This window comes from Choloepus didactylus, chromosome 4 (assembly GCF_015220235.1).
Source record: "Choloepus didactylus isolate mChoDid1 chromosome 4, mChoDid1.pri, whole genome shotgun sequence".
NCBI classification, from domain to species: Eukaryota; Metazoa; Chordata; class Mammalia; order Pilosa; family Megalonychidae; genus Choloepus; species Choloepus didactylus.
Window position 1 is genome coordinate 120,444,285 of NC_051310.1, and position 232,103 is coordinate 120,676,387.

Genomic DNA, 232,103 nt, shown 5'->3' on the forward strand with positions numbered 1-232,103 from the left:
TACTAAGGTGGCAGATATGGGTTTCTCTAACTCTCCCCTGATCTTCTACAACTGCACCTTAATCATCAAGTATACTTTTAAAAAGTGTGATTTATTTTATATCCAAATTTCTTAACCATAAATCTATCCTCCATTTCCACACATACTATGTTGAGGCATCTTGATATTGACAATTACTACAATGTAAAATTTACTAATTAAAAAAGGAAAGTAGTCATTACTGAATGAATAGAAACACAACGTTATGCAAATATCAATCTGATTTTTTAAATTTCAAGTGGTTTAATGTAAACTATTTTATAAAAACTAATCATGAAACACAAAGACAATAGAAATAGAAGTTATTTATTAATTAATCCACTTACAAAGCAGGTGGCTTAATGCAAGCTTATTGACATCTTCACATATGATCCATGGGAACATGTCTTCCACATACATACAGACAGTGATATTACTGACTGGATGCATTTGCAATCTGGGGCATAGTAAGCATATTTAAACAAATAAAATTAGGCTATCCTGTATATGAAAGTATCTTGATAATATGCATCCTGAAGTAGATTAAAACTTTCTCCAAAGGAGAAATGTTAGTATGTTAACTTCATATTCTATATTATGCAGTAAATCTTCAACTATAGAAATTAAAAATTTTAAATCAGTGATCGACTCTTGGTAAGGTAAGAAGTGGGAATCTATATCCAGAGCAACAGTAGGTTGACAGTATAATTTGTGCCTCACAGTGTCTGCAGATTTACTGTTTTTCAAGTTTAGAGAAATAAAACAGGAGACACGTAGATTCAGCTGACTTTATTTATCTTTAAACTAGTAAAAATTCCTTAAAAGTGATCCTGGGACCTATGAATGCATAGATACCTGCCAATGACTGCAATTCTAAATCTTGACTGAATGTGTTTATAAAATCAGTGTAAGCAGATATCTTACCTATACTTGCTTATAGAAGACTGAACAAAATTCTATGTCTTTTTCAATTCCCCTAAAATTCTGTTAAATCTGCAAGTACGTACAATCCAGCTAATTGAAATTAACATTTAGTGTTCATTAGAGCTGTTTCACAGCAGCAAAAATTGAATGAGGGAAATAAATTTCTAAACGATGTAGGAAAAAGATAAATACAACCAGAACAGCAGTCTAAATATATATCAATATTCAATTATATCTGCACTGTACTGAAAGGAAAAGGATACACCAAGAAAATTCATAGTGATCACTCTGGTGATGTGAATACCACCTGCATCTGATTGAATATGGTTTGTATTCTGTTCCCAGTATTAAGGATGGTATTTAACCCAGAACTCCATATTGTAAATATACAGCAGCCATTTTGTTCTAATTAAGGAATGTCTTAATATACAATATTATCGTTTGCTAGAGGATTTTTACACATTAAACTAAAGTACATGATTGATTAAATTAAAGGTTAGTAATGGATAAAAAAAATCATAATTCTCAAGGCCTGGTACTATGTAAAAAAACAAAAAGACCACACAATTCTACTTACTGAAGCAGCTAATCTTGCCTGCAAGTTTAGGGTCACAAGCCCATAATATGTGCAAAGAAATGCAATACAAGGAACCATGCAAAAATACAGTAAAATGATACAAGAAAAATGTCAAATCTAGAAAAAAAAAGCTTTTATAAATACATCAAAATCAACTGTATACATAAACTGTAGGTCTAGCATTAGTTGTACCATATAGCAGAGCCAGCACTCTAAGTTCAATGCTTCCAAATCTGCGCAGGTAAGTCATGCCATCTTTGGTTGACTGCAGTACCAGGAAGGAGGGGAATGAAAGGGAGGGCAAGAGTTCTGAAACACGGTGTCAACTTTCACTTGGCAGCTGGGCCTCAATGTCCACTCTGCATATGGGGCACTTCTTATTGGTAATCAACCACTGGTCAACACATACTTGGTGGAAAAGGTGCATACATGGAAGGCGTCTATTAGTGACAAAACAAAAAGAAAAAATTAATTTTAGGACAACTGCATGTGGCATTATATTTTTTTAAAATTATATATGTAAAAATTCAGTAGTGTTACAAGTTACAAGGCGCCTTTCTCTTCTGTTAAGAAAAACTCTACAGAGAGTCAGACACATTAAATTAGCGCTCTTGGTAATATAATGTATAAATGGCCTAGATAATTGACTGTCACAGCTATGGATGTAAATAATATAAAATCTCAAGAATTATAAGAATAAGAATTACAGTGGAAGTTATTTCAGTTTTGTTTCTATATGAGTTGCCAATGACTAGAGTTGGCAGTATGTTCTGTTTTATAGTAGTGCAAATATATTTTTACTATCAAATCATCACTTCACATTTGCGAAGCACTTTAAAGAATTTCTCAATTCTCTCTCAAAAACATTAGAACTCATAAATCTATAGCAGCTTGCTGTCCTAATTAAGGAAATGTCTTAATATGTAATATTATCATTTTCTACCTAAAGGATCTTTATATATTAAACTTAAGTACATAATTAAAGGTTAGTAATATTGTTTTCATATTACTGTTATATCGACTTAATACTACATTACTCTTTTATAGACAGGTTAAAAAGAAATGCTTATTTTCGCTCATCATACCAAGTCATGGATTAGAAACTGACTCCAGAAAAGACAGAGTAACATTAAATTTAAGCAGGGTGGAATAAAAGTTACTGACTCAAGTGTCTATTTTTACTTCTTTCTACTGTTAAGAATTATCATACATCTCCAGACTTCCTAATATTTTTGTAGCTATGAAGAGGTGTTCCAATTCTTGATCAATGATTACACCTTGAACAGTATTGTCAATACTGTAAAAACAATTAACTTCCATATTTATAAACCTCTACTGGAAATACAGTATTCAAATAAGCTTATATATGATAAAATAAACTACTCTATTTTTTTCCCCAGCTAACTGAACACATATGGCAAAAGTTAACCCTTACCAATTAGGGCAGCAAAATCACCACATGGTTCTGTTAGATATATTACAGACCTTGTTGCATATGGTATATATTGCATTAAAGGAAAAAAAAAAATAAAACAGAATAGGAACAAAACAATTACTTAAGAGATTGTTTTAAAAAATCCCTAAAGTAAACACTGGTTTTTCATAGTAACATTTATCTACATCACAAAGGTGCAAGAAGGGAATAGTTCTTCAAGCCAGACAGGAAATTTAAGGACAAAATCAATTTATAAAAGATACTGTAAAACAAACTGCGCAGAGCTAATCTGTCCCCTTTTAAGCTTTGGTAAATATGTAAGTATAACTGTCTAGGCCTCCAAAGCCTCTCACGTTTTCCCTTCTGCAAGATTTATAAAAGACAAAGTTCAATACTGATATCCTGAGTGGCAGCAACAGAAGACAATTTTGACCACTGGGCAAGCTGTGGTGTGGTCCTAAACAGGGCAATATACTTCCTATCACCACCCCTTTTTATGCTTTCATTCACTATAAAAAGTCAATTCTACATGATAGAGATAGGTGACAGGGTATGTCAGGTTCAATCCTTACTTGGTTTCTAGTCTATTTCCAAATAAAGCTGCTTGTACAGTTTTGGCAATGGGTTTTAGATAATTAATATCTAGTTACCTCACATCTTCACCTTCCTCTAAAATAGATAAACAGATAGTACACTTTTCCTCTGTGTCTTCCTCAGTCCCTTCTTCCCCATCTTGTTTGCAGTGCAGTTTCCTCTGTGAGAACCAATCAGTTGTTACCTTATTAGTAGAGATGACATTATTGAACAACTGAGTAAAGTCAGTGCTTATTTCAAAAACAAAACAAAACAAAACTACACATTTGCCCACAACTTATTTCCCAGATAAGACTATCATGAATTAATAATGTTTGCATTAAGTGATTATCATCAATTAAGTATTCTATTTTACCCTTAATCAGCATCAAGCAAAATCAAACGTAACGGAAATTCATTTTTTGAAATCTACTACTTTTAATCCAGATACTTACACAATATAAACTATTTCTGTACTTATCATAAACATACCTAAAGAAATTTTATTTTACAAATGTTTCAAATAACATTCATAAAAATTAGTGTTACAGTATTTAGCTAAAACAATTAAAAGGACTTAAATTTAATGGTAATACCTCATTAACACCTTTAGAAAAAGGATGGAAAATATAAAGAACAGTAAATTTCACACTTTATTATTATTCTCTGTATGGTATACAGCATTGCTATGAACAATGCCCATCAAAATAAGTGACTTGTTAAATAAATTATGGTACTGCCACATGATGGAATTCAGCATGGCAATTGAGAAGAATATGGCTGATCTGTGGGGGCTGATACAGAATGCAAAGGCAATGTGCAAAAGTGTGTGTATAATTTCATCCCATTTCTGTTTTTTTAAAGAGTGGAAGATAATGTACATAAGCACGTTTTTATAAGCACATAAAATTATCTGAACGAATACCCAAGTAATTAACCATGATTTCACTTCTGTGAAGGAAGACTGGAGTCTGCACTGGGAGAGAGAATCAGGGTGGATATTTTTGCACTCTTTCTTTCTTGTTAAACTATGTGCATACACTGCCTTAATAATAAATAATGTAGTTGCTACAGTCCACAGATTCAGATGGCTTGCCATATTAAAGGTTAATGAATTTCAATATTTTAGAAGTTACAAAGAATAAATTCTTACCTTTTTGTATTTATGTGGATATGTACATCTTTCAATTGTCCCCTGGGATGCTCCACGATTGACATTTCCTAATCTTTCTTCCAAATGAATCAGTTCCTGAAAGTGAAAAATAACTAGTATTAAAGGTCAAGATACTTTGAAAAGTACTGTCAATATTGTCAAAGCAATAAACTTCCCATATTTATAAACTTGCAATGTAAATACATTATTCAAAAACCTTGTATATGATAAAATACATGATGTATATAAATTTTTCTTATATACAGTAAGTAAGGTGAATGGTTGTTTATAATTTTTTTCTCAGCTGACAGAAGTAATATGGCAAAGTTATCCTTATAAATTAAGGCAACAATATTACCACATGGTACTCTGTAGGTAGGTGGGTATATACGTATGTAGAAAATAAAATCATTCTAGTAAAAGGGGAAAACAAATCAAACAGCAAGAGTTCTGATAAGTCACACTGACTCCAACTTCCAAATTTACATGAAAAAACAAACCAAAACTTTAAATTATATTTGAATGATTTGTTCCCACTGAAAATTCAAACGAGAAAATATTTAGCTTCAAATTGAATTACTTAGGTTTCTTTTTCTCCAGCAATTTTCTCTAGAAATTAACCTCAACCAAAAACATTATGGTTCCCTCCACACTTACTGTTGCTTATATATCTTTCTCTTATAACCACCAGAAGCAATATCATAAATTCAGACATTGTAGTGCTATCTGATTCCCAGCCACTACAGCAGACCTATACTTGTGAATACTAATGATACATATATACTCACTCTGTATTAAAATTACCATGACAAATATCTACATTCATTTTATTTCATACCTCAAAGTTGCCCCTGAAAGGACCTCTGAATGATGTTCCATCTAATCCTGATGAGATGTAACGGATGTGAGGATAGCCTGCCATGTCAGGAACCTATTTTAACAGAAGAGAGATGCTAAATCAATTACAAATTGACTTGTGTTTTACTGTTAAGATTGAATAACTCAAGACACTCAATTCTCTCCATTCAACTACTCATAAAATTCAACTTCAGTAAGTACACATAACACCACCTAAGCATACTGTAACAGCACAGGGAACTCTTTAAATATAAACAGAAGAAATAGCTGTTTAATGAGATAACAGGTAGTCTTTCTTCTACTTGATTTAGTTTGCACAAAGAATCTATTTAGAAAATACCCAAACTTAAGCCTGATGCTCTTAGTAGCCCACACTTGAAGGGAATAAAGATTTCTTAAGATTTTGTCAGAGAGTTTTATTTAAACAATAATAAGAAATAAAAATGTATAGAATTTTCCAACCAAACTTGATTTCAAGACATAAGTTTAATTTGCCATCCTCACACCCCTAACAACCAAAGATCTCCTATACCCTTTTCTTAATTGATTGCTTTCTTATTTAAAAGTGTTTTCTAATTTTTTATTAAGGAATAGGGAATGGAGATTCATTATAAATAATAATCTTCAAAATTATTTTTTAATCAGCCTTCTTTGAATCATAACACACTTCTAGCAGGTTTTACAGATTTAACAGACAAGTGATACGGGGAAAAGAATTTAAAATAAGAAAACAGTAACTTTTAACCTTCAAATAGTCTACTATTTAAATTATTTGCAACTTTCCTTAAGACCAGGATCAATACTATCCACCTCTTTCCAGATAACCCAACTTCCTACACATCTCCAAGGAAAGTGAAGAATTGAGAAAGGAATGCCTGCCCCCAAATTATCTAAATCTGCACTTACCCCAAACATCCCCTCATAGTTTCTTTCCTCTAATATTTATGAATGAGCTTCCCCTTTGTCCTAATCACAATTAATCACCATCACCCACTCCCATCATCTCCTGTTTCCCCATCCTGGATCCTGCTTAATTAACTATTACCCACCCCTCTCCGTCTATAACTTCAATTGAGTCCTCTCTGCTGGTTTTCTGTTTTAAAATCTAAAAATACCTTCAAGTTTTTCCAAACCAAAACTTTTCTCCTTAATCCTGGACCTATTGCCAACCCTATTTGTCACTTTCCCGTCACAGCCAAGCTTCTAGAGCAAGTAGTTTATATTCACTTTCTCTACATTTTCCTTCCTTTCATTGCTTACTGCAAACTAAGAAGCACCTATCTCCATCCCTCACCGTTACTGAAACCACTCTGACAAAAGCCACCAATAATCACATAAATGTCAAATGCATTCAACACTTTCAAACTTTATCTTCTTGGGGAAAGGTACTACTCTAGCCAGTCCTCAGAATCGTATAATTGAAGTACAGTATTGTCATCTAAATCCAGTACTATCATTCCCCAATGTTTTTTCACCCTCATCACTGTACACATTTTTCCTGGAATATCTAATTCTCTTCCATGGATTCACTTGCCACTATACACTGACACATCACAACATAAATATTTATTAAATTAATATTTTTTAATTAGAGAAGTTGTAGGTTAACAGAAAAGTCATGTAAAAATTACAATGTGTCCGTGTACACCCAATTGTTGATACTTTCCATTAGTGTGATACCTTTGTTACAACTGATGAAAGAATATTAAAATAGCACTATTAACTACAGTCCATAGTTTTTATTAGGTATATTTTTTCTCCATATACCACCCTATTATTAACATCTTGTATTAGTGTCACACATTTGTTATAATTCACGAAAGAACATTCTTATACTTGTACCATTAACCCCAATCCATCATCCACAACAGGGTTCACTGTTATCTAGTCCTATTTGCTTTATCATCAAACTTTCATTCTAGTAACATACACAACCCAAAACTTCCTTTCACCACATTGACATACATAACTCAGAGCTGTTAGTAATACTCACAATAATGTGCTAACATCACCACCAGCCATACCCAAATCTTTACAATCAATCTAAATAGAAATTCCGTAAAAATTAAGCATCAGCTCCCTATTCTCTACTCCAATCTATCGCCTGGTAACCAATACTCTAGATCTTATCTCTATGAGTTAGATTATAATTAGTTCATATCAGTGAGATTATATAGTATTTGTCCTTTTGTCCAGTTTCCTCAAGGTTCATCCATGTTGTTGCATGCATCAGGACTTCACTCCTTTTTATAGCTGAATAATATTGCTTCAGAAGTATATATCACATTTTGTTTATCCAATCATCGAATAATGAACACTTGGGTTGCTTCCATCTTTTGGCAATTGTGAATACTGCCACTATGAACATCAGCGTGAAAATAACTGTTTAAGTCCCTGCTTTCAATTTTTCTGGGTATATACCTAATAGTGGAATTGCTTCATCATATGGTAATTCTATATTTGGCTTCCCGAGGAATTGTCAAATTGTTTTCCACAGCAACTGCACATTTTACATTCCTATCAGCAATGAAGGAGTGTTTCTATTTCTCCACATCCTCTCCAACACTTGTAATTTGCTTTTTTTTTTTTTTAAATAGTATCCATTCTAATAGGTGTGAAATATCTCATTGTGGTTTTGATTTGCATTTCCCTAATATCTAGTGATGCTGAGCAGCTTCTCGTGTGCTTTTTAGCCATTTGTATATAATCTTTGCAGAAATGTCTATTGTAGTCTTTTACTCATTTTTTTTTTCACTCACTTTTAAATTGGGTTGTCACTTTATCACTGAATTGTAGGATTTCTTTATATATTCTAGATATTAAACCCTTACCAGATATGCGCTTTCCAAACATTTTCTCCCATTGACTAGGTTGCCTTTTTACTTTCCTGATGCTCAAAAGTTTTTAATTTTGAGGCGGTTCCATTTATCTACAGTTTCTTTAGTTGCTTGTGCTCTAAAGAAAAAGTCTAAGAAATTATTCCCTAACACAAGATACTGAATGTTTCCCTACATTTTCATCTAGGAGTTTTATACTCCTGGCTCTTATATTTAGGTCTTTGATCATTCTGAGTTAATTGTTGTAAATGGTGTGAGATAGGGGTCCTCTTTCATTCATTTGCATATAGATAGCCAGTTCTTCCAGCACCATTTGTTGAAGAGACTATTCCATTCCCAAGTGGGTGGATTTGGCAGCTCTGTCAAAAATCAGCTGGCCATAGGTGTGAAGGTCTATTTTTGAACTCTCAATTCCAGTCCATTAGTTGGTATATCTATCCTTGTGCCATTATCATGTGTTTTGACCATTGTAGCTTTGTAATATGCTTTAAATTCAGGAAGCGTGAGTCCTCCATTTCTGGAAAGTAGGCTGTTGGAATTCTGAATGGAATTTTGTTGAATTTGTAAATCATTTTGGGCAGATTAACAATATTTAGTCTACCAATCCACGAACATGGAATGTTCTCCCATTTAATTGGGTCTTCTTGATTTCTTTTAGCAAGGTTTTGTATTTGCTGTGCACAAGTCCTTCACTTCCTTGGTTAAATTTATTCCTAGATAATTGATTCTTTTAGTTGCTATTGTAAATGGATTTTTTTCCTTGCTTTCCCCCTCAGCTTGCTCTTTACCAGTGTGTAGAAACACTACTGATTTTTGTGTGTTGATCTTCTACCCCCACTTTGCTGAATTTATTCGCTCAAGGGGTTTTGCTGTTGATTTTTCAGGACTTTCTATATACAGGATCATATCATCTGGAAATAGTTTTATGTCTTCCTTTCCAATTTGGATGCCTTTTCTTTCTTTTTCTTGCCTAACTGCTCTAGCAAGAACTTCCAGTACAATGTTGTATTCAATAATAATGGTGACAGTGGGTATCCTTGTCTTGTTCCAGATCTTAGAGGAAAGCTTTCAGTCTTTCACCACTGAGTACAATGTTAGCTGTAGGTTTTTCATATATGCTCATATCATGTTGAGGAGGTTCCCTCTATTCCTATTTTTCTAAGTGTTTTTATCAAGAAGGATGCTGGAATTTGTCAAACACCTTTTCTGCATCAACTGAAATGATCATGTGTGTGTTTATTCCCCCTTTTGTTTTGTTGCTGTGATGTACTACATCAATTGATTTTCTTATGTCAAACCAATCTTGCATACCTGCTGTTTTGGGGTATAATGTTCTGTATCTGCCTGCTAGGTCTAGTTCATTTATTATATTTTTCAAATTCTCTGCTTCCTTATTGATCTTCTGTCTAGACATTCTATATCTATTGGGGAGTGGTGTATTGAAGTCTCCAACTATTATCATAGAAGTGTCTATTTCTCCCTTTAGTTTTGCCTGTGTTTGTCCCATTTATTTTGGGGCACTGTGGTTATATGCATAAAGATTTATGACTGTTATTTTCTCTTGATGGATTGCCCCTTTTAGTAATATACAGTGTTCTTCTTGTTAAAGTCTATTTTGTCCAATATTAGTATAGCTACCCTAGCTCTTTTTTGGTTATTATTTGCATGGAATATCTTTTTCCATCCTTTAACTTTCAAACTGTTTGTATCTTTGGGTCTAAGATGAGTCTCTTGTAAATAGCCTGTAGTTGGATCATGGTTTTTTATCCATTCTGCCCACATGTGTCTTTTGATTGGGGAGTTAAATCCATTAACATTTAGTGTTATTACTGTAAAGGCAGTAGTTACTTCAGCCATTTTTTTCCTCTGGTTTTTATATATCATATCTTTTTTTGTCTCTTTTCCTTTACTGCAACCTCCTTTTCTGGACTGTTGATCTTTTGTGATGTATCTGACTGATCCCTTTCTTATTTGTTTCTGTATACTTTTAAAATACTTTCTTTGTGGTTACCTTGGGGTTTATATTATAGAACTTATATCTATAACCTACTAATTTGAAAAGATACCAACTTAGCTTCCATAGCATACATGATCTCTACTCCCATATTCTTCTGTTTCTCCTCCTTATATTGTTTTTGTCCCACTTTACTACTTTGTATTTTGCACATCCATTATCAGGAAATACGCCTTTTTCTTGTCCAATTGTATTCTGATTCTTACAAGAATTAAAGGGTAGAGTTGTATATTGAGGGTAAAGTACCATCTGGTTTTGCACTTACCCTTTTGGCTACCCAAACTGATGATTTTCCATTTCTTCACACTACTTCAAGCTACCTTCTCTGGTCTTTTCCTCTCAACCTGCAGAACTCCCTTTAGTAACTCTTGTACGGCTGATCTCTTGTTGACAAACTCTTTCACTTTCTGTTTATCTGTAAATATTTTAAACAATCCCTCATCTTGGAAGTCAGTTTTGCCAGATATAGAATTTGTAGCTGGCAGATTTTCTCTTTCAGTACCTTAAATACATCATACCACTGCCTTCTTGCCTCCATGGTTTCTGTCGAGAAATTGGGACGTGGTCTTATTGAAGATCCCTTATATATGATGAACTGCCCTTCTCTTGCTGCTTTCAGAACTCTGTCTTTATCTTTGGCATTTGACATGCTCATTAGTATGTATCTCGGAGTAGGTCTATCAGGATATAGTCTGTTTGGAGTAAACCGAGCTTCTTGGACATGTACGTTTATGTCTTTCAAACGAGTTGGGGAGTTTCCAGCCATTATTTCTTCACATATCCTATCTGTTTCCCTTCTCTTCTCCTTCTGGGACTCCCATGATTCGTATGTTTGCATGCTTTGTGCTGTCACTCAAATCCCTGAGACACTGCTCAAGTTTTCCTGTTCTTTCCTCTGTCTGTTCTTCTGACTGTATAATTTTAATTGTCCTGCCTTCCAGTTCACTGATTCTTTCTTCTACCTATTCGAATCTGCTGCTTTATGCTTCTAGTGCTTCAAATTCTTCTTTATGCTCACACATTGTTTCTCAATATTCTTTATCTCTTTATGCATATTTTCCTTCATTTCCTTGAACTGATTTAGGAGATTTACTTGAACATCTTTGATTAGTTGTTCCAGCCTCTAAGTCTCCTCTGAAGTTTTAATTTGTTCCCTTTACTAAGCCATATCTTTCTATTTCTTAGTATGGCTTATAATTTTTTGCTGATGTCTAGGCATCTGATTATCTTGAGTTAACTCTGAAAGTCTGTTTCTCCCTTGTCTACGGTTTTATTGTTGATTGGCTTTGTGTTAAGGCTCTTTTTTGATTCTCAGTCTAACTTACTCTAGACCTTTAGAACAGCCCATACTTTAACAGTTCAGATTTTCTCAGCTCTTCTTCATCTGATTCTTGCCCTTGATATGCAGTGCAATTTTAAGGATTATACATTTTGTGCAATTCTTTCATCTCCAGGACAGTGCTTCCTTTCCTCTATTCCTTCTCCAGGAATCTTGATCTGTTTGTTTTTGTGCAGATTTTGTCCCCAGCTCCTATGATTTGTTTAAATTTTCTCCCCTACTCAATGCTCCGTTTTCCTTAAACTTTTCAGTTCTGGGACCTGTCCTGTCTTACAGCAGTTGAGTTTAAACCTCCCCTTCCTCTCCCTTTTTTAATTCTGCATGGCTTTTCTGCCTCCAGTTTCTTCCATGTTAGGGTATCCCACCTCAGAGAGCCAGAAAGGGTCAATCCAGAAAGGTGGGTCACTTCAGAAAAGTCTGTTTTGCCTTTAGGAAGTCCAGCTGACTGAAACTGGATTGAGTGAAGGAACAACAGTTCTTTCTATCCAGGTCTCTCTCTCTTTTTCCTTGGTGGACCTTTTGTATGCAGCACTCTTCAGCAGCATGTCTTTCACTCTGGGTCTCTGTGCACTTAGGTCCCTGTGCCTGGATATGCATGGAGTTCTAACTTGCTGCTGTGAATTCTCTACAGCCTCTGCCCACAGTGGGATGGACCTGGGCTGTGCTGCCTCTGTGTGATTCCCAAGCTGTGTGGGACTAAGTGAGGGGGAGGGGAATGGGAACTGACCAGCAGTCTGGGATGGAATTCTGAGAGTTTCCTGTTTCTTTGATTCAGCATTTGTAGAGTCCTTCTCCAGTCTCTACCATCCTCCAGAGTTCCAAGCAAGAGGGATTTGTCCTTTTATTCACTAAATTTCTTGGGAGGCTTTTTCAGGGGATGCCTTCTGTCACCATGTTGATGACATCATTCTCCCCACAAATATATCTTTAATCCAAATATCATAAGAGGTTCACATTATAAACTTAACTTCCTATTGGACACCTCAGATTCAGTATGTCCAAAACCTAACTCATTAACCTCTTTCCCAAACCTCCTCTAATACTTTCCAACTTAGCAAATGATATCACTATATACCTAACTAGTTTGTTTCTTCCCACCCAAAATCTATTTTCCAACCACAATCTGATTAAATCACTCCTAAAACATAAATATGTTCCGGACACCCCTCTTCAATGGTTCCAGAGTCCAATTTTTTTTTTCCTTCGGCAGAGAAGCTTTATTTCTTACTGCTGCCTCATCATCACTGTAAGCTTTAGAAACACCAACTTACTGGGAGTTATTGGTACATATGCTGTTTGTTAGCTCTTCAAATGCTGTAAACTCTGTTGGAGCACGATTCCCAATTTCAAATCCTGATTAGAAGTCACATGTACTATAAAGCTTTCTGAAACCTTTCTTGCAGTACCTCTACCTCCACAAGACAGAACTACCTCTTTCTCCATACCACTTTTATAACAGTATGTACTGTGAACTACAAAGCACCCATTAAATAACAAGTATTCAATAAATGCTTGCTAAACGTGTTCTGTAGCACTCAAATTGGTATCAACAAAATCTGAACATGTTCAAATCAGGTGCAGAGAATTAGTATAATTCTTTTTACAGATCAGAAAATAAAGTACGAATGCATCAGAACAGAACATTACCACTTATCACAAAAATAAGTTCAAGCCCATATCATAGTAACACTGGACCAAGATTATCATCTCAGTATATGAAGAAAAAAATGTTCTGTCTACTCATTAAGAAGACTACATTTTACAATGCAAATTACAAAGAGATTTCAATACATCTAATACCTTTTTATAGCACAAATCCATCTAAGAATAATCATTCTACAGATTCTAAAACATCTCTAATATATAAAAAGAAATTATTTCCAATAAAATAATTAATGTAGAAAAGGAAGAATATTTTTAGAAGAACATGTCAGAATAACTTTAAATGTCCATTTTACCATTAAAGGAAGAGCTCCTAATTGTAAGTGATGAAGTCGAGGAGGTGCATGATAATGGGCCAAGTGAGGATGCAATGCACCAGGTGTATAAGTAGCTGCAGTCACTCCAGCTTCAATTCCCAGTTCCCTAACAAAGAATGAGAACAGTTGAACTTTAGCCTTCCTAACATTCTCTTTATTATCAAAAGGAATAGGGAAATAAGGTTTATATTTAAAAAGGTAATCCAGAGTTTCTTAACTTACAAGGCTGAGGAAAAGATAATTTAGCCCAAAATATTTAATAATGAATTTCAAATTCATTTCAGAAATTGAAACTCAAAAATCCAATTTTGTGACCATGAGAAGCAAAGCATTTGTAGCCGCTGAGTTTTGGGTTACAAAGGAAGGAAATATAATGAATGGCCCCAAGGTCCCTTTCTAAGAGAATAGTCTGATTTTACTTGAGAACATAAATTAAATTTACTTTTTGTTTCATCTGAATGTTATAGATTTCTTGGGGCTTTTGTTTGCTGGATAGCTTCTCTGTGTTGTTGGCATCAATGATAATTAGAAAAGCAAATATTTCTATACTTCATAAAGCAAAGGTAAACAAAATTTTACAAAGTGTAAAATTGGTATATTCCAAATCTTCATTAATTTATTTTCTTTTCATGTTCTGCCTCAAAAGTCATTGTTAATCAAGATCTCAATGACTTGCCTGCAGAAAAGGGATTCAGAAAGAAAACAATGCAAATCTGCTTCCATTACTCTAGGAAAGACCACATGTCTAGAAGAATGCTAGTGGTAGGGTGAGGGTGGGGAGTGGTGATGGTGAAAAAAATTGGAGTTCAAAGGGGAGGGGTGGATAGAGAAGTTGTGAAAAGTAGATCAGTTTAAGGAGCTAACTTTGGTGACAGACACCCCTGAAAAACAGAAAAAAAGCTTTATTCCTGCTTGATATGGTTCCCTGAACCAGAGCAAGTTCTTTTCTCTCCAGGTATCTGTAACAACTTGCTCAGAAATGGTGCCTCACATCTAAACTGGGGATTAGGTTTCTGTACTTCACTCTCCTGTTTGGCATTCCACTACAAAGCACTCTCCAGGAAGTTTTACCACAGGCTGCTGAGCAAAACTTTGAAACAAACACGATACTGACCAGGCAGATCTCTCTGGAGCCTGTCGAGGATGTGAAGACATAGTCTGAGGCACATGAATATGATGCCCATGACCATAGTTTGGGTGCATCCTGTGTGGATGGGGTGGGGGGCGTTCATGTGCCCGCCTGGAAACACAGAACATAAAAAGACCACTGGAAATAATTGAATAATTGGTTATTTCTTAATGTAGACAAAAATACTCTAGTGTTATTATTATAAACATCTATAAATTAAGCAAAAAATTAATTCTACAACTATCAATTATAAAGATGTAATATAAAAATATTAAAAGTATTTAAAAATTAAAAATAAATTAAGAAACTATAAGCTTCCCTCCCCCATTCTAACTGCTCATTTATTCCAATGTCTCCAATTCAGGTATCATCCAAAGAAAAACTAATTTTAACATTATCTCATATGACTTTTTTACAGCAGATATTTTAAATAAGAGAATAATAGGAAATTATTAGAAATTAAGTTTTTCCAAATTAAACACCTCAGGAGATACTGCAGGCACAAAAAGTTATTTAACACAAACATATGAGGCAGAAAAATGAAGTCTACTTTATTTTGCTTCATTTTCACATTGTATTAACATACAACCATTTAATGGATAATTTTAAGGGAAAAAAATCTTTAACCTTGTGTATTTTTTCAAAACACGTAGTACCTGTTAACGAATCTAGGAAATGATATTAACTACATTCACACTCTATATTCTACATCCCAGTTTATTATATTTCCTCTTATAAGATCCATCAAATTCATAAAGAAATTCAAATGGACATAAAATTCTAAAGAAATGAGACAAAAAAATTCAGGCCCAGTGATTCATTTTTGTAGTCTAATTCTTATTTTCTATTAGTGTCAAACACATTTGTGGATTTGCATGTTTAATCTTAACAATTCAGAACAATTTTCTAGATACTGGAGGATATGCCTGTTAAACTGGCACCTTTCTATAAAGTGTTAGTATATTAGAGTGATGGCAATAGCCAGAGATTCTTACATAAATCTACATTACACAACTAAAGGATGAAATTACAGTGTTGTATCATTATTTTAAGAGTTGTAAACATTTTCTGTTAAGGGCCAAATAATAAATATTTTTGTTTCTACAGACAGGAGATACTGCAGGCACAAAAAGTTATTTAACACAAACATATGAGGCAGAAAAATGAAGTTTTTATGTGTTCCAATAAAACTACATTACAAAAACTGGTAGGTATGATTTAACCAGCAGAATTTGCTGCCCCCAAATTAAATAATAAGACCTTAATAATAAAAAGAAAACAAGGAGTGAAATGACCATCTTTGCATAATATTTGGAGAGTACAATATTTTATTAATATTTAAATTTTAAATAAACTAAATTAAGATGACTGTTTTCTCAGTAACAGTAGCTGAAAATTCCACTAACACTTGTCTTCTGCCTGCTTAGTAACATATAAATACTCAAATAAATCAAATTAAATCTCTGAAAGCTTTAGATCTTGTTCCTTAAGATCATCAATTTGAACATTAATCTTTACTATGGAATTCTGTAGAAATGGACCAACCACCTATAAGGTAGAGGAGAAATCTGATTAATAAAGAATTAATTAATTTCCTAATGAATTGAGGATTTAGTAGAGTTTTACTGCTTACACGAGATTTTATCATTTTAAAGACCAACAAAAATGGAGGAAAAAGGAATAAAGTATGATTTTGTTTTTAGAAACACAAAACATACGTTGGATGCTGCATCATTCTCCTCCTTTGAACTTCCATTCTCTGCATCACTTCATGAGGATGCAGTCTTTGTGCTGGAGGTGCTGCAGTTGGAATATGGTGTGAAATTGGCTGATGTGTAGGAGGAAGATGCTGAGGGATTGGTGCAGTTGCACTGGCTAAATGAGTTGGGGGTGGGGGTGCCACGGGGTGAGATGTTGCATGAGAAGATATTTGAGAGTGGAAAGCATGTACAGGATGAGGAATAACATAATCCACTTGAGGTGGAGGCTGAGTCTGAGGAGGAGGGTTTCCATGAGAGTGGGGGCAGGCAGAGGCTTGATGATGAAGTGGTCTTGTCAAAGAAGAATCTGCAAAAAAAACATTTAATATATGTTACATAGGCACCCTGCAGTTGATTATATATTGATATTATATATTCCTACTGTATACACCAACATACTAGCATATATTGGATTTTTATGTATACTTAATGTTCAAATATACATTTTGGTGTTTTTTTTTCTTTCATTTTGCTTTGCTTTTTAAAGCTTTTTATTGCAGTAACACATACAACTCAAAACTTCCCATTTTAACCACTTTCAAGTGAACAATGCAGTGGTATTAATTATAATCATAATATTGAGCTATCACCAACATTCATTACCCAAACTTTTTCATCACCTCAAATAGAATCTCTGTATCTATTAAGCAGTAACAACCCCCCTGATTTTTACTAATAGCCATCCTCATGGGTGTGAAGTGATACTTCATGGTGGCTTTGATTTGCATTAACTTGATGACCAATAATGATTAGCATCTTTTCATGTGCTTTATTGACCATCTGTATATCTTCTTTGAAGAAATGTTTATTCAATTCCTTTACCCATTTTTAAATTGGGTTGCCTTGTTGAGTTGTACAGTTCTTTACATATTTTCATATGAACCCCTTATTAGATACATGGTTAGTTAGCAATTATTTTCACCCAGTCTGTAGGTTTTCCTTCTACTTTCTTGATACATGTCCTTTCGTGTACATTTTTAGTTTTGTGATCTGTTTTATCTTTTGTGCTTTTGGTGTCATATCTAAGAAACCACCAATAAATCCAAAGTTATGTTTTCTTCTAAGAGTTTTATGGTTTTAGCTCTTATGTTTATGTCTTTGTAAACAGAATGAGGTAGGGGACAAACTTAATTCTTTTTCAAGTGAATATTCAGTTTTCCCAGCCCCATTTGTGGAAGACTATTCCTTCTCTATTTAATGGACTGGGTGCCCTTTTTGAAAATCAACTGGCCATGTGTAAGGGTTTATTTTTAGACTCTGAATTCTACTCCATCAGTCTGTATGTCTATCCCTATGCTGGTACCCCACCGTTTTAATTATCGTCACTTTGTGTTAAGTTTTGAAATCTGAAAATGTGAATCCTCAAAGTTTGTTCTTCCTTTGCAATACTGATTTGGTTATTTGAGGCCTCTTACGATTACTTATGAACTTCAGAATCGGCTTTTCCAATTCCTGTAAACAGGCTGATGAGATTTGATAGGTATTGCATTGAATCTGTAAGTCGCTTTGGATAGTACTGACATCTGAATACTAAGTCTTCCTATCCATGAACATGTGTGATGCCTTGCCATTTATTTAGGTCTTCTTTAATTTTTCAGCCATATTATGTACATTTCAATATACAAGTCCTTCACTTTCTTGGTTAAATTTATTCCTAAGTATTTTATTCTTTAGAAGCTTTTGTGAAAGGAATTTTTTTTTTAATTCCCATTTCAGAACACCCTTTGCTGGTGTACAAAAACACAACTGATTTTTGCATGTTAATCTTGTAGCCTGCAATTTTGCTGAATTCATTTATTAGTTCTAGTAGCTTTCTTATGGATTCTTTGGGGTTTTTATATATAAAGGATCATGTCATCTGCAAATATAGTTTTACTTCTTCTTTTCCAATTTGGATGTCTTTTATTTCTTTTCCTTGTCTAATTCCTCTGGCATGGATGTTCAGTATAATGTTGAATAGCAGTGTTGAAAAAGGCATTCTTGTCTTGTTCCTGACATCAGTGGGGGAAGAAAGGCTTTCAGTCTTTCACCATTGAGTATAGTGTTATTATATTCTACTTTGCAACCTGCTTTTTCTTTGAATAATCTTGGATATTTTTTCATGTCAGTACATAGAGCTTTACTTCATTCAATTTGACAACAATTCTACTATAAGAATGTACTAAAATTTATTGAAGAAATTCTCACTGATAAGAATCGAAAGCACCCCTTATGCTTCAATCACCATCTGTGTGTATGATCCTTCATGCTCATTTTAATGTCTCTCTCTCTCATGCATGCATATATATGAATACACACAAACACATTACTCATGGACAGTTTTTATAGCATAAATTCCTGTAAGCAGAATTTCTGGGTCTGAGAGAATTTAAATTCAGATATACATTGACAAAATAGCCTTCCCAAAAGGTTACTACCATAATCAATATTCCCATCAATAGTATGAGAGTGCCTGATTAACTCCACGCTATCGCCATATTTTAAAAATAAATGCCAATCTGAGAAAAACCTGTATTAATTGACCACTTACTATTTGTTCTTCTTAGAATTACCTATTCATATGCTTATCTTACTGGGTTATTTATTACAGATGTATAAGAATTCTTTGAATATATGGGTAATGTATACTTTGTCACAATGGTGTATAAATATTTTTCTAATGTCTTTTTTATTTATCACCAAACACAAGTTTGGTTTTTTTACACAAATTATCTATCTATCTATCTATCTATATCTATATCTATATCTAGTTTTTCTTTATGATTTATTGGTTAGAGGGAGCTATTTAGAACAAAGGGACTTGAGAATCCTTCCAGGAAAGACTACAGAGATTCTTTTTTTGCTGCTTCCTATCTCTCCCTGCTCCATCCCATTTTTCCTGTGCTACAATCAAGATGAAGAGGTTCATTTGCCATTTCCCTGCCATGGAAATAAGCCCTTAATAAAATTAGATAATGTCCCTTATTTCTTGAAATACACATTGTCATTCTGAATCTTTTGTTTCAAAGTAAAGGACTGTTGCTAGATCCCTCTGTTTTCTGAGAGATCTGCAAGTATTTGATATGTGAAAAACTGTTTGTCTACTCCTATGATTCAGTTCAAATTTCATGTTATTTGGAAGATTTTCTTGATAGACTGGTCTGGAGCTGTGGCCATTCTCTAGTTTCACTGCAGAAAGACTTCCTCCAATTTCTATTTTTATCCGTTCAGCAATGGTAAAAGTTACATAACCACAAATGCAGTCATATTTTCAAAAGGAGCCTTGTTAGTATGCATTTAAAGGACACTTGGCACGAAACTCAATGTAAGCTGTGAGACTAATTTTTACACCACTTTTCTAAGAAATGTTTTCAAATCAGTGCTTTACTCTTCAAGAAGATACAAAGTTCATACTTCCTGCTCATAAAAAAGAATTCACTATGTTTTATCATTGTGAACTATCTTTCCTTAAATTCACAGCATTTTTTTCTAGTTTTCCATCAGTTTCTAGCTCTATAATCATTCAATATGAGAGCATACTGTTCAAATATTATAAAATTTTAAATTCTGTTCCAGAATGTATCAATTTAATCAACTTCAGCCACAAATTTAATTCACTGTTGCTCTAAGTAAAAAAGTACTGACAATTGCAGAAGGGTGACATGGTCTACATTCCCACAGACCTTTTCTCTTTCTATTTGATTATATGTTTTTGCTAGTAAAAAAAAAAAAACTTCTTGATATTGTTTCCTAAAAGCTCAATGTTACATTCAGATTAATAACAGTTAATCACTAAATTCTTAGCTTTATATCACTTAATTAATCATAAGTAGCCATATTTATATATCTTATTAACAAACTTTTAGATGACAGCATTTCAAGTACAATTGTCATCACTTCAACAGCATAACTTTTCAAAAGCAGTCATATTTCTTATTGCACTAGCACTGTTGATATACAAATAAATGCACTTTAAAAACAGCAAATTATTTACTTGGGCCTAAGTTTTATAATTTCTAGCCAAGAATTATTCCTATTTTACAAATGTGAGGAAACTGAGGAAGAGAGTTATGAAATGACTTGCCCAAAGCCAATAAGCTAGTTGAATCTGGGAGGTCAGCTCAGATTTGTCTAACTCTAAAACCAGTACTCTACTTACTGTACCACACCTCCCCAGTTATATTTAAATGAAGAAAGATTCAACAAATAGATATTTCACATATGAATTAACGCATATTGGAGATGTTAAAAAAAAAAAAAAAAAAAGTCCAAGGAAAGGAAGAGAATATATAAATATTCTCCACTATAGGAAAAGAGTCCAGAACAGGGTTTTAGTCAAATGTCTCTAACAGTAAGGAATACAATCAGATTTCATACCTTCATTCTCATACACCTCAATAAGGAAAACAGTATCTTGGAGGTAAATGTAACAGTATTTACTTGAAAGGTTTGTCTGTTGGACCCAGCAATTTCACTCCTGGGAATTTATCCTATGGAAAGACTACAAACGACTTGAATGTCCATCAACAGGACTGAATACCATAAGGGTATTATTAAAAACACTGAGTTAGACTAGTTTGTGCTAATATAAAAAAAAATTACATTTACACTATTAAACAAAAAAAGAAAAAAGCAAAATAGTGAGCAATGTTTAATATGAGCCCCTGCTTTTTCTTTAGGGGAGAGACACATGCATGTGTGTTCACAGCTAAAAGATTTCTGAAAGGCTTTATAATAAGCTACCTCTGTGGTATTAAGATTAGTGGGATGTGGGGAATAGGAGCTTTTAACTTTTCATTTTATAACACTCTGTACAGTTTGAAAATTTTAGAGTGCACATGAGTTATTTTTGTGACAGAAGAAAAACAAGTTTAAGTCTAAAACATTTATTTCTTTTATTGCAATATTAAAAAAGGAAAGCATCTCCTTTAATCTGCTTCAGTATACTATTTTTAATGGGGTGGGAAGAGAGTCAAGAAACCACATGTATTGAGTTCCTAATAAAAAATGGTCAATTGAAGGTGAATACCAACAAGCATTTCAAAATCATCTGTACATCATACCAGTGTCAATACACAGAATTTGTCCATTGGTCAATGTTTTGCAAATGCTGATCCTGCTTCTAAACTTGTTTACCAATTTACACTTTAAATTTTAAGTTACCTTATTAAAAGGTAAATGATATTATCAAGAGGTTTCATGATCCAAATTCTGGATTGATTCCAGCTGTGTCTGCAGAATTGAGATTTAACAGATTTAACAGAGTTGTATCAGAGTTATATGAGTGGAAGAAGGAATCTAAGGAGAGATATAATGAAAAATTATCCTTTGACTCTAATCAGAACGAAAGACAAATTTCCTTGATAATTTCCCAGTTTACTCCTGGCATTAATTTTTAGAGTTTATTATCAAAGTATTTATTAAGTTTCCTTTGGATTATTATTTTATGACTTAACAAGGTAGTAAATATATGCTACATACAATAAGAGTATTTGTCAGTTCTTATGGTATCTTGTGGATGTCAATTTCTTTAGAAAGGCCATGCCTGGTTTTATTTTAATTGTCTGTACTGAGTGAATAACTCAACTTATTTGTAGTTGGCAAAGTTTTCTGTCAAGAGACTCTCTTATTAGTAAGCCTAGAAACAGCTATTAAACTTTGAAATTTTCAGTTACTTCTAAAGGAGAAATCTAAATTCTTTAAAGCCTTTTATAGGAATATAAAGTACCATTCAATGTACCTCTATTTCAGAGATATCAAAATTTAAATGTTAAAATGCAAAATAGACAAAACATGATACTTTTTATTTTTCTGTCCTTTGTAAGCAACATCTGCCCTTTTTACCTTACAAAACTGATTGTGGGATGTAGGGTGAAGGGAGAATGAAATGGGAAAACTACACCTCACTCTTAAGCCAAATAAATACTAAAAATTTATCAATTAGGATTAATGAAAAGTTATTTCATGGAAGAATGTACATTGCTTATTTGTATGCCTCTAGGTTCTTTGTTCAGTTAAATTTATACTTACAAGGAGGTGGCATATAATGCCGACATGATGAGAGTGAGGCTTGTGGAGGGGGCTGGGGCTGGGGCTGCGCAACCATGCTTGATCCATAACCATCTATGGATAATGGTTGACTCGGGGCAGCAGCAGCAGCCTGATGGCCAAAAATTGCAGCTCGGGAAGAAGAAACAGGGCAGCAGGGATCAAATGCAGATGCTCCGTGAAAACCACCACTTCCATGACTTCTGATACCATTGTTGCTCAGGTCTACTGGTAATGCCTGCTGTATAAAGAGGAACTGTGTTTTATCTTTCTAAAGCTTGGTCAAGACATTATTTCATGTTATATTATAAAAGTACTCCTAATGCAATCTAGAAAAATAGAATCTTTGATTTTCACAAGCTGAAAATGGTAAAATTCTGAGTGCAAAGACCTATCAAACACCAAGAAAATGCTTATGTGTATCTCGGATTGTGAAAATTATAGTGTAAGTTTTATACTTATAATCTAAAATCAATTTTTAAAAATCAAGCAGAAGTTATACCACATGATGAGCAAAAGTTTAATTACTATATTATTTTAAGGTCTATTTCTTTTAAATTATGTAGATCTTAGAAAGAGAAAGAAAATTTTAAATCTTATTTCCATATTCTCCCTTACCACAAAATTCTGAGTTGTGATTTAGGACTCCTTTAGACATTATAATCCAAGCACTGAAAACACTAGGGTTCTAGGTAAAAACTGGTCAGTCCTAAGTTTCTAAATTGTATACAGCAAGCATTCAACTGAAACACCAATAGTGCAAACAAGTCTACATTATCCAAGATAAGAAGGAATGGGCTAAAATATGAGCTAGTAGTGCTCATAACCCTTTACACTTAACAAAAAAAAAAAAAAAAAAAAAAAAAAAATTAAACCACTGACTGCTTTTTTGCTTTTAATAGAAATATGATTTGGGAGAAGGCCCATTTACTAAGTTTGAAAATAAACCTAAGAGTCAAGACTCATCTCTATTCATCAATAATTTTTTTTTACCCAAAGCATTGTGCAAAGATAAATAATTTTACGTTCTAATCTATGGTAGACCACAGAAATAATTGCTTCTTTGTATTCTAAAGCAATTTAAATGCAAGTCAATTGCTCTAGTGTTCAGTATAGCTGTATTTTTCAAAATGCGATTCAAGAAAATAGAGGTTTGATTTATACATGGAATTATACACTGGAATAATGGAAGCTGGGGGGCATGACGATAAGAAAGTTAGGGTAATGCATTAGTTAGAGGCCCAGGTCACAAAGAAGTCCTCAAAGGAACCATGGCAATCTTTGAACTTTCAGTGGGCTCCAGATTCAAGAGATAATAGAAACAATAGAATCTCCAGATGCTAAAAGGGTAGGGTGATGATGGTACAGCAGAACCAACGTGAAGGAGAAAAAGAAGAGCTCCTTTCTACTTCTATATTATATATCTACAATCAATGAAGTAAATATCTGCTTCTTTTATTTCAGTTGGTAAATATAATGTATGTCCTCAATTCAGATAAATGAGATTTAAAAACAATATTGTGAGATTGTGAAATTATATTTAGGGTCTAACCCTTTCTTATTATTTAGGTTAAAATTGGACTTATGAGAAGACTTATTAAGGTGAGCAAGTTTTTTCCAATCCTCTTCTCCAATCAGTAATTAAGAACACTCCCAGAGGGTGAGTAAAGCTGGGTGAAGACCCTCCTATAAAGAACTGAGTATACAGTTAAAAAATAAAAATAAAAGGGAAAAAAACAATATGGTCTACAGATATGAAAATGCACTTCTTCACAATTCTAGTCGGTTCATTCAATTATTATTCTAGAAGGAAAAAGGAGGGTAAGGAGAATGGATACAGAAACGGTAAATGATATTACTTTAAAAAGATTGTAAATGATGTAGAACAATAATTACAAGGGAATCTTAAGGGCTACAGAAATTCAAGTGATACTGCAACTTCTATCTGTGGGCCTAATCAACCCTCCCTCCCAATCTTTCTTTGCTTATCCACAATCTGGCACTACCATCATAAGCCATCTGCACAATCCCAAATCTTCAGATCAATTGTTTACTTCTCTTACTCCTCAACTTCCTGCTAGGCCCAAATAGGTTTCAAGTGGAGACTATAACAGGTTATCTCATGAGCATGTAGCTAATGTCAGCATCTGCCAAATATTGATATGCAGCTCAAACAGTTCATATTTTCACGATCTCATTCTCTGTTCTCCATTGTATCAGTCATCACCACTGAAAACCCGGGATACTGCTGAGTCCTCTAAGTTTTTTTGGTAGTCCAGATACCTCTATTTAGAGAAGGATGAATAGGTTACATTTATTTTACACTGAACATTACTGTAAAAGAAATTCTACCCAGAGTTAACTTACTCAATTTCAAAGAAAATGTTCCATACAAACTGATCTCTCAAATCCACTGTATTATTTCTCTACTTCAACAATAAAATATTCTTTGAATGAAAAGCTCAGGCAAACCCACTTCTTCAGCAGTTTCCTACTATAAGCCCCCTTTCCCCAAAAATTTCTAGTAAAAATAAATTTTACTTTTACATAGGACCTTTCACTTAGCTGAAAAGTTTTTCTTGATGCTTCTTCATTAGTAAGAGGTAGAACGGGTCCAGGCAACCAACAGATGTTAATAAATAGAACTTACCAGAACTAAAAGATCTAAAATTTCTTCAGTGATTTTTTTCTATAACCATTTCAAACTTCCTTTCAAAAATACCTACTTTTTTTAAAAGGCATACTCCTCCTCTTAGTTATTTTTGTCAGACCCAGAGGCAATAACCATAAAAATTAGAGAGAGAGAGAGAGAAAGAGAGAGGATGAAGCAGGTACTTTAGGAAAGACCAGGTGATTAAAAAAAAAAAGCAGCTGCTCTGACTTTTCATTTTGACTTCAAATTTCTTCTAGGATATTAAATGTTAAAATCACAATTTCCTCCTGAAATTACATCTTTTGGTTTTTAAAGCCTGCAACACCCAGGTTTATATCACCATTATGCAGAGATGACACAGCAAAATTAAAATAGCATATAATAGCTGGCTTGATTTATTCTACGTGAACACCAACACTACTTTAATATTATTTGACTTCTCAAGCACTCAATAATAGTATCAATTAATTTACGTAATTATTTTTTGCTGATACTGCAAGTCTCAGTTTGGCAAACAAAGAAGTTTCTTAATGTCAAACTATCAATTCATATGCTTCTGAGAAACTTTGACACAGGTTTGTTTAGCTGAGTGGAGATTATAGGGAGCTCTGGAGTGGGAGTTTTAGAAGGGACAAAACTGGAAAATTTTCCAATTTCTCTTGAACGAGGTCAACATTATGGTTTCATCTCTTTGAAATAAAATCCCAAAAATCAGATTCATCTGTATTTGACTGAAAACATCAAAATCATTCTAAAATAAAATACAATGATTTTTAGACTAGTATCACTTCTGCTTTTCCATATCCCTGGTCCCCTCAATTAGCTGCAATAATTAAGAGCAACTGAAAATCCTACAGACTTAATTTTTAAAAAAATTATCACAGAAGCCCATTGAATTAGGCCATTCTTGCATGAGCAACAAGAATTTTATTTATTTAATAAGTAAAATGTATCATTAGGTTTCTTTTTCCCCCTGAAGTCACCACAATTTTAAAAATAGTAATAATAACTCATCAATTCCACATACCTGGTCATGGTAGCTGGTACCAGAACTACTATTTGCTCCACAAGGTGCCTGCACTTGTGGAGGCCTTTCCACAGGGCAAGTAGGATCACTGAAAGGAGGAGAAACTGGGACAGCTGGGTGAGAAGTATGGTGGTGGTGGTGATGATGTTGAAAGTGGTGGCCATGCTGCTGAAAGCAACTTGTGTGCGGATGTCCTAAAGCATGGTGATTCTGTGATGACCCTCCACATGGCGAGTGCTGGGGACAACAAGAAGGTAACCTTGGCATTGCAGGAGGGCCAGTTTCAGATACAGCACTAGATGCAGTTCTCCTTGAGTCATCTTGAAACAGAAAAAAAGCACAGAACAATCAAATTAAAAATACTGCTGTGTAAAATAGGTGCTATGAATAAATTAGCAATTAAAAGATTAAGAAATTTTTAGTAAATTCAAATTTCTTTAAATAAGAATGTTTTTAAGATATTTTCTTAACATATACGTCATAATTTTGGGCAACGGGCTTCACCGGGATTTTCCTGATAGTCACAGTTCTTCATGATATGGAAATATGACTATAACTCATCTTTATCTAGGTCATAACAAATGATTTACCAAAGAAATAGCATTTAAAAAAATTCTGAAGTATCATGTGAGTCTTTCCATTATAAGCTACAAAGCAAAGCTTCTTATCCTGAGAGCTATTAACCTCTAATATCGTAAATTACTCCTATGCAGACTATGTACTTTTTAAAATCTCACCTTTTTAAGGCATAACTAACCACCCAAACTTGGAGTGTATCTGGCTAGATCTCACTATAGCATCCAATGCCTTTTCCCTCCTGGCCTCTAAAGTCAGAACCAGTGGAATACAGGAAATGGTAAGACTCAGATATTTGGAAAATAAAATGTAAATTTTAATAATCTAGTGACTTAGTGTCATATAGTGGGGGAAAAGCAGGAAGTCAGAGGAACACAGGTTCTAATCATGAGGCTATTACATAGCACTATGACGTCTGGAAAGTTAGACAACCGCTTTCTCATTTAAAAACGGGAGTAATAATTGCCTTGGATTGTTGTTTTTAGCAAAGAACTCTCCATGTACGAAACATCTGAGTTCTGAATATGTTCTCTGCCACACACCCAAACTTATTTGAAGACATATTCTTCCATGTATGAAGAACTGCAAAGCTGTCCCCAGAAGCTCTATTATCCCAGTGTTCCAAATTTTAGCAAAATCCTTCCCTGAACCTCCTCACCTGGACTGATGTTGATTTTGTCACAAACATTAGGACTGGTGGTTTGATGTGCTGAGCCCTCTATCATGGGACTTGCCCTTATGAAGCTTGTTACTGCAAAGAAGAGGCTAAACTTGCATATAATTGTGCCTGAGTCTCCCCCTGAGTACCTCTTTGTTACTCAGATGCGGCCCTCTTTCTCTAGCTAAGCCAACTTGGCAGGTGAACTCACTGCCCTCCCCCCTACATGGGACCTGACTCTCAAGGATGTGAATCTCCCTGCCAATGCAGGATATGAGTCCTGGGGATGAATGAGGACCTGGCATCACAGGATTGAGAACATCTTGACCAAAAGGGGGATGTGAAATGAAATGAAATAAAGCTTCAGTGGCTGAGAGATTTCAAATGGAGTCGAGAGGTCACTCTGGTGGACATTCTTATGCACTAGATAGATAACACCTCCTAGGTTTTAACGTATTAGAATAGCTAGAAGTAAATACCTGAAACTATCAAACTCCAACCCAGTAGTCTGGACTCCTGAAGACAACTGTATAAGAATGTAGATTACAAGGGGTGACAGTGACTGTGAAAACCTTGTGGATTGCACTCCCTTTACCTAGTGTATGGACAGATGAGTAGAAAAATGGGGACAAAAACTAAATGAAAAATAGGGTGTGATGGGGGAATGATTTGGGTGTTCTTTTTTACTTTTATTTTTTATTCTTATCCTGATTCTCTCTGATGTAAGGAAAATGTTCAGAAATAGATTATGGTGATGAATGCATAACTATATGATCGTACTGTGAACAGTTGATTGTACACCATGGATGAATGTATGGTATGTGAATATATTTCAATAAAAGTAAACTGAAAACAAAAAACAAAAGAACAAAAAACAAAAAACCCTTCCCTGAAACTGAATATCATGTGGAAACTATATAAGAGAGATTAAAAATAGAGACTTCCTGTTAAAATAGAAAGGTAGAGGGCCCAGAGCCCTGCACTTGACAACCCTCCCACCACCTACATTGGCTCCTGGTAATCCTCAGAATCCTTAAGATTCTGGAACATCACTGTTAGAGCTTTATTTCTAGAATTACCAAGGGATCTTTGCTCCTGTGTAACTCATAGTATCTAGCTAGTCTGTTCTGGGACAATGTATCAATTAAGAATCTTTTGGTTACCTACAAAAAAATACAACCAAAACTGGTTTAAATAAAAGTGAATTTATGGATTTGCCTAAATGAATTTGGGTGGGTTTTTTTTTGATAGGGTTCCAGCAAATTTCCACATAACTCTCTTAGCTCTGCCTTGCCGACATGTCCTATCCTGCCTTTGCTGACTTCTCTTCTGTCTAAACCCCGCTATGTAGTACTCTATTCTAAATCTTTGCATCCGCGTTTTCCAAGCTCCTAGTCTGACCTATTTGAGCTAAACTCAAACTAGAGTCCTTAACCTAGGAACTAGAAATCAGAGGTCTATGAATTTGAATGGAAAAAATTATAGATTTTCACTAACCTCTAACTGATACAATGTTCAACAGATACTTTTAGAATCTTGTGCATTCTACATTTATTTAAAGCTACTGAGATTTAGGATCTCTAGCAAACAACCTGAATGCTCCCACACCCATGGTTCTATGCATTCCTAATGCACAATGTTCACAGACAGAAGTAATAGGAACTGCAAAGAAAACACATTGAATCTCTTTGGGTTATCTGAGGAAAGACAGGATTATTTTCACTGATCAGTCTACTGAAGAGTGAGCAAGCGGTTATTCCAAATATCAGTATTATAATATATATTTCAAAAACCTGAGGCAGAAATTGAGCTCAACATAACAAAGATTACACAACTTATATGTATATAATAACTACATTAAAAAACAATTCACTAAGTTCTATAAGAATTCCAAAAGATTGGTAAGTAGGAAAACTTCTCTGATACAAAAACATCTCAAATTCCCATAAAATAAATTTCTACTTCGAAACTCAGTTCAGTGACAAGAAAACAAAATAAAACAACCTAAAACCTAAGAATAACAAACTTTGTGTCCTTCCTACAAAAACTTTCAATAGAAACTGTACATATGACAAATTATGCCTCAGTTTTGAAAATTCACCAATTTTTACATGTTCATTTAATAGGTTCAAAATTGCCATTTAATTACTGAACTAAAATTAATATTTTTAGTTTTTAAAAACCTAGCCTCTTTTAGTTGAGCTGTAATACTTTGTTCACATACAGTGCACATATTCAAATACGAAATCACAGTCTAATTTTAATGAAGACTACACTGTTCACATATGAAGTTTATTCTAATCTAAGAATACACCTGCAAATATAGGTAAAAACTTAAAAATAACAATATCTTCCTTAACAAAGGAAATGACAGAAAGTCCCCTTTTCCACGTACCTCCTATAGAAGTAGCAGTGGTACTATTGCTTATAAGAGTAGCTGAGGTCTCTGACACTGTGGAAGGTTGGCTACTGGTGACAGCTGAAGCAGTATCAGAGGCCTGCTCAGAGGTAGATGGATTTGAATTGTTAATGGAAGTGCTTGTAGTCTGTGATTCCATTCTTGCAGAAGTGGTTGGTACTACAGTAGGTTCTACAAAATATAAAATGTTTATTTAATATTTCAAAACAATTCAGGTGAAGGGTTATGTTTTAATCCAAGCTAAAATTTTTATAATAATAATTCAAGTAAGCAACTAAACTTAAAAATATGAACTCTCTAAAAGTACATATAGTAAAGAAAGCTTTCATAAAGCTAAACTGCAACATCAAATTGACATGTTAAAATAAGAGCACTGCATTAAAAAAGTTGACACATACGCATATTCCAGTAATTGAGGTGATTAATGTAGCTATTGCAGTAACTACTATATTAAGTTTTCTGATCTATCACAAAGAACCAAGGAATAAAAGGAAAGTAAAAGTCCCTCTGCTATGCCTATACATATTTTTATAGATTGTCAGAACATTGTTACAAATTGCACCTTCTCTGGCACATTATGGATTCTAGAGTCAGACTGCATGGATAGCAAACTTGATTTCACCACTGACAGTATGACCATGAATACATTACTTAAACACTCTCCATGTCCTCATCTGCAAGATGGGAAAAGTAACAGAATTTTTTTCATAAAATTGTTGTTAGGATAAACTGAGATCAAACATATAAAGTACTTCATATAATGCCTAACACAGTAATTACTTAATAAACATTAACTATGATTTTTAATATCTGTTCTTATCCTTTTCTTTCCATGTCATGATTTTTGCTAGCATTAATATTCATCTGTGCTTTCTAATAAATTTCTTTTAGCAGAAAGTCAAAGGAAATTTCTGGCAGACCTTAATTTATAAATGAGTTGTATTTCAGACACTTGATTGTAAAATGACTGCTTAGAATTGAGAACACTAGAAATAAATATGTTCAAAGCACAGCAACAACAATTAGATTTGAAAAGAAGGAACTCAATGTGATACTGAACAGGAGGATAGAGTATTCTACACAATTCAGTGTGGTAGGCTAATTCCTGAGACACAATAGTACCTCATGGCCTATGTGGGACACTGTACTTTGGGTGCTTAACCAAATATAATTGCTTATAGATAAAAAGGGGAGGAGACCACTATTTATTTGCAAATGTTTTAACTTGAGGTTTCTCATGCTCAAAACTGCTAACACTTTTGGGCAGGATAATTGTTTTGGTGACAGAGTGAGGGGGCTGTTTGTGCATTTCAGGACTTTTAGTAGCATCCCTAGTCTCTACCCATTAGATGTCAATAACACTCTCCACCGATTACGAAATGCAAAAAAGTTTCTAAACATTGCCTAATGCCTCCAGGAGCAAATATGTCCCCAGTTGAGGACCACTGGTCTAACACATGCACTTAAGTTTCAGATTTGATTTAAGTAACACAGAAGCTTTCATCTACTAATATACTTTTAACCTAAAGTGTAAATTCTTGCTGAACTTACTGTAATGGGGAAAAGCTATTCTCTGTCACCTTCACCTATTTACTGACTGGCAGATGTCACAAAGAAAACACACCATAGTTTCCAAAATTTTGGAATAAATTAACGATTACTCCATTTGACTGAGTAATCATTATTTAATCCCTATTACATTACCTATCGTCTTACAGATAATTTACAGTGCTTCAAAATAAAAACTGGGACATCAGTGAATGACATACAGACAGTGGGAATAAAATATCTCAAAGCCATTTTTTATTTTTTGAGGTGAAAACCTACTATTTTATTTCAAGATTCCCAAGTCCCACTTATATACAAATAAGAAGTGTATTTATTGGTCTCTGTTTGAATTTTGCAATATAACTCCAAACTGATGTAACAGGTACAAAATGTTGGTTATTAATCCATGCTGGCCCATCAAAAAGTAATTTAACATTATTGGTAAAAATGAATCATATACACTTAAAATGAATCTGCATTAACATGTAGCCTATGTTCTCACTCAGCAAATTTAATTTAGCTTTTAATTTCAACCATCTGATGTTGAACTCTTAAGTACCCTTATTAGTTAAATATGCACTGGCTAACACAGAGAACTATGTAGGTAGAAAAGCAAGACTGGTGGTCTTTATTTGGTGATTATAACAAAGGCTGCAGTGTATGATTAAACCTGCAGTTAACAGTGACCATTCATTCTATCCAGGCAGAAAAACTAAAAACAACTATGAAATCTACAAAGAAAACCAGAGACATCCATTACGGTAAAAAGGCCACGTTAGCCCAGCTGCTGCAAGCTAGTATGAACCCCAGGATTTCAGTAAGAATAGGCAAGCCAAAATTACTGATTTTTTTCTTATTTACTTGAATCAACAGTGTATGTTTTTCCCTCTGAAAATCCTGCCAATGGTTACAGTTCATTGCACCTAGTAAAATTTAAAGAATCAGCCCTAATAACAAAATACATATTTCAAAAGAAATATTATGCATAATACATTCAGAAATATTGATTGCTTTCTCTTCATCTTTTTTTTCCCTGAATGTGTAGGTGTTTGAGTCTCCTGTGTTTCTTCTTTTGCACCAGATATGGGCTGTTTGAAAACTATTTTATTATCTTGGCCATCATCATTCATTTCAGCCACTTCAGATTTTCAGCTCTCCAAAAATATTGGTGTGCAAACTAGTGTGGGCCCTGGCTGTCCCCGGTACTCTTAGCAGTGTTAGGAGTTCCCGAAACCTCTTCTTTTTTCTTGTTTCGTAAAACCTGGCTCTTTGCAGAGTTCTAAAGATCAGTGTTTGAAGCTTTTCTTTTTTTCTCTTTCCATATAATCAATGAAGGAAAATTATATTTTAATCCTTTTGAGCTAATTTCCTCCTGAGTAATTTTTCTTTGTTTTTAAATCGCTTCTCCATCCATAGCTTTTCTTTAAGTGTCCATTTCTTATTATACCATTTCACTGCTGGATATGATGATGGCTTTCCAAATGGAACATCCTAGTCTTTGAAAAAATTCTTCATGTACTTTTTCAGATGGCATAAACTCACACTTTAAGAGCCTTTCACCAAAAAGGTAGTTATTGTTTCAGCAACTACCTGGGCAACATCATCAGACGGCACAGCCTTTGCTATTTCCAGTCTTTTTACTTCTGAATAGTCTAAATCTTGTAACAGTGCCAAACTGGGAGAAATATGCATGGAGCTGGGGTTCAAAATGACCTCGAGGTTTGTGGCCCACACAGATTACTCCAGGAGTTAAGTTTTTCCTGCTGGGTCACATACAGGTGGACTGCGCCACATGTTTCCCAAAGTTGGCCTGCTCCTGTGGGTCCAGCAACGGCAACAGCTCGGCTGGGCCAGAAAACTCTGCTATGTCCAAAGCATCCCAGCCGATGTGCTGCACTTTTCATAAACATTTTAATTAGAAAGTACTAGTACTCTGAAAGTTATGATCACCCAAGTTGCAAACAGCCTATGCAGGAACTGACGGCATAAGGCCTCCCACTTTTTCCACCTATCAACTCTTTCAATTCTTTCCACCTACCTGATAATATCCTTTCCAACTTATAGCTAACTTCCAAAGAATTCCATGTTCCTTTAGGTAAATTATGCTTGATCATTTCATAACTAATAATACCTCAAAATTATTCTCAGTTTGTGGGAAAATTCACATGCAGACATATATTCATACATTCTATCACTTCCCCTACCCTCTGTTTCCAACTCTAACTTTGTTTCTTCAGTTACTTGGATGCAGCTGTAAGCCAAAATAACACATAAATAAAAGCTAAGCAGCCCAAAAAGTTATCAGTGATATTACATTAAAGGATAACATGTTTTAAAGTCAGACATTTCAAATAACCATTTCAAATAACTATTACCATTTTAAATTAAGTTAGATTGCTTTCTGTTGCCTGCATTTTGAAAATGCTGTTCTATTTTTCATAGCAAAGTTAAAAGTACGACAACAATGTTATAAAAAAAATTTATAAGTAAATCTGAGAGTTGATCAAACTACGACTTGTAAAAATCTATTTCTCTGAGACAATACCAAATAATGAAACAAAAGAATTTTAGGCACAATTTATACACTGAAGTTACTTACAACAATTTAAAAGTAAGATTACAAAAATTGACAACTTCTCTATAGTTTAATAATGCATTATATGTAAAGAATAGGAGATGCTAACATACTAAGATATTTCATTTTAGCAAATTCTCTTAATAATTCTATTGCTACTACTCTAACCTACCATCTTCATCAACGGTAAGGTCCACAACTTCTGCTGCGTTTTGTCTCAAGGGCTGTATAACAGTAGAAATTCTACTGCGGTTCCGTGGCTCCTGTGGTCGACTTGTATGAGAGCTTGAACCTTGGCTCCAATGAGATCTGGAGTGACCAAGGGTTGAACGAGACCTTAAATGACATCGATATTAAGTTAGTAAATATAAAAAAGGAAGAAAAATTTTAGTCACCCAAGAAATCATAAGCCTTTCTTAAAAATAAGTCAAGTTCCTTATGAAAGACTTCTCCAAAGAAATAATGGAAATCATTTAAAAACTATGACTAGGGAAAAAAAAAGAAATAAAAACTATGACTAGCACAATGCCTGACACACAATTAATATTTGTTCAATGAATGAATCACCAACCGATCTAAGATTATAAGATATGCTATGTTAGGCCGATCTCTAGTGTAAAATACAGGATTCTAGCTCAAGAATGGTTGCTCTCTCTTCAATGGGTGGTAATAAATTATTTACATGTTTTATTATGTTAATACCTAAAATTATTTACCATAGATAAAATAGTAAAAATAACACCCCACACATTTAGTAAAGTCCATATGATCTTGTAGTTTAGCCCAGGCTGGATTTGCAAAATATGGCTCTGGGAGTCCTAAACCAAGTTAAGCTTCTGGTCCTGTCCTAAAATAGATACAAAGAAATAAATAGGCACCAGAGAGAATTCCAGCAGTCAGAGTAGTGTGGTTAGTTTACTAATTTGGTAGCTCTTAGAAATATTAGTTGAGTTGCTTTAAGCTTTCAAAGCATGCAATCAGAAACCTTTAACACCTAAAACTTTTATCATCTTTTAATTATGTGTTGCATTGTATTACTCTAAATTACACAGAGATGTGTATTTTATTTAAAAAAATGTAAAGGATTCATTGTGATGATATGGACTAAGGGTATACAGGGATAGTATGTAGCATATGCATTTCTAAGGCTCCAGGAGATAAAAATAAATGTTTTAGAAAGGTGGGGTCAATAAAACACATGGGCTTGTAAAGTTTCTTTTTGATCCTGCACAAACTGAATATAAAACTGCTTATAAGCTTATTGTCAGCATGTAAGGGTGAGCAAGATCCATTAATATTGCAAGGCCACTGGGGATATGAGTGTGACCACTGCAAAAAGAGGTGAGCATTCAAAGTTTAAGCTGCACTGAAAATGCCTCAGCAATTATAGAGCCCAAAAGCTTAGAAAGGAGTTCCAATTCTAAAACGAGATTCTCAGAAACAGGAGTACAGAGGTTAATTCCCAAGAGTCTGTAAAAGAGAACAGTACATACTAGCCAGAGTTGTTAGCTTGAGGTATAGTGGTAAACAATTTTCTCAGGATCAAATGTTTTGGATGAGGAGAGTGATCACATTTAAAATTCTTGAGACAACAGAAGTCTGATGAGACTGAGTAGTCTATTATCTCTGGGAAGCTGTTAACAGCGGTAGAAAATTCCAGGTCCAGTTTGTAGTACCTTTGTGAAAACCTCGTAAGATGTACAAACTCAAAATATTCTGCTGGATGGAACGCTAGCAAAAAACTTGATGTATGAGGACAGTTCCAGAGAAGTTTTTCAGAACTTTTTTATCAAATCCTGATACAAAAGAATATGAAACACAGCTATACTCTCTTAAAGAGGAAGGGCCAACTCTCTCTCTGGCTAAGCCAACTTGAAAGGTGAAATCACTACCCTCCCCACTACGTGGGATCAGACACCCAGGGGCGTGAATCTCCCTGGCAACGTGGAATATGACTCCCGGGGAGGAATGTAGACCCGGCATCGTGGGACGGAGAACATCTTCTTGACCAAAAGGGGGATGTGAAAGGAAATGAAATAAGCTTCAGTGGCAGAGAGATTCCTAAACAAGCCGAGAGATCACTCTGGTGGGCACTCTTACGCACACTTTAGACAACCCTTTTTAGGTTCTAAAGAATTGGGGTAGCTGGTGGTGGATACCTGAAACTATCAAACTACAACCCAGAACCCATGAATCTCGAAGACAGTTGTATAAAAATGTAGCTTATGAGGGGTGACAATGGGATTGGGAAAGCCATAAGGACCAAACTCCACTTTGTCTAGTTTATGGATGGATGTGTAGAAAAGTAGGGGAAGGAAACAAACAGACAAAGGTACCCAGTGTTCTTTTTTACTTCAATTGCTCTTTTTCACTCTAATTATTATTCTTGTTATTTTTGTGTGTGTGCTAATGAAGGTGTCAGGGATTGATTTAGGTGATGCATGTACAACTATGTAATGGTACTGTAAACAATCGAAAGTACAATTTGTTTTGTATGACTGCGTGGTATGTGAATATATCTCAATAAAATGATGATTAAAAAAAAAAAAAATAGAGATACCATGGCTAAGAGATTTAAAATGGAGTCGGGAGGTCATTCTGGAGGTTACTCTTAACACTTGTCTCAACAGGTATTGCAAACTGTCAAAGTATACAAAGCCTCAAGAAACAATGTTCCTCAAAACCCGAAGGACATCCAGACCCCATGACACAAACCCCAAGATAGAGAACTCAGTTAACTATCTAACCTGAAAGACATTCGGAGCACCCCAAACATCCACCAACCACAAACAACTTACGTAATCTTTTTCTTTAAAACTCTTGCTTGGAAATGCCAAGATGGGACACGACTGGGGTGGCTACCTGATTCTTTGCTCCCCAACTTACAATTCTAAGACCCCAACCAAACACCTTTGCTGCCTTGAAGCTTGGTTTGTCATTTCTAGGTTGACATCCCTGTGAAGGCATGTTTGTGGCCTCAGGTGCCCCTCTCTGTTCCTTCTCTCCTCCTTAAGAGTGTCCTGATATTTCACGGACACACACTGCCTTCCTTAAAGCCCTCCTCTCTTGCTTCAAAAAGCCTGGGTAGTACCAGAAAGAGCTACAACTTTGCAAAAGGACTGATCTAGGTTCCAGTGAGAGCTCTGCCATGTTCAAACTGTGATGTCTTGAAAGAGTAACTTAACTGCCCTAAGCCTCCATTTTCTCATTGGTAAAATGTGGACCGTGTCTACTTCCTGGGGTCATTGGGAGGTAGCGGAGTTAAGAATATAGCCTAGGGCCTAGAGCCAGAAAATATTCAATGATTAGTAGTTTCATCATCCTGATCCCTTTCCATTTTCTGGTTTATTCCAATATCATCTGAGCAGCTCTCTCTGACCTCAGTACCTTCCCAAACTGCTAAACTAATATTTCAAAAGTCCAGCTCTTTTGAAAGTGCTGAATGGAAAAAACTGTCTGCACAGAACTCAATATTCAGTGAAAATATCCTTGAGGAATAAAGATGAAATAAAGACATTCTCAGATGAAAGAAAACGGAGAGAGTTCATCACCAATAGACTTGCTATAAGGGAATTGCTAAAGGAAGTTCTTCAGAGAGAAGGGAAATTATACAAGAAGGAAACTTGGAATATCAGGAATGAAATAAGGGCAAAAGAAATGATAAATACTGAGTACCTATAATAGGCAAGACTAGTCTTCTCTAATTCTTGAAAATAAGTTTGATGGTTAAAAGCATAAATTATAACATTGTCGGATGTGGTTTTCAGTATATGTACATGTAATATGTAGGACAACTACAGAATAAAGTTGGGGAGGGGTGAAAGATCCTATAAAATATTAATGTTTCTACATTCAAATTAAAGTGGTAAAAGATGATTCTAAGTAGACAGTGAAAAGTTAAGTATATATCTTGTAGTCCCTAAAGCAACCGCTAAAAACAGAGTTATAAAGAAAATCACAATAGAAAAATTATAATGGAATATAAAAAAATATTCAGACAACCCAAAAGAAGGCAGGAAAGGGGAAACACAGAAACAAAAAACAGAGGGAACAAACATAAAACAAATATTAAAATGGTATGCCTAAATCCAAATATATCAATAATTACATTAAAAAAATGAGACACTTCTATATGTACTAACACAGAAAAATCCCTGACATATTGTTACATTAAAAAAACAAGTTACAGAACAAAATGCCCATTATAAAGCCATTTAAGTTTTTAACATGCTTCTATATGTTTGTGTACAATTTGCATTTCCAACACAATGTAAATGCACTAGAAAGAGTCTGAAAGTATATTTGAAATGAAAGCAGTTATTGAAAGGTCATTAAGATTGGAAAGGAAAAACAGTGTCAAGAGGAACTTTTTTCTCTATGATTTTAATTTGTAAGACCAGAATGTATTTATATATTACTTTTTCATTAACTGTGAATAGCTGACGTACACTTTGGATGATTGTATGGTATGTAAAAAAAAAAATAAATGAAATGGAAAAAAAAAAAAAAAAAAAAAAAAAAGAGGAAGGGCCAAAAGCCTGTCAAACAGTGATAAAGTTAATTGCCCAGGTAACATTAAAGAATAACTATGGGTCATGAGCAGTGTGGGTCTTTTCCAAGATTACTGTTCCCTCCTAGGATAAATGCATCTGTTTGACATTAAGCATCACCATGACAAGAAAGATGTTCAGTTCCACAAGGAAAAACAGGACCTTAATTTCAGTGGTGCTCATTTTTCATAAAAAGTGAGTCAGTGTTGTGCCAAGCATGATGCAGTCACAGGATAACTAAGGTGCATATCTTGGAGTACTCAAAGATTTAGGGGAAAATCATTTAAAAATTAAGATGAACTAGGATATGTTATTGAGTAGACATTAAGACTGCATGAATTTTTAAGATAAAACATGAAACGATAAATTTCCTGAATGCAGAAGGTCAATCTCAGTATATACCTGAGACCTCTGAGGCATCATTTGCTCTCTCCTACACCATTAGAGGTAGCAATTCAGTGGGAAAGTGAGGCCCTAAATGGCATGTGGAAAAGCATGTTTTAAGCACATGTGCAACACACTTCAGAAATAGGGGTGACCTTTTTTCCTAATCAATAACACATTAAAATGCAACAAACAAATGTATTTCTAAATTCATTCCACCACAAAAATTAAGATTCACCCATAGACTTATTATTAATTTTATATATAAAAATATAATGGAACAACTCTTTACTGCTTTCATATTAATATTCATAACTTGAAGCACAGGATGAATAGTGTTATTAGGATCTGACTGGAGGAAGGAGTATGTGTCAAAATGATCGTGCAAAGGGCAATGCATTTCCAGTTATTTATCAAAACACACAAAAACAAATGAGGATATTTTATTCGTTTCATTCATCAGAACTGGGCTTAGATGAAATTAATGTGTACAGGATAAAAAAAATTCAAAAACTTACATTTTATACTAGGCCACCCTAACAGGATAGAACAAACTTCACTGCTAGCAATGAGTAAGATCTTGAAACAAATGTAACAAAAAGGACTATTTCAATATCAATACTCTTTAATTTCTTTACTGGTAACTTTGGTACCATCAACAAATTTACATATTATTTGCATCTAAATTTCAAAGGAGTTCATGAATTCTGTGTATCGTAACACAAATCCAATATTGTAAAACACAAAGTAAAATTACTGTTTATTTACAGCAATGACTCTCTTAATATTCATTAAGTATTTGTGTTCTTTTTAAAAATTACCAACCCCAAGATTTTGCTTGAACTGGTCTGGGATAGGCAACAGTGTACACAGCCTCACCATCACTAATCTAGAGGCATCTGCATAATCAAACCAGGGAGGGGGAGGAAGGAAGGAAGGAAGCAAGCAAGCAAATATCAGCAATGCAAATATGCTTAAAATTTTATACTTAAAACTTCAAATATACAACAAGGAACTGAAATCTCACCGATAGCTTTCACCAACTGTTACAATCTCCACTTCACTGTCAGTTGAGGTAACATTAATTTCTTCATTGGCAGTGACCTGGGGAGTGGAGGAAGCTTCTATCACCACAACATCTTCATCGATACTTCCTGGAAACAAAAGAAAAAAACATTTAAAGGGCATCTGTCTGTCAGTTAATTGGTAAGCAAACATTTTTATTCTGACTTTGCAGACCATGAGAAGTAAAAATCGTATCTGTCAAAATGAAAGGTATTACATTTAAGATCTCATATATTTATATAAAATATTAACACTTTAATATCTAAGCAAAAGATACTAAATTTGCTGTGTTTTTTCCAAGGTTCTTTTTATTTAGGAGCTTTTTAGTTTTATGTTTATGAATTCTTTCCCTTTCTGTGAATGTTCTTTTCTAAACTATTCTAAGTTTGGAAGGACCTTCCTTATGTGGAAGATGGATACAAATTAAATTATCTCATGCTGTAGATAATCTTGCCCTGCTTCCCATGGCTAACTAGCTATCATCAGATCATTTACTGAAAAATCCATACTTTTCCCCCATTAAATTTTGATAACTCCTCTAAATATTCTTCTGTGTTTCTGAGTCCATTTTGAATCCATCTATTCAGCTCCTTTGATACAGGGGTTCTTAAGTCAAGATAACTCTTTTTTTCTTGCAATATAGTTTACATAGTTTAAAAACACAGTTGGTTCACTGATTTTTAGTTAATTTATAGAGTGTAACCATCACCACAATCCAGTTTTAGAACATTTCCAATACCCACCCACCCCTAAAAGATCCCTTGATCCCACATGCTCTGTTTCAGGAAATTCTCACTGTCCTCCACACCCACTGATCTACTTCCTGTCATCATGGTTTGTATTTTCCAGAGTTTTATACAGATGAAATCACACAGCATATTCACTTTTGTGTCTGGCTTCTTTCATTCAACATTTATTTTGAGATTTATACATGTTGTTTTATCAACAGTTCATTCAATTGTTGAGGCATATACCATTGTATGGATATACCACACTTTGTTTATCCATTCATCTATTGATGAATATCTGGATTCTCTTCTGTTTTTGGCTACTACAAATAAAGCTACCATGAACATTTGTATATAAGTCATTGTACAATGTACAATTTACTTAGGTAAATATTTAGTAATGGAATGTCTGGGTCCTATGTTAAGTTTATGTTTAACTTTTTAAAGAAACTGCCAAATTGTTTTCCTAAATGCTGTACAATTTTACATTTCCACTAGCAAAGTATGACGGTACCACTTTCTCCACATCCTTGTCAACACCTGTTATTGTCTCTTTATTTTAACTGCATTCTAGTAGATATATAGTGCTATCTTATCGTTTTTTTTGCAGTTCCATAATGAAACTGATCATCTTTTGATGAGCTTATCAGCTATTCTGGTGACTGTCTATTCAAATCTTTGGAACAAGTTAAAATTTTTTTTTGTCTTATTGTTGAGTTGTAAGAGTTCTTTATACAGTCTCAGATACATTCCTTGCAAATATTTTCTCCCAGTCTATAGCTTCTCTTTTCATTTTCTTCTTTTTTTTTTTTTTTTTTCCAGTTGGGTGCTTTTATTTATTTTTTTATTTTATTTTTTTATCTTCATTTTATTGAGATATATTCACATACCACACAGTCATACAAAACAAATCGTACATTCAATTGTTCACAGTACCATTACATAGTTGTACATTCATCACCTAAATCAATCCCTGACACCTTCATTAGCACACACACAAAAATAATAAGAATAATAATTAAAGTGAAAAAGAGCAATTGAAGTAAAAAAGAACACTGGGTACCTCTGTCTGTTTGTTTGTTTGTTTGTTTCCTTCCCCTATTTTTCTACTCATCCATCCATAAACTAGACAAAGTGGAGTGTGGTCCTTATGGCTTTCCCAATCCCATTGTCATCCCTCATAAGCTACATTTTTATACAATTATCTTCGAGATTCATGGGTTCTGGGTTGTAGTTTGATAGTTTCAGGTATCTACCACCAACTACCCCAATTCTTTAGAACCTAAAAAGGGTTGTCTAAATTGTGCGTAAGAGTGCCCACCAGAGTGACCTCTCGGCTCCTTTTGGAATCTCTCTGCCACTCAAGCTTATTTCATTTCCTTTCACATCCCCCTTTTGGTCAAGAAGATGTTCTCCGTCCCACGATGCCAGGTCTACATTCCTCCCCAGGAGTCATAATCCACGTTCCCAGGGAGATTCACTCCCCTGGGTATCTGATCCCGCGTAAGGGGGAGGGCAGTGATTTCACCTTTCAAGTTGGCTTAGCTAGAGAGAGAGGGCCACATCTGAGCAACAAAGAGGCATTCGGGAGGAGGCTCTTAGGCACAATTTTAGGGAGGCTTAGCCTCTCCTTTGCAGCAACAGTCTTCCCAAGGGTAAAACCTATGGTAGAGGGCTCAACCCATCAAACCACCAGTCCCCTATGTCTGTGGTCACGTTAGCAACCATCGAGGTGGGGTAGGCCAATACCCCTGCATTCTCCACAGGCTCCTCAAGGGGGCTCTACATATTTTTTCCCTTGTTTGTTTTTTTCTTTTTTAAATCAACTGTATGAAAAAAAAAAAAAAAATTTTTAAAAAAAAGCATATAATAAAAGAACATTTCAAAGAGACCATAACAAGGGAGTAAGAAAAAGACAACTAACCTAAGATAACTGCTTTACTTCCAACATGTTCCTACTTTACCCCAAGAAAGTTACCTAATATAGCAACATTTCTGTGAACTTGTTCCTACTATATCCATCAGAAATTAACAGACCATAGTCATTCCTGGGCATCCCCAGAATGTTAAATAGCTTATCTGTTCTTCTTGGATTATTGTTCTCCCTTCCTTAATTGCTCTCTATTGCTAGTTCCCCTACATTCTACATTATAAACCATTTGTTTTACATTTTTCAAAGTTCACATTAGTGGTAGCATATAATATTTCTCTTTTTGTGCCTGGCTTATTTCGCTCAGCATTATGTCTTCAAGGTTCATCCATGTTGTCATGTTTCACGACATCGTTCCTTGTTACTGCCGTGTAGTATTCCACCGTGTGTATATACCACATTTTATTTATCCACTCATCTATTGAAGGACATTTGGGTTGTCCCAAATGATAACTTTCGAGGTGTAAAAGTTTTTAATTTTGATGAAGTCCAATTTATCAATTTCTTTCTTTTACAGATTGTGCTTATGGTGTCATATTTAAGAAATCTATGCATAATCAAAGGTCGCCAAGATCTCCTGTGTTTTCTTCTAGAAGTCTTATAGTTTTACCTCTTACATTTAGATCTATGATTAATTTTGAGTTAATTTTTGCCATCTGATATGAGGTAAAAAGTCTGAATTAATCTTTCTTCATATGGATATGCAATTGCCCCAGTACCATTTGTTTAAAAGACTATTATAATTCTATTTTGATATCTAGTCGATTCAGATCTTCCATATCATTCTTCAGAATTATAAAATCAAAGGGCAAGATAATTTCCCCTGAGATTTGCACTCAGATTGCATTAAGCAATATCAGTGAAGCCCTGGCATCTCTATAATATATATTTTTCATCCAAGAATATGTCTTGCCATCTATCAATGTCATCTATTATAAATCTCACAAAAAATCACAAGGCTTGGTTTGATTTGAAATGTAATTCTCTATAAAGGTATACAATTTTCTTCATATTGGCCAAATATATTTCTCTTACAATTATTCTTAGACCCTTTATTCTTTTTGTTGCTCTTGTAAACAAGCTCCCTTTTTTCATCATATTTTGTACTAGTATCTAAGTATAGTATGTATACTACTGACATTGTATATCATAATGCCAACAAATGGTTCAACCTAGTTTTCACGGTGAATTCATGTCATCTACATTCCTTCACCCAAAGGTCCATTCCATTTCAACAGGGAATTTCATCTCTAATATACCTCTACATCATTAAACATCTCCACTACTTCAAAAACTAGCCGATATCTCAAGGAGGTACAAGCTCTTGACAAAGATCTGCAAGATACTCTCTGATACTTCAAAGAGCAGAACAAAATAGATACTGTTAAATAAAAGATGACCTAATTTGGAGAAATTGGGCATTTTTAAAAATGTTTCATAATATTGCATTTATATTTTAGGATAAAATATACAGAAAGAGGAAAAAATTACGATTTATTAAAAATTTAAAATTATGAGATGTGCAAATTTTTGAAGTAGTTCCTAAAGTATAAATATACTTTGGGAGAAAATAGCACTTAAATGGCTAATATTTTAGATTCAATTTTCAAATTACTTATCCAATTCTTCCTTCATAACTTCCTCTAACTTCTTTCATGATACAATGCAGCTTAAGGTAGAAATATAAAGGGAACCTTCAGATATTAATCCTGCCAAATATTTACTTAACAGGCATGTTCTTTGTTGTTAATTAATTCAAATTAGTAAATCTAGAATTAGCTAAAGGTGGTGAAAGTTCACATAAAACTAAAAACATTATATGAGTAAAAAGCCATGGGATTTAAAGAAATCCCTTATTTTAACCCACCAATTAGACATTATGATTCTAAATGGAAAAAAACTAGACCTATATATCAACTTTAATTAGTGACTTCTCTCCATGTATGTATATATGAAATTCGTTTAAAAATCTGTAAAAAATTAATCTCACATCAAACAGCTTTAAGACAATGAGGCAAAGCAAAATGCAAATACAACATTTTGGAGCTCCAATAATAAATGCTATAAAGCTAGCTTTGCTAATGCTTAAAATTCAATCTGTATGAACACAGAGACTGTGTAACTCAAGAGGTAGCTCACTTAGGTATTCTAATTCTATTGCTTAAATATTCTTTTTTTTTTCCTCAACAGGACCTTCACAATCAATCCTAAAAGAATCATAATAGGTGATATTTAGGCATCAATAATCTGCTGCTTTCTCTAAAACAATTATACAAAACAAAACAAAACAAAAAAAAGGAAACACTTCTAAAATCATGAAGTTTATGTTAGTACAGCCTTTAAAAAAAAAAAAAACAGGAGGATAGATCACTTCTTATTGGGCCATTTTTATTTTCATGTTTTACCTTTAGAAAATTTAAAGAATAAATAACCATCATTAGGATGGTGGGACTACAGGTGACTTTTTTTTAACTATTTAAGGTTACTTATGCTTTTGTACATTTTGAAACATCATGATGAAAATATGTAACAGATGCTTTTCTGGCACCCAACCTACAAAGAATGCGGATAGTTGATGGTTACAAAAAACAGTGGTTTCCCTGAGACAGTTCTTCATGAACTCCTCAGGGTACATGTCAATTCCCAGAAAAGGGCTCAGATATTTCTGTGGCAGCAGTAGTAAGCAATGTCAGCCACAGTAATCATTGATTACCCTGATCCTTTTGTGTATTAAGTCTGGGATGATGCTAATAACAAGAATAGCTTCCAATTTGTGAGCATATACTTTGTACCACGTACAATGTTCCTCATTTCTAGGCCTGTTTTACACATCAAGAAAATGAAGCTTAGAGAGTTTAAATGAGTAGCCAAGCAAGCAACTTGGACTGGAACACAAATCTAATTACAATTAAAAAGCTTTTATCCTTTACCGTAACTACATCACACCGTCCTTACTACTCAACATGCTAGTTGCTATCAAAAGGATTTTCCCGCTAGCAGTTGCTTTTGCTACTGCTCTTGTCTTTTTGATCATAACTAAAGCTACTAAAGTTATAGCAGCTCTATTTGGGGACTCTTCTCTTGTGTATTTCTCCAACAGAAATGAAAACATATCTACACACCAAGATTTGTACACAAATGTTCACAGCTGCATTATTCTAACAATAGCCAAATACCAGAAACAATTCAAACATCCACCAACAATTGAGAATAAACAAAATGTGTTTTCTCCATACAGTGGAATACTATAAAAACAACCTAGATAATAAAATAAAAAAAGAACTAATTACTAATTCCTGCTACAACATGGATGAACCTCAAAAACATTATGGTATGTGAAAGAGGCCAAATGCAAAGGACCACATATTGTAGGATTCCACTTATATGAAATGTTCAGAAAAGGCAAATCTACAGAGACAGCAAGCAGATTAGGTGTTGTGTGGTATTGAAGATGAGAACAGAGACTGAGTACAAACAGGCTGGAAAGAGATCTTTAAGAACTGAAATTTTCTACAACTGTATTATAGTAATGGTAGCACAACTCTAAATTTACTATAAATCTCTGAATAAGTATACATAAAATGGATGGGTTTTATGGTATGGAAATTATGTATCAATAAAACTTTTCAAAAAAAAAAAAAAAACTATAAAACACTCCCTGAAAGACACAAGTCTAGACTTCAAAAAATGAAAAGAAATGCCATGTTCTGGAATAGGAGGAATCAAAATCACAAAGACATCAGTTCTCCCTAACTGAATTCACAAATGCCATACCAATAAGAATACCATCATGTGTCTCCCCACTACTACCATTCCCAGATAAACAAGTTGATTATAAAGTTCATTTGTGAGCAAGAATAACCAGAAAAACATAAAAGACTTTATAATTAAAACAGTGTGCTCCTAAGTACATGGACAGATAAGATAGACCAATGGAAAAGAATGAAAACTCTTGGATTCATTTTTCATACTATACATGGATAAACAGCAAATGGACCTGGGCTGGCTAGAAACTGTTATAGACCCCAAAAGAGTCATGATCTTTTAACCCAATCTTGTTGGGTGGAACCTTTTGTTGAGTGTTTCCATGGAGATGTGACTCATCCAACTGTGGGCAAGACCTTTCATTAAATTATTTCCGCGAAATTGTGGATCCCATCCACTGAAGGTGGGTCTTGATTAGTTCACTGGAGTGTTTAAGAGAGCTAAGAGCCGACGCAGACACTGACACTTGAAGATACAGACAGAAAGATGTTTGGAGATGCTAGCCCTGAGTTTGCCCCAAAGAAACTAAGGGACGACCCCCAAATGGTTAGAGAGAAATGCCCTGGGAGAACAAGCAAAGATGCACAGAGGCTGAGAGAGAAAAGATATGGAGAAAGCCATTTTGAAACCAGAACCTGGGAGCTAAGGACCAAGAGACCAGCAGTCAAAAGACTAATGACAAATCTGGGGGTGGAGGAGTGGGGGGAGGTGTACATTATACAGGCTTTATATCCCCGAATCTAAAAACAGATGGAAGAATAAAGGCCAACATCCCGATAGCAAAAAAAGGCAAAAGATATCAACAGATTACAGAAAAAGAAATACAAATGACCTTTAAACATGTGAAAAAATAGGCTACTTCACTCATAAAAAAACTAAAGTTGACAACATATTATATTGGAAAGGCTTTGGGAAAACAGGCACTTTCATATATTGCTGACGGGCATGCAAAATGGTTATAATCACATGAGAAATTTGCCTATAGCTTAAAAATAATATGCATTCAAAATATGTAGTAAAATATATAGTATACTTAAATATCTTCATATACTTTGATTCCTCTGTAGGGTCCCTATACACTGCAACAGAAGTATATATTGTTAAGTGAAAAAAAATAAAAAAAGACTTTTTACATAGGAAAGGGAGAAGGATAAGAATATATGTACACATTTGTTTGTATTTTCAAAGAGGAAAAAAATGGAAGGACAACCAAAACCAAACACCAGTAAACATGGTAATTTATAGAGAAGAAAAGAACAGGGGGAGGGGGCAGAGATAAAAAGCAAGACCTAACTGATTGTTAACTTCGGAACCAGGTAAATGTTTCACAAAATTAAAAATGTAAAATTAAATCTTAGAAATATACTTTAAAAAAAAAAAGCACCCTGAAACAAATGAACCTAAATGCATATTAAATTGGTGGCATAACTACACAGAGATGAACTGGCCAAAGGCAAAAAGGGTCAACAAAAAATTTCAATTTTATTTATTAGAATTGTTATTAATAGTAACAGATTACTGTTAGTAATAAGCAAATACTGCTAATTATCAAGATTTTCAGTGCAAAAGCAATGACACAAATATGAAACAAAAATTTATATAAATGGATTGAAAAGCAGTATTGTTAAAAAAATCAGTTTTGTCCAGAACAATCTACAAATTTTGACATCCCTATCAAAATTCCAGCAGCCTTTTTTGCAGAAATAGAAAAGGTGATCCTCAAATTCATATGGAATAGCAAGGGACTGCAAATAGCCAAATTTTGAAAAAGAACTAAGTTGGAAGACTTAGATTTCCCAATTTCAAATTGTACTACAAAGCTATAGTAATCAAAACAGTGTGGTGCTGGCATAGAGAGAGACATACTGACCAAAAGAAAAGAACTTAAAGTCCAGAAACAGACCCACACATCTATGGCCAATTGATTTTCGACAAGGGTGCTAAGTACAATCTCTGCAACAAGTGGTGTTGAGAAAACTGGATATCCACATGCAATGGAATAAAGGTTAGACCCTCACCTCAAACCCTAAACAAAAGTTAACTCATACTGGATCAAAGACCTAAAAATAAGAACTAAAACTAAAAAAATATATAGAAGATAACATATGGGCAAATTTTCATGACCCAGCATTTTGCAATGGATTCTTAGATATGACATCAAAAGCATAACAACATACCAAAAGCTACCAATTGTACACTTGGATGGATTGCATGGTGTGTGAATAAAACTGTTAATAAAGGAAAAAAAAAGCACAAGCAACAAAACAAACAATAAATGTTACTTCATCAAAATTAAAAGCTTTTGTGCATTAAAGGTCATAATCAAGAAAGTAAAAGGTAACTACAGAATGGGAGAAAATAGTTGCAAACCATATGTTGGATAAATGATGAATATCCAGAACACAGAAAGAACTGTTCAATGCAACAACAAAATGACAAACAACCCAATCAGAAAATGGGCTAAGTCAGATGTGGCCTCTCTCTAAGCCCACTCAAGCAGGTAAACTCACTGCCCTTCCCACTACATGGGGAGTAAATCTCCCTGTCAAAGTGGGACATGACTCCCAGGGAAGAGTCTGGACCTGGCATCATGGGATGAGAAAGTCTTCTTAACCAAAAGGGGGAAGCGAAATGAAATAAAATAAAGTTTCAGTGGCTGAGAGATTTCAAATGGAGTCGAGAGGTCATTATGAAGGGTATTCTAATGCACTATAAAGATATCCCTTTTAGTTTTTAGTGTATTAGAAGAGATAGAAGGAAATACCTGACACTGTCAAACTGCAACCCAGTAAGTAGCCTTGATTCTTGAAGACTATTGTATAACTATGTAGTTTACACACCATGACTGTGTAATTGTGAAAACCTAGTGGCTCACACTCTCTTTATTCAGCATATGGACAGATGAGTAGAAAAATGGGGACAAAAATTAAATGAAAAATAGGGTGGGATGAGGGGGGAGGGATGTTTTATGTGCTCTTTTTTACTGTTATTTTTATTCTTATTTTTATTGTTTTTTGGAGTAATGCAAATGTTCAAAAATTGTGGTGATAAATGCACAACTATATGATAGTATTATGAACAACTGATTAAACACTGAAGATGATTATATGGTATGTGAATATATCTCAATAAAAGTGAATTTTTATAAAATGGGCAAAGGACCTGAATAGACATTTCTCCAAAGAGGATAAACAAATGGCCAATAAGTATATAAAAAGATGCTCAATATCATTAGATATTATGAAAATGCAAATCAAAACCATGAGATACCACTTCACACCAACAAGGATGGCAATTAACAAAAAAAAGGCAAATAAGTGTTGGAGAAGATGTTGAGAAATTGGAACTCTAGGACATTCTCAGTAGGAATGTAAAATGATTCAGCCACTGTGGAAAGCAATTTGGTGGTACCTCAAAAGTAAATAAAGATTTTCTACCTTTTGACTATTATTGTGAATGATGCAGCTATAAGCACTGATGTACAAATAACTACTTGAAACCGTGATTTCACTCTTTGGGATATATACCTAGAAGTGGAGCACTTTCTAGCAACAACAGTTAGCAAAATTTTAAATGTATATACCCTCTGATACACTTAGAAATTACTCCTAAAGATATGCTTGCATGGGTATGCAAAAATGGAATATACAAGGTTATTCAATGTATTAATACAACCATCAACAAGAACTGGTTAAAAAAATTATGGAACAAATTAAAACAAAATAATGGTCTAGAAACCAGAAACCATAGGGGGCAGATGGTTTCAACTTTTTAGATTTGTGTTTCCAAAGATAAATGTTAAGGGTAGTATCAGAAAACAATCTAGTTGAAATAATGGTATTCTGCCAAAAAAATAATGAAAAATCGGATGGTACGTAAGAATTAAACAAGATTAAAAATGAATTAAAGAGGTTGAATTTATCTTGAATACTTAATATATGAACACTTCTTCCTTCCTAAAAAGACAGTGATACCAACCTTCATTTATACATTCTCATTTCCTACAAATACCAGTTTTCTGGAACTCCTCTACATCACCGACCATCCTGCCTCACTAATTTCAAGCCAAAATTGTACTCTGCTGCTCCCTCTCACAAAACCAGAGTCTTCATATACTGAACACCTGAAAAAAGTGTGACAATTTCCATTCTCACTTCCCTCTTTTTCAAGAGACCTCAGGGAATGGTTGCCATAATCCTTACACTAGCAGCTGTAGGTGATCTCAATTAACCTTCCATAAAACAAGTATTTTGGGTAGATTTAAAAAAAAATGAACAGAACATATCTAAGCCTAAAATTATAGCAAAGTCACTGTTTTAGGGTTTTTGCAAAGCTAGAGAAATAGAAATGACAAATGAAAGAGAGTCTTGGAAAAGGAAGGGATTCATACAGAAGTAGAAAAGGAAGACAGAGAAACAACCAGTTCCATAGTAGACTAGCAGGTTCTTCCCTTGATATGCAGAGGTCACCAGGTAAACACTGGGAACACTTTGTGTCACTATCAGAAACAATGATCCTAGCCTTTTAAAAAACCTCTTCCCATTCCCCTTCCCTTACACTGTCACAAGAAATTAACCTTTTCCCTCAGTTCAGATTTAGCTCCTCAATGCCCACTTCGTCAACTTCCTTTAAATTACTACATACTATAAAAATGATTCATTATCTTAGGATGGTTTGTACATAGGGAACATATTTATACTTTAAGGACTGTCTGTGCATAAACTTATGCTAGTCAAAAATAATATTTATATTACTCTGAGTGCATTAATTAAATTTTAACTGATGAATTGTATACTCTATTAAGCACTGAGAGGATTAGAAGTTGATGTGACCTAGTATGAGAATAAGTTACCTTACAAATACTTGAATTCATTTTTCAGTTATAAAAAAAATAAGACAAGGTAATAGCAAACAAGAATATAGTTTTAAAGGAAAAATCATATACAGTCTTTCTTTTTCATACTAGAATTTTCTTAAATACAGTTAAATGTGAAAGAAATCTATCATTTGGTTATCTGAAAAAGCATTCGTGAAAGTTAAATACACTAAAGCAACACTACAGTAAACAAACAACGCGACCCTAAACAATCAGTGGGTTAAAGACGAAATAGCAAGAGAAATTGCTAAATATATAGAGATGAAGGAAAATGAGAACACAACATACCAAAACCTATGGGACACAGCAAAAGCAGTACTGTGGGGGAAATTTATGCCAATAAACGCATACATTAAAAAGGAAGAAAGAGCCAAAATCAAAGAACTAATGGATCAACAGAAGAAGCTAGAAAATGAACAGCAAACCAATCCTAAACCAAGTAGAAGAAAAGAAATAACAAGGATTAAAGCAGAAATAAATGACATAGAGAACAAAAAAACAATAGAGAGGATAAATAACACCAAAAGTTGGTTCTTTGAGAAGATGAACAACAGTGACAAGCCCCTAGCTAGACTGACAAAATAAAAAAGAGAGAAGACCCATATAAACAACATAATGAATGAGAAAGGTGACATTACTGCGGATCACGAAGAAATTTAAAAAATTATAAGAGGATACTATGAACAACTGTGTGCCAACAAACTGGATAATGTAGAGGAAATGGACAATTTCCTCGAAACATATGAACAACCTAGACTGACCAGAGAAGAAATAGAAGACCTCAACCAACCAATCACAAGCAAAGAGATTCAATCAGTCATCAAAAAGCTTCCCACAAATAATTGCCCAGGGCCAGATGGCTTCACAAGGGAATTCTACCAAACTTTCCTAAAAGAACTGACACCAATCTTACCTAAACTCTTTCAAAACATCAAAGAAAATGGAACACTACCTAACTCATTTCATGAAGCTAACATCAATCTAATACAAAAACCAGGCAAAGATGCTACAAAAAAGGAAAACTACAGGCCTATCTCCCTAATGAATACAGATGCAAAAATTCTCAACAAAATACTTGCAAATCGAATCCAAAGACACATTAAAAAAAATCATACACCATGACCAAGTAGGGTTCATTCCAGGCATGCAAGGATGGTTCAACGTAAGAAAATCAATCAGTGTATTACAAACACATTAACAAATCAAAAGAGAAAACGCAAATGATCATCTCAATAGATGCTGAAATGGCATTCAACAAAATCCAACATCCCTTTTTGATAAAAAACACTTCAAAAGGTAGGAATTGAAGGAAACTTCCTCAATATGATAAAGAGCATATATGAAAAACCCACAGCCAGCACAGTACTCAATGGTGAGAGACTGAAAGCCTTCCCTATAAGATCAGGAACAAGACAAGGATGCCCGCTGTCACCACTGTTATTCAACATTGTGCCAGAAGTGCTAGCCAAGGCAATCCAGAAAGACAAAGAAATAAAAGGCATCCAAATTGGAAAGGAAGAAGTAAAACTGTCATTCTTTGCAGATGATATGATCTTGTATCTGGAAAACCCTGAGAAATCGACAATACAGCTACTAGAGCTAATAAACAAATTTAGCAAAGTAGCGGGATACAAGATTAATGCACATAAGTCAGTAATGTTTCTATATGCTAGAAATGAACAAACTGAAGAGACACTCAAGAAAAAGATACCATTTTCAATAGCAACTAAAAAAATCAAGTACCTAGGAATAAACTTAATCAAAGATGTAAAAAACCTATACAAAGAAAACTACATAATTCTACTAAAAGAAATAGAAGGGACCTTAAAAGATGGAAAAATATTCCATGTTCATGGATAGGAAGGCTAAACGTCATTAAGATGTCAATTCTACCCAAACTCATCTATAGATTCAATGCAATCCCAATCAAAATTCCAACAACCTACTTTGCAGACTTGGAAATGCTAGCAATCAAATTTATTTGGAAAGGGAAGATGCCTCGAATTGCTAAAGACACTCTAAAAAGGAAAACAAAGTGGGAGGACTTACACTCCCTGATTTTGAAGCTTGTTATAAAGCCACAGTTGTCAAAACAGCATGGTAGTGGCACAAAGATAGAAGTATTGATCAATGGAATCAAATTCAGAATTCAGAGATAGACCCCCAGATCTATGGCCAACTGATCTTTGGTAAGGCCCCAAAGCCACTGAACTGGGACATAACAGTCTTTTCAACAAATGGGGCTGGGAGAGTTGGATATCCATATCCAAAAGAATGAAAGAGGACCCCTACCTCACACCCTACACAAAAATTAACTCAAAGTGGATCAAAGATCTCAATATAAAAGACAGTACCATAAAACTCCTAGAAGATAATGTAGGGAAACATCTTCAGACCTTGTATTAGGCAACCACTTCCTAGACTTTACACCTAAAGCACAAGCAACAAAAGAAAAAATAGATAAATGGGAACGCCTCAACCTTAGAAGTTTCTGTACCTCCAAGGAATTTCTCAAAAAGGTAAAGAGGCAGCCAACTCAATGGGAAAAAATTTTGGAAACCATGTATCTGACAAAAGACTGATATCTTGCATATATAAAGAAATCCTACAACTCAATGACAATGGTACAGACAGCCCAATTATAAAATGGGCAAAAGATATGAAAAGACAGTTCTCTGGAGAGGAAATACAAATGGCCAAGAAACACATGAAAAAATGCAAATTAAAACCACAATGAGATACCATCTCACACCAATTACAATGACTGCCATTAAACAAACAGGAAAACTACAAATGCTAGAGAGGATGTGGAGAAATTGGAACTCTTATTCATTGTTTGTAGGAGTGTATAATGGTTCACCCACTCTGGAAGTCAGTCTAGCAGTTCCTTAGAAAACTAGATATAGAGTCACCCTTCCATCCAGCGATTGCACTTCTCGGTATATACCCAGAAGATCTGAAAGCAGTGACACAAACAGGTATCTGCATGCCAATGTTCAAAGCAGCATTATTCACAATTTCCAAGAGATGGAAACAACCCAAATGTTCTTCAACAGATGAGTGGATAAATAAAATGTGATATATACACACGATGGAATACTATGCGGCAGTAAGAAGGAACAATGTCGTGAAACATATGACAACATGGATGAACCTTGAAGACATAATGCTCAGCGAAATAAGCCAGGCACAAAAAGAGAAATATTACATGCTACCACTAATGTGAACATTGAAAAATGTAAAACAAATGGCTTATAATATAGAATGTAGGGGAACTAGCAATAGAGAGCAATTAAGGAAGGGGGAATGATAACCCAATATGAACAGATTAGCTATCATGGGTAAACTTAACATTCTGGAAATGCCCAGGAATGACTATGGTCTGTTAATTTCTGATGGGTATGGTAGGAACAAGTTCACAGAAATGTTGCTATATTAGGTTACCTTCTTGGGGTAGAGTAGGAACATGCTGGAAGTAAAGTAGTTATCTTAGGTTAGTTGTCTTTTTCTTACTCCCTTGTTATGGTTTGTTTGAAATTTTTTTTTAATTGCATGTTTTTTTCTAAAATTTTTTTTTTTTAAATACTTGATTTAAAAAAAAAAAAGAATTAAAAAAAAAAATGAAAAAAATATGCAGAGCCCCTTGAGGAACTGGTGGAGAATGCAGGGGTATTGGCCTACCCCACCTCGATGGCTGCTGATGTGCTCACAGAAATAGGGGACTGGTGGTTTGATGGGTTGAGCCCTCTACCACAGGACTTGCCCTTGGGAAGACTGTTGCTGCAAAGGAGAGGCTAGGCCTCCCTATAATTGTGCCTAAGAGCCTCCTCCCGAATACCTCTTTGTTGCTCAGATGTGGCCCTCTCTCTCTAGCTAAGCCAACTTGGCAGGTGAAATCACTGCCCTCCCCTCTAAGTGGGATCAGACACCTAAAAGAGTGAATCTCCCTGGCAATGTGGAATATGACTCCCGGGGAGGAATGTAGACCCGGCATCATGGGATGGAGAATATCTTCTTGACCAAAAGGGGGATATGAAATGAAATAAGCTACAGTGGCAGACAGATTCCAAAAGGAGCCGAGAGGTCACTCTGGTGGGCACTCCTATGCACAATTTAGACAACCCTTTTTAGGTTCTAAAGAATTAGGGTAGCTGGTGGTAGATAACCTGAAACTATCAAACTACAACCCAGAACCCATGAACCTCAAAGACAACTGTATAAAAATGTAGCTTATGAGGGGTGACAATGGGATTGGGAAAGCCGTAAGGACCACACTCCACTTTGTCTAGTTTATGGATGGATGAGTAGAAAAATAGGGGAAGGAAACAAACAAACAGACAGACAAAGGTACCCAGCATTCTTTTTTACTTTAATTGCTCTTTTTCACTTTAATTATTATTCTTGCTATTTTTGTGTGTGTGCTAATGAAGGTGTCAGGGATTGATTTAGGTAATGAATGTACAACTATGTAATGGTACTGTGAACAATTAAATGTATGATTTGTTTTGTGTGACTGCGTGGTATGTGAATATATCTCAATAAAATGAAGATTAAAAAAGTAATAATAATAATAATAATAATCCAGTATGTATAAAATGACATAAATGGCTTTTCTCAGGAAAAAATCTGAATTTATTTGTCACTAAATTTTTATCTTAGAATCAGTCAGTGGTTTAATACAATTTATAATTTATTTATATGATTCAAAAATAAATTAATAGAGCCTGATATTACCTCTAAAAATAAAGAAATCACATAAGCACAGAAGCAAGAAAATAAGCACAATTACAATGCATTATCTTCCATGTTTTTCTCACTTTAAAAAACATTTTGTTTTACCTGAGGGAACAGCTGAATTGTTTTGGTGGTTTTCACTGGTAGAAACAAATAAATCTTCTCCTTCAGTTGATGAGCTGGAAGAGGATTCACTGCTGAGGTCATTCTCACTAGAACTACTAGAACTGGGTAGCAATGCATATTTTCTTCGGGCTAACACCTCTCGTTTCTTCCTCTGCATTAATATTCTCTCTTTTTGCTTCTGTGTCCTCTGTGAGGAATTATTTTTTACAAATCTTTTTCTGCATGGAAGTCTCCTTAAGGAACTGCTATGAAAACAGGGTCTTTTCATTAACAACCCTGATACTGTTTCTGTCTCAGTCCGAGGCCACTTTTGGGACCGTACACTATGAGTTCTACTTTTAGCACTCAAAATTGCCTGGGAATGTCTTACAGAGACTTCCTTATCTTCATCCGAAGTCACAGTATCAGAATCTCCAAAATGCAGACTAGATGAAGGTGAAGAAAGACAATCACTAAAAGAGGAATCATTATCTTCATCACTTGGTGTTTCTAGATGTGGCCTCAATCCCAATATTCCCTGGTTCTCTTTAACACAATTCTGTGTGTATGAAGGGCCAGCCTGCTGGCTTTTGCGTTTTTTCCTTACAACACTTTTTTCTTGCTCTTGTTCATTACCATTCATGTCCTTCTCTTGTTTTTGAGAATCATCACACAAGTGAGAGAATTCATTCCCCACTTTGCTATTAATCATCTCAACTTCTGGGGGAAAACTTTTGGCTGCCCCAATGGGCTCTGGATGCAAGAGGATCCCTTTCAGACTCTCCTGTGTCTTCGGTGCATCAGAAGGAATCTCACTCTTCATATCCACTTTTAAGGTATAAAGCTTGCTATAGTCAGTCGTCCATTGAGACATGGGAAACTTTAAGGAAAGCCTAGAAGACACAATTAGATATTTAAAAATATTTTTAATGTGTTTTATATACTGTTTAATCCAAGTATTCTCAAATTCCTCTGAGAATATTCCTTTAACAGGGCAGAATTGCCTTTTCCTCATCATCACATAAAATGGCTGTAATGAGTCACTTTACTGCTCACAAAATATTTTTTCTCTGATATTTCTACCCATGCATTCAATTTCTTAGAAATACAGTTAGAATTACAGAACCTACGCCTTCTTGAAAATTTCTAATCTTCTAATCACAAACTGATCTTACTAAGTATATCTTGTTACCTTCGGCAACATAACATATTTGGTCAAAATCAAACAATTTCTTCAAATCCTATTATAATAAAAACAGACACAAGTATTAGAATTCAAAAATCAATGTTTTTCTCCTGGTATCACATTTTCAAGTGGTAATTACTATATTAAATATTTTCTGTACTTCTAGAGGGTTACTATATTAACTTATTATTATTTGTAAATAGTAAACTGGTATGAAAAGCTTCTCTTTCCCATTGTTCTTTCTTTCATACTATTCCACTCATCTTCTAGTGAGAATTTGAATTCTCATAAGACAGTAGGCACAACTACACTCCATTTCAGTTTTAGATATAGGAAGACTAGAGTCAAGCATGCAAGTTGCTGAAGATCATTCAGTTATGCAGCACAGCTGAACACAGATACAATTTAAGTGTATCTAAATCATTTAATCTCTTCAATCATGAGCTGCTGAACAAACGGACTCAAAATTAAAAGCATGTACATAAAGGCAATGCACATAAGAGAATGGTGATAATGTAAAAGTAATAAATATCATGACTCAAAAAAGATTATATTCATTAAAATGTTAGTTAATGTAGCAAAGATCTTTACAGCTTTACTAGTGTAAAATATGAATATCTAAACAATGTCATACATTTTTAAACATAAGTTTTTATTGAAGTATAACACACGTATTCTAGGTGTATATACTTCAATGAACTTTCAAAGCCATCACACCTATGTCAACTGCATACAGAACAAGAAACACAAGATAAGCAGCATCCCAGAAATTCCCTTCCAGTCACTACTATCCTAACCAAGGGTTGTAACCACTATCATAATTTCTAAAACTATAGACTGCCCTTAACATACATTTTTAAACCACTCCCTAAAAAGAGAGGGGAAAAAAATACATATTTAGTGGCATGTTTTTTCTTTTTCCACAAATGATAGTTACATTGCGAGAATATGTAATCTCACAGGTTTTTCACAGTATTTTAGTATATAACTTTATTATTGGAAGAAATGACAGTTATTAAAAAAACTGAATGGCCTATTCCCATGGAAAACTATCTAAATCCCTATATTCTATCATTCTTATTAATTCACAAGGGCAGGCAGTGCTGTATCCAAGATCAGCCATCAAGCCCTGGCTAGAGTTCAGCAATATCAGTGGGAAAAGTAGAAACACAAAGATGGGTGAACATATGGGTACAGCAATGAGCAAATTGCAAGAGGCAGTCTGTCAGAAAAGGATCACCATAATTAAATGCAAGTGAATGCAAATCACAACAATAAGGCAAGAATAATGTGATTTAAGAGTCAAATGGCCCCAACAGGGTAGCTATAATCAAAAAGACAGAAAATAATAAGTACTGAAGAGGATGTGAAAATATTGGAACTCTCATACATTCTTGGTGCAAATGCAAAAAGGTGCAGTCACTTTGGAAAACAATCTCAAAGTCATTCAAAAACCTAAACACAGAGTTGCCATATGACTCAGCAATTCCACTCCCAGGTATACACCCAAGAGAAATGAAAACATACATACACACAAAAACTTGTACACGAATGTTCATAGTGGCATTTTTTCTAATAGACCAAAAGTGGAAGTAACCTAAATGCCCATCAACTGATGAACGTCCATACAATGGATTATTATTCTGCAACAAAAAGGAATGCAAGTACCAATACATGGTACAACATGAATGAATCTCGAAACATTATGCTAAGTGAAAGACACCACTCACCAAAGACCAAATATTATGATTCCATATATATGAAATGTCCAGAATAGGTACATTTTTGAGACATAAAGTAGATTAGTGGTTACCTACAACTGGAGAGATGAGTTTGGGGGCGTGACTGCTAAAAGGTACAGGGTTTCTTTTTGGTGAGCTGAGAATGTTCTACAATTAACTGTGGTAATGGTTGCACAATTTTAATGTACTAAAAAGTATTGAATTGTACACTTTAAATGGATAAATTGTATGATATATGAATTATATTTCAATAAGGCTATTGCAAAAAAAAAAAAGTCAAAAGGGAAACTAACAGTAAAATTTCTGGGAATCAGATAACTATAGCCTTATCAGCATCAGAAGAGATAAGAAAAATCCATGTCCTTTGAAAAGATCTGGGGTTCTTCCAGAAGCCCAAGTCTCCCAGGAGTGGTGCTGAGTTGTATCTCTGAGAAGACAGTCCTTATTTGATGAGGAAAACCTCTGTTTTAGACCTCTCATTCTTAATTACTGAGTCTCCCTCGGGGTCTTGGTAATGGTGAGCCTTAGAGACAATGAGCACTGCCAGACAGATAAATTCTGAAAACAGATCCATAAATGAATTTACAAAGGAGTGATTCAAAGCATAATTTACTAAATCGAATTTCTTTTCCATCAGCTATGCCCCAAAACCAAAACAATGAACTCTTTATGGTTAAGTCTGCTCTGATTTTGGTCTTCCATGAGGAAGAGAGGGTGTGAGGGGGAAGGAGTGGTGTAGTATGTGGATTTACAAGACTTAATCATTTCTTTACAGGTCCCTAGATCTAAAATAAAAACAATGGCCAAGAGGAACCTAAGAAGACGGCTAGGTGAGACAGGGAAAAAAAACACCTCCATGAAAAACACTAGATAAAAGCCAGAAAGTGACCCAGAACACCAGTTTCAGCCTTGCACCAGCCAGACAAGGTCTGCTAAATCAACAGGGACCATGCATTTGGTGAAACCGGGAGTCTGCATTCTGAAACGAGTGAGTGAGCCGGCTGAAAGTCCCGCGGCTGCGCCGGGGTATGGAGAAACCGTGGGTTGGTGTTTCAAGACAGACCAGTTTAAAAAAACAAAACAAAACAAAAAAAAATGGGAGTGGCTGTGATTACGACGGTGAGAACCACGCAGTGAAGCACGACAGGAGCAGGCTGGGCCAAGTCTCAGTGTCTGGCGTGGAGGATAGCCTGCTGCTGACTGACCCGGGGCCGTGGGTCAGAGGGGAGCCAAAAAGAGAAAGAAACCGTGCCCCTTGCAGCCATCTTCTCAGCGGGCTGGAAATGCTCCTGCCCGGGCCGTAGCTATAGCCCAGAGCCGGGCCAAGGGTCCCAGTGTGACAGGGAGTGATTCCCGAAGCACTGTGCACATGCCACAATATCAACCATGGTCAGTGGAATTTAGTGCACCCACAGCTAACTGCCCCAGAACTGGGAAGGAGGAGCTGTGTGAAAAGGGGGAAATTAACATCCCCCATTAAACCATCCTTAAAGCAGGCTAGGAACGCCCCTGCACGTCCTGGCAGCACAGGGCTTCCCTGGAGGCCAGCGCGCACTTGTGACGTGCACAACCTTCCCTCAGTAGAGGTCCTGGAAGAGCACGGCTGAGAAGGGGGGCCCACTCAGAAATCCCAGGGACCCTACGCCAAAAACCTTGGGAGGTTTGACTATTAAAGCTGCCCTGCCTCCCTAACCACCAAGACACATACCCCACATTCAGGGTGGACAGCACCAACAACACACCCAAACTTAGTGCACCAATTGAACCCCACAAGAATCAGATCCCCACAAACCACAAAGCTGGGGAGAACTGGCTTGAAGGGAACAGGTGACTCGCGGATGCCACCTGCTGCTTAGAGAAAGTGTACACCACCAAGCTGTAGATCTGACAAACTAGAAATCGGTATTCTTTATATCCTGAAAGAACCCTATAAGTAAAGCAAATGCCAAGAGGCCAAAAACAACAGAAAATCTTAAAGCATATGAAAAAAACAGACGATATGGAGAACCCAAACCCAAACACCCAAATCAAAAGATCAGAAGAGACACAGTACTTGGCACAATTCATCAAAGAACTACAGACAAACAATCAGAGCATGGCACAGGATATAAAGGACATGAAGAAGAGCATGGCACAGGATATAAAGGACATAAAGAAGACCCTAGAAGAGCATAAAGAAGAAATTGCAAGAATAAATAAAAAAAAACAGAAGATCTTATGGAATAAAAGAAACTGTTGGCCAAATTAAAAAAACTCTGGAGATTAGAGGAAGTTGAACAAAGACTCAGTGTCCTCGAGGACCACAGAATGGAAAATGAAAGAACAAAAGAAAGAATGGGGAAAAAATTGAAAAAATTGAAATGGATCTCAGGGATACAACAGATAAAATAAAACGCCCAAATTTAAGACTCATTGGTGTCCCAGAAGGGGAAGAGAAGGGTAAAGGTCTAGAAAGAGTATTCAAAGAAATTGTTGGGGAAAACTTCCCAAACCTTCTACACAATACAAACACACAAAGCATAAATGCCCAGTGAACTCTAAACAGAATAAATCCAAATAAACCCACTCCAAGACATATTCTGATCAGACTGTCAAATACTGAAGAGAAGGAGCAAGTTCTGAAAGCAGCAAGAGAAAAGCAATTCACCACATACAAAGGAAACAACGTTAAGACTAAGTAGTGACTACTCAGCGGCCACCATGGAGGCAAGAAGGCAGTGGCATGACATACTTAAAATTCTGAGAGAGAAAAATTTCCAACGAAGAATACTTTATCCAGCAAAACTCTGCTGCAAATTTGAGGGAGAGCTTAAATTTTTCACAGACAAACAAATGCTGAGAGATTTTGCTAACAAAAGACCTTCCCTACTTCAGATACTAAAGGGAGCCCTACCAACAGAGAAACAAAGGAGAGAGAGATATAAAGAAATTTAACAGATATATATAGAACATTACATCCCAAATGACCAGGACACACATTCTTCTCTAGTGATCACGGATCTTTCTCCAGAATAGACCATATGCTGGGACATAAAACAAGCCTCAATTAAAAAAAAAAAAAATTTGAATTTATTCAAAGCACATTCTCTGACCACAATGGAATACAAATAGAAGTCAATAACCTTCAGAGACTTAGAAAATTCACAAACAACTGGAGGGCAAAAATGAGGGGGAGATGAAAACATTCCTGGATAATCAAAAGCTGAGGGACTTCATCACCAGTAGATCAGTCCTATGAGAAAGGCTAAAGGGAATTGAGCAGGCTGAAAGGAAGGAACACCCAACAATTGACTGAAACCACATGAAGAAATAAAGATTTCCAATAAAGATCACATGGTAAATATAAATACCAATATTACTGTATTTTTGATTTGTAACTCCACTATTTACTTCCTACAGGATCTAAAATACATAAACTCTAATGACAAATCAGTCGTTTTGGACTCAATGTAAACGATCTAATTTTTGACAAGAACTACATAAAGGTGGGGGAATGGAGGAGTATAGGAACATGGTTTATGTGTCCTATTGAAGTTAAGTTGGTATAAAAGAAAATCAAGATTGTTACAGATTTAAGAAGTTAAATTTAAGCCCCACGGTAAACACAAAGAAAGTATCAGAGAACATGACCATAGAGATGAAGAGTATGGGTTACAAGAAGTGGGGGAAGGGGCAATGGGGAGTTAAGAAATGAGTGTAGGGTTTCTGTTTGGGGTGAAGGGAAAAAAGAGAAAAAGACAGTCTAAATATATGATGACAATTAAATGCCAAGGATGATCCTGGATGGGATCTGAGGATGGAGGAGAGGAGGCTCAAAGGGACACAGTTGGGACATAAGAAAAAAAAATAGAAAGGAAATACAGAATATAAGCTCTGTATCAATATTGAATTTCTTGAACTTCTTAGCTGCATTTAATGGGATTGCATAAAAGAATGTTCTTGTTCATGGGAATTGTATATGTGAATTATATTGTTTGTTCAAGGATGTGTGCAGCTTGCTCTCATATGTTCAGAAGACAGAGCAATAGATGATGGATGAAAGGGAGGGAGGGAGGGAGGGATGGAGGGAAAGAAAAAAATGGTGGTGTGAAAGGATGTTAAAGTTGGTGGGTTGGGGGAGGGGGTCGGGGTATGCTGGAGTTCTGTGTATGGGTTTTGTAATTGTTTTTGCAACTGTTCCTGTAAGTTTGAATTTATTTCAAAATAAAATTGAAAAAAAAAGTTAAAGAGTTAAAAAAAAAAAAGTTCCTACTTAAAGTTTAAACAGAGATGCTCCTAAAATCTTGTTTTTCTGTCATTGGAAAATAAAAAACTTCCCACTATTAAAAACAAAACAAACAAACAAACAAAAAAACAATGGCCAAGGCCTTCCCCTGAATAGACAATAAAGTTCAGAAGATAGAATGTTAGCTAGACTGTCAATACAAAGACAAGATCTTTCACTGCCCTGTAAGAGGTCAGAGACTAACATATGAGATAAATAATTACAGATAATTCACTAATAGTTCTAAAAGAGGTAAGTATAGCTATAACGTTATCAGACCACAGGAGAAAATGGTATAATATAAAGGGATAGTGAGACACTTTCAGGATAAAAATAGAAAAGGCAAGGAACTGCATTTGTTGAGTCAACAGTTCTAGTAGGTCTACCATGGTGCATTATCAGAGACTGAATGAGACACTGATCAGCATACTAACAGTTTAAAGACAAAAACAAAAGAACCCCACAGAACTTACCCTCAAATAATTCATACATTGAAAAAAGAGACAAAGATAGACTATAGGGTGCCAAGGGAATACACTGCAAGGATATATACTTAACCCAAATAATGGCAGGGATGGTGACATGGGAAGCCTTTGGGGAGGAATTCATAATTTGAAGGATACAAAGGAGTCAGGGAAGGGGGTAAAAGTACAGGTAGGGGACAGATAAGGCAGAAGAGGCTGACTACTGTAATTAAGTTTATTCTGAAGCCAACGGGCACATCCTGAAGAGTCAAACAGAAAAGTTATATGATCACAGTTGTATTTCAGATGGATCACCTGGTAATATAGTGTGAAAAATGGATTGTAGGGGATTAAAACTAGAGGCAGCAAAACAGTTAACAAACTGTTGCTAAAAAAGGTGAGGAAATACAAATACAGACATTGTAAGGTATTAGCAATTAATGTGGAGAAAGCATAAAATTCAGAGAAAATGAAAAGATAAAATGACCAGCATTTTGTTAACCTATGGATAGGTAATATCCAGTGCTACCATCCTAGTCCAAACTATCATAATCTTTTGCCAGTACTACTCTAACAGACTTCTAATTGGTTTTCTTGTTTTTACTCACATTTCATTTCTTTACAGCCACCAGCGTGTACCCTAAGAATATAAACCAGGTCATATCACACCCTGCTCAAAATCTTCCAGTGGTTTCCCAATATCCCCAAAATAAAATCCCAAATTCTTTACCATAGCTTACAAGACCTTTTATGGTCTCATGCTCCTGTCTATATCCCTTATTACCTCACTTCATTGTTCACAAGGCTGCAGCCAAACTAGCCTTCATGTTCCTTGAACATCACAAGCTTTCTGTACCTCAGGGCTTTGTATTTTGTGTTTTCCATGCTTTGGATACTTTTCTCAAAGCTTTCTGAAAGTTTACTGAGTGTTTGCTCATCATTCAAATCTTGGCTTAAAGTCACCTCCTTGAAGAAGACTTCCCTGATTGCTCTGTGGCAGCCATGAGAATGTATCTTGTAGATTTCAATTACAGGGAGCTTAACTGACCAAGGTTCCCAGCTAGTGCACTCTGAAATTCACCACCCTGTTTGCATCAAGGCATTCTTCCCACCAGATGCTCCCTGCCAATGATTGACAGTGGCAAGGATACTAAAGTAGGTCTGTCTCTTAGACACTGATGACTCCTTTGATGGCTGAATTTGGCTCTGAGACTCCCTGACAGCCTTGCTAAACTTCTTTAGACATCACCCAATCTTCTTTACCTCTCTCCTTCCCTTGGGGTCAGATTTGCATAGTGCCACCCTCCCCACGACGCCCACCTGCTCCCATTTTTCCTCACATGCATTTCTCCTAATAAAATCCTTGTCCATTTAACCCAGTCTTGGCACCGGCTTCTCAAAGCTGTACTAACACACAATCCATTTAAAGAACTACCCTCTCCTTCCCTTCACTCAATATCCCATTCTGTTGTGTTTTTTTAAAAAAATAGCAGTTGTCGCTAACCAAAATTATCTCATTAGGCTCTTTATTATCGCAAGTTTCCTCATTAGCATTCAAGTTCCCATGAAAGCAGGAATCTTGTCTGTCCCATTCACTGCCTGATCTCTAGCAACTAAAGCAGTTGCTTGATGCACAGTAGGCATTCACTGAACGCTTTTTTTACTGAAATAACTAATAAAAGAATGGGTGGGTAAAAAGGAAAAGAGTAAAACATGATTGCTACATTTCTGGCTTTGGTAGCTAAAAATATGGTGATACCAATCACGAAAATAGGAAATACAGGAGAATATGAAGAATTTAAGGAGAAAAATATTGTTTTCCATTTTGTGACAGTTGTAACTATATGTGAAACATCACAGTATCAAGAAGATAGTGTATTGATGGAAATAAGACACAAACAACCTAGAAGCATTTTGGCAAAAGAATCCTCTGAATTGGAGCTTGTGCTTGAGTCAAATCCACTTACTAGTTGTCTTACTTAACCATTAAATCCCATTTTTCTGACCTGAAAATGAGAACAATAGTAATAACAAAATTAAGTAATAACATCTTAATATTTCTTGAGCATTTATCATGAGCCAAGCATGGTTCTAATTGTTCCATATCATTTAATTCATTTAATCTTAATAATCCTATGAAGCAGGTACTATTTCCCCCACTTTAGAGATTAGGAAACAGACACAAAGCAGTAAGATAATATGTCCAAAGACTCACAACAGAAAAATCACAGCACAAGAATTCAAATTATGACAGCCTGATTCCAGAATCTGGACTTGGTAAATCACCAAATTATAACAAATTAAAAGGGTTGTATGAAGAATAAATGAGCTATACAAAGTGCATAGTACAAGGCTTGACACTTAGGAAACAATAAATGTAGCTAGTATTACTATAACTATAAAATATATATATATGCAAGATAATTAGAAAGAGAAGAAAAAAGTTGAAACTGACACTCAAAGTCAGGCATATTCTAATATTATGAATGCAATCAATCCCATTTGATGGTATGCTTGGGAGTGGTTGAGATGGGAAAATCTATTTTGTACATGTTTTCACAGTTAAGAAAAAAAGAGCAACTAAATAGACAATGACAATTAAATGCAATAGATGACCCAGGACTGGATCTAATAATTGAAGAGAAAGGGCCCAAAAGGATATTATTGGAACATATTAAAAAATGGAAATAAACTGTAAGCTTTATATCAATGTTAAATTTCATGAACTTGATAACTGAATTTAAGGGGGTTACATAAATGAATATCCTTATTCTTAGGAAATGTACATGGCAGCATTAAGTGTTCAAAAAGCATGATCTATACAACCTACATTCAAGTGTTCAGAAAATGTATTGATAAACAGAATGATGGCAAACGTAGGAAAATGCTAAAATTGAGGGATCTGGATATCTAGTAGGGTAGGGCTATGTTGGAGTTCTCTATATGGGATTTGTTATTAGTTTTGCAACTGTCCTGTAAGTTTCAAAGTATTCAAGATAAAAAGCTTAAAATTCAGGCATATTCTGATGTTTAGAAAAAATGGCAAATAATAGTATTGCAGTATAAGATTGTGAATTTACGGCATTATACTCTACTTCCTTTCCTAAAACCTACCAAAACAACAAAAATAAAGAAAAACTCAATATCTAATTACACTAGGGAATGGGCTGCACACACAGTGAAAAGTATCTGCTAACTAAAATAAAATTAGTACCTATTTGAGAAGGGACACCACAAGCTGACCTCTATGGGTCATAAACAGGATACAAATTTCTCCAAAGTAAATAAAAGGGTCTTTAGAATGCCCAACTAAATCCTTCTAACCGGATTTAAAATCATATATTTTTAATTAGAAATTCAAACGAGATGCATTCAATTATTAAAAGAAAAAAACCATTGCTGCATTTATCACACTTACCCATTGCGCCTACGTCTTCCAAACTACAGCAGAACCACTAAAAAACATCCAACACAAAAATAAACCCACACATCTATTGGCCAATGATTTTTGACAAAGTTGCAAGACCACTCAATGGAGAAAGAATAGTATCCTCAACAAATGGTGCAAAAGGATTAAAATGGACCCCTATTTCACACCATGTATAAAAATTAACTCAAAATGGATCAAAGACCTAAAAACATAAGAGCTAAAACCTAAAAAACTCTTAGAGAGAAACATAGGGAAATACCTTCAGAACAATGGATTCTTAAGACTCAATATGAAAAGCATGCACAACAAAAGAAAAAAAATAGGTACATGAGACTTCATCAAAATTTAAAACTTTTGGGCATCAAAGGACATTATCAAGAAACATAGAGGACATCCACAAGGATGGCTATTATTTAAAAAATGGAAAATAACAAGTGTTGGAGAGGGTGTGAAGAAATTGGAAATACAGTTCCAATTCCAGTGCACTGTTGGTGGTAATGCAAAATAGTGCATTTGCTGTGGAAAGCAATATGGTGGTTCCTCAAAAAGTTAAATATTTGAGGAATGTGGGAAGATGGCAGAGTAGGAAGCTCCAGAATTCAGTCCTTCCACCAGAACAACTATTAAACAGTAAGGAAGTATCTGAAACAACTATTTTGAAAACCCAGAGGCCAATAGGGAAGAGTGGGAGGAAGAGGCCAGTAAATTACAGTAAAGCCCAGTAAATTACTCTTTCTACACGGAGATTACTAGTGCTCATTCCCCACTCTCATGACCACTGTGGGGTCCAGCCCCTGGCTAGCTCACTGGTGACAGAAAGGGACAAAAAGTGCTCTTCCCCAAGACCAGAGGGGAGCATAGCCAACTGCTGATCACTATTTTGGATTAGCAGCTTTGGATGGCTGGGAGCCCAGCTTTAAGTGCAGCCACTGTTCCAACAAGCCACAGACAAATGCAGCAGCAGAGAAGACGGAAAGATACTATTCTTTATCATGGCTGTAGGGGACAGTTAGTTGAAGGGCCGCATTTGCTGGGCAGGCCAAGGAAGCTCAGCTTTGGGGAGCCATGGAAGAATTTCCAGGCACCCTTCCTAATCCCCTCCAGAGGCGCTGCTTTTGAGCTGGTCTATAACGTCTTTATGGGTCTCTGGCCTTATTTCAGCTGGGAAAGATTGACTTGGGAAACTCTTCTCTGGTGCACCCTACCTCCCAGAATTGGTCCAACAGGCAAAAAGCTTGAGACAATAAAAGGAGTGTAATAAACTCTAAAGGCAACAATCTGGGGCAAAGGTTTGTCGGCTTTAAATAACTGGATTAAATAATCTGTCTCCTGGGAAATAGAGGGGGCATTCAAACTCCTGTGAAGAGAGAATTCAAAAACACCTAATAAGCATAAGCCCGGACAAAACACAGGTCCAGAAAAGACGGACACGGAACACTGCATTTGCTTTGGGCAGACCTTCCTGATATGAAGCCTGAAGCTCAAGGAAAATCTCTGTCTTAGCACCAGTTGGTTACAAAACCAAGAAAAAAACACCTCAGTGTACAACAGGAGGACAAGACAAACAAGCAAACAGGAAATGACAGTCCAACCAAACGAAGACAATAAAAATCCAGAAAATACCAACAAAGACGACCAGATGTGGCTATACCAAACAAAGACTTAAAAAAAAAAAAAAAAAAAAGATCCGAAAAATGCTCAAGGAGATGAAGTAAAATATAGAGAAAGAACTAAAGGATATCAGAAAAACAAAGAATTAGCAATAGGAGAATTTTAGCAAAGAAATAGAAATTTATAAAAGGACTCAAACAGAAATACTAGAGTTGAAGACCACAATAACTGAAATGAAAAATTACTAAGAGGGTTTCAACAGTAGATTGGAGCCAGCAAAAGAAATAAGCAAATGTGAAGACAATTGAAATGAGTCAGGCTGAGGAGCAGAAAGAAAAAAGAATTATAAAAAGCAAAAACAGCCTAAGACACCTCTGGAACACCATCAAATGTACCAATATATGCATTATGGGGATTTCAGAAGAAGAAAAAAGAGAGAAAGGGCAGAAGGGATATTCAAAGAAATAATGACAGAGAACTCCCCAAATTTAGCAACCATGTGAATATACAAACCAAGAAGCCCAGAGAACACCAAATAGGATAAACATGAAAAAAATACAACCACCCCATCATATATTGATCACATTATTGAATGCAAAGGACAAGGGAAGAGTTCTGAAAGCTGAAACAGAAAAGCAACGTGATGCGTACAAGGGAGTCCCAATTAGATTGAGTGCTGATTTCTAATTAGAAACCACGCAGGCAAGAAGGCAGTGGGTTGAAATACTTAAAGGTAGTCATCTCAGGCAATTATAAATGCCAGTTTTACTGAATTGTTTTGCTTGATATGTAACTTAACTCCCTACAGGTGCTAAAATGCAAATGCATAAAAAGTAATGAGGGGGGCGGGGCAAGATGGCAGACTGGTGAGCTGTATGTTTTAGTTACTCCTCCAGGAAAGTAGGTAAAAAGCCAGGAACTGCGTGGACTGGACACCACAGAGCAATCTGTCTTTGGGCATACTTCATACAACACTCATGAAAACGTGGAACTGCTGAGATCAGCGAAATCTGTAAGTTTTTGCGGCCAGGGGACCCGCGCCCCTCCCTGCCAGGCTCAGTCCCGGGGGAGGAGGGGCTGTCAGCTCCGGGAAGGAGAAGGGAGAATTGCAGTGGCTGCTCTTATCGGAAACTCATTCTACTGATTCAAACTCCAACCATAGATAGACTGAGACCAGACACCAGAGACTCTGAGAGCAGCCAGCCCAGCAGAGAGGAGACAGACATAGAAAAAAAACAACACGAAAAACTCCAAAATAAAAGCAGAGGATTTTTCGAGTTCTGGTGAACACAGAAAGGGGAAGGGCGGAGATCAGGCCTTGAGGCGCATATGCAAATCCCGAAGCAAAGCTGATCTCTCTGCCCTGTGCACCTTTCCTTAATGGCCCTGGTTGCTTTGTCTATTAGCATTTCAATAACCCATTAGATCTCTGAGGAGGGCCCTTTTTTTTTTTTTTTTTTTTTAAATCCTTTTTGCTTTTTCTAAAACAATTACTCTAAGAAGCTCAATACAGAAAGCCTCAAAGAATTGAAATTTGGGCACGTCAAGTCAAGAGCAGAACTAAGAGAGCTCTGAGACAAAAGGCAATATTCCAGTGGCTGAGAAAATTCACTAAACAACACAACTTCCCAAGAAAAGGGGGGTGTCCGCTCACAGCCACCATCCTGGTGGACAGGGAACACTCCTGCCCATCGCCAGCCCCATAGCCCAGAGCTGCCCCAGACAACCCAGTGTGACGGAAGTGCTTCAAATAACAGGCACACACCACAAAACTGGGCGTGGACATTAGCCTTCCCTGCAACCTCAGCTGAATGTCCCAGAGCTGGGAAGGGGGAGCAGTGTGAATTAACAGAGCCCCATTCAGCCATCATTTGAGCAGACTGGGAGCCTCCCAACACAGCCCAGCAGCCCAGAACTGCCCTGGGGGGACGGCACTCACCTGTGACATAGCACAGTCATCCCTCAACAGAGGACCCGGGGTGCACAGCCTGGAAGAGGGGCCCACTTGCAAGTCTCAGGAGCCATACGCCAATACCAAAGACTTGTGGGTCAGTGGCAGAGACAAACTGTGGCAGGACTGAACTGAAGGATTAGACTATTGCAGCAGCTTTAAAACTCTAGGATCATCAGGGAGATTTGATTGTTAGGGCCACCCCCCCTCCCCGACTGCCCAGAAACACGCCCCACATACAGGGCAGGCAACACCAACTACACACGCAAGCTTGGTACACCAATTGGGCCCCACAAGACTCACTCCCCCACTCACCAAAAAGGCTAAGCAGGGGAGATCTGGCTTGTGGAGAACAGGTGGCTCGTGGACGCCACCTGCTGGTTAGTTAGAGAAAGTGTACTCCACGAAGCTGTAGATCTGATAAATTAGAGATAAGGACTTCAACTGGTCTACAAACCCTAAAAGAACCCTATCAAGTTCAGCAAATGCCACGAGGCCAAAAACAACAGAAAATTATAAAGCATATGAAAAAACCAGACGATATGGATAACCCAAGCCCAAGCACCCAAATCAAAAGACCAGAAGAGACACACCACCTAGAGCAGCTACTCAAAGAACTAAAGATGAACAATGAGACCCTAGTACGGGATATGAAGGAAATCAAGAAGACCCTAGAAGAGCATAAAGAAGACATTGCAAGACTAAATAAAAAAATGGATGATCTTATGGAAATTAAAGAAACTGTTGACCAAATTAAAAAGATTCTGGACACTCATAGTACAAGACTAGAGGAAGTTGAACAACGAATCAGTGACCTGGAAGATGACAGAATGGAAAATGAAAGCATAAAAGAAAGAATGGGGAAAAAAATTGAAAAACTCAAAATGGACCTCAGGGATATGATAGATAATATGAAACGTCCGAATATAAGACTCATTGGTGTCCCAGAAGGGGAAGAAAAGGGTAAAGGTCTAGGAAGAGTATTCAAAGAAATTGTTGGGGAAAACTTCCCAAATCTTCTAAACAACATAAATACACAAATCATAAATGCTCAGCGAACTCCAAATAGAATAAATCCAAAAAAAACCCACTCCGAGACATATACTGATCACACTGTCAAACATAGAAGAGAAGGAGCAAGTTCTGAAAGCAGCAAGAGAAAAGCAATTCACCACATACAAAGGAAACAGCATAAGACTAAGTAGTGACTACTCAGCAGCCACCATGGAGGCGAGAAGGCAGTGGCACGATATATTTAAAATTCTGAGTGAGAGGAATTTCCAGCCAAGAATACTTTATCCAGCAAAGCTCTCCTTCAAATTTGAGGGAGAGCTTAAATTTTTCACAGACAAAGAAATGCTGAGAGAATTTGCTAACAAGAGACCTGCCCTACTGGAGATACTAAAGGGAGCCCTACAGACAGAGAAACAAAGACAGGACAGAGAGACCTGGAGAAAGGTTCAGTACTAAAGAGATTCGGTATGGGTACAATAAAGGATATTAATAGAGAGAGGGAAAAATATGGCAAACATAATCCAAAGGATAAGATGGCCGATTCAAGAAATGCCTTCACGGTTTTAACGCTGAATGTAAATGGATTAAACTCCCCAATTAAAAGATATAGATTCGCAGAATGGATCAAAAAAAATGAACCATCAATATGTTGCATACAAGAGACTCATCTTAGACACAGGGACACAAAGAAACTGAAAGTGAAAGGATGGAAAAAATATTTCATGCAAGCTACAGCCAAAAGAAAGCAGGTGTAGCAATATTAATCTCAGATAAAATAGACTTCAAATGCAGGGATGTTTTGAGAGACAAAGAAGGCCACTACATACTAATAAAAGGGGCAATTCAGCAAGAAGAAATAACAATCGTAAATGTCTATGCACCCAATCAAGGTGCCACAAAATACATGAGAGAAACATTGGCAAAACTAAAGGAAGCAATTGATGTTTCCACAATAATTGTGGGAGACTTCAACATATCACTCTCTCCTATAGATAGATCAACCAGACAGAAGACCAATAAGGAAACTGAAAACCTAAACAATCTGATAAATGAATTAGATTTAACAGACATCTACAGGACATTACATCCCAAATCACCAGGATACACATACTTTTCTAGTGCTCACGGAACTTTCTCCAGAATAGATCATATGCTGGGACATAAAACAAGCCTCAATAAATTTAAAAAGATTGAAATTATTCAAAGCACATTCTCTGACCACAATGGAATACAATTAGAAGTCAATAACCATCAGAGACTTAGAAAATTCACAAATACCTGGAGGTTAAACAACACACTCCTAAACAATCAGTGGGTTAAAGAAGAAATAGCAAGAGAAATTGCTAAATATATAGAGACGAATGAAAATGAGAACACAACATACCAAAACCTATGGGATGCAGCAAAAGCAGTGCTAAGGGGGAAATTTATAGCACTAAACGCATATATTAAAAAGGAAGAAAGAGCCAAAATCAAAGAACTAATGGATCAACTGAAGAAGCTAGAAAATGAACAGCAAACCAATCCTAAACCAAGTAGAAGAAAAGAAATAACAAGGATTACAGCAGAAATAAATGACATAGAGAACAAAAAAACAATAGAAAGGATAAATATCACCAAAAGTTGGTTCTTTGAGAAGATCAACAAGATTGACAAGCCCCTAGCTAGACTGACAAAATCAAAAAGAGAGAAGACCCATATAAACAAAATAATGAATGAAAAAGGTAACATAACTGCAGATCCTGAAGAAATTAAAAAAATTATAAGAGGATATTATGAACAACTGTATGGCAACAAACTGGATAATGTAGAAGAAATGGACAATTTCCTGGAAACATATGAACAACCTAGACTGACCAGAGAAGAAATAGAAGACCTCAACCAACCCATCACAAGCAAAGAGATCCAATCAGTCATCAAAAATCTTCCCACAAATAAATGCCCAGGGCCAGATGGCTTCACAGGGGAATTCTACCAAACTTTCCAGAAAGAACTGACACCAATCTTACTCAAACTCTTTCAAAACATTGAAGAAAATGGAACACTACCTAACTCATTTTATGAAGCTAACATCAATCTAATACCAAAACCAGGCAAAGATGCTACAAAAAAGGAAAACTACCGGCCAATCTCCCTAATGAATATAGATGCAAAAATCCTCAACAAAATACTTGCAAATCGAATCCAAAGACACATTAAAAAAATCATACACCATGACCAAGTGGGGTTCATTCCAGGCATGCAAGGATGGTTCAACATAAGAAAAACAATCAATGTATTACAACACATTAAAAACTCGAAAGGGAAAAATCAATTGATCATCTCAATAGATGCTGAAAAAGCATTTGACAAAATCCAACATCCCTTTTTGATAAAAACACTTCAAAAGGTAGGAATTGAAGGAAACTTCCTCAACATGATAAAGAGCATATATGAAAAACCCACAGCCAGCATAGTACTCAATGGTGAGAGACTGAAAGCCTTCCCTCTAAGATCAGGAACAAGACAAGGATGCCGCTGTCACCACTGTTATTCAACATTGTGCTGGAAGTGCTAGCCAGGGCAATCCGGCAAGACAAAGAAATAAAAGGCATCCAAATTGGAAAAGAAGAAGTAAAACTGTCATTGTTTGCAGATGATATGATCTTATATCTAGAAAACCCTGAGAAATCGACGATACACCTACTAGAGCTAATAAACAAATTTAGCAAAGTAGCAGGATACAAGATTAATGCACATAAGTCAGTAATGTTTCTATATGCTAGAAATGAACAAACTGAAGAGACACTCAAGAAAAAGATACCATTTTCAATAGCAACTAAAAAAATCAAGTACCTAGGAATAAACTTAACCAAAGATGTAAAAGACCTATACAAAGAAAACTACATAACTCTACTAAAAGAAATAGAAGGGGACCTTAAAAGATGGAAAAATATTCCATGTTCATGGATAGGAAGGCTAAATGTCATTAAGATGTCAATTCTACCCAAACTCATCTACAGATTCAATGCAATCCCAATCAAAATTCCAACAACCTACTTTGCAGACTTGGAAAAGCTAGTTATCAAATTTATTTGGAAAGGGAAGATGCCTCGAATTGCTAAAGACACTCTAAAAAAGAAAAACGAAGTGGGAGGACTTACACTCCCTGACTTTGAAGCTTATTATAAAGCCACAGTTGCCAAAACAGCATGGTACTGGCACAAAGATAGACATATAGATCAATGGAATCGAATTGAGAATTCAGAGATAGACCCTCAGATCTATGGCCGACTGATCTTTGATAAGGCCCCCAAAGTCACCGAACTGAGCCATAATGGTCTTTTCAACAAATGGGGCTGGGAGAGTTGGATATCCATATCCAAAAGAATGAAAGAGGAGCCCTACCTCACCCCCTACACAAAAATTAACTCAAAATGGACCAAAGATCTCAATATAAAAGAAAGTACCATAAAACTCCTAGAAGATAATGTAGGAAAACATCTTCAAGACCTTGTATTAGGAGGCCAGTTCCTAGACTTTACACCCAAAGCACAAGCAACAAAAGAGAAAATAGATAAATGGGAACTCCTCAAGCTTAGAAGTTTCTGCACCTCAAAGGAATTTCTCAAAAAGGTAAAGAGGCAGCCAACTCAATGGGAAAAAATTTTTGGAAACCATGTATCTGACAAAAGACTGATATCTTGCATATACAAAGAAATCCTACAACTCAAGGACAATAGTACAGACAGCCCAATTATAAAATGGGCAAAAGATATGAAAAGACAGTTCTCTGAAGAGGAAATACAAATGGCCAAGAAACACATGAAAAAATGTTCAGCTTCACTAGCTATTAGAGAGATGCAAATTAAGACCACAATGAGATACCATCTAACACCGGTTAGAATGGCTGCCATTAAACAAACAGGAAACTACAAATGCTGGAGGGGATGTGGAGAAATTGGAACTCTTATTCATTGTTGGTGGGACTGTATAATGGTTCAGCCACTCTGGAAGTCAGTCTGGCAGTTCCTTAGAAAACTAGATATAGAGCTACCATTCGATCCAGCGATTGCACTTCTCGGTATATACCCGGAAGATCGGAAAGCAGTGACACGAACAGATATCTGCACGCCAATGTTCATAGCAGCATTATTCACAATTGCCAAGAGATGGAAACAACCCAAATGTCCTTCAACAGATGAGTGGATAAATAAAATGTGGTATATACACACGATGGAATACTACGCGGCAGTAAGAAGGAACGATCTGGTGAAACATATGACAACATGGATGAACCTTGAAGACATAATGCTGAGCGAAATAAGCCAGGCACAAAAGAGAAATATTATATGCTACCACTAATGTGAACTTTGAAAAATGTAAACAAATGGTTTATAATGTAGAATGTAGGGGAACTAGCAGTAGAGAGCAATTAAGGAAGGGGGAACAATAATCCAAGAAGAACAGATAAGCTATTTAACGTTCTGGGGATGCCCAGAAATGACTATGGTCTGTTAATTTCTGATGGATGTAGTAGGAACAAGTTCACTGAAATGTTGCTATATTATGTAACTTTCTTGGGGTAAAGTAGGAACATGTTGGAAGTTAAGCAGTTATCTTAGGTTAGTTGTCTTTTTCTTACTCCCTTGTTATGGTCTCTTTGAAATGTTCTTTTATTGTATGTTTGTTTTCTTTTTAACTTTTTTTTTCATACAGTTGATTTGAAAAAGAAGGGAAAGTTAAAAAAAAAAAAAAAAAGAAAAAAGACAAACAAGGAAAAAAAAAAAAAAAAAGATGTAGTGCCCCCTTGAGGAGCCTGTGGAGAATGCAGGGGTATTTGCCTACCCCACCTTCATGGTTGCTAACATGACCACAGACATAGGGGACTGGTGGTTTGATGGGTTGAGCCCTCTACCATAAGTTTTACCCTTGGGAAGACGGTTGCTGCAAAGGAGAGGCTAGGCCTCCCTGTATTTGTGCCTAAGAGTCTCCTCCTGAATGCCTCTTGTTGCTCAGATGTGGCCCTCTCTCTCTGGCTAAGCCAACTTGAAAGGTGAAATCACTGCCCTCCCCCCTACGTGGGATCAGACACCCAGGGAAGTGAATCTCCCTGGCAACGTGGAATAGGACTCCCGGGGAGGAATGTAGACCCGGCATCGTGGGATGGAGAACATCTTCTTGACCAAAAGGGGGATGTGAAAGGAAATGAAATAAGCTTCAGTGGCAGAGAGATTCCAAAACGAGCCGAGAGATCACTCTGGTGGGCACTCTTACGCACACTTTAGACAACCTTTTTTAGGTTCTAAAGAATTGGGGTAGCTGGTGGTGGATACCTGAAACTATTAAACTACAACCCAGAACCCATGAATCTCGAAGACAGTTGTATAAAAATGTAGCTTATGAGGGGTGACAGTGGGATTGGGAATGCCATAAGGACCAAACTCCACTTTGTCTAGTTTATGGATCGATGTGTAGAAAAGTAGGGGAAGCAAACAAACAGACAAAGGTACCTAGTGTTCTTTTTACTTCAATTGCTCTTTTTCACTCTAATTATTATTCTTGTTATTTTTGTGTGTGTGCTAATGAAGGTGTCAGGGATTGATTTAGGTGATGAATGTACAACTATGTAATGGTACTGTAAACAATCGAAAGTACAATTTGTTTTGTATGACTGCGTGGTATGTGAATATATCTCAATAAAATGATGATAAAAAAAAAAAGTTAAAAAAAAAAAAATAAAACACATGTGTGACCACAAAAAAAAAAAAAAAAAAAAAAATAATTGGGGTAGCTGGTGGTGGATACCTGAAACTATTAAACTACAACCCAGAACCCATGAATCTCGAAGACAGTTGTATAAAAATGTAGCTTATGAGGGGTGACAGTGGGATTGGGAATGCCATAAGGACCAAACTCCACTTTGTCTAGTTTATGGATGGATGTATAGAAAAGTAGGGGAAGCAAACAAACAGACAAAGGTACCCAGTGTTCTTTTTTACTTCAATTGCTCTTTTTCACTCTAATTATTATTCTTGTTATTTTTGTGTGTGTGCTAATGAAGGTGTCAGGGATTGATTTAGGTGATGAATGTACAACTATGTAATGGTACTGTAAACAATCGAAAGTACAATTTGTTTTGTATGACTGCGTGGTATGTGAATATATCTCAATAAAATGATGATTAAAAAAAAAAAAAAAGTAATGATAAATCTATGGTTTGGGGCATACAGTACAAAGATATAAGTGGTAACACGTATGAAAAAAGGTGGGAGACAGAGAGGTACAGAAAAAACATGTGCATGTTACTGAAGTCAAGTTGGTATCAAACCAAATACAATTGTTATATATTTAGGATATTAAATTTTAACTCCACGGTAACCACAAAGAAAATATATAAAAATATATCCAAATAAAAAAAGAAGGTACTCAATATGGTACAAAAAAAAATCAAATAAATATAAAAGGAGGCATTAACAGAAGAACTGAATGACAAAAAAAGGTATTAAAACTTACAGAGGCTAACTGAGAAAATGGCAGAAGAAAGTCCTGCATTATCAGTAGTGACTCTAAATGTACACAGAGTAAACTCCCCTGTCAAATGTCAAAAGGCAGAGATTGGCAGAATGGATAAAAAAGCATGACCCACCTATCTGCTGCCTGCAAAAGACTCACCTTAAATTCAAAGACACAAGTTGGCTGAAAGTGAAAGGATAGAAAAGCATGTACCATGCAAATAGGAACTACAAAATAGCTGGGGTAGCTATACGAATATCACATAAAATAGACTTTAAGTAAAAAACAGTTATGAGAGACAAAGATGGTCATTACACACTGATAAAGGGGTCAATTCAACAAGAATATGCAACAATTATAAATACATGCACCTAATAGCAGAGCCCAAAACTTACGAAGCAAATACTGACAGATTTGAAAGGAGAAACTGACGGTTTGACATTAATAGTAGGAGACTTAAACATACCACTTTCAATAATGAATAGAATATCCAGTCTGAAGATCAATAATGAAATACAAGACTGAATGATACTCTAAACCAACCAGACCTAACAGACATAATACAGATCACTTCAACCAACAACAGAATACACATTCTTCTTTAGTGCACATGGATCTTTCTCCATGATAGACCACATCTTCAGTCACAAAACAAGTCTCAATAAATTCAAAAATATTGAAATCATACAATGATCTTCTCTGACCATAGGAGAATGAAGCTAGAAATCATTAACTGTGGGAGAAACGGAAACCCAAATATGTGGAAATTAAATAACATATAATGGGTTACAGAGGAAATCACAAGGAAAATTAGGAAATATCTTGAGGCAAATGATATACCAAAACGTATGGATGTAGCAAAGGCAGTGTTGGGAGGCAAATTTATAGGTATAAATGCTTACGTTAAAAAAGAAAGATGTCAAATCAGAGACCTAAACTCCAAACTGGAAGAAGCAGAAAAAGAAGAGTAAAATAAATCCAAAGTAAGCAGAAGGAAGGAAATAACAAAGATTAGAGTGGTGATAAATGAAACAGAGGTCAAAAAAACAATGGAGAGAATCAATAAAACCAAAAGTTGGTACTTGGAAAAGATCAATAAAATTCACAAACCTTTAGCTAGTCTGATAAAGAAGAGAGAGAAACAAATACCAAAAATCAGAAATGAAAACAAGGGGACACTATTACAAACTCCACTAAAATAAAAATGACTGTAAGAGAATACTATAAAAAATTGGATGCCAATAAATTAGATAACTAGATGAAATGGACAAATCCTTAGAAACAAAGAAACTACCTACACTGACTCAAGAAGAAACAATCTCAACAAACCATTTACTAGTAAAGAGACTGCATCAGTCACCAAAAACCTCCTAACAAAAGTCCAGCACCAGATGGCTTCACAGGGGAATGCTACAAAACATTCCAAAAAGACTTAACTCCAATTTTGCTCAAACCCTTCCAAAAAATATAAGAAGGAACATTCCCTAATTCATTCTATGAGGCCAACATCACTCTCATATCAAAGTCAGACAACATTACCACAGAAAAGAAAATTATAGACCTATATCTCTTATAAATATAGATGCAAAAATCCTCAATAATATATAAGCAAACCAAATCCAACAGAACATTAAAAGAATTATATACCATAATCAAGTGGGATTTATCCCTGGTATGCAAGGTTGGTTCAACAAAAGAATATCAATTAATGTAACATACCACATTACAGAATGAAGGAAAAAAAACCACACGATCATTTAAATTGATGCAGAAAAGGCATTTGACAAATTCCAGCACCCCTTCTTTATAAAAACACTTAGAGCACAAGGAATAGAAGGCAACTTCCTCAACATGATAAAGGGTATATATGAAAAACCCACAGCTAACATCCTACTTAATGGTAAAGACTGAAAGCTTTCCCTCTAAGATCAGGAGCAAGACAAGGCTGCCCACTGTCACCACCATTACTGAACACAACACTGTACTGGAAGTTCCTGTCAGAGCAATTAAGCAAGAAAAAGAAATATAAGGTATCTAAATTAGTAAAGGAAAACTTTCTCTATTTGCAGATGACATTATCCTATACATGGAAAATCCTGAAAAATCCAAAAAAAAAGCTCCTAATACTAATAAATGAATTCAGCCAAGTGGTTCAGTACAAGATAAACACCCAAAAATCATTAGTTTATATATACAATCAATAAACAATCAGAAGAAGAAATCAAGAAAAAAATTCCATTCACAATAGCAAATCAAATATCTAAGAATAAATCTAGCCAAGGATGTAAAGGACTTGTACACAGAAAACTATAAAATGTTGCTTGAAGAAATCAAAGTAGATCTACATAAATGGAAGGGCATTACAGGTATATGGAGTAGAAGACTAAATATTGTTAAGAAGTCAATCCTACCCAAAGCAATTTACAGATTCAATGCAATCCCAAGCAAAATTCCAACAACCTTCTTTGCAGAAATGGAAAAGTCAATCATCAAATTTATATGAAAGAGAAGGGGACCTAAATAGCCAAAGCCATATTGAAAAGGAAGAATGAAGCTGATGGACTCACACTTCCTGATCTTAAAACTTATTACAAAGCCACAATAATCAAAATAGCATGGTGCTCAGAAATCAACCCTCACATTTTTGGCCAATTGATTTTTGATGTGAGCAAAGACCACTCAATTGAGAAAGAACCGTCTCTTCCACAAATAGTGCTGAAAAAACTGGATCTCCATTTTCAATTAAAAAAAAAAAAAAGTACCCCTACAACACACCTTACATAATAACCAACTCAAAATGGATCATGACCTAAATAAAAAGCCAGAATTGTTGAACTCCTAGAAGAAAATATAGAGATGCATCTTCAGGACCTTGTGTTAGGCAATAACACGGGACTTCATCAAATTAAAAACTTTTTAAAGCAAAACAACAACTTACACAATGGGAGAAAATATTTCGAACCACGTATCAGACAAAGGTTTAATATTCAGAATATATAAAGAAATACTTCAACTTAACAAAAAGACCAACAACCCAATTTTAAAAATGAACAAGAGCTGACAATATATTTCTCCAAAGATACAAATGGGCAGAAAGCCCATGAAAAGATGCTCAACATCACTGGCTATTAGGGAAATGCACGCCAAAACCACAATGAGATACCATTTCACATCCACTAGAATGGCAGCTTTTTAAAACAAGGAAAATAACAAGTGTTGGGGAGGATGTGGAGAAACAGGAACACTCAGTCAATGCTGGTAACAATGTAAAATGGTGTAACCAGTGTGGAAGACAGTTTGGCAGTTCCTTAGAAAGCTAATATAGAATTACCATGTGACCTGGCAATCCCACTGCTAAGTATATACCCAAAAGAATTGAAATCAGGAACTCAAACAGATATTTCCACACCGATGCTTATAGCAGCATTATTCACAACTGCCAAAAGATGGAAGCAACCCAAGTGTCCATCAACCAATGAACGGATAAACAAAATGTGGTATATACACACAACAGAATATTATTCAGTCATGAAAGGGAATGAAATCCCGATACATGTGATGATATGGATGAACCTTGAAGACATCTGTGGAGTAAAATAAGTCAGACACAAAAGGACAAATATTGTATGATCTCACTGATATGAAATAATTAGAATAAGCAAACCGACAGACTCACAATCTAGAATACAGTTACCAGGGGATGTGGTGGGGACAGGGAAAGGGAAGTTAAGTCTTGAAATGTACAGGTTTCTCTTTGGAACAATGGAAATGTTTTGGTAATGAATGGTGATGATGGTAGCACAACACTGTGAATTAATATAACAGCAATGAAATACATATCTGAACATGGTTAAAAGCAGAAATGTTAGGTTGTATATATGGTAACAGAATAAAAATTTTTAAAAAAATCCATGGAACTGCACTACACAAACAGTGAACCCTAAATTAAACCATGGACTATAGTTAATAGCACAACTTTAAAAATGTGCTTTCATTGACTATAACAAATATACCATAACAATGCAAGGTGCTAATAGTAGGGTGGTATATGGGAATCCTGTGTTTTACACATGATTGTTCTGTAGACCCACAACTTCTCTAATAAAAAAAAAAAAAGGCAAATTGAAAGTTAAATATAGAATTACCATTTAGTTATATACCCAACGAAAGTGAAAACGGTCACAAACCGATGCTTGCCCATCAGTGTTTGCAGCACATTATTCACAATAGCTAAAAGGTAGAAGCAACCCAAATGTCCACCAACAATGAAACAAAATGTAGTATTAAATACAATGGAATATTACTCAGCCATAAAAAGGAATTTTTGCCACAACTGGACAAACCTTGAAGAAATCATGCTGAGTGAAAGACCTCAGATACAAAGCAACAAATATTGAATGATCTCATACAAAATAATCAGAACGTGTCAATTCAAAGTCAGAAATTAGAACACAGGTTACCAGTGACAAGTGTGGGGGTGGGGACTGGGGAGTTAATGCTCAACAGATAAATTAATAGAGTTTCTTCTTGGGTGATGAAAAAGTTTTGGCAGTGGATGGTAGTGAAGGTAGTAAAGCATTGTGAATGTATTCAACAACACTGGAATTGTGTATTTAATTTTAGGTTGTATACATGTTATCAGAATAGAACTGTATTACACAAAGAGTGAACACTAATGTAAAGTTTGAACTATAGTTAATAACAATAATAACAAATAAGCAATTGTAACAAATGTACCACACACTGATGCATAATGTTAATAGGGAAAACTGTGTGAGGAGATGTATATAGGAAGTCTGTACTTTCTGTATTTTTCTATAAACCTACAACTGTTTTATGAAAAAAAAAATTTTAAAGGAATGAAATTCTGATACATGCTACTATATGAATGAGCCTTGAAGACATATTAAATGAAATGTCACTCACCAGAGACAGCTATTGTATGGTTCTTCTACTTATTATGAAATAGCTAGAATATGCAAATTCAGAGACAGCACAGGTTACTGGGGACAGGAGGGAGGGATAATGGGGTTAGTGCATAGTGGACATAGGGTTTCTGTTTGGATGACAGAATTCTGGTAATGCATGGAGGTGGGGGTAGCGTACATTATGAATGTGGTAATTCCCACTGAAATACTTGGGAGTTGTTGAGATGAGCAGGTTTATGTTGTACATGTGCTTCCACAATTAAAAAAAAAAACAAAAAACTAAAAGAACAATGATAATTAAATGTAACACAATTTTGAACTGGATCTAATAAAGAAGAAATGGCCCAAAAGGACATTAATGGAACACATGAAAAAATTGGAACATGAACTGTAAGCTTTACACATACGTTAAATTTCATGAACTTGATAACTGTACTTAAGGTGGGTATACAAGTGAATATCCTTGTTCTTAGGAAATGTACATGGCAGTATTAAGTAAGTGTTCCAAGAGTATGATATATACAACCTACTCTCAAATGTTCAGAAAATTAGATGGATGGATGGATGGAAAGGGAAAGAGGGAGGGACAGAGAGGGGCAAATGTGGCAAAATATTCAAAGTTGGTGTACCTGGGTATGAGGGGGGATAGTATGTTGGAGTTCTCTGTATGGGTTTTTAGTATTTTTGCAATTGTCTTTCAAGTTTGAAATATTTCAAAATAAAGTTTTGTTGTTTTTTTTTTTTTTTAAAGCATTCAATACCCACAACCACATACCAGAGTTTCCAAAGTTTTATGTCTGACCAGAATGACCAAGATAGAAGAAAATAATGTTGAATATTCTCAATCTTCCTCATCACTGACTCTATATTACATTACATTCTGTAGACTTCCTTATCTGATTTCTGACTCTGGTCTATTTCCATTGCTTTGAGAGAGGGTGGCAAGTTAGAGTATTCTCTGATGACTCCAGGATCCCACTGATACTAGATGATTTCACTGACATCTCACCAGTAACAAACACTGCCATCATATGGGATCATTCTTAGCCTAAGACAGATATCCAAAGTATACTAGGAAGTGCTGTCAAGATTATGTCCTGGGAGATCTTATCCATAACCACCTACTTCCCCGACTGTAATGTTCATGAACAGATTTTCACTCTGACTTCCCTGGCCAGGTGTCCCACCCTTAGATTCTGAACATTCATGTCATGCTTAGCATCCCCCAACATGTCATGCAGAACCCTTTCAATTGCTCCCACACAAGGGCTTTATCAAGAGCTTCAAACGAACAATGAAACAACAGAGTATGAATAATGTTTGTAGAATTCACTAAGAGAGCTGATCACCAACAATTTGATAAACTTCAGAAAGGATAACTCCCCACTAGTCTCAGGAAAAGGAGCACATTCCAACCAAAGCAGCCCTGCTGTAGCACTCTTAAGTGTTCAAGAGTTCCACTCATTTGAAGGTGAACTCAGAATTCTGAAACACTGATCCTCACAGTTAGACTCAACTAAAAGTGTTTCTTCTTTAGCCAGTTTCAGGAGCTTGGGAGCCACAGAAGACATTCTTTATAGCTAGAGTCCACCAAACTCTTAAAATGGAGAAACAGCACTAGAGAGAACATTGAGGAACCAAGTTTTCTCCTCTATAAAACTGATAACATAAATCTATATGCTGCTTCTTGACTAATAATGAGTATTAAATAGGAAAGTGGTTGCACCTTAGAGAAAGCTTGAAGAAATCAATTTTTTATGTGTAAGGTTAAAAATAAACCTTTGAACCAGAGGTGGCAAATTGGCTGGAATCAGCTCACAGTGTTACTGGACCAATGTGGTCACCAAATTACTGGACGAATGCCATAGGTTCTTTGCCTGATACACTCAAATGCCCAATTCCTGAGACACCAGGGTTTAAAAGTTAGAGTTTATTACTAGGTGCGAAGCAAGAGAACAGACAGCCTTACTGGCTCAAAAAGCTTTCTCTCCAAACTGCAGTAATTCTGATAGTTTTATAGTATTAAAAGATGGGCAGCTTTTAAGATATTGAGCACAATGGCTCCAGATGATGAAATTAGAGGTGATCTAAAAATGGACATGCACAGATTGTTTACATGCTTAGTCACAGAATGTATATAAGAAAGTGGCAGCCTTAATATGATGGGCATGATTTTTAGTACTATAATGAGTACTACCTGTATATGTGACTTACCGGTTAAAAATCTAAGCTACTGCACATGTCAGGCAGGCCCATGTTGGTTAGATCCAGCTTTGGTTATCAAGGCAACTTTGGACTTGGGACTTCGAGTAGATTCGCTCTGGGCTGACCCAAGACTCTTCATTAATAAATGTTAGGGGCTGTCTTTAGTGATCATAAGACTCTAAAGACGAAAAACCAGATAAAATAGGTACAAGTGAAGATTAGTCACCAGGTTTTTACAATCACAAGGGCGCAAGATAAAGGCTATACAATCATTATCAGAGATCAAGGCAGCTGTGGATTACAGTCCAGAGATTTTAATTATTTCCCTCTGCCTACTCTAATATACCAGAAAGTAGAAAGGAATATCTATATAGTGATTCCATAATCATAATCATCCCTTGAACCTTAACTTCTTGGTTACAACAGGTATATTTTCTTTAGCCCAAGCAATCCAGAAAACAAACCTAATGGCTACTGGTAAACCATTATTAGGCATTTTCATTAAAATTGGGAAGAAAAAAAGGATATTTGTTGTCACATAATACTGTTCTGGATAGGCTAGTGAAGGCATTGAAACAAATGATTGGGCATAAATATTAAAAACAAGGAGGCAATTGTTTTCATCATTTGCAAATGACATGACTGTACACTTAGAAAATTAAGAATTGACAGGAAACCATGGGAAAGAGTAAGACAGGTGGGTGATATGTATGGTAACCACAATGATAGTCCAAAATCAATGACTCTCCTTTATACAAACTATAGCTAATTAGAAAATGTTAAAGAATAACAAAAAAATACCACTCACAATAGAAGGAAAGAGATTTACTCTTTAATATCAAATTTATCAAGAAATACACAGGACCTATGTGAAGACAACTATTGATGCTAATTACTCAAAAATTAATGTGAAATTCAATGTGATCCCGAAATACTAGAAAAAATTTTCAATTATAAAACAGGAAAAACTATTAAATGTATTCCCTAGGCCTCCAGAATACAACAGATCTGTTCATAACTCTGCATTTAGCAGCTCAGAATTTCTCCTTACTTTTCTTAGATCCAAAGATAAATCTTGATACCCTGTGGGTAAAGAAGAGGAAGGATAAGGAATCTCAATGGATGGCTCTATGCTCTTAAAATGGGGAGTGTCTCCTACTACTTGACAGTCACATGGTCAGTTTTTTTGGTTGTATTTAAAAATCAATGGATTAAGATCAATTTATATGGAGACTGAAGGGATTAAAGGATTAAGGAACTAAGGTCCAAAGATGTTCTCTCTATTTCTAACCTAAACAGATATCCACAGAGACAATGGCTTGTTGAAAGGAAATGGACATGAGATATCTATGTGAGGAGATTCTGGGACATCCTCTATTCCATGTGGCTCTGGATATTATTGCTCACAGTATTAAAAGCAATGAAGATCTAGTATAACAGGGTTCAGAACTGCCAAATGTGGAAAGTCAAATGAAAGTTATCTTATGAGCGATCTGCCCAGGATCACTACTTCCTCTGAAATAGTAAGGGGGAACTGAGAAACAGCAATAACACCATGTATACATTTACAAAGAGACTTCATGTGGGTTGACTATCTCAGCTAAGGTTTATACCTGTGAATGAAATTAAGAGTCTCTGACCTCAAAAGACTTGGGGGATTTGGAGCAAGTAGAGATGGTGATCGTCAATGTACTAAATGTCACCAAATTGTTAATTTAAAATGGATAATTTTTTTATGTGAATTTCACCTCAACAATCAAAAAAAAAAAAAAAAGAGGGGAAAGATCTAGCTGATTGACAATAAAAGCACCAAAATGTAGATTTCAAGACATCAAGTCTTATAAATTACTTTCAAAATATTCTAGGAAACTAGAGAAAATGAAGCCATTGCAATAATATCCAAAAAGCGATAGCAAATCTGAGAACTATGGAAAACATTACAACAAATGAAAACATTCAAAGAATACCGAGTGAATAATCATGCAAAGATAAGTGTCACTCTTGTACTAAGATCTGGGTTCATGTCTTGACTCTGCCTCTGACTAGCTGTGTAATCTTAGTGTATTAAAGTTGTAAGAAAGGGTTAAGTTTAGCTTTCACATAAAGGCAACATGGAATAGGGAAAATGGCAGCAGAACTGGCTTAAACAGGCTCCGTGGTAAAGGGAAGGAGAGATAGAAAGCCATGACATAAGCCTAGAATCAGTGCCAGCTCCTTACATGGGAAAAATAACCAGGGTTACTGGAATGTAAAGAGATATGGGGTATAATCAAAGGTGGGAACTCTCGGCAGAAAATTTAAACTAGTTAACTCTCTCTGATAGGCTGTACAATTCGAAATCTCAAAGGCGGGCTAGTTAGCTCTGTCGGATAGGCTGTAACCTCTGGAGTACCCAGCCAATGGGGAAACAGGAGAGGGACCTGGGTATTAGGGGTAGGATAAAACTATCATGTTCTTTTTTTGGCACACCTGCCATGTGTCTGGCTGTGCATCTGTTCTTGCAAGATCCTGAGAAAATTCTTTTCTCCTCCACAACCAGGTGAGCGTTTTAAGGTATAATGCCTGTTTCTAACAAAGTCTCCTATTATTAATGGAGAATTGTTAATTTCTCCCTTCAAATCTGTCAATAGTTGTTTCATGTATTTTAGGTTTCTGCCATTTTGGGCATATATATAGCTGTGTGATATTGGGCAGATTACTGTCAGAAATGAAGTTAACTAAGAAGAGAATCCAGGGACTCAGAGTTTTAGCTACTTTGATTTTGAAATTAACAACAAGGTGGAAATATTCCCATAATATCTGGTCTGAAAATAAAGATTTCAGTGTTACCTGGAGGTAAACAAAACCACTAGAGTCATTAATTATTTAATTCCATAAAAGTGAAGTTCTGAATATGGGGAACAAATGGCTAAGGTATATTGGAGGTTATCTACTACAAGTGAAAGCAGCAAGGAAACAAAATAAAAGCCTAGAGAAAAGTATCCAAGTCAGGAGAGGAAGGAATGAGGAGTTTCTGTTTGGGGTCATGAAAAGTTTTGACAATGGATGGAAGGAATGAGGAGTTTCTGTTTGGGGTCATGAAAAAGTTTTGATAATTAACACTGTGAATGTAATTAATACAAATTAATGGTTAAAATGGGAAATTTAGTGTTCACCACACACACACACACACACACACACACACACAAATAGTAGAAAAACCTGAGTCAGAAAGGAGAAAATCTAAGAAAGGGACTGCCATGGAAGCCATCCTCCCTGTTTATTAATCCCCTCCTGACTTCACATTTTCATTCTGTAGCAAGTACTCACAAAACACCTCAGTACTGCTCTTACCATCTCTATAAGTCAGTGCTTCCAACTATTTTTTGTTGGTTTTTTTAGGGTAAACAGGCCAGGCTGCTCTCGACTTTCCCTTGATGCCTTGGGGGCTGAGGAGATAAATAACCCAAGTATTTGTAACTCAATAATGGTACACTGGTTGAGAAGCTCTGTTCTAAAATTCCCTCATTCCTTTCTTCTATAAACACTCTTCCAAACACTAATTAATTCTCTAACAATCCAACCACCTGCTATTGTGCTATATTTTAAAAATCACTCTTACTAGTGACAAATATTTTTGACAGTAAAGGATCCAAATATTTACTTATTTCCTCAAGCCCTCAATTCCTTTCACATCCTTTCATTCTAAGCAAATGACTAACTCTTCCTCTGACTTCAGAGAAAATAAAAGCGATCAAGAAAAAAACTCCATCTTCCAATCCTTTACCCAGTCTCTAACATTTCAACTTATATCAGGACCCACCCTTATCAAATATGCCATCCTACTATACTGGAGAAAGATATGTTAAATAAAAGCATCCGCTTACTCTTAAAAAAGGACTTTAACTAGCAACCTCGAAGGAAGGAAAGGAAGGAAGGAAGAAGGAAGGAAGGAGGGAGGGAGGGAGACAAGGAAGGACGGACGGACAAGTTTACCAAAACAAGGGTCAGCATCCCCCAGATTTAACAAATTTGAGCTAAAAATATCAAAATATGACCTTCAAACCTTAAACATTTTTTTAGAGCACTGCTCAACAACTAAACCATAAATTCCAGGATACTACAGAATTATGCCATTTTGGGGTGAATGCTGTTTTTTGCTGGTATCACTCTTGGCCGCTACCCAAGCAACTATTAACTGTAAAATATGGTATTGTTCATAACTCAGTTACTTATAATCATGTTGTTCAAATTACTCCCATTTTCTCTTTCTGTAAGGCTGTAACACTCCATGTCTTAGACAGACTTGCAGAAACTTCCACCCTTTGGAACACAGCCTAAAGGAAAATAATTCTCTGAAGTGTCAGAGTAATTGTCAGAAAAGCCAACTGCAATTAAAACCTCTGAGAATAGCTATTTTATTTTAAATCAAATTATAAAAAATTGTTTCTCTAGATTTCAGGCATAACAGAACAGAAACAATATTGGTGGTAACATATAACAACAATTAAGAGACAGAAAAACTAAGGCACTTGTCCCAATAACTAATAACCTACCATTATGTCTAAGCCTAAATAACATTATCTGGGTGAAGAGATTCTAAGGGCAATACTTTAATATAGCAAAAATAAAAGCTGATGTTCAGAATCAATCCTGCACCATCCAGAAGAGAATATACTATTATTCAATACTATTATTCAATATAGTAAACATGCAAATAGCATGTTTTAAACATTTTTACAATAATATGGTTAATAATTTTTCATCATTTTACAGGGTAACATGGTAACATACCAACTGTGATTGACAATATTATCTCACAGTTTTTATTGAAAATTCACCAAAAAAGGCAAAAAAATTCAATAGTATAAGTAGCTACACAGAAATTCATTGAGTAGGAAAATATCAAAAAAATAATATATAAAATACTTGCAAAATATGGCAATACCCCTAATATGCAAAGAGCTGTTGCAAACTGATAAGGAAAATAAGTGACTTCAATCTTATCTATAACGTTTTATTTATGTTTATTCTTTACTTTTTACTTTGAGAAATTCATAAAAAAAAAAAATAGAAAACAAAAGATTCAGATGCAGTATTTAAGAACTTTCATCCATAGTGGGTGACAATCTTAATATCTAAGGCTAAATGTAAGTAGAACGACAAACACTGAACTACAGAATTTTGAAAATATAAGAGATTAAGTTAGCAAAACCTTCTGAATGTCACAGGAGTTCTCTTCAACTATTGTGGCAAGGACAAACATTGCTGCTCTGACCAAACTCTGTTTAGACTTGTGGTTACTATTTCAAATCAGGTTTTGCAAAAAGAAACCAGCAATAAGTTAAATCCTAGATTCAGGCCCAATCATTTTCTAAAACATTTAATAAAGTTTCAAGGCAGAAATATATTTAAAATTCCAATTTCCATTAACTGGACCCAAACTCCAGCCAGAGCCATTGGACAGAGAATCCCACCCTCCTTAACATTACCTGCCCTAAAGATCTTCACTTATAGTGACTTCCATGACAAAAATTAAGCATTCTGGGAAAGAGAGGTAAGGATGGGAATAACAACAGTTACAGCAAAGTAATACTAACACTAATATTACTGATGATGACGGAAAAGAACAGGTTTCTAAGAAGTCTGCAATACATCTATTTGTTCATTTCAGGTGTCCTGATGACATCCTTTTTGTATACAAAGAAAGTTCATTTTTTTCCCTCAGACTCAAAATAAACAACTTTCCCCTCCTCACCTGGCCCTAAAACAACCCCTTCTGAAGCTAACTTTTTTTTTCTCTAACATATAGCTTTTTTAAAGCTGCTTCCTCTTTATGACTTCATGGTGGAAGACAAAGCCAACACACAGATACTGTCACATACAGTGATGCAAACATGTTATGTTAAAGACCCCTTGACCATTCATCCAAATATCTAGATTCAGACTTTCCTGGGCATTTTCCACAGAACTGAGGAATCAACTAAAAGGGGTGCAAGGACTCAGCGCCCAGATTCTGATTTCTAACACCACTCTCCAATAAAACCAGGGTTCCTCGGAGAAATGGCAGATTCTAGGGCTGGGACAGGGAAAATACAAAATGAGCCAGGAGCATCTTGTGGTACCAAAATGTAAAGAAGTGCTCCAAAACAAAAGGATAGGACTATGTCAGAGTGACAATGCCGCCAACTGAAAGAGCTCCCAATGACCAAAGAACAACTTTAGCAACAAAATAAATAAGATAGTAGTGGATTATAACCCAAAATATACAATAAATATCCACAAGTCCATAAAATATAAATGATTCAATAAACAAATGGGGGAGAAGAGACAAATCTTCCTTGTAGAAGAATTCCAAATAATTTATGTACATAAATTATTCCTTTGAGTGTGGGCTTTGCTTAGTGACTTGCTTACAAAGAATAGATGATGGGAGAGGGAAAGTAACTTTACAGTGGAGAAAGCTGGCATACACTACCTAGGCCAGATGATCAAGGTTAACGTCCTTAGTGATAAGTCTTGTTGTCACCATGTACCTCCAATACGATGTGATAAGGACACTTCACCTCTGCGGTATTCTTCTCCAACACTAATAACCCCAGTCAAACCATGAGAAAAACATCAGGAAAACCCAAATTGAGGGACACTCTACAAAATAACAGTACTCCTCAAAACTGTTAAGGTCATGAAAAACAAGGAAAGACTGAGAAACCATCAGATCAGAGTAAACGAGAGAGATATGATGATTAAATGTAACGTACCAATGTTGGTTCCTTAGTTGTGACACATGTACGATGGTAATGTAAGATGGTAACAATAGGGGAAATTAGGTGGGAAGTACGCAGGAACTCTCTGTACTATCTCTGCAACCTTTCTGTAAGTCTAAAATATTGTAAAATCAAAAGTTTATTTTGTTAAAAAAGGGTAAGGGGCACAAGAATATTATTTACAAATTTCCCCTAATCCCTAAGAAAGGTAGGAGACAAATGAGCGACTATAGTGCTTGCCTTGATCTCCAACCTGACCATTCCCTCACTACTGCCAATAATGTCTTCAAAAATCTTATATGGACTATTAGGGCAATTGGTGGGAATCTAAAGCTGGGATTACCATGGGAAAAGAAAAGGCCTAAATCCACCTGGTCACCCCATTGGGATAGCAAGGCATGTATTTACATACCTTGGGAAATCATCATTCAGGGACTCTCTGCAGAGAAATTCTATTGAATTTGTGTCATCCTTCCAAATTACCATAGTGAATTTAGCAAATAAACACAACATTTCTTGGGTTAAAATGTTCAGCAATCATGCAGTAACAGCCAGTATGTACACAAAGCATACATGTGCCCAAGTGTGAATGTTTGTGTGTATTTTTTAAATCTATTTTTTGAGATCTAAAAAGGAAAGGAAAAAAAGCCTATTACGAAAGTAGAGCAGCTAAATAGAACTTTCAACCACTAAGGGCTACAAAGTCTCAGAAATTAAATAATGTAATTACCTAAGTGAAAATTAAGACAGAACTCTAGAACTAAACCACTTATTCTTATAAAATAAGCTAGGAAAATCTTTGGTCCCAACTTTGACAACCTTAGTTCCAAGTTGGACTGCAAGAAATCACCCTCAGCTGGAATATATGTCAAATCTAAATATCTATGCAATAAACATTTCTTGAGCACCTTAAATGTACTAGACTGTCCCGAGTACTGTAAAGACAAAGAAGACAAAGATATAGTCTAGTTCTTAAGAAAATTTAGTCTAGAAGCTAGAGAAAAATAACAGCAGGCATTAAAATATAGAATAAAAGTGCTGTGACAGAGGTATGCACCAAAACAAATTGGAGTAGAAGCTAATCCTATACTGAAGGGGTGGGTGTGCCAGGAATGGTTTTCAAGGAAGAATAAAAGAAAAAGGAGTGAGATGAGAAGAAAGGAGACTTGACTACTCCATTTTCCATGGCAGAGGTTCCCTAAATGAACAACATATTCAATGAAGTACACCTAGAAATGTATAAAACCAGATATCTGAAAAATGGAAAAGATAACATATGATCTTCTGAAAGACAACATATATCTTCAGTGATGCCATTCAACTTCAATTTGTCTAGAATGATTTTTGTTAGGAAGGAAAGTGGGAAAACTTGATGACTTCTTGGGATACTTTTCAGCATATGAAAGACTACACAAAGATTCAAAGACTTACAAAATTTCTCCCAGTATTCATGCTAATTTAATAACAGGGGAGAGAATCTGTTTTGCCAGACCTAAAACCCTATGTTCTCCCTTAATGTTCAATATTAACACTAAGCTCCCTCCTACTCTCATCAGGCAGCACAGTATCAACTTCTTTACCCTTTAACAGGTAAGAGGGGATTTAAGTTGTAATACACTTAGGTATACAAGAATACAAAACAAGTTAATGTTGTACAAATAATTAACATTATAAAATTAAGTTTACAATAAAAAATTAGCATACACCATTCAAGAGCATTATCAAGAAACTGAAAAGACAACATACAGACTGGGAGAAAATATTTGGAAATCATGTATCTGCTAATACATAAAGAACTCCTGTAACTCAACAACAAAAAGACACAAAAAAATTTTTAATGGGCAAAGGACTTGAATAGACATTTCTCAAAAAAGGTATATACAAATGGCAAAAAAAAGAAAAAAAAACATAAGAAGTGCTCAACATCATGAGCCATTAGAGAAATACACACCAAAACCACAATGAAATACCACTTCACAACCACTAGAATGGCTATTATAAAAAAAAAAAAAAAAAAAGGAAAGTATGCACAATCCTTATACTTTGTCAGCAGGACTATAAAAAGGTTTAGCTGCTGTGGAGAACAGTTTGGCAGTTCCTCAGAAAATTAAACACAGAATTACTAAATGACCCCGCAATTCTACTTCTACATATATACCCCAAATAATTAAAAACAGGGACTCAAACAGATATTTGTGTACCAATGTTCATGGCAGCACTGTTCACAATAGCCAAAAGGTAGAAGCAATCCAAGTGTCCAAAAACAGATGAATGGGTAAACAAAATGTGGTATATACACACAGTGGAATATTATTCAATCACAAAAAGGAATGATGTTCTGGCACATACTACAACATGAACCTTTAAGACAATATATTGAATTAAATAGACACAAAAGGACAAATACTGTAAGATTTCACTTATAATGAAATTAGAATATACACATTCATAGTAAAAAAATTAGAATACAGGTTACCAAGAGCGGGGTAGGGGTAAGGAATGAGGAATGCTCAACTGGTATAGTTTTTGCTTGGGGTAATGGAAAGCTTTGGTAATGGATGGTGATGACAGTAGCAGAGCATTGTGAATGTAATTAATATCATTGAATTATACACTTAAAAATGATGGAAATGAGATATTTTCTGTTACATAGAACCACAAGAGAAAAAAAAAGTTTTAATTGACCCAAAGAAAAATAAAAATCATAAATAGAGGGAATTACTGCCAATTGGTATGGAGTTTCTGTCTGGGTCAATGAAAAGTTTTGATAATGGATGGTGGTGATGGTGGCACAATATTGTAAATGCAACTGGTATCACTGAATTGCACACATGTAAGTGGTTAAAATGGGAAATTTTGTGTTGAATATATGTTACCGCAACTTTTTTTAACTGGCTACAACATAAATTTCATAATCTGTTTTGGGCCATGATTTCATGTGAGGGCAAAAACAGAATGTTTATGATATTCACAAATGACACAAAGGTAAAAAGGATTACATATAAACTGAATGACAAAATCAGAAGCTGAAAACAATTAAAAAAGCTTCGAATGGTTTGTAAAATCATTTAAAAATAAAACCTTAATAAACATTAAGTCCTACAACTAAATGCACCTTTTATATAAATGAGAAAATAGTGTGAGAGGAATTTTTATTTTTTTTAATTTTGTCACTGAATAATTTGCCTAAACTCAAATCACTGGCTAATATTTGGAGATACTCACTAACAATTGCTCTAAGTTCTAATACTGGCATAAGTTTATTAAAAAAGGTATATGATCTAACCTCTTTCCAGACTCTAATATCAAAGTTTCCTTGTCTGAATTTATCAAGTTCTAAAGATTTTTTCATAAATCATTACCATCTGATCTGCTTCCTCTCTATGACTTCATGGTGGAAGACAAAGCCAACACAGATACTGTCACATACAGTGATACAAACATGTTATGTTAAAGACCCCTTGACCATTCATCCAAATATCTAGATTCAGACTTTCCTGCTGTAACAGTCTAATACTTAAAGCTATTTTTTCTTCTCACAAAAACAAGCCAACTACTTCATCTGGTGTTCAACAATGACGTGTGAATTGTTCCAAAACTGAAGGGAAAAAAAGGGGTTTGACTTTCAGAAACTTAAAAGTTTGTGCTTTATGAACAACTTTAGGGATTTTCAAGTTATTTTTCACTATAAATCACTTTTGCCTTCCTTGGATCAGTGTATTCAGACAGCCAAGTGAAAATTCTTTTCGCAAGAAACATATGGACAGCATGCTATTAAACAATTATAGGATACTGGTTTGGGGAAACCAAGGATTGATTATCCCGAGTGCTGAAGTCAACCACTTTGTTCAACAAACTTTTCCTTTTCCACTACCAGTCACTGTTCAAGGAGTTAGGAACAGGAAGATAATAAGATGCTGTCCTCTCCTAAAGAATTTCTAGATAAATGTTCTAGACAAATAAATACAGTAATGCTAAACTTAATGTGGATTCCTATACACTTAAGTCTAATCTACACACATTTACTTATATACTTTTTTGGCAACCTACAGAATTTTGGTTCCAGTATACATAAATTGTGAGTTCCTCCTATTGGGGATAATCAGAAAAGGAGGCACTAGGGATTGATAAAGATGGTGTGAGAGAAAAGAAAATATTTTAAATTGAAGTTTGTTCAAGATAAAGGAAAACGATTGTAAAGTAAGTCCAAGCCTTAGAACTGGGTATCCAAGAGGCATCTATGAAGAAATAGATATATATTCACAATGGAATAAAATTGGCAAATCTGTATGTCTGGGAAAAGCATGTCAGAAAATCAACTCCAAAACCTTTTCCAACCCAAGCATCTGGGATCAGAACAGGATCTGGAAATGTCAACCAGGATTCAGAAGCCAGAGCCATGATCTATACCTCCAATTAATATCATCATAATGAAACTGAATATTTAGATGAAGAATTATATAAAACAGGTAAAAAAAATGTTCTTGGCATGCCCATTATCAGCAACAAAGCAAAACTAAATCATTAAGTACACCTTGTTGGTAGAAGGGGAGATGAACTTTGAAATGCTTTCAATGAACAAAGAATGGTAAATTTTACACTAGTTTGTTAATATTTTAGAAGATACAATACCACTGATAATACATTAGCTAACATTTACTCATTTGTTTTCATTCAAATAAATATTGAGAGCCTATTATAAGCTAGGCACTGTCCTACTGCACTGGGATCAGCCAAAAACAGGCATCTAAAGTTCCTGTTCTCAAGGAAATTACTTGAGAATGAGGAGAGACAAATAAGGAACAAGTAAATGAATAAACAATCAAGATAACTTTAGAAAGGAGTACATACTATTTTGGAAATAAGACAAATGATAAAGGTTGACCATCAAGGGCTCCTCTCTAAGAAGCTGACATTTAAACTAAGACCTAAGATACAAGAAAGAACCAGCCACCAGCAGGCCAAGCCACATGAGGAAGAAGAGCATTCCTGGCAGAGAAACTTAAGCAAGGTCCTGTGGCAGGAACAAGCCTAAAGTGCAAAAACCAAAAAAAGGGAAGCAGGAGGAAAAGGAGATGGCACATGATGAAGTCAGAAGTGGGTAAGAGCCAGATCAGGTAAAGTCTGTAGGGAACTCTGTGCCATGTTATTATTCCCTTTTATCTTCACTAAAAACTATTCTCTTCAAGGATCTGAGGCTTCCAGATATTAAGTGACTTGACTAAGGTCTGATACCAAAGCCTCAATCTTAACCCATATACACTGCTGTTTTGGGTCTCCTTTTATTCTTTTAACTGAATGAATAAACTTATGAATAAAGCTTTCTTGTATTCATTCACAATTTCAATCCCATGACATTATTTTTTACATAAGGTTATTATGGTCCTCAACCACAATTTCTTCTATTTATCAAAGAGCCCCAACTGTGGGAGGATGATAAGGTTATAATATATTGTAATAGCTACAAGATCATTAACAATATAGGAAAACAAAAGGGAGAGCTAGTAATTATGGAGGAGAAACCTTACAGAAGTTTAAGAGCTGGTCATTAAAGTAAGATTTCCTCAAGTAGAGAATAAGGATAATGGCACAGAAGAGGCAGATAGAATAGCAGGAAGGCAGTCACAAAAATAAAACAGTGAGTTTTGTCCAATACTATATATGTGTTTAAAGAAAAATAATTTCATAGAAAATACAATCAAATCATTGATAATAAATGTTTTGTAGGTATTCTGAAATTAAAATCTTATATATTTTCTTCACTTAATAAAACTATTTTGTATTTAAAAATATAGGTATTAAAATAGGCTTAGGCTTGGTAAACTGAACTATTCACCAAATATGTGAAAACTGTATTTATTCAGATATTTAAATATGACTTTAGCACTAAGAGCTGGGAGAACCCAGTTCTCTTTCAGGAACATAACAAGCTCTTGGTAAAATTGTCATGCTTATCGAAAGCAAAGAATCAATTTTGTTTAAACACAAATTATACACATATTTTTATCTCAAATCCCTTCCTAGCCCCACTAAACTGACAGTAAAAAAGAATTTTTTTTAATCCACAACAAAAAGATAATAGCAAACTGCAGATAAGAAAAGATGGTAACAAAATCCAATCATCTGACAGGAGCCATCAGAAAGAGAGCAAAGGAAAAAAACGGCTAAGAAGTTATCAAAGGTAATGTAAGAATATTTCCTAGAACTGAAAGACAAGCCCTTGCTTCCTCTTTGTCCTCAGAGACTACCATTCTCCTTAACCACTCCACTCCAGCCATAATAGCCTCTTGGCTCTTCCTGGACCAGGACAAGCATGCTTCCACCTCAGTGTTGTTGTACTTGCTATTCAATCTGCCTGGAATGCTCATCCCCCAAATATCCACAAGACGCCTTCACTCACTTCCTTTAGGTCTGTGCTTAATGCTTCCTTATCCGTGAGACTGTCCCTGACCACCTTATAATAAAAAGCTAACCCCAACCCCTAGACTCCCTTTCCTTCTTTTTCCATCTCAAGTAATTCCATAACCACCATCTGTAAAATTTACTTGTTTTCTTACTAAAGCAGAGTCTTTGTTTTGATCACTATGTGCCCCAGAACTTACAACACATAGTTGGCATTCAATAAATATTTGTTGAATCAAAAATTGTGATATAACTATTTTGAGAGAAAAGGTAAAGGGAGGAGTGTGAACTCATCTACCATAAGAAGTCAAAAGATAATGCCTAAAACTAGTTAATCTTCCGGAGCAGCAGTTCTCAAAACATCTTTACTTCAGAACCTATTTACACTTTTAAAAACTGAGGACCACAAAGAGCTTTTATTATGTGGGTTAAGTCTATTGCTATTTGCCATGTTAGAAAATAAAATGGATAAATCCTTAAAATGGAAAAAGTGCTTTAAAACAATTATTTTTAAAAAGGAATAATAAACCTATCATAGGGTAATAACTAACATTTATGAAAAACCATATTTTCCCCCAAAAAATGAGAACAGCAGGATTGTTGTTCATTTTTACAAATCTCTTTTAATGTCTGGCTTAATAGAAGCTGGATTCTCATAACTGCTTGTGCATTCAATCTGTTGTGATATGTTGTTTTGGTTAAATTATTTAAAAATCCAGCTTCACACAACCAGAATGTCTGATGACATTTAAAAAACAATTAAGTAGTTAAACCCTCCACAAAAATTTTTTTAAGTAAAATAACTTTTATTTTTTCGTCTTCTATTTTGTATAATCACAATTAAAGCCAAATCAGACCATTTATTTTAAAAAGGGCAGAGAATAAAAAAAAAGGCACAGAAGAATAAAACAGTTGCTATAATACACTGCTGAATCTTAATGGGATTACTTTATAAACAAATAAAATTTTCACAGAAATATAAACCTACTAACAAAATAAAATTTAAATTTAGTTTCTCAGAGGATGCCCTGATACAAGAAAAAAGAGAATATTTCTATGCATAAACAGGTAATTCAAAGGTAAACATTCCACATTCATGGATTGGAAGACTTAATATTGTTAAGATGTCAATCCTACCTGAATCAATTTATAGATTCACTGCAATCCCAATCAAAATTCCAACCTTTGCAGAAATGGAAAAGCCAAGCATCAAATTTAAATGGAAGGTAAGGGGCCACAGATAACTAAAGCCATTCAAAAAAAGAAGAAAGAAGTTGCAGGATTCACACTTTACAATCTTAAAACTTATCAAAACACCATGGTACTGACACAAGGACAGACATACAGATCAACATAACTGAAATGAGGGCTCAGAAAACAACCCTCACATTTTTGGCCAACTGATTCTTGACAAGGTGGCAAAGACCACACAATTGTAAAATTATAGTCTCTTTAATAAATGGTGTTGGGAAAACTGGATCTCCATCTGCAAAAAAATAAAAATCAAAAAAAGGAGGACCTCTACCTAACACCATCTACAAAAATGAACTTAAAATTGATCAGGACTTAATTATAATAGCCATAAATATCAAACTCTTACAAGAAAACATAAGGAAGCATCTTAAGCACCATGTATTTAGTAATGACTTCTTAAGACTTTAAACCCAAAACACAGGCAACAAGAAAAAAAAATGGGACTCATCAAATTAAAAGCTTTTGTGCCTCCCCAGAGTAATCTGGGCAGAGAATAAAAAGTATTTACAAAGCCCCCTTGAGGGACTGTGGAAAAAATGTGAAAATATTAAACTTCCCCAGCTGGGGAATTCCTGATATTCTCACAACCTTTGAAGATCACCAGCTTAGTAGGCTGAGCCCTTGATCTTGGGGCTTGCCCTTACAAAGCTTGATATCACAAAGGAGAGGGTCATCCTACTCACAATTGTGCCTAGGAGTCACCCACAGAAGGCCTCTTTTGTTGCTCAGATGTGGCCTCTCTCTCTGAGCCAACCCAGCAGGTAAATTCACCACCCTCCCCCTCTATGTGGGACATGACTCCCAGGGGTATAAAACTCCCCAACAATATGGAACAGGACTCCTGGGAATGAGCCTGGACCCTGTATCGTGTGACTGAAAAAGCCTTTTGAACCAAAAGGGGGAGGAGAATGGAAACAAAATAAAGTTTCAATAGCTAAGAGATTTCAGATGGAGTCGAGAGGTCTTTCTGGAAGTAACTCTTATGTGTTATATAGATACCTGTGCCGGTTTGAACGTATTATGTCCCACAGAAAAAGCCATATTCTTTGATGTGGTCTTGTGGGGCAGACGTTTTGGTGCTAATTAGATTTGCATGGAAATGCGCTCCACCCCACTATAGGTGATAACTCTGATGAGATATTTCCATGGAGGCATGGCCCCACCCATTCAGGGTGGGCCTTGATCAGTGAAGCCAAATAAATGAGCTGATGGGCAGAAGGAACTCAGTGCAGTGCAGCTGCAGCTGTGAGTGATGTTTTGAAGAGGAGCTACAGCCAAGAGGGACACTTTGAAGAAAGCACAGGAGCTGCAGATGAGAGACAGTTTGAAGACGGCTGTTGAAAGCAGACTCTTACTCTGGAAAAGCTAAGAGAGGACAAATGCCCCAAGTGCAACTAAGAATGGCATTTTTGAGGAACTGCAGCCTAGAGAGGAATGTCCTGGGAGAAAGCCATTTTGAAACCAGAACCTGGGAGGAGATGCCAGCCATGTGCCTTCCCAGCTAAAAAGAGGTTTTCCGGACACCACTGGCTGCCCTTCAGTGAAGGTACCCGATTGCTGATGTGTTACCTTGGACAGTTTATGGCCTTAAGACTGTAACTGTGTAGCCAAATAAACCCCCTTTTATAAAAGCCAATCCATCTCTGGTGTTTTGCATTCCGGCAGCGTTAGCAAACTAGAACAATATCCCTTTTTAGTTTTTAGTTTATTAGAATAGTTAGAAGGAAATATCTGAAATTGTTGAACTGCAATCCAGTATCCTTGATTCTTGAAGATGATCATATAACCATATAGCTTACACAGTGTGACCATGTGATTGTGATAACCTTATGGCTCACACTCCCTTTACCCAGTGTATGAACAAATGAGTAGAAAAACTGGGGACAAAAAGTAAATGAGTAATAAGGAGCAGGGGGATGTGGGATGTTTTGAGTGTTCTTTTTACTTTTATTTTTATTCTTATTTTTAGTTTTTGGAGTAAAGAAAACATTCAAAAATTGACTGTGGTGATGAATGCACAACTACATGATGATACTGTGAACAACTGTTTTACATTTTGGATGACTGTATGGTATATGAATATATTTCAATTAAAAAAAGTTAATGAGGGGGAGAAAAGGGGTACAGGATGCTTTGAATCTTCTCTTTTACTTTTATTTTCTTGTCTTACTTTCATTTTTATTTTTTGGAGTGATGAAAATGTTCACAAATTGACTGTGGTGTTGAAGGCACAACTATGTGATGAAACGGTGAACAACTTGTACACTTTGGATGATTGTATGGTATGTGAATATATTTCAATGAAATCACACTAAAAAAAAAAAAGTTTGTCTCAAACGACTTTACCATGAAAGTAAAACAAAAACTTACAAAATGGTGGAAAATATTTGGAAATCACATATCCAATAAAGGTTTACTATCTAGAATACACAAAGAAATACTTCAACTTAACAACAAAAAGACCAACAACTCATTTTAAAAATGAACAGGAGTTGACAATACGTCTCTCCAACAAAGATACTCAAATGGACAGAAAGCACAAGAAAAGATGCTCAACATCAGTTAGCTATTAGGGAAAAGCAAACCAAAATCACCATGAGATACTATTTCGCACCCACTAGAATGGCTGCTGTTTAAAAAATGGAAAATAATGAGTGTTGGGGAGGATGTGGAGAAATAAGAACACTCACTCATTGCTGGTGGCAATGTAAAATGGTGCAACCACTGTAGAAGACAGTTTGGCAGTTCCTCAGAAAGCTAAGTATAGAATTACCATATGATCTGGCAATCCCACTACCAGATATATACCCAAAAGAACTGAAATCAGGGACTCAGATATTTCCACACCGATGCTCATGGTGACATTATTCACAACTGCCAAAAGATGTAAGCAACCCAAAGTGTCCAACAACCAATGAATGGATCAACAGAATGTGGTATATACACACAATGGAATATTATTCAGCTGTAAAAAAGAATGCAATTCTGACACGTGACAACATGAATGAACCCTGAAGACATCATGTTGAGTGAAATATGCCAGACACAAAAGGACAAATATTGCATGATCTCATTGTAATGAAATATTTAAAATAAGCAAACTCAGTCAGAATCTAGAATATATGTTTTATCAGGGGACAGGGTAGAAGCAGGGAACAGGAAAGTTAAGGCTCAAAATGCACAGTGTTCCTACTCGGAACAAAGGAAATGTTTTGTTAATGGAGGTGATGATAGTAGCACAACATTGTGAACATAATTAATGGCACTAAAATATGTATCTGAAAAAGGTTAAAAGTAGGAATGTTAGGTTGTATATATCACAACAGAGAAAAAAAACAATAAACATGGAACTATACTATACAAACAGTGAACCTTAAGTTAGTTGTGGACTTTAGTTAACAATACCACTGCAAAAATGTGCTACTGTCAATTATAACAGATGTTCCACACTGGTGTGGGGTGTTGGTGGTGGGAGGACACATGGGAATCCTATATTTTATGCATGATTGTTCTGTAAACCCAAAACTTTTCTAATGAAGAAAAAAAAAGATTAAAAAAATAATAAGGGGAAAAAAGTAAACTGAAGAAAAAGTAGGGAATTATCATCAGAACCTTGTATAGGCAATGGATACTTGGATTTTATACCAAAAGCACAGGCAACAAAAGAAAAAAAGATAAATCTGACTTCATCAAAATTAAAAATTTTCATGCATCACAGGGCATCATCGAGAAAGTGAAAAGACAACTTACAGAATAGGAGAAAATATCTGGAAATCATGTATTGGCAGGGGTTTAATATCAGAATATATAAAGAATTTGTACAACTCACCAACAAAAAGACAAAAAAAAATTTTAATGGGCAAAGGACTTTTGATTAGATATTTCTCCAAAGAAATAGCCAATAAGCACATGAAAAGATGCCCAACATCATTAGACATTAAGGAAATGCAAATCAAAATCACGAGATGCCATTTTATACTTGCTAGGATAGCTATTTATTTTAAAAAGCAGAAAATAACAAGTGTTGGAGAGGATGCAGAGAAACAGGAACCCTTGTACACTGTTGATGGGAATGTAAAATGGCGCACCCTGAGGAAAAGTGTTTAATGGTTCCTCAGAAAGTTAAATATAGAATTAACATATGACTCAGCAATCCCACTTCTAGGTATGTACTCAAAAGAATGGAAGGCAGGGTCTCAAACAGATTATTTGCACACTGTTGTTGATAGCAGTATTCACAATTGCCAAAAGATGGAAGAAATCCAAGTGGCCATGAAAAGATGAATGGATAAACAGAATGTCGTATATACACCTGATAGAATATTATTCAGCCATAAAAAGGAATGAACTTCTGATACATGCTATAACAGGAATGAACCTCAAAGACATCATATTGAGTGAAAAAGTCAAATATTGTATGATTTCACTTATAATAACTAGCATATGCAAATTCATGGAGACGGAGAGTAGACTACAGGTTACCAGGGGCAGAGGATGGGGGGAATGGGTAGCTATTTCTCGGTAGGTACAGACAGAGTTTACTGAAAAAGTTTTGGTAACGGATGATGGTGATGGGAGCACAACATTGCAAATGTATTTAATATCACTCAATCATATACTTGAAAGTGGTCAAAATGGAAAATTTTATATTGTATATTAAAAAAAAAAAAACAACTGGATTTCCCACTAAAGGAAACCAGGAATCCTTAGAAAAATGGCTGAATCTAGGACTAATATAGGGAAAACACAAGATAAGCATGGAACATCTTGCTGTGCCAAAAAGGAGCACTCAAAAAAAATGAAGAGGGCATGTAAAAAAGATACAAGTTGAGCATCAAAATAAAGGCAGCTGTAGATTATAACCCATTGAATAAAACAGGGAGTACATCAGTCCATATTGACAATCAATACATAAAGGGATGACTCTTGCTTACAATAGAATGCCTACTGACAAGATGATGGAGATGATAGAGTTAAAAAACAACCATTTTGCAACCAGCAGAGAAAGGATCAGTTCAGGCAAGAACCATCAATGGATGCTAAACCCAGGGGAAAAAGTTTGATAAGGAGCCAAAAAAATCTAGTGAGGAGCCAAAAAGTCTGATGAATGGATATATGCATTATCTCAAAGCTATCCCAACAGACTGTTTATTAGTTGCAAGGATAAAATAATAACTATATAGTAGAGAAACAAGACAACCTGTGACCAGGTAGTAAAAATTAACATTATCAATGAGGGGCAGCCTTTCATGTGCCTCCATATTATATCCTGTGAAGGATACAAAATTCCTGGCTGGAGATGAATAATCTGAACCTAATTATGAAGAAATATCAGACAAATCCAAATTGAGGAATATTCTATAAAATAAATGGCCCATATTCTTCAAAAATATCAATGCAATGAAAGATAAAGGCTAAGGCACTGTGCCAGATTAAAGGAGACTAGAGACAGGACAACCAAATGTTATTTGTGATGCTAGATTGGATCCAATGATGAAGGTGGAGTAAATGCTATAAAAAAACAGATGCTATTACTGGGAAACTGACAAAACTGGAATACAGACTACAGATTAGATAAAGGTTTAGTATCGATGTTAAATCTCCTGGGTTTGGTGACTGCATTATGATAATGCAAGAGAATAAAATACACAGTGAATATTTACAAATTGGCATCATGTTTGTGATTTACTCTCAAATGATTCAGAAAAGAGAATGCAAAAGCCACTGTGATAAAATCTGGTGATTCTGAATAAAGGCTATTCAAGAGTTACCTATACTAAGGAGAACCTAAGATGGCGGCTAGAAGAGACAGGGGAAAAAAAAGACCTCCATGAAAAATACTAGATAGAGGCCAGAAAGTGACCCAGAACACCAGTTCCAGTGATGCACCAGCTGCACAAGGTCTGCTAAATCCACAGGGACCGTGCACTTGGTGAAACCGGGAGTTGGCATTCTGAAACGAGTGAGTGAGCCTGCTGAATGTCTGGCAGCCACGCTGTGGTATGGGGGAACCATGGGTTGGCGTTTGGAGGCGGACTAGTTCTCTTTTAAAAAAACCCAAAAGCAGTTGCAGATGAAGCAGCAAGAACCACACAGTGAAGAGCGTCAGGAAAGGGCTGTGCAAACACCTCAATATCTGGCATGGAAGATAGCCTTTCACGCACCCACTGCTAGCTGTCTTGGAGCGAGAAGGGCAGAGGGGAGCCAAAAGGGGAAAAAAACCACGCCCCTTGCAGCTATCTTCCCGGTGGGCCAGGAAAGCTACTGCCCGGCACCGGAGACACTGCCCAGAGTCGTGCCAAGGGACCCAGTGGGATGGGAAGTGTTTCCGGCAACACCATGCACACGCCACAATATAGGGCATGGACAACAGCCTTTCGTGCACCCACAGCTAACTGCCCCAGAGCTGGGAAGGCGGAGCTGTGTGAAAAGGGGGAAATTAACACACCCCATTCAGCCATCTTTACAGCAGGCTAGGAACACCCCCTGCATTCTGGGAATGCCCCTGCAAGGCCCGGTGGCCCAGGGCTTCCCTTGAGGGATGGCGCGCACTTGTGATGTAGCACTGCCTTCCCTCAGCAGAGGCCCTAGAAGGGCACGGCTGGGAAGAGGAACCCACACAGAAATCCCAGGACCCTATGCCAATACCAAGGACTTGTGAGTCAGCAGCAGAGACAATCTGTGGTGAGACTGAAATGAAAGTTTAGACTCTTGCAACAGCCTTAAATCTCCAGGAACACCTGGGCAGTTTGATTATTAAAGCTGCCCTGTCTCCCTAACCACTCAGACACACACCCCACATTCAGGGCAGACAACACCAACAACACACCCAAACTTCGTGCACAAACTGGACTCCACAAGAACCAGACCCCCACACACCACAAAGACAAAGTTGGGGAGAACTGACTTGAGGGGAATAGGTGACTCGCGGATGCCACCTGCTGGTTAGTTAAGAGAAAGTGTATGCTACCAAGCTGTAGATCTGACAAATTAGAAACTGGTGTCTGAATAATCCTTTATATCCTAAAAGAACCCTATCAAGTAAAGCAAATGCCAAGAGCACAAAAACAACAGAAAATTTTAAAGCATATGAAAAAAACAGACGATATGGAGAACCCAAACCCAAACACCCAAATCAAAAGATCAGAGGAGACACACTACTTGGAGCAATTAATCAAAGAACTGAAGACAAACGAGAGCATGGCACAAGATATAAAGGACATGAAGAAGAGCAAGGCGCAGGATATAAAGGACATGAAGAAGACCCTAGAAGAGCATAAAGAAGAAACTGCAAGAATAAATAAAGAAAAATAGGGGATCTTATGGAAATAAAATAAACTGTTGACCAAATTAAAAACATTCTGGATACTCACAGTACAAGACTAGAGGAAGCTGAACAATGACTCAGTGACCTCGAGAACCACAGAACGGAAAATGAAAGATCAAAAGAAAGAATGGGGGAAAAAATCGAAAAAATCAAAATGGATCTCAGGGATACAACAGATAAAATAAAACTTCCAAATATAAAATTCATTGGTGACCCACAAGGGGAAGGGAAGGGTAAAGGTCTAGAATGAGTATTCAAAGAAATTGTTGGGGAAAACTTCCCAAACCTTCTACACAATATAAATACACAAAACATAAATGCCCAGTGAACTCCAAATAGAATATATCCAAATAAACCCACTCCAAGACATATTCTGATCAGACTGCCAAATACTGAAGAGAAGGAGCAAGTTCTGAAAGCAGCAAGAGAAAAGCAATTCACCACATACAAAGGAAACAACATAAGACTAAGTAGTGACTACTCAGCGGCCACCATGGAGATCTAACAAATTAGAGATTGGTGTCTGAATAATCCTTTAATCCTAAAAGAACCCTATGAAGTAAAGCAAATGCCAAGAGCACAAAAAAACCCAGAAAATTTGTGGCATGACATATTTAAAATTCTGAGAGAGAAAAATTTGCAACCAAGAATACTTTATCCAGCAAAACTCTCCTGCAAATTTAGCAAAACTCTCCTGCAAATTTGAGGGAGAGCTTAAATTTTTCACAGACAAACAAATGCTGAGAGATTTTGCTAATAAAAGACCTGCCCTACTTCACATACTAAAGGGAGCCCTATCAACAGAGAAACAAAGAAAGGAGAGAGAGATATAGAGAAATTTAACAGACATATTTAGAACATTACATCCCAAATCACCAGGACACACATTCTTCTCTAGTGATCACAGAAATTTCTCCAGAATAGACCATAGGCTGGGACATAAAACAAGCCTCAATAAATTTTAAAAAAATTGAAATTATTCAAAGAACATTCTCTGACCACAATGGAATACAAATAGAAGTCAATAACCATCAGAGACAGAAAATTCACAAACACCTGGAAGTTAAAAATGAGGCGGAGATGAAAACATTCCCGGATAATCAAAAGCTGAGGGCCTTCATCACCAGTAGATCAGTCCTATGAGAAAGGCTAAAGGGAATTGTGCAGGCTGAAAGAAAGGGACACTAAACAATTGACTGAAACCACATGAAGAAATAAAGATTTCCAGTAAAGATCACATGGTAAATATAAATACTAATACTACTGTATTTTTTATTTGTAACTCCTCTATTTACTTCCTACAGGATCTAAAATACATAAAGTGTAATGATAAATCAGTGGTTTTGGACTCAATGTAAAATATGTAATTTTTGACAGGAAATACAGAAAGGTGGGGGAATGGAGGAGTATAGGAACATAGTTTATGTGTCCTATTGAAGTTAAGTCAGTATCAAAGAAAACAAGATTGTTATAGATTTAAGATATTAAATTTAAGCCCCACAGTAAACACAAAACAAGTATCAGAGAATACGATCACAGAGATGAAAAGTAGAGTATGGGTTACGAGAAGTGGGGGAAGGGGCAATGGGGAGTTAATAAGAAATGAATGCACGGTTTCTGTTTGGGGTGAAGGGAAATTTCTAGTAATGGATGGTGGGAAGGTGATGGCATTGCAACATTGTGAATGTGATTAATCCCACTAAATGGAATGCTTGGGAGGGGTTGCAATGGGAAGATGTATGCTGTATGTATGTTTCCATAATTGAAAAAAAGACAACCTAAACAGATAATGACAATTAAATGCCATAGATGATCCTGGATGAGATCTAAGAATAGTGGAGAAAAGGCTCAAAAGGACACAATTGGAACATAAGGAAAAAATGAAATATAGAATGTAAGCTTTATATCAATGTTAAATTTCTTGAACTTCTTAACTACACTTAATGTGATTACATAAATGAATATTCTTGTTCATAGGAAATGTATATGTGAATTATATTATTTGTTCAAGGATGTGTGCAACTTGGTCTCATATGTGTAGAAGACAGAGCAATAGATGATGGATGATAGACAGGAAGGGAGGGAGGGAAAGAAAGAAATGGTAAAGTGACAAAATATTAAAGTTGGTAGATCAGGGTATCATTGGAGGGGGGTTGGGGTATGCTGGAGATCTGTATATGGGGTTTGTATTATTTTTGCAACTGTTACTGTAAGTTTGAATTTACTTCAAAATAAAAATTAAAAAAAAAAAAAAGTTCCTTGTAGTATATATTTAAACTGTTTCATAAGTTTGTCATTATTCCAAATAAAAAGCTTAAATAAAAAGCTTAAATTATGATGTCAAAAGGTGATGAAAACAAATGATTTATTCTAATGTCCTAGAGCACATACAGACAAAGGAAATGCTACAACAGTAATTCAACACAGCTCCATATAGAATTTCTTAAATTTTCATTCTCTAGAAAAGGAAAAGTAATTTTTAAGTGTCTACCACATAAACAGTAAAATAAGTTGCAGATTTTGTATGCTTCTCAGGAAAATACAGAAACATCAGTTAAAAACTATGATTTGCATGTTAACAGAGCTCACACTGAAAGACTCTCCTCCCTCTAGCAATCTTTTTTGCCTCTCATAGGCAGGTCTTAATGTTCTGCTCTTTGCTATAACTCCAGCACTGGCACAGTACCTGAAATATAGTAGACACTCATAGTTGCTGAAAAAATGCTGTACATTTAGCAAGAGGAATGAAATAATGTATTTTATCCAAGTGAGAAGACGAGGGGAAAAGGGGGCAGCTGGGGAACTCCTATAAATGGTTCTAAATACATTTTAAACATGTTATGAACATTTTCAAACCTCACAAAAGCAGAGAATATTATCAAGACTGTGTGCTATACTTGCTTCATCTAACTCATCTCCTTGGCACCTTTTTCTTGTATGCTAAAGTATTTTTAAACAAATGCCACAAATCTTACCATTTTTCTCCCTCATTCCTCAGTCCTTATCTCTAAAAACATCTGGGAATTTTCTTACATAAACATAATGCCTTTACCAACCCTAACAAAACTAACAGTAATTATGTGATATCATCTAATACTCATCCACATTCAAATTTCCCCCAACTGTTTCAAAACTGATTTTCTTCAGTTGGTTTCTTTATGTCAGGATTTAAACAAGGCCCACACATTATATTTGCTTGCTACATGTAAAAAATTTTTAATCTTTTTTCTTACATCATATATCATCAATTATGAAAAAGCCTAACAGATAAACAAAACAATTAATTTATACTTAATAGAGTCTACAGGATCAAACCCAATATAATGCATTTGCTGTTCCCTATGTCCACAGCACACTTCCTCCAGATTGTCACTATGGCTGGTTCTTTCTAATCATTGAGATCTCAGGTCAAATATTACCTCTAAAAAGAGGCCCTTCCTAAACACTCAGTTTATAATGGAGTCCCATGTCCATTCAGTCCCTATCAGACAGTCCTGTTTTATTTTCTTCTTCGCACTTAACCACACTACCTGAAACTATTCTGTTTATGTCTCCCCACAATAGAGGGTTTGCTTCATGAAGGCAGAGTGCCACTTTTACTGCTGAATCCCGAAGACCAAGAACAGCACCTAAAACGTGAAACATTCAATAAATATCTATTGAATGACTAAATAATAATGCAACACCTCTATTTAAAATTTAAGGTAGCTTAGAATTTGTTTATAAACATTGTAGCTCACTCCTCCTGCAATGGTACAAATTGAGTACCTGTGGAAACCTGGGCCAGCTGTTACCAAGAATCTGTGGGATGCAGGAGAAAAAAGAACAGAGCTGTAAGACATTCAAATGCAATTCGAGACTTTTACTGAACAATGATTACAAGTTTCCGAAAGAAAAACAGTATTTAAGATGATGGTGAAGAATGTTACTAGTAGTAATAAAAAGTTTCATTTTGGCACCATATGAGGGCTATTACAGCATGAGTAATATGTGAAATGGGAGAGTAGTAGTATATGGAATAACAAACATGGCTTTGTCTTGATTTTTTTCCTGGTGTGTGTATGTGTGAGTGTGTGTGTGTATGTATAAATTCCTTCATACATATAATATAAAGGAATTTAACTCGCAATATAGCATTTCCTTCTGGGGATTTGAGCATATTGAATACAACAATAAATATCAAAAACACCTAACTAAAAATACAAATCTAATTGGGACCAAGAAAAAAACAGAATTATCTACCTCAAATTTCTCTTTTAACAGATCTAAGCCAGGGAAGATTATCAATAAAGTCAAAGACCTAATGAACAGTAAGCAAAGTTAGATCTAAAATCCTGATCTACTGTCTCTCGTCCTATACTATTTGTAAGACAATGTCATTCTCAGAATGCTAAGGTCAAGTTATGATATATTTTAATTATTATTATTTTTAGGACTGGCACTTTTTTTCCTAACTTGAAGTCTTAGCCCACAGGAAAAAAATCAAAATAAGGGTACATGCACATATAATTATGCCTTAAGTAAAGCTTGGTTCAATTCAATGAATTTTTCATTGCACATGTTAAAATTTGAGCTACAATGAAAATAATTCCATTTGAGTATTCACCGAAAATTCCTTTGCTTTAGATGTGTAAATCGGTGTTCTTTTCTCTTAAAAATCAGTATAGCTATTTCCCAATTAGCTGCAGAAATGGAGAACAGATTTATTACCAAAATGAAATTCACCAAATCTAGAAATTTTAAGTTATAACCTCTGCATAAATACATCATTCACCAAAATCTAATTATTTGGATTATACCTTTCTTCAAGATGAAACTCTGTTTCTAATGAAAGAACAAATAAATGTCCAAGAAGCACCAAACAAAAGGGAAAAGGTAACGCAAGAAAAAGGATCCACACAAGACAGAGCAACCCTGATAAACAATGAAAGACCACACTCTTCTTAGTTTTACCTACAATACTGTCCAGGCCAATTCATAAATATCCCACACCAATTCTTAGAATATTACTGTGAATATTAAGTGGCAAACAAGAAAATGAACATGAGAAAGATGATAAAGTCATTTGTCCAAGGTAAAATGGCAAGACAGTGACAGAAGCCAAATCAAGGCTTTGTAAAAAAAAATTCCTATTCAAGATTCTTTTCAGTGGAAAGGGGCTGCTTCTTTCCTATCCCATCTGTTTGTCCCACAAATGTAACCAAAGACTACTGTTTAGTATGAAAAACAACATTCTTTATGTTGACATGAAAATTTTTACTAAGAAATGTATAGTAGCAGACTCTAGATATGTACCTCCTTACCCTAATCAAGCTAGGTAAAACTAGTATAACAGAGCTTCTGTGTAATATCAAAATCACATTCTAGCATTTGCAAGCAATGACACAAAAAACAAAAATGGGAAAGCATAAGTTAAGCAGAGATAATCTTAAGCTTATCTTTCCCCCAATCTGTACTTTTGGGCTGAAGAGTCTCCTAAAACAAGAAAACTATGGATAAAATACCAAATGAAAGAAAGTTTGAGGCCAGGTTCAAAGGCAGGAAGAACTATAAAATGAAGCCATGGTCAGCCGCATTTTACCACTCAAGAGTTCTAAATTCATAGTGCACATAAATCAAGAAACAGGAAAGCTTATAACAATACAATGGAGTCACCCCGCACTACAAACATCAACAAACTAAATGAATACCCTATACTTCCTGGTATTTTTTAAACGTTAAAACTTACACTTGCATTAAAAAGCATCTGCAAAAATCTACTATAACCTACGTAAGAACCATTGTGACAAACCTTTTATTCTGCAGTACAGAACAGATTTTCCACTACAGCACAGCTACTGATTCTCGTAAATTACCTAAGGACAATAATAAAAAATATCAAACTTCTTTTTAAATGACCTACAAGCCAACTGTACACAAAATCTGACGCGTCTGTATTTCTGCTGTTCCACGGACTACGTTTCCTTGATCGTCCGAGAAGGCAACTCCCTAACTGTCAGGGCTGACCTAGCGCCCTCCAACTCCCCGAGTCCGGGTTACCGTCATCACTCCATTGTCAAATCGCACTCCCAAGCCTCAGTCTTCAGCCCCCATCCTAAGACTGTAGGGCGAGTCGAAAAGGGGAAAGAAATCCCCTCACCCACACTCCCTTATTCTGGGGTGTGGGTGTGTCTGTAGACGTATCCTTTGCCCGAACCCAATTAAATTTTCTGCGGAGACTCAGACCCTATGCCACCATCCGACCGGTAATAACCCACCGGTCGCCGACCCCAGCCGTAGCCCTTCCTCTTTCTCGCCTCCCGGCCGGCCCCTCCCCCGTTGCGCGCACGCGCGGCCTCCAATCGCTCCCCTCCCCCCTGGCCCCTCACCTTAATCATTAGCCACCTTCTTCCCAGGGTCCGGGAATCACTGACCCAGGAAGGAAGACAGGAAATGTAAGGGGGTAAGGGGATGCGTCGAGAGCTAGCGATCCGCGCCTCAGATCTCGGCCAAATAGGCCGCTATAGCCAAGAACAGCGTCTGTCACCGCCACCAAAACTGTAAGAGCGGTAGGGCCTGGGCTCGGTCCAGTCAACCTGGCTTGAGTTTAGAATGCCTGATTTGGCTCACAGGAACTCCTTCTCCGAAGATGCTGCGCAAACAGAGCACCTCGCCACCGTCGCCGCCACTGCTGTTGCTCTCCTGCCGCCGCCGCCGCCGCCGCCTAACCAATCCCTTCTCTACCGAGAGAGTACGACACTTGGGGGCCTTTACGACAGTTCGGAAAGTGAGAGCGCAAAAGCCTTTACGCCACCATTAATAGCTGCTTGTTTCTGCGCTTGCTCAATCCCGCACTGTCCCGCCCTCTCTGCCCCGCTCCTCCCCCTTCGTAATCACTTTACCAGTCTGTTGGCGAAATTGGACGGTGTTATAAAGCTCATTATTTTATTTTCCTTGGTGATTGTTTGTTTAATATTCAGGTAAAATTTTTACTATATCTTTGATAAACCTTTTGTAACTAAAAATTACGACTGGCCACAATATTACTGACTATACTTAACAGGACACTTAAAAACAGCATGGTTTGGCGTCTTTCTCAACTAATGATATCCAAATCATCCGCGCTAATGACAAAGATGCACAGCACCTCACTTTTAAGGTGAATTTGTTTCCGGAATCAGATTTAAAGTGGTAATAAATATCCTGGGAACTCTGGCAATAGCTGTACATTCATGTAAGCCTTTTTATTTAATTCTTTTATAAAAATGAATAGATAGCACATGCTTCATTATGTGCCTTAGGAGTATGTAGGGAAAGAGCATGGGCTTTGGAGTCAATCAGACAGACTTCCTTTCAAATCTCAGTGATGCCAGTTAGCTATTTGGTTTATTACATCTTTAAAAATCTTAGGTTCCTCCTCTATAAACTGGGATACCATTATTTACCTCACAGGGTTCTTGTGAGATTAAATGAGACAGTTTAAGTAGTGCTCCTAATATTACTTACCTGTTATGTGTTCGATAAACATTAATTCTTTTGCCATCAATTAATCTTTCTCAATACCCTTTCCTTTGTTCACTCATGTTGTCCATATTGTTCAGTGAAAATATCTTAAAATAAAAAACAGTAAGCAATAGAGGGTAGCAGCTGTCTAAGGAAACTAGAGGAGCAATGGACAGGATTCTTTCTCTATTTATTTTCTCACTCTAAATATAGATTTTTGCCTGATCTTATCTACTCCCATGGTTTTAACTGTTACTGCCTCATGATTTCTCAAACACATTTGTCCAGCCATAACCTTTCCTGTAAAGCTCTAGACCTGCACTCTCCGATATGGCTGTTGAGCTCTTAAAATGGGGCTAGTACAATTTAAGAAGTGCTGTATAAGTGGAAATTTTACATCCAATTCCAGGATGTAAAGTAAATATTTAAAAAAATTGCAAAATATCCCAATAATATTAATATCAAGTACATGTTGAAATAATATTTTGGATTTATTGGGTTAAATCAGTGGTTCTCAATTGGGAACAATTCTTACCACCACCACTACCACCACCACCCACTCTCCACCCCCATCCTACTCCCACAGCATTTGGCAATGTCTAGGGGCATTTTTTGGTTGTCACAACCTTGGGAGGATGAGCAGAGTGCAACTGACATCTAGTGGGTAGAGGCCAGGGATGCTACTATATATCCAGTAATTCACAGGGCAGCCCCCCATAACAAAGAATCACCTGGTCCAAAATGTCAGTAGTAACCAGGTTGAGAAATCTTGGTTTAGAAAGGATTGAGCAATGAAATTAGACAGAGACAAGTATCTTTTCATGAAATTGACAGTAAATGAATAAAGACAGACATATCTAACAGGATATGGAGTCAAGGGAAGGCAAGACTTGAATCCTATTGGCATGCTTAAGGGAAAGAGCCAGTAGGAAAAGAAAGGTGAAAGATAATGGAAAGAAAGGGATGCTTAAAAGAGAAAAATCCCTATGGAGGCAGAGGAAATGGCATTCAAAGCTCAGGTGGAAGACTGAGAAAGTTTAACTTTGGGGGCAAAATGACCTTGATTTTCTCTTTGAAACATAAGGTAAGGCCATCTGCGAAGATAATCAGGTTTGGAAGTGGCTGGCAGAGAGTGATTAGGTGAGAGTGATTTTTAAAAATCAGAATAGTCACAAAGGCAGGGAAGACAGTAGATGGGCAACAAATTAAAAGCAGGAAACTCAGAATAGAAAAGCTGTGAGACTATAAGAGAACAGGTGCCAACAAGTTGTATTTAGGGATAAAATGGCAGACTGTAGGGATCAGAAATATCTCTAATCTGAAATGCATAAAATATTTTCCTGATTTCTCTGTTTCTGCTGCTCCTTCCACCACCACCAAATCAACCACAGACCACTGTCAGTGCGTTAGAAAAACTGATCAAGACACTAATTTGCTTAAAATCCTTCAGAAACCCTCCATCACCTTTAGGATACAGTCCTAAATCCTTAGCTTGCTAAAAAAAAGCTATTCAAAATCTAAATTCTCCACTGCCATTTCATGCCATCCCTGTCACCAGCCTACACCCCTGCACCTATTTGTACTTCAGCAGACTTCCCAAACTTCTTGTAGACCCCAGAAAAAAAAAAATGTACTGTTCCATTTCTCCCTGTCTTTGTACCTACCATTCCTTCTGCATCAAAATATTCTCTGCTCCCACCGCACCACCCCCCCCCCGGCTTTATCTGCCTAGCAAACTGTGAAAAACAGTTTAGCAGTTCCTCAGATTGTTAAATACAGAATCACCATATCAACCTGGCAATGCCACTTCTAGGTACATACACAAAAGAACTGAAAGCAGGGACTTGAGCAGATATTTGCACTCTGATGTTCATAGCAGCATTATTCACAATTTCAAAAAATGGAAGCAACCCAAGTGTCCATCAACAGATGAATGGATAAACAAAATGTGATATATATATATACAATGGGATTTATTCAGCTATAACAAAGAATGAAGTTCTGATACATGTGACAACATGGATGAACCCTGAAGACATCACGTTGAGTGAAATAAGCCAGAAACAAAAGGACGATGAATATTGTATGATCTCACTGATACGAAATAACTACAATATGCAAATTCATAGTTTCAGAAACTAGAATACAGGAGACCAGAGGCTAGGGTAGGAGTGGGAAATGGGGAGTTAATGCTGAACTGCTACAGAGTTTCTGTTTAGATTGACAGAAAAGCTTGGTAATGAATGGTGGTAATGGTAGTACAATGTTGTAAATGTAATTAACACCATTGAATTGTATATTTGAAAGTGGTTAAAATGGGAAATTTTAGGTCATTTACATGTCACCAAAATAAAAATTAAAAAAAAAAACCTCATAGTACTGTACAACACAAAGAGTGAACCCTAAAGAAAACCATGGTCTACAGTTAATAGTATAAGCATAATAATATTGTTTCATCAATTGTAACAAAGTTACCACACTAATGCAAAATGTTAATAATAGGGAAAACTGTGTGGGAGCATATGTGGGAACTTTGTACCTACAACTGCTCTAATAGAAAAATTTGTTTTAAGTGAAACAAAAAAGCCCTTTTCCATGAAGCATTTCCTCCTCTTTCCACACCTTGAGGTAGTTAATAATCACTCCCATTCCCATATCCTCTTCAATCTTGGTATATACTTCTATTATAAATATTATAATTTTTATAAACATACCTGTTCCTCCAAAAAAACTAAAGTCAAGAAAATATAATGAAAAAGAATATAATGTCTTTCTGTCTTTGGTAGAAAAAGAGCACTCAGTAATTTTTTATTGAACTGAACTGAATACGGAGACAGGGTTAGTTTTGCCACTAAGGAACTAGGAATCCTTCATCTTACTTAAATCACTTGAACTCCCTGAAAATTAATTTTACTCATCTGTGGAAAGATCAGGGGTATCCAACATGTACTCCAAACCAAATTCAGCCTACCTGACAATGCAGCAAAATAACATTTACCAAATTAGTCGGCATACAGGGACTAACAATGCCTAACTATCTGCTAGGCAGGAATTTGAGGAGTTTGGTCTAAACGTGGAAATGCTGAGCTAAATTAATGGGTCACTTGCAATAAAAGGAAAAAAGGACAATTTTTACAAATCACTTAAATCAAAAGGAAGAACTGGTATGCCCACCATCCATTGCAAACTTAAAATTGTATACAGTTTGCAAGTTAGGGCAAGTATGTGGTCAGCTTCATGAACTCTTTGAAAGAAGGTGAAGCAAAGTTTGCAGATTTAATGCAATGAGTTAAGGAGATCTTGAGAAATTGTTGAAAATATTTCTGAAATATTTTCCCACATGAAGAGCTTTGGGAGGAAGTAAAAGGGATGTACTAGTCAGAACCCTTAGTGATTCACAACATTCTACTTGATTATCAAGGTACCAAGCTATCACTGGAACATAAACTGTAAGGGAAATCCTATAGATTTTAAAACACTGATGATTGAATTGAGGCAGTGCAAGTCCTCATGAAATTTTTATATATAAAATTTGACTTGGGATTATGAGATTGCATCCACAGGCTTTATTTAGTTTAAAGATTATAGAGTATTAGATATACAGAGAGAGAGAGCAAAAAAAAAAGAAAAGATAATCATTAGACACAGCACTTATTTCTTACTACTAAACTGTTTCAAAGTCAATGGAATCACAGATTTTGAAAAATTGAGGCCCTATCTGGTGAAAGGAGAGCCTCAAAAGAGAAAAAAGTTTTGATGAGTATTAATCATTCTGTAAGATTCTCTTCTTTGGAGTGCAAACTGCAAGACATATTTGAATTATTAAGTACTAATATTCTCTATGAAGCTCAGTTTCTGAAAAACTGAGGTAAACATAAATTACATAATAAATTCTGAAAGAATTTAACTTATCAAAGTTGATCACATTAATTTGAATTACACAGAAAAATAAAATATTTATTCTGAACCCTTGAAGGCTATTTAAGGGTTGAGTTAAAGTAGGAAAGAGTGCCCTCTACTGAATCAAAATTACTTAAACATCTCAATATTAAGTTCATTTTCAAAACATCTAAACTTCTGGAAATTTTTCTCAAAGAAGTACATTTAAGAGGATCCACATACAGCAAATATTCTCGAGAAAATTATTTAAATTTTCCCCTTTAGTAGAAGATTGCAGGCTGGCCACATGTGTTTTATCATCTCTCTTCAGAGACCCTAACAAATGATAAAGTAATCAAAAAGGTAAATGCAAAAATAAGAAAATGGGGACAGGTAAGATACTCCAACAAATATCTGAAACATATAAATCAGAAGAACTAGAGATTGCTGTAGTAGAGTGAAAAAAGTTGCAGCTTAAAATATTCAGAGGACTTCACCAAGGAAGGAGGTGATAGGGCTTGCAGAATACAGGAGAGGCTAGGGGCTCAGGCCAAAGACAAGGAAGGCCAAGAGTAAAATGTGGACATGAAAAAAGATGACATGAATTTTAAGTCCATACATGGCACACTCAAATCTCTCCACCCCTCTCTACCTCATATGTAGAAAATATGGCGTCTAGACTTAGTTTCCAGGCTAAAAACAAGGGGTGGGTGTTCGCTAAAGAAACAGATTGAACTAGTTGAGGAGAACTAGGGGAGCTGGTGTGACTACCTGAAATAAAGACTTCACATTCTAATACTTTATAAACCCCACCTGCTCACACCTACCTGACCTTTTACACAGATTTCATATTTATCTTTTATTTAAATATTTATTAAATACCTCTTTTAAAAGTCCTTTGCTGGTTCAAAAAATGCAGATTTTTACATGTTCTTTTCAATGTAGCAAACAACTCAATAATCTAAAAATATATCTGTAAATTCATGTGAATTTCTACATATACAGTCATGTCTGAAAATAGAGTATTGTTTAATCCTTTCAAATCCTTTTGATATTTATTTCTCTTTATTGCATTATTCACTGGCTAAGACCTCCAGTATAATGTTGAAAATAAGTGGTGATTGCAAGAATCCTTGTCTTTTTCCAGATTTAAGAGAAATAGCTCTCAACAATTAAGTACTCTGCTGCTGTTTACTTTATCGGATCAAGGTTGCTCATTTTTTTAAAATTATATATGGATGTTGAATTTTAGCAATGGCATTTTCTAAATCTATTATTATTTTGTTATTGCTATTAAATTATTTTATATATAACTTTTGTCCTTTTATTACATTGATTTTTCTCATTTTAAACCACATTTGCATTTCTTGTATGAGAATCCAACTAAGGGAAATGCATTATCCTTTCTTAGAATATTGCTATTTGGTTTAATATAATTTGCATCTATGTTTATGAGTGAGCATATCTTTACCTTTTTTTTCTTGCACTGTCTTCATAAAGTTTTGGTAACAAGATTATATTAGTATCAAAATGAGTGAAATTGAGTGTATTGTTAAGTTTATAATAGTTTCTTTCTGAAATAATTGATATAACTCACTAGTGAATGCATCTGGGCTGAAAGTTTTCTTTCTGGGAAGGTTTTTTATTGCTAATCAAATTATTTCCTAGTTAAAAAACCACTATATAAGATTTCTGTTTCTCCTTGTGTCCATTTTTAAAAATTTTTCTCTCTACATATATCTCATACAAAATATCCCATTTCTATCATTTTAAGTGTACAATTCAGTGGTATTAATTATATTCAAAATGCTGTATTACCTTCACCACTGTTTTAGTTTCCTGGCTGCTAAATCAAATAACATACAATGGGCTGGCTTAAACAATGGGCATTTATTGGCTCACAGTTTTGAGGCTAAGAGAAGTCCAAAATCAAGGTGTCCTCAACGCAAGGCTTTCTCACAGAAAATTGGCCTTCTGGAGCTTGGCCCTTAGCTTCTCTGTCCCATGACAATGCACATGGCAGCCTTTCCTGCTTCTCTGGGTTCTGTTGACTACCACCTTCTGGCTGCTTCCTGTATCCTTCTATGTGTCTGGATTTCATTCCGCTTATAAAGGAGTCCAGTAAATAGGATTAAGACCCATTCTGATTCAGTTAGGCCACATCTTAACTTAAGTAACCAAAGAGTCATACTTAAAATGGCTTCACATCCACAGCAATGGATCAAGATTACGTCTGGAGTACCAAGCCACCATAACCACCATCCATTACCAAAATGTTTTAATCACCCCAAATAGATCTGTACCCTTTAAACAATAAATCCCCATTTCCTTCTCCCCTTTGGTCTCTGGCAACTTCAAGTTCAACTTTCTATCTCTCTCTAAATTTGCTTATTACAGACATTTCATACAAGTGAAATCATTCAATATTTATCTTTTTGTGTCTAGCTTATTTATCTTAGTGTAATGTTTTCAAGGTTTATCTATGTTATAGCATGTATTAGAACTTCTTTCTTATGGCTGAATACTATTCCATTGTATGTATATACCACATTTTGTTTATCCATTCATCCACTGATGGATGCTTGGGTTGTTTCCACCTTTTGGCTATTGTGAATAATGCAGCTATGAACACTGGTGTACAAATGTATATTTGAGTCCCTGTTTTCAATTCTTTGGGTTATTTAGCTAGAAGTGGGATTGCTGGGTCAAATGGAAATTCTACGTTTTAACTTTTTGTCAAAATGCTAAATGGATTTCCACAGCGGCTGCACCAGTTTAGATTCCTACCAACGATATAGTAGGATTCCAATTTTTCCATATCCTTGCCAACACTTGTTATTGTCTGTTTTTTATTGTTTTTTTTTAATAATAAGCATCCTAGTAGGTGTGAAGTGTTCATTGTTGTTTTGATTTGTATTTCTGTAATTTGTATTTCCCTAATTGTTGAGCATCTTTCTCATGTGCTTATAGGACATTGTACATTTTTTTGGGAGAAATGCCTATTCAAGTCTCTGCTGGTTTGTATATATTATGTCCCCCAGAAAAAGTCATAATCTTGTGGGGGCAGACATATTAGTGTGGATTAGGTTGGAACTATTGGTTTAGTATTTCCATGGAGGTGTGGCCATGCCCATACACCCTGGGCCTTGATTAGTTTACTAGAGCCTTACATAAGCTCAGACATAGGGAGCTCACTGCTGTAGCTAAAACAGACATTCTGAAAATGGCCATTGGAAGCTGATGCAGACATTTTGGAGAACACCATTTTGAAATGCAACCTGGGAGCAAGCAGATGACAGCCATGTGCCTTCCCAGCTAAGAGAGATTTTCTGGATGCCATTGGCCATTCTCCAGTGAAGGTACCCAATTGGTATTGTGTTACCTGGGACACTTTATGGCCTTAAGACTGTAACTTTGTAACCAAATAAACCCCCTTTATGAAAGCCAATCCATTTCTGGTATTTTGCGTAACGGCAGCATTAGCAAACTGGAACAAAGTCCTTTGCCCACTTTTAATTTTTTTCTTTTGTTGTTGAGTTATAGAAGTTCTTTACATATTCTGGATATAAAACCTTTATCAGATATGTGATTTGCAAGTATCTTCTCCCATTCTGTATGTTGTCTTTTCACTTTCTTGATAATATCATATGATGCACAAAAGCTTTTCATTTTGATAAAGTCCAATTTATCCATTTTTTTCTTTTGTTGCTTATCCTTTTGTTGTAAAATCTAAGAATCCATTGAAAAATCCAAGGTCATAAAGATTTTTCCCTATAGTTTCTTATGAGTTTTATGGTTTTAGCTCATAGATTTAGTCCATTGATACATTTTGAGTTAAATTTTGCATATGGTGTAAGGTGGAGAGGGCAGTCCATCTTCATTTTTTGCATGTAGACATCTAGTTTTACCAGCACCATTTATTCAAGAGAATTTTGCATCATTTCTGATAAGTTGCGTATATCTCCCCTAGGAATTTGTTCATTTTACCTAATTTTTCAAATTGTCATATTCATTTATTATCTTTTTAATATCTGAAGATTTGCTTTCTTTTTTATTCTTAAAATTATTTGTGCCTTTTCTTTTTTTCTCTTGTTCAGTTTCACCAGAAATTTAGAATTTTGATAGTCTTTTCAAAGAACAGAGTTTTGGCTTTGTTGGCCCACTCTGTTGTGTGTTTCTAGTTCATTGATTTTAATCTTCTAAAAATTGTCTTACTTTTACACTCTTTTGGTTTATTTTGCTACTTTTTGCTTCTTGAGATGAATGCTTAGCTTATTATTCACACTTTCTTCTTCTATAATATATGCATTATTTTCCTCTTAGTATTGCTTCTCTGCATTCCACAAATTCTGATGTATTTTTATTTAGTTGAAAATGTTGCCTTATTTCTATTAGGATTTAGTTTTTGACTCATAGCTTATTTGGAAGTATATTTCTTAATTTCAAAAATATGAGAATCTTTTCTATTTAACCTTTTATTATTGTATTCTATGATGTTGAAATTTGTTGAGATTTACTTATCTCAATACATAGTCATTTTTAAAATATTCATATATGCTTAGAAAAAAGTATGTACTGCAGTTGTTGAACACCAGTATTCAATTCCTGCCCATTAGATTAAATTTGTTAATCAATTCACTGTCTGCAGAAGCCCTTGTCACTGAGATGTCAGTGGTAAGTTTAACTGTATCTTTGAATTTAATCCGTCTTTTTTCTCACTACTTTAATATTTTTCCATTTGTCTTGATTTACTAAAGTTTCATTTTGACATATGTGCCAGTTTGAATGTATTATGTCCCCCCAAATGCCATTATCTTTGATGTAATCTTGTGTGGGCAGACCTATCAGTGTTAATTAGATTGTAATTCTTTGAGTGTTTCCATGGAGATGCGCCCTACGCAACTGTGGGTGATGACTCTGATTGGATAATTTCCATGGAGGTGTTGGCCCAAGTGTCCATCAGATGAATGAATGAGCAAAATGTAATATATACATACAATGGCATATTACTTAGCTGTAAAAGGGAATGAAGTTCTGATACATTCTGATACATGCTACAACATGGATGAGCCCTGAAAACATGTTGAGTGAAATAAGCCAGACATAAAAGGACAAATATTACATGATTCCACTTATATGAAATATCTAGAATAGGAAATTCATAAAGAGAGAAAGAAATTAGAGGTTATCAGGAGCAGGGGGCAGGGGGCATGGTAATGGGGAGTTATTGCTTAATACGTACAGAATTTCTGCTTGGGATGATGAAAAATTTTGAAAATAAAAAATGGTAATGTTATATAACATTGTGAAAGTTATTAATGCTATTTAACTGTACATTTTTAAATGGTTAAAATGATATGTATTTTACCACAATAAAAAAAGAATGAGGTGACATTTCATTGGGAAAAAAATGGTTAAAATGGCAAATTTTATGTTTTACTACAATAAAAACAAATCAGTTAATGTACAGTAATCCACCTTATTAGATTATATTATTATTATATGTGTGTTTAAAACCATATGATTATTTCAAGAGATTGAAAAAAATCATTTGATAAATTTCAATATCTGCTTATAATACCTCTCAGCAAATCAGGAATAGAAAAAACTTCCTCAACCTAAAAAAAAAAAAAAGATACCTACAAAAAAACTACAGCTAATATCATATTTAATAGTGAAAGACTAAATTGTTTTCCCCTAAGATCAGGAACAAAGAAAATCAAATGTCATGACCTCTGAATTCTCTGGCTTCTGATATTAGGACCCAAGTTTCCCTCCTGTGTTTCATAAAATTATGTTTATACCTCTGTTAGAACACTTATCACATTTTATTTAATTAGTCCATTAATCCTTATGTGTGTCTCTTAGTCTGAGACCTTCTAAAGGTAAGTCCTTTATTTTATTCATCTTGTATGAATGTTTATTAAATAAATCAATTAAGAGTTGTAAAGGACCTTAAGGATCATCTAGTTCCTATTTTCCACTAAAGGAAAGTAAAACCAAGCTCTCTAATTTGTCCAATATTCCATAGTAAGTTATTCCAATATTCCATAGTAAGTTAGTTATCAGTAATACTCAACTGTTTTTTAATCAAAGAGGTCTTGTCTCCTTGAACTGAACTAGTCTTTAAGTGAAGTAGGCTTTATTCCCATTATAAGTGAGAAATTTATTGTTGAAAAAGTTTAAATCATTTGTCCAGTGTCAGTTAAGTGTCTAAAGCAAGGAAGGCACAAAGACAAGAAATTTTACATTAAAAATATTTTTGTCTTTCAAAGAAAGAATACTTCTCACTTTTGGTTTGTGCAACAAAAACTTAAGTTTCAACAATGAGGAAATGATCTTAAAGAAGCAGTCTAAAGATCTGAAACTATGACTGTGTTTAAAATCTGAAATACCAATTCCTTGCCGTAAGTACCACTTTAAATGAATCAACTTTTATCATATGTACTTACTTATGCAAACATTATCACCCTATTCTTTAATGGACTTTATGATACCTTACATAAACACATGCAGTCATTAGGGTAGAAATCTGAATGGATTAAGATTTAGAAAAAGTGAAAATATAAAATTAAGCCAGAGGTAATTATGATACAGAAAATGCATACCATAGAATCCTAGATGATTGCTAAATGTGATCCACAAATTTAGCTTTTGTTTCCTTTCAGCCAAGCCAATAGGGAAATGAGGTCAGTTATGAGAGTTACAATGCCAAGTAGGTAATATGTTTCAGAAGAAGCATAAATTTTCCTTGTTTTGGGACCTGAAAGAAATACCATTAAAGAAATACTGTATGACACAGTTAATAATAGTCTCAATAACATTTCTTTAATAATTATCATAGTTAGTTTCATAAGGGGAAGGAAGCTGAGAATACCCTAGTTGGATCCTTCTGTAACTCTTTAAAAAAAGGAGATGAGCCAAAATAAAAATAAAACTATGAGGGAAGCGGATATAGAAGTCAAAGCGTGAACCTAGTAATAAACCCTCTCATAATGTCTTCCCACAAAAGCCTTCCAGGAGAGGAGGTTTAGGACCATCTGCTTTCTCACCAAGAGTCAAGAAAGGAGCTTTGAAGAAAGCATTCATCTACAGGTATAATCTCCTGCATACCATCCCCTCTGGTTCTGCTAGCATGGCTTACCCCAAATCCAAAGACTAGGTAAGATAGATACCATGGATTTTAGAACACTGTACTCCTAGTCATAAAGAGATTAGTTGTTGTATGACATAAATAATTACTACTTTTCCAACAGTACTATATACATGGAGAAGCTTGTTATACATGGGAAGGATTTCCAAAGATATGTCTTTTTTTAATGCAATTTTATTGAGATATAGTCACATAACATACAATCCTTCAAAGTCACAGATAGGTTTTGAGTATCCCAGAATACGGTTTTCTGTTTGTTTTGTTTTTTTTTTTAATAAAATCAACCAGGAAAGAGATGGGAGATATATTAAGCTGAGTGATGAATTCATGAGGGTTCACCAAACTCTTTTTCCACTTTTGAATATTTGAAATTCTCCATTATAAAAAGCCTTAAAAAAGGAAAGAAAAAAATAATGTTGAAGATCATCAAAGAGATAAATGAAGAAGTAGTGCTTATAAAAAATGCCAAGAAATTATAAAACAAATAAGCAGAAGTGAACGAAGTGCAGATGGATATTAAAAGGACCAATTACAAATTCCAGAAATAAAAGTAGTAATAGAAATGTAAAAGAAACCCACAAACAACCCACTTAAAAATGGGCAAAAGATTTGGATAGATACTTTACTAAAAAGGATGTATGAATGGCTGGCACATACGCAGATTAAAAGGAGCTCAATATCATTAGTCATTAGAGAAATGCAAATTAAAACCACAATGAGATACCACTTCACACATACTATGGCTAAAATAAAAACGCAGACAATTACAAGTGTTAGAAAAGATATAGAGAAATGAACCCTCATGTTTTGTTGGTGGATATGTAAAATGGTGCAACCCCATTAGAAAACTCTTTGGCAGATTCAGAAAAAGTTAAACGAATTTACAATACAACCTAGCAATTCCACTCCTATTTACCTAAGAGAAATGAAAACATACTGATGATTACATTTATGTGAAAGGTCCAGAAAAGCAACTCTATTGAAACAAAATTTATTAGTGGCTGCCTGGGCTGGAGGTGAGAATAAGGATTAACTGAAAATGGGTACAAAGGATCATTTAGGGGTGACAGGAATCTTCTAAAACTGAATTGTGATGATTGCTGCACAACTCTTAAATTTACATAAAAGTCCCTGAATTGTACTTTTAAAATGTTATGTAAATGATATCACATAAAGCTGTTAAAAAAAGAAACTCAAAATAAATGATAAACTTAAGAATGGACAAATAGGAGATAATTTGTGAATTTCAAGATACTACTCAGGAATTCATTCATTCAAAACGCATCTCAACAAGACAAAGAGATGAAAATATGAAGTAGCAGATAAAAGACATAGCAGAAAGAGTAACAGTCCCTAACATGCAATAAGAGTTTCAGAAGAAGAGAATAAGAGTATTTTGTAGGAAAGCATCATTCAAACAGATAATAGCTGAGTATTTTCCAGAACTGAAGGAACATATGAATATTCAAATTGAAAGGGGACTTCAGCAAGATAATAAAAGAAAAATCCATACTTTATATCCAATACAAGTAAAACAGAACTGTGCCAGTTCGATGTATTATGCCCCCCAAAACACCATTATCTTTGATGCAATCTTGTGTGGGCAGACATATTAGTGTTGATTAGATTTTGGAATCCTTTGGGTGTTTCCATGGAGATGTGATTCAGTCAACTGTGGACAAGACTTTGGTTGGATAATTTCCATGGAGGTGTTGCCCCACCCATTCAGCATGGGTCTGAATTAAATTACTGGAGCACTGTATAGGCTCAGACAGAAGGAGCAAGCTTACTGCAGCCAAGAGGGACACTTTGAAGAATGCACAGGAGCTGCAGATGAGAGACAGCTTGAAGTCAGCCGTTGAAAGCCGACTTTTGCTCCAGAGAAGCTAAGAGACGAAAAACGCCCCAAGAGCAACTAAAAGTGACATTTTTGAGGAACTGCAGCCTAGAGAGGAACGTCCTGGGAGAAAGCCATTTTGAAACCAGAACTTGGGAGCAGACAGCAGCCACGTGCCTTCCCACCTAACAGAGGTTTGCCAGACACCATTGGCCATCCTCCAGTGAAGGTACCCAATTGCTGATGTGTTACTTTGGACAGTTTATGGCCTTAAGACTGTAACTGTGTAACCAAATAAACCCCCTTTTATAAAAGCCAATCCATTTCTGGTGTTTTGCATTCTGGCAGCTTTAGCAAACTAGAAAAAGAACATAAAAAAATATAGAGAAATTGTTAGAAAAAAACTAAGAAATTATGTATAAAAGAAAGATCATTAGACTTATAGTAGTATTTGCTTTGAATTGCTTATAGAAAATAATTGTCAACCTGGAAATCTATATTCAGCTAAACTACCATTCAAGATGAAGGGCCAAATAAAGACATACAAAGAATGGGAGAGACTTTTCTTTTCTGACTCTCACTGGAAGAACTAGCAAAGGGTTTAAGTTATAATAAAAGTGAGCATTCTACTCAGAGAACGAGTAGAAAGCAAGACACAAGAGAGAACATAGAAGTCAATAAAATATGTTATTAAATGTGATTAAATGTAAATAATGAAACTAACCATTTTTTAGAAGAAACTATAACTCAGGACAAAAATAACAAGGAAGATGTGTAGGAATAAGGAGTAATAGAAAATGAAAGCATATAAGGTCTTTGTATTGTTTAGGAAAGGGATAGAGATACTGAGCAGTTTTAGATTTTTTTAAATTTTTAATTAAAAGTTATGGTAGCCAGCCTTCAAGATGACCCCTGATGTCTCTCACCTCCTGGTATTCATGCCCTTGAATCATGGCTGAAGAGTGTGCCCAAATGAATATGGCAGAGATGATGTAGCTTAACTTCTAAGGCTAGATCATTAAAGACATGGCAATTTCCACCTTGATTTCTCTTATACCACTTGCCCTAAGGCTCAGTGGTTCTCAATGCAGGGTGGGGGTGGGGGGTGATTTTGCCCCCCCCACCACCACCACCACCGTGAGGCCATTTGGCAATGTTCAGAGGCATTTTTGGTTGTCACAACTGGCATGGCTACTAGCATCTAGAGACTAAGGATACTCCCCAATATCTTAAAATGCGAAGAACAACCCCAGACAACAAAGAATTACCCAGTCAAAAATATCAATAGCACTAAGATTCTAGGGCAATCATGAGGACACTCAAGAACCTTATGGAGAGGTCCCTGTGGTGAGCAACTAAGGGCTCCTCCCTCAACAAAAACTTGCCAAACATGTGAGTAATCTATTTTGGAAGTGAACTGAAGGTCTAGTCAAGGCTTCAGATGGCTGTAGTTCCAACTGACATCTTGATGAAATCTCATGAGAGACTTCAAGGCATAAATACCTAGCTAATCTAGTCCTGAATCTATGACCTGCAGAAACTGTGTAAGAGAATAAATGTTTATTGTCGTTTTAAGCCTCTAAGTTTTGAGGTAATTCATGAGGCAGCGGTAGATAAGTGATACAAATAGGAAGTTAAAAAATTTAATGGCAATGAATAAAAGAATAGAAACATAGTTTATAGTTCCAAAACAAGCAGAAGAAAAAATAAAGAGGAACTATAAAAATTTTAATAACCCAACCAAAAGCAAAAAAAAGAGAAAATAATAAGCAAAGAAAAAAAGGGGTCACCAGAATCACAAAATACACAAATATAAATCCAAAGATAGTAATCACAATAAATAAAAATGCATTAAGCTTACCCACTAGAAAACAACAACTGGACATTGGATTAAAAATATCCAACCACATACTGCTTATGGGAGAGAAGTTTTTTAAAAAAAAAACAACACAAAGATTAACATAGATGGATGCAATAATAAATAAGAGAAAATACATATCAAAAGAAAGCTAATAGTAAATATTATCATCAGACAAAATAGAATTTAAGGCAAAAATAGAGAAAAGGAGGGATACTACATAATGAAAAAAGGAACAAGCCATAGGAATTATAAATTTATTTGCACTGAATATTAAGTAATCTTGAAATATATAAAGCAATAAATCAAAACCTGAACTACAGAGCAGAACTGACAAAAAATCAAAATAATGGGAGATATTTGCAGCTACTATTTATTGAAGAAAGGCATAAATATATATTTATTTTAGTTGATAATGCACATATATGTCACAAATTGAAAAGTAAAAAACAAATTTAAGGGAAATAAAAGCCTCCATAGGGTGATCCAAGATGGCAGATTAGGAGAGACAAAGCAAAATTCTCCTCCATGAAAAACACTAGATAAAGGACAGAAAGTGCTCCAGAACATCAGTTCCAGGGTTCCACTGGCTGGGCAGGGACTTCTACACCCATAGTGAGTGTGCACCAGGAGAAACCAAGAGGCTATGTTTAAGATAGGTGAGTGTTCAGCTGCAGTGCTACAGGGGAACAAGCAGCTGGAGCCGGATGACAGTGCAGAGGGGAGTAGCCTTCCATGCCCCAGGCATCATCCTCAGTACTGGGTGTGGGTAATAACCCTTCACAGACCTGTGGCCAAGAGGCTCCTTGCCAGGAACAGGCCATTGGAGCAGGGAGCTGATCACAGCAGGGGGTAGCTTTCCACACCCCATGTAGCCATTTTGAAGCTGGCTGGGAGAAAACCCTTCACAGCCCCATGGCAAAGAGCTTCCTTGAAGGAATTTGGGATTCAGCGGACCTGTGATGGCATCCACACTTCCTCCATGGAACCCTACAGTGTGCAAAGCCTAGAGGCCTGGGTGCCACACAGAAGTGCCAGGAGCTGTCCTCCAATCCCAGGGACTCATACATGCACAGCAGAGAGGGGCTGTGGCATATTTGAGCTGGAAGGTGAGATGCACAGCTCTGCAGCCCCAGAGTACTCCACCCGCAGCATTGGGAACAGCCAGGACCACTGTAATCAGGAGAAGATTTCCTGCCAAACAGCACAGGGCATGCCCCCCCGCCATGCATAGGGATGGCAGTCCCCAGTGCACACGGAAAATTGGTGCACTGATTGTACCTCCACATAGTTTGAACCCTCTACTCAGGAAGAACTGGCTTGAGGGTTAAGAGGTGGCTCAGGAGTGCCATCTGCTGGTAGGACAGGGGAAGTGCACTACACCAAGCTGTGGCTTTGTCAAACTATAGATAAATGTTCAAATAGTCACGTATATCCTAAAAGAACCCTATCAAGATAAGCAAAGGCCATGAGGCCAAAAATCATGAAAAATTATAAAGCATATGAAGAAATGAGAAGATATGGATAACTCAAATGTCCAAATTAAAAAGAGGAGACACAGAACTTGAAGCAATTAATCAAGTAAGTACACACAAACATCAGTATCATGGCTCAGGATATAAAGGACATGAAGAAGACCCTAGAAGAGTGTAAAGAATCATTTGCAAAAGTAAATTTAAAAAATAGATCCTATGGAAATAAACCATACTGTTGCTCAAATTAAAATATTCTTGAGACACATAACACCAGATTTGAAGAGACAGAGGAATAAATTAGGGAATTCAAGGATTAAGTGATGGAAAGTGAAAGCACAAAGGAACAAAGAGTGAAAAAAATAAAAAAATTTGAAATGGTTCTCAGGGTAATGATGGACAATATGAAGCACACAAACAAGAATCACTGGTGTTCCAGAAGAGGAATAGAATGAAGGACTAGGAAGACTGTTTGAAGACATTGTGGGGGAAAACTTCCCAACCCTTGTAAACAACATATATATGCAAAACAAAGATGCCCAACAAACTCCAAATAGAATAAATCCAAATAAACCCATTCCAAGACATATTCTGATCAGACTGTCAAATGCTGAAGAGAAGTAGAAAGTTCTGAAAGCAGCAAGAGAGAAGCAATTTACCACATACAAGGGAAACAACATAAAACTAAGTACAACTACTTAGCGGGCACTATGGGGGCAAGAAGGCAATGGTATGACATATTTAAAATTCTAAAAGAGAAAAATTGCCAGCCAAGAATTCTTTACCCAGTAAAGCTTTCCTTCAAAAAGGAAGAGCTTAAAATTTTGAAAAACAAATGCTGAGAGTATTTGTTAACAAGAGATCTGCACTACAAGAAATACTAAAGGAAACTCTACTGGCTGAGAAAAAAAGACAGAAGAGAGAGAAGTCTGGAGAAGGGCACAGAACTGAAGAGTGTTAGTAAGGGTAACTTAAAGGAAATAGAGAGAGGGGAAAAATACATCTGACAAAAGAAAGCCAAAGAATAAAATGGCTGATTCAAGAACTGCCTTCACAGTAATAAAATTGAATGTGAATGGATTAAACTCCCCAATTAAAAGGTAAAGATTGGCAGAATGGATTAAAAAATATGAACCGTTAATATATTGTTTATAAGAAACTCATCTTAGACCCAGCGACACAAAGACATTGAAAGTGAAAGGATTTAAAAAAATATTCCATGGAAGCTACAGCCAAAAGAAAGCAGGGATAGCAATACTAATTTCAGATAAAATAGACTTTAAATGCAAAGATATCATAAGAGACAAAGAAGTACACTATATACTAATAAAAGGGACAATTCACCAAGAAGAATTAACAATCACAAACATATATGCACCCAATCAAGGTGCTCCAAAGTACATGAGAAAAACTTTCACAAATCTGAAAGAAGCAATAGATGTTTCCACAATAATTGTAGAAGACTTCAATACATCACTCTCTCCTATAGATAGATCAACCAGACAGAGGACCAATAAGGAAATTGAGAACCTAAAGAATGTGATAAACAAATTAGCCTTAACAGACAGATATAGAGTATTACATCCCAAATTACCAGGATATTCATTCTTCTCTAGTGCTCATGGAACTTTCTTCAGGATAGATCATATGCTGGGGCATTAAACAAGCCTCAATAAGTTTAAAAAGACTGAAATTATTCAAAGCACATTCTCTGACCACAATGGAATGCAACTAGAAGACAATAACCATCAAAGATTTAGAACATTCTCAAATAACTGGAGGTTAAACAACACTCTCCTAAACAATCAGTGGGTCAAAGAAGAAACTGCAAGAGAAATTGCTAAATATCTAAAGATGAATGAAAATGAGAACACAATATATCAAAACTTATGGGATGCAGTAAAGGCAGTATTGAGGGGGAAATTTATAACTCTAAATGCATACATTAAAAAGGAAGAAAGAGCTAAGATCAAAGAACTAATGGAACTGAAGAAGCTAGAAAATGATCAGCAAACTAATCCCAAAGCAAATAGAAGAAAAGAAATAACAAGGATTAAAGCAAAAATGATATGGAGAACAAAAAAACAATAGAATAAATAAAACCAAATGTTGGTTCTTTGAGATCAACAAGATTGACAAACCCTTACCTAAAATGACAAAGTAAAAAAGAGAGAAGACCAAAATAAACAAAGTAATAAATGAGAGGGGTGTCATTACTGCAGATCCTGGAGAAATTTTAAAAATCATTAGAGGATACTATGAACCACTATATGCCAACAAACTAGATAATTTAGAGGAAATGGATAATTTCCTGGAAACTTATGAACCACCTAGACTGACCACAGAAGAAACAGAAGACCTCAACAAACTAATCACAAGCAAAGAGATCTAATAAGTCATCAAAAAGCTCCCTACAAATAAAAGCCCAGGGCCAGATGGCTTCACAGGGGAATTCTACCAAACTTTTCAAAAATAACTGACATCAATCCTGCTGAACTTTTTCAGAAAATTGAAGAAAATGGAACACTACCTAACTCATTTTATGAAGCCAACATCACTCTAATACCAAAACCAAATAAAGATGCTACAAGAAAGGAAAACTACAGGCCAATCTTCCTAATGAATATAGATGCAGAAATTCTCAACAAAATACCTTCAAATGAAATCCAAAGACACATTAAAAATCATATACCATGACCAAGTGAGGTTCATCCCAGGCAGGCAAGGGCGGTTCAATATAAGAAAATCAAACAATGTAATACAACACATTAACAAATCAAAAGGGAAAAAATCAAATGATCATCTCGATGCTGAAAAAATTTTTGACAAATTTCAGCATCTTTTTTTTCATAAAAACATTTCAAAAGGTAGGAATTGAAGGAAACTTACTCAATAGGATAAAGGGCATATAAGAAAAACCCACAGCCAGCATAGTACTCAATGGTGAGAGACTGAAAGCCTTCCCAGTAAGATCGGGAACAAGATAAGGATGCCCACTGGCACCACTATTATTCAAAATTGTGCTAGATGTACTAGACAGAGCAATCTGGCAAGACAAAGAATTAAAAGCCATCCAAATTGGAAAAGAAAAAATAAAAACTGTCATTATTTGCAGATGACATGATCTTATATTTGGAAAACCCTGAGAAATCCACAACACAGCTACTTGAGCTAATAAACAAATTCAGCAAAGTGGCAGAATACAACATTAATTCACATAAGTCAGTAATCTTCCTATGTACTAAAAATGACCTAACTAAAGAGACACTCAAGAAAAAGATTCCATTCTCAATAACAACTAAAACAGTCAAGTACCTAGGAATAAACTTAACCAAGGTTATAAAATAACTCTACACAGAAAATTACATAACTTTACTAAAAGAAATACAAGGGGACCTAAAGAGATGGGAAGATATTCTGTGTTCATGGATAGGAAGGCTAAACATCGTTAAGATGTCAATCCTACCCAAACTGATCTACAGATTTAATGCAGTTCCAATCAAAATTCCAACAACCTACCTTGCAGACTTGGAAAAGCTAGTTATCAAATTCATTAGGAAGGAAAAAATGCCTTGATGTGCTAAAAACATTCTAAAAAAGAAAAACAAAGTGGGAGGACTTACACTTCTTGATTCTGAAGCTTACTACAAAGCCACAGAAGTCAAAACAGCATTGGCACAAAGAGACATACTGATCAATGGAATTAAATTGAGAATTCAGAAATAGACCCCAGATCTATGATCAACTGATTTTTGATAAGGTCCCCAAATCCACTGTCTTCAACAAATGGGGCTTGGAGAACTGGATATCCATAACCAAAAGAATGAAAGAGGACCCCTACCTCACACCCTATTCAAAAATTAATTCAAAGTGGATCAAAGACTTCAATATAGGAGAAAGAACCATAAAACTCCTAGAAGATAATCTAGGGAAACATCTTCAAGACCTAGTATTAGGACGTAGCTTCTTAGACCTTACATCCAAAGCAAAAGAAACAAAAGCAAAAACTGATAAATGGGAACTCCTCAAACTTAAAAGCTTCTATACCTCAAAGGAATTTGTCAGAAAGGTAAAGAGGCAGCCAACTCAATGGGAGAAAATCGTTGGAAAACATGTATCCAATTAAGAGACTGATATCTTGCATATATAAAGAAATCCAACAACTCAATGACAGTAGTACAAACAGCCAATTATAAAATGGGCAAAAGATATGAAATGACATTTCTCTGAAGAGGAAATAGAAATGGCTAAAATACACATGAAAAAATGTTCATCTTCACTAGCTATTAGTGAGATGCAAATCAAGACCACAATGAGATATCATCTCACAACAATAAGAATGGCTGCCATTAAATAAACAGGAAACTACAAATGCTGAAGAGGATGTAGAGAAATTGGAACTCTCGTTCATTGCTTGTGGGACTGTATAATGGTACAGTCACTCTGGAAGACAGTTTGGCAGTTTCTCAGAAAAGTAGGTATTGAGTTACCCTACGATCCAACAATTTCACTTCTCGATATTTACCCGGAGAACCTAAAAGCAGTGACATGAACAGATATTTGCACACTGATGTTCATACCAGCATTGTTCATAATTGCCAAGGATGGAAACAATCCAAATGTTTCCATTTGAGTGGATAAACAAAATGTGGTATACACATGATGGAACACTACACAGCAGTAAGAAGGAACAAGGACATGAAACATATAACAACATGGATGAAACTTGAAGACATAATGCCAAGTGAAATAAGCCAGACACAAAAGGAGAGATATTGTATGTTACCACAAATGTGAACTCTGTGAAAAATGTAAAGTAAGTGTCTTATAATGTAGAATATGAGGGACCTAGTCAGAAGCTAGTGAAGGGGGAACCATAATCTAATATATACAGATAAGATAATGAAGGTGACCTTAATGGTATGGGAATGGTCAGGTGTGACAAGGTTTGTTAACGGGATTATAAGTATCAGTGATGCATTAAAGGCAAACATGTCTGTAAATGGTTGTTTAAAGGCATGTAACCCCCAGAGTAGCACCAGAAATCTTAATAAGTGTTAGCATGATGTAAGGTGTGACACTGGTGCAGAACATTAACAACAGAGTGATATGGAAAAAATTCCCAGTACATATTAAAGACTATATTTAATAGGAATATCTTACCAACTCTACACTAATACTCAGGATGAATAATTAGCAGCTGATAAGAGCTCTGGAATGATTCATGTTATAATAATTGTTTAAAGTTGAGATGATGATGAGTGTACAACTAAGGGAAGATAATGTAAGAAACTGACATTTATCCTGGGATAGATTATATATTAGTGATGTTAGGAACTTCGCTGGTTTGAATGTATTATGTCCCCCTAAACGCCATTATCTTTGATGCAATCTTGTGTGGGCAGATGTTATTAGCGTTGATTAGATTGTAATTCTTTGAGTGTTTCCATGGAGATGTGACCCACCCAACTGTAGGTGATAACTGGTTGGATGATTTCCATGGAGGCATGGCCCCACCCATTCAGTGTGGGCCTTTACTAGTTCACTGGAGCACTATATAAGCTCAGTCAGAAGGAGCAAGCTTGCTACAGCCAAGAGGGTCACTTTGAAGAAAGCACAGGAGCTGCAAATGAGAGACAGTTTGAAGATGGCCATTGAAAGCAGACTCTTGCTCCAGAGAAGCTGAGAGAGGACAAATGTCCCAAGAGCAACTGAGAGTGACATTTTGAAGAGGAGTTGCAGCCTAGAGAGGAACATCCTGGGAGAAAGCCATTTTGAAACCAGAACTTGGAGCAGATGCCAGCCACGTGCCTTCCCAGTTTACAGAGGTTTTCCAGACACCATTGGCCATCCTCCAGTGAAGGTACCTGATTGTTGATGTATTACCTTGGACACTTTACGGACTTAAGACTGTAACTGTGTAACCAAATAAGCCCCCTTTATAAAAGCCAATCCATTTCTGGTGTTTCGCATTCCAGCAGCATTAGCAAACTAGAGCAGAATCCCACTACTTAATAATTCAAGCTCTCAACTTGAGGCTCACTGTTGTGAAATTTAGGGTTGCAAATAGGAAGCTGAGCCATCCTATATTTATGCCTAAGAGGCACCTCCAGGGAACCTCTTTTGTTGCTCAGATGTGGCCTTTCTCTCTCTAAGCCCAACTCAGCAAATAAATTCATTAACCTACCTCCCCTCCCCCAATGAGGGACATGTCTCCCAGGGGAATGAATCTCCCTGGCAATATGGGACATGACACCCAGGAATGAGCCTGGCCCTGGCAGCGAGGGATTAAAAATGCCTGCTTGATCAAAAGGTGGAAAAAAGAAAGGTAACAAGCTGAGGTGACAGTGGCTGAGAGATCCCAAATAGAGTCGAGAGGCTAACAGGAAGTTTCTCTTATGCAGGTTCCAACTAGACATCCCAAATGGCCACAGTATGCCATGCCCTTAACAAAAGTAGCCCCCAAACACCTAGGTCTGTACCTGAGATTCTATAAAAGATTCACTCACTAAGTTTTATCTTTCAGAAACTTAAATCCATGAGAGTGTTCCTATACCAGACAAATCCTAAAACCCAGAGGCAACAGCCTCTTTAAGATCAACAAATGTGGCCCCCTTCCCCATACTGTCGACATTCCCTTTCAATATGAACAAGTTAGGGTGCTCGCTGCCTAGACACCCCTGAAGATGGAGAAAGAGATTAAGTGAGAGGAAGGGGTGGCAACAAACAAGATAAGATTTAACAAGGGTCTATGAATACTGAAACTATATAATTATATATATATATTTTTGGATGCTGGGGTGTTGGAATGGCAGGAAGGAGGTAAGTGGTAGAATTGTAACCTATAACATCCTTTGGGATTTGCTCTATAGCTGCTCGTTGAATTGTACCTTGATGGTTTTCACCTTTCTGTATATACCTTGTATTACAAGGTATATACAGAATATATATATTCTGTATATAGGTAAGGGAATAGGGAAGGGACTGAGACTAAGGAACTGTAATTCGTAACAGTTTTTGAAATTACCTATATAACTGCTTGTTGAGTTGTACATCAAGAGTTGACATCTTTCTGTATGTATATTTTATAATAATAAAAATGGTTGAAGTCGTGGAACCGTGACCCATGACATTCTTTGAAATTTGTTCTTTGTTCTCTAACTACTTGTAAAATCATACTTTGAAAGTTATCACTTAACATATGTATATATGTTAAAGTTCACAATAAAAAAAATTTTTTTAAAGCCTCTATAAAAGCCTCTGTCTCACCCCTATCTGCTAGCCTCTGAGTTCCTCTCCTCAGAGGCAGACACCACTAACAGTTGCTGATGTATCCTTATAGATATGTCTATATATTTATATACATAATCATATATATTATTTTTCCCCTGGAAATGATAGCATACCATACATAATATCCTCTGGCATTTATCTTTGTTTGATGTTTTAACCTATCTTGTAGTTCTTCCATAGCAGTATATGTATTGATCCATTATTCTTATAAACAGATGAAGTATTCCATTATATGAATATATGATTGATGAACATTTGGGCTATTTCCATCAATTTTGCTATTAGAAACAATGTTGCAATAAACAGCTTCATACAAATGTTATTTTCCAAAAGTATATTATTTATGCGTAGCCATGCTGGGTCAAAAGGTCTGTGCATTGTAATTTTGTTAAATATTTTCAAACTGATCTCCATAGAGGCCAATTTATACTCCACTTGACAACGCATGAGAATGTCTTGGCAACACATCTTTGACAACACAGTAAGTCAACAAACTTTCAGTTTCATGCCAAAATTAAATATTTTAAAAATGGTATTTTACTATACTGTTAACTTATCTCTTACTAAAAACAAAAATTTCCTTTCCACTTCTATCCACTAGCCATTCAGTTTCCCTACCTAGAAGCATATAATATCCTTTCAGAGGTATTTAATGATCATACAGGCAAATGCATAAATGTCTAGACCCAGTCCATGCACCTCCCTAGATATACTCAACCCTTCCTGTCCCCCAATCCTTGACTGGTTACACTGTTTTCCAGCTGGAGTGTCCCCAGTGACAGCTCACACCATTCTCACAGTTATAAAGCTTCTGCCACTGCCACAACTTCTTTCTGATACCACTAATAGCCTCAGCCTTCCCCAGAGAGAGTGCTGGGTTTTGGCATGGTCTTCCACATGTTTAGCATGGCTGGCCAGAGCAGTGGTGGTGGCTTCAGCACCCAGTTCAGACCTGATGAGACCCACAGAGGCTCTGGGAACACATTCCAGACATATAGAGAAGGTAAAGGCCCATGGGGTAAGTGGTGACCGAAGATGAGGAGTTGGGGACAGATAAATTGCTCACACTTCCTACCCCATGATGGACTATTTTGTGACAAAGTGGCTCCACTTGTTCTCTCTGGAGATATCCCCAAAGATTGAGCAACCAGCAGGGTTTCCTTGTGGAAGTATAACCAGTTTGGTGATATACCACCTTATGTTTACTTTTTTCCTACGCTCTCACTTTCCTTTTTCTCTCACCCTTTCTTTCCTGAGGTCACATACCGAATAAAGCATTCTGTGGTGTCCCTTAACATTTTAAAATTTTCTTCATCAAAAATCAGCTACATTATTGAATTTTATTATTTTTAATAGCTTTTTGGTTGACTCGTTTGGTTTTCAGTTATTTTTATAATTTTCAAATAATGATAATTTTATTTATTTCTTTTTTACCTCATTTCTTACTCTTGACTAATTGTATTGGTTAATGCCTAAAGAACAATAATGAATAATAATTTCTACGATGAAGGACATTTTTATCTGTTTCTGACCCTAGTAGTATGATGGTTTGAAGCTGTGTGGATCCCAGAAAAGTATGTTCTTAAAGTCAAACCAGTCCTGTGAGTGTGGACTCATTGAAATAGGATCTTTTGGTGACTAGGATTTTAAATTTAAGATGTGACCCACCTCATTCTTATTGGAGTCATTTATAAGAGAATGAAGTTCAGACAAACAGAGAGAAAGCCACAGAAGCAAGAAGAGGAAAGCAACAAAATCCGGAAGAGAAGGGAGAGACCAGCAGACTGCTGACACATGCCTTGCCATGGCACAGAGGAGTCCAGGATCACTGGAAGCCAGTCTTCAGGAAGAAGGTATCATCTTGCTGATGACTTGATTTGGACATTTTGACGGCCTTAGAACTGTAAGCTTGTATGCTAATAAATTCCAATTACTAAAAGTCAACCCATTTTATGGTATCTGCTTTCAGCAGCCTAGCCAACTAGAACAAGTGGAAATGCTTCTAGTTTCTATTTTAAATAAAATGCCACTTTTCTTATTAAATGTGTGTGTATCATATGTGTATATATCATATATACATAAAATATGTTAAATAAGAATCTATCATTCCAATTTTTTTAAATATTAGGAATAGATGCTAAAGTTTTGCTTTTACTTAGGATGTGGAAAGCCGGAAGAAAATGCTGCTCCCATTCTAAGAGAAAAAGCTGGATAATTTACAAAAGCATAATTTTTTTAAGCCCAGCAGAGAACTGAGATTGCTAAACAACTAAGTAAACTGAATTCCTCCAAGGACAAACTCAGCACACAGAACTGAATCACCTTTGGCAGAGAACAGCTGGAAGAACTGGCCACCATAAAAGCAGGTGAAAGACAACTGCTAAAATTTAATGAATTCTTAATGGACAAGTATTGGCTAGCATGAAAGTATAAGAATCCCTGAGATCCTCTCGCATTCTAGGACCCTTACTAAGGAAAAAAAAAAAAAAAAAGAAAGAGTCATAAGCCCACAGCTGGAGAAGTTTAACTATGATGTATTGAAGGTAACTATAACAACAACAAAATTAAAACTCAACTATTGACTAGAATGACTTAATTCCTTATCACTAATTGCCTGACAAATGAAGAGGTAAGCCCATCTCAGGGCATAAATACTATTTACCACAGTCTCTACTGTACTTCTACACTGCCTGGCACTAAATGGTAATATTTTTTAAAAGACACACTTAAAAAAAAAAAAAAAGAGTGAAAGAAAAAAGGACCTATTTTCAAGAGAAAAAGCCCAAAACAGAACCTGACACAAAGATGACCCAGACATTGAAATTATCACATGGGGACTTTAATTGAAAGGCATAAACTAAATGACCTAGAGAAAAAAGTGAACAACATGCATGAACAGGTAGAGAATTTTAACAGAGATATGGAAAACCTGAAATAAAGAATCAAATGTAAACAGAAGAAATAAAAACACAATTTCAAAGCAGAATGATTTGTTTTGAAGGGTTTATCAGCAGACTGGACACAACAGAGGAAAGATTCATGAACTTGAAGAGAAGTCAACAGAAATGATCAAGATTGAAACAAAAATAGAAAAAGATGGGGGAAATAACAATTGAGCATCTAACAGCTTTGGAGCAATATCAAATGATCTAGCCTACATGGGCATTAGAAAAGAAAAGAGAGAAAAAGGCAGAAAAATATTTGAAGAAAATTTTTCAAACTACATGAAGTTTAAGAAACCATAGATCTAAGAACCACAGAGCACCCTGAGCACGATTAAACAATCAACAAAACAAAAATCCTAGACACATCACAGTAATACTTCAGAAAATCAAAACTAAAAGAAAAACTAAGACAGTGAGAGAAAAAAGAATAATACCTATAGAGAAACACAGTTCATAATTACAGCAGATCTTCATGACAAACTTTTGAAGCCAGGGGGGCAATTGGGGTGATATCTTTGAAGTACTGAAAGAAAAAACATCTGCAATACAGAATTCTCTATATAGCAAGTAAATCTTTCAAAAATTGAGGCAAAACAAAGAGTTTTTAAAACATGTAAAAGTTGAAAGAATTCATAGCCAGAGGCTTACACTCAAGAAAAGTTAAAGGAAGTTTTTCACAATGTAGGAGTATGATACCAGATGAAAATTTGGCTCTAAACAAAGAAATGAAGAATACCAGAAATGGTAAAAGTGAGGTCAAATGTAATTTTTCTAAATTTTATTTTTCTTAAAAGATATTTGATTGTATAAGTAAAAATAGTGTGTATGTGTATATTCATGTGTGGACAGATCAATACGGATATAGACATGATAAAGACAGATACAGATAAACATATAGATAGAGATATAGTGTGAGGTTTATAACATATGGATAAGAAAATGTATGGCAACAATAGCACAAAAATGAGGAGGAGATGGAGTACCCTGTTGTAAGGTTATTGTACTAGAAATTTGGTATAGCACAAATTGAAGGTAGACTATAAGTTAAAGATGTGTACTGTAAACTTTAGCACAATCACTGAAATTTTTTTAAGAGGTATAAATAATAATATAATACTGAATCATGAAAAGAAATGGAATCATGAAAAATATTCCAAAAAATGGCAGGGAAAAATGGGGAGAAGAATAAGAGGAAAAAATAGAAAACAAAGAGAAAGACAGTAGACTTAAACCCGACCATATAAATATTTATGTTAAGTAAAATGGTTTAAATACTCCAATTAAAAAGCTGAGACTGTCATTCATGGATAAAAAAAGAAGACCCAACCATATCTTATCTATAAGAAATCCACTTTAAATGTGAAGACAAAACTGAGTTTAAAGTAAAAGGATAGAAAATATATATCATGTGTTATGAATTAAATAATTTCCCTCACAAGGACATGTTCAAGTCCTAACCCCTGGTCTTGTGAATATGAACTCATTTATAAATAGGATCTTCAAAGATCCTAGAAGATGACTCAAAACTGAGTTAGTGTGGGCCTTAATTCAATATACCTGGACTCCTTATAACAGAAGGAAATTTGGACACAGGAGGAAGCAGACAGGGAGAGACACAACTAAGTAACAGAGGCAGCAACTGAGTTTGTAGCAAGTGACCACCAGTATGTTACAGGCTTCAGAGAAAGCATGACCATGCTGACAACTTGATTTTGTACATGTAGCCTCAAAAACCACAAGAAAATAAATTTCTATTGTTTAAGGAAACTAGACTGTGGTACTTTTTTTAATAGCAGCCATGACAAACTACAAAACCAGATGTTTTGGTTTGCTAAAGCGTGGAAATGCAAAATACCAGAAATGGATTGGCTTTTACAGTGGGGATTTATTAGGTTGCAAATTTACAGTTCTATGGCCAAGAAAATGTCCAAATTAAGTCATCTAGAGTTAGATACCTTCTCTGAGAAAAAGCTGATGGCATCCGTGGTTCCTCTGTCACATGGGAAGGCATATGATAACATCTGCTAGTTCTTCTTCTCCTTAGTTCTGGTTTCAACAGCTGTCTCCAAAATGTCTCTTTGTCTGCATCTCCAAGAGTCTGGGTCTGTGTCAGCAATGAGCTCTCTTAAGGACTCCAGTAAACGAATCAAGACCCATCCTGAATGGACCCATCTCCATGGGAAAAATCTAATCAAAAGGTCCCACCCACAATTGGGTGGGTCACATCTTTATGGAAACAACCTAATCAAAAGATCCCATCTACTAAAGGATGATATTGACTGTGTTTTAAAACTTCAAATTCTATGTGAGACCAAAGGAAGAGACATTTATTTGATGTAAAATCCATATTTTCTATAGCACACTATATAATTTAACTTGTATGGTCAGTTTATTCAAACACCATAATTACATGGAACCTTGAATAGGGAGTGAGATCTGGTTGGTTTATACAGGTTAACATGAAACCCTGATACATCCCAGAGTAATTTGGGCAGAGAATAAAAAGTATTTGCAAAGCCCCCTTGAGGGAATAGAGAAAAATGTGGAAATACTAAACTTCCCCACCTGGGGAATTCCTGATATTCTCACAAGCACTGGGGACTAACAGTTTGGTAGGTCGAGCCCTCAATCTTGGGGCTTGCCCTAATGAAACTTGTTACTGCAAAGGAGAGGCTTAGCCTACTTATAATTGTCCCAGAGAACCTCTTCGTTGCTCAGATTTGGCCTCTCTAAACCAACTCAGCAGGTGGATTTTCTGCCTTCCCCCCTATGTGGGACACGACTCCCAGGGGTGTAAATCTCCCTGGCAATGTGGGACATAACTCCCGGGGGTGAGCCTGGACCTGGCATCGTAAGATTGAGAAAGTCCTTTTGACCAAAATGGGGAAGAGAAATGAAACAAAATAGTTTCAGTGGCTGATAGATTTCAAATGGAGTTGAGAGGTCATTCTGGAGTTTATTCTTATGCATTATATAGATATCACTTTTTAGTTTTTAGTGTATCAGAATAGCTAGAAGGAAATATCTGAAACTGTTTAACTGCAATCCAGTACCCTTGATTCTTGAAAACAACTGTATAACTAACTATATAGCTGATATGGTGTGACCATGTGATTGTGAAAACCTTGTGGCTCACACTCCCTTTAACCAGTGTATGGACACATGAGTAGAAAAATGGGGACAAAAAGTAAATGAATAATAGGGGGCTCTGGAGGTATGGGATGTTTTTGGTGTTCTTTTTTACTTTTATTTTTATTTTTGTTTATATTTTGGAGTAATGAAAATGTTCAAAAATTGATTGTGGTGATGAATGTACAACTGTATGATGATATGTGAACAATTAATTGTACACTTTGGGTGACTGTAAGGTATGTGCATATATCTCAATAAAAATGCATTAAAAAAGATCCCACCCACAATAGGTCTGCCCCCACAAGAGTGGATTAAAAGAACAATCTTTTATGTGGTACATAACAGATTCAAACTAGCATACCATACAAAATCTAATACTAAAATAGCTGGAATGGTTATGCTGATGTCAAAGTAGACTTCAAAATAAGTAATACTATTAGAGATAAAGAGGAATATTACAAAATAATAAAAAGTCCAAGAAGATATAATAATTTTAAGGGTGTGTAGTTAATAACAGAGCTTCAAAATACAAATACAAATACTGATAAAATGTAAAGGATAAATAGACAAATCTACAATTGTAACTGGAGACTTCAGTAACCCACTCTCAGTAAACAAATAGGATGAACTGACAAAATAGCTATAAGGATACAGAGATATAGAGCTGAATAAAATAATCAACCAACTTGACTTGATTCACACTGACAGAACACTCCACCTAACAATAACAAAATACACATTCTTTTTAAGTGCACATGGAATAATCACCATTATATGCCATTATCTGAACATAAAACAAGTCTCAATAAATTTTAAAAGATTAAAGTATACAAAATATAAAAGTACCAATCTGTAACAGAAAGATACATGGAAAATTCCCAAATATTTGGAAATTAACCAACATACTTCTAAATTGCCTGTGGACTAAAATATTTAAAAAGGAAAAGAGAATACACTTTGAACTGAATGAAAATGAAAACACAACATACCAAAATTTGTAGGACACAGCTAAACTAATGTTTAAAAGGACACTTATAGTCTAAAATGCTTATATTAGATAAGAAAAAAGATGTCAACTCAATGATAAAAGCTTTCATCTTAAGGAACTAGAAAAGAAAGAGGAAATCAAACCCAAAGTAAGCAGACAGGAAAAAAAAAAAAAAAAACAATAAATATAGGAGCAGAAATCAATGAAATAGAAACTAGAGAAAAGAAAAACAACCTAAAGCAGGCTCCTTTCAGGATATCAGTCAATAGATAAACCTCTATCCAAAAGAAGAAAGAAACACAAATTACCAATATTAGGAGTAAGATAGGGGACTAACTACAGAACTTTCAGGCACTAAAAGGATGCTAACAGAAGATTATGAACAACCTTATGTTAATATTTTTGATAATGTAGATGAAAGGGACAAATTCCTTTTTTAAAAAATTTCTTAACTTTATCAAAAAATTAAAAAAAATATTAAAAAATATTTCAAACAAAACCAAAACAAAGGAATAAGAAAATACAACCTAAAATAACTACATTGCTTTCAACATGTTCGTACCACAACCCAAGAAAATTAACAAACCATAACCAAACAAAGAAGAAAAACAAATAACCTAAAAATAACTACATTTCTGCCAACTTTTTCCTACTATACCCCCCAAAAATTAACAAACAATAGTGGTTCCTGTGCATTCAGGATAAACTCCTTAAAACGCAAATTACCAAAGCTTGCTCAAGTAGAAATAAACAACCTGAAGAGCCAAAACCATCTTGAAAAAGAAGAACAAAGTTGGAGGACTCACACTACCTGGTTTCAAAACTTATTACAGGCTACAGTAATCAAAACAGTATGGTACTAGCCCAGGAACAGACATATAGACCAATAGAATAGAACTGAGCATTCAGAAATAACTCCACACACCTATGGCCAAATTGATTTTAAAGGGGGTATCATCTACTTAATGGGAAAAGAATACTATCTTCAACAAATGGTGCTGGGAAAACTGGATATCCATGTACAAAAGAATTAAGGTGGACCCCTACCTCACACCATATACAAAAATTAACTCAAAGTGGATCAAAGACCTAAATATAAGAACTAAAACTGTAAAACTCATAGAAGAAAATATAGGGAAGCATCTTCAGGAACTTGTATAGGAAATGGATTCTTACACTTTACACTAAAAGGACACACATCAAAGGAAAAAAAATGAAGTGGACTTCATCAAAATTACAAATATTTGCATATCATAAAATATTTTCAAGAAAGTGAAAAGAAAGCCTATAGAATGGGAGAAAATATTTGGAAACCAGGTATCTGATAAGGGTTTAATATCCAGAATAAATTTTTTAAAGAACTCCTATTACTCAACAGCAAAAATAAACAACCCAATTTAAAAAAGCACCAAGGACTTGAACAGACATTTCTCTATCAAAGAAACTGATTTTGTCATTAAAACATTCCCACAAAGAACACTCAAGACCTAAATGGCTTCACTGGGGAACACTGCCAAACATAAAAGAAATAAGACCAATTCTAGGCACAATTTTGCAGAAAACAGAAGAGGATGAAATATATCCCATTTCATTTTATGGAGTCACCATTACCCTGACACCAATAGCAGACAGAGACATTATAAGAAAACTATATACCTAGTAAACAGATTCAAAAATCCTTAGTAAAATACCAGCTAATAGAATCCAGCAATATATCAAAAAGATAGTGCCTCAATACCAAGTGGAGTTTATCCTAGGAATGTAATGTTAGTTCTACTAATTCAAAAATCAATCCATTTTAATGAAATCAAATTTATTTTTTTTCACTTTTAACAAGGTTATTTATACAATGCATTATAAATTTTTCCAAGATTCTTCACTCACTTATCAAGAAACTTTTCACTGTATTCAACAAAAACAATGCAAACATACACATCCCTACCTGCCAAACTCCAAGCATTCAACTCAAAGACAAACAAAAAAGTGCTTGGCGCACTGAAAGGAAACAGAAAAAGGCTAAAAAAGACCAACAGAGATACTTTAGAAGTAGCTAAAAGGGGATGGTTTGGGGGGAATTAGATTCTTGAGCACTATCAGAGTTTCCTTAAGGTTCACAGGGATTTTACAAAATCATTTTTAAAAGGCATGAGATTATAACTAAGGAATCAGAGGAACCTGCACTTTTGGATATTAAGCAGGTTATCAAAGTTTCTAGATTGGCAAAAAAGGTGAGAAAAGGAGGGTGAGAGAACGTGGAAATAGGAAACAGAGAGGCAGACAAAGAGAGACAGACAGGAAGAGAGAAGCAGAGGGAAAAAGTTGTACCTAGAGGCAATGAAGTTTGGAAATAGTCATGAATTAAAGAATGAAAGCCATAGTCACAAGTCTGGGAAATGGACTACAAGAGATGGACTACAAGATGGACTTCCAGCTGGTGAAGATAAATCCTAAAGTTGTACAGTGGCAGGCAGTGAGGTGCACCCTAGACTAAGCCATGTGTTTTGAGTAATTATCCTCTATACTGCTACTTTGAAAGCATGTATGTCCAGAGTACAGCCACCCCAGCAGGTCAAATGCCTACAGGCAATTCAAAAGAGCTCCAAGCCAAATGGGTTTGTAGAAATTGAGATTCATCTAATGCTACTGTCAAGCGAAGAAACAACAGAACCGGTTTCATTTTTCTCCCATACTTTTTTAGTCTACTAAAGCCAAACCATTCTGATGACTCTTAATAAGCTGGTGTTGCCAAATACTGTACAATCAAACAGGCTGATCATGATCAAAGCCCAAATTTTTTCCTGAGCCTCAACTGCCTCTGTGATTTGGAACACAGCAAGATGTATGAAAGTTATTATTATTACTTAGTTTCTGGAGGGGAAAATGGGGATCAAAAACTGCCTAACCATATATATAACTAAACAAGAGAGATCAAATTGGCTAATTTCATTTGCTGTTCAGAATCCCTCTTGTCAAAAAGTCATAACCTTCAGGCTGATTAAGCAAAACAGGATTCTGTCATGCAGATGCTCTGAGTCTAGGAAGCCCTGGTATTATTTAGTCAGTTTTATTTCCATTTTCTCAGGCACTTCAGCCTAAGACTACTCTGCCCACCAGGGAAAAGCTTCACATAAACATGTACCACAGTTACAGCATGGTACCTTCCAAGGTGCCTCCATCTCCCCACCCCATTCAGTTGTCCACTTCCTCCTCCTCATTCTGTTCTTCTTCCAGCCTTTCCTGATCTTCATCATTGTCCTCATCCCTGATCTTGTCTTGTTCTTCTGAATCTTTTTGTCTCAGTTCTTCTTTTGCTTTGAAGCTTCATTCTTGCCTTTCTGCTCCCATCTGTATGCTTCCAGGGCTTCTTTTAGGGGGGTAATGAACCGCTGGAACTCCATCTCTTCCATGGCCAAGAGCACATCACTGGCATTCAGAGTCTTGGGCTTCCCTTTCATAGCAAAATTGTTGTTACACTGTTACACGAAGTGGGTACAGTACGAAGACGCTGGTGGCATGGGAGATAGGGCTCTGGGCATCCTTGGAGATGTTGACACCTTCCAGGAGCGCCTCCTTGATGATCCTGGTGATGATGGCGTTGGGCAGGTTTAGGTCCTCAGGCCTCTCTGCCTGTGCTCTTAAGATGCAATTCTCAGAGTTTACACATTATAGTTAGTCCATATTAGTGAGGCATTAGAATGTTTGTCTTGTCATTTATGGTGTAGTTCACTTGAAATGCCGCAGGGGCCGGTGCCTCTGCCTCAGATCTCTTCAGGGCGCACCTGCATCCAGACTTCATTTATTATTTCTTTTGATGCTTGTGCTTCTGGTGTCATATGTAAGAATTCATTGCCAAATCTCAGGTTATGATGATATGCCCCTATGTTATCTTTGTCTAAGAGTTTTATAGTTTTAGATCTTATATTTAGGTCTTTGATTCATCTTCAGTTGATTTTTGTACATGGTATGAGGTCAGGGTCTAAATTTATTCATCTGTACATGGATATACAGTTTTCCCAACATCACTTATTGAAGGGACTTTCTTCCCTCATTGCATGTACTTAGCACTCTTGTCAAAAATCAATTACCCAACATCTCGGGCAAGACGGCGGCATAGAGAGGAGTGGAAGCTAAGTAGTCCCCCTGGAACAACTACAAAAAAACAGAAACAACTAGTAAATAATCCAGAATAACTGCAGGGGGACAAACGAGACCATCCACTCATCATACACCAACCTGAATTGGTAGGAATGCCCGAGAACACAGCATAAAATCTGTAAGTAAAACCTGCGGAACCAAGTCGTGAGACCCCCTCCCCCATAGCCCGAGCTGCAGAGCCGCGTGGTGCCAGAGAGAAGCTCTCTTCCAGCAAGCGAATACAGCTCAGCTGACCTCCAACTGGGGTTTTAAGTAGCGAGTGTGAACTGCTCACTACAGGTACGCAGCCCCAAAAAACAGACAGAGGCTTTGGGTGACAACTGACCTGGGAGAGCCAGAGGGTCACCTTGGACTGGGTCTGAAGGGGACTGTTTCTTTTTTGGCTCAGTGGAGAAAGCCCCAGTTGTTTTCAGTTTCCAGGGCTGTGACTCTGGGAAGGGTGGAGACAGCACAAGCAGAGAGAGAGACCATTGAAATGCTAATGACCTCCACCAGAGGGGTCTGTCTTCTCTAGGAGGAAAGGGGTGGGGCCCTTTCCATTCAGAACCAGACCCCAGAGCCTGGGGGAACACGGCCATACCTCCTCACACCAGTCAAGAATTATAGGCTAACAGGCATCACCTGCTGGGCAGAAAAGCATAGTGACCCGAGGCATCAAAGGGTGGAGCAATTTTCTAAGACACACCTGCAGGGAAACCAGATACTGAATATTTCTTCCCTCTGGGACCTGAGCCTGTTCTGGTCTGGGAAAACCTGATTTGGATAACCAAGGAAACCATGCCTAGACGACAGAAAATTACAACCTACACTAAGAAAAACAAAGTTATGGCCCAGTCAAAGGAACAAACATACACTTCAACTGAGATACAGGAATTTAAACAACTAATGCTAAATCAATTCAGAAAGTTTAGAGAAGATATTGCAAAAGAGATAGAGGCTGTAAAGGAAGCACTGGTCATGTATACGGCAGAAATTAAAAGTTCAAAAAAACAACTAGTAGAATCTATGGAAATGAAAGGCACAACACAAGAGATGAAAGACACAATGGAAACATACAACAGCAGATCTCAAGAGGCAGAAGAAAACACTCAGGAACTGGAGAACAAAACACCTGAAAGCCTATACGCAAAGGAGCAGATGGAGAAAAGAATGAAAAAATATGAGCAACGTCTCCGGGAACTCAAGGATGAGACAAAGTACAATAATGTACGTATCATTGGTGTCCCAGAAGGAGAAGAGAAGGGAAAGGGGGTAGAAGCAATAATAGAGGAAATAATTAATGAAAATTTCCCATCTCTTATGAAAGACATAAAATTACAGATCCAAGAAGCGCAGCGTACTCCAAACAGAAGAGATATGAATAGCCCTATGCCAAGACACTTAATAATCAGATTATCAAATGTCAAAGACAAAGAGAGAATCCTGAAAGCAGCAAGAGAAAAGCAATCCATTACATACAAAGGAAGCTTAATAAAACTATGTGCAGATCTCTCAGCAGAAACCATGGAGGCAAGAAGGAAGCGGGTGTGATATATTTAAGATACTGAAAGAGAAAAACCGCCAACCAAGAATCCTATATCCAGCAAAGCTGTCCTTCAAATATGAGGGAGAGCTCAAAATATTTTCTGACAAACAGACAATGAAAGACTTTGTGAACAAGACACCTGCCCTACAGGAAATACTAAAGGGAGCACTACAGGGTGATAGAAGACAGGAGTGTGTGGTTTGGAACACAATTTTGGGAGATGGTAGCACAACAATGTAAGTACACTGAACAAAGGTAACTATGAATACGGTTGAGAGAGGAAGGTGGGGAGCATGTGAGACACCACAGGAAAGGAGGAAAGATAATGACTGGGACTGTGTAACTTGGTGAAATCTAGAGTATTCAACAATTGCGATAAAATGTACAAATATGTTCTTTTACGAGGGAGAACAAGCAAATGTCAACCTTGCAAGGTGTTAAAAATGGGGAGGCATTGGGGGAGGGATGCAATCAGCATAAACTAGAGACTGTAACTAATAGAATCATTGTATTATGCTTCCTTTAATGTAACAAAGGTGATATACCAAGGTGAACGCAGATAAGAGGGGGGGATAGGGGAGGCATGTTAGACACTTGACATTGGTGGTATTGTCTGATTCTTTATTCTACTTTGATTTAAGGTTATTTTTCCTTTTGCTGCTTCCTAGCTGTCATTTTTTTTTCCTCTTTCTTTTGCCTCTCTATCTTCTTTGACTCTCCCTCCTGCCTTGTGGAAGAAATGTAGATGCTCTTATATAGATAGTGGTGAAGGTGGTGAATACATAAATGTATGACCATGCAGAAAACCATCGATTATTTACTTGGGATGGAATGTATGGTGAGTGAACAAAACCATATTAAAAAAAATGGGTTGATGACAAAACCTCGAGGGCAATATACTGAGTGAAATAAGCCAGACACATTAGGACAATTATTGCAGGGTCTCACTGATAGGAACTAATTATAATATGTAAACTCATAGACATGAAATATAAGGTACCAAGATATAGGACAAGGCTTAAGAATGGGGAGTGGTTGCTTAGTATGAGCAGAATGTTCAATTAGGATGAACTTAAATGTTTGGAAATGAACAGGGTTGTTGGTAGCAAGATGTAAGAATAACAAACAGCGCCGAATGGTGTGTGAATGAGGTGGAAAGGGGAAGCTCAGAGTCATATACGTTACCAGAAGGAAAGTTGGAGGTCAAAAGATGGGAATGTATAAAACTGAATCCTATGGTGGGCAATGTCCATGATCAACTGTACAAATACTAGAAATCACTTCCATGAACCAGAACAAATGTATGACAATACAATTAGAAGTTAATAATAGAGGGGCATATAGGGAAGAACTATATACCTTTTACAAACTATATACTACAGTTAGTAGTATTTCAACATTTTTTCATAAACAGTAACAAATGTACTATATCAATACTACAAGTCAGCAATTGAGGGGGGTTGGTTAGGGATAGGGGAGGATTAGAGTTTCCTTTTCTTTTTTTCTTTTTTCATCTTTCACTTTATTTCTTGTCTGGAGTAATGAAAAGTTTCTAAAAATTGAACAAAAATTAAGTGTGATGGATGCACAGCTGTACGAGGGTACCCAGGGGCAAGTGATTGTACACTATGGATCTTTTGATAATTGTATGGTATCTGAACAATCTCAATAAAAATGAAAAAAAAATCAATTACCCATACAGAATTCATAATTTACAATGGATGGACGTGGCCTAAGGGTTCACTGACTGATGAACAGAATGGTGAACTGTAGAGTATGCATATAAGAGAGTATTATGCAGCTGCAAGAAGGAATGAAGTTGTGAGACATGCAACTAGGTGAATGGATCTTGAGGACAGCATTTCAAGTGACCTATGCCATAAATGAAAAGACAAACATTCTAATGCCTCACTAATATGGACTAACTATGATGTGTAAACTCTGAGAATTGTATCTTAAGAGCACAGGTTATCAGGGGAAGGCTACTGTAAAGGTCACTAGATTGTAAGCTATTATGGCAGTCACATCTATCCCTGAGTTGTAATGGTTATCTCTAAATTCTGAGATGCTGAGCTCTTTGTGTATAACCTGGTCGGTCTCTGGAACTTTGGGTATCTGTGTGACACCTGAGACTCAAAGCTAGAGTTCAGCAGCTATGAACATATTACCTCATACAGCCACTGTTAAAAAAGCTGAAAAAGAGTTCAGACTTCAGTTAGAGATGTGAATGAAGTGAATCTAGTTAGGACTAAGGCAAATCAGGCCAAAGGGTAAAGGATGATATTGACTGTGTTATAAAACGTCAACTTCTGTGTAAGACCAAGGGAAGACATGTTTATTTGGTACAGGATCTATATTTTCTGTAGTACACTAAATAATTTAACTTGTAGAGTCAGTTTATTCAAACACCATAATTACATGGAACTTTGAATAGGAAGTGAGATCTGGTAGGTTTGTACATGTTAGTGTGAAATCCTGATACATCCCAAAGTTATTTGGGCAGAGTATAAAAATGTATTTGCAGGGCCCCTTGAGGAACTGGGGGGAAATGCAGACATATTAAATTTCCCCACCTGGGGAATTAATGATATTCTCACAAGCATTGGGGGCTTCTAAACAGAAGGCTGAGCCCTTGATCTTGGGACTTGCCCTTATGAAATTTGTTACTGCAAAGGCAAGGTTAAGCCTATTTAAAATTGTGACTAAGAGTCACCCCCAGAGAACCTCTTTTGTTCTTCAAATGTGACTTCTCTCTCTAAGCCAACTCTGCAGGTAAACTCACTGCCCTCCCCCCTACAAAAAGAAAAAAAAAAGAATCAATTTATCAAGCTTTAGAAAATAAAGATTTGATGGTTCATATGGTAAACTGATGGTTTATAGTTTTCCTTAAACATGTCTTAGATAGTTCTTATTTAGTTTAAGCTTAAGTATTTTATTTTATTTTTTGCTATGATGAGATTTTCTATTATATATTCTAACTAGCATTTGTTTGAAGCTATTGATTTTTGTATGAAAGTTTTATCCCGTTATTTTACTAAAATTAGCTTATTATTTGTAGTAGTTGATTTTTTGTGTTTTCCAGATATACAGTAATATCGTCTTCAATTATAGGTAGTTACCCTTTTTTTTCCCCAATTCTTATGACTCCCTTTCTCTTATTTTTTTTTTTTAATCCCCTTTCTCTTATTAATACCTTATATACATTGGCAAATACAGACGAAGTGGTGGGCATCCTTTCTTTGTTTCTGAGTTTAGAAAGAAAGCTTCTAATATATCTCCATTAAGTAAAATGCCATATTTAGGGCTGGGGTAAACATATTTTGTCATATTAAGGAAGTGTCTATCAATTCTTATTTTATTTAGAGTTGTTAACAGTGTGGTATTTTGTCACACACTTTTTTGAATTTATGAAGATGATCATATGATTTTCCTTCTTAGTTCTTCATATATGATGAATACATTAATTAATTTTCTAATAGTGAAACATCATTGCATTTCTGCAACAAACTTCTCTTAATTATATTGTATTCTTTTTCTAAGGCATTGTTGAATTTTGTTTACAAAAGATTTTATTTAAATACTGAATGCATCATATTCATGAAAGAGGTTGGTTTGTAGTTTTTTAAGTGGGGCAATTTTTTCTTGGGTTTGGGAACTAACGGCATATTTCACATAAACAGGAGATGGACTAGTTTAAGTAGCAGTGAGATTACATGATATTTAAAGGTTTGGTAATATTTCTGTATGAAACCATTTGAACCTGGTATTTTTCATGTAGGATATCCTCTAATATTTTAGGTTATTTCTATGGTAAATGGTCTACTCAGAATTTCTATCTCTACTGGTGTTAATTTTGGGATAAATAAAGCACTTTTGATAAATTCTTATATTTCCTGATGATTTTGCTTTAAGAATGTTGATGCTATTTTATTAGGAGCATAGATACCAAAAACTGCAGATTTTTGGTATGATTTGCACTCCTTATGATAACTACCAAATGTCTTATTTATCTTGTTTTATGCTATTACTTACTGTATTCAACTTTGTTGGTTATTAAGATCATAGGTCTGTGAACTATGTTTGTTTGTTTACATTTGCCTTAGGTACTTTTGCCCCTTGTTTCAGTTATTTATTGCTGTGTAACAAACCACTCCAAAAATTTAATGGCTTAAAATAACTATTTATTATCTCTCATGTTTCCTTGGGTTAACTGGGCTCATCCAGGTCTCAAGTCTTTGGGTCTCTCATGATTTTGCAATCAGATAGAAGGTAAGGCTAGCATTATCTAGACCCTCAATTGGGCTGGATGTCCAAGATGGCTTCTTTACCCACATGTGTGGTGCCTCCCATTGGAATTGTTAAAATAAATGGGAGGATGATACAATATGGATGATCCTAAAAACCATTATATTAAAAGAAAGGAGCCAGACACAAAAGGTCACATACTGTATGTGTTCCAGTTTGCTAATGCTGCCATTATGCAAAATACCAGAAATGGATTGGTTTTTATAAAGGGGGTTTATTTGGTTACAAATTTACAGTCTGAAGGCCATGAAAATGTCCAAATTAAGGCATCAACATGAGTGTACCTCCACAGAAGGAAAGCCAATGGCATCTGGAATACCACTCTGTTAGGGGGGAAGGCACATGGCTGGCATCTGCTAATCCTGGGTTGTATTCCAGCTCCCCTCTCAGCTTGTGTGAATTCTTCAAAATGTTGCTCTTGGGGTGTTTTGTCTTCTCTTAGCTTCTCTGGGCTAGCATAAGTCTGCTTCAATGGCCATCTCCAAGATGTCTCCCTCAGTTGCTCTCTAAAATGTCACTCACAGCTGCTCTGAGATCCTTCTGTTTGTGAGCTCTTTTTATATGGCTCCAGTGATTAAATCAAAGACCCAGGCTGAATAGGTGGGGCCACATTTCCATGGAAACATTCAATCAAAAGGTTCCAACCTAATCAACACTAATCCATCTGCCCACACAAGATTGCATCAAAGAACATGGCGTTTTGGGGGACATAATACATCCAAACCAGCACAATATGATTCCATTTATATGAAACATCCATAGAGACAAAAAACAGACTACTGGTTGCCAAGGGCTGAGAGGAGGAGAAAAATTCATTTACCTTTTGAGGAAATGAAAATCAGGATGGAGTTTCCTTTGGAGGCATGAAGATATCTAAGAACTAGATAGACATGCTGGTTGTACAACATTGTGGATGTACAAATGCCACTAAATTGTACACTTTGAATTGGCTAATGGTTAATAATATGCTATGTGAATTTTATCTGAAAAACAAACAAACAAACAAAACATAAATGCAGACTAGCCAAGCATCTTTCTTGCTCTCCATAAAGCCAATCTATGTGCATAATTTGGGCTTCCTCATAACATGGTCATCTCAGAATAGTCAGCATTCTTAGATGATGGCTGCATTTCACTACACAAGTGTTCTAAGAAAAGCAGGAGAAGGTGCCAGTCTTCTCAAAGGCTAGATTCAGACTGGCATAGTTTTGCTTCTGCCATATTCTGTTCATCACAACAATCACAGCCAGCTCAGATTCAAGGAGGTGGAAGAACAGGCACCTCTTGGTGAGGGACTGTCTTGCATATACAGGAAGAAAAGAAATTGATGTTAGCCACATTTTGAAACAAACTGGCACAGTTTTCCTTTTATTTGCAACTTTTCTAGTCATTTGCTTTAAATGTGTCTCTGATAAACAGATTATAGATGGACTTTAAATTTGTGACCCAATTTCAGAGGCTTTTTCTTTTATTAGATGTATTTAGCCCTTTTAGATTTAGTGATAAAACTATATTTAGTCTTCATAGTGTCACTTTTTTTGTTGTTTTCATTGTTACTTTTTTAAAAAAGGATTTACTATATGGACAAGCTGGGATAAAATACTTGCAACTCATATCAAAAAAAAAAAAAAAGGAGGGGGGAATAGAGAGAGAGAGAGAGAAAGATTGATTCTATAAATCAATAAGAAAAAGCTCCATGACCTAATAGAAATACTATCCAAGAATAAGAAAGGCGCTTCACAAAAAAGGAAATATGGACAGCTCTGAAATATATGAAAACATATGTTCAAGCTCACTCACAAAACACAAATTAAAATTACATTGTAATAGGAATAGAAAGGTGTCAACAACAGCTCTTTAACAACATAGTTATTGAAATATTACTTTCCCTTGAGGTTAAGAATAGGATACTGTTCTAGTTTGCTAATGCTGCCGGAATGCAAAACACCAGAGATGGACTGGCTTTTATAAAAGGGGGTTTATTTGGTTACACAGTTACAGTCTTAAGGCCATAAAGCATCCAAGGTAACACATCAACAATCGGGTACCTTCGCTGGAAGATGGGCAATGGTGTCCAGAAAACTTCTGTTAGATGGGAAGGCATGTAGCCAGAGTCTGCTCCAAGTTCTGGTTTCAAAATGGCTTTCTCCCAGGATGTTCCTCTCTAGGCCACAGCTCCTCTTCAAAATGTCACAAATGCTCTTGGGGCTTTTGTCCTCTCTTAGCTTCTCTGGAGCAAGAGTCTGCTTTCAACGGCCGTCTTCAAACTGTCTCTCATCTGTAGCTTCTGTACGTTCTTCAAAGTGTCCCTCTTGGCTGTAGCTCCTCTTCAAAATGTCACTCTCAGCTGCACTGAGTCCCTTCTGTTTGCTGGCTCACTTACATGGCTCCAGTGATTTAATTTAGACCCACCCTGAATGGGTGGGGTAACACCTCCATGGAAATTATCCAGTCAGAGTCATCACCCACAGTTGGGTGGGGCACATCTCCATGGAAACACTCAAAGAATTACAATCTAATTAACACTGATAGGTCTGCCCACACAAGATTACATCAAAGATAATGGTGTTTGGGGGGGACATAACACATTCAAACTGGCACAGATACTAAATGTCTACTTCCATCATTTTTATTCAACATTATGCTGCATGCCGGTTTGGATATATTATGTCCCCCAGAAAAGCCATGTTCTTTAATGCAATCTTGTGGGGGCAGACTGATTAGTCTGTTTATTAGGGTGGAACTTCTGATTGAATTATTTCCATGGAGACGTGGACCCTGCCCACTCACAGTGGGTCTTGATTAGTTCACTGCAGTATTTAAGAGAGAAGCTAAGAGCCAACACAGCCCCAGACACTTGCAGATGCTTGGAGATGCTTGGAGATGTGGACAGAAGAATGTCTGGAGATGCCAAGCTAAGAGATGAAGCCCAGAGTTTGCCCCAGAGAAGCTAAGAGGGGACCTCCAGACGCTTGGAGAGAAATGCCCTTGAAGAAAGAAGCAAGGAAGCACAGGAGCTGTGAGGGAGGAGCTAAGACAAAAGCCAGAGACATTTTAGAGAAGGCCATTTTGAACACAACCCAGGAGCAAAGGACAAGCAGATGCCAGCCACATGCCTTCCCAGCTAACAGAGGTATTCCAGATGCCATCAGCCATTCTTCAGTGAAGGTATCCTCTTGTTGATGCCTTAATAAACCCCCTTTATAAAAGACAATTCATTTCTGGTATTTTGTATAACGGCAGCATTAGCAAACCAGAACAGATTTTGGTACAAAGAGTGGAGTGCTGCTGCTTAGTTTTGCAAATACCAAACATGTTGGAACAGCTTTTAAATGGATAAGGGGAAGATTCTAGAAGAATTGTGAGGAGCTTGATAGAATAGGCCTAGATTGTTTTGAAGATACTGTTGGTAGAAATATGGACTCTAATGATACTTCTAATGAGGACTTAAACAGAAATGATGAACGTGTCTTTGCAAACTGGAAGAAAGATGATCCTTTTTTTAAAGTGGCAGAGAATTTGGCAAAATTCTGAGTCCTGTTGTTGGATGGAAGGCAGAATTTGAAAGCAATGAGCCGGGATACTTAGCTGAAGAGATCTCCAAAGTAAATATCAAAAATGTGGCCTGGCTTCTCCTTGCAGCCTATAGTAAAATGAGAGAGGAAAGAGAGAAGCTGAGAACTGAACCTAATAAATGAGTTCAGCAAAGTGGTGGGATACAAGATTAACATGCAAAAATCAGTAGTGTTTCTGTACACTAGTAATGAGCAATCTGAGGAGGAAATGAGGGGAAAAAATTCCATTAACAATAGCAACTAAAAGAATCAAATACATAGGAATAAATTTAAACAAGGTTGTAAAGGACCCGTATTCAGAAAAGTATAAAGCATTGGTAAAAGAAATCAAAGAAGACCTAAATAAATGGAAGGATATTCCATGTTCATGGATTGGAAGACTAAATATTGTTTAGATGTCAATTCTACCCAAATTGATTTAGGTTCAACACAATCCTAATAAAAATAACAATAGCCTACCTTGCAGGATTGGAAAAGACAATTTATTTGGAAGGGTAAGGGGTCCTGAATAGCCAAAAACATCTTGAAAATGAAAAATGAAGTTGGAGGACTCTCACTTCCTGATGTTAAAGCATATTACAAAGCTATAGTGATAAAAATAGACATTCTGATCAGTGGAATAGAATTGAGAGTTCAGAAACAGATCCTCACATCTACGGTCAATTGGTTTTTGACAGTGCTCCCAAGTCTACCCAACTGGGATAGAGCAGTCTCTTCAACGTGGCAAACTGGCTATCCATAGCCAAAAGAATGAAAGAGAACCCATATCTTACACCTTATACAAAAATTAACTCAAAATGGATCAAAGACCTAGATATAAAAGTCATAACCATAAAACTCCTAGAAGAAAGTGTAGGGATGCATATTCAAGATCTTGTGGTAGGAGGTGGTTTCTTATACATTACACCCAAAGCACAAACAATGAAAGAAAAAAATAGATAAAGGGGCCTCCTCAAAGTTGAAGACTTTTGTGCTTCAAAGGACTTTGTCAAGAAGGTGAAATGAAAGCCTACTCAATGGGAGAAAATATTTGGAAACCACATATCCTATAAAGGTTTAATATCCAGGATATATAAAGAGATCCTATGACTCAATAATGAAAAGATGAACCCAATTAAAAAATGGGTAAAAGACATGAATAGACATTTTTCCAAAGAGGATATAGAAATGGCTGAAAAACACTTTGTGCTGGTCTGAATCTATTATGTCCCCCACAAAAGCCATGTTCTTTTAAGCCAATCTTGTGGGTCCACACTTATAATGGGTGAGATATTTTGATTAGTTGTTTCCATGGAAATGTGACCCACCCAACAGTGAGTGAGACCTTTTAATTAGATTATTTCCATGGAGGTGTGACCCCACCCATTCAAGGTGGGTCTTGATTAGTTTACTGGAGTCCTTAGGAGAGCTCAGGGTCCAACACAGACCCAAATGCTTGGAGACGCAGACAGAAAGATGTTTGGAGATTCTAAGCTAAGAGATGAAGCCCAAAGTTTGCCCCAGAGAAGCTAAGAGAGGACCCCCAGATGCTTAGAGAGAAATGCCCTACTCCACATCTCAAATGATCCCACCCCTGCTTTTAAAGGTGTAATGACATCTTTGAGTAGAAAGGAGGTGTCCTGTTTTCCTGGTGTTGCACTTGTTTTATTTCTTTTGTTGGAAGATTGCTTAAAAAAAAAAAAAAAAAAAAAAAAAGCAAGGATGCACAGGAGCTGAGAGAGAGATGCTTAGAGAGAAAATACCCAGTGATATTTTGGAGACAGCCATTGAAACCAGATGTTTGAAGTTGCGAAGCTAAGAAAGGAAGCCTAGAGTTTGCCCCAAAGAAGCTAAGTGGGAACCCACAGATGCTTAAAGAGAAAGCCACTGGAATCAGAGGGTGAAAGCAATGCAACCCAGGAGCAAATGACCAGCAGACGCCAGCCAAGTGCCATCCCAGCTGACAGAGGTGTTCCGGACACCACTGGCCTTTCTTCAGTGAAGCTTTAGCAAAGTGAACACACATGAAAAGATGTTCAACATCACTAGCTGTTAGGAAAATGCAAATTAGAAATATGAGATATCATTTCACACATTCTAGAATGGCCACTATTAAAAAAACAGAAAACTGCAAGTGTTGGAGAGGATATGGAGAAGGAGTATACTTATTTGCCATTGGTGGGAATGTAGAATGGTGCAGCTGCTATGGAAGACAGTTTGGTGGTTCCTCAGAAAGCTAAGTATAGAACTGCTATATGATCCAGCAATCCCACTACTAGGTATATACTCAGAAGAATTGAAATCAGGGATGCAAACAGATATTTGCACATCAATGTTCACTGCAGCATTATTCACAATTGCCAAAAGATGGAAACAGTTCAGCTGTCCATCAACCAATGAGTGAATAAACAAAATGTTGTACATACATATGATGGAATGGGAAATAAGTCAGACACAAAAGGACAAATATTATACGACCTCACTAATATGAATGAAATATTACTATCAAACTCATGGTGTTAATGTCTAGAACACAGGTCACTAGAAGATAAAATTAGGGCAGAGAATAGGGAGCTCATGCTTAATTTGTGTAGAATATGTAAAAAGGCTGATTGTAAATGTTTGGAAATGGATGGAGGTGATGTTAGCACGTTACAGTAAATGTAACTAACAGCGTTGATACATGGGTGTGATTGTGGTTGAAAGTTTAAGGTCATTTATGTCACTAGAAGGAAAGCTAGAGGATGAAACATGGGACTGTATAGTGAACCCCCCTTCAGGGAGAAAATGTTCTAGAATTGATTGTGGTGATGAATGCACAACTCTGTGACTATACTAGAAGACAGTGATTGTACACTTTAGATGGATTGTATGGTATGTCAATTTATCTCAATAAAACTGCTTAAAAAAAAAAACTAAGTTCATATGTCCACCTAAAGATATGTACAGGAATTTTCATAGCAGCTTTATTCATAATAGCTCTGTTCTGGTTTGCTAATTCTGCCATCATACAAAATACCATAAATGGATTGGCTTTTATGAAGGGGACTTATTTGGCTACAAATTTACAGTTCTATAGCCATTCAAAGTGTCCAAACTAAGGCATCAACAAGAGGATACCTTCACTGAAGAAAGGGTGATGGTGTCCAGAAAACCTCTGTTAGCTGGGAAGGCATGTGGCTGGAATCTGCTGATCCTTTGCTCCTGGGTTCTGGTTTCAAAATGTCTTTCTCCAAAATGTCTCTGGACTTGTCTCTCTTAAGCTTCTCTGGAGCAAACTCTGGCTAGCATCTCCAAATGTCTCCAAACATCTCCAAGTGTCAGCATGAGTGTCAGCTCTTAACGTCTCTCCAAAATGTCCCTCTCAGCTGCTCTGAGCTCCTTCTGTCTGTGAGCTCTCTTATAGGATTCTAGTGATTTAATTAAGACCCACCCTGAAGGGGCTGGGTCCACATCTCCATGGAAATAATTTAATCAAACATTTCCACCCTAATCAACAGACTAATAAATATGATCCCACAAGACTGCATTGAAGAACATGGTTTTTTCTGGGGAACATAATATATCCAAACTGGCACAAGCCCCAAACTGGAAAAAACTCAAATGTCCACTAAGAGGAAAATGAATAAACAAATTGTGGTAAATTAGTGCAATAAAACTACACAGCAATTTAAAAAGTACAAACTGCTGACACAGGCAACAACATGGATGAATCTCACAGATGTTATTTTGTATGAAAGAACAGAGACAAAAATACATATTGTATGAATCCATTTCTATGAAAGTTCAAGAACAAGCAAAATTAATGGATAGTGATGTGTCAGAATAGTAGTTATCATGGGGTGGGGTGTTGGATATTCATTGGAAATAAGTATGAGGAATCTTTTTTGCATGCTACAAATATTCTACATGTTGATCTGGGTGTATTCATACAGGTATATATATATATTTGGTATAAATGGGTAAACAATGAACATTTTCCATCCTAAACTGTACTTCAACTACCTTGTTCTCTGTTTAGGCAAGCAATCTTATCAGTTCTGGTGTTATGAGCTATTGAATTAATCACAGTAATTAACACTAACTGCCATAATTGACAAAGCCCCAAACTGTAGTGACTTAATACCACGAAAGTTTATTTTTCAATCCTGTGGCAGTTCTTGTGGTTCAGGAGAAACTTTACCATCTTATAGCTAAACTGTCTGGACCATGAGGCCTTTACAGTAACAGTGGTGAAGAGAGATAAGGCTAGAAGATTGCCAAGAGATTTTTAAGGGCCAGGCCTGCAAATGTTTATATCAGTTGCACCCACATTCCATTAGCCAAACTGCTAGGGAGGTTGCAGCCTAATTGCCTGGGTGCCTAGGAAGAGAAAAGTGAACATATAGTATTACCTTTGCCATGAGTATCCACTTAAAGCTGTTGAAGATTCCATGATAAAAACTGAGGAAATGCCCCTTAAACACACGGCATCTATACAAAGTAATTACAGAAAATATGAACAGATTGAGAAACCCTCCCTAACCCTAACAGTAAATTCATATTGTGTACATACACATATAGGGTAGAATTGCTCTTGACCTACCTCCTCTTACCTAACTCAGCGTATTGAGCAACATTCTCCATTCTCTCTGTAAAATAATCCGATACCCATAGCACACATGGAACACTTAGAGCTAGCAGGCTATTCTCTAACAAGACCACACACTTCTGCTGCCAGCAATTGGACTATATGCTAACCATGAGTCAGCTGGGTTTGCTCCAAAACCTGTTTTTCCAGTTGCACTTTTTACTCTACGTAATTTAATTAAATATTACTTAAACCTAAGAAATACATTCCAAAATTCATCCCTGTTTGAAAAGCCATGGCTAGGCCTAATGCACTGAAACTTCAAGTAGGCTTGTTGAAGCCATACGAACAACAATACAGAACATTAAATTATGGCCCAGTAGGAATTTCCTCATATGTTAATAGGGTGGACTTTTGAGCACTGCTGTGGTTGCCCCACCTTGCCTCATTCCACTTTAAATGACATGAAAGGCAGCCATTGTTCTCACAACATTTACTTGACAGCTTTCATTCCCAAGGGCAGCTCAAACTGTTGACCTTTGCATACACCTTCAGGAAGAATAAAGGCAAGATCTGGGAACCACACTCACGCATACTGTTGATTTTGTATATATTTGTTCACTGCTTTTTTACAGGTTCAATAAGTGAATTAATGTAAAAGCAACTTATGTGATCACTCTTGCCAATCTTTGGACCTCAATAAGCCTTTCATTCTGGGCTAGCCCAACCATACATCAAAAGTTTGGTGACTATTTTATGTTTTATTTAAAAATATTCAAGGTATGTACTGGTACTAAAATAGCAATAGAATTTTAGCAAAGTCAGACACCCCCCCACCCCCCAAAGAGAAAAAAAAGGAATGCAGATACGATCTCAGCCGAAATGTGTTGATGTTCCCTATTCAGGCAGCAATAATAGCAAAGGACAGACTACTCATCTGGGAGTGAAGTGGAATCATGATGGAAGCATGTAGTTTTCAAGTCCTGTGTCTCTGAATATTTGGCAGTAAGTAACTATTCTATAGCCATATATTCTTCAATCCACAATCTCTGCTCTCTTGAGATAGCAGATCTCCACTTCCATTGTTGGGTGAGTGACTTTATAACCAAAGGGTAGGTTTAGAATAAATTTGGAGATAAATAAGTAAATCAAATCTAGAATACTTTAGTGCTATGTCTAGAAATAACCTCTGCATGTTTATTGTTTAGTGCTTGTTATGCACTAAATAATATGATGTATCAGATTTTTAATTTTATGCTGGAAGGATAAGAGAATTTGCATATACTGAATTTCATTGATGAGTGCATGCAAATGGAAATGTCTAGTATACAGTTGAATATTAGGGTGCAAAATCCAAGGACAGTTCTGGGTAGAGAGGCCAGATTTGTGAATCAACTCTTATGTGGCTGATGATTAAAGTCAAGGTGGCAGATGAGATCTCCTTGAAAAGTACTGGAAAGCAAGGAGAAAAAATGACCAACACCAATTTTTATGAGTTAGGATTTCAACTTGACTAAGACTAGATTAAACTCATGTGGCTTATTTATGAAACAAGAAGACTAAACATAGACCTACAGATTGTACTTCATAATTCACCTCCCACTCCATAGCACTCTTTAACTCAGGACTACACCATTTTTCAGCTGGATTACAGAAGTAGCTTGCTAACTGGTCTGTCTCTCTTCTTACTGCAGCATACATGTGAAACTCCAGGCTACCTCTCCAGTTTCATCTCTCAATTCCTTTCTCCTTGTACTATACCTGGAATTTCTTGACTGCAAAATGCTCTTTCATACCTTCTTGTTTTCCCACATGCTGATTCTTCTATTCCCTCCTCTATTACCACTTCTTCCGTTCATTTTTTTAAAACTCAGCTCGGATGTTACCTTTATTAGGAAATGTCCCAAATTATTTTAGGAGCACATCATAGGTATTTCCACAGCATCCTATCTTTTTTAAAATGTTCAGTATTTATATCATATTGTAAAAGTTAGTCTGTCTATCCACTAGATTGTGTGCTCCTTTAGGGCATCCTTATGTCTTTATCTCTGTGTCATTATCACATTCATCACCACAATCAATTTTTGAACACTTTCCTTACTCCAAAAAAATAAAAATAAAAATAAAAGTAAAAAAGAACACCTAAAACATTCAATCCCCTCCATCCCATCCTATTTTTCATTTAATTTCTGTCCCCATTTTCCTACTCATCTGTCCAAACACTAGATAAAGGGAGTATGAATCACAAGGTTTTCACAGTCACACAGTCACACTGTGTAAGGTACATAGTTGTACAATCGTCTTCAAAAATCAAGGTTACTTGGTTGCAGTTTGACAGTTTCAGGTATTTCCTTCCAGCTATTCCAATACACAAAAAACAAAAACGGGTTATCAATGTAGTGCATAAGAATACCCTTCAGAGTGACCTCTTGACTCCTTCTGAAATCTCACAGCCACTGAAACTTTATTTCACGTCATTTCTCTTCTCCCTTTTGGTCAAGAAGATTTTCTCAATCCCATGATACTGGGTCCAGGCTCATCCCTGGGAGTAAAATGCTGAGTTCCTGATTGTTCTAGTTTGCTAATGCTGCCAGAATGCAAAAAACCAGAAATGGATTGGCTTTTATAAAGGGGGTTTATTTGGTTACCCAGTTATAATCTTAAGACCATAAAGTGTCCAAGGTAAAGCATTAACAATCGGATACCTTCAGTGGAGGATGGCCAATGGTGTCTGGAAAACCTCTTGTTAGCTGGGAAGGCATGTGGCTGGTGTCTGCTCCAAGTTCTGGTTTCAAAATGGCTTTCTCCCAGGACATTCCTCTCTAGGCTTCAGCTTCTCTCCAAAATGTCACTCTCAGTTGCTCTTGGGGCGTCTGTCCTCTCTTAGCTTCTCTGGAGCAAGAGTCTGCTTTCAACAGCCATCTTCAAATTGTCTCTCATCTGCAGCTACTCTCTCAGCTTCTGTGCGTTCTTCAAAGTGTCCCTCTTGGCTGTAGCAAGCTTGCTCCTTCTGTCTGAGCTTATATAGGGCTCCAGTGAACTAATCAAGGCCCACACTGAATGGGTGGGGCCATGCCTCCGTGGAAATTATCTAATCAGAGTTACCACCTACAGTTGGGTGGGTCACATCTCCATGGAAACATTCAAAGAATTACAATCTAATCATCACTATTACCTCTGCCCACACAAGATTGCATCAAAGACAATGATGTTTCCGGGGACATAATACATTCAAATTGGCACATGGATGAAGCATTGTTAGAGACTTCCATAAAGACTCTTCTCCTCCTCAATACAGCCCCCTTTCTCAGCCCAGTCCAGCTCTGAGAATCTTTGTTTTCCTTTTTGTTTCACTACTTCAAACTGCTCTTTGATTCCTAGTCTATCCCTTGGAAATTCTCTCCCCTAAAGACAAGTTTCTAAGTATGTCAGAGTAAGATTCCTCAGTTCCCCACTGTTTTGTTCTTCTATATTGCTTATCTATTGCTGCATAACAAATCACTTAGCATTTTTAAACAAAAATAAACAATATCTTTCACATTACTGTGAGTTTAGGAATTTGAGAGTGGCTTAAGTGAGTGGTTCTGGCTCAGGGTCTGTCATGAGGTTGCAGTCAAGATATCATTTGGGGCTGCAGTAATCCAAAGACTTGACAGGGGCTGGAGGATCTCATTCCAAGATAGCACACTGAAATGGATGGTAAGTCAGTACAAATTGTTGCCAGGGGTCTTAGTTCTTTGTCATTTGGACTTCTCCATAGGGCTAATTCAGTGACCTCAAACCATGGCAGCTGACCCTCTCAATAGCAAGACACAATCTCTTTTATAGCCTAGACATGGTTATTCAACATGGTCATTTCCTCCATATCCTACTGGTTACACAGATTACCCCTATTCAACATGGGGAGGGGACTACTTGAAGATGTGAACACAGGAAGGCCAGTATCAGTAGGGGCAATCTTGGAAGCCAGGGATCATACCCCTCTGAAGATTAGCATACAATTATCCATTCTTTTATGGATTTAATGGACACTAGATCAGAAAACTCTTTACACTGTTAGATAATTTTCAATAAGTTATTTAATTATCAATATTGTACTTGGAGATGCACAGTATTTTGTCCTTTTTAAGACAGGAGATACTGCCATCTGTTAACCACAAAAGTAGAATTTGCATCCATGTTTACAAGGCTCCAAAGCCCAAGCTTTCAATTTTTAACCCTTTTTATTATGAATATAATATACATAGAGAAATTTTAGAAAACAAAAATATTGAGATTAAGAAATTATTATAAGGTGAACATCTATATAATCATCACCTGAATAAAAAAATAGAACATTGTCAGCATTTCAGAAGCCCTCAAAATGCCTCTTCCCAATCCAACCCTGTCTCTCCCCACTAAAATTAAGTACTATTTTTTTATGGCAATCACTTCCTTGCTTTCTTTGTAGTTTTACCACTTGACCATACATCTGTAAACACTGTAATTTAGTTTTGTTTGTATTTGAATCATATAAATGAAATGGAACAGTGTATTCTTTTAGGTTTGCTTTCTTTCAACATTTTGATAGATTTATCCATGTTTCATGAACCAATAATTGACTCATATTAATTATTGTATAGTATGGCACTGTATGAATATACCACAATTTATTTATTCATTATACTGTTAAAGAGATATTTGAGTGATTTCTAGATTGGAGCTATTACAAATATTGCTTCTGGTGCATTTGTTTTTCTATAGAACATATACTTAGGCATGAATTTCTGGGTCAGTGTATAGGTGCTTCTGTAATTATAAACTGTTTTCTAAAATGGTTGTACCTATTTTTACTCCTACTAGTAAAGAGCTCCATTTATTCCATATCCTTGCCAACTCTTGGTATTGTTAATCTTTCTGATTTGGACATTCTGCTGGGAATATAGAGCTATATCATTGCAGTTTTAATATGCCAATTCCTTGATTACTAATGAGATTGATTGCTTTTTCCTAGCTATGTAGATACAGATATTATGTATAACATTTATATTTTCTCTTTTGTGAAGTACCTTTTCAAGTCTTGATCATTTTTTCCTACTGGTTTCTTTTTTTTTTTTTATTGATTTACAGGAGATCTTTGTATATTCTACATATAAATCCTCTGTCGGTCATTTATGTTACAAATATCTCCCACTCTGTAGCTTGTGTTCTTCTCTTAATGATATCTTTTGATGAGCAGAAATTCTTAATTTTAGTGTAGTCAAATATATTATTCTTTTCATTTATATTTGTGCTTTCTGTATCCTCATAAATATTTTCCTAATCCAATATCATGACAATATTCTAATATTATCTTTGGCTAGGGTGCTGATTTATTCCTCCATTCTATTAACAGTTTCATGGAAAATAAGCTGATATTAGAGACTTAACTCCAAAGGCTCCTCTTTTTTGGGGGGGTGGGTGGTGGGTGGGGGGTGGAGACTATTTCCTGGACCAGGAAATTCCACTGTTACCCAGTAGTGTAACTGCTGCTACCATTTGCTCTAGAAAAGTGTAGAGCATTAAGGCATTGGTGTCCTTGCCTACTAAATTCCTTTCCATAGCTCATTGTGTGTACTCTGCTTACTTCTCATTTTGTACGTTTTTCCACAACAAACCCATTTCATATTTACACACTGGCACTTTGTGTGTGCCATGTCTTCTTTGCATATGTGTCCATGTCTTCTTTGCGTGATAATCCCCTAAAAAACATCACTGATTGTCTCAAATTGAGGTCTACAATCTGCATGGAATAGATTTTTGTGATTGGTGTTAAAATTGGAGTTCCAACATAATTTCTGGTAAATACAGTCACATCACTGGTCTAAAGTACCAGTTTTCTCAAAAAGCAAGTGCATGGACCTCTTTTGGGTCTCTCTATTCTATCCCACTGACCTATTTGTAGATGTCTTTGCCAGTATCACACTTTAAGCCTTGATAACTCATAGAGCAAATGCTCACACCCTGTTTTCCTTCCTCAGACATTTTGGTTATTTGCATTCCATATAAAATTTGAACCAAGTTCTCAGGTTCCACTGCAGAAAAAAGCCAGTATTTTGATTGGGACTACAATGAATCAATAGATCAGGTTAGGATGAAGGAACTCTTTTACAATATTGAGTTTTTAAATCCATGAACCTGTTATCTCCCCATTTTTTGAAAGCTTGATTTCTCTCAATAAAGTTTTGAGGTTTTTCACACATTCATTAGATTTAGTCCTAGATATGTGATTTTTCTTTTATGTTATTGTATATGCATTCTTCCTATTGTGGTTGTTTCAGTTTCTTAAGCTGCTCCAAGCAAATACCATGAAATGGTTCTACTTGAATAATGGGAATTTATTCACTTACAGTTTTGAAACAGGGAAAATGTCCAAATCAAAGCATCATCAAGGCTATGCTTTCTTCCCCAAAACTGGCTGCTGGTGATCCTTGACTCCTTTGCCACATAGCAAGGCAAACTACAGTGTCTGCTGGTCTCTCCCTTCTTTTCTGTGTTTCACTGACCTTAGCTTCTTGCTTCCATGGTTTCTCTCTCTCTCTCTGTATTCATTTTGTTCATAAAGGACTCTACTAATAGGATTTTAAGATCTATCCTGAATGTTGACCACACCTTAACTGAAGTAGCCTCATCAAAAGGTTCTACATACAATGAATCCACAACAACAGGAATAGATTGATTTAAGAACATGTTTTTCTGGGGTACATACAGCTTCAAATCACCAGAGTGGTTAGAAACCTAGCTAAATTCTCTCATGAATTCTAATGATTTTTTCATAGATAATGACAGTCTTGATTCTTTCAATCTTATGCATTTTATTTTACTTGCCTTAGTTTATCTTCCAATGCACTTTGAAGACACTGGAGGACATAGTTGTTGTGTTTCCAGTATCAAACATACAACTTATCATTTTCATGATATTTGCTACAGCTTTTTTTTTTTTTTAAATATAACATCGTTTTCCTTTATTCCTAGTTTGCTAGTACATTTTTAACTTGAATGGATGTTGGCTTTTATTAAGACTTTTCCAGATCTGTTGAGATCCTATGATTTTCCTTCTTTAATCTGTTAAATGATTAAATGATATCGACCAATATTTCAGATATATAACCTTGCATTCCTAGAATAAAGCCAATCTGAATCTGGTCATGATGAATTATCCTTTTTAATATATTACTGTATTCACATTGCTAAACATTTTGTGTCAGTTTCTGATAAGTTGCATTTTTTGTATTTCTTGATTTGTTCAAAAATTTGGAATCTGTTCCTAATACTCTCTTATTATATTTCTGCATGATTGATAGAATCATAAATAGTATATTTATTCATCTCCAAACATATAGTGATTTCCCAATTATATCCTTTGCTTTTTACTTTTAGTGCTCAGAGAACATACTCTGTGATTTCAGTCCTTTGATATTTGAGATTTGTTCTATGGCCAGTGTATGGTCAAATTTTATAACTGTTCATGGATGCTTTTAAAAACATATATTTTGCAGTTGTTAGAACCAATGGTCTATATATGTTCATTAGACCAAGTTTTTTAATTGTGTTCTTCAAATCTTCTATGTCCTTATTTATTTTCAGTTTGCTTGCTATATTAGTTACCATCAGAAGTGTGTTAAAAAAAAACTCCCATTATTCCATTGGATTTGTAGAAATTTCAGTGTTATGTATTTAAAGGCTTTGTTATTAGGTGCATAAAAAGGTAGAATTGTTATGTCTTCCTGGTGAATTACGCATCAAGTGATCCTTTTATCTTTTGTATTTCTTTGCTTAAATTCTGTGCCAGCTTGCAGCTATTATGTCCCCTAGAAAAGCCATATTCTTTAATGCAATCTTGTGGGGGCAGACTTATTAATCTTGTTGATTAGGGTGTGACCTCTTAATTGAATGTTTCCATGGAGATTGGCCCCACCCATTCAGGGTGGGTCTTAATTAGATCAACAGAGTCCTTTAAAGAGAGCTCACACAGAGAGCAGAGAGGACAAAAGGTCCCAAGAGAAGCTGAGACAGACATTTTGGGGAGAAGCTAAGATACATAATCCAGAGTTTGCCCCCAGGAGAAGCTAAAAGCCAACATAGATGCAGACACTTAAAGATGCTCAGAGAGGTGGACAGAGGGATGTTTGAAGATGCTAAGCTAAGAGATGAAGCCCATAGTTTGTCCCAAGAAGCTAAGAGAGGACTCCCAGATGCTCAGAGAGAAAGCCACTGGAATCAGAAACTGAAAGCAAGGAAACCAGGAGCAAAGGACCAGCAGACAACAGCCACGTGCCTTCCCAGCTAACAGAGGTGTTCCAGATACCACTGGCCATTCTTGAGTGAAGGTATCCTCTTGTTGATGCCTTAGTTTGGATACTTTTATGGTCTTGGACTGTAAATTTGTAACCAAATAAACCCCCTTTATAAAAGCCAATCCATTTCTGGTGTTTTGCATAATGGCAACATTAGCAAACTGGAACACATGCTATACAAGCTTTCTCTTGTTTAGTGTTTAAAAAAGTGTGGCTTTTCCCAAACTTTTACTTTCAACCTTTTTGCATCTTAAGATGCTCTTCTAACAGGTACATAGTTTTGTGTTGTTTTAAATACAGATTAACAATTATCTCTTTATCTAGACTATTTAATCCATTATTTTAAATGTAGTATTTCTATATTTGATGTAAATGTATTATTTTATAATGAACTTTCTATTATCCCACTTGTTCTATGTTCCATCTATCTCCTGGCTAATTTTGTTTATGACTGATTTTTTTTTATCTGTTTGGACATTATATATTCTTTTTCAAAAAAATTTTAAAAATTCAAGTAGTTGTAGGTTTACAGAAAAACCATGCAGAAAGTACAGAGTTTCATATACTACCCCCTTCCCTCAATTTTCCCTATTTTCACATTTTGCATTACTGTGGTACTTCTGTTACAATTGATAATATATTATCATATTATTAATTATAGTCCATAATTTTCACTAGGGTTCACTCTTTGTGGTGTACAGTTTTATTATGGTAACATACATACAATGTAAAATTAATCACTTTCAAGTATACAATTCAGTAGTCTTAAAAACATACATAATATTGTGCTAGTGTCAACACAACCTATTACCAAAACTTTTCTATCACCTCAAACAGAAAATCTATGCCAACTGAGCATTAACTCCCCATTCCCCACCACCTCCCTGGCGCTATCATATTCTAATTTTGGAATCTTTGAATTTGCATATTATAATTATTTTGTATAAGTAAGATCATACAATATTTGTCCTTTTGTGCTTGGCTTATTTCATTCAACATGATGTCTTCAAAGTTCATTCATGTTGTTGCATGTATCAGAACTTCACTCCTTTTTACAGCTGAGTAATACTCCATTATATGTATATATAACATTTTGTTTAGCCATTCTTCCATTGATGGACATTTAGGTTGCTTCCACCTTTTGGCAATTATGAATAATGCCATTATGAACATTGGTGTGTAAGTATCTATGCAAATCCCTGTTTTTAATTCTTTTGGGTATATACCTAGAAGTGGGATTGCTGGGTCATATGGTAATGCTATACTTAACTTTCTGAGAGCTGCCAAACTGTTTTCCACAGCAACTGCACTATTTTACATTCCCACCAACAATGTGAAAAGTTTCCTATTTCTCTATATCCTCATCAGCACTTGTTATTTCCTGTTTTTTAAATAGTAGCTATTCTAGTGGGTGTGTGATGGTATTTCATTGTGGTTCTGATTTGCAATTCCCCAGTGGCTAACGATGTTGAGCATCTATTCACGTGTTTATTGACCATTTGTATTTCTTCTTTGGAGATGTGTCTATTCAAGTTCTTTGCCCTTTTAACTGGGTTTTGTGTTGTTCAGTTGTAGCAGCTCTTCATATATTTTAGATATTAAATTGTTATCAGATATATGGTTTCCAAATATTTTCTCCCATTCTGTTGGCTGCCTTTTCACTTTCTTGATAATGTCTTTTGATGCACAGAAGTGCTTAATTTTGATGAAGTAAAAGTTATCTATTTTTTCTTTTGTTGCTTGTGCTTTTGGCATAAGGTCCAAGAAACCAATGCCTAATACAAGGTTTTGAAAATGTTTCTCTATGTTTTCTTCTATGACTTTTATAATTTTAGTTCCTATATTTAGGCTTTTGTTCCATTTGGGGTTAATTTTTGTGTATGTGTAAGGTAGGAGTCTACTTTCATTCTTCTGCATGGAGATATCCAGTTTTCCCAGCACCATTTGTTGAAGAGGCTATTTTTTTCCATTGAGTGGACTTGGCTCACTTGTCAAAAATCAATTGGCCATAGATGTGAAGGTTATAAATTCTTTAAATATTTGAATATTGGTTACTGTAGAAATTATAACAGGCATCATTGACCTTCTTTCTTGGATCATTTTCTTCTGTCTAAAGAGTACCGTTCAGTATTTCCTATAGTGCAAATCTTCTAGTGATTAATTCTCACAATGTTTGAGATCAGCAGTTGTTTTTTTTTTTTTTCAGTTTCTCCTTGTGTATTTATTTATTTATTTATTTATTTATTTTTTAAATCATCATTTTATTGAGATATATTCACATACCACGCAGTCATACAAAACAAATTGTACTTTCGATTGTTTACAGTACCATTACATAGTTGTACATTCATCACCTAAATCAATCCCTGACACCTTCAATAGCACACACACAAAAATAACAAGAATAATAATTAGAGTGAAAAAGAGCAATTGAAGTAAAAAAGAACACTGGGTACCTTTGTCTGTTTGTTTCCTTCCCCTACTTTTCTTTTTTTTTTTTTTTCTTTTTTTTTTTTTTTTAATCATCATTTTATTGAGATATATTCACATACCACGCAGTCATACAAAACAAATTGTACTTTCGATTGTTTACAGTACCATTACATAGTTGTACATTCATCACCTAAATCAATCCCTGACACCTTCATTAGCACACACACAAAAATAACAAGAATAATAATTAGAGTGAAAAAGAGCAATTGAAGTAAAAAAGAACACTAGGTACCTTTGTCTGTTTGTTTGCTTCCCCTACTTTTCTACACATCGATCCATAAACTAGACAAAGTGGAGTTTGGTCCTTATGGCATTCCCAATCCCACTGTCACCCCTCATAAGCTACATTTTTATACAACTGTCTTCGAGATTCATGGGTTCTGGGTTGTAGTTTAATAGTTTCAGGTATCCACCACCAGCTACCCCAATTCTTTAGAACCTAAAAAAGGTTGTCTAAAGTGTGCGTAAGAGTGCCCACCAGAGTGATCTCTCGGCTCGTTTTGGAATCTCTCTGCCACTGAAGCTTATTTCATTTCCTTTCACATCCCCCTTTTGGTCAAGAAGATGTTCTCCATCCCACGATGCCGGGTCTACATTCCTCCCCGGGAGTCATATTCCACGTTGCCAGGGAGATTCACTTCCCTGGGTGTCTGATCCCACGTAGGGGGGAGGGCAGTGATTTCACCTTTCAAGTTGGCTTAGCCAGAGAGAGAGGGCCACATCTGAGCAACAAAGAGTCAGCAGTTGTTTTAAGTATATTGAACTTATCATTCAACTGTCTTCTCATTTCAATTTTTGCTGTTAAGAAGTAAGCATCCAGTCTTGTATTTGCTCCCTTGAAGGCAATCTAATTGTTTTCTGCTTGCTTTTAAAATGTTCTCTTTGATTTTCTTAGTTTTACTAATATATGCCTTGGTGTATGAATTAAAAATTTATCCTACTTGAGCTTTGTCGAACTTCTTTAATCTATGGATCAATGTCTTTCAAATTTTAGAAGATTCTTAGAAAAATAGTTTTGGTCCCATTCTCTTCTCCTTCTGGAAATGTTAGACTTTCTTTTTATATCCTCTCCGTATCTTTACTACCTATTCTGAATATCTTCAGTTTATCCCTTTACCCTAGTCTTCTCTCTACCTTCTCCCACTTTATTCCATGTCCACAAAGGCAGATATTTAGGAACACATCAATTGGTTTCCTTAGTCTCACTTTAGACTTCCAGGTGCATTTGGCCAATGGGAAGCACTGACAGGAAATTAGTGTGGAAGAAGGTGAGGTTTGTGGCTTTATCTCCCCAAGGCTTCCTTACTGTGGAGTTACTAGCTTTATCCCTCTATTGCAGTCATAGGTCCCGCCATGCAGCCCTCTCCATACAGTTACCCTTTTTGGATCCTAGTAACCATTCTTTCTCCTTTCCTCTCAAGGCTTAGGGGTGGTAACAGTTTCCACTGATGGTAACCCAAGTGCACTTAATATATTTTGTGATTTCCCTAAACCTTGCTGTGGTGGCTTGGAGTTATATACCCCAGAAAAACATGTTCTTAATCCATTCTTGTGGGTGTGAATCCATTGTAAACAGGATTTTTTGATGAGGTTTCTTCAGTTAAGATGCAGCCCAACCGAATCAGGACGGGTCTTAATCCTATTACTGGAGGCCATGTGGAGATGGCCACAGAGTGTCATGGGGAGCAGCCAGAAGCTGGAAGTCAATGGAAACTGGAAGAAAAAGGAGAAGACACCACCACGTGCATCACCATGTCAAGGAACCCCAAAGACTGTCAGCCAACCAGAAGATACTGACCCCAGGAGGAACCAAGCCTTGTAGTCTCTGAAACCATAAGCCAATAAATTCCTGTTCTTAAGCCAACCTATTGTATGGTATTTGTTTGGCACCCAGGAAACTAAAACATATGCCCACACCTTTGTAAAAAATCCCCTCATTAAATTTTCCTTGAATTATTCAATTTTAGTGTGAAATATTTTCCTAAATTCCTGACTAATATGACTGTTACATACTTTCCATCTTTTTGTCTTTCCATGGTTCATTTGGAATAGTTTCTTCCAGCTCACCAATTCTTTCAATTTTGTTTAATCAACTGAAAAATCTATTCACTGACTTCTTAGTTTTATTTCATTTTTCAGTTCTAGAATTTCTGCTCATTTTTTTTGGAAATCTGTAATGGTACTTCATAATTTGAAGTTCTTTAGTTTTTAGTTTTTGTTTGTTTGCTTATTCACAATCTGTGTCTAGTAACTCCACTATCCAAAGTACCTAGGGCCTATTTCTATTGTCTGTTGTTTGTTCTGGTTCCCATCCATGTGACCTTGTGAGCCTGACTGAGTGCTAGACACTGTAATTAAAAAATAATTTTTAGAAACAATTTGTGGCCTCAGATAATGTTTCTTTTTCCTCCTTCAGGGATAATTTCCATTTGCTTCTGCCAGGCAGCAGTGGGACTAACATGACACATTTTGGGACATGATTTCCTGTCACTAGAATGACATCAAGCAGGGTTGCAGTTCATGCAAGGGTTTTCTTACTTCCAGTTCATCTTTATTCCTCAAGGGTAGTCCTTTATGTTCCTACACCTAACTTGGGGTAACTAATCAAGGCGTTCACCCTTTGCAGGCCCTGGACTGCAATTTTTGTACCCTTTGCCACTCAAGTCTCTCAAAAGAGGCACTTGATATATCAGTTTCCTCTATGGCATTAGCAAATACCCCCCCTTTACTCCAAATGCGAGGCTTACCTCTCTAGACTTCAGTCTCCTCTCAAATTTTGGCTCAATAATTTCTCACTATCTTGTTAGTTCTTTCATGCTTTTAAAAAGGTATCATATATATATATATATATATTCCAAGCTTTTTTGTTATCAGAGGAGCAACTATCTAATTTACCTCCTCAGTCATTACTAGAAGTGATGCACTTTCCATTAGAAAAAGGAAACAATAATGCCTCTGTTGCCAATAGGAAATAGCTGGGCTAAGGAAAGACATCTTGAGATAGGAAAGGTTAAAAAGCCTACATGAAGGTAGTGGAATGGAATGATGATGTTGATAAGATAGTAAGCAGAGATTAAAGTCTCAAAAAATAGAGTGAACAGTATAGATGATGGCTTAGCATTAGGAGAAAGGAAACTCTCTTGGAGAATGCAAATAACCTTTGATGGAAAATAAGATATTATAATAAAAAATGCAATGGATTTGGAATTAACCTGGATCTTCCACTTACTACACTATGCTCTTGGACTAGTTATTGACAATTTTGAACCTCAGGTTTCTCTTCTACAAAATGAGGATAATTCTATCTATACCTAATGGCAAATTTTCCTATTTCTCAGACCACTGTATTCCTTTCCTTCATTGCACTTGCTACAGTTGTGATTTTACATGTGTTTTAATGATTTTTAAAATTAATGGCTTAGTCTTACCTTGTCATCAGAATGTAAGAGTCTTAAGACAGGCTAGTTTCCATTTTCCTTCAAGCAATCTGTATTTACTGATGTCTACCATGTGTTAGGAGCTCTTACAATGGCATGGTGAATAAGATAAATAAGGTAATAATTTTCTTCCCAGGGCTTGGTATGCCTGGAGGACAGTAAATACTCAATAAAAATTTGTTGAATGATGAATTCATATAAAAACAAAATGACATAATGAGTGCAAAAGTGTTCAGTAAATAGCAAGAGGCTTTATACACAAAATACAGGTTATCATTATTTTTGAACAGTATTCTCTATGCAGAAACATAGACATATAAAGTTAAGTGTAGTTGGAGGAGCTCAAGTCTTGAACATATCCAGAATATTGTCTAGTATATTTGCAAGAAATGGGAGCTAGGGCTTTCAGCTTTAGGAGAAAAGAAACATCCAAATAATATATTGAATATTGAGAAAAATTATTGTGTTCCTTCACCTAAATATGTTCTACTAAAAGACTGATATAGGAAAACATTTATTGTACTAAAGAAACAGTCATTAAAAAGCAAATTGTTCAGATAAGTAATTTGAAAAAAACAAGAATCATAGGTCAAATGACAAAATTAAATATCTTATATTTTAGAAGTGAATTAATACTTCATCTCCACTCTTTTTCTCTAGTATGAAAAAATTAGATTTATATATAGTTTTATCCCCCAGTCTACTTTGAATAATTTCAAACTTACAAAAAAGTTTAAAGAGAATACTGTACAATGTACAACTTTATAACCTTTACCTAGATTCTCTTAACCTTTTACCACATTTCTTTCCCCAGTTACTGTTTTGCTACATTTACTTTAGTGACTGGTAACATATTGTCACATTTGCTTTCTTTTTTTTTCTCAGCCATTTGAATGTCAATTGTAGACAGAATAATTCTTCACTGCTAAGTTTCTCGGCATGTGTTTCCTAAAACTAAGACATTTTAAATATCCGTGATACGATACTACAGATATTATCACTGATATGATAATACAACCTAATACTCAGTCGAATTTCCCAATTGTCCCCCAAATGTCCTTATTGACTTTTTATTCTCTGATCCAGGAACAAAACAACAACCATGTGTAACATCTAGTTGTCATGTCTCCTTAGTCATCTTTATTCTAGAACAGTTCTATAATTTTTTTTCCTAATATTGATATTTTGAAGAGTCCGGACCAGTTACTTTGTAGAATATCCTATTTTTCAAAATATTTATCAATTTATTTAAAATGACAATAATCAACCTATTACATGTTAATATAAATTCCATTTTTATGAAAAGTTATACTTTCCAATTTAAAACTTTAGTGAAAAGAATATTGTTTTCATTTCTGTAAATCTTTTTAAAAAATTTTTAATTTTAGTAATATATACACGACTTAAAATTCCCCCCTTTAACTACATTTAGATATATAATTCTACGGTGTTAATTACATTCACAATGTTGTGCAACCATCACCATCATCCATTACCACACCTACATTTGAACTTTGTTTCATTTTTTCCTGATGACCAGATTTAGGTTAAACATATTTGACAAGAATATTACATAAGAGATGTGACCCTCTCAAGTGTACCATATTAGAAAGCAAATTTCTTCATTTTAGAAATTGCCATTGTTAGATTTAGTTATATATAAAAAAGACAGCCAAAGAAAACTCATTCTCTTTAAATATACTGTTAGCATTTGGTTAGTATAATTATGTTTCAATGGGAATTTACAGAGGGTGGCAGAATAGGAACTACACTGGAATAAGATCTGAGTTTTAGTGCCAAGTTGGCCAATAATTAGCCCTAGGTAAATCTCTTTATATCTTCATCTATTAAAAAAAGAAAGAAAAAAAGATTTGTAAAGACCCTTTGAATTCTAAAATTCTGTGACTGTGAAATCATTGTTTTAGTAGAGACAGAACCGGATTTAAAATCAGGAGACCTGGATTTGAGCACCATCTCTGCCACATACTAACCGTGTGAACATGTACAAATCACGTAATCCCTCTAGGCCTTGCGGAGACTTACTTCACAAAAGTTGGGAAGGATTAAGAGAGGGTTATTGTATGTCAAAGTACACTGTAAAACATAAAAAAGTATCCGAATGTCAGGTATTATCTTATAATGCCCAGTCTTCTTTTGATCTACTTAGACAAACCAGAAAAAGCAACCTAAGGTGAGCCAGGCCTCATTAATTTAAGTTTTAAAACCAGGAAATGCCAGTATATTTAATTGTGCATCATACTTAATTTATGGAATTTATGGAATAGTTTAATTCCATAAATGCTTATGCTTTGATGATTAATAAAACTGGTTAAAATTATGAATAGGTACTCACTTGTACAGGCCATTCCTCCATAATAAGATGGTCACTGTTCTCGGAATCCTAATTTGGGGGGAGGGTGGACAAAACAGTGAACACTGCATATGAGGTGGCAACAAGTACTTATAAATGAATTTCCTCATTCACTGAACAGTTTTTTTTGTTGAGCCATCAGATCCACCCGGGGGATGGCAAGCCGAGGCCAATGCAGAGGCGGTATTTTCTTTTTTCTCAAGTAAACCGAACAGTCCTGGAACAAGCCTTGGACAGAAGGCTTGATTTTCCCTTGAGAGAGCCAGTAGCACACATCACACAGATCAGCCCTCTGTATTCTTTGCATTAACACCCCTAGAGTTTCTTTCAGACCCTGGAATTTAGGGAAACTAGTTCATCGATGGCCTAAGCATACTGGTCACATTTTTCAGTTATTCAGCAGAGCTGATAAAGTATTTCTCTGGGAGAGGTTCAGAGAACGTATACGTCTCCCTGGTTTGTGCATATAACACGCGAACTGTCTAAACCGGGTAGTGCCTAGCACATTGTTGTTGCTCAAGACTCCAGATGTTGCAAGAAAATGGCTAACGAAGCAGGCGGGTACGGCGGCGCGGCAGACGTTGGTGCGGTTAGACTTGCCTGGCCTCCCGGCCCACGCAAGGGGTCGCACTGCTCAGGTGGCCGCAGTCCGCTTCTCCGAGCGCCCCGGGTGCCGTCCCCCTGCACCAGTGCGCACGCGCGCCCGTCATCCGGGTGCTGGCTGCGGCTGCAGGTTGTGCTGGGGTGGCGGACAGGGGGCGGGGCCAGCGGCTCATTGTGCGCAGCGTTGCGCGGCGCCGGCGGCCGCCAAGGCCTGGGTCGAAGTTGCTGCTAGTGCTGCCGCCGCCCTGCAGCCCACTCGCTGCCTCGGCAGTGCGCTGCTCTTCTAAAATGGCTGCCGCTACCGGTGCTGTGGCATCCTCGACTGCCTCGGGTCAGGGAGAAGGTAAAAAGATCACCGATCTGCGGGTCATCGATCTCAAGTCTGAGCTGAAGCGACGGAACTTAGACATCACCGGAGTCAAGACTGTGCTCGTCTGTCGACTCAAGCAGGTGAGGCCGGGCGATGTCCGGGAAGGGAAGCTTAGGCCGCGCCTCGGCACTCCCCTTCCGCCGTAGCCCCGCACCGCCCGCAGCCTCCGGGGCTCACAGGGCGGCGCGATAGGAAGGCCCAGGGTGCCGCCTGCGTGCGCGGGGACAGCTAGGACCCTTCTACAGCGCCTCCGCCCCCACGCGCCAGGCCGGGCCCGAGAGGGGCCCGCGAGCCGCCTGGGATTCGCCGCGGCAGCCGAGCGCGCCCTCGCCTCCCCCAGGACGTCCCCGCCGAGCTGCGAGGGCCGCGGACGGTCGGGGCGGCCTCCCAAGGGCGATCGTGGAGACCTGGGAGGCGCTCGGTCCCCAGCCTTTAGCGATGGTAAGCGCGTGCATTTCCTAGGCTCGGAGGGAATGGTTACTTTGGTGACTTCTGCGAAGTTACCGTTTAATTGTGCCCAACCGTTCCCTCCCCATCTTGGGTGGGGATTGGGGGGGTTGAACTGGTAGTGGTAGAGGGATTGAATTGGTAGTGGGGGAGTTGATGGATGGGTAAGAGAGATTTTGTTTTCCACTGGGTTCTCAGTTTTTGCATTACCTCAATAATCTGATTTTTCATATCTGATTATCTTTCTGGTTTATATGAGTGAGCGTTGGAATTGTACGGAAGAAATATGTTTGCAGTAAAGAAATCAGGAAAACTTATAGTTAATATTTGCTTTAGTAATTAGTAACTTTTCTTCAATAGAGCATATTTAGAATTTTGTTCAATATGATAATACGTGGTATTTAATGATCTCGACTTGGTAGAATTTTAAACTCCGTGTAATTTTGATATCTCATGATTTTTACCCCTGAAAGTTTCTCTTAATCTTTCGTGTAGTTTAATTCCTGTTTTTTGAAGTCGGTTTCTGAAATGGCCGGCAATTCCAATATTTTGAGGCCTGAGATTTGCTTTTTTTTTTTTTTTTTTTTTTTCGTTTTATAAAATAAGTTTAGATAGTCTGTGTAGCATATTAACTTCTCTTTCTAATGTAGGCTATTGAAGAGGAAGGAGGCGATCCAGATAATATTGAATTAACTGTTTCAACTGATACTCCAAACAAGAAACCAACCAAAGGCAAAGGTTGTTACGAGTTATGAACATATTTTAAAATATATTTTGGTTATATAACTTGCCTCTGCTCTTGTGCCACTTGCCCTGTTTATATATATAGTGCTACTCTTTGCTATTTCCCTCTGGCACTCTGCCTTCTTGGGTCAAGGAAGAACAGTTACTGTTGCCAGGCTCCGGGTGACTCCTAGCCCTTAAGATTTGGCTGAAGCTGACCTGAAAGTGAGACCCGTTCTTTATTGCTTCCGGAAAAAATTATAAAGTCAAGTTTCGTACTGTTTCTTCCTTCATAGTGTGAAGACTGCAAGAATAAATGGCAGCTTAATGCATGTCTACCTTGCCCCACAATTGGCAGAGTATTGGTGGAATTCCTGCCAAATCTCTTTCACCTTGGCTCCTGACTATTTTCTCTAGTTTATTAAAAACTCCATAACCTCTATGTTTAGTATTTTGTTTAGGTGAACTTAATTTGCACTTACGACGTTATAAATTCTAACTTTTAGTGACATTCAAAATGACCTGCCCAATCATATTAACAAGGTAGGGAAATCCATTATTAATTAGGGGAAAAAAGCCTAAATTATAGGGAAATGTTAGGGATTTTGATTTTATAACTTTTAAACTAGATAAGAATATATTGCCAGGGGATGCAGATTTAGTGGATAGATAAAAGTGGTTTAAAATTAACATTTCAACAATATAAATGGGACTTATAAATATTTTTAAAAGCTTCTGGTAAGTGAAATCTTCACATGAATAATTTCAAATTTCTCTTTGCCTTCCATAAGGATGGTGGCAGAGGGTAGACATGATGTGAGAATTGGGATCCTGGTACCTACTTAATATTGCCATTAATTACTGCAGTTCTGACTTAGGCAAATTTGTAGTAGATGGCTGCAGCAAATTTTGAATCTAACTCTCTTTCTTGCTTTAAGTGATGCAAACTGCAGTAGATTCAATTGATGCAACTAGAGTAAAAATATTCAATGGATTAACTTGAAAAGACAGAAATATTAAATTTTGACCTTAAGCATCCTGTGGGTATTGGGACCCAGCAGATCCTGCTGCCAACTCACTATTTGGTTCTTCATAGATTTGGAGGAGTCCCCTGTTTCTGTGCCAAAGGAAATTGAAAAGGAATAAGAAGCACTTCTTGGGTGGGATATGAATGGCAGAAGTGGAGCTGGAGTTCAGAGGAGTAACAAAATTATCTTGAAAATCTGTTGCTTTTAATGTAACTCTCTGACCTGAATGTATCACTTGAGAGATACATTTCTCTGGTTTAGAGAAGCTTGTGCTGACAAGTCAGAGGCTCTTTCAAAAGGAGGAAGCAAAAAATTCAGGAATAATTATGTCAAGAATTAACCACTTTCTTGTAGTGATTTTGAGTTATAATGTTTACTTAGCATGTTGTGATAATTTGACAGATGCTGGTGTATTAATCACAGTCCCGTTATTTGATTTTATTGTTAGGATGTTAGCATTTAAAATGAAACTGAGTTGATTTTTTCAGTTCTCACTTGCTTTTCATTTCTCTGTGTATCCTTTCTTTTTCAGGTTTGATTAGGAACTTCATTTATCTTAGCCTTAGAAATAATTTCAGTAGTATACAATTTTAAGGGTTTTTCAATATGTATAGTTTTTCATTTTTAGTACATTAATTTTTTCTTTTATATGGATTATAAAGATACTTGAATGTTAATTTTCCCTTAACTCTGATGTTAAGGTGTCTTGTGGTCTTTAGTTAGAAGTTGTAATGTTTATCATTTGTCTGCAACCTACTGAATAGCCATGAGCTAGTCCCACCTCTAGTCTCCTGGAATTTCAGCTGTCATTGTTCAGAAAATCCTTTGAATTACAAAGAACATAGTGTAAATCCCTAAAGTAAAGAACCTAGCTTGAGTTAATTTATAATTAAGCTGTTTATAGATAAGATTAGTTTAGAGAAGTTTAAAAATAATTTTTAGAAATCAAATTTCTATAGAGAAACTTGTTAAAATATCAACAATTAATAGATTTTTTTAAGCCAAGGATTTTATAAATAAAATGTTTTAATGTGATTTCATTTTTTCAGTCTAGTTACTGAATTACTACATTAAGTTCTTCTTGTCAAATCTTATTTTACTTGGTATTGCCTTGAAAATAATGTCATTTAGGTCATGCTACTTTCCCTTCAATGGGTCTGTTTCTTCTTTTGTAAAATTGGAAATTCTACTAGATCATCTCTAAGGCTCTTTTAGCTCTAAAATTTAACATTATATATAGTTAGGAGCCTGAAAAGAACTGGTTTTTGTTCAATTAAAATAGGTGAATGGGGAAGGAACAGGAAAGCTCATAAGCCCTCATTATAGATATTCTTCGGCTCAGATTATTATTAGAAGATGAAAAGAGCAAAGATTGGGATTTTTTAGAGGCAGCTGTGTAGACACCAGCAAGACGTGACATATATATAGCTTGTCAGGAAAAGAAATAATTCTTATGATAATCTTAATTCAGCAAACAAAAGTTAAGTAATGTTAAGAAAACAAATGAAGCTTCATGGCCCTGGAGAAATTACTCAGGTAATCTCATTCTAGTATAAGTGCAGAGTCACAATTTCTTTTAAAAATTTATATGCTAAAATGATTGTGTTTAGACAGATTAGAGGGTAAGAAATCTGCATTCGTAAGTGTATTATAGAATAGCTTAAAAATCCAGTTTTTACAGGCACAAACTTATAGTAAATATTGAAAATGTTATAGTGGGTTCTGATATTTATAATCAAATAGATTTGTAAAATCTATTTGCATATAGTTAATATGGTAGAACAATTTGCAGCTTAGATTGGTTCTTTTCTCCTGAGTCTTTTTACACTCTCTTTGTTATAAGCTTTTTAATAAGTAACTTAGAAGAAAGCTTCACCCAGTGAGATTTACTGTCATATTATTTGGGTGTGTGTTTAGGAAGTTGTTAAACAGGTAGAGCTAACACCTCATTACCTTGTTTTAGAGATTATAGATTTAAAGATTCTTTTGGTCCCCTTGACAATGGCATATCATATATTTCTTATTAATTTTCAACCCTTAAAATGAACTCTAAAGTTCAACAGAAGTTACTAATTATTTTATGTGGTTAATCAATACATTATCCGGAATTACATATGATGTAATGCTCACCAATGTTGAAACTAATTTGCTATAAGGTAGGCTTGAAAAATAATCAAAATGCTATGTAAAATATGATTTTTTCCCTATAGAAACAAATATAATTTGGGATTATAAGTTTAATCAAATGTCTGATACCTAACTTTTTGTGGAAGATATCACAAACAATTTATAATTAATTAAATGTTTATGGTGTAAAGATTTCTAAAATTTATATTTCAAGTAAGACTGTAATAATCTACGTAAAATGTATTTAATAAAATACAGTATCATAGTGTACTGAAATCTTGCCCCCTCCCTCCGCTTTTTAACTGCAGTAAGTTCAAATATTAATCAGACCTGTGGCATTTAGAAGGACTTTGGGGGATACAGTTGTCATGGGTATTTCTTCTTGTGGACCCATTAGGCTAAAAACTTCTTGGAAGCAAGGAAAATGTCTTCTATTTACTTCTGTCTCTGTAATACCTAGCATAGAGTTTAGTGCATAAGTGCTCAGAAAATATTTGTTGAATGAATACCAAGGACCATTTGATGGCTATCTTAACAACTGCTTTAAAAGATATCTCTTCTAGTGCTTATTTTAATTGCATGTTTCTTTGTAGGAAACAGGTACATCATAGATTAATAGTTTATGCTATCTTCCAAAGAGTTTGTTAAGGTGCCTTTCTCAAAAGCACTAGTGGCTTCCCCTTACATACTGATATTTACTTTTAGATCACATGAATCATTGCATCATCCTTTTATTTCCTACAAAGTTGTTACTGTGTTGGAAAGCCTCATAACTTTTTGTCCAGCTTCAGAGGTTGTATACTCATCTTCATTTCACAAAATTGGACATTTTTATCTCAGCCATTAAAATCTGCATTTGCCTTATGTAGTTGCATATAGTGGATTATGTTTATCACCAAAGCACTTTTGTACTTTTTTTCAGCTATTTTATGGTGTCAGATATGGTGTGTGTGTGTGTTAAGGGTTCTTGTGGGGAAATAGGTAATATTTCCTAGTACTTTAAAGTCTTCTCCCAGTTCAGTTACCTTCTAGGTATTCTGAATTGGAGGCAGAGGGCTTTAGACTTCAATCTCTTTCATATCTAGGGATCTTTCATGAGCCCATATAAAATAAAGTGCTAATTATACAGGATTTATAGAAAAAAGAAGTCCTGTTAGTTTGTGGAATCAGAAAAGACTTTAATGCAGAAATTGAACAATGGCTTAGGGCTTAAAAAGGGTGGAATTGATCGATTTATTTAATCAATTATGCTCTACTCCTCACATATTATAGTAAAGGGTCCTCAATGCACAATTCACATCATAAACTCTACAACCTGAGTAGCCCAACATGGTAGCCCTAGTTTTTTTTTTTTTTTTTTTTTTTAATCTTCATTTTATTGAGATATATTCATATACCACGCAGTCATACAAAACAAATCATACTTTCGATTGTTCACAGTACCATTACATAGTTGTACATTCATCACCCAAATCAATCCCTGACACCTTCATTAGCACACACAGAAGAATAACAAGAATAATAATTAGAGTGAAAAAGAGCAATTGAAGTAAAAAAGAACACTGGGTACCTTTGTCTGTTTGTTTCCTTCCCCTATTTTTCTACTCATCCATCCATAAACTAGACAAAGTGGAGTGTGGTCCTTATGGCTTTCCCAATCCCCTTGTCACCCCTCATAAGCTACATTTTTATACAACTGTCTTCGAGATTAATGGGTTCTGGGTTGTAGTTTGATAGTTTCAGGTATCCACCACCAGCTACCTCAATTCTTTAGAACCTAAAAAGGGTTGTCTAAAGTGTGCGTAAGAGTGCCCACCAGAGTGACCTCTCGGCTCCTTTTGGATTCTCTCTGCCACTGAAGCTTATTTCATTTCCTTTCACATCCCCCTTTTGGTCAAGAAGATGTTCTCCGTCCCACGATGCCAGGTCTACATTCCTCCCTGGGAGTCATATTCCACGTTGCCAGGGAGATTCACTCCCCTGGGTGTCTGATCCCACGTAGGGGGGAGGGCAGTGATTTCACTAGTGTAGCCCTAGTTTTACAGTATTACTTTCCAGATTATAAAAGTGAAATGTTTTCATTAAAAAAAAATTGGTAATCTCAGAAAATATAAAAAAGTGAAAATTACCCACAATCCTACCTCCTTGAGATAATCACAGGAAACATTTTATTAATCTAAGATGTGTTTATATGTGCGTATTTACTCATGGGGGGTTTACTTTTAATGATTAAATTTTCCTTTTCAGTACCTAAAATAGGTTCTGTTACATATGGTGTTTTGTTAAAAGTAGATAGAATTTGCATTCTAGTCTGGGGAATCTGAAAGCAATAACCTTTTTCTTCCTGTGTTCTCACTCTAGTTTTTTAGTTATACTCATTCATCTCGGGGTTCTCGACCTACACTCAGCTTTAGAGTCATTTGAGGAGTTTTTAAAAATTCATATGCCAGGATCTCAACACCAGAGATTTAGTTTTGGTTGCTCTGATGGGGACCCAGGCATCAGTTTTTTCTAAAAGCCTTCCTCCCCAGGTAGTCCTAATATGAGCCAGAGTTAAGAACTAGACTAAAGCTTGAAGCTTGAGCATCATTTTCATCCATCCCTCTTTCAGTTTCTGAATTGTCTTATATGATACTTTACAGTTCTCAAAAAACTTACCCATTGCTTTAATTTTTTCTCGCAACAGTGCTGAGAGTTAAGTAGGAATATTTTCTTTTTATTGATAAAATAGAAAAGTAACCCATTAAGAAACCAGTCAAGTTTTGGTACTTTTTGAAATTGCTTGGATAAATAGATGCCAGAAATGTTTAGTCCAGTTATCTTTAGATAATTTAAGAGTTTTTAAAATATACTTTTTGTTTTTTTCCAGATTTATTACGTGTGAATTACTTTTATAGCAGAATTTTTTTAAAAAAAGAGACGTGACCTATTGGTTGATTGCTATGTTTAAGACAATGCACAAGGCCTTTCATAACATGATTTCAATAGTAAAATATCAGTTTAGTAGAGAAGCTAAAATACATGTGCAGACAAGACGCACAAGGCATGTTCTATGGTTAAGATATTGCATGCAGTTGGGGAAAGGTTGCTGGAAACATATTATCGTTGTTTTCCTTTGGAAACCAATTTATGTTCCATAATCCCTTATTCATAATTCTGAAATACAGTAAGTTCTGAAATTGAAAGTTTTTAAGTTTCATGACAAAAGTTAGCTTATGGTCTTTGTCCACTTGATGTGAATATTCAGTCATTTCACTGCACAAATATTTCTTTATTTGATTGTGAGATGCTGTCCCAGAACCCACGGGAGAGTTAAACTTAATGGTATATGTAACATCTTACTCTTCTAAGATCTAGAAATTCTTAATTCTGAAATACATCTGTCCCCAAAAGTTTTGTTTAAGGATCTGTGGACCTGTACAAACTTATGTTGCATAAATAAGGAGGCATTTCTAATGTCTTCTTCTTTCAGTGTATATACTTTCACTTTGGCATTTTACTTTAGATCTGAAATCATGCAAAGAGCATTTTAGTGTATTTTATGTAATTTCAGAATAGCCATATGTTACCACTATAATAGTTACAAGTTAATTTTCCTTCCATTTTTAAAAATTTAGTTATTCAGGCTATCTCTGTTGTCCAGTTATTTTCTAGTTTTGTTCCTCAAAACATTAAAGTTATACCTCAGACTGCAGTCTTAATTAAAATTTTAGTTAGCTCCCTCATCCTGGTTCTGTGACTTTCCTTTGAGCCAGTTCAGTTTTCTGTGGTACATGCTAGATTCCTGGAGGGAAAAAAGAGGTGAAACTGTTTTGCTGTAGGAGCTTTGATAGCATAGGTTTAAATGGGACAGTGGTATAAATGGTTACTGGCTATGCAAAACTGTGCCATAGGTGGTGTTGCCTATTAGAATTGAATGGGGGTTTGTTTTTTCTTTAAGTTATTTCTCTTCTGTGATGTCACAAAAATTAGAGATCTATAGATGTAGTTTGTGGTGTAATTAAAATAAGAGTCTGTGGTCCTTATCTACAGGATGGAATTGCGTGTGAAGCTAGTTTGGTATATTGCAGCAAGGTTGGATAGAAATCAACTTTGTTTACTGCTTACATTCAATCTTAAGATTTAAACCATTAACAATCAGCAAGTATGCTTGAGCATTTGCTAATTATATAGCATTGTACAAGGTTCTGGGCTGGGTAATAAAACAGTATAGATTTTTTTAAAATGTGAATTACATTTTATATGGGGGAGGGGTAGTACTTTTTCAAAAAGAAATTACAATTTAGTTTCTAATTCAACATGTGTAAAAGGAGCCCAAAGTAACAGTTTACAGAAGGAATGAAAATTAGTATAAAATTTCAGTTTTAATAAGCATCATATACCTATTAGGTTATTACTTAGTAGGTTATTAAGTTATTAATACAGCTTCATCAGGATATGTTTGAAAGTCTTGTCCTCATAGTATTTATGTTTAAAAATTGATAATGTTAAATGCTCAGTACTTCCCACTACTGTTAGAAACAGTATGGGATAGGAAAGAGACCTTTTTATGTACCCTAGGTCTCCGACTCCCATATTTTAAAAAATTTTATAAATGTGGCCACTTTACACTAAAAGACAACTTTTCAAACAACTGACACATTGTGGTACTCAAAGATCTAACGGTTTTGTGGGTTTTGAGGAGTGGGAATGGACTGATTTTTTATCTGATTAATTTAGGCCTTGTTTTCCTCTTTTGTGAAATGAGGATAGTATTTTCAGAATAGATTTGTGGATAAAATAATGCATTAATGTACATAAACACTTGTCCTAGTTCCTGGCCCATAGAAGCCACTTAAGCAGTGGTAGTGGCTGCTAGTGTTGTTTTGTTGCTAAAGTGTAATTTAATTTTCCTTAAGTAAACTAAAATAAATGAAATTCGCTATGGAGTGTGTATAGTACATGTAGTTTGTCATTATGCTGAAGGCTGCCATTTCAAAGATAGTATCTTTGAATTGAGTCAATTAACTACTCCTTACAAGAATAAATCTTTTAAGTAGGTCATAATAAAATGTAGTGGAAAGAATTTAAGACTGGAAATGAGAAGCCTTGGCTTCCAATTCTGACAATTTTCTAGCCTTGGCCTTAGGCAAGCTCTTTAACCCCTTAGGTTCATTGTGATAATCTGTCCCATGTACTACAGGTTGTTTGGAAAAATGAACTGAACTTAAAAAAAAATGTACTTTGCAAATTGTAGTTTATAATTGTAAGGAGAAAAAAGAATTTGTTAATGATCTTTGAGAGTGCCCCCCAAAATGCTGCTGATGTTTGGTGTGGTGGGAGTCCTATATTTTTTAAAAAGTTTATTTCTCCCAAAGATAGCATCTTTAAAGTTTTTATGCCATGGTACTGGTACTGTTTTCTTTTTCAGGAAAGGAGTATCTCTACTTTTTTTTTTTTCTTTAATAGATTAGTAGGCAATTTCTGATGAACATACTCTCTTAGTGTTTGCCCTTCTAGTAACTCTAATTTTAGACTTTGGGGTAAAGTAATCATGTGACTCTACCCCCCACCCCCAATGTGCAGAATTCTCATATACAAATTGAATTTGGTAGCAAAGAGGATGATGACACTAATTGTAAAATTAGAGATACAAAATTTTACCTAAGAAAGGCATAGCAAACCCAAAATTTTTGATTTCTCTAGAATGCAAACATCAGCATTTTAAATAAGAAGCACACTCCACACTAAACTATGGTCCTATTTGACATTCATCTCTCACTTCATTCTCACAAGCCTGGGGGGTGAGATGGGGGGTGGAGGGTGATCTGAGGGACTACTTGGTAAAAAAAAAAAATAATCTCAGTTCTTTATCTTGTTTCTCACCTACCTAGAAGGACCAGTATCTTGTTCTTTTATCACTCACAGAAAGGAGTTAGGTGAAAGAGGTTTGAATTGAGAGTAGATAGAAAATAGAGACTGGTGAGGAGACTAGGAAAAGTATCCTAAATTCTTTTGCAATTATCATAACAGCTAAATCCTCTGCCTTACAGGGTAACTGAAGTTGAAGGTACGTAGGTAGTTACACATGTCAGTTTTAGGCAACGGGGAAAAGAAAAGTTGTTTAGATGGCCTCAGAAAAGAGCATGCATTCACATTCTAAAGAAATGAAACTTAAAAAAGAAATACTAAAGTTCCAGCAGCTGTGGTTTTTTTTTACAGTATTTCTAATATATTTTGGATTTACAGTATTTCTAATATATTTTGGATTATGAAAACATAAATGTTTAGTGTTGATTCTGTGGAAACTTTTTTGATGCGGAAAACATTTTTAAGGTTCCAGCTATCAATTTACAAAGTTTTGAAGATGTGAATGGGGCAAAGGAAACTTGTAATCTATCTGGAAGCTGTTAACAGTTTTCAGTCTGAAGTTATTTCTACTTGCCTTCAATCAGTTAGATCAGTTATTATGTTAAGTGTGCTAAGTATTCAGGCTGGAGAAATACGAAATAAACATAAAAGCAGTCACTGTACTTCAGAAATATTTTTTCTACATGGGGAGGGAACATGTACTTAACAATTGGAGTACAGGGCAACATGTAATCAACTGATGGTTTGTAAGGTGTAGATTACAATGTGAGAATTTTATTTCAGGAAAGACTCATTGAAAAGGAGTACTTAGGGAACGCTTTGTGGGGGATATGGATCTTGAATTTCGCTATCAGGTGTCTAGCTATATATACAGGTAGAATACCATTGAAAGGTGCTGCTCTTCTGGGAGAACTGAAGACAGAGAATTTGAACAGTATGAAGAAAAATGTACCATATATGCTAAGTCAGTTAAAATGATGGGTTTCAAATTACTTGCACAGCTTATATTAGTGAAACAGCATGACATTGTTAATAAAGTGATGTTTGGGACAGCTGTGACCAGGTTTATAAGCAGTAGGCATTAGCATTGTCAGATGATTTGGGAGTGGAGAATGATAGTGCAGGGTGAACTTCTGAATTTTTTTTTTGCTCTTAAAGTAATAAAATATTGGTTGTTAGCCCATTTTCCTTCTTTCGCAGGTAAAAAACAAGAAGCAGATGAGTTGAGTGGAGATGCTTCTGTGGAAGATGATACTTTTGTCAAGGTAAAGTGTTAATTACTCAGGCTAAGGTGTTTATTTTGAGCCTAGTATTTTGGTCAACAGAAATAATAGACACTAAAGTATGTAGGTCAAATAAGATACTTATGTATTATTTTCAATCTCATTAACTCATAATTCCAAAATACAATAAATAATTTTGTTTCCCATTAAATCAGACATAAAACTAAAAATAGTAGTCTCTTTGTCCAGACTTTTATGTAGAAATCTGAGACATAGGGTTCAGAGGAATAGCTACAGCACAATTGATATGATAATTCCTGGACAAGGTTCCACAATGAAGGATATTGCTAATTGTATTTATCATCTGCCCATTGCATTTAGCTTTCATATATAATATTCAGAACTTAGATAATGTTGTCTTTAAAATGGAGGGAGAAAATTGTTGATGTGTTGCTATTTGGTGTGGATCAAAGTAAGAAATTTGTTTTCCCCTTTAAAGATTAATAAGCCATATCCTTTTTGGCAAAAAAGGAATGTACTTCAAAACTGACCAGCAAGAAAAATATAGTATGTACTTTTAATTAGGTTATTGGCAGTTCTGTATACTACAAATATAGAACAAGTTACTTTTAACTGTAGTTTGGTTTTGTTTGTGTTCGTTTTAATGAAAATGATTTGCTACTTACTGATCTTTAGGTCTTAAGTATTGTGGCGTTTGCAGGAATTATTTAATGAGCCTAATTCCTCATATATTTTGTACATTTATACCTCATATATTCCTTTTCTGTGTACAGTTAGTCCATATTGTCATAACATCTCTGAATGTCTGCATGCTTCACCACTAAATCAACTCATGTCCATACACCTTCCCATCTCCCCCACTTTGTACCCTCCCTCCATTACACACACACACATACACACACACTTCCTACAGTTTGCACCTTGCACATTGAGGGCAGGTATGAAAAGAAAGAAGTGTGTGGCTGAGAAGTTAACCTTGAAATCAAATAATTTTAGGAAGTATTTATCCAGGGACCCATTAAAATTGACAATTGAATGTCTGTGATCAGCTTTCATTGGAGCATTGAAGAACTCTTCAGTTTCAGTGTTCTGTTATCTTCGTGTTATGCTTTGCATTAGGTTTGTTCCTTGTTCTTATTTTCTTCAGTTGTCTTCACTAGTAAGTGTATGATTAGACAAAAATTGTCCATAAGTTGGAAAAAGAATATGACATAGTTAAAAAAAAAAAGACTTTCTAATTGTCAAGTATCTGCCTTTCTTTCACCTCTGAAGTTCATAAAAATCCTATGGTCATTTGAAAAGTCATCAGGAGATACATGTTTCTATTCAAAAGATATATATGAAAGATATATCTTTGTGTTATGAAAGATAACTTTGTGTTATTATTAAATGACCAACTATCTGGTCTTAGCATCTAGAAAAGCAAAAGAGGTGTTTTTTTGTTTGTTTGTTTGTTTGTTTTATCCTATTTAAATTTGATTCACTTTCTTGTTCAGTTTTTCTTTACGTTTTTCTTTTTTCTTTTTTCTTTTCTTTTTTTTTTTTTACTTTGGAAGCCTGTATTTTGATGGAAATTAAGTGAATATATTTACCTTGTCTCCCAGACTTGGTAATTTTGGAATTTATATAGTAGTGCTGGGTAATGTCACCTATTGCATATGTATCTGAATAATAGAGGAATTGCTTCCATGGACTAAGGGAGGAGAATGGTCAAAGATGGCACTTCATAATAGGTGGTTTTGTCAGTGGTGAATTCCCTTGATGATGATATGATGATAATGATGATGATTTGTACCTATTCTTCTACCATCTTAGAATCAACTGCTTCATTTATATCCCCCAGTATCTCCCCCACTCACACTGTGGTGAGATTGGACAGACCTACCTTTCCAGAGATGTTCTACTCCCCATGCACTCCATGTTCCAAAACAGCCATATTCTTTTTCTGTCCCCACCTCTCACAGTAGAAACTTCTGTTCCTCAGTACAGTTGAGCTGTGAATCCTTAATAGTCATGATTCTGCCCTTTTCTTCTTTTAACCCAGGGGCCTTTTCTTAAATCTAGTAGATGTACCATAAGAATAGGAAAGGAGGAAGGAATATTCATTGCTTTCAACCCTCTCTCTGCAGTTAATCAAAAAGGAAAAAAGCAGATTGCTGTTTTTCCGTTTCCACTGAAGTACTATGTACCCAGAAACTTTGAAGGGCAAACAAACCTTCTTCATTCCCAGAGCCAAACCCAACCTATATTTCCCTGCCTAATTAGCACTGTGGCACAGTAACAAATTTCAAACCAAATAAATTTAAATTCTTTGCCTATTTTCAAGAGCAGACATTGATGCAGCATTTGGGAATTCCCTATAATTAGTTAGAAATCAAGTATGTTATAATAAGATTTTCAGGGTCTTTAAAGTTAAATCAAACTATGGCATGTAGAAAAGTGGTGTTTTTTTTGTTTTTTTTTTTTTTTGAAGCCATATCTTCTGAGTGGCTCCTAGAATGTGGCTTTGTAAATATTAGCCAGCTAGAACTTGAGAGCATCTCTAATAGCTATTCAGTTATTGTGTATTTCATTGGGAGAGATTTGGGAACTTGAATGTGTGGTTTAATGACTTTTGTATTGGACCTTTTCTATTTTTTAAAGGCACAGTTAATATGTAAGGTAAAATTAACTTTGGCTATGAGAGTTATATCAAAATTTGATAAAAGTTAAAACATTTAGAGATGTAATTGACCAAGAACTTTTGGTGGATAGCCAACGCTGTTTTTCCTCTAGTTGTACCAAATTTTCTTACCATTAAAAGGACTGTGAATTGGAGAATCAAGAGGCACATGAACAAGATGGAAATGATGAACTGAAGGACTCTGAAGAATTTGGTGACAACGAAGAAGAAAATGTGCATTCCAAGGAGTTACTTTCTGCTGAAGAGAACAAGAGAGCTCATGAATTAATAGAGGCAGAAGCAATAGAAGATATAGAAAAAGAGGACATCGAAAGTCAGGTCTTTAGCCAGTTTTCTAAAACATGACCCAAATAAATTAAGTTTTTAAATAAGTAGTTTTTTTCTAGTACAATTTGGAAGCGTCAGTATTTTTTAAAGTTATACGAATCACCCAGAATCCTACCACTTAAGGTGACCTTTTAAATTTTTGCCTATTATCTTACACATACGTATATATTTTTATATAGTAGTTATCAGACTATAAGTTGCTATTTATTCTATATTATGCTTTCACGTAACATGTCATAGTGGCTTCATAATCCCTTGTGTGTTATGTCATAATTTATTAGACTGCTTTCTTTGTGTCTAATACCCACTCCTTTATTTTGGACTTTTATATTTTTCTACCCCACTATGAATGAGTGTACCATTTTCACTCTGACCTTGCCAGTATTACCTGGTGGTAGGTGTTTTTTTTTTGCTTCTGCTGCTTTAGTAGGTGTAAATTGTTGCTTTAATTTGCATTTTTTGGTTATTATCAAGGATGGGAAATTGCTTATTAAAGTTTAATTTTAAAGCATATAATTTTTCAAATATTTTCTTTGAATGAAATATGTCATTTGTCCTGCTTTGGAGTATTTTAATACATTTTAAGAAAATTAATGGATTAGGGAGTCAGTGCTGTTAGTATTCATGCTTGAAACACTTTCCTTCAATATGGCCTAATAAATGAAGGCCTCAAGAAAGATTTTTTTTTTATTCTCTGGCAGTGTGACTTATTTTTGTGTTGGCATAAAGAATATTGTATGAATTCCTAAGCATTGATTTAGTATTCACAGTATCATAGGCATTGTGCAGAACATAAGGCAAATCATAATCAGATATAAGTATAAAAGCATTCTCATGTTACCCAGATATTTTGTAAAGCAAAGCTATTGTATACCCTTTTACTTAGGAAATTGAAGCTCAAGAAGGTGAAGATGATACCTTTCTAACAGCCCAAGTAAGTTTACGTTTAGCCCTATGAATTTGATGTTGTGGGTGGAAGGGCTTGGAAAAGGAATCTTTGACTTCTTAGTTCTTGAATTCATAAAACTGCCTTAAATTTAGTAGGATTATTTATATAGTGTATACAAAATACACTGTTGGCAGCAGAAATTTCTGTTGCTAGAAAGGTAATTGGGAATTATTAAAATGAAATTGCGATTATTTCCAGAAGAAAAATAAAAATTCCGTCCTTTCTATAAAGCATAACTGATTACTAGCCTTTTGAGAAGTCTGCACTCCTTGATTTTTTTCTATCACTTTGGTGTAAAATAAAACACTTAAAAGTTCTAATATCCTTTTCAAAGCTTTATTTAAGATTTTATTAATTTAACATTCCTAGGGTGGGTATACTATAAAAAGGATAAAAATTTCTAGTTTAGAAATTTAGTATGTATGTGTGTGTAGAAAATGACTGCTCTTCAGTATATGATATACAAAGTGTACATTTTTAAAACATGATTTACAGATGCTATAAATGAACATTTATGTATCAATTTCTGCAATGCTGTTTTTTTTTTAATTAACCTGTCTCTTTCTCAGATCTGTACCTGAGAATCCCTTGTTTGTTTACTCTCTTTAAAGTGTACACTTTCACATAGATATAGGGGTTCCTGTCTGTTTCCTAGGTTGAGAAAAAATGATTAGATATATTATTTCCTCCCTGAAGTATTTACAAGAAGAATATGCAGAGTAGGTCATATTCATAGGACTTTGTAGCTGATTGCCTCTGTTCTGGTCATGCCTTCTTTCCTGCAGCTTTCTTGCCTGTGAAATGCTGGTGAGCCACAAATTTTGGTGAGACTGTATGTTGGCTCTCTGTGTTTATTGCAGTGGAGGGAAATTGCATTTCTGGAAGAACTATTTCTGATCATTTGGAATATTCAGGAAGAAAACGTTAGGATGGCTAAAATCTATAGACCTGCCCGCCCATCCCAACCTCAATTACATTCATTTCTCCATGATAAAACAACAGTTGAGGAAGATTAACTCTCACATTGGGACACTGGGGGAGCACCTCATCCCTGATTTGCCAAAAGAAGGAGTTGAGCCTTTCATTTTGTCTGGCAAAAAGAAGAAGGAAAAAAAAAAAAAGATGGAGTTGAGCCCTTCATTTTGTTTGGCAGTTGCCTTTTAACATAGATCTAGGGCCATCCCTACAGTTATGCAGGTTGTGAATTGTGTGATGGCACCATATTTAAGGGTTCCTGTTCACATAGTAGACTTACTATATTTATTGTAAAAAAATTTAATTTTAACAGATGGAAGTAAAATGTCTTAAGGAATGGGTACCTTTTTCTAATTTCCATAAAACCATTTTTGTGGGCTAGGGTTGGCCTTGTTCCCATTCTATCCTGATGGTGAAAGAACAGTTATTTAGTTATTTATTTGTCATAAGGGGGCAAGATTTTTGCCATATTGTATCAAAATATAGGGAGGGTACATGTTTAGAGAAATTTTCTTTTAAGTAATAAGGACTTTTTCCCTTTTTCTAAATAATGTATAGTGGAGCATCTAGAAACATGATAAATATATCGAGGTCCCATCATGATCTAATGCTTCTAAACATGTTTAATGAATATATTATATGGATTTTAACTTTCACCCAGCTTCAGCTATTATCATTGCCCTTCTTTTTTCAGTTATACCTCCACTTGCCTTCCCTCTTCTGTATTATTTTGAAATAAATACCAGACATCATATTTCACTTGAAAGAAAACAGTATGGATCTCTAAAAGAAAACTCTTATTTTTTACATTATCATTTGTAATAAAAAATTTTAACAGTAATTCCTTAATATCAAATATACAAGTAGTATTCAAATGTTTGATTGTCCATAGATTTTTTTCTTTACAGTTTTTATTTGAATCAGGATATAAGTAAGGTTTATACATTGTGATTGATTAAAATGTCTGTTAAGTCTCTTTTAATCTGTTTTCCCACCATCTTTTTTCCTTCTTTTTTATTTACTGAAAAAACTGAGTAATGTGTCCTATAGAGTGGGGATTGGTGAACTTTTTCTTTTTTTTTTTTAATTAAATTCAGTTTTATTGAAATACATTCACACACCGTACAATCATCCATGGTATACAATCCACTGTCCACCGTATGATAACATAGTTATGCGTTCATCACCACAATCTATCTCTGAACATTTTCCTTACATCAGAAAGAACCGGAACAAGAGTAAAAAATAAAAGTGAGAAAAGAACACCCAAATCATCCTCCCATCCCACCCCATTTGTCCTTTAGTTTTTATCCCCATTTTTCTACTCATCCATACACTAGATAAAGGCAGTGTGATCCACAAGGTCTTCACAATCACACTGTGGTGAACTTTTTCTTCAAGGGCTAGAGAGTAAATATTTTTGGCTTTGCAGGCCATAAGGTCTATGTCACAACTATTCAGTTTTGCCATTGTAGTATGAAAACAGCCACAGACAATACATAAATGAATGAGCATGGCTGTATTTCGATAAAAATATTTACGAAAACAGACATCCAGTATAGATTTTACTGATTATATCCCTCTGGTATTATCCAACATGTTCCTTTGGTCGCTGTATTTCCTATAAATTGCTAAATCTGTTGTAGGATATAGACGTTTGCTGTCATATTCAGGGTCACCACCCCCACCCCAACCCCCGACTTCACAACTACTTCATAGGTAATGTTGTATTCCATTTGGAGGCACATAATATCTGGTTGTATGTGTGGGGATGGTACCAATTATTGATGATCCATAGCCCATTCTTTAGGGTTTGCAAAATGTTGATTTTCTAATTCTGTCATCTTTTCTTTATTTATTAGCTGGGCTATTACTGTAGAGAAACTTTCCCTCATCTACTATTTGGTTATCCAGGGCTATCATTTACATAGGAAAGACAGGATGTCTGATTCTATCCTTTTAATTACTAATTTTCAGAATGATGAGCTGGTTTACTAGCATCCTCCAGTAGGGACCAGTGAGTTTTTTTGGTTTTCCTTTCTTCCCCCTTGGTTTCATTTTAAACTCATGATTTAAGTATGTTTAATGCATTTCAGTCCATTTCAGTTATTATCCTTGTTAATGAATTGTTCCATCTTTAGCTAGTGAGAGCCTCTTAAAGTTGGCTCTTGAGTCCTTTCAGTATGATTCTAGTAGTCTTTGATAACTTCCTTGCTTTCTGGTTTGTAAAGATATTCCATTTCCTGTTCTACATCTATAATCAGCCATTTCTTTTGGTAAATGGTATTTCAAGACAACAGTCTGGGTGCTAGAGGTGCTCATTGCTACGAGGCTCATTGTTTCTAGACCTTTTCAATGTACAGTGTTAAGGGAATTTTTCTGTTTCTGTTTTTTATTTTAATTTTAAACTTTTTTATTCTGAAATATTTTCAAACTTACAGGATAATTACAAAAATAACTACTAACCCCATACAGAGAACTCCAACATACCCCTATTCTGCCAGATACTCAGATACACCAGTTTTAACTTTTTGCCATCTTTGCCATATTATTCTATGGGAATGCGTTTTATTTGTGTTTTTTGTTTTCACTTTTAAGATAAATTGGATTTTGAGTTCATACTATTTCCAAATTAATCATTTCCCTTATCTCCCAGTGTACATACGACATGCTTAGAATAATACCAACAGCATCACCAATATGATTGCTGAAAACAGTTTAAGACTTTTTTCTCAGTATTTTTGTCCCAAGGTATACTCCTCTAACAGATGAACAAATTGCTGTATTTTGGAATATTTCAGCTCTGTTTGGTTATGACAGCAACTGGTTACATATTTTTAGGTTCATTTATTTTATTTTGTTTTCAGTATTTAGATATTGCTTTTTAAAAATTAAATCTGTACTTGTGAGTCTATAATTATTTCAAAATAAAAAGTTTAAAATTTTTAACCTAATTTTATAATTATTTAAAATATTTGCATGGTTCTAAAGTTACAGCTATGTAACAGGACATTCAGAAAAGTCCCCTGTACCCGGTTCTCTGCCATCTCCCTGTTTTAACCTTTTTAAATCCATGATTTAACTTTCTACTTTCTTAAAATATGTAAGTAATTAGGCAATATATTTTTATAGGGATATATCTATTTAAATCTACTCCTTAAGCTTCAAATTGAAGCTTAAATCTTAAAGCCTCTAGGCAGTTTGTTATACCAGATAGAATTTGGTTCAAATTCTACTTGTATTAGTTCAAATATTGTCACATTGGGTAGGTTCTCTTAGTCAATTTCCATGTCTGTAAAATGAACATAATTCTGCCTTCCTGGGTTGATCTAAGTAAGGATTAAGCATAGATCCTGGTACAAGTTACCAGTGCAATAAGTGGTTATTTTTAATATTGTTTTGTAAGCTTGAAAGTAGTGTTTGAGAATTTTCTGGAAATTTTTCTTTAGAATGTTCTTATTGCTAATACTTTTTAAAATTTTCCTGTCTTAAGAATTCCTTTAATCTTCTGTGATCACACCATGCATGTTCCTTTTTTCTATTTGCCTTTTTCCTGCTGCTTCATTAACTTCTAAAGGACCTTACCTTTTTTTTTTTTTTTGTCATGAAGTCTGTGTAACTCTCAAACCCAGACATACCCTCATCTCCTCCATGAAGCTTTCTCTTATACATCCGTCTTATGTAGTGCTTTACTGTTTACAGAGTATTTTTTCATTCATTTTCTTATTTAATCCTTGGTATATCCTGTGTAGCTCACATGCTATTTTATTTTATAAGTGAAATTCCCTTAGATAAATAACATACTGCAAAGTAAAACCATTTCAGTGATAAACACCTAGGTCTTATAATGTCTGGTCTGATATTTTTCTTAGCAGATAACCCCATGCTACTAATGTTTTCTGAATTCCATTGTACTTACAGAGTGCTGCCAGTTATTTGCCCTTCAGATACATAAAAACAAGCAGTTAGTTAACCCCTAAATGACTGTGATGTATTACACTACATTCATGCAGTAAATTCATTCAACAAATATTTATGTGCTAAATATTGTATTTTCCACAGTGTTTAGCATGTTGCCAGATAATAAGATCAACCTAGTATAATGGGTATGTAATAAACACTTGGTTAATTGAAAAGTAAGTTCTAGGCTTATCTTTGTCTCTTTCTAGTCATTGCTGCTCCTAGGATGAAATAAATAGAGTAGCTTTGTGTATGACCTTTGTCATTTTACCGAGAACTGTAGATCCCACTACAAAGATAAAAAACATGAGTACCTCCCTTATAGATATTGAGCATTTCCTTTTTCAGTATTATATTCTTTCAAGATAAACTTTAAAATGATCAATTAAAAGGCTGCTTTGCATTGTTGTTACTTACTATATTCCTCATTCTGAAAAAAAAAATCTGTTTTCAATTGTGGAAAATTATTTTCAAATAAGATACATATGTGTGCATGTATATCATTTAGACACGAAAAATGTCCTGTTGTATTTCTCAATGTATTTCCTTACTTTTAGGTTTATTTAGGACTTTTGGTAGTTCTATGTTTACTGTACATATTGCACAGTAAAACGAGTATACACTTAGATGTGGTTCATCTTTTTTGCTAACCCTAGTTGATTTTATGCTTCACCCCCATTGTGTAATCTCCTTTGTTTTCTAGAAGCTGGGTCAGAGCCTTTTCTTAGGGGCATTTAGATATATGGAATAATGCTGGTGTAACCACTATTTTGAGAAACTAGGTTTAGGAAACCTTTAGAAGACATGTTGAATAATTGCTAAATATCTAAAGTTCTTCAGCAAAGTAAGGCAAATTTAACCAGCTGTTTTAGCAGCTAGAAATAATATTTCTATTTGGCAGGAACTACAGAAAGATTTAGCTTTTACATCTTAGTATTTTTTAAAATGTTACTCTTAAATAGCAAAAATAATGGCCTTTTTTCATGAACCTGTCATCAGTGTTGCATCTCTAAAGAATAATATGGAAGTGGTATGCTGTTGGTGTCACAGGTAGATAAAGGAGAGGCGGTTTGCGTCCTTTAAGTTCATTTATTCTGCTTTTAAGCAAAAGTTAAGGTCTCAGTTTGTCCCATCAAGATAAATTAGTAAACTAGAAGAGGGTTTGGAAGAAAAAGACATTGATAATTTGAGGACAACTTAACTTCTCCCTGCTGTTTCTACCCTACCACCCACCAAGTTAAAGCATTTTTCTTTCCATTCTAAATCTTGCAGATTAGAAATGTAATGATTAAAACCAAATTCTTTACCACAATTAGTTAAATTCTTAGAGGCAATATGATGGACTTATGTATGTAATATTTACATTACTATCAGTGGTTTGTTTTGGACCACATTACTTCCTAAGCTTGTGGCTTAGTTGTGTTTTTTTGTTTGTTTGATAGTTTTTCAGTTTCATTTGTGTTTCTTTAGCATCTATAATAGTTGGTCATTCTTCTCTAATTGGAGCATTTATATGTTAACTTAAACTTAGTCATTTAAAGTGATTTACTAGAAATAGGATTGTTATTCAAATGTAATTTTTAGCACGTGGTAAAATATTTGAGTGACATTTTTAAGGTATACGTGCTTTTATGTAAATCTGTAACTGTGCTGTGAGATAAATATGCCATTTAAAGTTTTGTTTACATCAGATTTTGCTTTAAATATTCTTTGACTGCTAGGTTATCACCCTAAGGCACTGTTTCTCAGTGCCTTAGAGTGAGAAAGAGTGGACCAGAAGCATCTCTTGGAAACTTTTTAGCAATGCACATTTATCAGGCTCCCTCCAGACCTTCTGAACCAGAAACCCTGGGGTTGGCATACAGCAATCTAGTTTGACAAGCGCTCCAGGTTATTCTGAAGCAGATTTAAGTATGAGAACCTCTGAGCTAAGGCTTTATATGTTGTAGCTTCACAACACCTTGACTTAATCTATTCTACTCAGCTTTTATTTAAAAAGTCACAATTCAAAAATTAAACTGTCCCTTTAGAATTTTCAGTTATTGAGATTATAATGCATATTACTTGGCTTATTATAACTTCAGGGTCTTTTGTTTGGGAAAATGTTGGTTCTATCATGGTATGATTATTTCAGTGATTTTTGCAGTATTTGCTTGGTAGAGTAAAAGATTTTCCCTTTGATATATTCTGTTTTTTAAAGCTAGCACACACTTAATTTTAGATTAGGTGAAGTTATCAAATATATTAAAATCAAAATCAGTCAATCAATATATATTTTTCTGTGTGGATTACTTGTGATTATCAGTAGCACAAGCACCACTTTAAAAGAGGCTGACCCCTAGGGTATATGTGGTAACTATGAATTCATTTTTAACAGATTAAAAAGAATGAATAATTTGGAACTGACCACTCTTATGGTCATCCTTTTCACTTTTGTGATGCATAAGAAGCGAGTGGTTTTTCTTGTTTTATTAATATGCCATCAAGCTCTTGAAAGTGCATGTTTACGAGTTATGCTTGCTATTACTATTTTGAATAATATGCCCTAAGAGTATGTTTGAACTGAGTCACATAAAATAATCAGGTCAGTCTTTTTATTGGCTCTTTGATAGGAGTAAGATTTGGGTTATGTAAACTAATTTTGACTACTGATACTAAATAAATCCAGTTCATTCTTGTCAAATTATTGACAGCTTTGCCATTTTTTTTTCTGTAGTGGCATCTGCTAGATATGTGCCACATTTCCTTAAATGGGCTCTGATTCAGATTGGACTGTCCTACATATTCATTAATCATAGGTATTCCTAAGTAATATTATTAAATTATCTACCAATTTAACTGACTGATTTTGTACTAGTATTACTAAAGTCCAGTTTTATGTGAATTCATTTTACATTTGATTGTTCTTTGAATTTCAGGATGGTGAGGAAGAGGAAAATGGGAAAGGTATGTTTGATGCTAAGTAGAGTTTAAAAATTGCTGACATTTAGAAAAATAGTAAATTATGTAAAAATAAAGTATTTCTTATTTAAAATATTAGTTTTGAAATAGGTTTATTTTCAAACTTATCAAGTTAGTGAATTAAATTAGCATCTTGATTTTATTTTTCAATTAGTTTTAATTTTCTTTTGAACACTTAAGATATGTTCTAACTTAATAGTACATATCAGTTACTGTAGCGAACAAGACCATTTTTAGTTAAGCCAATTTTTTAATTGAGTTTTTTAAAATTCTAGCATATGGTAAGTTGATCACATAAGACTGGCACTGCAGTAACTCATATGTGCTTATTGAAGTACTAGTTTGTGACTGATAAAGAATTTTTTGACTAGTTCTAAAAATGGTGGCTCATCAGGAAACTGACTTTTTGTTTGCTTAGAAAAACTTTCATGCCCAGTTTCTGAATAGTTTTAGTAGTTTAGGAGAGTTATCTCATCCAAATACAGTTATAGGGACAACAGGAGCAATACATGCGGTCAGTACGAGGTTATGGAAGAGTTCTTGGACAGAAGTTAAAGGATCCTACCTACTTTGGACTAGAAAGGACATGGAGCAGGGTTTTATTAAGCAAGGCAGAATAAAAAGCCTAGAAGTAATGATGAACGAAGTAAAGCTACTGACTGAAAATCTCACATGCCCGAAGTCTTTCTATTTTGGGGGAATGCAAGACGTCTTTGAAAATGGTAATTATGGGACTGACTGGACCGGATGAAGATTGGAAATAACTGGTGTCCTGAACATTATGGAGCAGGCCATCTATGGAGCCTTCTGTAGCAGTTTTCCCTACAATTCTGGACTACCCAGGAATTGAATAAGAAGAATGAAAAAAGATGGGGCCCTGAAATATTTTGAAGACTGATTAATATCCTCAGACTGTGACCTTTCAAGAAGTCACCATGGGAGTTCTGAAGGTCACAAGGGTTAAATCCCAAGAGGTTTCGAACATTGAATAACAAATCTGCACATTGTCACTATCCCATGGAGGAAAAAAATCTTCCATATGCCATTAACTTACAACCAGAAATGAAGAGCTGGCATCCTCAGGATGGAACCATTTTCTCACTATTGTTATTTGGTATTTGTATGTAGAGATCATTTTTTTTCCGTGAAGAATAAGTGATCCTGGGTAAAGGATTGTTTATGTTAGTTAATACCCTTGTGTTTTTTTCCTAACCTTCCATCAGTGCTAATAACTGGCTTTATATTTTCTAGGTCCTATTCTAGCTTATGAATATGAAATTGTTTAAACTTCTTGTTTTGCCATATTTATTCCTGTTAAATCCTCTTAGATATAGCAGGTTCTGGTGATGGTACACAAGAAGTATCTAAACCTCTTCCTTCAGAAGGGAACCTAGCTGAGGCTGATCACACAGCTCATGAAGAGATGGAAGCTAATACGACTGTGAAAGAAGCTGAGGATGACAACATCTCGGTCACAATCCAGGCTGAAGATGCCATCACTCTGGATTTTGATGGTGATGACCTCCTAGAAACAGGTAAAAATGTGAAAATTACAGATTCTGAAGCAACTAAGCCAAAAGATGGGCAGGACGCCATTGCACAGAGCCCGGAGAAGGAAATCAAGGATTATGAGATGAATGTGAACCATAAAGATGGTAAGAAGGAAGACTGCATGAAGGGTGATCCTGTCGAGAAGGAAGCCAGAGAAAGTTCTAAGAAAGCAGAATCTGGAGACAAAGAAAAGGATACTTTGAAGAAAGGGCCCTCGTCTACTGGGGCCTCTGGGCAAGCAAAGAGGTTTGTTTTTCTATGTCAGTTCTTTACGATACTGAATTCCAGCATTCAATAAGATCACTCTACATTAAGGGGGTGGCTTCAAGACCATGTACAGTATTTAGTATCTTATGATCCTGCTATAATATTTTTGACCGTCATAAGTTACTTAAAAAAATTCAAGATCTTCATAATATGCAGTGTATCCTACTGATTGCATTGTTGAATTGTCAGCATATATTTGGTCTTTCTTTTTTTGGTTGTTATTTTTTTTTTTTTTTTTTTTTTCCAAATTGACAATTTTTTTGTGTTTTATTTTTAAAAATCTTTATGATGATGGTTAATGAACAACTATCAGTTCTAAGAACACAAAAATGAAGTCAAGTCCCAGTCCTGAAATCTGGAGAAGATGGCCATATATCCACTGAATAAAATTGTCAGAAAATCTAGATCTTCAGGCATCTTGGGGAAAATCAGTGCAAGAATCCTAAGGGAATCATTTGTTCAAATAACCTAATATAGGCCTTTGGAATTGTTAATTTGTATGACTAGCACTAGTTTGAAATATAGTCATTATCAAGCTGTTTGCTTTTGTTTTTTATTTTTGTTTTTGGTTTTTTTTGCTTTTTGTTTTCAATTTTCTTCTGGTGATTTGCTTCTTTAGCTCTTCAAAGGAATCTAAAGACAGCAAGACATCATCCAAAGATGACAAAGGTAATGGATTTTTTTCCTGTTTATTCCAGTGGTAATGTTGTATATTTTCATTCAAAAGTAATAATTGTTTGGTGTTTCCTTTGAAACAGTCCTTAAAAATTTGGTTGACTTACTAAAAACTTTAGATGGCCTGATGTGGAAGCACTGAGTTAGATAGATTGCTTCGCTCTGTGTGATTGAAACATTCATTACTCTTCAATTTGTAAGCTAGTACAAGTATGTTAAAAACCTATATGCCGGGAAACCCTTATCTATTGTGTTGTAAGCAACTGTATTGATATTAATATGATATTTACTGCATTTTCTTACATCATTATTTCACAAGTACTTTTATCTTAAGCTGCAGTCATTTGTAACCACTACACATCACCACATTTCCCCTATTCTGTGTGGTAGGAAAGGTGCAATAAATAATTCTTGTGTATATTTATGGAAGTCTAGGATTTAAAAGAAAATCAGTCCTTAACCTTTGGTTTTATTTTTTTCATTCTTTAAATGAAAAAACAGACACATGTCTGTTAACATACCAGAATACAGTATTTGATTCTTCAAAATTTACTTCCTACATTAACTTATTTGGGGTTCATGGGAGTCTTCTATGGATAAGTAGTTTTATTTTAAATTATTTTAAGTTTAAAAGTGCAGTATTTGATTGTTTTCCGTTATTGGAAAATCTTTGATTTCTCATGGCCATGACTTATATTTTCATCTTACACATATGCTCTCTATTTGAAATTTTTTTTTCCTCAAAAAGCATTTCAAGGGGAAAATCACACCATTCATGGTACTACGAAGCCCTAAAATACCTCTTGAGTTCCTAAAGAAGGATAGTTATTTGTCCTCCATGGCTTATTAAATCTATTTTGTTTGTATATTTTAATAATTGTAAATTTTAGTGTTTGATGGGTTTAGTAATTGACAGTTGCTTGATTGCAACACCCACATCTCTTACAGTTTGGGTAAATGGATAAGATATAATAAATATGTAAAACATTATCCTTTAAGTTCAAAAGCATAGTTATCTCAGTTAAATGTTACCTTTTTCCTGTTATTTTTTTTTCCCTGAAATTAGGAAAGTACCTAGTTCCAAAAGTTACTAGTAATATAAAAAAGATACAGAAATTGTAGTTAACATTTCATAAAGATAAAACAGATCCTTTGATAAATGCATTTAAGAATAGAAAAGCATGAACCATTAATATTTAAAATATTTGAGTCAAATATGTGTTGTTTCCTCTTCCCTTAAGTCTACATCGAGAGTATTTTTTCAGCTATTAACACTTTGGCATGTAGTTTTTTTAAAGCAATGAAAATTTTACTCTTTCTGTAGATCGTATCTTGAGATAAAAATTACTTTTAGTTGCTAATATTATTACTTCTTTTAAGTGGGTGTTCCAGTTTGCCAAAGCTACTGGATGCAATATATCAGAAATGGATTGGCTTTTACAATGGGGATTTATTAGTTCAAAATTTACAGTTATAAGGCCACGAAAATGTCCCAGTTAAGGCATCAACAGGATGATACTTTCTCTGAAGAAAGACCAATGACATCCAGGGTTCCTCTGTCACATGGAAAGTCACATGCTGGCTCTGCTGATCCTTCTTTCCTGGATTTAGCTTCTGGTTTCAGTGGCTTTCTCTAAAATGTCTCTGGGCTTCTGTCTCAGGTTCTCTGAGCTCTCTCCAAAATGTTTCTGCTTTTATCCTCTTATAGGGGACTTCACCAAGGGGATTAAGACCCACCTTGAATGGGCAGTCACATCCCTATGGAAACAACAACCTAATCACAGGTCCAACCCACAATAGGTCTGCCCCCACAAGATTGGATTAGAAGAACATAGTCTTTTCTAGGGTATATAACTGATCCAAACCAGCACACGGAGTAAGAATTGTTTTCTAGATAGAGACAAATGAATCAAAATTCCCTTTTTAAAACAACATATTTGAAGAAGAACACTCAAGGGTCACTAAGTAGCCCTGTTCTCTAGAAAATAGCATCAACATGTATGAAACCATATTATGTGAAATGATTCATATAATGATTTACGTATTCCAAAGGATTTTGAGATCGCTGATCTTTTGATTGTTTTGTATTGAATCCAGAGTTATCCAGCTGCATAGAATTCCCATTTTTTCTTACTCTTTGTATAATGATGATAAGTTGGTAGGTTAGTCTTTGTTGTTAATGTTTAAACTCTTGAAAAGAGTCTATCCCTTTCTCTGCCTTTCCCCCCCTTCCACTCCCACTTCCACTCCCAGTTTCTCGGAGGTCCTAAAGCCCACAACAGATGTAAACAATTAAGCAGTTCTGTTCATTCTTAGGTGCCTGCTTCCTGGTTGGTTATGGTCATTGCAGTGGTAGAGTTTAAATTACTAAACCCAACATCAAAAAATTGTTTATCCACTTTGACTTAAAACTCATGCAATAGGAAGTTAACAAAAATTTAAACTTGTTTCCTTTTAACAGTTGTATTGTCTGTAATTGTGTTTGATTTTGATAATGGAAAATTCATAGGAATTTGATATAGTAAGGTTGTACTTCATCAAAATTAAATGAAAGGATTTTATAGTTCTGAAAGAATGTGGCCCTTATAATTTTGCAAAAAAAAATCTGATTAAGTTTTTCAACATCTGATGTTAAATCTGTTCTAGGAAGTACAAGTAGTACTAGTGGTAGCAGTGGAAGTTCAACTAAAAATATCTGGGTTAGTGGACTTTCTTCTAATACCAAAGCCGCTGATTTGAAGAACCTGTTTGGCAAATATGGAAAGGTACATTATTTTTACCTTCTTCTCTGTCTTGTTTCTGCATTTGAAAGAAATCTGTCTAGTAATGATATTTCAAAGAAATTATATTCAGAACGTTATAAATATCTTGGTTTTTTTTTTTTTTTGTAATCTTAGAACTGTTATAGGCATAATTATTGGGTTTTGTGTTAATAGATTTTTAATCACTGTCATTTTAATGTCACTGAGCCCTGGATCTTTGTATTCCAGAGCTTGTATTTTGAGTCCATTCAAATAAAAAGCTGAGTCTGATTCATTACAGCCACCATGATTTTTCCAGCATCTAGCGTGGGGTCTGTAACACATTACTGAAGCTGGTTTGGTCATCTGGAAAATATAGGTAGACTTATACCAGACATACACTAGAATTGAAAAACAAACAATGTCCCTGTCTTCAAGATTCTAGTCCAAATGGTGGAGGAAAATATAAAACTGGTAAAAATACACTTAATCAGAAGTTGTGATAAATGTTATGAGCTGAGAGTACAGGGAGCCAAGAGGGAAAAAAGGAGGCTTTATGATGGTTGGTTCATCAGGAAAAGCTTCTCTGGCATTTAAAGGGAGCCCTAAAGGAAAAGAAGAAACAGTCAAAGAATATTCAATTAATAGCTGTTGAATTGAACTGCAGTTGATCTGTATCCCTTATGGCACTCATTACTTTTTACCCTCATTTTAGTTTTTAATATATATCATATCTAACCTATTCCAATGTATGTTCTTTGAGGGCAAGGACCTTACCTACTGTACCTTTGTGTGCTTATGGTAGACTTTCAAATATTTATTAAGTTAATGACCAAAATTGGTAAATAGCCATTAATAAATATTATACAAATCTTTCCCATTGATATATTAGGAGGGTATTTTTTTTTTTCTCCTTTAGTTAGAGAGTTCCCTGAGCATTAAGGAGTTTCTTATAAGTATCAGATACAGAACACAAGAGTTGTAGTCCCATGATCAGTTGTGGTATATTTATATATTCTTTTGTTCTATTTTTAGTAGTATATTGTTAGAGATGTCAAAACAGTGTTTTAATTTTGGCGTTTATTGGGACTTAAGCTAGGTAAGGATACTATCCACTAGATAACAGGAACAAAACCTTGGGCTTAAAAATTCAATTGCTGTGGAGCAGGTCACCCTTTCCCAAGGTTGAGGTAAAAAATGATATTTCCAGCCACCCACCCCATAAAACTTCCTAAATTCCCTGTTTACCTCTTTCTGGCATGTCTGTGTTCCTGCTTGTTCACCACTGGATTGTTCTCTTTCATCTTGTCTCTCTCACCCATCCCTGCTTTGTCTCTCATAACTATCCAACTTGTAGAATTACTTTCAAGTTTTAAGACTTTTTTTTCAAGTGGTGAATAATATTTAATTATTATTTATATTATATAATTATAATATTGTAAGTGCTGCTTATTGGCTCTTGATTTTCAAGAAAAGGTATATTTTTTAAGCTGCTTTTTATGTGGGCCTCGTTCTCTCATTTTTGAAAGTTTCTTATCAAGTGACCTATTAAACAAAAGTGTTAATACTCATCTATTAACTATTTAGAAACTTACTATGTTTCTCTTCAAGAGATTTGAGGTGGATATCTGAAAGGGAACTTTGGTCCACATCCAATTCAAAATATTCTTTGCTTTCATTCGCTATCAGTACTTCATTGATGTGTGACTAATTGTGTTTTTGGCTATTACATGGGGGAATAAAAAAGAACAAAAACATAGGAATTTCTGCCTTGCCCATATGTACTTGTAAATATTCAGTGGAACAATATAAAGTGTTAATCTATATTAAATAATGACCTGAATTTTTATGAAATACTAATGGGCAAGGGAGATGGTGATCACAAGAATTCAAAAGAGAGTTAACATATATCCTGAATTTATGTATCTTCACTAGATCTTTTAATTTGAATAGTCTCAGTTCTAAGGTTTCATCTGTTTTGAAATGTGTGTGGTTGTAAAGTTGTAAAAGTATAATCTTGTTTTATAGGTTCTGAGTGCAAAGGTGGTTACAAATGCTCGAAGTCCTGGGGCAAAATGCTATGGCATTGTAACTATGTCTTCAAGTACGGAAGTGTCCAGATGTATTGCACACCTTCATCGCACTGAACTACATGGACAGCTGATTTCTGTTGAAAAAGTAAGCTTGCCTAACTTTGTAAAAGGGCAGTTAATTTTAGGGTTAGTAATTTTCAATTTAAAAATATAACACTGGTGAGGAGTAGAATTAGGAATGATTTTTATTTTATATATTTATTTTTAATATGTTGTATGTAATTTTCTGTGTTTTGCAAATTTCCTGCCCTCAAAATAGTTTTTATAATTATAAAAAAGTAGCTTTAAAATTTACAGAGTTTTTTCTGATTTAAACCTTTTAGGTTAAAGGTGATCCTTCTAAGAAAGAATTGAAGAAAGAAAATGATGAGAAGGGTAGTTCAAGAAGTTCCGGGGACAAAAAAAATGCAAGCGATAGAAGTAGCAAGTAAGAACTTATTTTTTTGATACATGTAATAGAGACTTACTGGTACATTAATAAAGTAGTTTTCATTCCATTGTTTTCTTGTGTGGGGTGCTGTGGTCAGGATGCAAGCCTCTGTCAAAAAAGAAGAGAAAAGGTCCTCTGAGAAATCTGAAAAAAAAGAAAACAAGGATGCTAAGAAAATAGAAGGTAAAGATGAGAAGAATGATAATGGATCAAGTGGCCAAACTTCAGAATCGATTAAAAAAAGTGAAGAAAAGAAACGAATAAGTATGCTATGTATCTTTCTTCTCAATCCCTTTCTAATGCTTCCTACTACATAATTTTTACAGTGGAAGGAAAAATCTGAGATTACAATTCAGATAAATATTTAAACTTCATTGTTAGGTGTTGCTGTGGTAGAAAAGGAGGTCTAGTAGCACTGATTATCTTTTTCTTTTCTACTCCTGAGAAACAAACGTTCTTCTAGCAAAGCTCCGCTACTTTGCTATCAAATCTGGGTTAATTTACAATGGTCATTGATTTATAGCTATGTAACTGAGTTAAGATCTTTTGGTATCACTGAAAATATTTGTTAGCAGATTGAAATAGTAAAACTCTTTGTTTGCATTTACAGTCTCATAAAATGATTAAGTAGGTTTCATTCATGTACTGGTTTGTGGATATCTGGCTAAGAATTCAACATTTTTGTATTATATTTATTTTCTGTCTTAGTGAAATATTTTTTAGACATTTGTTTATCTAAAATATTTTTTTCTCTTAGGTTCAAAGAGTCCAGGACATATGGTAATATTAGACCAAACTAAAGGAGATCATTGTAGACCTTCAAGAAGAGGAAGACATGAGAAAGTAAGTCTCTGAGAGAAATGTGGTATGTTATTTTACCTCTTTTCAAGAGAAGACAATTTAGTTTCTCTGAAACCATCTTCACATACTTCTGTGCTAGAAATTCCAAGACAAAAGGAAATGGTAGTAGTCATTTTAGCTTTTTAAATGACCAGCTGAGCTTGAAAAATAAAACTCAAAATATTTTAACTTCTGTCATCTTATATTTTTTTTCTAGACTCATGGAAGGAGCAAAGAGAAGGAGAGAGCTAGCCTAGATAAAAAAAGAGACAAGGACTACAGAAGGAAAGAAATCTTGCCTTTTGAAAAGATGAAGGAACAAAGACTGAGAGAACATTTAGTTCGTTTTGAAAGACTACGACGAGCAATGGAACTTCGGAGGTAGGAAAGGAGTCTGTCTTGTACCCTTCGTTACATATAGGTGCATTTTTAATACGAGTTACAAACCAGATTTCTGGAAACTGTATTCCCACAGAAAACTGTTTGCCACTTTTAGAAAGTGCGTTAAAACCTAGTGATTTCTTAAATTTGCATAACATTTTACAAGTTTATGAAGTACTTTTCCACCTACTATGTCTATCTCAACAGTTTTTTAAGGGTAGTTATACATACCTGTTATATAATTGAAAACAAATGGAGGGCCAGAGAGGCTGAATGACTCTTTAGTGCTCCATGGCTCATGAGTGGCAGAGTCGGGAATCAGACCTGAGTCTTCTGACTCCAAGTCCAATGCTCTTTCCTCTACTCCAAAGCTGCCGCCATAAAAATATGCCTTTAAAGGAAAAATTGATTTTGAGATAAGACAGTCTCGTATGATACTACAATGATCAAATACTATGTTGAAATTGAAATGTTTTAGTGAAATTTCATTCCCCTTTGGATTAGAGCCCAAGTAAAGGGAGATTTGCCCTGTGGACCTTACTGTGTTCAGGATCTATCTGAAAACAAGCATTCTCTTTAAAACAAACAAACGCAAAACAAAACCTCTCTTTTAATGGCGATATCTCAGCAGTTCATCTTGAGTGCCAGTTTAGTTTCATGTATCAATTTGTGGATGCCACTTAAAATATCTTCATGAATGTGTTTAATAGTATAAATTTCTGAATGTTAACCTATCTTACTTGTCCATAGGTCACTTATCATGGGATTTCATCTATTCATGGTGCCGATAAGAGTCTTAGGAACTATCAGAGATACTTTTAGTAACTTAAATAATACTATGAATGCCATGCACTTTACTTAACAGAAATAATCCTTGCATCACGCAGAATCCATATCCTGTTTATTTAGATGAAGTGCCATTATACTTGGCCTCTTGTTTATCTGTTTGACAACAGGTTGGGAGGAGAGTGGGAGTGGGGAGCTGCTCTTTACTATCCTGAAATATGATATATTGATACATAATTTAACATATACAAATAATTTCCCCCAAAATCAACACGATGTCTTTAATTCTAATATAAAGAGTAATTTATAATAAAATATGTATTCAGTATATGCATGTTTAGGCTTGACTCTTTAGAAGACTTAATGGAGTAGTCATGTTTACTTCCATATTTGGACGCTCTTGAGAATGTGACAGTTATAAATGCAGACTGAAATTGGTGTGTGGTGCTGGTGAGTAAAACACTGGGAGTGGTATTGCCATTTTGACTTGATTTCTGAAATGGTGAACAACTCTTGGTGAAGTTCTGAAGAAAATATAATTTCCCCTCCATTTATAGGAAAATGCTATTCATGGTAAACTTAGTATAATATTAAAACTAGGCCAAAACCAAACCAACATAGCATTTATGAAAAATGGAGTTAAATTCTAGGTGCAGATTTCTTTCAGAGTATCTTTTAATGACATGAGTGTCATTTATAACATTTTAAAAGTGTATGGTTTGGGGACAGTTTTTTCTTGTGCAGGACTATCCTGACTGTTCCATGCATCATTAGGTATTTGAAATCCTTGGTTCCCATCCCCTGAGTGCCAGAAACAGCCCCACCATCATTGTGATAATTAAAATTGCCTCTCACATTTCCACTGGGGCTAGTATTGACTCATTGAGAACCACTGGGTTGCTAGAAGAAGACGTGCTGATAGAGAAAAAAAAAATACACTGCTTTTGAGCAAAGACAGAAACAGTATTAAAAGTCTGATACAATAAATTCAGTTCAGCAAACAACTGAATTACCTCCTAACTCAAAGAAAAACATGTTATCTGGAGCCATCTATTATGAGCCAGTGAACACTCCAGAAAAGTCTTTAAAGGTACCATTTTGTTATATATAGCATTTGCTGTAATTGATGTTCATAGTTATGACCCCCAGTCATCAAACTAAGGTGTACCTTGTTCAAGGAAATAGAATATATAGCAGATGGTAGAAATTTTTCTGTCAAAAACAATTGATAGAAGTTGTAATTTTGAAAATTCATACATGAAGACTATCTCCTTTTTTAAAAAAAATGTCAATTAATTAATGGGCTATTATTGTGGGACTATTATTTAAACAGGAATTTTATGAGGCAACCACTATATAAAATTGATTTTATCAGTCTTATAACTAAGTAACAGTATTGGAATCTGTTTAAAGTTTTATTTTGAGTTCTCTTTCCAATTTCATTAAAACTACTTAGATTGAGTTGAAGTTTAAAATTGCCAATCTCAAGGAAAAACTCAAATTCAAAAGCTATTCTCTTTTACACAGTGCTAGCATAATTTAAGTATTTCTAAATACTGATTTTTGTTAGACGAAGAGAGATTGCAGAAAGAGAGCGTCGAGAGCGAGAACGCATTAGAATAATTCGTGAACGGGAAGAACGAGAACGCTTACAGAGAGAGAGAGAGCGCCTAGAAATTGAAAGGCAAAAACTAGAGAGAGAGAGAATGGAACGCGAACGCTTGGAAAGGGAACGCATTCGTATTGAACAGGTGCAGTCAGAAAATCTTTTCATCTTAAATAACTGACCTTTTTCAAACTCTGTGATATTTGCCCTAAAATTTGCTTTACTTGTTGTAAAGCTTCAATAGAGTGAGTTCAGCTAACAAGCATTTATTACATGTCCCTGAAAGATAACAGTGAATTAGGTGCTAGGTATAAATATATTTAGTAGTGACTTTGTTCTAGCTAATGGGTGATAACCCTAGCTCTGCATTATCATGGCAGCCTAATAGTCTGAGCATAGGACTATGAGTCCAGAGTAGTTGTAATCCAGACTCTGTCACGAATCCCAATATTAGAAAAAAAAAAAATAAACAACTTTTTCCTTACATATTATAGTGGGAATGATTTCCCAAGGCCAAAAGGAAATAATGCCTCTCTCTGCAGAATTGCAATCCAGAGTTTTAAGGCACTTAGTCTCCTTACATGTTAAGAACTCTATTTCTCATTCCCTTTAGGCACTTGTTTGAGTTAAATGATTAAACTAAATATGACATTCCCAAATTCTTAACCAGCTTTCACTATCCAATCCCAATTAATTTTATTGTTGCAGAACAATAGCCATAGCCTAAATTATGAAAGTCATATTTATTTATTTGTCCCAAGTTTTTGTTTTGCCTGGTACTTGCCTATCATGCCTTCTTAATGACAGGATTAAAACAGGGTTGCATATATACTTACCTTGTGTTTTCATTTTGCATTGGTTGGTTCTTCCTTCTGTGTTGTCTGAAGGAACGTCGTAAAGAAGCCGAACGTATAGCTCGAGAACGAGAAGAACTCAGACGGCAACAGCAGCAGCTTCGTTACGAACAAGAAAAAAGGAATTCTTTGAAACGCCCACGTGATGTAGATCATAGGTAGTTGCTTGCTTGCTTTCTTCAAGGGTTACACATGCTATTTTATTCCCTTTAAGCTAAGACCACCTAGAGAGTTACAAAATATAGGCTGTTATCACTGATAAAGGGTCACTGATAAAGGTAGTCCTGGGGCAGACCCAGTGCGTTGTAAGACACTCACTTAGAAAGAATCTGCTCTTCTTTCCCCTTTTCCTTCTTAATACCGTATATATATTTTTTTCATTATGACTGAAAATACATAGTTATAGGTAGGCTTCAGTGATGGTTTTCCAACTCAGGCCCATTTTCACAGTTCTCATAGATTAATGTTGGTAGTACAAAAATGGAAGTCATAAACTTGGGAAGACTAAAATACAGATTCTGTTGTGTTTGCTTTTGTGCTTCTTAATAGATTTAAAAATATAATAAATTCATTTAATTTCCTTAAATAAATTCTATGAGATTTAGTTGATTGTATTGAGAAATAGGTGGAATGAATGAATCATGGTTGGTCTTACCTCTCCAAAGTTAAGTATAACTGAGAAGGTTGTGGACTACTGGTTAGAATTTTATATAAAATGGTGTCAAGTATTATATGTTTTTTTCCATTTAATAATTTTGAAACAGGCAATTTGTCAATACTTTCTCTCCTGTTAAGTTGCTATAACACCATCTGAATTTACATAATTTAGCAATTCTTTGTTTTCTGAATGGGTCATGTCTCCACAGTTTGTAACATGTGGTATGTATGACTCCAAGTAAATGTTGTTTGGTTATCGTAAAACCTTTTTTTATATAAATGAGCAAAAATTTCTCTTCAAGGCGAGATGATCCTTACTGGAATGAGAATAAAAAGATGTCTCTAGATGCAGACGCACGGTTTAGCCATGGGTCTGACTACTCTCGCCAACAGAACAGATTCAATGACTTCGATCACCGAGAAAGGGGCAGGTTTCCTGAGAGTTCATCAGTGCAGTCTTCATCTTTTGAAAGGTAAATAGATATGTTGAAAATTGTTGTATTTATTTTATGAGCCTTGCTAGTGATAGCTTGGTTGTTAAGTATTGGTCAGATAGTGTTCAGAGGAAATCTGTGTGTGTGTTTTGTTTTGTTTTGTTAATGGGAGTGTGATTCAGTATTTGAAATGAGCTAAATAGGCAGCCTTAACACATAAGTAGTTTGACTTTATCTTTTTATCTTTAAAATTGATTTTATCTTATCTTTAAAACTGAGCTGGAGTAGTGGCAAAATACAGGCATGCTGTGGGTGGATGCTTTTAGATTTGGATGTGCTTCAATATCCTTTGGTTGTTAGTGACTTGATTGATGTAATTCTTCCTGGATGCTACAAAAACAATCTTAACCTTCATGTCAGGCGTGTAGCTTAATTTAAAAGAATATGATAATCAATAATCAATAAAGATATAGTCAATAATGATAGCTTGTATAGTGGATTTGCTTTAAGTTAATTTTTAAAGAAGACATTATCATTATAGGTTATGCAAATAAAGTTAAGAAGAATAAAGGCACAAAAGTACTTCTTAAGACCTGTGTTCTTTGTTTTGGCTAATCAATAGGCGGGAACGCTTTGTTGGTCAAAGTGAAGGGAAAAAAGCACGTCCTACTGCACGAAGAGAAGATTCAGGCTTTGAGAGGTATCCCAAAAATTTCAGTGATTCCAGAAGAAATGAGCCTCCACCACCAAGAAGCGAACTTAGAGAAGGAGATAGGCGAGAAGTGCGTGGCGAACGAGATGAGAGGAGAACTGTGATCATTCATGACAGGCCTGATATCGCTCACCCTAGACATCCTCGAGAAGCAGGACCTAATCCAGCTCGACCAACCACCTGGAAAAGTGAAGGAGGCATAGCCTCTGACAAACGGGAAACAAGGTATTCGCGTTGATTTTAATACCCAGCCAGTGGTATATAAAGCACTTAGGTTTAAAACAAATGTAAAGAAATTTGATCATGTATGTTTTTGTGTTTTGTTTAACAGAGTCGAAAGGCCAGAGCGATCTGGGAGAGAAGTGTCAGGACACAGTGTGAGAGGTGCACCCCCGGGGAATCGCAGCAATGCCACAGGCTATGGAAGCAGAGAGGGCGACAGAGGAGTGATCACAGACCGAGGAAGTGGGGCACAGGTAAGCGCTTATGAGGGTTTACTGTCAACGCTTGAGACACACATTTTAAATAACTTACGAAATACTCTGTCATTTTGATACGGTCTGGTTTAGTTAGAATGACTGGGGACTAGTTTCTCGTAAAAGATCTTAATATTTCTCATATTTTACTGTTAGTAGTTGAACATTAGTAGTCCAAAGTAGTAGTATAATAGCCCTGAAAGACTTGTTACATTTTTATTCAGCTTCATTCGTGCTGAAATTTGAGAATTGTTGTATTTGATAAACAAGCCTCCCTAGGTTTTATTTGGTATTATTTATTTTTTAAGAAATTGAGAATTTCAAACTGGATGGGAAATCTTTTGTTTCCCTTTCTTTTTTAAACAATCTCTTTTCTGATTAACTAGCTTAAAGTATAGAACTGAAATAGGACTTTTGTCTTTTTGGTCTGTTTCTTCTAAAGGGAGGTGAATGGAATATTTTATATATTTTAATTGCTTTTTTATTCTTATGACACTTTATTGACTTTTATTATTTTGTAAGTCAACAACCTAAGACATAGGAAAGTATTCACGTCTCTTAGCAACTCAAATAAGCCAAAACCTTTTATCTAATTTAAAAATATTCTAAATACAAAAAAGAATCCTGAAGTTTGTGCATGTGTCTCTTCGTTTCATTCAGAACATTTAGGAAACAGATTTGGACCTGATGGCATTATAAGTGTTAATGTTTCTTATAAGTAGAAATGTTCATTAGATCAGTTCATTGAGCTGTTTATCCTGAATAGAACTTTTAAGACTGAGTGTAATCCAGATATTCTGCCTTGTTTAGAGTAAAACTTAAGGAATTCTCATAGTTGTTCAGAAAAGGTTACCTGAGAAGGAGATCCTGTGTCCTGCCTTGAAAATTGTCATTGCTTTTGTTATGTTAGTCTGTAATTATTCTGCCAGTATACCTAATTCTGCCAGTATACCTTCTCTCTAGGGTACTTTCAGCTTTATTTTCTATAGGCTAAGTATCACAACACTTGACTCTTCCCTCGGATCCTAAGTTCTATGATTTTTTTTTGTTTCTGTATGTTGACTATTCTATTTTTCATAGTTATGGATGGTTGTACCTTGTACGAGCCATAGCACTGTCTAATACTGCACAAAATAAGTTGACAGCAACTGTTTCGATGTGCTGTTTGGTTGTTGTCCTAAAAGGTTGATCATATACTTCACCTTGATGTGTTTTAAGATTTGACTTCTGTGTCTCCTTATCTACATACAGATCCAGCCATCTGAAATGCTCAAGGGTCAAAAAGTACATGAGTGCTAGAAGATTATAGAAATAGAAATTACAGTGCTGAATCATTTCCCCTGTACCCCATCCTGAAGCCTGAGTTGCTTTTTACTTTTTAAATACTTTTACTATTTTTACAAAATAGATGGGAACACTTTTCATATGCTATTACATTGCTCATTCCTTTTTTAAGGCATCTTATTAATTTGGTTCTGGTATTAAAAGCCCATTGGCAAACATAAGTTGACATGAGACTGAGATGTCATGACTTCTTTTAATATGGCATTCTTTAGCACTACCCTGAAGAACGGCATGTGGTTGAACGCCACGGACGGGACACAAGTGGACCAAGGAAAGAGTGGCATCCACCTTCTCAAGGGCCTGGATATCATGATGCAAGGCGAATGGGTGACGGCCGGGCGGGAGCAGGCATGATAACCCAACATGCAAGGTAAGTAGCCAGTCAGTTAACACTTTGATGCCAGTATACGACCAAATCTTTATCCTTGCCTGAAAGGTCATTATAGTGTCTGTGAAGTATTAGTTTCTGAGGGATTGAATTACAATTAGCAACAACCCTATGTCTGTCCAAATATTTCCTCATATTAACTCAAAATCTCCAGGGGATGATATACAGGCCAGCTGATGTTAATTTGTAGCTTGTATTCCTCACTGTAAGTTAATAGATTGGCATCCTGGCATGTACATCTAGATATGGGTCGGGTATGTGTGTGTGTCAGAATCCAGTAAATATTGAATTTTATTAACCTCACATTGGTTGCATCTTCTTGTTTGCTATTCCTCATTCCTAAAATTCCTAGAAAGGAACAAGAACCTGAAAGAATGTTCTGTTTTCTCTCTTTTTATATAACTCTGGCTAAACTATTGGTCATTTAACCCAAAGTCTGTTCATATGCTAACAGGTCATTACCTTCTTGGTGAACTTTATTTTGTCTTCACACCAACTTGCATTGTGGCCTTTCAGCCAGCAAGTCTTTGTCTTGTCTTCCATGCCCTTCTTTTTTTCCCATCCCCATCTTAGAAGAGATACTGGCTTGGCTCAATGACCCAAGTTTCTACTATTCTACTAGTCACTTCTGCCATCAAACTGAAGTTAGTGGTTATTATATTTGTGCTTCCACAGCCTTATCAGTCATTCTGTCTTTGATTTTTAAAGGTCACAGCTAAGTTTTTTCCTTAATAAATATAGATTCCATTATTATCTCAGGCTCCTTAGTGGTAAAGCACCATTTCACACTGTGGCTTTTCCTCTTTTTGAAATACTCTTCTGTTTCCTAAGGCGTCATAATTTCTTTCTATCTTTCTTATTTTCTTGTGCTGGCTCCTTCAAATGTTGCACTTTAGAAACTACTATTTATTTTTTGCTCTGTATTGTCGAATCTCCATATTAAGTGTCTTTCTGCTCCATAAATTCAGGGTAACAGGCACTCATTCCTCTTCTGTCTTAAACCTTCATGTTCTTTTTGTTGACTCCAGTTTTTAAAAATGTATCAAAGCCAGATTTTAAAAATTTATCTTATACAGACTGGAGAAACCTGGGCCTCATCTTTATCATCTTTCTTAATTTCTAACATAAATTTCTAAATGTGGTTTGGTTTTATAAAAATGTTCTAATAGTTCCTTCTTTCCCATTTCAGCTTCTGTCCGATCTTCCCAAATTAGTCCTTTTCCTGTTTCCATTATTCATACTATTTCTAAATTTAACTGTTGGAATACTCTTTTTATTACACCATTTTCTTTCTCCAGAACTGCAAGCAGTTTCTCTAGCTCACAGGATTGAATCCAAAATCCTCAACTTGACATTCCAACTTCTCCTTAATCTGGTTTTATTCCACACAAACTATTTCACTCTGAGGTACTATTGGGTGGGTCTGTTTTTACTGCGTCACTCACTAGTACCTACTGTGTTCTCCTGTACATAAAGATTCCAGAAATATTTCCTAAATGGTTTCCTCTAGTTCATGTTCTCAAACTTTGCTGCACATCAGAATCACCTGGAAGCCTTGTGAAATTAAGACACAAGATTGCTAAGGGTCCCACCATCAAGAGTTTCTGTTTCAGTGGGTCTGAGGTGGGAGCTGAGAATTTTCATTTGTAACAAGTTCCCTGGTGATGCTGCTGCCGATCTGGAGACCACACTTTGAGAACCACTGTCCATTTGTGTGCACACCATTAAGTGACTTATTAAGAGGTCGGGGCTCTGGAGCCAGGCTCTCTAAGTTCTAATCCCCACTCCACCATTTATTATCTCTGTGACTTGGACAAGTTACTTAACCTCCAGATCACAGTTTCTCCATCAGTAGAGTGAGGTTAATAATAATATGTACCTCACAGGACTACTGAAAAGAAGAAATGATTGAATAGGTAAAGTACAAAAACAGTGTCTGATAAATGGTAAGTGCTTTTTAGGTATTTGCTATAATTATTAGTTCTTTTGTTCTCTGACACTTTGAAAAAAATCTTTTTCAGTAATGCATCCCCAATTAATAGAATTGTACAAATCGGTGGCAATTCCATGCCAAGAGGAAGTGGCTCCGGATTTAAGCCATTTAAGGGTGGACCTCCACGACGATTCTGAAAGTGAGCTCCCTGCCATGGTTTCAAGATAATTTATTGAAATCTCCTGTAAACTTTTACTTGACTACTTATGAAGAGGACCTCTCTGACTTGCCTTGAGAGTTCTGTCAGACTTTTCTTTTTTTCTTTTTTAAAATTTAACATGATTGCTTTTCTCAGTTTTGGAGAAGATGTTTAAATAGTTCTGTTGTAACTTTTAATAGTTTTGTGTATCATTCAACTTTTTTCTTGAAACACCAAGACATTTGAAACCATTTTGTTGAACGCTTTGTGAATATTAAAAAAAAAGAGTAGTTTGCAGCTGTGTAGTAGTGGTTTAATTTGCAGCATTAGCTCTGTGGTATCAGTCTCTAGAGTTACTTCTTGTCACCAAGCATTTTCAGCCTCCATGTTGAAGGCTGTATAAGCTTAAAAAGTCTGCTGTCTAATTTTTAGAGAATAAGATTGTTCCTTGCATTTCTGAGTATTATGTAACCTATTTTTGCAGAAGGTACTGTTACATTAAGTGCATCTGTGTATCCTGGTTTAAAAAATGTACTCTTTTTTGAAATAAACCTTCATATTCTGTATAGTTGCTAAAGTGTTGAGAACCTTTTTAATTGTAAAATGAGAACCGATTTTCAGTTTAGTAGCAGCACTCTTGTTCAGGTTTGCACATTATGGAACCAAATAGATTAATGAAACCTTGGCCACGAGGTTTGTCTCACTGAGGTCCTTAGACTGAGTTGTGCAGGTAAGTGCACTTTTAGGTAATCTGCACTCTTTGATGGGTAAATTCCGTCTCTGGGAATTGTGTGGGTACTAATATTTTCCATGTTCCCAACTATGTTGAGAAGTGGAAAAAACCCAGGTTCTAGATCAGTGAATCATTTGGGTTTTGTAAATACTTGTATGTGGGAAGGCATTGTTGTCTCTTTATGAAAATAAAAATCCACACCTGGAAGTGTATGTGTCTTTCTGTTTCCAGCTTTTTAGTGCTAGTTCTGCAGCCCTTTCTGCAGTTAAACTCAGATTAATTAATTCAGTTTAGAGCTATAAAAGGAATCTTCCTCTTTTTCTTCCCCTCAGTAGCTACACAGCACACTCTTGTGATGGGTTGGAGACTTAACCAACCACTTAATCTTAAGGCCTTTTTTTTTTTAAGGCATCTTTTCTAGGAAAGCCCTTTGGGGAAGATTTTGAATACCACCTCCTTCATGAAAGCTTCTCATATCCCTTGGTGAAAATCAGTGATGAATAATCCAAATGGTCTTGGTTCTTGGTAAATTCAGCAGCTAGTATGCTGATAGGAAATGGAAAGATGAGGGTGGAGTTGCTCTGGGGTCACCCCTATGTTATGAGGAGAAACCATGAAAAACGTTCTTAGGAATGTTTGTCCCTGGGTAGCTGTGCTCACGTTCATGAGAGGGCTTGGGCTGCTGAGTGCTGTGCACAGGCAGGATATCCTGCCCTCGGGCCTTTGGAGGAACTGGCACTTTTTGTCCTGCTCTAGAGTTTATCGTTTATGCTGCCCTTCCCAGCCCTACAAACATGAGAGGCACAGGTGGTGGTGGTGGTGGAGTGAAGCTTTAGTCTGGCCTACTTATGACTTTGGGCCATAATGTCACTTCTTATCTGTTTCTTCATTTTTAGAGTGGGAGTATATTTATCACAAGGGATTATCATACAATTGTTAACATTTGCCCAAGATCTTTCTATGTGCTGGGCAGTGAGCTAGGCGTTTTAAGTGCATTTGCTCACGTAATTCTCAGGAGAGTCCTACAAGGCATAGGTAAATTACTTTCCTAACCATTTTTCAAATAGGAATCTGAGAAGTAACCTGCTCTTAAAAAATTAGATCTAATTAGATCTTTGATTTTTTCCAGTGTTTCTGCACTCACACCAAAGGGTACAACCATCCACAGATAGTATAGGTGATTATTTTTTCCTTGGGTTGCCATGGTATAGCTTTTGCAAGTTTAGAAAATGTGACTGAACTAGTTTCTGCAATTTTAGCATTGAGGTTGAGTATAGCCCTCAAAGTTCAGGGCCACCCTCCGGCAGAGATCGGGCAAGATTCTGAAGTCAGGAAATAAATATGCCAAAAATAATTGTAAAAGAGAAAATAAAAGCTTAGAAATTACAGAGGAAAAAACTTCCATGTGTGTATTTATATCCTTTGTTATTCTGTCACTTAACTCAGTCCCTCCATACTTAACCCAGTCCCAACATTTTTAGGTGCTTGCTGAAAAAAACAATAAATGTCAAATTACTTTTGCATTCTTCATAAAGAATCTCACCTAATCCATTTCCGTACCTGAGGTATCAGTCTCTTCTATATCCCCAACAGATGCTTAACTATCATTCCTCTCAAGCACCTCAAATTTAACATGTTGAAATACTCCACAAAACTAGCTCATCTCAAATGTTCAGTCACTATTTAATTAGGCTGCCATAGATAAAATGAACTATTTAATACATCCCTTAAAATGCACCAGTCAACATACTGCTTATCTTTATCTGAGACTTACTGGTTTCTGAAGTCCACATATGCTTCCCCTTCCTTTTTGTCCATTATAACTTAGCCATTCCAGCCAGTCATAAGGGATGGGTTTCATACACATATTAATCTTCACCTATATATTCTGTACCAAATTGTCTTATATCTACACAACTACACCTCATATATTTTTCTCTGAGAAGACTAATTCATCTGCTCTAAACCCTTCAGTACCTCCCCATCTTCTCAGACTAAATTCCAAGTCTTGAGTGTCCTACTTCTCCCATCTCGTTTCCTCCTACTCTTTGCTTGCTTTGTACCAGTCATACTGTCTTCTTCCTATTTCTTGAACACAATATCCCGTCTCAAGGCTATTGCCCTTTTTTATTCCTTTATCTGAGGTACCATTCCTCTAGATAACCACCTCTCAACTCTTCACCTTCCTTCAGGTCTTTGCTAAAATGGCATTTTCTCAGTGAGGCCTTCCTTGATGTTTAAAACCAACACCTTTACCTCTACCCCAGCATTCCTCTCCCCCTTGTCCCCTTCCCATCTGACATTTATTTACCATCCGTCTTTTCTCACTCTAATATAAACTTCAGGAAGGAAGGGATTTTTGTTGGTTTTGTTCACTGCTATATGCCCAGCACCTGCTATTTAGTAGCCAGTCGGGAAATATTTGTTGAATGAATAACCATGCAGAGGGTTCAGAATTTCTATGGCAAGAGTCTTAGGGGCAGAAATCTGTTTGGAGTGGGATTTCTGGGCTTTGTCTTGAAATTTCACTGGTGTAACAAAAACACTGTTCTAAGATTGAGTACTTACATGGGATAACTTAAATAGGGTAGAGGGTATCTGATGAAAATTCAGGTGGGGGCTTGAGAAGGGGCAAAAGCCTCTTCCAAGCCACTCGTGGAACTACCAGTAAGAAAGGGGATTATTTAGGGAAAGGCTGCCCAGATCATCAGACCTAAACCTGGGGCTCATTCTGCAGACATATCCCTCATGGGAGACACCTGCCACAGGCATGGACATTACCCATGAATCATCTTTGCTCCAGCTCCATGCTCACTGAGCATTTAGCTTTGCTTGCCACCTGGATTTGCTAACAGATTAGGAAATATGAGTACCAAATCTACTTGACAGCTAAATTTTCATTGGTTTATTACTTGGTGGCAAAAGCTCAAGCAGTAACCAGTCATTTGGGCAGAGACAGTTTACTATCTTAGAAGCTTCTAGGGATATCCATCAAAATATATTAAATATATTCATTAATTTATTCATCATACTGTGTCATGCATATAGGAGGTGGACAAGGGGAGGGAAAACAGATACTATGACAACATGTGCTTCCCCCAAGGTTATGATAATACAAAGTTTGAAAGAATTCTGATACTATAAAATAACAGCCCTTCATCTCCTCACTACCATTAATAACACTTGAGACTTTGGTGAGATTATATTATGGGGAAGTCCCTCATATCAGGGACAACTTGAAGGATTGTTTAGTCTGAAGATCATAGGCTTAGGAATGTTGAGAAGTAAGAGTTCAAAACCATTTGTGCCACTTTCTAGATGTGTGCAATTGTGGGCAATTTGTCGAGGATACGGTGATAGCTTGGCTTACCTGATAGGGCTGTTGTAAGGATTTAAAGAGAAAATGTGTGACTACTGAATAAATGCTCTTTGTTATATCTCTTGCTCCAACTAGGTCATGTTTTGTTCCCTGATTTTAAGACAAAAGAGGAAGACCTCATTTGTAAAGGTTCCTGGATAAATAGAGGACTGAACTGGTATAGGTGTTGACTATACAAAATCTGAGGTCTAACTGGGTGACAAAGAGCAGTAGTTCTCAAGCCTGGGCCCTACTCCCAGAGATTCATAGAGGGGACTCAGGCATCCCCGCCCCACCACCAAGGTTTCCCCCAGAGGATTCAAATGTATAGCCAGGGTTGCGAATAGCTATAGAAGAGATAACAGCTCAGAGCAGGGAAGACCAAATGCTCCTTCAAGAGCAGCTGGTAATTTTATGGGTAGTAGAGCTTTCCTCTTCATTGCTCCAACACATGTCATTTTAGTTTTAGAAACCCTGTGTTTTTGCCAGTGGGATGAGATGCTCTGATTAATGTAATTTTCTGGTTATCTGACGATAATTCCTTTATCTAGTTGAACTGCCCAGGGTGGATAGAGGGGGACTTTAACATCAGCTTTAGAAACTTACATCCAGAGCATTCAGAACTGTGCTAGTTGAGCTGTGAAATATTATTGTTACTATTATGTATTATTTAGATAAGCAGTACTTTGTATTCATTCTATTAACTAGAGTCACCTTTGAAAAGGGTTTATGAGGGTTAAAGCCTGGTAGCAAGGTTAAGAGACAGGATCAAAAGTTAGGCAATTTGGATTCTGGTTCTGATCTTACTGCTTGGGACGTATCAATTAACCTTTATAAATAAATTTGTGAACCTTAAGTTTTCTGCTAGGACTAACATAATAAAAATTTAAAAATACAGGCACTTCTAATAATTTTAACCAATTCGGGAAACTAAAGGAAAAGAAATCTTGTCACGCAATTAGGTAACTAACATTTCAGTGCTTACTACACATCATTAAATATTTTATACCCATGATTGTCATCATAGAAAGTAATATTTACTAAGTACTTCTTATGTGCTAGGCATTATGCACTAACTCTAATTTCCACAAGCTTCTGATTGAAGTACGGATTACTATTATTATTCCCATTTTACAGATGTGGAAACTAAGAAACAATTTGCCTTAGATCATAAAGATAGCAGTGGAATCAAAATTCAAATGCAGGCACATAATTATAAGAGCCTCACTTCAAGTCATTTCATCCTCAGGACAGTCTCTGGGAGATACTACTAAAGGCATATGTAGTCTGTTTTATACCACAGAGCAGGTGATTTCTTAACACACCCCCTATATGACAAAATTATTTTCAGTAGTAATCATTTCCTTTATTTGTTAATTTTAAAATAACTAACGATTAAAAAAGAAATACCAATTTAAAAGATATTAAAATTCAGTAAAACAATTTTTGCATGAATTAAAATTTGTATTTACCAAACAAAAATATTAAACTTTCCAGTTCACACTCTATTGAATTATTTTAAAATTTAAACAAAATCACTAAGCGGTCACATAGAATGATAGTTTTAATTTTGGTGTATAAGTCTTGTACATATTTTGTTACATTTATCCCAAAGTTTTTTATGTTTGGTACTATTATAAATGGGATCATTTTTTCAATTTTTAAATGTTACTGGTATGTGGAAATGCAATTAAAATTCTTTTGAGGTATAATTTACAAAAAATGCCATACACACAGTTTAATGAGTTTCCACAAATACACCCATGTTTATCAAGATGTGAAATATTTCCATCACTGAAAGTTTTTCTTGTGCTTTTTCCCAGTCATCATAAACCACATCTTTGGCCCTAAACAACCACTGATCTGCTTTCTATCGCTAGAGATATTATTATCTTTCCTAGAGTTTCATGTAAATGGAATCATACAGTAACATCCTCTTTTATGTCTGCATTTTTTTAGCTCAGCATGTTTTTGTGATTCAGCCATGTTGCTGTGTGTATATGTAGTTCCTTTTTGTTGCTGTGTAGTGTTCCATTTTATGGAATATGCTACAGTTTTTTATGTATTCACTTGGGAATTTGGGTTGTTGACAATTTGGGGCTGTTATAAATAAAGCTGACATGAATGTGTTCAAGTCTGTGTGTGGACATGTGTTTTTATTTCTCTTGGTAATTATCTAGGATATTTGCTGGATATATCTAGGATAACTGCTGGGTTATATGGTAAGTGTATGCTTATCATTACAGGAAACTGCCAGAGTTTTGTAAAGTGCCTGTACAATTTTGCATTCCCATCCACGATGTAATGACTCCAAATTGCTCCATGTGCTCATCAGCACTTAGTATTGTCAATCCCTTAAATTTTAGCCATGATGAGCACTGTCTCATTGTGATTTTAATTTGCATTTTCCTGCCATCTAATGATGAGCATGTTTTCATATGCTTATTAATGATTGATACATATTTGTGAAGAATCTCTTCCAATATTTACTCTACTTTTAAATTGTGTTGTTTTCTCATTATTGAGTTGTAAGAGTTATTTATGTATTCAGATATAAGTCCTTTATCAGATATGTACTGGGAATACTTTTTCCCCAGTCTGTGGCTTGTTTTTTGAAAAACAAGTTTAAAATTTTGATTAATTCGAATATATCAATTTTTTCTTTCATGGTTCATGGTGTTTTGTGTCCTATTTAAGATAGCTTTGCCTATCCAACAGTTGCACAGGTTTTTCTCCTATGTTTTCTTCTAGACGTTTTATATTTCTAGCTTTTACGTTTAGACAAAATCTATTTCAAGTTAAGCATAAGTTAAAGGCTGAGGTTCATTGTTTTCTGTATGGATATCTAGCTTTTCCAGGACAACTTACTGAAAAGACTATGTTTTCGCCATAAATTACCTTAGTACCTTTATAAAAAAAACAGCATACCCAACATGTGTAAATTTCTGGACTGTATTCTGTTCCATTGATCTATGTCTGTTCTTTCACTGATATTGCACCATCTTGATTTCTATAGCTTCAAATAATAGTCTTGAAAACAGATAATGTAACTCCTCCAACAGTATTATTTATGTTTTTCCAATTTGTTTTGGCTGATCTAGCTCTTCTGTATTTCCATAAAAATTTTAAAATCAGCATATTGGTTTCCATGAAAAAAACTGTTGGATTTTTTTAAAAAATTATATTGGGTTAACCATATATACAACGAAGAAAATACCCATTTTTACCACTTTAATGTGTACAATTCAGTGATAATTATCCACAATATTGTGCTAACATCACCACTATCCATTACTAAAACCTTTTCACCACCCCTACAGGAACTGTATTCAGTAAGTATGAACTCTCCATACCCCTCCCTTATCTCAGCCCCTAATAGCCCATAATCTATTTTCTGTCTCTATGAATTTGGTTATTGTACATATTTCACATAAGTGGAAGTGGAATCATACAATATTTGTCCTTCTGGGTCTGGCTTATTTTACTCAACATCATATCGTCAAGGTTCATCCATATTGTTGCATGTATCAGAACTTCATTCCTTTTTACAGCTGAATAACTTTCCATTTTTGGTATATACCACATTTTGTTTATTCATTCATGTGGTAATAGGTACTTGGGTTACTTCCACCTTAAAGGTATTGTGAATAATGATGCTATAAACATTGGTGTACAGGTATCTGTTCTACTCCCTCTTTTCAATTCTTTGGGACTATACCCAGAAGTGGTATTGCTAGATCATATAGTAATTCTATGTTTAACATTCTGAAGAACTTTTCCGCAGCAGCTGCACCATTTTACATTCCCACTGTATGAGGGTTCCTATTTCTCCACCTCCTCACCAACACGTCATTTCCCATTTTTTCCCCCTAATAATAGCCATCCTAATGGGTGTGAAGTGGTATCTCATTGTAATTTTGATTTGCTTTTCCCTGATGACCAATGATGTTGAGCATATTTTCATGTGCTTATTGGCCATTTGTATATCTTCTTTGGAGAAATGTCTATTTAAGTCCTTTGCCTATGTTTAAATCAGGTTTGTTTTTCTTTTTGTTGTTGAGTTATAGGAGTTTTTTGTATATTCTGGTTGTTAAACTCCTATCAGATATATGCTTTCCAAATATTTTCTCCCATTTTGTAAGTTGTCTTTTCACTTTCTTGATAATGTCCTTCAATGACCAAAAGTGTTCAACTTTGATGAAGTCCAAATTTTCTTTTATTGCTTGTGCTTTTGTTGTAAAGTGTAAGAATCCACTGCCTAATACAAGCTCCTAAAGATTTTTCCCTATGTTTTCTTCTAAGAGTTTTGTGGTTTTAGGCTCTTATATTTAGGTTTTTGATCCATTTCAAATTAATTTTTGTATATGGCATGCGATAGGGGTCCAATCTCATTCTTTTGCATGTGGATATGCAGTTTTTTTAGTACCATTTGTTGAAGAGACTATTCTTTCTCCATTGAGTGGACTTGGAACCTTTGCTGAAAATTAATTCCTCATAGATATGTGGGTTCCTGCTGGGATTTTGAATGAGATTGGGTTGAGTATATAGATAAATTTGGGAAGAACTGACATGTTAACAAACAGTACTGTCTTCCAATATATTATTAGTGTATCTCTCCACTTATATAGGCCTTCTTTAATATCTCTCAGTACTGTATTGAAGTTCTCAGTGTAAGGTCTTTCACACCTTTAGTTAAATTTATCCCTGAATATTTCATATTTTTGGATGCTATTTTAAATGGTTTGGAAACTGAATTTTTGATTGTTCATTGCTGGTACAGCGAACTATAATTGACATTGGTATACTGATGTTATATACTGTGACCTTGCTAAAATTGCTTATTAATACAAGTAGCTTTGTTGGAGATTCTTCAGGATTTTCCATAGATAAATTATGTCTTCTGGGAATAAAGACAGCATTACATCTTTTTCAACCTAAATGCTTTTCTTTTCCCCTTTCCTTATTGCACTAGCTAGTATCTACAATAGAATGTTGATTAAGAGTGGTGAAAGCAGACAATTTTGCCTTGTGTCCAGTTTTAGGGGAAAAACATTCAGTCTTTCACCATTTTATGTATGATGTTACCTGTAGGTTTTATCTTTAAACTCTTTTGAGGTTGAGGAAATTCCCTTCTATTCCTAGTTTGCTGAGAGGTTTTTTTGTTTTGTTTTTTATGAATGGGTATTAAATTTTGTCATTTGCTTTTTCTGCATCTATTAAGATGATTGTATGGGATTTCTCCTTCATTCTGTTAATGTAGTAAAATACCTTGGCTGTTAAAATGTTAAACCAAACTTATATATCAGGGAAAATTCCCACATGGTTATGACATATTATTCTTTTTCATATATTGCTGGATTTGATTTGCTAAAACTTACTGGGGTTTTTTAAAAATTGCT

General features: G+C 35.7%; 2 protein-coding genes and 1 pseudogene across 16 annotated transcripts; 1 reads left to right on the forward strand and 2 right to left on the reverse strand.

Annotated features, from left to right (window-relative positions):
- Positions 1–324: 324 nt before the first annotated feature.
- RNF111 (ring finger protein 111) lies at positions 325–180,692 on the reverse strand. Of its 9 annotated transcripts, XM_037833831.1 has the most exons (15): positions 113,604–113,941; positions 113,027–113,090; positions 56,217–57,109; positions 40,041–40,167; positions 34,252–34,415; positions 29,933–30,127; positions 26,304–26,623; positions 22,606–22,864; positions 16,555–16,903; positions 14,822–14,974; positions 13,687–13,813; positions 5,519–5,611; positions 4,681–4,776; positions 3,605–3,732; positions 325–1,959 (listed from the first exon to the last, which is right to left on the reverse strand). In XM_037833831.1, the coding sequence occupies exons 3-15, from the start codon at positions 57,088–57,090 to the stop codon at positions 1,842–1,844; spliced, it is 3,003 nt and encodes a 1,000-aa protein (XP_037689759.1). In that variant the 5' UTR covers positions 57,091–57,109; positions 113,027–113,090; positions 113,604–113,941; the 3' UTR covers positions 325–1,841. The 9 variants fall into 9 exon arrangements, with proteins under 9 accessions (XP_037689759.1, XP_037689753.1, XP_037689757.1 ...); XM_037833825.1 differs by lacking the exons at positions 113,027–113,090; positions 113,604–113,941 and adding an exon at positions 179,982–180,692; XM_037833829.1 differs by lacking the exons at positions 113,027–113,090; positions 113,604–113,941 and adding an exon at positions 179,982–180,691 and having other exon boundaries at positions 3,605–3,708; positions 14,822–14,947.
- LOC119530909 lies at positions 148,464–154,619 on the reverse strand (annotated as a pseudogene).
- An 84-nt stretch (positions 180,693–180,776) lies between the features above and the next one.
- SLTM (SAFB like transcription modulator) lies at positions 180,777–223,553 on the forward strand. Of its 7 annotated transcripts, none has more exons than XM_037833835.1 (21): positions 180,777–181,052; positions 182,070–182,157; positions 192,327–192,412; positions 195,195–195,392; positions 196,288–196,335; positions 204,204–204,231; positions 205,575–206,043; positions 206,684–206,733; positions 209,386–209,504; positions 211,509–211,658; positions 211,897–212,000; positions 212,101–212,267; positions 212,761–212,846; positions 213,061–213,224; positions 215,581–215,761; positions 216,504–216,628; positions 217,430–217,600; positions 218,184–218,498; positions 218,605–218,749; positions 220,306–220,463; positions 222,503–223,553. In XM_037833835.1, exons 1-21 carry the CDS (start codon positions 180,891–180,893, stop codon positions 222,609–222,611), a joined length of 3,123 nt encoding a protein of 1,040 aa, XP_037689763.1. In that variant the 5' UTR covers positions 180,777–180,890; the 3' UTR covers positions 222,612–223,553. The 7 variants fall into 7 exon arrangements, with proteins under 7 accessions (XP_037689763.1, XP_037689767.1, XP_037689765.1 ...); XM_037833839.1 differs by having other exon boundaries at positions 212,101–212,186; XM_037833837.1 differs by having other exon boundaries at positions 205,629–206,043.
- Positions 223,554–232,103: the final 8,550 nt, after the last annotated feature.

Bases quoted from the DNA above. Each gene is read 5' to 3' on its own strand.
- RNF111 (XM_037833825.1), bottom strand. From the start codon at position 180,109: ATGAGGAAATTCATTTATAAGTACTTGTTGCCACCTCATATGCAGTGT. The intron at 40,168-56,216 runs GTAAAACAAAAT...TTTTGTTTCCAG, and splicing joins CAATTCAGCTGTTCCCTCAG to GAAGTATCGATGAAGATGTT. The intron at 22,865-26,303 runs GTATGTGGAATT...CTCTTTATACAG, and splicing joins GTACCAGCTACCATGACCAG to CAGGCATTACCAGTAGACCT.
- SLTM (XM_037833835.1), top strand. From the start codon at position 180,891: ATGGCTGCCGCTACCGGTGCTGTGGCATCCTCGACTGCCTCGGGTCAG. The intron at 209,505-211,508 runs GTACATTATTTT...CTTGTTTTATAG, and splicing joins TGTTTGGCAAATATGGAAAG to GTTCTGAGTGCAAAGGTGGT. The intron at 218,750-220,305 runs GTAAGCGCTTAT...GGCATTCTTTAG, and splicing joins ACCGAGGAAGTGGGGCACAG to CACTACCCTGAAGAACGGCA.